This window comes from Homo sapiens, chromosome 4 (assembly GCF_000001405.40).
Source record: "Homo sapiens chromosome 4, GRCh38.p14 Primary Assembly".
In the NCBI taxonomy this organism is placed as follows: Eukaryota; Metazoa; Chordata; class Mammalia; order Primates; family Hominidae; genus Homo; species Homo sapiens.
Window position 1 is genome coordinate 74850817 of NC_000004.12, and position 288358 is coordinate 75139174.

Here is a 288358-nt window from a genome sequence, read left to right on the forward strand (position 1 = left end):
TGTTGAGACCTACTACTCAGAAAAAGAGTCATTTAAAAACATTACTGCTCATTGGCAATGCACCTGGTCACCCAAAAGCTCTGATGGAGATATACAAGAAGATTCATGTTGTTTTTTGCCTGCAAACATGGCATTCATTCTGCACCCCATGCATCCAGGAGTAATTTTGACTTTCAAGCCTTGTTATTTAAGAAACACATTTTGTAAGGCTACAGCTGCCACAGATAGTGATTCCTCTGATGGATATTGGTGAAGTAAATTGGAAACCTTCTGGAAAGGATTCACCACTCAGGACCCATTCAGAACATCTGTGATTCCTCAAAAGAAGTCAAAATATCAATATTAACAGAAGTTTGTAAGAAGTTGATTTCGGCCCTCATGGATGACTTGGAGGGGTTCAAGACTTCAGTGGAGGAAGTAATTATAGATGTGGTGGAAATAGCAAGAGAACTAGAATTAGAAGTGAAGCCTAAAGATGGGAGTGAATTGCTGCAATGCCATGATCATGCTCGAGTGGATGAGGAATTGCTTCTTATGGATGAACAAAGAAAGAGATTTCTTGATATGAAATTTGCTCCTAGTAAAGACACTGTGAACATTGTTGAAATAACACCAAATGACTTAGAATATTACCTAAGCTTAGTTGATAAAGCAGTGGCAGAGTTTGAAAAGACTGACTCCAGTTTTGAAAGAAGGTCTAGTATAGATAAAATGCTTGGAAACAGCATCTCATGCTAAGAAAAAAAATCTCTCATTTAAAAAATTGATTCATCAATTTTTTGCATCAATTTATTGCATCAATTGATGCAGTAAACTTTAGTGTTGTGCTATTTTAAGAAATTGCCACAGCCAGCCCAGCCTTCAACAACTACCACCCTGATCAGTCAGCAGCCATGAACATTGGGCTAAAACACTCTACCAGCAAAAACATTACAATTTGCTGAAGGCTCATACAATCATTAGCATTTTTTAGCAATAAAGTATATTTAAATTAAGGTATGTACATTGTTTTCTTAGGCACAATGCTATTGCACACTTAATAGACTACACTATAGTGTAAATATAAATTTAATTTGCATTGGGAAACCAAAAAATTTGTGTGACTTGCTTTATTACCATATTTGCTTTATTGTGATTGTCAGGAACCTAACTCTCAATGTCTCCCAAGAAAACCTGTAATCACAAAGTACATAGCAGTGTCCAGCACACAGAAGTGTTCAAAAAGTAGGCGATAGTATTAAAGCACCTGAAAAATATTAGTTGCATTTAAATAACCATAGTGTTAAACACTATGACAATACAATTTTCTCAGTTACTCTTCATTGACAAATTCAAAAGTTGGACATCTTCCACCAAGGCACTCAAGTTGTGTCACTAGTATTACATAGGGGGAAAGGTTACATCAGTTTCAAGGAAATTAGTATTCATCACTTAATTGCATTCCCTAACAAAATAATACAGGCCTTTATTCAAGTGACCTTTTAATTGTATTACTCTCATTTTGAATTCAATTCCCTCCTCTGTAAAAAGGAGGGAATTACTACCTCACAAGCATTTTATGAGGATCAAATGAGATAATGTTTATTGGCAACATACAAATATAAGATTTACTGTTGTGATTGCTGATTCACTTCAGACTGCACACTCACTGTACGCTTTGAAAAGGTACTCTTTGCACAATCCATGAAGTGATGTGTTCGGAAGCCTCTGAAAGATAGATTAAGCCAGACTTCTGGGCTCCCCTTCTGACTTTCTGGCATCTGTAAAATGGGGACAATTTATGTGAATGCTCCATTTATAAAGTTCTGGAATGGTTTAATACAAAAGACACTGTATGGTGGCATAAGGACATCTTTACTTTCATCCTATGGACAACTTGGAATTGGAGACATTACTAAATCTGAATTGGTTGTGTAGTGCCAAAAAAACCATGCTGACAATGCTATCCCCGACATTTCTTCCTGTGTGTTACTCAGGTGTACATGAATAAAAGTTTGCTACATATATATTTCAATATAAATATTAAACCCATTACAAATAATTCAGAAATCAAATAATCTTGGATTCTTTGGGATTGGAGTTTTATAATACATTTGTGTATTTTTTTATTTTTTATTTTGTTTTTGAAAGAATTTTGAAGCACTTCCTGCTTTTGCCTTCAAGGTAGAGTTGCCAGATTTCACAAATGAAAATACAGCCAATAACATTTGAGTTTTGGATAAACGACAAATAATTATTTGCCTTTTACAGCGAGTTGATCACTGATTTTTGTTTTTTAATCAAAAGGAAATAGTTGTCTATAGTTGTATTTGGGAAATAAAAATGACTCATATTTTAAGGCAACAACAAACTTACACTTTCTACATAGATTTTTTTCTTAGTATAGCCTGCAACTGGAAGAAACTGAATGTTTTAAATATGAGAGTCATATAATCAGAACTTCACTTTAGGACAAGCCTCCTGGCACACAGTGTGTACAACAGATAAGGATAAGCAAATCCATTTAAGATTTCCTTGTAAGGGAGACAGTAGTCTGAAACGCAAGCGATAGAAACAGAAATAGAAAAGAAAGGAAACGGTGTATGAGAGATGTTGTGGGTGATGAGTCTACATGGCCAAGCATTAATTAAGTGAGGAAGACAAGAGAAAATTAAATGTCAAATGTAACTCTAGAGTTCTAAGAAGAATATGTCCCACTTGAGAAAAATAGGGAAAATCAGAAGAAAAGGCTGAATTTGATGAAAAGAATTCTAATATATCTTTAGATCTTGCAAAGTTTAAGATGTCTTACTAATTAAGCATATCTAAAGCAAAAAGCATCTAAGTCTAGATGTGAATTTAGAATGCATGAAAGTGACCTTCCAATAAAAGTAGAAAACATACGTACTTGAGCACATGTGCATGTATACACACACAGAGCTTTAAACATAAAAAATTTATGTACTCTTCCTGGCATGACAAGTTCTGATTGCAATTTCATCAATTCAATTAATCTTTCCAAGAAAAGCAATCATAGTATTGCTTCATTTGCTTAATCCAACCAATATTTATTAAAAGCATTGACTTGGGTCCTGCAATGTCCCACATGCTGAAAATACAGAGGTGGACACAGACAGGCTTCTGCCCCCTCAAAGTCACACCAAAGACAAGAGTGATACCTAAATACACCATACCCTTTCAAGGGGAGATAAGCATCAGGAAGGAAAATAAAGCAGGATATATACTAGAGAATTACTGGGTTTCTGGGAATCTATCTCAGAGAGAGGTCAAGGAAGGCTTTCTGATAAGATAATATTTGAACAAGAATCTAGATAAAACAAAAGAGAGAGAGAGAAATCTGGGAGAAAGAGGACCAGGAAGAGTAAATAGCAGCAGCAAAGTCCCTGAGGCCAATGGGGTAGAGAGTATTACTTATTCACAACTCTCCCCTCTGCTCCTGTTCATGGCTCACTCTGGGCAGAGTTACATCACACCAACTTTAGGCTTGGGTGTGTGTTTTGCTTTGAGCCCAGTGGTATGGGAGTGAATATAATAAAATCACATATGTCTAGAAGACTTGAATATTCTTGTGTGGTTTAGCCTTGCCTCCAGTGCTCCTGCCACCTGCCATAAGAAGGGCATGCCCTGAGAGGTTGCTGCTCCCAGAAACACATGGACCCATCTGACTCTGAAATAAATCAGAGATACCCCAACCAACACACAAAGCCATGAGCAAGAAAAACGTTTTTCTTTTAAGCCACTGAGAATTGGGATAGTGAGGTGGTGTTGCATAGAATTACTATAGCAGAAACATGACAGGTACAACAGAAATGAGCTCAAATATCTGTGGAATGAGAAAAGGCCAGCATGGCTAGAGCAGAGAACATAGCACGAAGAATGCATGGAGACAAAGTTGGCAAAAAAAAAAAAATAACAATGGACTTTGGATGCCACTAGAAGGGGTTCAAGTTTGAAATGTTCTCTAAGTGTGATAGAGGAGAGTATAAGGCTTATGCTTTAAAAAGAACTTCTGGATGCTGTGTGAAGAATAGAGTCAGAAGGAACAAGAAAGGGAAGAGCTACCATTAGGAGGTGTTGCAAATTGTCTAGGCAAGAGATGATGATGATTAGACCCAGAATGCAGCAGTGGAGAAGAGAAGAAGTGATTCTATTAGATACATATTTGAAGATTGAGATGGCAGGACTGGCAAGGTTTTGGAGGTGGAATTGCAGGTCAGGAGGCATCATGAGGTCCCGAAGTCCCTATAGTTTGGGCCCGAGTAACTTCCTGGTATTTTTCCAACACTACTACATGCTCTGTGGGAGACAAGAGAAATATAAGACATGGTTCCCATGTACTGTAACCTTATAAAATAACCCATGAATTTTAAATTAAAAGTCTTTGGGTTGGACAAAATAAAACTCAAATCCTATATTAAATGCTGAAGATGTCAAAGAACATGCTATATAAGAAATTGCATTGTTTACATGTATATGTAGATTTTTACACTTATATTCACACACACACAAATTGTAACTGCGATTTATATCTACCTTAAGGATTACATACACTGAGTTCTGTGTGATCTGCCGGCAACTCTAATTTGAATTACAATGTTAATATCAGACACTAATGAGAAGAGACAAGTGAGGAAGACATTACGTGGAATTCTTACATAAGAGAAAAAAAGTACATCTTTTAGGTTTTAAGTATGAATGTCTTGGAGAGACATCAGTTCAAAAGTAGCAGAGCTGGGCTAATGGAGCCAGCCAATCTGATTCTAGAGCAGTTCTATACAAGCCAGGGGTTGGGGGAGTGTGTACAGAGCTTTATGAAGTCAATGTATCCTTGGCTTCTCCTTTAGTCACGCTTAGACTGGTTTTCATTGGGACTGCTGCAGGTTATCTGCTTCTGGATTGTCTTTCCTTTCCATCCTGGTTTTAAACTCCTGGAGAAATTCCATATTCTGATTAATCTTTCTGAATGCTTAGCAAAATGTTAGACATGATTCGTTCATTCACGCATGCATCCATGAAACAAATATTTACTGGGCTCCAATGATGGAGCAGGCCCTGTGCTAGGAGAAGGAGAAGACACAAAGGATAACCTAAGGTCTTCACTTGTGAAAGGACAGGCTGTAGTAGAAAAGCCAGAGATATAAGTTCACCATTACAGTGTGCTGGGATGACAGATGTATACAAGTGAAGTGCTGTGACTCACAGCAGGTGCTCAGAAAAGTAAGACATGCTTTTGTTCCCTTTGACCAGATACTAGAAGAGTGTATGGACATCCAAGGACTGACATCATAAAATTACTACGCACTGGGTAGCTTAAAACAACAGAAGTGCTGTGACTCACAGCAGGTGCTCAGAAAAGTAAGACATGCTTTTGTTGGCTTTGACCAGATGTATGGACATCCGAGGACTCAGATCATAAAATTACCATGCACTAGGTAGCTTAAAACAACAAAAATGTATCCTGTTCACAGTTCATAAGCCATAAGTATAAAATCAAGGTCTTAACCAGGCCACTTGCTTTCCGAATGCTCTAAAGGAGAATCCTTCCTTGCTTCTTCCAGCTTCTGGTGGCTCCTGGTGTTCTTTGGCTTATGGAAGCATGACACCTATCTCTGCCTCTGTCTTCACAAGGCCCTCTTCTCTGTGTGTGTCTCTCTGTCCTCTTCTTTTCTTATAAGGACATCAGTTGCTGGATGAGTAGGCCCACCCTAAGTCTAGGATGATTTCTTCTTGAAATCCTCAACTAATTATATCTGCAAATACTCTATTTCTAAATAAGATCACATTCCAGGTTCTGAAGTTCTTATTCTGAGAAAAATGAATGGTCTTCTTAGTCAGGAACAACTTTGGTAGCAAGTGAGAAAAATTCAACACAAGCTAACCAAGACCAAAGGGAAATTTGGAACTCACATAAGCAAAAAGGGCTGTTTCATAAAGCAGGGGCTCAATACTGCCAAATTGTTTCTCCTAATTTGTTGCCTATTCATCCTGGCTTATCTCTATGTCAGCTTCGTTCTCTCTCCCCATAGACAGCCTCTCCATAAGGCTGGAGACAGGGCCGCTAATATGGTTTGGCTGTGTCCCCACCCAAATCTCACTTTGAATTGTAATAATCCCCATGTGTCAAGTGTAGGGCCAGGTAGAGATAATTGAGTCATGGGAATGGTTTCCCCCATACTGTTCTTGTGTTAGTGAATAAGTCTCATGAGAGCTGATGGTTTTATAAATAGGGGCTCCCCTGCACAAGTTCTCTTGCCTGCTGCCGTGTAAGATGTGACTTTGCACCTCATTCACCTTCCACCATGATGGTCACTGTGAGGCCTCCCCAGACATGTAGAACTGTGAGTCAATTAAACCTCTCTCCCTCATAAATTACCCCGTCTTGAGTGTGTCTTTACTAGCAGCATGAGAACAGTCTAATACACCACTGACAGCATCAGCACTCATGCCCTTCATCTACATGCTCAGAAGAGAAAGGGGCAGGTTGCCCAGCTCCAGCACAAAAAATCTCAGGGAAGAACTGGCTATGTTGGCTTTTCCCCCTGATAAATAGCTGTGCCACATAAATCTTTATAAAGAAAAAAAAATGTTCTCCTCAGATGGTCAAAAAGGAATAGAAAGGGTTGCACCTATTGCCAGTCTAAAGAGTCAAACAGAAACGTGATTACTTAAAACTTTTGATAACTATTTGTAAGTTTGTAACTGTCATTATTCTAATAAAATAACAACTTAAGAATGTTTAAAGCATTGGGAAGAAAATAAAAGGAACAATTAATTTAACTGATGGGACAATATGACAGTCATCCATCCATCTTGGAGAGAAAGGTAGAAAAGAACCTCTCTTTGGTAACTAAAGGTCACCATGAGATTTTTATTTTGAACTCTCTATGTAGGATGTGAATAGTATGGGAGTAAACACATTTTTCCATGGAAAGTCAGATGTAAATAGATTAGGATTTGCAGCCTAAAAGAATCAAAATTGGAGGTAGTATGGAGGTATTTATATAACTATCTTTAATATAGTTATTTAAAACTATAAAGAGAAAAAAATCCTTAGCTTACAGATCATACAAAAGCAGGTGCCAGGCTGGTTTCCTCTACAAGGCCATGGCTTGCCAACCCCTGGTGTAGGCCATCAGGCAGCAAACCTTCAAAGTCTCCCATTGAGGCATAATCTTGGTTTTCTTTAAATTTATATCCAAATAACACTAGAGATGATTAAGACTCTACCAGCCATCTTTTCTTTTCGTTTCCTTTTTTTTTTTTTTTTTTTTTGGAGATAGAGTCTCTTTCTGACACCCATGCTGGAGTGCAGTGTCATGATCTCTGCTCATTGCAACCTCTGCCTCCTAGGTTCAAGCGATTCTCCTGCCTCAGCCTCCTGAGTAGCTGAGATTACAGGCACCTGCCACCACATCTGGCTAATTTTTGTATTTTTAGTAGCGATGGGGTTTCACCATGTTGGCCAGGCTGGTCTCAAACTCCTGACCTCAACTGATCCACCCATCTCGGCCTCCCCAAGTGCTCGGATTACAGGTGTGAGCCACCATGCCCAGCCTCCACCAGCCATCTTAGTTTGATTTTTTCATTTCACCCATAAGAAAATTAAGACCCAGGGATGTGAAGCAACCTGCCTGTGGTCCTTGGGCTCATCTAAAGCAGAACCCATACAAGAACTCAGGTTCTAACCCCGGGTTCCAAGACATTTTACTGTATACCAAGATGCCACTTACAGGTTCATTCATCTCAAATAACCCAAACCAGTGTACTCAACCTTAAATACTCAAGTGTCCCTGCCTAGGCTAAGCTTGATCACATAATTGGTCTCAACTCAAAGATTAATGCAAATGACATGGCAAAAGAGCCAAAAAACATGACAGTTGTGGGAAGGGAGATGTCCCATTTGTGAAGTGCACTTTATCAAGTCTGCAAGCATCTAGTGCTGCAGCTCAGGCCACCAACCTCCCTACACCTTCACACACTGCAATGACAATACCATCAACAATGACGAATAACATTTTTGAACACTTACTCTGTGCCGAGCACTTTTGTTTCATTTTACATACATTGATTTATTGTTTTAAGATTCCAAAAGAAAAAATTCATCTTAGATTTTCTTTTACATACTTTCAGGAGACATATACAGCCTGAGCATATTAATAATGCACATAGCATGACTCAATTTATTTGTCATTATTGAGGCTGGTTTTTAAGGCTTGTAATTTATGGCTTTGACATTACACTATAAATTAAAACAGGGTGGATGTCTAATATAACTCACAGGAATGACGTTCCACCCATGAAGCACAAATGCTCAAAGACGGAAAGCAGCCAGCATGACATGTAAAACCTTATGTGTGATAACTTCTTGTGTTCCTTGGCTTGCAGCAGATTTACTTCACAATAGACATCTCTACCACCCTCTTCAGTAGGTGATTTGCTCTCATCTGCTTTGGATTTTCAAGGCATTTCATCAAATCCCACACGTAGCACCAGAGATACTTACACTGAGACCACCATGGAAACAGAAAATATTGCGAAATGAATTTTGAAAATTTGACCTTGTTTACTTGCAGAAAAGACAAGGATGAATAAAAAGTTTATTTTGCACAATAAATAGAGAAAAGTTCAGTTTAAAGTGTCTACATAAACAAAATTATTCTAATAATAATAAAATAAGCATTCACGTTTCTAACATCAGATGCCTAACTGCGTCTTCAGCCTGCCCTTCAGTCAATCCAGACTACTTGGGGGAATCTGGCAAGATGGCCGAATAGGAACAGCTCCGGTCCACAGCAACCAGTGAGACCAGTGCAGAAGGCGGGTGATTTCTGCATTTCCAACTGAGGTACCCTGTTCATCTCAGTGGGACTAGTTAGGCAATGGGTGCAGCCCACAGAGGGCAAGCAGAAGCAGGGCACGGCATCAACTCACCTGGGAAGTGCAAGGAGCAAGGGGCCTCCCTTTCCCAGCCAAGGGAAGCCACGAGCGACTGTGCTATCCAACCCAGATACTGTGCTTTTCCCACGGTTTTTGCAATCCGCAGACCAGGAGATTCCCTTGTGTCTCTACACCACCTGGGCCCTGGGTTTCAAGCACAAAACTGGGCAGCTGTTTGGGCAGACATCAAGCTAGCTGCAGAAGGGTTTTTTAAATTATTATTTGTACCCTAGAGATGCTTGGAACTACAGAGAGGCAGAACCATTCATTCCCCTGGAAAGGCGGCTGAAGCAAGGGAGCCCAGAAAGCTAAGAACCACTGGCTTGAAATTCTCACTGCCAGCAGAACAGTCTGAAGTCAATCTGGAACAATAGAGCTTGGTGGAGGAAGGGACGTCCGCCATTACTGAGGCTTGAGTAGGCAGCTTTCCTCTGACAGTGCTAAGGACTGGGTGGAACTCGACACATCGCAGCAAAGTGGATGTGGCCAGACTGCCTCTCTAGATTCCTCTTCACTGGGCAGGGCATCTCTGAAAGAAAGGCAGCAGCCCCAGTCAGGGGCTTATAGATAAAGCCCCTGGGACAGAGCACCTGGTGGAAGGGGTGGCTGTGGGCACAACTTCAGTGAACTTAAATATTCCTGCCTGCTGGCTCTGAAGGGAGCAGTGGATCCTGACAAAGAGGGTTCTCCCAGCACTGTGTTCGAGCTCTGCTAAGGGGCAGATTGCCTCTTCAAGTGGGTCCCTGACCCCTGTGCCTCTTGACTGGAAGGAACCTCCAACAGGAGTTGACAGACACCTCATACAGAAGAGCTCTGGCTGGCATCAGGCCGGCACCCCTCTGGGATGAAGCTTCCAGAGGAAGGACCAGGCAGCAATATTTGCTGTTCTGCAGGTTCCACTGGACAAAAAAGCAGATAGGGTCTGGAATGGACCTCCAGCAAACTTCAGCAGACCTACAGAAGAGGGGCCTGACTGTTAGAAGAAAAATTAACAAACAGAAAGGAATAACATCAACATCAACAAAAAGGAACCCCATACAAAATCCTCATCCAAAGATCATCAGCCTCAAAGATCAAAGGTAGAGAAATCCAAGAAGATGGGGGGAAAAAAAACAGCCCAAAAATGGCTAAAAATTCCAAAAACCAGAATGCCTCTTCTCCTCCAAATGATTGCAACTCCTCTCCAGCAAGGGCACAAAACTGGACAGAGAATCAGTGTGATGAACTAACAGAAGTAGGCCTCAGAAGGTGGGTAATAACAAACTCCTCTGAGCTAAAGGAGCATGTTCTAACCCAATGCAAGGAAGCTAAGAACCATGACAAAAGGTTACAGGAAGTGCTAACTAGAATAACCAGTTTAGAGAACAATATAAATGACCTGATGGAGTTGAAAAACAAAGCACGAGAACTTTGTGAAGCATACACAGGTATCAATAGCTGAATCGATCATCAAAAAAAGGATATCACAGATTGAAAATCAACTTAATGAAATGATTAAGACAAGATTAGGGAAAAAAGGATGAAAAGGAATGAACAAAGCCTCCAAGAAAGATGGGACTATGTGAAAAGACCAAACCTATGATTGATTGGGGTCCCTAAAAGTGACAGAGAGAATGGAATCAAGTCGGAAAACACACCTCAGGATATTATCCAGGAGAACTTCTCCAACCTAGCAAGACAGGCCAACATTCAAATTCAGGAAATACAGAGAACACCACTGAGATACTCCTCGAGAAGAGTAACCCCAAGACACATAATCTTCAGATTCTCCAAGGTTGAAACGAAGGAAAAAAATGTTAAGGGCAGCCAGAGAGAAAGGTCAGGTTATCTACAAAGGGAAGCCCATCAGACTAACAGCGAATCTCTCTGCAGAAGTCCTACAAGCCAAAAGAGAGTGGGGGTCAATATTCAACATTCTTAAATAAAAGAATTTTCAACCCAGAATTTCATATCCAGCCAAACTAAGTTTCATAAGTGAAGGAGAAATAAAATCCTTCACAGACAAGCAAATGTTGAGGGATTTTGTCACCACCAGGCCTGCCTTACAAGAGTGCCTGAAGAAAGCACTAAATATGGAAAGGAAAAACCAGTAACAGCCACTGGAAAAACACACTAAAATGTAAAGACCAACGATACTATGAAGAAACCACATGAATGAATGTGCAAAATAAATAGCTAGTATCATGATGGCAGTATCAGAATCACAAATAACAGTATTAACCTTAAATATAAATGGGCTAAATGCCCTAATTAAAGGACACAGACTGGCAAATTGTATAAAGAGTCAAAACTAATCGGTGTGCTGTATTCAGGAGACCCATCTCACGTGCAAAGACACACATAGGCTCAAAATAAAGGGATGAAGGAATATTTACCAAGCAAATGGAAAGCGAAAAAAAAAAAAAGCAGGAGTTGCAACCCTGGTTTTAGATAAAACAGACTTTAAACCAACAAAGATCAAAAAAGACAAAAAGAGTGTTACATAATGGTAAAGGGATCAATGCAACAAGAAGAGCTAACTATCCTAAATATATATGCATCAATACAGGATGATCCAGATTCATAAAACAAGTTCTTAGAGACCTACGAAAAGACTTAGTCTCCCACACAAAAATAGTGGCAGACTTCAACATCCCACTGTCAGTGTTAGACAGATCAATGAGACAGAAAGTTAAAAAGGATATTCAGGACTCGAACTAAGCTCTGAACCAAGCGAACCTAGCAGATATCTACAGAACTCTCCACCCCAAATCAACAGAATATACATTCTGCTTAGCACCACATAGCACTTATTCTAAAATCAACCACATAATTGGAAGTAAAACACTCCTCAGCAAATGCAAAAGAACGGAAATTATAACAAACAGCCTCTCAGATCACAGTACAATCAAATTAGAACTAAGGATTAAGAAACTCACTCGAAAGAGCACAACTGCATGGAAACTGGACAATCTGCTCCTGAATGACTACTGGGTAAATAAGGAAATTAAGGCAGAAATAGCAAAGTTATTTGAAACTAATGAGAACAGAGGCATAATGTACCAGAATCTCTGGGACACAGCTAATGCAATGTTTAGAGGGAAATTTATAGCACTAAATGCCCATATCAGAAAGTGGGAAAGATGTAAAATCGACACCCTAACATCACAATTAAAAGAACTAGAGAAGCAAGAGCAAACACATTGAAAAGCTAGCAGAAGACAAGAAATAACTAAGATCACAGCAGAGCTGAATGAGATAGAGACACGACAAATAATTTAAAAAAAAATCAATGAATCCAGGAGCTGGTTTTTTGAAAAAATTAACATATACATTGACTGCTAGCCAGACTAATAAAGAAAAGAGAAAAGAATCAAATAGACACAATAAAAAAAATGATAAAGGGGATATCACCACTGATCCCACAGAAATACAAACTACCATCAGAGAATATTATAAACTATGCAAATAAACTAGAAAATCTAGAAGAAATGGATAAATTCCTGGACACATACACCCTGCCAAGACTAAACCAGGAAGGAGTCAAATCCCTCAGTAGACCAATAACAAGTTCTAAAATTGAGGCAGTAATTAACAGCCTACCAACCAAAAAAAGACCAGGACAAGACGGATTCACAGCCGAATTCTATTACAGGTATGAAGAGGAGCTGGTACCATTCCATCTGAAATTATTCAAAACAATAGAAAAGGAGGGACTCCACTCTAACTCATTTTATGAGGTCAGCATCATCCTGATTCCAAAACCTGGCAGAAACACAACAAAAAAAGAAAATTTCAGGCCAATATCCCTGAGGAACATCGATGTGAAAATCCTCAATAAAATACTGTCAAACTGAATCCAGCAGCATATCAAAAAGCTTGTCCACCACGATCAAGTCAGCTTCATCCCTGGGATGCAAGGATGGTTGAACATATTCAAATCAATAAACGTAATACATCACATAAACAGAACCAATGACAAAAACCACATGATTACCTCAATAGATGCAGAAAAGGCCTTTGACAAAATTCAACACCCCTTTATGCTAAAAACTCTCAATAAACTAGGTATTGATGGAACATATCGGAAAATAAAAACAGCTATTTATGACAAACACATAGCCAATATCATACTGAATGGGCAAGAGCTGGAAGCATTCCCTTTGAAAACCGGCACAAGATAAGGATGCCCTCTCTCACCACTCCTATTCAACATAGTATTGGAAGTTCTGGCCAGAACAATCAGACAAGAGAAAGAAATAAAGGCATTCAAATAGGAAGAGAGGAGGTCAAATGTCTCTGTTTGCAAATGACATGACTGTATATTTAGAAAATGCCATTATCTCACCCCAAAAACTCCTTAAGCTATAAACAACTTCAGCAAAGTCTCAGGATACGAAATCAATATGTAAAAATCACAAGCATTCCTATATACCAATAACTGACAAACAGAGAGCCAAATCATGAGTGAACTCCCATTCACAATTGCTACAAAGAAAATAAAACACCTAGGAATACAACTTACAAGGGATATGAAGGACCTCTTCAAGGAGAACTACAAACCACTGCTCGAGGAAATAAGAGAGGACACAAACAAATTGAAAAACATTCCATGCTCATGGATAGGAAGAATCAATATCATGAAAATGGCCATAGTGCCCAAAGTAATTTATAGATTCAATGCTATTCTCATCCACCATTGACTTTCTTCACAGAACTACTTTAAGTTTCATTTAAAAAAGGCCGTATATTGTGATAAAAGATAATCCTAAGCAAAAAGAATAAAGCTGGAGGCATCACACTGCCTGACTTCAAACTATTATTACAAGGCTACAGTAAGCAAAACAGCATGATACTTGTACCAAAATAGATATATAGACCAATGGAACAGAACAGAGACCTCAGAAATAACACCACACATCTACAACCATCTGATCTTTGACAAACCTGACAGAAACAAGCAATGGGGAAATATTCCCTATTTAATAAATGGTGCTGAGAACACTGGCTAGCCATACACAGAAAACTGAAACTGGACCCCTTCCTTGCACTTTATACAAAAATTAACTCAAGATAAATTAAAGACTTAAATGTAAAACCTAAAGCCATAGAAACCCTAGAAGAAAACCTAGGCAATACCATTCAGGACATAGACATGGACAAAGAATTCATGACTAAAACACCAAAAGCAATGGCAACAAAAGCCAATATTGACAAATGGCATCTAATTAAACTAAAGAGCTTCTGCTCAGCAAAAGAAACTATCATCAGAGTAAACAGGCAACCTACAGAATGGGAGAAAATTTTTGCAATCTATCCATCTGACAAAGGTCTAATATCCAGAATCTACAAGGAACTTAAACAAATTTACAAGAAAAAAAAAACAGCCCCATCAAAAAGTAGGCAAAGGATATAACAGACACTTCTCAAGACATTTATGTGGCCAAGAAACATATGAAAAAAAAACCTGATCATCACTGGTCATTAGAGAAATGCAAATCAAAACCACAATGAGATACTATCTTACACCAGTTAGAATGGCGATTATCAAAAAGTCAGGAAACAACAGATGCTAGCAAAAATGCAGAGAAATAGGAATGCTTGTACACTGTTAGTGGGAGCATAAATTAGTTCAACCATTGTGGAAGACAGTGTGGCAATTCCTCAAGGATCTATAACCAGAAATATCATTTGACCCAGCAATCCCATTACTGGGTATACACCCAAAGAATTATAAATCATTCTCTTATAAAGACACATGCATATGTATGTTTATTGGAGCACTATTTACAATATCAAAACTTGGAACCAACCCAAATGCCCATCAATGATAGACTGGATAAAGAAAATGTGGCATATATGCACCATGGAATAATATGCAGTCATAAAAAAAGATGAGTTCATGTCCTTTGCAGGGACATGGATGAAGCTGGAAACCATCATCCTCAGCAAGCTAACACAGGAACAGAAAATCAAACACCACATGTTCTCACCCATAAGTGGGAGTTGAACAATGAGAACACATGGACACAGGGAGGGGAACATCACACACCCAGGCCTGTTGTGGGGTGGGTTGCTAGGGGAGGGAGAGCATTAGGACAAATACCTAATGCATGTGGGACTTAAAACCTAAATGATGAGTTGATAGGTGCAGCAAACCCCATGGCTCATGTATACCTACGTACCAAACCTGCATGTTCAGCACATGTATCCCAGAACTTAAAGTAAAATTAAAAAATAAAAATAAATCCAGGCTACTTTCTCCTCTCCTTATGTCTCCATATTTTCTAGCCTTTATCTCTTCCCTCAAGGGCTTCAATACTCATCTCAGATGATGCTGGCTCACATTAGTAGTGTGAGTGATGGAGGCATGTCTCCAAAGGATCATATGTCATTAGAAAAATTTCCCCAGACTCGGGGAACGGTCAGGAAAGCTCCCAACTTAGAATCATTAGTCCACATCATTGCTTCTCAACTCTGCCTGCACAAGAGGATAACCTGAAGAGTTGAAAAAAATAAATTAGCACCCAGTCCCAAACCCAGATCCATTGACTAAGAATCTTAAAGGTGATACAAGGGCACTGCTGGATTTTAAGAGCTTGGCAGGTGATTCAATCAGGTTTGAGAACCGCTGACGTAAATTCTAAATGCTACCTTATCCCCTAAGACCTCAGCTCTCTTAAACCCCCATTAATAAATACTGCTCTACAGTATCTCCTCTGAAGTTCTGGGATCAGATGTGTTTCAGAATTCAGATTTTTTTTTTGATTGTGTGTGTGTGTGTGTGTGTGTGTGTGTGTGTGTGAAAATATGTAATACCCTTAGAAGAGTCTAGGGCAGCACCCCATAATCAAACATTAACCTTCTGCAGTGAAACAAACATCCATACTAAATGGAATCGATTAAGACTATAAATAGCCTTATCTTAGTTGAGGTCGGTTTTTATTTCCAAATGAGGTAAGAAACATTTTTCCTCTTCATAGATTTGGAATTTTGGAATTGTAGGTAATAGATTGCAGATCTGGGCTAACAAAGTAGCTCCCTTACCCAAAATACATTTATTTATCACAAAGATGATCTCTTTCTCGACAAGCTTACAATCTAATTGGGGGAATGGGGTAACAGGTATGTAAGCAGTCAATTATAATCAGGCCAACTTTTCTAAAAGCATGCTTAGTGTAATGCTTCTCCATCCTTGCTGCATGTAAAAATCAACCTGGAACTTGTAAAAATATTAATGCCACAGCCACACCCCAGAGATAATTAAATCAAATTTGGGAGCGTAGGCACATTTAAGCTTGAATAGTAAAATTAAAAATAGTTATGAGGCCAGGAGCAGTGGCTCACGCCTGTAATCCCAGCACTTTGGGTGGCCAAGGTGGACAGATCATGAGGTCAGGAGTTCAAGACGAGCCTGGCCAATATGATGAAAGCCTGTCTTTACTAAAAAATACAAAAATTAGCCAAGCGTGGTGGTGCATGCCTGTAGTCCCAGCTACTCAGGAGGCTGAGGCACAAGAATCGCCTGAGCTGGGAGGCGCCTGAACTGGGGAGGCAGATGTTGCAGTGAGCCGAGATGGCACCACTGCACTCCAGCCTGGGTGACAGAGTGAGACTCCATCTCAAAAAATAAAAAATAAAATAAAATAAAATAAATTATGAAAAACCTATCATTAGAAGAAAGCAAGTAGATTGATGCTCTATTGCTGAATATAAGTGAATGTGGTTTTGAAACTTGAAGTCTTTGGAGTTTGGACAGTTGGAAAGAAACTCAAGATAAAGGAGAAAGCTATTGAGAGATATGAAACAAAGATGAGACATACTAGAAAAGGAGATATTTGGTTTTGCTGAAAAAAAATTAATGTGCTTTTCTTTTAACCAGTGCTTTTCAGTCAGTTGGGGGATAGAAGATGGCAATGAAGAGCTTGAAGAAGTTTCTTGGCTTATTCTCCTATATCACCCTCTATTCTTATACCCATATTCCCAACACCAATTGAAAACAACATCTCTTAATCTTCTGCTGTAATGTGGCAATTCATCGTATGTCATTGTGTAACATCTCATTAATTTTTGTAGCTGTAATTTAGGTTTTTTGCTATGAATTAGATTGTTGCATATTTATGCCTTATTTTTCCTAACTAGATTATAAACTAGAGAACAGAGATTTTTAAATTAATTTCCTATATTTCCCCGCAGTACTTACTCCTATGTCTTACATAATTCAGATTTTCAATAATATGATTTTATTTTATACCCAAACCATGGACCTCCACTGAGGCTGAAAAGGCTGGAAACAAGATAAATCAAAGAAAGTAAGACACACATGAATGGCTATTTTTCCATATCTCAAATTTTGAATGCTCACCCTTGACCTAAACAATGGAGTGAAAAATATAAAACCCAAACGTGAACAGAAGTAGTATATATAAACCACTTAGCAAAAACAGAAAGCTAATTAATAGGCAGATGCATCTTTTCAATGATCATTCTGAATCCAGATGACCTATCTATTCAGTGGTTTCAAAGGTAACTGAATAAACAATCCCTAAGAAATGGGGAAGAAACTTTAACTAAGAGAACATCTTAATTAGACTAACTGCAAGCAAAAAGAGGAAATATCAGCTCAGCACACAAAACTGAGAAACATAAGTACAGATAAGTACAGATTGATAACAATGAAATGACACTTCAAAAAGATAATATAAACAATATTAGCCTTTATCCTCTTTTTTAAATCACATGAAAGCACTCAGCACAGTGAGAAACGTGTTGGGCAATGTTTAGGGGTATGCACAGAAAGAAAAATCTATATGGCTGCACCACACTAGTAGCTGTAAGTCTCTCTGGAGAAAAGGCTAGAATTGGTGAAGGAGGACTGTCTCAAGATTTAGTCAGACAAGTAGACCACTAGAGAAAGAATAAAGTATATATAGAAAATTTCTACATATATATACATACACAAACACATATATGAATTTTATTTTTACAAGAATATTACCTGGCAGTTGCGAATGAAAGATGGCTGAAAGATGGGGAACAGCAAAAACATTCTGGAATCTACAGATACAGCCAGAAGCAGAAACATAAAGGAGAGCAAATTCTGGGAAATGTAATCTAGCCTAATCGCATTACAAATGTGACACATTACAAAGCCTCCACAGGGGCTTTAATTTATATTATTAAATAAATTTTTGGAGGGAAAAGTTATTTTAAAAACTCAAAATGACTTTTTTAGAGTTTTTAAAAATAAATCAAATCTAAACCATTATACTATGTCATATAAACAAAAAATCAATTATTTTTAAGGCTATTATGACACTGGTAACATTCACGCTAATGATTTATGTAAACAATCAAAAGCAAAATATATACAAGCTGGATGCTTTGAGAATATCTGAAGAATCGAGTGAGTTTTCTCAGCCGAGGGATGGTGTAATAGTGGCATGCCCTTTACAATGTCCAGTATTCTTACATAGTCAAGGATGAGGTTCTATGCGTCTTGCACAGATGCAAAAGTTCTGAAGTGTAACATTAAACATAACATCTTTTTCCCCTTAATTAACCAGAGAGAATTCTCAACATTCAGCAAACTGCTCATCGCATTTTTGCTAGATTCCTTTTCTACTAATTCTATTCTTTTAAGTCATAAACTTCTTAAAGTAAATGAAAGTAAAAAAATAGCAATTGTCAAAAAGGGAGAGACCCTATGTTTCCTCCAGCCATTTTCTATAAAATATCAGCTTTTTGTGGAACTTGAAATAAAATATTGGCATATCTGAAAACCTTACTTAATTGTGACCTTGATAATATGGTGTTTCATGCAACCCAAATAAATGTTCAGACTGCATTAAGGTGGGGCAGTAGGAAAAACAACTCCAATAATGAGATGTTACTGTAGCTCTAGGAATCATAAGTCTCTTGTACATTTGTATAGCACTGACATACCAGCCTGAAGAACTTTGAAAATGAGGTTTTCCAAGCCGTGGATCAGCACACATTGGCTTTTGCCAAGTTGTAAAGTGTTGATCTAATTCTTTACATTTAAGCCTGTCCACCTTATGGCTGACAGCCAATGAAATCAGGCCACGGGCCTTCCATTCATGGAGCTTTAGCCCTGTAACAGGCAGTGAAGTGCTAAGCATTTTATATACATTATTTAACTTCACCTTCACAGCTAACCAGTGAGGTAATTATTATCTCTGTTTTGCTAAAGAAAAGAAGAGTTGAGTAACTTTTCCAAGTTATGTCTGATTCCAAGCACATGTGTGACTATTACATTATCCTAGATTCATCTGGTTCTGTTCATGATGACAGCCCAGAATCTTCCTTGCCTTAGTAATAGCAGCCAATATTTATGGAGCACCAACCTGTAACAGATGCTGGGCTAAATGATTTATGCCATTTTAATCATTTAATCTTCACAGTCTGCCTATGAGATGGAGACTACTATTACCAGCAAAAGGAAAGTGCGTCTCAACAAGGTTTCTATAGTGAGAAATGGAAGAAGAATTTGAATCCTATAATGAGAAGAGGAGGAAGGGTTTGAATTATCAGATTGGTTCGAATCTCAATACTGCCAACTGCTACATCTTTATTTCAATTAAAATAAAACACCCCCAGCTCATGCATTTACCTACGAGCTTCAATCTACTTTGTTTCTAGGCTTGCTCTCATTACGATAAATTGCCACTTTCAGCTCTCTCCAATTTTTGAGACTGCTCTGACCTTTGATGTTATCAAATTTGGTTTCTCTTGCTTGACTCTTTATGTACTCTAAGAACTTTGGCTGACATTCAACCTCCAAACTGAAAAGCCCTCCTGATGACCATGTGCAAGATATTCCACTTAAGCATCCAATGACTCCAACCCCGGATCTGGTTCTTGCCCCCTCATGAGAAGGATTAGGACTTGAGCCAGGCCAAACCTTCCTCAGTGCCCTTAGCATCCCAGACCCCCACCAGGAAATGTCAAAGACAATATATGTCAAGTCAAAGCATCAATACTTTTATATTTTTGTTATTTTTTAAATGAAAATACTATTTTATGTCATATATATATATATATACACTGCTTGGTATTAGAAGTGCTGTTGTCATGTCAGAGCATTTGTCGGATCTAGTCTTATGCCTATCCTGTATTTTGTTTCCAGTACAACATTCTATGGAAACCTTATTTTGCACAGGTATATTATAGCAAAGATAACATAAAACAAAAGTTTCTCAATATTTAGGTGGTTCTACATTTTGCCATTGATAAGGTTTATTTCATATTGAAAAGCACAATTCTCACCTTTTAAGACAGCAAAGGCTACAATTGTTCACTTTCTAAAGATTTGATTTATTTACATAAACTATGAGGCTTACACCTCATAAGGAATACATTTGTATAATATGAGTGTTTAACTCATTACATTGTGATAATATCACAAATTTGTTGCAAGTTTACCACTCCAGACAACATAGACAAGGAATCTTAATTGGATTGCCTACATTAACCTAAAGAGGTATTTCTAAGTCCTCACTCTGCATCAGTGCATAAATCAAACCTCAGGGGTTTCTACATGTAGCTTCCTAAAACTTTTGGCACACTTTGTTTTAAGCAGATAATCTAAAAATAACAAGAACAGCCAAGAAAATGTATGTAATTTGTTTTTAACATATACATTGTAAATACATTTTAGAAAAAACATTTTTGGAACTTCTCTCTTCCTAAAAGAGCAATTCACTATATCTTAAGGAGCACTAAAACTCCTTTTCTTCTTATTAAATTGATACAGAGTCTCTGTCTCTCAGGCTAGAGTGCAATGGCACGATCATAGCTTACTGTAACCTTGAACTCCTGGGCTCAAGTGATCCTCCCACCTCAGCCTCTCAAGTAGCTGGGACTACAGGCGTGTGCCACCATGCCTGAAAGAGCACTAGAATTCTTAAGTACTATGAACAATCTGGGAAATTATATGTTAAACTATTATTCCTTGACAGTAATATGTGTACATTCAAACTTCTGGGAGAATGCCTTAACTCAATGGCTTGAAAGATTCCTGCCCAGAATGCTAGCAACAAAAGTGGATCAGGGAACTTCTAGTCAGCTTTGGGTATTAATCCCACTAAAACAGTTTCCATTCTTGGGGCTTGGTTATCAGGAGTCTGAAGTGCAGTCGTGGGTGTAGTTATGGCCAACTAGTAGAATGGAAGGATTTGGAGCTTGAGTCAAACAGTCCTGTGTTTGAATCCCTGTCATCTTTTAAAAGTTGTTCCCTCTTTGTTCCTCATCATCTGTAACATAGACATAATAATAACACACATGTGCATTTTAAATAAATAACATGAGTATCTATTACACACCAAGCTCTGTCCTAGATTATAATAATATAGCTGTGAAAAAGACAGACCAGGTCCTTCTGGGAGTTTACAGCCTAGCAAGGAGAAGACAGATAATTAGGAAACAAGGAAACTAAAAAGATAATCATAGTTTGTGCCTAGTACTCTGAAGATAATAAAGCCAGCTAATGCATTAAAGCTGTGCTATCAGATATAGTAGCCATTAGCTACATGTGGCTATTTAAGTTGAAATTGATTAAAATTAAATAAAACTAAAAATTCAGTTTCTCAGTTGCAGTAGTCACATTTTAAGACCTCAATGGCCATATGTAGCTAGAAGTAAAATTTTTCTGTCATCACAGAAAGTTCTATTGGATAGCACTGTTAACTAGATAAGGAGAGTTTGGGGCAAGGGAATACTTTAAATGATATTTATGTATATAAATAGCTGGTTCAATGCAGAAAACAATCTGTAGTGGGATCCAATATATTGGAACTATTATTATGTTAACATATCTTATGAGTCTATATACTTTTGCCCACTTTATTCATCAATTTATAAAGCCTTGGAATAAATCCATTTAAATGTAGCTAATTTGTTATTTCCAATTTATGTACTACTAATATCTAAAGTTCTAGGTTAATAACTTAAGCTCAAGACACTTACGAAAAGTATTTTTTTCTGCATAGGCTTCTTGATTCAAATAAAAAAGGAAATTATTTTCTTAAAATTTTGATGAATGATAAGCCTCAGAAAGTAGCCAAGTGCATTAGGCAGAAAGGACAATGGAAGCAATTTCTTAAAGGTTGAAATCATATTTGAAGTCAAAATAGATAAGGCTTAACAAGGTTCTAAATTCAAAAAGCAAATTCTTCTGTCCCTGATTTTCTGTAACTCTGACACTGATAACTCCACCTACCACATCTTAAAGATCTTTATGACAATCACAGAACTGGTATTATAGTCCCCAAAAGCTATGTGTAAAGCAGTATTTGTGCATCGAATCATACTTCCCAGTGCATGTTATTTTGAGAATATGTTTTACTTAGATAAAAGAAAGTAGCACCAATACAGAAAAACAACCTTTGAGGACTTACTGAATTCCTGGAACATGCCCAATGAAACATGCCAAAGAGAAACAACTACTTTAGAACTAAAAGTTTGTAATACTCACTTTAATACAGTGTGCTATGTAAATTTATTTTTTAATATGTTAAGATAATAGTCTGATTAATGTTTGAGTCCATTTATATTTGTAAATTTATTTAAGAAGCACACACGGGTTAATGTATACCAGCCAGATTTCATTTCTTTTCTTTAAAAATGACTAAGCAGAAACATTAACTGTGTTTGACCCAAGAATTTAGTAGAATTAATTCAGTGAAAAATCTCTATGGAGATATGTTTTCAGCTTAAGCTGGAGGATTAGTCGAATCTCTGTTTCCCAATCTAATAGTAATGGTGTTAATGCCTGTAAGTGTGGAAATTATAAACTACTCTATAACAGCCATTAAAGTTTTGTTGACCAAATGGCTAAATGAAAAAAACAGGTTAACCATCTCATTAGGAGAAGTGAAAAGTGTTGATTGAGCCAGCAGGGAACTCCGAAAATGATTTCCTCTTCTTGGAGCTACCACCTGGTGCCCTTAGGGTAGACAGAAGTGACATGTTAACCATGTATATGGAAATTGTGTCCAAATGTATTAAGTGAACAAATGTGAAACAGAAAGCTCTGTAGGAGGAACACCTTCTAGCTGGGTTTGGCTAGCCACACAGCTGCTCCTAGGACCCAAGGGCAGCTGCTCTTAGCTCCATTTAAAGAAACCCGTGAGAGCACCTTCAATCTTCTCTTTGTGGGCTAATTACCCAGTGAAGCAAGCAAAGCAGTCTCTGTGTACCTTTTCATTGTACAAAGAAAAATCTCAAAGCTATGTCTTGAAAAAGCTTTAAGAAATGGACTGTGTCCAATTATAAAATAGAGCTCTGGTTACTGCACATACTGCACAGTGATTTGAATTGCATCATCTTCCACATCCCCACCAACAACTCTTGGGAGCAAAATATAAGCCTTAGAACAAATTAATAACTCTTTAGGGTCATGCAACAAATAACATGCTTTTTATCTTAGCCACAAGACTCATTAGCAAACCTGAAGTGGCAGCTGCATGCTCTGGCTTCCTGGATTATTCCTGATCCCAAGAACACTAAAGCAATTGTTCACGATCCTTTGCACTGATATTCTGTAGAAGTATGTTTTTAATAAAGTTCTAGGATAGATATCTTAAAAGACGTGTTACTTTAAAAAAAAAGTTGATACTGATACTCTACCATGCAGGTAACCATATTTATAAAATATTTATGGTGGCATTTCTTTCTGGTTCCCAAAGTATTATATGTTCATGCCTTTGAAAGGAGGAAATACACAGAAAGCCAAAATGGAGATTGTGAAGTTTTACTTGCTTTTTAACTGTGTTTGTTCACTTCATAATATATTATAAACATTTTCCCATGTCATTAAATGTTCTTCTAAAGCGTGAGTGAATAGTGGTACAGAACACTCCAATTTTAACAATTCCTATTTTTGAACATTTGTGGTAGTTCCAATTTTGCTATTATAAATAACACTTTGAGAAACATGCTCATACATAAATCTGTCTGCTTATGTTTCTTTGAGATTATAAAAGTGGAAGCACTGGGTCAAAATATTTTAAATATTTTTAAAGATTTTGATAAGGGTGGTTAAGTTCAAACAGCCACTCTGATTTATGAATAAGAGAAAAGGAAAAATAAATAATCATGCCATGGAGTATTTACTGGAAGGAGCTGAACACAAAATGGCCAAGCCTTCGCTTTCATAGAGTTCTTCATTGCAAGGGCAGTGATTGATCCTTCTTGACCACCAGATGGCAGTAGAGAACACAGCAAACTGAACAAGACCTAGAGGAGAAGAGGAATCCACTCTTATTTAGCCTTATATACTTAGCCATTGGTTTTTCCTTGGGCAACTAGGAAGATTGGGCCTATCATATAAACAAAAAATAAATAAATATTATCAATCAGATCAGGCACAAAGACATTGGAGGAACACTTGCCTTTCATTGGACCTGGTGTTGAGAGCCACTAATCTGTTTTGCTTTATGTTTTCCTAAAGTTCTCTTCACACATTGGTCTCACTGCTGATCTTTTTCTGAAGTAGGTTTTGGTTTCTCTGGAAGCAGCCAAACATTTTATGTGAACCCCTGTACTTGCTCACCAGCTCACAATGAGGCAAAGTCTGGGTAAAATGAAATACTTTCACTAATGTCTTTGGGTTTTCCTATTTACTAGCTAAACAGGAAGTCACCAAGCAAAGAAGAGTGGCTGCTGTGAGATACCCCTCCACATTGACCTTAGACAGTCATTATTATTTATTCTGACTTTAGCGGAAAGAATACTTCCTTGCCTCCTTTTCCTGTCTCTGAGGAAAGGATATTCCAGACTCTAATGCATTTGGAGTTTCCAAAGATATGGTAGAGCTGTTCTCAAGATGCCTGAGACATGCAGAAAGCTTCATGATAGCTAGCACAGTGATGCCACAGCTGCACCAGCCAAATGCAATTGGAGTTTCTATTCAGTTTACTAGTGCAGCTACCTGAGCAAAGTACAGATAAAAAGGAAGTAACAACACAAGGGTGCCTCGTACTCCTGTTACCATTATGAAATTGAACTGAGACTTTAGTCTAGAATTTGCAGAGGCCAATTAGAAGGATTTGTTAAAAATATTAGTGCTCTTATCATAAAAACATCTATATGAACAACAAAAATATAAACAAAGAATAAGTAGTCTACTATTTGAGAGTAAGGATACTAACATCTGTTGAGTAATAATCCCTTCTTAAAACACCTAATAAGGGAGTATTAAAAAAAATGGAGATCAGGAAAAAGTCCTGAACCTACAATCAAAAATTAAATTGTACAGTATATGAGGTTCATTAAGCCACGTTCTTTACATGACTTCAAGTTTCCCTTTAAACAATTGGGCAATTCAGCTGGCAGAATAGAAAAAGTGAATGTTCTTTCGGCCTACACTCGTAGAAATACAGTGAGTGTAGTTACAGGAAACTTCTACCTCGCAATCAGAACACATTTGGAATATTTTGCTCAATTCAGAGGAGCAATGACAAACTGGACTCCATCTAGAACAAAGCAGTAGAGTATCAAAATCATGTCCTTTCTACAAGGAATGAAGGTTCCCCTGAAGAGAAGACTTAGGTAACAATATGATAGTTCTCTTTGAATACTGAATGACTCTTTCATAAAAAAAATGGAATTTATCCTTCCCTCTGTAGTTCACAGAACTAGATTCAATGAGTGAAAGTCATAACTTGCCAGGATTTTCATATACCCCCAGGGAGCACCTGTTTCCAATTCCCACAAAGGTACACTGTGGGCTAGTCAAGGCCATGTTCAAAAATTACCATGAGATCCAATCAACAATGGAAGGGTTGCCTGGAATGCAATGAGCTCATGAAAGGTTTTGAGCAGCCTGAGTAATTATTTTGGCATGAATATTCTAAAAGGGGCTCTTAAACTTCGGGGTTTAAGACTTTCATGGAGAAAGATGATCCATGAAAGTTCTTCCAACTCTAAGATTCTGTAATTCCTTAAAAACCAGAAATAAATCAGGAATTGCAAAAATAAGCTAACATATTCAAGGGAAGTTTTTTTTTTCAACTTTTATTTTAGGTTCAGGGGATATATGTGCAGGTTTTTCACCTGGGTATATTGCATGATGCTGAGGTTTGGAGTACAAATGATCCCACCACACAGATACTGAGCATAGTATCCAATAGTTAGCTTTTTAACCCTTGTCCCTCTTCCTACCTCCCCCCTCTAGTAGTCCTTAGTTTCTGTTGTTTGCCATCTTTGTGTCTGTAAGTATCAATGTTTAGTTCCCACCTGTAAGTGAGAACATGTGGTATTTGATTTTCTGTTGCATTAATTCTCTTAGGATAATGGCCTCCAGCTGCATCCATGTTGCTACAAAGAACATGGTTTCATTCTTTTTTATGGCTGCCTAGCATTCCATGGTTTATATGTACCACATTTTCTTTATCCAATCCATGGTCGATGGGCACCTAGGTTGATCTATGTCTTAGTGCTGCAATAAACATGCAAGTAAATGTACCTTTTTGGTAGGAAAATTTGTTTTCTTTTGGATATATACCCAGTGATGTGATTGCTGGGTCAAATGGTAGTTCTGCTTTAGGTTTCTCTGAGAAATTTCCAAACTACTTTCCACAGCAGCTGAACTAATTTACATTCCCATTGACAGTGTATAAGCATTTCCTTTTCTCCACAGCCCCACCAGCGTCTGTTGCTTTTTTACTTTGTAATAATAGCCATTCTGACTGATGTGAGATGATATCTCATTGTGGTTTTATTTGCATTTCTCTAATGATTAGTAATGTGAAACACTTCTTCATATGTTTCTTGGCCACTTGTATGTCAGTAGGGAGAACATTATTATTACATTGGCTTAGGTTAAGATACCAGATTCTTGAATTCCTAATGCAAGACCAAATCTTAAGCCAATAGAGTTTCAGGAGTAAAGATGAGGATAGGGACCTTGTGCAGCTTGAAGAAAACAGTATTGGTTGACTTTCTTAGAGGCAGAAAGGGTCATGCTGAAGTTAAGTAGAATCAAGTTTTTTTGGGTGGTTTTGTTTTGTTTTGAGACAAAGTTTCACTCTTGTTGCCCAGGCTGGAGGGTAATGGCATGATCTTGGCTCACTGCAACTTCCACCTCCCAGGTTCAAGTGACTCTCCTGCCTCAGCCTCCCAAGCAGCTGGCACTACAAGAGCACAGCCGGCTAATTTTTGTATTTTTAGTAGAGATGGGGTTTCATTATGTTGGACAACCTGGTCTCAAACTCCTGACCTCAGGTGATTTGCCCACCTTAGCCTCCCAAAGTGCTGGTATTACAGGCATGAGCCATCACACCCAGCCAGAATCAGGTTTTAAGAGCCAAGAATGAAGAAGGATACCAAGCCATCTCCACAATGTGACATGGGAACACTAGGAAAAGCCATATACATTTTAAAAACTTCTTTACATCACTGTTGATAACTGAATGTCAATAATTGAAGCTTTTAAAAAGAGCTGCACCCTCCCTATTTTGAAACTTTCTTTGTCCATTTTCTTTTCATGATTGTGCACTCACCCAGATCTCTTACAATTGTGCTCTATCTCTTTCCTAGGCTCCTATTTCACTGGTCATTCCCTAAATGCTCGTATCCCACTAAGTTCCATCTTCTGCCTGTGGCTCTTTCTTCTCACAAGCAACCTCTGGGTGAAAAACAAAAAACAAAACAACAACAACAACAAAAAAAAAAAACTGCTCTTAGGTGTTACTAACCTTTGAATGGTGGTAATTTTCCAACTCTAAATCCTCAGGCCAGACTGATATAAACAAGCACCTGTTGGACAGCTCCACTACGGTGTCCCATGGGCCCTGCAAAAGTCAACATGTCCCTAAACAAAGGCAGAATATCCTTCCTCGCACTTCACTATAGCACCTGCTCTTCTTTCTATAGTGACCATTTCCATTAAGGACATCAGAATGAAACTAACCACTCAAGCCAACAATCTAAATATCCTAATTTTCCTCCATCTTTCTCATCTCCCATATTCAAGCACCAAGTTCCACAAATTCTAGTTTCTCTAAATTTTTCAGATTCATTTCATCTGAATTTTTTCTGCTGTGTCCTCACATGGTCTTTTCTCTGTGTGCCCGCATCCTTAGTGTCTGTTTTTGTGTGCAAATTTCCACTTCTTATAAGGACACTTGTCAGAGTGAATTTGAGCCCACCCTAACAGCCTCATTTTAACTTAGCCACCTCTTTAAATATCTTTTCTCCAAATATAGTCACATTCCAAGGTACCGGGGGTTCAGCCTGCAACAAATGAATTTTGGGACAACACAGTTCAGCCCTTAACAACAAACTGCACACTTACTATCTCCTCTGCTCAATAAAGGCTTTGCTAAAGAGGACAGAGAGTAAGGATACTGAGGGCTTGGTCAGAGGAAGAGGTTGTGGTAGGGCAGAGTAGTAGAAGAAACATCAACACAAAAAGAAATGAAAATTACCAGGCCTCAGAAAATACTACCTATCCCACAAGCTCACTGAAAAGAATATTCAAGAATACTTTCTGCTTTCAATTGTCAAAAGGATATGAAGGAGAATATCACAATCTCATGAGCAAATGAAAGAGTAGAACACAAAACAGGCAGGAAAGCAGCTTCTCCAACTAGGCTGGGATTATGGCACATAGGCCAGAATGTTAACAGGGTGGCCTTTAGTTTGATACATGAACAAAACACCATATAAAATATGTAAAGATATGCACTCATGGCCAGTATCAATGTTACCTCAAGTTGGCTTTGATAAAGTATGTCTGTTCAAATGAGTTGAGACTCAAAAAACAATTTTTGCACACTTCCAAAAAGAGAACCTAAATGTAATTTAGCATTTCAAGGGTATTCTCAATGCTTTTAATCTATTGTTATTCTAGACAGAAAACTAACGAAATATGCCAGCCTGCTCAGGCATTAACAAAAAGCGAGACCTTTTTATATATTAATCTTGAGTTATGAACACTACTCAGCTAATGGATAAATGCATGTCATTATTCCCAGTAATAGCAAATGCACATTGTTGCCTGAAAGTCACTCATCTGTGCTCTTATTTTCATCAATGTTTGCTAATATCTAAGCATTGACCACGGTAATAATACCAGCCAACATTTGAATAAATTTTAACAGCTTACAGTGTGCTTTCCAATAAATGTGAGCCTGAGGCTCACCATAGAGGGGTGGGATAGGGAGACTCTCTGGTTAAATGCACAGGTTAGCACATGATAAGAGTTTTAAAATACCCACATAAAATTAAAAATCAGAAACGTCAAATGACTTACCCAAAGTCACACAGCTGATAAATGATGGAGTCAACACCTAAGCTTCATCTTTTAAATTTAAATTCAGTGTTTTTGCACTCCGCTAACCAAGAGTTCACATATACATCCCTACAACTGCACACCAAGCTTTGTAGATGCTGTGAACTCACAGATGCATGAGGTTCAGTCCCTACCTTCAATCCTTCAATTGCATTACAGTCTAAAAGGGAGAGACAGACATATAAATAAGAAAGTGTAATAAAGTGTGGAGAAGCTTTGACATAAGTATATGGAGGAACACAAAAGAGGATAGACATTTTTCTCCAAAGAATGGTGAAGGGGTGAGGAATGTCTCTATAAAAGTAGCACTTCAGATAAGGAGGTAATCATCAAATGATAGCAGAGGATATTTCTGGCCAAGGGGGCTATATTACCAAAGCATATATATATATATATATATATGTGTGTGTATGAAAAAGACTGGATATATAGAAAACACTGCAAATATTTTGATATAGCAAAAGCATAGGGTTATTGGAGATGGGAGAGGCAACAAGAGTTAAGGCCTGAGAGATAGGGGCTTGACTACGCGGGGCCTTCATGGCAAACCAAAGATTGGAAGGTGTGTCCTGTTAATAAGAGTTTTTTGAAGCATCGTTGTCTATGAATTGATGGGCATTGTGACATTAAAAATGTGAAAGATTGGAAAATGGATTGGATGGGTGTAAGACAGGAGATAGGGACATCAGTTTGGCCTGTTCCTCTAAACCAGGCAAAAAATCATATGAACCACAAGGAGCAATGGAAATGAAGGAAATTCAGCTTTAGAAACTTCAAAACATGGTGATCACTCAGTGGCGGGAATAAAAAGAACAGCATCTGAGATGATGTAGGATTCATTTTTACTAGTGTAAGGAAAAACGAAAGAAAGAGAAAGGAAGGAAGGAAGGAGAGAGAGAAGGAAGGAAGGAAAGAAAGAAAGAGAAAGAAAGAAAGAAAGAAAAAGAAAGAAAGAAGAAAGAAAGAAAGAGAAGAAAGGAAGAAAGAAAGGGAGAAAGAAAGATGGTGGAGGCAGGAAAGAAAGCAGATAATAAATTTTGCTCTGAGTAAGTTGAGTTTAAGATACCTGTGGAATACCAGGAACCAGCATTCTGTGAGTAGTTTTGACACAATAATCAGAACTCAGGGGAGAGTTGGGTAGAGAATTGAGTCATGGTGAAAACAGGGAAGTAGATGCCCAGAGAGAGAATGGAGAACAAACAGAGAAGGAAGCCAAGAACAACCTCCAAGGAAAACACAACATTCAAGGTACACGTAAAAGAATAGAAGCCAGTAAAGTAGAGAAAGAAGGACAAATCAGAGAGGAGAAGAGCCATGAGATACCTCTCAGAAGCCATGGTATTAAACATCTCCAGTGCCCCAGTTAAGTCAAATAAGGTGGGAAGTGGAAACTGACGAAGTTTATTGGACTTGGCGCTTTCGAAGTCACTGGAAATTACCACCACAGCAATTTCAGTAGATTAGCAAGGTGTTGACTAGAGTACCATTAAGAGTGATTGAAAGGTAAAGAGATGAAGACAACAAACAAAGGCTATTCTTCTAAGAAATTTATCATGAAGATAAGAAGAAAAGGTAAGAATGGTAGCCAGAGAAGAATGTATATATGTGTTGATAAAAGGATTTACATATTTGTTTATGTTTTGGTGGAAGAAATTTGAATATACTTAAGGCTGAAGGAGATAGTAGAGAAGGAACGGATGAAAACAGGATAATGGACCCTCCATGCAGCAGAATCCCAGGAGAGGCAGAGGAAACAAGATGAAGTGCTTATATTAGGGAATCACATTTGACCAAATGAAAGGGGATAGAAGGAAGGTGAAAACCAGTAGAGTAAGGGAAAGGGTAGTTGAAACTGTTCACAATTAATTACCACAAGTTTTATAGTGAGAGAGTATAGGTAGCAGGAAGCAAGTGAAGAAGACTGTAAAGGTTTGGAGTTGCCATGGTGGCCAGATGAGGGAGCTGATCAGAGGTATGTAAAACTGTTTCAAAATAATGCTAAAGACCCCTTCAGGTGGAGACCATGACTTAGCAGTGGTTCCAGTTTGGAAGATGGTTTTTTTCCAGGGGCTCTCACCAGTGCTGGGTGCTATAATAGGAAAGGCAGACATAAGCCAAGTTTGGGGGCAACAAAAGTTTGTCTTCCCCTCCTACTGAAGTTGGAAATACTTATTTCCCAGTTTTTATTTCAACTGAAGATGACCTCATGACAGGTTTTGCTTTCCTGATGAAAAGGAGAAGATGTGGATGATATATGGCCCATTTTTGCTTCCTCCTGCTCCTAGTCTGGAGTATGGAGCAATCCTAGAGGTGTAGCAGCTACCTGTTAAGCCTGGGGCAAAAACCATGAGAATCAAAGCCAACAGGGTGAGGATGGTGAGAAGAAAGGTAGAAAGTGCCTGGGGCCATGTTGACATTACGGAATATGTTATGGGCTGAGTTGTGTCCCCCTAAAATTTAAATGTTGAAGCCCTAACCCTCAGTGCCTCATGAAGTGACCTTATTTGCAAATAGGGATTTTACATAGGTAAGCAAGTTAAAATGTCATTGAGGTGAGTCTTCATCAAATCTGACTGTTGTTCTTATAAAAAGGGGAAATTTAGAGACAGACACACATGCAGGGGAATGCCATGTGAGGATGCAGAGACCAGGGTGATGCTTCTATAAGCCAGAGAATGACAAAGTTGCCTGAAAACCACCAGAAGCTAATGGAAAGACATAGAACAGTTTCTTCCCCACCAAGCTCAGAAAGGACAAACCTATCTACACCTTGATTTCTTTTTTTTTTTTTTTTTGCCCTAAAGCAATGAAATGCAGATCGACATCTTCATTTTGGACATCTAGTCTCTAGAACTCTGGAACAATAAATTCCTGTTGATTATATCACTCAGACTGTGGTACTTTGTTACAGCCCTAGCAAAACACTCCAGAGCATCAAAAACCCTTAAAGTAAACTCCTACCTCTAAATGTTCTATTACATGAGAAAAATAAGCAACTATTTATTTAAACTAAACTACTGGTTGAATCTTCTTTTTCTTATAGTGGATGGAATCTCAGCTAGATATAAATAGGCAAAAGAGATCTAAATAGGAGGAAAATTTGAGTAATTAAGGAGGTAAAAGCTAGGAAGAAATGACTGGATCAAGAATTTCCATGAGGTCAAAGGCAAATATAAATTAGGTTTAGAGGTTAGACTAAAATGGAATTTAGAATTCCAGAAGTGGAACAGTTGTATGTAACAATAAGATAATAGGTGTGCCCATGGATATAGATTGCTGTCATCGGATGATAATTAGTGAAGTTAAGGATGTCAGGGAACTCTAAAGCCAGGTTGGTACATTATTAAAAGCCATGGGCCCTGACATCACACATGATGATTATAATGTGAAGAGACGAGACTGAGACTATAAAGAAAGACCAGGAGTGAGCTAACTTGAATGATACCAAGGAAGATGATATAATATGAAGGTAGGAGCCTCATGAGAGAGAAGAATTTTGCTTGAAAGATGAAAAGTAATAGTTTAGAAGGAATCACAATGTTTGATGATTGATAGTATTCCAACACCATTGCCAGACTCCATGGTAGATGAAATATGGGAAATAAAGTTCATTCATCTCAAGAAAGCTACCAGTAAAAAAGTGGCCTTGAACTTGGATAATACATACACCTTATCACCTGAATTATTCAAAGAATTGATGCCAAAGAAAATTTAAGAGTGTAAATTATATAAGTGAATTTCAAATTTGGAAGGGATGTTGTGAGTATTCAGTTCAATCTCATACCACTGCAAGGGTACTCGTCCTCAAATTTTCATCTCAAGTTGCAGGTACATCCCTGGCCACAAAGTTTCTCTTGATTATATAACTATATGTTAGAGAATAGAATGAGAGAAAGAATGGTTGATGACACATTGTTCCAAGTATGTTGGTTCAGCAGATTATTTTTAAATACACCCAATTTACACTCCCATTTTTTCCTTCAGATTCCAGTACAAAGGGACCTCTTTCTAAAGAAAGAGCTCTTGTAACTATAAATATCAGCTGACAAATTGCATACCGAATGCTTCAGCAAATAGGTCAGAATATCAGAGCTACCATTCCACAATTTGCAAAAGATAGTAATAAATGTATTTTTACTACACATCATTTTACTCCTTACACTTTTGAAATATTATCATCGTCCTTCAGGAGATAAAGAAAGAAAAAATTGTACCTTTAAAATGAGGCATGATGCCTTGATGTGTTCAATGTGCTCCCTGACCTTTCAGAAATCTAACCAGACCTGGAGCTATAAAGGGAATAACATCTCTTTGCATTGGGGAAAACTATTGACTTAGAACTAAGTGACTGAACAAAGTGCATTACTATCGTTACTCCCTCCCCCTTCTCTCTCTTCCATTAGAAACAAGGGGAAAAATGCTTAAAAGCAAAATGATCTGAAAAGTGCTCACTGCTGGGAGGAGAAGCTGCCCTGGATTTGGCAATTTGTCACCCTGACATTTACTGCCTGATGAACAGCCACTCGCTAAATTTTGCAGAGAGCTAGGCTGAGTGAGACAGACCTCTCTGGCTATTAGATGGAGAGCTCATAAACACTGATATTCATAGGGATTGGATTTTTTTAATAATAAAAATAAGATCCTGATTAAGTACATGCAAATTATGTGGTAGAGAGGTATACCTGAGGCTATAAACACTTTTTTAGAATTACTAAGTGAGAAAGGTTCACAGTAAAAAAAACTTCCAGAAATAACAAAATTTGAGCAGCTCTCTTGACTATCCTTAAAGCACAGAGGGTTAATGTGATAAGGGAAATATCTCTGTTAATACACATTAATCACTTTCTGCAAAAGGTACGTTTTATTTTTCTGGAGTTAAAAAAATTAAATTACCCTAGAGGCAATATTTTTAAGAAATATATGGTTCTTAAATGAAGTAAAGTAGCTGAGATACACAAAGCCATACAACTTTACTTTTCTAAACCTGGACTTACCAGCCCCAACTTTTACTGCAAACAGAAATACTTAATTGTACCGTTTCAAGATAACTTAGTTCTTGTGGTTTACTTCTCTGGCTCTTTTGGTTAATTTCTCTTCGGTTCAGGGTTTTGTTTCTCCCCTACTTTCAGGCAGCATCTGGATTTAACAGAAGCTTACATAGCATCCCAGCCCCAGTTGGTGGGTAAAGAGGGTGCGTGGGGTCTGTGTGCCCTCCTCTGTCCTGCTAAAGAAAAAAAATTATTCTCACACTTGTTAGAATAGTGAGGAAGACTTTATTCAAGACTATTGCAATAGAGATTTGCAATAAAGGAGAAAGATTGGGCTCAACTCTGAATATAGCAAGGACAAGTACTTACAGCCAATGGGCAGAGTGAAGGAGTCATTAGACAGAAAATTACTAAGAGGAGAGATCAAGAGTAGGGGGCTTCTTGCTAAGCTAACATAACAGAATTCTTACTCTGAAGTCAGTCCAAAGACTTATACATCAAAGGTGGGGGATAAAGAATTTGATCAGATATCAAGGGTGGGGAGATGACTTAGCAGGATCCCTCACTAAGACTGATCTAGGCAGACCAAAGACAGGATAGTGCTATGGTCAAGGCCTAGTCAAAAAGAGGGTTCAGAGGAGCCTAACTTTGGTCAAGGAGAGAGTCTTTGCCAGTCCTTGCCAGTCTCCACTGAAGCACAGTTAATCCTGACTGGCCTTGGGCCTCAGTCATTTTCCTCTTAGCACATGATACTGAGGCCCTCATCCCACCTTGTCCTCCACATCTCAGTCCACTCATTAAAATTCTCTGTCTTTCTAATTCCACTGCTGAGGTCTTTCTTGACCAGCCACTTCTGCACCCTCCTTAGGGACTCAAGAATTCTAATCTGCATTTCCATACGATATTGGGATGCCTTGAACATATTCCACCTAGACATTTCTCATAGCTTCTGTTACTCTACCATGGGAAAGTCTTTGGGTTTATCTTCAAGACTAACATTCTTTCTGACTAATTTTGGAAGGCTAAACGTTGTCCATTTTATTCAAAAATCCCCATAATTTACCAGGAGCTTCCATTCATCTAGACTAATAATAAAGAAGACATCAATCCCAATCTGCCAAGCTTTACCTCAGATTTGAAGAAACTACTGGGAAAACCCATAGTGTAATTGAAGTAGAAAAAAAAAAAAGAAAGGGGAAAAAAGAGTGAATCTTCTCTTCTGTAATTTTTTTTCAATTGACAACATTACCATCTAGAACTGGCAGACATTCCACATATATAGGATTGTCCTGAATTAAACTCTGCTGCCTCTTTTTAACACACGGGATATATAATGTTACTTGATTCTGCAACCAGAAAGCAGTTTTCTGAATATGATACTTTCTATATATAATTTCAGTATATCCTCATCTGGTAAAGACAGACAGAACTCTGAAGTGGAAAGAGCACTTGTCAAGATATCAGGAGATGACGGCTTTGTGAGTTCTGTCACTAACCAGTGTATGTTCTTGACCAAATAATTTTACCTCTCTCAACCTTGGTTGCTCCATCCACCAAACGATAGCGATCTGAATTCGTCAGCTTCTTTTCTATTATGACACTTGATTACTTCATCACCAGAAGCTGAGCTCCCAGCTTGAGTATGCAACATGTCTGGACATGTTTGGCTAATTACTGTGGCAGCCAGCCTGCTGGCCATTGCAGAATGACCCAGATGCTTCCTGAGAGAACTCAGGTTTAAGGAAGAGAAAACCAAACTCCAGGAGTCTGACAGCAACAAAGCCTTAGTTGACAGAAAGGTAGTTATTTTGGATGCATAAGTGTTTATTATTCTTATTTGCCTCCTAACTCCATGTCTAAGTTCAAGAAAAAGCAAATTAATTAATAAAAACCAAAAGACTGGGTTTGCTAAACAACTTTTAAAAATATAGGGTCAAAACTGTTTTGTACATAATGAAAGAAATTATAGATGACACAAACAGAAAAACATTTCATGCTTATGAATCAGAATTAACAGTGTAAAAATGGCCATTGTGCCCAAAGCAATCTAAATATTCAGTGCATTATCATTATCAAAATGCCAATGTTGTTTTTCACAGAATTAGAAAAAAACATCCTAAAATTTATATGGAACCAAAGAAGAGCCCAAATACAAAAAGAACAAAGCTGGAAGCATCACATTACCTGAATTGAAATTATATTATAAGACTGTAGTAACCAAAACAGCATGGTACTGTTATAAAAATAGACACATAAATCAATAGAACAGAATAGAGAACCCAAAAATAAAGGCACATATTTATAGCCAACTGATCTTTGATAAAGTCAACAAGAAGACACATTAGGGAAAGGACACTCTTTTCAATAAATGGTGCTGGGAAAATTGGATAGCCACATGCAAAAGAATTAAACTGGACTCCTATCTCTTACAATATACAAAAATCAACTCAAGATGAATTAACAACTAAAACATAAAACCCCAAACTATAAAAATACTAGAAGAAAACCTAGTGAAAACTCTCCTGGACATTGATCTAGTCAAAGAACTTGTAACCAAGACCTCAAAAACACACACAACAGCAGCAAAAATAGACAAATGAGACAAATTAAAATGTTTCTGTGTGACAAAAAATAATAATAACGATCAATAGACTGAACTGATAACCTTCAGAATAAGAGAAAATATTTACAAACTATTCATCTGATGAAGGATTAATATACAGAATATATAAGGAACTCAAACAACTCCAAAAAATCACCCCACAAATAATCCTATTAAAAAGTGGGCAAAGAGGCCAAGCATAATGGTTCATGCCCGCAATCCCAGCACTTCAGAAGGCTGAGGTGGGAGGACTGCTTAAGCCCAGGAGTGTGAGACCATCCTGGGCAACACAGCAAGACCACCCACCTTCCCCCCATCTCTGCAAAAAATAAAAAACTAAGCGGGCATGGTGGTGCACACTATAGTCCCAGCTATTCAGGAGGCTGAGGTTGGAGGATCATTTGAGCCTGGGAAGTTGAGGCTGCAGTGAGCCATGATTGTGTCACTGTACTCCTGTACTCCAGCCTGGGCAACAGAGTGAGACCCTGTCTCAAAAACAAACAAACAAACAAAAAAGGTGAGCAAAGAATGTGAATAGAAATTTTTTAAAAGAAGACATACAAATGGCCAACAGGTATACGAAAAAACGCTCAACATCACTAATCATCACAGAAATGCAAATTAAGTCAGAATGGCTATTAATAAAAAGTCAAGAAATAAGAATCACTGATGAGGATGCAGAGAAAAGGGAATTCCTATACACTGTTGTTAGGAATGTAAATTAGTGCAACCTGTATGGGAAACAGTATGGAGACTTCTCAAAGAGCTAAAAATAGAACTACCATTTGATCTACCAATCTCACTACTGGGTATCTACCCAAAAGAAAAGAAATCAGTATAACAAAAAGATTCTTGTACTCACATTTATCACAGCACTATTCACAACAGCAGTCATGGAATCAACATAAGTATCCATCAACATATAATTGGATAAAGAAAATATGGTGTGTATACATAATGGAATACTATTTGGCCATATAAAGAATAAAATTGTGTTTTTTGTAGCAACATGGATGGAACTGAAAGTCATTATTTTAAGGGAAACAAGTTATACAGAGAAAGTCAAATATCACATGTTCTCATAAGTGGGAGATAAAAAAATGTATACACATAGACAGAGAGAGTAGAAAGATAGACAACAGAGACTTGAAAAGATGAGGGAATACCAGGAGGATGGATGAGGAGAAATTACCTAATGAGTACAATGTACATTATTTAGGTGAAAGATACCTGAAAAGCCCTGACTTGACCATTGTACAATCTATGCATGTAACACAATTTAATTTGTACCCATAAATCTAGATTTTTTTTAAAAAAAAAACAGTATTTTGTGATCCTTCTAACAAACTCTGATGCAAAAGGAGAGAGGGCATTTCTTCACTTTGCCTCAGTCATAGCAGAATCCTGGCATCAAAAGGCCTCCTATGTTTTTGCATTGGTCATTGATGGAGGCCCAAAATTACACACAAAGAAGTTGGGATGCCCACAGAGCAATAGTTGTACCAAGTAAGACAAGGCAATATCCAGTAAACGGCCACCAGAATTTGGCAGTATGTGGTCTCAGCACAGTAGTTTTGATGAGATATCTCTGATAGAGAAGTGAGGGTGTGGTAGGTCTAATGGGATTGTCCTGTGTTCCCAAGGTTTTAGGGTGAAAAAGCATGGGTGTTTCCTGAGGATTATGCATGAGAAAGCTGGTGTGAAGCTTCTAAGATGCTGTCTAAGAAAACACCTGAAGGTCCGAGGGGACCTCAGCAGAAGGAACCTAGAAAGGTTCCACTGGTTGCTTGGGGATAAAGGAAGGAGTCATAACAATCAGATGGAATCAGTGCCTTCCCTTGTGCCAAATGGACTTCAGGCAAAAAATCCTAGTAAGAGGATCATTTAATTCTTCTCTCTCCTCACTTGGTTTGGACATATTAAGTCTTGAATTGAAACTGCATTTTGGAACCATGCAGGGTAACCAAAAAGAGCTACCCCTACATACAGACGTCAAAGTGGGCTTGGTGAGGTGCACAGGAGGTAAAGTTGTTTTCTCATCACACTCCATGAGTCCTTCTTGGCCAACATAATCATTATATTTTCATGAAGTCTTTATATTCTCTTGATCATTTAATGAAGGTGTTCCCTGTGGGTTAAATGTTTCTGAAGTCAGGACACACACCTTGCAATTAATACATACATTTAACGTTATGGAAATAGTGTGGCTTTTTTCTTTCTAAAAATGAGTTATTAAGTTGATAGTGAGCCTTGGAATAAAAGAAATATGATAATACAGAGAAGACACTACAGTCCATTAGCACTTCATCCCCATCACCAACTCAGAAACTGCATGGGTCATATTTGTATAATAAAACATGACAGCCTGATCAGGAAGCAGTAGCCTTGCAGCCCCTATGTAGGCTACCCCCACTTTTCTAAAATCCTAACTGCTGCCTTAGCAGGTACACAGTCATGAGATGAAGTGACAAACTTGTGATTGGCCAAACTGTCCAGCAGAATAGGCTTGAGGGCCTGGCAGATTCCCTAATCTGCATCACTGATTTTGGCAGCATCGCTGTCAGGGAACCCAAATGTCAGCACCAGCCTCATGTCCCCAGGCTCAGGGAACAGGGCAGGACAGAGTAGCAGAGAATGTCTGGGGCATGGAGATTTCTTCAAAACAGAGGTATAGATTGTCAGTGACAGATGGCCAGAAAGCTAACTGAACAGATCAGCTTTATTAAATTTTGAGAGCAACAAACGATTAAAATTTATTTCACAGCTATTTAAATTCCTAAAGAAATTCTTTTTCTGGATGAGGTAAACGGTGATGGCAAAGCATGCTGTTTTATGTCCCTTCCCCTGCATGTGTGCCTCTCTCCAGTCGAGCCAAGTATCTCTTTCCTCTTGGATTGAGTCTCTCTGAGAAATTGATGAGCCAGAGGCCAAGGTTTCTTTCTCTCCATCTGCTCCACCCGGCCTGAGTGCCTTTCTCTGACACTAGGCCTCTGTCAGAGACATCCCTTCTACTTTGACAAATATGATGTCTCTAACTTTGAATTCAGGCTGAAAGGATTGGTTCTCAGTCCTTTCTCTGCAGGAATTTCACCAGGACGCTTTGCAAATTTGCCAATACCCTGCCCAGAAAACTTCTATATATCAATGAATTTTGTGACAACAGGGATAATACTTTAAATGAGTTAAATTCATTTGGACTTTGCTCCACCCAGAAAGCATGTTTCTGGTAACCATTCTACCATTATACTTTTGGGGAAGGGTGGGGGCATTGCATTCCACTATGAAAATGAATCCAATAATGTGAAGGAAATCCCTCTATGAATAGGAATAAGGATGAGAAGGGATGTAAGAGAAAATCTGCTCAGTCCCAGCCCAGGAATATCTGTGAATGAGAATGAACAGAGAGGAACAGAAGCAGGAGTCAGCCCAGCATGTCTTGTGGAGACCCTGCACTGTCGCAGGCAGAAAATCTCTCTGTTACAGCATATAAGTTAAAAGAGGTGAAGGTTAAAGAATTTTTGTGCCATGTACTGTTTGAAATTCTGAAGGAGACCAAAGTGCAGTTTAGCCCCATGGTAACAGTAACATGATACCAAAAAAGCACACTGAAAATGATAGCACAGCATTTTTAAAGAGATAAACTGTCTAAGCCAGCATGCCCAAGTGTTTGGTTCTCATGTAGAAGAGAGGACTAAGACAAAACTCAGCAGTCCTGCTGCACAAAACAACCTGAGGGCCATAGTTGAATGGAGGTGCAACTCTCCTGGCCACAACCTCTCCATCCAAGAAACCAGTGACAATAGCTTTCTAACCTGAGTTCCCTGCATTGCCTAAATTATTCATCCACCAAAGGTGCCATTTACAATGGAAGACTAATAAGCCACACAAGACTAATTTCTTTTTTGTTTTGTTTTGTTTGTTTTTGTTTGTTTGTTTTTGAGACAGAGTCTGGCTCTGTCACCCAGGCTGGAGTGCAGTGGCGCAATCTCGGCTCACTGCAAACTCCACCTCCCAGGTTCACGCCATTCTCCTGCCTCAGCCTCCTGAGTAGCTGGGACTACAGGCGCCTGCCACCGCACCCGGCTAATTTTTTTGTATTTTTAGTAGAGACGGGGTTTCACCCTGTTAGCCAGGATGGTGTCGATCGCCTGACCTCGTGATCTGCCCTCCTCGGCCTCCCAAAGTGTTGGGATTACAGGCGTGAGCCACCGCGCCTGGCCAATTTCTTACTTAATCTTTCCAACAGGAGACAGGGTAGCTAGTCCTCCTGGGCAGAGTTATCACAATATTAGTCTTTTGTGACTCTTTCTGCTCCCCATCAATGGGAAGAATGAGGAAGGGAATGGGCAGAAAGAAGACTTACAGACATCTGCAGTTTGGGGGTTTTGGGGAAAAGAAGCAAGTCAGTTTTTAAAGATCATGATGGATTTAGGCACATACACCTAAGTGTTAGCTCTCATTCCTTCTGATCCAACATAGAAAATAAAGAAGTTCTATTTTTATTTTACACATCTGAATGGTAGAGCAAAAATGCTTTATGATTTCATTTTACAACTGCTGAGAAAAACAAAATGAGCTCTGCATAACCAAAACTCCTACCACAACTAGATTAGTTATTATTATTATTATTATTATTCATTTATTACTGGTTTTCCGTGTCAAGGAATGGTCATTCTTGTCAAGGAATGGTCATTAGCATGTTTATTAACTGAGATGAAAAATTTAAGAGAAAGATCAGATCTGGGACAAGAAAGAAAGATCATGAGAAAGATCAAAGTATTGAGTCCAGGGTTCATTCTTGTCATGATTTTATGCCTGCAATTCATATGAAATTAGAACTGGTAACATTAATTAGTAAAATTATCTGCATAAGGACCATCGTTGAAACTGTGGAACTGAATGAGATTGGCCTCAAGAAAAGGTAAAAAGAAAAGATAATCTTGTGGGACACATTAATTTCAAGGGCAAATGGCTGAAGATGAATAAGAAAGAGAAAAGTCAGTGAGGTGACCACCCCAGGAGCTATAGACACCAATAGAGAGCATAAGAATAGCTCTACATTGAAACTTTTTATAGCTCATTTCCTATCTTTTTAGGATACAGAAGAGAGAATGAAGTTAGAGCATTTGCTGAAATGGAGGGATATAATGTTGCTTTTGAAAACTGGATGAGAAAAGTTTTACAAATACTATTATTTAATAGATGAGAATGAAAGAATTGAGCTGTGGGAAGGATGAAGCTGAAATTATAGCTGGAGCTATAGGAGATCAAATGAGAATGATTCTTGTGGACTCCCCTAAAAGACAACAGGAAAATGTAGCAAGCAAAACTAAGTTTATTAGACTTTCTTCAGTGACAGAGAAGAGCCCCTTGATAGAGTCTTAGTAGCATCCTGGAAGAAGGAAATCAGAAGGGGATATGTATAGGCTTTAAGATCTGACTTTGTGGTTTTTAGGCAGGTCTTGCAAGGCAGGTCACTGGTTGGGATTATGGAGCATTATGACCCAGCAGCTTTAGAATAATGTGCACAGTAAGGCAAGGGTCTCAAAGCAAATCTTGATGATCAAGCTGTTAGTTTAATTGATTCAGAGTCTTATTTTGAGGAGTAAATATTTGCTGTGACAAGAAGCTAAGTTATTCTTGTTCTCGGCATTATTTAACATGAAACAGGAAAGCCTACGGTTATTATTTAGCGTAGGGACAGGAGATTGTTTTACTTTCAGTTCTCATTTTATAATTTTCTCTGGGGATAGTAAGAAAGGAGCCAGAGGAAAAGGGAAATGTGGGGATTATCTAGCATTAATAATTGACAAGCTGTATAAGATAATGGTGAAAGAGGGAACAGTCAAGCCAGATCCAGAGGACATAGTTGAAATAGTGGATCGCAGGGTAGTAAAGCAGGAGGGGAGGCTGATAACATGTAGCTTCAGTGAAAGAAAGGATTTGAAAATATTAAATAATAGAAGATTAGGCTGAGAAAGGACAACAATATTTTAATATATAAAGTGAAAAATGATTTATTATACTTTTTGCTAATTACAAATAATAGATTCACTTAATTATATGAATATTTATACAGTAAGCTAAAATAAAACATTCAGCCTTTCCCCCAATTTTTTGACAGGTAAATTCGTCCTCATATTTTAAAACCAGTTCAGATCTCATCTCTGGGAAGCTTTCCTGACTTTCTGAAGTACCTTCTCTGACTCCCACAGCACATAGCATGGTCTAAGATCTCTACAGTGATTCCCAGCACCATATATAGTTCACATATGTAAGGGAGGGGAAAACTACATCACTATTTAAAACCAACACTGACTGCAGCCACTTCAGCCCCTAAGGAAGTGTAAAATTTTTTGCATAGAGTAGAAAGCCTTCTACTTAACAAAATTGGTTCCTAGTCCATTGTGGCTGTAAAAGGAGAGACCTCCAGAGTATGATTTGGAATGGTTCAGTGAAACAAAGAATAAAATTGCCTTGCATTCAAAATGAGAAAGAATTAAGGGAATTGGAAGCAAATTCCAAATACAAGGACACTGTAGAGGGAGCAAAGGATCAGACAACACCCACATATGGGAGGTCATTAGCGCAAAATCGGCCAGCTCCTGATAGTAGAATTGACCTAAGAAATTCTAAAAAGAGAGTAACACTCAAGTTTAATTATTTTCCATGTGTCCTTTGTCATCACATCACCTGAAACCTTTAATAATGCACACTACATGCATTAATGCCTTATGTTTCATAGGAAATCAAGAAAAGGGGACTGAATTCCACATACGGTCTGTGCATGGCATAGAAAATAGGATAGCCACGGAAGGCGAAAAACAAGTAAAATCAATTGTAGAATGAGGTGACCATGAGACTATAAGACCATAGAGTGTGAAACAACAACAAAACCTTGCCAAGGGCCATGGGCTTCCTCTGGGATAAGCAATAAGTATCTGAACAATGTTTCTTAAATGTCCAAGGAAAGGAGTTGTCAGGTACCATCTGGTGTCCACCAGCTGACCTTGTGTTCCCCATTACAAGAGTGAGTCCTTCAGGGTAGGGAAATGTATCTTAAACATCATTGCACCCTCAGTGCCTAGCAGAGTGTATGACATATAGTAAGTAGTCAATAAGTACTTGTTAAATAAATGGATAAATATATAAAGAAATCAATTCATTTTTATTAGGGCAAGATGAGATAGTGTCTTGGTGGTATAAGAAAAGTATCAAAATGAAAAAATGAATGTGGAAACAGGAGAGCAGTAAATTCATATTCAAAGACCTATAATAGGAAAAGGACTCGTATATTTACATGTCATGTTCTGCTCTTAGAAAGTATGAGTAATAAAACTGGAAGTGTAACACTGCAGTTATTAAAAAGAGAAGGTAAAATATAGGGGAACATGAAGTCCTCATGAAAGACTATAGAGATGTGCAAAGACTATAGAAAAAAATAACGATCAGGTTGACAAGCTTAGCCTCAACATTACAGTGTTACTTTGGTGATAATTTCTTATATCATTTCTGTGAGAAGACAGCAGCAACACTTATACAAACCAGAAATCAGAGGCCAAAAAAAAAAAAAAGAATTGAATTAAGTCTATGACATTCTCAAAGCCCAATTTCCTATTCCACACTGGCAGTGAGGAAACCAAGACCTCAAAGGAAAGACCACCCCCCAGAATAAGGAGATTCTCTGCCAACCTCCCTGGAATTATAAAGCCCTGTGGAAATCTTATTTCGCTACCCATCTCTCTGCTGAAAGAACCACACCTTTCCTACACTTGCTATTATTTCGAATAATAACCTTTTGGAATTTTTAGATAATCCTGGAGGCATTTGAGAAAGTTGAGAATCACTATCTTTGTGGTAAATTGTGATTTAAAAATAATGTATTGCAACTTGAATTTCACATGCCTAAGTCATTTTTTCCAAAATGGTGGAAAAAGTACCATTCTGATAGATCTAAAGCAATAAACTTGGCTTCGAATAATTAGATTTACAGGTCATATTTATAATATTAAGGCATTCTTCCATACTAAAGCTGAAAAATGAAGGGTATGGCACTTTTTTTTTTTTTATAAAATCAAGGCAAGGGGACTAAATTCAATATGATAGAAAGTGTTGCCAACAGGATTGAGGGGGTGGTGTGAGGATTACTTCAAGCCGTAAAATTACTCCATATAAATATGTAACTTTGGTACTAGCTTTCTTTACATTGTAGGAGAAAACAGACTAAATTTAAAATTCAGCAACTATTTATTGGGATTTTGTTTTTATTGCTAGGAGTTGATATAGCATACACAATATATAAAAGCCTGTCATACAGACTAGCTTATGATCAGGCCAGAATAATTATCATAATATTTAATGGGAAAATACAAATCTTTATTCTATTCTCCTAGAAAAACCAACAGTGCTCCCACTTCTCATTTTTGAAAAAGAATTTATAATATTTGACACCAAATGATTCTTGCAAAGTGCTTTTAGAACCTAGGTAAGAAGATTGCTCTCAGATACAAAGCACTGAACCTTTTTTTCTTTCTTTACTTGTAAAAAATAAAGACTCCATCTAGCCCATCAAGTCATTTTACAAAGCCAAACAAATCACTTTTTTTTCTCTCCTTTATATTTTTCAGAAGATTTCTAGGCAATTTTCCAAAACCATTTTTCCTTTATTTTAAACAAAAGAACCTTTCCTCACTATCCCCTCACAGTTACCTTTCATGTCTGAAACTCATTTTATATTTTACTACCTTTATAGGCATTGTTATAGATATTCTAAAACAAAGCTAAGTCACAATGATTAGAAACTGTAGAGATAAATGACTGCTGAAATAAGAACAGAGGCAATTTATTTAGAATTTGCTGTAGCAAGGAAGTCAGCCACCATCACTTCCATTTAGCAGAAATTCAAAACCAGACAAAGAAGTGGGAAAGTGAACAAATAAGAAGGCTTTTTAATAGTGAATAAAAAAGAAGGCTTCAAGTATGATCTGATTGTAGACTCTTGCACTGGGAAGCTGGAAGACGGATAACTAAAATAAGGATATTATATGTATGATATGCATCATATGGCTTAGAGAATATACAGTGTTTGGCTTTCTCTGGTTGCTCCTGAGTTGGAAGCAAAGGCAAACATAGGGAAGCTAGCAATGATTAACCACGTCCTAATCATTGCAGGACAGTTGCTGCACAGCTGTGGCTTAGTTTCCCCGGCTGTTTGCTGCAGAGATTGTGGGTCAGAGTTCTATTGTGATATGATGATCTGGCCACCACCTAACTTTATAGTCAGTTTCTCAGTCTTCATTTTTGGTCAGTATCTCACTTGTAAAAGGTTGATTACTTCACAAAAGGCTAGATATTAAACCTTCATTTTCAGGGATTGTTCACCCACTTCCACAATCAACTGCATAGCAAGACTGTCTTGCCCTTTTTGTTATATCATCATGGCAATCATGTAAGAAGATAGCAGTTTTTCTGGGCAGAATGTAATGGACTAATATAATGACCACTATGGGAGAATCAAGAATAATTAATAGTCCCTGTAACATGCACAGAAGAAGAAACCATCCAATTACCCAACCAAGGCCAAGAACAAATTTCATAGACCTGAGAACCAGCCTTAGAGAAACAAGTAGCTTTTTCATTATGGTGATGTATGGCCTGTACTACCTTGTCTGTTTCACTGATAGAAGTAGAGTAAGAATTAACAATGGCACAGATGCTACCACTACTAGGCAATAAGAAATCTAGAGCAATGTGATTGTCCATCACTACTCATGCCAATGAGTTGAGACTGGTCTGTATTTCATCTAAAGCAAAGGTGATATCATTAATAACTTCTGCCAATGTTGATGATCAGTTTCTTACAGGGTTTCATGTCTGTACGATTCCCATGGGTGGGAACACTACTCTGATTGTTTGCATAAACAATGAGTCAATAATTTCCCCAGCTAGAAAATCTGAATAATCAAAGGTGGCATTGTTTTGGAGCTTGTGTGTGAATCAGAATTTACAGTCTTGGTGATTTATAGAATCAGTCTCTATGTTCGGAGACAAACAAGTCTCCAGCTACTGTTCCTAAAGTGTATGAGGTGATAGTCTTAAGCAAACAGGATCAGGCATCCTTAGCACAAAGGAAGTGGTATTCAGTTAGGGGCATATGAAAAACCAGGAAAAAGGAGTCATTTTGACATGAGGTCAGAACCAGGCCTTATGTTAATTGTATTACATATCTGGGTCCCTTTTAGTCTCATAAAGTGGCAAGCATTTGGCCCACTGCCTTGTGGCCCACACCCTATGAAGGTTGTTATATTAAAGTTTAGAATAACCTAGATTTTATCAGTAGATTATAATAATTAGTCATTTTTTCTTGGAGAAAGGGACTCAGCAAAGTCATAGGTTGATTTGTTTAAAGTTATCTGTCCATGGCAGTGCAGGTGGAAACACCATCAGCTAAAATTCCCTCTGATTTCATTTGATGAAGCCAGAAATTATCCCAGAGGTTTTATTGTGGGGATTCAGTGATGAATGGAATGTCCAACAATCAACAAGAATGAGGGCAATGACTATTCTTTGGGATAAACCTAATAAAGGAATTAAAACGATTATATTCTGATCTGACAATTATCATAAAAAAGAAGGAAAAGTGAAAAAGAGGCTGTTATGAGTGGATGACAATCAGAGGTCTATAGAAAATGAGAAGAATGACCGTAAGCAAGCAGTGACAAAAAAAAAACAAGTTATTCAGGGGTTCTGGTTCAAGGTCTTGTTTGGAATCTGTCCACTATTGAGGTCATCGGCTTCTTCTGAAAGTCTTATGTCAGCAGTCAGCTTCTGAAGATGAGCAGCTTCTAGAGGGTCTCTGAAAACCCTCATTATTGAGATCCCCTGTTGGAGCAGACTTCTAATTGTGTGGAATTCTGGTTGCTTATTTAGTTATGAAATATAAACCTAAAGATTGGCTCCCTGTCATTTCACTGCTGTGGTTGTTGCTAACAATACCTGATAATGTTCAATTCAATAAGTTTTGAGAGCAGTTTTTCTCTCATGTCTCTTCCAATGGAAAAACACCTACTGACTGAAGATCACAAAGAGACTGTTTAGGAAGATGTGGGAAGGTGACCTTAACCTATTAACGACAGGATTGAATAAAGCACAGGCACTCCTTTCAATATTTTGTCGTCTCTATGTGAAGCAGGGTGGATCTAGTACTGGAGGTGAAATTCCTCAATGTATGGGCCTTCTACTTACCAGTTCACAGAGGGATAACCAATGTGTCCCTAGAAGAGTCAGTCATATGCCAGTAGGGTCATTGAAAGTATTTTGGTCGTGGGAGCAACAGGACTTTTTCTGAAAGGTTTGGTAATTTTAATTTACAGATGGCACTGGTTTTTTGAACCTTTCTACAATATCATGGGTAGTAAAAGCAGTATAGTTTCTGAGTAAGGGGTAAAACCTTACTGAGTTATTTTATAATAGTTCTCATAAAATGTGTAGGTTGGTCATTTGATATAAACTTGGTATCTCCAAGTTGAAAGCATTAGCAGCTTTTTAACAACTGTAAGTGCTATAACTTTTTGGCAAGGAAATGCTGTTTCACCCTATACTGAAAATAAACTTATAACAATAATAAAGTATTTGAATCCTAAAAAGGAGGAGAGCTGGATAAAATCCATCTGCTGGAGTTCAAAGGGCCATTAAAGTTCTATTCCTGACCATGTCTCACCTTTAGAGCTTCCCCAGGGTTATGTTACTGACAGATGACAAATGACCTTCAACTATCTTCTTAAAGTTTCCCAATTAATGTTGATTTAAGATGATAGTAACCAACTTGTTCATGTCAGGATGAGTAGTTTCATGGAGAAATTTAACAGTATATATTTGAAATCATCTAATGCTACCAAACAGCTAACTCAAGAGCATCAGAGACAGTCTAGTGAAAGGTCTAACCATGCATTTTCCACTCTTCCTTTTCCAAATCAGGAACCAAACATTGATATTTTATAATGATCTCTGATTTCCTCCAGAATTTTCCTTTGAGGATTTAGTTAATATCATAACCTTGGTTAAGATTACCTGTTTGGCATAATAATCTTCTTGAGCATTTCCTTTCACTTCTCTGTTATCGCTTTTGGCATGGGTCTCAACCTTTATAATAGCCACCTCTCTAGGAAGTAGGAGTGCATTTACAGTTCCTTAACTTGGTGTTCATTTTTGATAGAGGTTCTAGCAGTGGTGAGAAATCCTTTCTGTTTCCAAAGCATCCCAAAGTCATATACCACTTCAAAGATATACCTGTTCTCTGTACATATATTTAAATATATGTTTACCCTCTAGTTTTTGACTAATTGACAGGTTCTAAAAAGTACAATAAATTCTGCCATCCGGCCCGGTTTTACTTCAGGAGACTATATTCTAAAGGATAACTTAAATTAATGATAACATATCCTGTTCAATAACCTCCAGTTTTAGTTTTAATTTTGAGGTAGAATCCATCAACAAATAATATTAGATTGGAGTTCTCAATGAGAGTCTCTAATAAATCTTAGTGAGGAACAGAAAGTTTCCTAACAAAGGTTAGGAAAAGGAAAAGAACTGTGAAATTCCCCTTCTTCTGGTAGAGATAGTAGAGTGGCAGGATGCAGGGTGATATAACAGTGAACTGTAATATAAGAGAGTGACAGTAACAAAATCTCAGTCAGTAGGAATGTCTATAATGTCTGAGGAACCAAGTAGAGAACAGAGGACTAGTTCACCAGAAGCATCAACAAATTTGGCAGTTTGCAGCTATCATCCTGAGACAAGACGGCCTTTGCAGCAAGGTCGGGATTGAGGCTGTAAGTAATGGTTTTCGTGGATTACATGAAGTTTAGTTGAAGCCACAAGGGCTTATCTATTTTGTTTATGTGCAAATAGACAAAGGAGTTTTGTTTGTTTGTTTGTTTGTTTTTAAGACAGGGTCTCACTCTGTCATCCAGGCTGGAATGCAGTGGCATAATCAAAACTCACTGCAGCCTCAGACTCCCAGGCTCAGGTGATCCTCCCACCTCAGCCTCCCAAGTACCTGAGACTGCAGGTGTGCTACCACCACATCTGGCTAATTTTTTGTATTTTTACTAGAGACAGGGTTTTGCCGTGTTGCCCAGGCTGGTCTCAAACTTCCAGGCTCAAGCAATCTGCCTGCCTCAGCCTCACAAAGTGCTAGTATTACAGATGTGAGCAACCACGCCCAGCAGACAAAACAGTTTTCTGTATTTAGGAATGCTGATACGGGTTAAATTGCTCCCACAATCACCAAAAGATATGTTGAAACCTTAACCTCTGTACCTCAGAACATGACCTAACTTTGAAATACAGTGGTTGCAGATGTAATTAGTTAAATTAAAATGAGGTCATACTGGGATACAGTGGGCCTTTAATCCAACCTGACTAAACCCCTTATAAGATAAGAAGATGCCACAGGGAGAATATGGCCATATGACATCAGAGGCAGAGATTGGAGTGATGCATCTACAAGCCTACGAATGTCAAGGATTGCTAGAAAATACTGGAAGTTAGGAATAGCAAAGGAGTCTCTCCTACAGGTTTCAGAGAGCACATAGTCTTGATGCCTTGATTTCACACTTCTAGCCTGCAGACAATAGGCTGAAACAATAAATTTCTGTTGTTTTAAGCCATCCAAAGTATTTTATGGTACTTTTGTTATGGAATATTTAGAAAACTAATAAAGATGCCTAGGAAAGGACACTGTTGAAGAGAGTTCTCACGTTACAGAAGACCTGTTCCTATTTGGGCTCCCAGAGGACAGAGTCTCTTACTAAGGACTCAGTTACTTCACAAAGAAGTGTCAAAATTTCAGAAAACCTTTGCATCCATTGTCTGCAATATCCAGTTAAACCTAGTAGTCCTCCAATTGTCATTTTGTGAGCAATCTAGGATAAATTTGGATAGTCTTTATCAGGAGAGGATGTTTTTCCATCCTTAGAGAGATCATGTCCTATATGTTGTTACATAATAATAAAAAATACTGCACATTGTGCCTGAATAATCTTGTTTCCTTTCTTTTCTAAGTTACGCCTTAAATAAACAATTCTGTTCAGATCAAATATTCCCCCGAGTGGTCACTGAAGGTTCAAAGGACCCCTGATGAAGTTATACAATTTAGAGATATGGTAGCATAAATAATGAGAGTACATGTAAGACATAGAAATTTTTCCTGTAAGAGCAAAATATTTAAATCTAGACAACTCAATGACAGATAGCCAACAGTCAGGCAAAAATGATGCTTATACGCTTTGTGTCTCAGTTCTCCAACCTGATGTTGTCCCACCTGTATTTTTAAGGTTCTTCAGAGAAACAGAATAAATAGGATATACTATATATAAATATGTATGTGGAGATTTAGTGTAGAAATTGGTTCACACAATTATGGAGGCTGAGAAGTCCTGTGATCTGCTGTCTTTAAGCTGGAGAACAGGAACGGCAGTGGTGTTATTCAAACTGAGGCCAAAGGCCTAAGAACTGATGGGTGGAGGAAAGTAGCTGCTGGTGTAAGCTGTGGAGTACAAAGGCCTGAGAACCATAAACTCCAGTGGCTAGTAGCAAGAAAAGATGGATGGCCCAACTCAGGAAAGGAAAATGAATTCATCCTTCCTCCAGCTTTTTGTTGCATTCAGTTCCCCAATGGGTGGGACAGTACCCAGCCACATTGGTGAGGGAAATCTTTACTCAGTCTACCATTCGAATGCTAATTTATTCTAGCAACACCTTCACAGACACACTCAGAAATATTTTACCAGCTATCTGGACATCCCTTAGTCCAATCAATTTGACACATAAAAAGAACATCATACCACCTTTAAATGCAGATCCAGCAACTTACTTTCCCCTTCCTCTCACTGGCAGGTGGAAAGCTAGTGAGAATGCTTTCTCTGAATCAAAGCCAAGTTCTCCAAACAGAAATCAAGGCAAAAGAAAAACTTTATCCAGTTTTATTGGAGACTCATAGCATAGTGTGTCCAAACAGGTGCCAGTCCAATGAAAATTTCAAGCTCACCAATCTGTGAGGCCACCTGGAACAATAGGCCTGGAGCTCCTATGCCTGTATTCTACTGTTTGATTCTCCTTATGACAGACAACACTATTAGATCGCACAATACAAACAGGAAGCACAAAAAGAGCAAAAAGAGATGAAAAGAAATGACTTGATTCTACCAAAGATGTCAAACAGAAAACAATAAGACAACTTGGCATCAAACTGTGAATAAATATGCAAGGAACACAACGCACAGGAAACAGAGTTCAGGTCTGTGCAGACTTACAGTGTCAGAATGGATTTGACAAGCCATGAGTAGCAAAGCACAGAGGCCTCTGTGGGCACTGTACGTGGTCAGAGCCTTGGGGCCACAGCATTAAGCAGTGTATACTGAATCTTAGTGGGATTTCAAAGAAACACAAATAAACAGAGACTGCCCAGATGTGAACAAGCAGAGAGTATATATTCAAAGCTTGCTATGGCAAAGGACTCAGCATCATCATGTGTTTGGGACACACTCAAAGACAGAGGGGGGAATAAGGAAGTTTTGTAGCAAAAAAAATAAAGAGATGGCTTCAGGTATGATTTGTTTGGAGGCTGTTTGGATGGGGAAACTGGAGAAAGGATAACTGGACGTGAGGCATTTTATGTGATTGTTTTCGGGGGTATATTGGCTTTCCTTGGTTGGTCCAGACTTGGAAGCAGGGACACAAAATAGAGAAGCTGGCAGTGACTGACCAGGTCCTGACTGTTCTGGACTCGTTGCTGCAGAGGTTATGGGTCAGTGTTCTGAGGTCATATATGATTTGGTCATTGTTCCTTCAAACATTCAGTGTCTCAAAGCTAAAGTATCTATTTTCTTGTATCATTCCCTGTCCTTTCATAAAAAGTGTGGTATTGTACCACAGATATCAAAATTCAAGCAGTGAAGATGTCTTGTTAGAATAGTTAAAAAGGGAGTAAGATGGGATTAAAAAAAAAAAACTTCATCTTTGAGAGGTTCATTTCTAGTTGTTCCAGTTAAAACTAGGTTGGTTGGCCTTTCAGGCTATAAGATATCATGTTCATGTAACATGATATTTATTAAATCAAGCTCTTGATAGTTAAATTTCTTGTTGTGCTTGCCAAAATTCAGAGTAGCCACAGCACAAAGAAATTTAAGAATATATAATAAAACTTTATTAACTGACTTATTAAATTCAGAATATGTGATAATTTGAATAAGAAAAATACTGAAGTTTTTTAATCCACAAAGAAATGTGTTTCTAAGTAATTCGTAATTTATACCCGTAAGTCAAAGTAAGTTCAAAAAAATTTTTTATTTCTTTTTAAATAAGCCATTAACTAGAATTTTCACTAATGCTGATCAGCTCCCAACCTCACTAGTCTAAATAAAAAGGACTTATAAATATGACATATTGTGCTTTAAGTAAAATAACATGCGAATGTGAAAAACCATGTGACTTTACTTTAATAATGGTGTAAGTAAAGAAGTAGTTTCTATTGAGGTAGCTGAATCTTACCGCATTTAGTGTAAATGTAAGTCTCACAATATGGTATGACATTTTCCCTATAAAACTCTACACTATTCAACAATACAGACATTTTGTTACTATAATTACTAACTGAAAACAGAGAAGTAAGGGTCGTAGTTAGATTTCCATAAAGAATAGTTCCCAGTATAATAAAATAAGAGATGAACTTGGTTACCTCAAAGATCCCTTTTAGACCCTGGGGTTTGATTGATAGTTCACCTTTGGGTAAAGTTTATTATGTGCCAAGCTCAGTGTTAATCACCTTAAAAGTGTGAACTCTTTTAATGTGATTCCAACAATAATAGTTATTTATTGAGTGCCTGCTATATGCTGAATCCATGTAAAATCATTGTCTATTTAATCCTCAAAATAATCTAGTAAACTGGGTATTATTATTTTATTTTATAAATAAGAAGTGGAATTCTGGAAAGATTAAATACTTTGACTACCAGTTCATTCTCTTTCTATTTCACCAGTCTGTTCTTGCTCCCTCCTCTGGCAAGTCCAGGGAAGTAAGGAAGGGGGCCTTGGGGTCTAGGATGATGGACAGAAGGCAGTGACCTGGGGCTGGGAGTCTTGTCTCCGTGTTCTGGGATGAGAGAAGCCCTCCCAAGCCACAAATGGGGAATCCAAAATCAAATCCAGAGCAATTACACCATGAGTTAGAGAGCCAAGAAGCTCAGGCGGAAGCTACGTTGCCAAATCCCAGCAAAAGAAACCTAAAGTAGCCAAGTTGAAAAGGTTATTTGACTTAAAAGCCCAGATTGTAAGGTCATGGAGTGCAGCAAAGGGGCCAGAGAAGACAGAAATAACTCCAGAACTGGCAGCTGCCCTGGTTCACCCCAGTTCCTGCAGTTCCAGATGAGGAGGAATTAAATCAGATTGCATATGTATGGAGCACATAACAGAGGGACAGTGGTACCAGGAGACCTTGATAAATGGTGGCTCTTGAAAATGGCAGCTGCAAGAAGCAGAACTGCTGAAGAAAAGAGCAAGGACTTAGGAACTATATTATTCTGTTCTCACATTACTGTAAAGAATGACCTGATACTGGGTAATTATAAAGAAAAGAGTTTTGATTGGCTCACAGTTCTGCAGGCTGTACAGGATGCATGGCTGGGGAGACCTCAGGAAATTTACAATCATGGGAGAAGGCGAAGGCCAAGCAGGCACGTCCTATATGGCTGGATCAGAAGGAAGAGGAGGAATGGGGAGGTTCTACACACATTTAAACAACCAGATCTCATGCAAACTCACTCACTATCACAAGAACAGCAAGGGGGAACTCCGCCCCATGATCCAATCACCTCCCACCAGGCCCCTCCTCCAACACTGGGGATTACAATTCAACACGAGATTTGGGTGGGGATGCAGAGCCAAACTATATCAGGAACTTTCTGGGCTGTTGCTCACCAGGTGAGGGACTTTGGGGAAAGCCATTTAACTTTTCAGAGTCTTAGTTTCTTCATCTATAAAATGGAAATAATAAAAACAAAAAAGCATTTTTTATGCAATCAAAAATAGTAACATTGACTGAAAGTAGCTAGAGCAGAAGATGTCATCCTGTTACTGAGCTTCAGCCTATTCCTGACCCAAGGTGCATCAAAACAGTGCTGTCTAAACAACCTGCTTTGTTGGAGAAATTCAATGCAATGGGATCTGGAACGTAATAGGAATGTAATCACTGGTAGCTGTTACAACTATTGCTTTTGTTTTTATACACAAAGCTAGAAGGAAACAGAAGAGACCTCTCTGGTAAGTAGTTCTCACTTAGGCTGGTAGGAGGTATTCAACTGGTTTCTCTTCATTACCAAAACCTAATCCAGATCTAATAAAATTTCATCTTGACTATCTTCTTAGAGACAAATCTTTCAGCTACTTTGTGCTTCTATAGGCTGCAAAACTAAATACTATAATACAGTATTCAGCATGGATGTTTGCCAAATGGACTTACTTCTACTTTGAGTTCTATGCCTGTTTTTTACATGAGGAAACCAATGCCCAAAAAGATAATGTGTCAGTGAAGAGAAAGGGAAGTCTCAAGAAGAAGTATTTTTTATTACTATATCTAATACAAAGTCATACAAGGCTCCTAGATACTGGGTGAAATAAGGACTTCTGTGGTTCATTGTTTACTATGTTTTTGTTCATCATGAGTTTCTATTGATGTACAATACAGTATTACAATATGTTTTTGGCCTATAGTAATTTTTTCTCAAAGAAATCTTTCCAGAAGAAGGAGGAAGAGAAAGGAGAGAAGGAAGGGGAGAAAAGGATGAGAAAGGGGAAGAAGAAAGTAAAATCAACATGACCAATTTGGCTTCTGATTTGGAGGTGCATTTATATGAAAAAATAATAGGACAAAATACTTAAAACAGATACTTCTGGGGAATCAGAGATGCAACATTGCCACACCAATAAAAGACAGCTGCTAAAAGTCTGTTCATAATTAGCTGGCTTGTTCCTAGCCTGACACAGCAACAGGATGGCTTACAGAAGAAAGATGCAGCTAATCAGTCCATATCAACTTCTCTCATTAGTTTCACATTTTGGATAGCACTGAAACCACCATCTGACTGGAAAGAGCCATTATGCCAAACAACTTAGAAACTGTTGGTGCTTTAATTTGCTTGTTTACTAAAGAATACTGTAAATGATTTTTAGCCACTATATTCTTTTGGTTGCTGACTCATACATTTTTCCTTAGTTGGAGGGCTTTTACACATGCTGCTCACTCTGCTTAGAATTCTCTGGCTCCCACCCCCTCAATTCTCAGCTCGCTCCTGTCTGGCTCTTTCCTACTCAAACGCCTAATTCACAGAAAGGCCTTTCTGACTCCCTGGGTTGAATGAGGTTCCTGTAATTCTCTTTTTACTCATCATATTTACAAAGGATGTTTTGGGGTATCTGTCTTCTCATGCCCCTTCCTCCCATTCATTCCAATTAATCCATCCCCTACTCTATAAACAAAAGGGGATCCTGCTCAACTTTCATTGCTGATGCCTAGCATAGTGCCTGGAACATAAAAAAAAACCTCAAAAGAAATATTTGTTGAATGAATAGATGGATAGACAAATAGATGGACATAGAGACAGATTGAAAGATCACACACATATCTTGCTATATTATCATGCTATATTAATCAGAGTAACACTAGGTTTGATAGCAAACCCCAAAATTTCAGTGGCTTAATGCAACAGATGTTGGTTGCTTGGTCATATGATAATTTACTACAGGTTTTCTTAGTTGGGGAGAGACACTGTCTTCTCCATGGAAAAGAGAGCCCAGACTCCTCCTATCTTGGGGAGAGAGGGAGAGTACAAAGTAGAGAAGTCTCTTCTGCTTCTTACAAGTCTCAGCCTGGAAGGGGCACAGATAGACAACTTCTGGTCACATTCCCTTCAAAAGCACTAATTATTATCTGGAGGCAAAAAGGAGGTGCTGAAAACTGGAGTCTTTTTCTGGACACCCTCCTTCCAGTGACAATACCATATGTGAAAAGGAGAGTTCAAATTTTTACTAGACACCTTACATAAAACTGGCCACAAATATATATAATGAGCCAATCCAGACAACTCAAGCTAAAGTACACTCCAGTCCCCTGATCTGTACATCACTTGTTAATTATGCAGACTTCTACTTCATTTTGCCTATGAAATTATGGCCCTAATAAGACCTTTCTTGCACTGATTTGAATTATCAAAAGTAAAGTCCACAAACTCCTTCTTAAATTTCTTGAAGTTTTTATAGCTTTCTTACATTATTATATAGCTTTATTAAATAGTATGTCAAAATTTTACATATAACAAAATGATCTGAGTATTTTTAATGTTGCCTTGACTGCCAAAATTCTCTTCTAATCACCAAGCCTACTCTTATTTAATTATAAGTATTGTAATCTAAGGTAGCATGACTGCATACTCAGAAATAGCTTTGAAATAGTATTTTTAAATATAAATAATTTAAAATAGAACAGTGCTGGGCTTTAAACTATAGCTCAGTGGGGTTTTTTTTAATTAGCATCAAAAGGAAGAAATAATACAAGGATCTTTAATTGATTTTAAGGAATTCTTGCTACATCTAAAGACAAGGATTACTAGTTAATCTCTTTGGATGTTTTATAAGCACAGAATATTACCTAAATAATTGCAAGCATATACTCAAATGACAGATGGAATAAACGGAAAAAAATTTTGCATGTAACAGTCAAAACAAATTCACTGAAGACCATAATCTTTACTTGGAAGTACTATAGGGAAATGGCAGTAGAATTATATTTCCACAAGATAATATTCTTGTGAGGGCACACTGATTTAATAAGTTGAACTTGTAGTGGGGATGCTGATTCTGCGATGGTGACTACTATGTTGACTATTTCTGCTCTCCTGAATAATCAATGTGTTCTGCTCCCATCTAATGGCTGTTGATGCAATGAAGAAACATCTATTCGTTTCACCACCAGTGACCTCTTGCACCCTGATTGCTTCAGGGGGCAGATTTATTGTGCTCATCAGCACAGGTGGGTTGACCCGATAATTTATGTGGCCTTATTTTCCTTCCAGACAAGTGACTTGTTACTAATTTAAGGATTAAGTGATGTGGGAGTCAATTTTAGTAGAAAAGTTACACTGCTGTTAAGTTTGCTTTCTACCATAAGATCTGTCTAGGATGAAAAAACATCAAAATTGGTTACATATTGAGATTGGGTTTACAACACTACTGGCATCCAGTGATTACCCAGAAGGGTATATCTTCATTAGCTTGAAGGCAACAGAGATATGCAAACAATTTCTATCCCAGGAAGGCTCTTTAGCCTCATCCATTTCTTATTCGTCTAGTATTGGCATCTGTTTTCCTTTGGGGAGCTTCTTGGGCAAGGGGTGGCACTTAACACAAGTTAGGCTAATCAGACTCATTTGCTCAAGATTTTTAATCTTTTATGGATAATTTAGCAACTAAAATGGATGAAGATAATTCTTGAATATTCTGACAGGACTCATTAAAAAAAACAGTCCTTTCATTCCTGCTCTCCTTTTTCTGGAGGGTTGCTAGTTCCTGAGGCTTGATGTTTCACTTTTCTTTCCATTTTGAGCTATCTGTCAAATGAACACATTTTTTTGCTTAAATTAACTGGAATCAGTTTCTGTGGCTTGAAACTCAGGAATCTGGTGATAGAAAGACTTTAACATTTGTGATTAAATAGTCATTCAAAGACAAGATTTTCAGGATTCAACTGGATGGCATTTTTTACAGTTGAACAATTTTACCGCATAGACAAATATGAAAGAAGGCCTCTCAAGTGTAAAGGATTTACAGCCATTTTAACTGGCAAAGAAGAGCCAAATTCAGGAGCCCTCTTCAGTGGGTATAGAGACATCCATGAGCAAAGCAGGGAAGTGAACTGCATGGACTAGGAGACTAAGTCTTTACATTATGAAATCCTTCAGATAATTGGAGTTTCATCAGTATTGCAGACAAGAATCCAGTCATTACCTCAGCTAATATGTTTTAGTTATTACATATTTGAGGAAATATCACCAAAATGTCTTGAGATTTGGTAAATATTTTTGTGGTGGGTAAACATATTTTAAAACCAGGAAGATTTAAAATTGAGTATAAAAATACTTCAGAGAACCAAAACTATAAAAAAATCCATAATAAAAATATTTTTATGATTTGGTAATCTCTTCATATTTTGTGATTTATGTACTTCTAGCACTTCAGAAAATGTGACCTATTAGTAAAATAATTCTTATAATTCTATTTTAAAACACAGAGATTTGTAATTTACATTGGTGATTTTAAATAGAAAGATTTTAGTTTATATATTATATATTAAAAAAAAACAAAAATTTCTCTGAGTTCTTGAAAAACTCAAATTTAATTTATTATAGTTAAAGGAATTATTCAAGAATTCAGGGAGGTTTTTTGTTTTCAGTAAGCCTGAAAACAGAAATACCTAAAAGAAAAAGAAAAATATTAAGCTTATAATATTACAGTTTTTTAAATATATATTTTAAGTTCTGGGATACATGTGCAGAACGTGCAGGTTTGTTACATAGATATACACGTGCCATGGTGGTTTGCTGTACATATCAACCCGTCATCTACATTAGGTATTTCTCCTAACGCCATCCCTCCTCTAGTGCCCCAACTGCTGACAGGCCCCAGTATGTGATGTTCCCCTCCCTGTGTCCATGTGTTCTCATTGTTCAACTCCCACTTATGAGTGAGAACATGCAGTGTTTGGTTTTCTGTTCGTGTGTTAGTTTGCTGAGAATGATGGTTTCCAGCTTCATCCATGTACCTGCAAAGGGCATGAACTCATCTTTTTTATGGCTGCATAATATTCCATGGTGTAAATGTGCCACATTTTCTTTATCCAGTCTATCATTGATGGGCATTTGGGTTGATTACAAATCTTTGCTATTGTGAACAGTGCTGCAATAAACATACGTGTGCATGTGTCTTTATAGTAGAATGATTTATAATCCCTTGGGTACATACCCAGTAATGGGATTTCTGGGTCAAATGGTATTTCTGGTTCTAGATCCTTGAGGAATCACCACACTATCTTCTACAATGGTTGAACTAATTTACACTCCCAACAGTGTAAAAGCGTTCCTATTTCTTCACGTCCTCTCCAGCATCTGTTGTCTGCTGACTTTTTAATGATTGCCATTTTAACTGGTGTGAGATGGTATCATACTGTGGTTTTGATTTCCATTTCTCTAATGATCAGTGATGATGAGCTTTTTTTTATATGTTCGTTGGCCACATAAATGTCTTCTTTCAAGAAATGTCTGTTCATATCCTTCACCCACTTTTTGATTGAGTTGTTTGTATTTTCTTGTAAATTTGTTTAAATTCTTTGTAGATTCTGGATATTAGCCCTTTGTCAGATGAATATATTGCAAAAATTTTCTCCCATTCTGTAAGTTGCGGGTTCACACTGATGATAGTTTCTTTCGCTGTGGAAAAGCTCTTTAGTTTAATTAGATCCCATTTGTCAATTTTGGCTTTTGTTGCCATTGCTTTTGGTGTTTTAGTCATGAGGTCTTTGCCCATGCCTATGTCCTGAATGGTATTGCCTAGGTTTTCTTCTAGAGTTTTTATGGTTTTAGGTCTTATGTTTAAGTCTTTAATCCATCTTGAGTGAATTTTTGTATAAGGTGTAAGGAAGGGATCCAGTTTCAGTTTTCTGCATATGGCTAGCCAGTTTTCCTAACAACATTTATTAAATAGGGAATCCTTTCCCCATTGTTTTTTTTGTCAGGTTTGTCAAAGATCAGTTGGCTGCAGATGTGTGGCATTATTTCTGAGGCCTCTGTTCTGTTCCATTGGTCTATATATCTGTTTTGGTACCAGTGTCTTGCTGTTTTGGTTACTGTAGCCTTGTATTATAGTTTGAAGTGAGGTAGCTTGATGTCTCCAGCTTTGTTCTTTTTGCTTAGGATTGTCTTGGCTATATGGGCTTTTTGGTTTCGTATGAAATTTAAAGTAGTTTTTTTCTAATTCTTTGAAGAAAGTCAATGGTAGATTGATGGGGATAGCATTAATGTATAAATTACTTTGGGCACTATGGCAATCTTCACGATATTGATTCTTCCTATCCATGAGCATTCTTCACAATATCGATTCTTCCTATCCATGAGCATGGAAGTTTTTTCCATTTTTTGTGTCCTCTCTTATTTCGTTGAACAGTGGTTTGTAGTTCTCCTTGAAGAGGTCCTTCACATCCCTTGTAAGTTGGATTCCTAGGTATTTTATTCTCTTTGTAGCAATTGTGAAGGGGAGTTGACTCATGATTTGGCTCTCTGTTTATTATCGGTGTATAGGAATGTTCGTGGGTTTTGCACATTGATTTTGTATCCTGAGATTTTGCTGAAGTTGCTTATCAGCTTAAGGATATTTTGGGCTGAGATGATGGGGTTTTCTAAATATAAAATCATGTCATCTGCAAACAGAGACAATTTGACTTCCTCTCTTTCTATTTGAATACCCTTTATTTCTTATTCTTGCCTGATTGCCCTGGCCAGAACCTCCAGTACTATGTTGAATAGGAGTGGTGAGAGAGGGCATCCTTGTCTTGTGCCAGTTTTGAAAGGGAATGCTTCCAGTTTTTGCCCATTCAGTATGATATTGGCTGTGGGTTTGTCATAAATATCTCTTACTATTTTGAGATATGTTCCATCAATACCTAGTTTATTGAGAGTTTTTAGCATGAAGGGGTGTTGAATGTTGTCGATGGCCTTTTCTGCATCTATTGAGAGAATCGTGGTTTTTGTCATTGGTTTTATGTGATGGATTACATTTATTGATTTGTGTATGTAGAATGAGATTTGCATCCCAGGTATGAAGCCGACTTGGACGTGGTGGATAAGCTTTTTGATGTGCTGCTGGATTTGGTTTGCCAGTATTTTATTGAAGATTTTTGCATCAAAGTTCATCAGGGATATTGGCCTGAAATTTTCTTTCTTTGTGGTGGCTCTGCCAGGTTTTGGTAACAGGATGATGCTGATCTCATAAAATGAGTTACAGAGGAGTCCTTCTTTCTCTGTTGTTTGGAATAGTTTTGGAAGGAATGGTACCAGCTCCTCTTTGTATATCTGGTAGAATTCAGCTGTGAATCCATCTGGTCGTGGACTTTTTTTGGTTGGTAGGCTATTAATTACTGACTCAATTCCAGAACTTGTTATTGGTCTCTTCAGGGATTCGACTTCTTCCCTGATTTAGTTGTGGGAAGGTGTATGTGTTGAGGAATTTATCCATTTCTTCTAGATTTTCCAGTTTATTTGCATAGAGCTGTTTACAGTACTCTGTGATGGTAGTTTGTATTTCCGTGGGATCATTGGCGATATCCCCTTTATCATTTTTTATTGTATCTATTTGATTCTTCTCTCTTTTCTTCTTTATTAGTCTAGCTGGAGTTCTATCTATTTTGATAATCTTTCTGGATTCAATGATTTTTTGAAGGGTTTTCTGTGTCTCTATCTCCTTCAATTCTGCTCTGATCTTAGTTATTTCTTGTATTCTAGATTTTGAATTTGTTTGCTCTTGCTTCTCTAGTTCTTTTAATTGTGATGTTAGGGTGTCAAATTTAGATCTTTCCCACTTTCTCCTGTGGATATTTAGTGCTATAAATTTCCCTCTAAACACTGCTTTAGCTGTGTCCCAGAGATTCTAGTACATTGTATCTTTTTTCTCATTGGTTTCAAAGAACTTATTTATTTCTGCATTCATTTTATTATTTACCTAGTAGTCTTTCAGGAGCAGGTTGTTCAGTTGCCATGTAGTTTTGTGGTTTTGAGTGAGTTTCTTAATCCTGAGTTCTAATTTGATTGCACTGTGGCCTGAGAGACTGTTTGTTATGATTTCCGTTCTTTTACATTTTCTGAGGAGTGTTTTACCTCCAGTTATGTGGGCAATTGTAGAATAAGTGTGATGTGTTGCTGAGAAGAATGTATATTCTGTTGATTTGGGGTGGAGAGTTCTGCAGATGTCTATTAGGTCTGCTTGGTCCAGAGCTAAGTTCAAGTCCTGAATATCCTTGTTAATTTTCTGTCTCATAGATCTGTCTGATATTGACAGTGGGATGTTAACGTCTCCCACTATTATTGTGTGGGAGTCTAAGTCTCTTTGTAGGTCTCTAAGAACTTGCTTTATAAATCTGAGTGCTCCTGTATTGGGTGCATATATATTTAGGATAGTTAGCTCTTCTTGTTCCATTGGTCCCTTTACCATTATGTAATGCCCTTCTTTGTCTCTTTTGATCTTTGTTGGTTTAAAGTCACTTTTATCAGAGGCTATGATTGTAACCTCTGCTTTTTATTGCTTTCCATTTGCTTGTTAAATATTCCCCCATCCCTTTATTTTGAGCTTATGTATGTCTTTGCATGTGAGATGGGTCTCCCAAATACAGCACATTGATGGGTCTTGACTGTTTATCCAATTTGCCAGTCTGTGTCTTTTAATTGGGGCATTTAACCCATTTATATATAAGGTTAATATTGTTATGTGTTAATTTGATCCTGTCATTATGATGCTAGCTGGTTATTTTGCCCGTTAGTTGATGCAGTTTCTTCATAGTGCCTATGGTCTTTACAATTTGATATGTTTTTGCAGTGGCTGGTACCGGTTTTTCCTTTCCATATTTAGTGTTTCCTTCAGGACCTCTTGTAAGGCAGGCCTGGTGGTAATAAAATCCCTCAGCATTTGCTTGTCTGAAAAGGATTTAATTTCCCCTTCACTTATGAAGCTTAGTTTGGCTGGATATGAAATTCTGGGTTGAATATTCTTTTTTTTTTTAAGAATATTGAATATTGGCCCCTACTCTCTTCTGGCTTGTAGGGTTTCTTCAGGGAGATCCACTGTTAGTCTGATGGGCTTCCTTTGTGGGTAACTCAACCTTTCTCTCTGGCTGCCCTTAACATTTTTTCCTTCATTTCAACCTTGGCAAAATTGAGGATTATGTGTCTTGGGGTTGTTCTTCTCGAGGAGTATCTTTGTGGTGTTCTCGTATTTCCTAAATTTGAATGTCTTGCTAGGTTGTGGAAGTTCTCCTGTATAACACCCTGAAGAGTGTTTTCCAACTTGCTTCCATTCTCCCTGTCACTCTCAGGTACACCAATCAAACGTAGGTTTGGTCTTTTCATATAGTCCCATATTTCTTGGAGGCTTTGTTTGTTCCTTTTCATTCTTTTTTCTCTAATCTTGTCTTCATGCTTTACTTAAGTTGATCCGCTTGATCGATTCAGCTATTGATTCTTGTGTATGCTTCACAAAGTTCTTGTGCTGTGTTTTTCAGCTCCATCAGGTCATTTATGTTCTTCTCTAAACTGGTTATTTTAGTTAACAATTCCTCTAACTTTTTTTCAAGGTTCTTAGCTTTCTTGCATTGTGTTAGAACATGCTCCTTTAGCTCAGAGGAGCTTGTTATTACTCACCCTCTGAAGCCTACTTCTGCCAATTCATCAAACTCATTCTCTATCCAGTTTTGTTCCTTTGCTGGTAAGGAGTTGTATCCTTTGGAGGAGAAGAGGCATTTTCGTTTTGGGAATTTTCAGCCATTTTGCTCTGTTTTTTCCTCATCTTCGTGGGTTTATCTACCTTTGGTCTTTGATGTTGGTGACCTTCGGATGTGGTCTTTGTGTAGATGTCCTTTTTGTTCATGTTGATGCTATTCCTGTCTCTTTGTTAGTTTTCCTTCTAACAGTCAGGCCTCTCTGCTGCAGGTCTGCTGGAGTTTGCTGGATGTCCACTCCACACCCCATTTGCCTGGGTATCACCAGTGGAGGCTGCAGAACAGCAAAGATTGCTGTCTGTTCCTTCCTCTGGAAGCATCTTCCCAAATAGGCACCTGCCATATGCCAGCCATGGTTCTGTCTTGCTGGTGTTCCAGGCTCCTGTGTGAGGTGTCTGTTGACCTCTGCTGGGAGGTGTCTCCCAGTCAGGAAACATGGGGGTCAGGGATCCACTTGAGAAGGCAGACTGTCTCTTAGCAAAACTCAAGCACTGTGCTAGGGAGATCCACTGCTCTCTTCAGAGCTGGCAGGCAGGAATAGTTAAGTCTGCTGAAACTGTGCCCATAGGCACCCCTTCCCTCAGGTGCTCTGTCCCAGGGAGATGGGAGTTTTATCTATAAGCCTCTGACTGGGGCTGCTGCCTTTCTTTCAGAGATGCCCTGTCCAGAGAGGAGGAATCTAGAGAGGCAGCCTGGCTACTGCAGATTTGCCTAGCTGCAGTAGGCTCCACCAAGTTCACTCTTTCCAGCAGCTTTGTTTACATTGTGAGGGGAAAACCACCTACTCAAGCCCCAGTAATGGTGGACCCTCCTGCCCCCACCAAGCTTGAGCACCACAGGTCGACTTCAGAATGCTGTGCTGGCAGTGAGAATTTCAAGCCAGTGGATTTTAGCTTGCTGGGCTCCATGAAGGTGGGATCTGCTGAGCTAGACCACTTGGCTTCCTGGCTTCAGCCCTTTCCAGTGGAGTGAACGGTTCTGTCTCGCTGGTGTTCCAAGCGCCACTGGGGTATGGAAAAAAAAGCTCCTGCAGCTAGCTCAGTGTCTGCCCAAACAGCTGCCAGTTTTGTGCTTGAAACCCAGGGTCCTGGTCATGTTGGCACCCGAGGGAATCTCCTGGTCTGCAGGTTGCAAAGACAGTGGGAAAAGTATAGTATCTGGGCCAGAATGCACTGTTCCTCATGCCACAGTCCCTCATGGCTTCCCTTGGCTAGGGGAGGGAGTTCCCCAACCCCTTGCACTTCCTAGGTGAGGTGACACCACACCCTGCTTCAATTCACCCTCCATGGGCTGCACCCACTGTCTAACCAATCCCAATGAGATGAGCCAGGTACCTCAGTTGGAAATGCAGAAAACACCCACTTTCTGCATTGATCTCGCTGGGAGCTGCAGACTGGAGCTGTTCCTATTCAGCCATCTTCTCTTTTCCAATATTACAGTTTTAAATGTCCTAATATGTTTAACTTGCTCTGTATATGGGTCTAAATATTATCCAAAAACTTTAAAAATTACTGAAATTTGACTGACAAGTAGAATAAAATTTGTAAATTAACTGTAAAAATGTCAGCATTTATAACTCTAATAGATTTTTTTTTGCTCAAAAACAACCAAGAAAAAGGTCATATTGACAGAATTTAGAGTCTCTAAACCTGTTGTGTTAGCCCTGTTAACAGTAAGTGTTTTCCTACAATGAAAATGTATTATTCGATCTGCTGGTTTGGTTTTGTTTTTCTCAGCCTCAAAGTTAAACTTTTCCTGTGCTTTTCAAATACATAATTTGTTCTGAAGACACACACATAAAGTTATTAGAGCTTAAATTTGTTTTTCTGAAGCAACTGGTCTACTACTTTTTTTTTTTTTTTTTTTGACATGGGGTCTCACTCTGTCACCCAGGCTGGAGTGCAGTGGCACAATCTCGGCTCACTGCAACCTCCACCTCCCGGGTTCAAGCGATTCCCCTGCCTCAGCCTCCCAAGTAGCTGGGACTAGAGGTGTGTGCCACCACGCCTGGCTAATTTTTGTATTTTTAGTAGAGACAGGGTTTCACCATGTTGGCCAGGCTAGTCTCAAACTCCTGACCTCAGGTGATCCACCTGCCTCAGCCTCCCAATGTGATGGGATTACAGGTGTGAGCCACCATGCCTGGCTTACTACTTCTTTATGTATTACCTAAACTCACAAAGGCAAGGAGAAGAAATTACATTAAATTAAAGAGTGTACTGAAAAGAGTACTGAACTAGTCATTGTTTGAGCTAAGTATGAATTTTAATCTGAACATAGTTAACTATAATTTTGGACATATCACTTAACCACTCTGTGAAATGAGAAATTAAACAATAAAATCTTCACAATTTTTGCCCACCCTAATATAAAATTCTATTGTTCTAAATGGAATTTAGACAGAAGATATTCATATCTTAAACTATGATTAATCTGTCAAAAACAGTTTTTAGAGAAAAAAAATCATGATTCAAAAATTGAATTCACTTCAGAGGGCAGGGCTGGCTGGCCTTTTTACCTGTCCCAAGAACCTGACTTCAGATCTTTTCTTGCAGCTGCAGTAGGAATGTAGAGTACGAGCTTTGATGCAGGAGTCTTGGCAGAACAAACATTTGAAAGTTTATTTCTCTCTTTGACCGAGTATTTGTTGAAAGAACTGCAGCTGAAACTGTAGCCAAAGGAGGCATGATGCTTCCAGAACAAATGTCAAAGAAAAGTATTACATGCATCAGTAGTAGCTGTTAGATTGGTCTCTAAAAGAAAGGGTGGAGAGATTCAACCAGTTAGCATCCAAGTTGGAGATAAAGTTATTTTCCCAGAATATGGAAGCACCAAAGTGCTTTAGACAAGGATTATTTCTTATTTAGAGATGGTTTAGAGATGGTGACTTTCTTGGAAAGTATGCAGACTGAAATAAATCACCATTGAAATGGCATAATAGTGAAGCTGCCCATTCCACTAAAGTTCTGAAATCTTTCATTATGTACATAAGTTCTACGTCTCTCTTTTGTAATAAACTAATAATAGCTAAACTAAAAGAAAAATGAATACAGTCCAGGAGGATCACTTGAGCTGGAGTTCAAACCCAGCCTGAGCAACATGGTGAGACCTCATCTTTACAAAACTGTTAGTAAAAATTAGCCAGTGTGGTACCCCACATCTGTGGTCCCTGCCACTTGAGAGGCTGAGAAAGGAGAATCTCTTGAGCCTGGAAGGTCACAGCTGCAGTGAGCCATAATCGCACCACCGCACTCCAGCCTGAGCAACAAAGTGAGACCCTGTCTCAAAAAAATAACAATAATACATGTCAAGGGTTTTATTTAACTCCTTGGTTAAATGAGGCAACCAGTGAGATATTACAAGTGCTTCAAAGAACATGAAATATACATTTGTAGGCAGAGAAGAAATGCTGAAATAAGCTTACAAATGGATGCAAAATTGGTAAAATCTAGTCATTATCCACAGGGTGATAATTAATTGTACTCCACTGCACAAAATTTGCATATCTTAGACTAAAATAATTTATATTACTATGAATTTTCTACAGGTTTACAACTCTACAAAGTTGTAAAATAGTTTAGTAAAAGCAAAAGTGCACACTGGCATGCCTTCAGTTAAAGGGTATTTAATAATTTCTTTCATCCATTTCAAAATCTTCCAGAGTTGAAATATAAACTGAGTGCTCAATGGAATTTTGTAGAGGATCAATGATGGTAGAAGGTAGGAATAAGCGTTAGTTATTTACATCTTTAACTGTTATTCGCTCTATTTATTGAATCATTTAGAATATGATTCTAATTCAAGTAGGAAAATGGATATAAAGGGGTTCTCGAAATACTTTATTTCCACAGAATTCCACAGCTCAATAAATAAAGCTCCAGAATTGGTCCAGCATGATCTGGAAGTCATACTTGATTCTTGCCTCTCCCTCAACTGCACATCGTGCCATTAGTTAATAGTCCTGTTGCTTTTAACCTTAAAATGTATCTCAAATCTGTTTTTTTCTCTCTATCTTGACTGCCACTGACCTATTTCAAGCACCCTCAGCTTTTGTCAGAATGATTATCATTACCTTTCAAACGTGTAGCAGAAAACTATTTTAAGCTAAAATACTTTTTAAAACATTGATGTACTTTTTTCTTATCCTGTCTCCATCCAAACAAATTGATTCAGTTCTCACTGCCAGCTTGGAGGAGAGGGGCAGGGAGGAAAGAGTTGTGGAATAGCAAAATATCAGAAATTGCTTGGAAATCTTCCAGGCCTTTGTTTCTAAACAGCTAATTCTTAAAGCTGGGAGAAAATTAGGTTATAGACAGCATATTTAAGCCAGAATCATGATAGGAATATGATTTCCCCAAAACAAGAAATCCCCGATGTTATAAGGATAGGTTGAATAGTGAGAACAGAGAGTTCTCAGGGTGTAAATGCAAAGGAGATCTGTGACCTACTTTGTAAGCATAGCCCCTATAGCAGTTGGAATACTTCAGCAATAAAATGACTGGTGGGAATCTAGGCAACTTTGCAAAGAATTCTATACTCGAACCCTAGCAGACAGCCCTTGGATCTGAAGAGCCGTATTACAGAGAATAACTTATTCTCAGAAGTAAACAGCGTTTCAGAATGAACAGATGACTCGATAACCAAATGCTGTCACTTAAACTCCAGATTTTAGCATTGCGTAAGATTCTGCCGCTACGGTTAATAAAAAATCCAGAAAGATAGGAGTAACTTATAATAACTAAGGTTAGTTTTCAACCAGTGTAATGAGATGGGAAGCTTAAATTAGAAATTGAGTTAGAGAAAGTAAATGAAAAACAAAAAAAGAAAAAGAAAAAACAGAACTAAGAAAATACAAGGGACTTTCACTTCTATAAATATAGAGGCTTAGTTATTCTGAAAAACCATACCTACTCCTACAAAAGATCTTTAAAGTGCTGGATAAACTATTAGTTTTTATAAATAAACAGAAACACTTGAAAACAATCAAGGGAAATTTTTAGGGCAACCAAAAAGCAGGGAATGGAGCTGTAATTAGAGTATCCAGCAGTTGCTGAAGCAGTAGATGCCCTAGGTTTAATGGCCACATGAGACACAAAAGATAAGGACTTACTTGGCTTCAATAAGTTGGAATATTGGAACTGAACTTGCATAAAGTCAGGGCCTTTGAAAAGTAGCTAGAGCTTAAATGAAAAGCTATGTTAGGAAAAAAATATGCCTGATGGTAAAAGGAGACATAGAAGGTAATTTGTAAAAACCTCAGCTCAGCTCCATAGTGAAAAAGGAAACAAAACAAATACGGAAAATAGTCTATCTCATAAATCAGAATCATAGCCCTAATATCACATGGATTTGGAGTTTGAATATACACTAACTAGCTCAAGAAACCCCAAGCTAATAATTTGAAGTTGTTACAGGATTGAACTAATCCAGAACATGTAGCAAAATCAAATGGAAATCTCTAGAGCATGGGTAGATAAACTATGGCCAGCAGGCCAAATCTGTTTTTGTATAACCTGTGACCTCAGAATGGTTGGAAAAACGCAAAAGAATATTTAAAGACACCTGAAAATGATTTGAAATTCAAATTTCAGATTCTGTAACAAAAATTGTATTGAAACAGAGCTACAGTCATTTCTTTATTGCTTGTGGCAAATTTCATACAACAGCAGTGTTAGCGTTGAGTAGTTGTGACAGAGACTGTGGCACTTTCATGGCTTCACACTGCTTCTTGGTGCACTACAAATCACAGTGAAAAATGCATAGGTTGGAAGCATTTTGAGTGTCACACGTATTGCCTGTCTTTGTTTTGTGCTACTATAACAAAATACCAGACACTGCATAAATTATAATGAGCATGAATTTATTAGCACATGTTTCTGGAGACTTAGGCCAAGATCAAGGGGCTGGCATTGTGTGAAGGCCTTCTTGTTGTGTCATCTCACGGCTAAGGGCAAAGGTGGGCACAACAGAGAGAAAGGGGTTGATCTTTTATATCAAACCTACTCTCATGATAATAATATTACTTCATTCACTTCACCCCCCTGGCCTAATCATCTCTCATTAAGCCCCATCTCCCAACACAATGCATTAAGAATTGAAATTTCAATACATGCTCTTTAGAGGACACATTCAGCACATACCACTGCGTTTTATCTTATTTTTTTATTGTTATTGCATACGCATCTTGCCAAAATAAAACAAACAAGAAAATGAAGAGAAAAACAGATTTTGAATATCACATTTTAAAAATAGAATGGAAAGTAGATTATTTTGTTATCTAAATCAATTGTAAGCATTGTGTTTTATACATGTTATTATGTCATTGCTACTTTAGAAGAATACAACATAGGTCTACAGTACCAGACTAAATAATTGCCACACTATCTTTGATGTACAATACTCCCTGAGTCAGAAAAATTTGAAACTTCAAAACAAAATATCTCAGTAGATTTTTCCCACAAAAGTCTGAAATGAATCTTCAACCAAAGTAAGTTTCCAAGTAGTTTGGTTTTTAGTCAAGCAAGAAAAGCCATTTACCAGGTGCAAGTTAATTATATTTTATTCAATTGTAGCAACAATAACAGCAAAAAAAAGATGTACAAAGAAAGTAAACTTGTTTAGATTATTAATCTTTCTGTGAGAACAGTTGCTTAATAAGTTGAGGATGTTGGGAGTCAATTTTGGATAAATTAAGAAAGAAGGAAAATAATTTCTAGTGTTTTTCTTTGGCTCTTGATGAGTTGACAGTTGTTACCAAACACTATTCAGTTGTTGATGTTTATTTGATAATTTAATACTGACTTTGAAGTGAATAACATGAATTCATAGCCTCTATGAATGGTCTGAGTAAAACTGCAGTCAAGAATATTTTCAAAGTCGAGAAAACTCAAATTCAGCGTAATCTGAAGTGGAATCTACTAAACTGTGTAACAACTGATGCTAGCAAAAGTGTTCAGAAAAAAAGACAGTTGGACAAACTCATAAAGTTTGTGAAAATATAAAGTGTTTAGAGGCAAGGGAAATTTATCAAAATGCTTACAGAGTAGCAGGAAGGGCAAGAATGTGGTCGAGCCTCAAGGACAAGTGGAACCAGGGACTGGAATGCTACCAAGCCTTCTCCCATTTCTGGTTCTCTCTGAGAGTTGGGTTTATCTATCCTATTTTAGACTAGCTTTTTCTACATGCTTGGGTGGTTCACCAAAATGCCAGAACTTCATAACTTTGTTCCCAGAGAGCAACTATTAGTGACATTTTCTGGTTCCAAGTTTAAGAATTCTGAGAAAGTATACTGAATATAAAGAGGCTGGTGTCTACCCTATACCAGTCACCCATAGGGTAGGAGGCAGCCTCCATAGGAAAATAGCCACCGCCATTGAAACTAGTTGCTTAAAGCAGAGGAAAGAACACTTACCTGAAGAAAGGGATACTCTAGGCAGTTGAAACAGTTAATGTCCTTCACAATTTTCTAAGATATTTCTCTAGGCCAGCAGTTCTCAAAGTGTGGTTCACAAACTCCTAGGAGTCTGATCCTTTTACATCTGTGGAGTCAAAGCTATTTTCATAATATTACTAAGATGTTATTTATCTCTTTTTTTGCATTTTGATTTTTCCATTGATGCTACAAAAGCAATTGTGGATAAAACTTCTGGTGCTTTAACACAAATGTAGGCAGTGGCACCAAACTATACTAGTAGTCATTGTATTACCACCATTCATGTCCTTATGAATGTCCTTAATGAAGCAGCAAAAATTCTTAATTTTTATAAAATCTTGATCTTGAACACACATCTTTTTCATATAAATGAATGAAAAGTATGCATAAAGCATTTTTGCTGAATACCAAAGTAAGTGGTTGTTCCAAGGAAATGTATGTATGTGATGAATTGAAAGCTAACCTAGCCACTTTTTTATGAAACACTATTTTCATTTGAAAACATTATTAACAGACAAACTATGGTTATTTAGGCTTCAGTATTTGTGAGACATTTTCTCTATGAAGTTAGCATGTCATGTCAAACAAAACAAATTTGGCCAGGTGCAGTGACTCACACCTGTAATCCCAGCACTTTGGGAGGCTGAGTCTGAAGGATTGCTCGAGCCCAGGAATTCAAGACCAGCCTGGGCAGCACACAGAGACCCCATCCCTATAAAACATTAAAAAAAAAAATTAGCTAGGCATGATGATACACACCTGTAGTTCCAGCTACTCAGGAGGCTGAAGCAGGAAGTTCGAGGCTACAGTGAGCCATGATCATGCCACTGCACTCCATCCTGGATCCTGGGAGACAGAGCAAGACCCTGTCTCAAAAAAAATAAAAAGAAAAATAAAAACAAACAAAAGAAAGGAAGAAGAGAAGGAAAGAAGGAAGGAAGGAGGGAAGGAAGGAAGGAAGGAAGGAAGGAAGAAAGGAAGGAAAGACGGTAGGAAGGAAGGAAGGAAATAAAATAATTGACATTATTTGGTACCAATAAGATTCAAGCTTTCAAGGGAATATCAGAATTCTGGGAAACTTGTATTTTTTACTATTAGTTTGATGGTTTCCAACGATTAAAGATTTTTCTGATGATATAGGTGAAGATGTTAACAAATGTGACTTTTTGATATTGTATAACGAAATACGTTAAAATTTGAATGAACTTGGTGAACCAATATTTTCTATGTGACCAATGCATTATGATATAAAATCATGCAGGGATAAAAGATATATTCAAGATATAAGATAGATCAATGGATTTTAATTTGACAGAATATGAAAATTACACTGAAATGCTTTTGGATTCTGTATTGCACCAAACTTTTAAGAAACTACTGCTTGTTGAGTATTCATGTAGTATAAAAGAGGACAGATCACAATTATCTGAAGGGGATCTTAAAATGTTCCTTCAACCTAAATAAACAGTTTGGCCAGGAGTGGGAGGGCAGGTTCTTAATAAGTGTTAGGGGTATAAAGGGATCCTAAGACCAAAAAGGTTGAGAAACGCTACTCTAAACTATGCATATGTAAATTTTCTAAGGATAAGGGACATTGTCAGTGTCTTTGAGTAGTAAGGAATCTAATTCTTCCAAATATTACAGAAATATTTGGCATGATTTTACTATTTTTTTTTATTTACTAATTTTTATTTTTATTTAATTAATTAATTTATTTATTTATTTATTTATTTTTGAGACGGAGTCTCGCTCTGTCACCCAGACTGGAGTGCACTGGTGCGATCTTGACTCACTGCAAGCTCCCCTTCCTGGGTTCACCCCATTCTCCTGCCTCAGCCTCCCGAGTAGCTGGGACTACAGGCGCCTGCCACCATGCCCGGCTACTTTTTTTTTTTTTTGTATTTTTAGTAGAGATGGAGCTTCACTGTGTTAGCCAGGATGGTCTGGATCTCCTGACCTCGTGATCCACCCACCTCAGACAGGTACTCACTCTGTTGTCAAGGCTGGAGTGCAGTAGCACTATCACAGGTCACTGCAGCCTCAGCCTCCTGGACTCAAGTGTTTCTCTCATCTCAGCCTTCTGAGTAACTAGAACCACAGCACATATCACCACACCTGACTAATTTTTTTGTGTTTTGTAGAGTCAGGGTCTCCCTCTGTTGCCCAGGCTGGTCTTGAACTCCTGGGCTCAAGTAGTCCTCCCACCTTGGCCTCCCAAAGGGCTGGGATTACAGACATGAGCCACCATGTCCAGTCTGATTTTACTGTTAATAACAATTTTTCAACATCATAATCATTTCTACCAAAAATAACAGCAAATATTTGTTAAGAGTCTACTCTGTCTAGGTTCAACTCCAAATAATTTCCATGCATTTAATACTTAAAACAACGCTTTGAAGTAATGGATTATTATTATCATCTCCATTTCACAAATTGGGAAACTGAGGGTTAGAGGGGTTAAGTAAGTTGCCTCAGTCCATGCAATCAGCAAGTTTCAAGCTTTCAACCACTACACAGTACTGTCAGTTGAGAAAGCCTCAGTAGCACTGTTTCTTACTTTTATAGAACATATTCAGAGGCATGGCAAAAGACTAGGTCCAGGTTCTAAAACTGCACTGTCCATTATGATTGCTACTAGCCACGTTTGGCTTTTGAACATTCGAAATTGAGATGAATTCATGTCAGAACTGTGATTTCCTACAAGTATAAAATATACACTAGAATTTGAAGATTTTGAATTTTTTTAATGTAAAATATCTCAATTTTTTATATTTATTACCTGTCAAAATAATATTTTAGATACATTAAAGCATATTATTAAAATTAATATAACTTAGTTTTACTTTTTTAAAATGTGTCTACTAGAAATTTTTAAATTTCTATATGGCTTGTAATTTATTTCTATTGGATAGTACTGGATCAACTCAATTAAGTTTTACACTAGTTTAAATAGAAGATTTCATTATGTGCGTCACATCCAAGAAGGAGTTTCTTCCTTCCCGAAATATTGTCAGGGCTGTAAACCAAAAGGTATTTGAGACAAGTCTTCATCAGTTTAGAAGTTTATTTTGCCAAGGTTAGGGACATGTCCATGACACAGCCTCAGGAGATCCTGAGAGCATGTGCCCAAAGTAGTTCAGGACACGACTTGGTTTCATATGTTTTAGGGAGACAGAAGACATCAGTCAATACATGTAAGACGTACATTGTTTTGGTCCGGAAAAGCAGGACAACTCAAACTAGGAGCTTCCAGGTCATAGGTGAATTCAAAGATTTTCCAACTGGCAATTGGTTGAAAGAGTTGATCCAAAGACCTGGAATCAATAGAAGGGAGTGTCTGGGTTAAGATAAGGGGTTGTGGAGACCAAGGTTCTTATTATGCAGATGAAGCCTCCATGTAGCAGGCTTCAGAGAAAATAGATTGTAAATGTTTTTATCAGACTTAATGAGTCTGTTTTGTCAGTCTTAAGGTCTCCATTTTAAAGTTAATGATGATCGTCTATGCCTGAATTCCAAAGGGAGGAGGATTAATGAGGCATATCTGACCTCCATTTCCCATCATGGCCTGAACTAGTTTTTCCAGTTAACTTTGGAATCCCCTTGGCCAAGAGGAAGGGTCAATTGGGTTGGTTGGGGAGCTTAGAATTTTATTTTTGGTTTAGAGGGCTTTATTCTTAATTAAAATAAAAATTACTGACACATGGTTTATTGTCCTCAAGTACCTCATGCAGCCTCAAACAATGTTATTTAAATCAGAGAAATTATCATGTTTCATCATACTCTTTTAAAATTGCCCCATTCAAGCAGATTTTCTTAACTGAGTTCCAAATTTACCCTTTTGCACATATTGCACTACTTCCTTTAATCTTTTTTGCCATTAAAATTAAAAATTGGAGTTAAGAAGAGAAAAGCAAAGTAATGGGGAGAAATGTGGCAGACTCAAAGAAAATATTTTGCAATGCCTCTTGGAGAGAGAGAAATAAAGCCAAGACAAAATATATCAGGGTCTTGAGGCTGCTGCATTTTTGCCTTTGGGAAGGAGGGTGAGGTAGGGAAGGGGCTGACAGAGATAGGTTAGAGCTTTCCACTGCAGCTCAGTTGTAGCAGGAGAGTGATTACTAAAGATAGAGCCCAAGACACATAGTTCTGTGTGTCAAGAAATACCCACAGCAGGTACTAATGTTTTCTTCTTGTATTTTATTTATTTTTTATTTTTTCTAAGACAAGAGTTTCGCTCTTATCGCCCAGGCTGGAGTGCAATGATGCGATCTCAGCTCACTACAACCTCTATCTCCTGGGTTCAAGCGAGTCTCCCACCTCAGTCTCCCAAGTACCTGAGATTACAGGCATGTGCCACCATGCCCAGCTAATTTTTGTATTTTTAGTAGAGATGGGGTTTCACCATGTTGGCCAGGCTGGTCTTGAACTCCCGACCTAAGGGGATCTGCCCACCTCAGCCTCCCAAAGTGCTGGAATTACAGGCATAAGCCACCATACCCAGCCATTTTCTCCTTGTATTTTAGAACACTTAATTTTTTAATGTACTCCAAAGCTTCTCCTCTAATAATGGCTGACATCTATTGGTACTTAGAACACACCTTGGCCAGGCGTGGTGGCTCACGCCTGTAATCCCAGCACTTTGGGAGGCCAAGGCAGGAGGATCTCGAGGTCAGGAGATCGAGACCATCCTGGCTAACGCGGTGAAACCCTGTCTCTACTAAAAATACAAAAAAATTAGCCGGGCGTGGTGGCGGGTGCCTGTAGTCCCAGCTACTCCGGAGGCTGAGGAAGGAGAATGGCATGAACCCGGGAGGCGGAGCTTGCAGTGAGCCGAGATCACGCCACTGCACTCCAGCCTGGGCAGCAGAGCAAGACTCCATCGGAAAAAAAAAAAAATAAGAACACACCAAGCCTCTCATATATATAATCCATTCAATCTTCCCTATAATGCCAGGAGGAAACTGTCCTATGCTTGTACCACTATTATATTTTGGAAGCACAAAACTTGTCTGATTTCACAGGTTCATAGCTAGAGAGGAATTTTGCCTCACAATGACCTCAAGTCTCACCCATATCTGATTTTTATCATATTTCAATGAGACTTTGGATTTTAGATGCTGGAATGGGTTAAGGCTTTGGAGGCTGTTGGGGTGGATGGAGTGAATGTATTTTGCATGTGACAGGACATGAATTTTGAGGGAGCCAAAGGGTGAAATGTTATGAACTGAATGTGTCCCCCAAAATTTACATGCTGAAGCCCTAACCCCCAATAGACTATAGTTGAAGATAGGGCTTTAAGTAAGTAATTAAGGTTAAATGAGGTTATATAGATGGGACTCTAATCCAACAGGACAGGTATCCTTATAAGAAGAGGAAGAGATACCAGGAGTGTGCACATACAGAGAAAAGGTCATATGAGAATATAGTGAGAAGACAGCCGCCTGCAAGACAAGGAGAGAGGTCTTACCAGAAACCAATACTGCCAGCACCTTTGAGACAGGAATAATACAGGGTGGTCACAGGAGAATAGAAAATTCCAGACAGCAGTTTTGCATGACTAGCAAAAGGAAACTGTTGAAATAGCTGCAGAAGCTAGGAACTGATAAGACCCTCAAAACCCAAGGTATGGACCCAGCTGGCTAAGACCAACTGGATCCAACATGGCACTGGATTTCACCTAGATTTCTCCTAGGACCTCGTTATATTATTGTTAACATTATCAATTACATACCCACCAGTGCCATGACAGTCCTGAGAACACCCATATTTGGTGTGAAAAAATAGGTGGCACCACAGTTCTGAGAAATCTCTAAATTTTTCCAGGAATTTTAATGAATATTCCACCCCTTGGTTAAAGAAGCCCATAAAGACAGAAACTCCAAACTCCATCAAACAACTCTGTCTTAAGTACCCCCACAATCCCCTTTCTTGAGTATATGCTTTTCACTTTGCAATAAATCTCCTACTGTCACTATTTTCTGACTCATTCTTGAATTCCTGCTTGCAATGGTGTCAAGAGCCTGAACACTGTTATCACCTTGGCCTTAGACATCCAGCTTCCATAACATGGAAAAAATACATTTATGTTGTTTAAACCACCTAGTTGGTGATGTTCTGTTATGGCAGCCCTAGCAGACTGATACAGAAACAAAGGAATAGAGGTGCCAAGTAATTAATTAGAATCACTCAGTTAGTAGATGGCAGAGGGGATTAGGACCCAACCTCTAACCACTGCAGCTCTCTCAGCCAAGTTATTCTCTCACTTAAGCCAAGAGTCCAGATGAAACCATCTCATGATATAAAGAATCCAGAAACAATACTTCTATATTACCTAAAATGTATTATCTAAAATTATAAAATATAATATATTCAGGATGTAAAAATCTATGTCAGCCAAGAGCAATTTTTTTGGTAAAATGTTAAAAGTCCACAACACTAAAAATTCATTTTAACAATGATCAAAAAAGAGTCAAAGTCAGTAAAAGGTAGATTTATGTGAGATTTTATCCCAGTGGAGTATTATAAAAGAACTAAGAATTCTACTAAAAAAAAAATGGCTTTTGCTGTAAGTCATAACTAAGGGTTACATGCAAATTCCATCCTTGACCCCACTGAGGAGTACTAGTTCCCCTGCTATTATATCTCATTGAATCCCTTAGTTTCCTTCAAAGTTTTATTCTGTATAAGTATTTCTCAGTTTCTTACTTTGTAACATTTGGATAATAATAGTATTTGGGGGGAGAAAAGATAATTTTTCTCTCTACCCCTTATGAGTTCTAAGCTGGGATCCCCTATAACAAAAGACAGATTAACAACAACAAAAACCCCACGAGGTTATTAACATGTATATTTCATATATATGTACAGGAGATAGTCAGGGAATTAGTAATTTTCAAAGAGGTGACTTTGAATTCAAACTTAAATATCATCTTCAGCTGAAACAAAGAAAGAGGAGTATGGGGGTAGGGGTGCAGTTATGAGGAAGTGACCAGGTAAAGCATGGCAAACAAAGGTAAAGTTTGTTATGCGTATTTAAGTCAGAGCCCTCTCCATTGATAAGAGTTTCCAGTAATTTAGTGCCATCCTTTTCTTCCTAGAATTCAGAGGAAGACATTTTTACAAATGAAAATTTCCTTTATAGATTTAAATTCACCCTACAAAAAGGTAATTCCACTCTGTTCTCAGAGTTGCTCCTATAGCTGCTGTTTCTCAAACAAATGCTTATACTGAAAAGGCATATTCTGAAGTGGCACATTCTGGTCTTCTACAGTATCTATCTCACAAAGTTAGAGTGTAGAAATGTAAACACATGACTGTACATAAAATGCTTGAAACAATTAATAAATTTTCATCATTATTATTATTGTAGCATTTAATATAATGTTATTGCATATGTCTTTGTGATTATTCATTCAATGTTTAACTCCCCACTACTAGAAAATAAGTTTCCTGGTGCAGGGACAATTAGCCCCTGTGGCACATATCACAATGTTCCCTGCTATAGAGTTCTCGTCTCTATCTGAGCACGCAAAAATAACATGCTTTCTTGCTTTCTTGAAGTTGGGCATGGCCATTGACTTGCCTTAGCCCATAAAATATGAACAGAATTGTCACTTTTAGGTGGAAGATTTAAATACTTAATTCTCCACTTCTCTCTTTCCCTAACTCAGTGGATGTGAAACTGTTAGAGGTGGATGTGAAACTGTTAGAGGTGGAAGTTATTTGAGTCACCGGCAGAGACTGCAGCAACCTCAATTCTTGCCTCGGAAGGAAGAATATAATTGAGGGGCATAAGGCAGAATAAGAGACTGAGGCAAGTTTCAGAGCAAGAGTGGAAGTTAATTAAAAAGCTTTAGAGCAGCAAGAAAGGAAAGCACAGTTGGAAGAGGCCTAAGAGGGCATCTTGGACGTCAAGTGCCCCATTTGACCTTGCACTTAGGGTTTTACATGCTGGTCTACTTCTGGCGTCTTGCATTGCTTTAATGCCCCCAGAAGGTCATATACCAGTTAAACTCCACCATTTTGCATCTTAATGCACATGCTTGAGTTCAGTCACCCACCTCCTGAGATCTTATTGGAAGCTGCTGATTACCAGTTTCATGTGTTCCCTATTTATGGGGAGATGGTCAGTCCCTCGTGCCAGCTGTAACCAATTATTATTTTAGAGAGACAGTTAATAACTGCCTGGCCATCACATGATGGTTACCTGACTTTCCTGGTGGGGTGTGGGGGGAGCCCTCTGCTGCCCCACTCATGCCTATCTAGCTACCTACTGTAACAAAAGCAGGTTTCGATATGGCGGTACAACACTGATCCTGAGGACAGCTACTCTGAGGAGTAACCTGGATCCATAGCAGACTTTGATGAGCAAAAAATAAACCATTATCGCTTAAGCTTGGGAGACTTTGGGCTGGTTTGTTACAGCAGCATAACCTACACTACCCTGGCTATTACAACCATTGTATTTCCATTGCCTAGCATAAGGGCTGGCGTAAAATAAGTGATTAAATATGCTCTGACTAAATTAATTAATAAATTAAAATTTTTAATCAGCAATTAAAATGAACTATTTTAATCAAAGAAATTATTTCAACTCTATCCTGCGTACAATAGAAAAGTTTTGGAAATTTTCACTGATTAGTGTGTAGGGGTCATGATTCTTTGAGTACCAAACCATTATCTTAGATATCAAGGTTAGAGTTGCACATGCTTCGCACTCCAGAAAGACTCCTTCAAGTTTTGCTGAATTTCAATTGAATAAATTTTTTCTGTGAAGTGGTCTTCAAAAACCTATATTTCTGCCATAGAGTCACTTACTTAACCTGCCCTATTTAAAGGGGCTAATGCCTGATAGAATGTCGCTGCATAACTCCATCTGTGTGTGGTCCCTGCATCCATGACAACCAAAACCCAGATGCAGAAATTGTTCCTAATCACATAGATTACCCTAGAAACCGGAAGGGCCTTGAAGTCAAAAGCATTCAGAGAACATGCTGAACAAATTGAATTTGCAGTTTATCTGGCCAGGGAGGATGGAGAGGGGATGGGCACTTGGTCTGAGTATTTTTTGTTTCTCATTCCAACAGAAATTACTAGATTTACCAAAACAAAGAGAAAAAAATATGATCCAAATTTAATCTGGTTGTGGAAGTGTGAGCAAAATCTACAAGTGGTAGTGTGATAGAGTCAGGCAGAGGAATTGACCATAGATAAGGTGCTCAGGACTCCTAGAGTCAGCTTCTGGTATGTGAGAAAGAAGTGAGAACAGAGCCCATGGCATATGAAGAAGATATTACAGAAAAAAGAAAGCTGCCTTCCACGCAAATCATTTCTTTACAAAGGCTTGTTAACTCCTGCAGTGCCCCAGCTCTAGTGACTAGGGGACCAATAGGTTCATTAATAACAGAATTGGGAGAGAACCTGGCATCTGCTTTGATCGAAGTGTGAGAATTAAGCAAGCCTAAAGTGTAGCAAGAGCAGGGAGGGAACTGAATGAAAGGTCAGTTCTAATCTGTAGGCTTTGGAGAAGCTTTGGGCTCTTGAGAGGGAGTAGAGTACAGAGGCTGAGCGGGGTGCCTGGGCAGGCATCTTATCATTACTTGCGAGTTGTGTGAACTCGGGCAAGTTAAACTTCTCTGTGCTTCTACTTTCTCCCCTGAAAACGAGGATATAATCTCCAAGGATTGTTGTGAGAACTAAATGACTTGGTTGATTCCTGAACAGCACGTTGTCCAGTGCCTAGCACATAGCAATCACTCAGGAAACGTCAGCCTTTATTATGGGCCTAGTGCACAAACTATTCTTACCAGTTATGCGACCTTGAGAACATTGTCTTCTCTGTGCCTTCATTTTCTCACCTGTAAAATGGAATAATAATAATTCTTAGAAGGATTCATGAAACAACGCCTAGTAGGGTGTCTGGCTTAGTTATCCCCCCGACAGTATTTTCTTCTAGTAAGAAGCTGAATGCAGCGGCAGACATCCTGGTTCGGGCCCCAGGAAGCTCAGCCGGGTTTAATGTGGATGAGGGTTTAATGATGTACACGCAGAAGTGTTTTGACAAATGAAGAAGGTCCTCATTCTTGGAACATGTGCCGGTTCTCCGAGGGAACTCCTAAAATGGCATAAGGTCACCTTTTTAAAGGCTGTAAGCTCATGTAGGAAAAGCTGAGCTAGATTCCTAAGGGCAGAGATGTGCTCACATTTCTTTGCATCCCTAGTTCCCAGCACAGTGCAAGGCGCTGCAAACATTTGCTGAACCCAGGGTCTCGTGTCTTGACTGTCCAGCAGAGGCCGCTCTGGGCCGGGGCTCTCGGGACCTGAGGGCTGAGAGAAGGAAGGCCAGGGGGTGGCCCAGTCATCGCCGCGGGGCCCGGGTGGGAGGGGTTTGGCAGCGGCAGGCGCGGCGGCGGCGGCGGAGGCGGAGGCGGCCCCGGGCTCGGGCGGCTGGGATGGAGCAGAAGAGCGCGGAGCACCGGAGGGCACGCAGCTGACGGAGCTGCGCTGCGTTCGCCTCGTTTGCCTCGCGCCCTCCACTGGAGCTGTTCGCGCCTCCCGGCTCCCACCGCAGCCCACCCGGCAGAGGAGTCGCTACCAGCGCCCAGTGCGCTCTGTCAGTCCGCAAACTCCTTGCCGCCCGCCCCGGGCTGGGCACCAAATACCAGGCTACCATGGTCTACAAGACTCTCTTCGCTCTTTGCATCTTAACTGCAGGTAATTGGCGCCATCCTCCCGGAAGGGCAGGTCGCGGGGTGGGCCCCAGTAGCTAGCGCGTGGTCGGGGCTGAAGCTAGGAGATCCGGCAGTGAGTCGCCGCGCGCCTCCGGGTGAGTGCGCAGGTGTGTGCGCACTTAGATTTGGGGTGACGTGCACCTTTGGCGGTCCCGAACCGTACTGAGGGAGGGGACGATGGGGTCCTTCCTGCCGCAGCCCGCGCCCGCACAAACTCCAGCTTTGTAGAACAGGTGGCTGTCTTAGCTGCGTGTTCGAACCCAGAGTGGGCAACACGGACTGCGCCTCAAGGCTTCTCTTTCTTCACCAGGGTTTCGGAGCGCACTCTGCCAAAGTACGGGACCAGACTTCTTGTTGCCGTTGGGCCCTGGAAGGGATGAAAAAGCCGGGGAAGTGGGGGTGGGAGGTTCGCATCTGGGAAGGCTTCAGCAGCGGCTGCGCGCCTGGCGGGGCTGGTTTGCTTTCTCGAGTCTTGGCGGTCTCTGATCTCCGGCGTCCCTTCCTAGTTATGCTTAGGATGATGTGGCACTAACAGCAGCGGCCCGGCCTTGGTCAGGCTCGCAATCGTCACTGGGGGTAGCAAGGCTACCTTCTGCCCCAGAACTCCCCAAAAACGTATCCCATAGAAGAAACTATTAACTTGGCTAAACTAGCATCCTCTCCCCTCCCCCTGCACCACCTCTGAAAGGCTTCGTAGGAGCCACTCTCGGGTTTCGGGACCACAGACGGCGACGACCTCTGGCAGCGGGGATGGGGAAGAGGGGAGCCAGATGACTGAGCTCGGCTTGGCGGGGACCGGGGAGAGATTCAGAAAGACGCTTTGAATCTAGAGTTCAGGTACCTATTTTTTCCAGAAAACGTCTCCCGAAAAGGGACAACTGGCTGTGGATATGGTGCTGCTGGGAAAAGTAGCCCGACTGCGCGGCCACTGGCATTTTCAGTTTAAATGTGACCCAAAGTCACATAGCGCAAACCGATTCTACTCGTGCTTTAGTCTGTATATCCTCCCTCTGAGTTCGTCGGGTTCCTACAGTTGTGGACACGAGTCGTCGCAATCCCTTGAAAAGAAGCTAGCGGTTTTCAGGCAGCTCACAGTGGGTAATGCAGTTATAAGGAAAAGTTTCCCAACTTGAAACTATAGCGTATTTTCTCTACTTAGTGAACGTCCGTCTGAGAAAACCTCTTTCTCGCTGGTATCTCGGCACGGTTTGGAGACGCGTCCGCGGACAGTTCCCGAATACTCGCAGGCGGCTTTGGCTGCCCAGCCTCGGGCTGAGATGAGAGAGCCTAGGTCCGGCAGGTGCAATAGGCAGCGGAGCTCCCGGCTGGCTGCGGGTGGTAATTCCTGTAATCCTCAAAGCAGGAGATGCTTACGTAATGACACGGAAGGTACCTTTACTTCTCCTCACTCAAAAATCTTTTCTTGAGGTTCAGAAACCCTTGAGTGAGTCAGTAGAGAGGTTCGTTTGCAAATTTGATTTAGTGGCTTGTCTTGTTTATTTAATCATTTCCTTTTTTAAACAGCTCTGGCAGTTGTCAAAACCGGGATTAACCCTAACAAACAGTGTATTGTAGCTTCCCCACCCCCACCCCAAGAAGCTCTTTTTTCTTTTTTTTTTTTTTCTTTTTTCTTTTATTCAGCGTTACAGTTTAGCTCCGCTATTCCGGGAGGAATATCACCCTTGACCCACCGCTAGAGCGAGGAGACTGGTGGGCCAGGGACCGGCTGAGCACCACTCCTACCCCCACGCACTAATTAGGATCAGAGCCCAGATGGTCACAGCCTTCCAGCTGTGAGGCTCGAGACTCAGGAAGACATACTGCCTCATTTCCCTAGTTATGCTTCGATATGCATATCCCAAGCTGAAAATGATGAAGCTAATGGACACTGCATTCCCCCTGAAGTTTGTGCCTTTGAAGGAATCTCTTTAAGACGTCAGTTTGTTGTTAGAGCTACTTTGCAATAAATCGTCCGAAAAAATAATATAAAAATTGGCATAAATACCTCATGAGATTCTTTGCACCTTAATTTTAAGGTGTTTTCAGAATGTAAAATATCATTTTTAAAGAAAAAAATAGACGTGTTGGTAAAGAAGAAAGGGATGAGGGCTCTTGAAGTGAAAGTGCACACACATGTGTTTTGGGGGCTTATCCCAGAACTCCCCTAGCAAATCTCTAGTTAGTTTCACCAGGCCTTGTGTCTTTTCTGTTTCCTTCTCATTTTCCTCCTCTAGCCATAGGCTTCAACAATATTTCTGTAAAATTCTTAAGGTGATACTTTCTTGAGCCAGGAACAGCATTAGGCAGGGGCCTGTTTTTTGGCTCAACAAATCCTCTCAAAGTATACATAGTATTTCCTCCAGCACATACAATGGACACTTGCAAATATGTGTGCGTTGTCAACAAGCCAACAAGGGTAGATCTCTACATGTATTCACTCGGGTATATATAAATATATTTATATATTTTTAGACAAAGGGTCTAGCTCTGTCACCTAGACTGGAGTGCAATGGCGCGATTCCAGTTCCACTGCAACCTCGGCCTCCCCATCCTCTCATCTCAACCTCCTGAGTAGCTGGGACTACAGGTTCACACCACCATAGGCAGCTAAATTTTTTTATTTTTTGTAGATATGGGGGGTATTCCTATGCTGCCCAGGTTGGTCTTGAACTCCTGAACGTAAGTGATCCTCCCACCTTGGTCATCCAAAGTACTGGGATGACAGATGTGAGCCACTGTGCCCAGCCTCACTTCTATTTCTAAAAGGAGAGAGAAATCTTAGATGGTCTTCAGTTCTCTCAAGGTTGATTATGGTAGAAAACTAGATGTCTATTCTATAAACCATTTTCAAACACTTCTTATGCCAGGATAAGGCATATTGGAGTACTGATTCCAGATTAAAATACAAACCAGAGCCTCCAACCTTTATCCCCAAAACCAAGAAGGGAACGAGAATGGCAGGCCCCTGGTAGCTTCCACATTTATCCCTCTCCTGCTCCCCTCGGGATTCTCTTCCTTTGTTCTTGCCACCATGGTTGTTACATTCAAGTGTTTTTTTTTTGTTTGTTTTTTTGTTTTTTTTTTGAGATGGAGTCTCTCTCTGTCTCCCAGGCTGGAGTGCAGTGGCGCGATCTCAGCTCACTGCAAGCTCCGCCTCCCGGGTTCACGCCATTCTCCTGCCTCAGCCTCCCGAGTAACTGGGACTACAGGCGCCCGCCACCACACCCGTCTAATTTTTTTTGTATTTTTAGTAGAGACGGGGTTTCACCGTGTTAGCTAGGATGGTCTCGATCTCCTGACCTCGTGATCCACCAGCCTCGGACTCCCAAAGTGCTAGGATTACAGGTGTGAGCCACCGCGCCCGGGCACGTTCAAGTTTTTTATGGCCCTATTTATTTAAAAACTCCCTCAGTGAAGTATGAGATATGTTAGAACTTTCAAAGGCATTTTCTGAATACTCAAGAAGGACAAAAAGGAAGGACACTAGGTAAGAGAGGCACAAACCTCATGGTCCTATTTCTACCGCCCTGGGTCTGCTCTGTTTGCCCCTGTCTCCTCTCAGGACCTTCCACCCATTACCCAGGCACCCTGCGCAGACGTATTGGTCCCTTGGTGATTAAGATGTAGATCACCAGAGAGCTAGATTCCCAGTCTGCCACTCAGCTAGGGATCCTATTTGTGTTCTGGATCTGGTAGATACCTCTTCTCCAGGTAACTAACATCTAAAATGTCCTTATCCTTGAAGGAAGACTTACTTCACCCTGCACATTTATGACTCTGTACTTGATATATGTCAGCTTAGTAGCCTTATCACACATATATTAAAATACACAAAATTGTGCACACACGTAAAGGAACAGGAAGGCTGATCATGATTTGTTGGGGGTGGTTGTGAAGAGTCACTTGCATTCCTTAGCCTGAGAAACTCCTATTCCCCTGAAATCTGTGGTCACAGTCAAAGATGTGACATTTCCTTCACATGAAAACTGACCTGAGAAGGTGGATGAACACTCTCTGTTGTTATCTGATGCATTTACAGAGGCAGTGTTTCAAGATGTTAAGTGCGTAGATTCTGCAGCTAGATTGCCTAGGTAAAAATCTAAGTTTTACTACTTACTAATTATGTGATTGAGGACAAGTACATTAACCACTCTGCATTTTTTTATCTACAAAATTTGGAGAATAAAAAATTGGAGTTATTGAAAGTGTTCAATACCTGAATATACCTATAGGTATACAGTGCTGGAGACATAGCAAATGCTCAATAAGTGTTAGCTGTTGTTGTTGCTATTATTTTTATTAATGAAGTGTACTATATGCTGCACTAATTAGGTCATCCTCTCCAAAAGCAGAGTTTATGTGTTTGTACTTGAACTATGTAAATCAAAGATCTCAACTAATATTCCAGTGCAGTGCCAGCTGTTCCAGCAAACCAATGTGCAAATGAAGAAAATATTCTGAGCCTACTAAATGCCTAATTTGAAAAGGTTAATAATGTGCCAACTCAGATTTAGTGCAAGAGTCCAAAAAATGCTCAGTAACAAATAGATGTAAAGTCTCACCAAGGACTTTATTTCTTCCATAGAAACTTTTGCAAACTGGTGTGTTTCAAAAACTCAACTCAGCTAAACCTTAAAGGTCAGGTCCCCAGAGCTACAAACTTGAGATAATTCAGATTAATAACTTAGGAAAAAACAGGTCATTTTGTCTGAATGCTCCAAAACAATAGCAATAATCAATAATTGCCGTATCTCTAATTTAACTTCAGCATTTGACCCCAGTCAAATTGTGCTTGTGTTTTCATGAGAAAAATATTGGTCAAATATTATACTGTTTAAGCAGACTTTCTTAAGCAATAATTTACCCTAAGGGGATTATAACACCCCACCGGAAGCAATGGACAGCAACATTTTTTAAGTGTTTTCAAAATGAATTTGACTGTCTTAAATCTAAATGAAGGAATCCTGCAATAACAGTTACAACAGTTTGCTTCCATTTGGAAGTATCTATCACTAAAATTGGGCACATTAGTTTATAAATCAAACTTATTTGTCTTGTTCATAAGATATCAAATGAAGCAGTTTCTTGGAAAAATTGATGTTTTATGTACAAGACAGTGGTAATTCTGAGAAGAGGTGGGTAGATAGTGAATGTCTGCTTTATCCAATGTTTGCTTTTTGCCTAGAAATACAGAGCTAATAGGTTGTCATCTAGTTAATCTGCAAGCCGGGCAACTATTCAGTAAGATTGATTTGTGTATATAGTTCATGACATTTCTTTTTTTAGTTACAGCTTAAATTATTTAAATGATAGGGTTGATGTAACATTGTATTTTCTGATGTGTGAATCTTTAAATGTTCATCATAATCCTTTACACCAGCATGGCCAATTTCTTTCACTTGTTTTAACATGGCTTATAGATGTTGGGAACTTTGCCATTGTGTAAGTAATAGAAGTCTTTAAAATGAAATAGACAATTATAGAATTTGTCTCATCTGTGCTTTTCATTGGTGCAGGATGGTATAATGTCAATTGAAAATAGTCTTAATTTTCCTTTGGCTAGTATTGCCAAATTTAGCAAATAAAAACAAAGGTTGTCCAGTCAAATTTGAATGTAAAATAAACAGTGAATTCTAAGTACATTCTATGCAATATTTGGGACTTACTTAGACCAAATCTTTCTTTGTTGTTTATCTTAAATTCAGATTCAACTGGTTGTCTTGTTTTTTAACTGCCAACCATACTTTTGGCCTTTCATCTGCAGTTCATTTATACAGTGACTTTGATACAGGATTAGCTTTATTTTGAAGCCTGCCTCATGGGGCTTTAGTTACCCTGCACCATTTCATTAGAAATAATCTGTTCATGGGAAAACATGGAGATTTAAGAGCAGCTCTCTGGGTTAGCAACTATAGGGATTAGGATTTAGAGGCAGCATTCATGCCAATGAGATATTTTGATTCTGATTATATATCCATTAACTGTGTATTCCTGAACATTGATGGGATTTCTATAGCCTCCCTAAATGACTTTAACCCCCTTTGACTCTTCCTTTATATAAAAAAGTATATTTTTAATGGTAGCAATGATCTTGCTATAGGGGCTGGGACTCGAAGCCTTCTGTACTCTTTTTTTTTAAAAGAAAGTTATGATTAAAACTGAAAGCTTTGAATTTCAGTGCTGTCTTTTGTGCCGGGATCTTGAGAAATCTCACAAATATTAATTATATAAGGTTTGCATAATCCCTGCTGGATAAGTCTATTGGTATTACTTGGAAGCTGTGGCTATATAGAGCCTTAAGCAACATATTATATAGAATTTTAAGACAGATGTTTAAAAAAATCCTTTGATCAATTGAACTGTGGTGGATATTTGTACCTTTTATACCTAAGGCAAAAAATCTGTGAATACCTTATTGTTAAGTGGAAAAAATATTAAGATAAATTACCAGGTGTGATATTTAGAAAACATGTCTATTCAATACAAAATAAGGTGAGTGGTGGAATACACCTTTGATGATAACATCTTCCACTTACATTCCAAATTCCAACATTTGATTTTCTTTTCAATGAACAAGGAAATAAGGACCTGGGAACTTTAGTGCAGGTGTTAAACATGAAAGGAATTAGATGAGAGAGGGTTTTGTTTATCTGTGTGTTTTTTTTGTTTTGTTTTGTTTTGGCCATGGTTTTAAACTTGGAGCTACCATTCAGACTTCCTAGAGGTTAGAACACCTTATATTTCCTAATACGAAGTTAACAAAATACATGTTACCTTTTATGTTGTGATATTTTTACCAGGGGTAGTACACAAGCGTAACTTCATTACTTACAGAGTTTATTCACCCACTATTGTATCCATAATGGATAGTTATTGGTCCTCTATCCTTTATGACATGGTTTTAGTTTTGTAGGAAAAGCTTTTGTGATCTGTCTTAGTTCATCCAGGCTGCTATAACAAAACACCATAAACAGGGTGGCTTATAAACAATATTTATTTCTTACAGTTCTAGAGATTGGGAAGTCCAAGATCAGGGCATCTGCAGGTTCTGCGTCTGGAGGGGGCTGTCTTTCTGGTTCACTAGCTGTGTCTTCCTCATGTGGTGGAAGGGGTAAGGCAGCCCTCTGGGGCCTCTTTTATAAGACACTATCCTCATGATCTAACCACTTCCTAAAGACCCCACCTCCTAATACCATCTTTACCTTGGAGATTAGGATTTCAACATATGAATTTTTTTCAGAATGCAAATATTGAAACCATAGCACAATCCCACAGATAGACAGGAGATAGATACCTCAACTAACTGGTGTTGACCATTATTTGATTGGTCCATACTGTAGGACCACTCCATACTATAGGACTCTTGCTTTGTACTGTAATTGGACTCTTCAGGAAGAACAGTAACAATTATTTTAAAGATTAAAGGGTGTCTGTTTATTTAGTATGTTAGTTACAATGCACTGTCTGTATGTATTTAGGGCGATGTTTAAGATCCCAGTCATTCTATTGAGTTAATGTAATGTGTCTTATTAGGAGAGGATTTCAGTATATCTCAGAATTACAACATGAGGTGACCTCACTGCCACTTGTTCACCAGAGGGTCCTAAAGAAAATCTGGTGGATTGAAGATGTCTTTCTTGGCCTTGAAAAGAGGCAAGTTATTGGTAGATCACACACTCTACTTATCATGGGAATTCTTGCTATTAATGAACATTGCCGACTGAAAGGCAACATCAAGACATATACTTTTACCACATTCAACTAGTGGGGAACCCTGGATGTTTTATCTTAAAAATTACAATGTTGATGGAAATGACATTCAGGAGGAGAGCCCAGATAGTCTCCTTTTTGGAGACCTATTCAGATAGGTCAGAGCACAAGAAAAAATATTCATCATTTACATGCTAGGAAATGTTGCTGGGGGCAGGAAGTGTGATATCAAATTACGTGCAGAAATGTGGTAAGAAATGCACAGTAGGCAGGGACAGTGGCTGTTTCAGAATTTCTGCAAAAATTACGGAGGAGAAGCTGGGGGCATAAAGTTTCATGAGTCCAAGAAAACATCAAATGGCTGAATCAGGGGAGCAGGAGGAGGATTAAAATTATTTTGGAGTACTAAGGCTCAAACCAACGCTAGATGCTACTGCTAGATATGAAAAATTCATTTGATTTCATTTTTAGAGCAATAAGGGATACCTCTTCAAATTTATATGAATATAGTATTTGTTTTAGTGTGCCTCCTTAGTTCTGTGGAAAGTTACAAAGTGAGCCTTTCAGATGAAATGATGTGTTAGACTTTATGGTGGGTAATTAAGGTAACCTCGGCATCATGAAAGGGGGTGAAGAATAAGAAAATGCCCTGTGATGTAAAGATGAAAGCAGCTACATGGTTTGGCTCAGTTAAGGAGGGCAAAGTGGTCTGGGGTTGCTTACTTCCAGGCAGCCTTCCTAGAACTGCTCTTCAAAAACAATCTGATTATGAGAAGACTCTCCTTTAGAGGTTCATACGAAGAGAACCATAGCCCTGATATTTGTCAGATGATGAAGGGATTTGTGTTATTTTACATGAGAAGCAATATGGTGTGCTAACAGAGGCTTTAGAGTAAGATAGACCAGCAAGGAATACCAACTCTGTGCTCTCAGTTTCCTTCCTTGTAGGGTTATGACAATATACCTAGAGTGCCATGGGACTAAACGTTCAACCAGTCTCTATCAAGTATGTATACCAACAGGCAAAGGATTTATTTTATTTTACTTCATTTGCTTTCTCTGTCTCCCACTACGAGATTGTAAGGTGCGTGAGAAAAGAAATGTTGGTGGTATTTTTTTCCACTGTTGTATCCCCAGCACGTAGAACAGAGCAAGAAACATAGTGTGTGCTTTATAAATTTTCATTCAGTTAATTTTTAATTGAGAATCTACATGTGCTAAACACTGTCCAAGGCTCTGGATATACATTAATGAGCAATGACAAAACTCTACCCTCAGGGAATTTACATTCTTTGAGGATGATAAATTTTGACTTAGTCAAAGGGAAGTCAGTAGTTGAATATCTAATAGTTATCTCGAACTCAACATATCCAAAACTGAGCTCCTAGACTTTCTTCCCCTAGGGGGCTTATCTAAAGCCTTCTCCATATCAATGAATGGAAATGCCACCTTTCTATTTGCTCAGACTGCAAATCATGAGTCATTCTTGAGTCCTGTTTTTCTCTTAACACTCCTCATCCCAACCTTCAAGAAAGTCTGTCTGCTCTAGTTTTAAAATATGTACAGAATCCAACCACGTTTTGCCACCTCAGTTTCTCCCACTCTGGTTCAAGCCACTACTGTCTTTCTCTAAGAGCACTGCTGTGGCCTCCTCTCAGATCTACTTGCTTTCACCCCTCCCCTCTTAGGTCTGTTTTCTACATAGCATAGCAACAGCGAATTCATTGGAACTATATCAGTCACTGCTCTGTTCAGAGCCCTGTAATGGCTCCTCTTTGTTCTTAGAGTAAAAGCCAAAATCTTAGAGTGACCATCAAGACCTCCGTGAGCTGGGGCCTCGTTGGTTCTTGAATCTGATCTTCTACACTCTTCTTTGCTCACTCTGCACCAGCCACAGGACTACCAGAAGCACATAGTAGCTAAGTCCTCTGTCTGGAGTATGCTTTCTCCAGATACCCATATGACTAATTCCCTCACTTCCTTAAAACTTTTGTCAAATGTCACCTTCTCAATGAGACTTACCCTGACCGACCTCTTAAAATTGTAGTCTGTTCCACTTGCCAACACCATATTCCCAGTGCCTCTTATCTGACTCTTGCCTCTACTTTTTCTTTAAAGCATATCTTCCTCCATCCCTCCTTACCCCTCACTAAAACATAGCTCTAGGAGGACAGAGATTTTGTTCCTCTTGTTTGCTGTGGTATCCCACTGTGTTAGAATTCTTTGTGGGCACATGAGGGTACTAAAAATCTATTTGTTAAATTGGATGATTAAAATACATTTCTGAGGGCTGGCAAAATGAATACTTAATTCAGATTTTGCCTTAAATGACCCAAAAGTGAGACATTGGCAAACTTGCTTACTATCAGGTGCTTATGTCTAGTGCTTCCAAAAAGCTGTAAAAAAAAAAAAATGAGTCAGGCCTTTAGTCTTCATTGAGGATTACACAAGCTAAACTTGGAAAATCAGCTATTTTTGAGCTATACACATACAAAATTTTTCTTCTTAAAATGTAAGCTTTATTTGGTGCCATAGACATCATTTAAAAATAGCTAAAACTTTATAAACTCCCTGGACAATTAAGAAAATGTCACCTTTGAGCTCAGCTAGGGAAGATAAAGATACCTTCACCATTCGAGCATTTTTGAGAATTCCAAATAACTAAAAATAACCTGGTGATGAAAAGTGATTTGAGTCTAAGGGAAGCACTATTGAAAGTTACCCAGTTAAGTCTGAGAAATTTAAGTAAATTAAGATGATGAATGGTAAAGTTATAAGTTAGTCACTAATAAGCTCAAGAACAGAATGGGCATTTCCTTGACCTTAGAGACCCTGTGCTACCTTCTTCGGTTGTTCTGAAATATGAATTGTGTTTTATACTAAGCAATGGATAGAAGGGATGCAGAAGTCTTGCCTCAAATAAAACCTGCACCTTAGCTGAGGTGGGGGAAGGAAGCACTTGTCATCTACCCAGCAGGGCTGACACCTCTTGATGTGGCTGGTGTTAAAATCCCCAAGGTTGGCATATCCCCCAGCTACATCATGAAACAAATACTCATGGTGCACACTGGCTTATTCAAAATAATAATGTTTAATTATTTTTAGGCTGGGAAAAATAATATGAGCTTAAAAAATAACATGCTTGCCTTGCAGCCTTAGCAATCGTGGTAAAATGTAAGATTATATCAACTTGAAGAGCAACCTATAAACAAACCAAAGAAGAGGATGACACTTTGTGTTTATTTAAAATATTTGCCTTGCTTGTTCCATGATGTCCATTTGTCCATTCTTGAGAAGGGCAGGCTCTCAGCCATCTTGACGTCAGCAGCCTTGACTGTAAACAGAGGTGTGGCCCCAGAGAGTAGCTCTGACCTGTGCTGGAGGCCCAGCAGAGAGCTGCGTCTGGTCTTGTGCTTGTGGTGCTGGAGGACAGGTGACCATGGCCCCACCTCTTCTCCCATGGGAGTCACCATGTTCTCCGAGTGAAATGAAAAGCAGGGCCTGATCTCTCACCGGAAGGAAAAGAATTGCACATCAGCAAGAGTAGGCAGGCTTTCAATGCCTCCCATCTCAAAGACAAGCGTGGCTGCTCAGCAAGTGAAAACGGTTCCATCACTGAGAATAGAGTTTCAGATTGGAGGGGTAACAGAAAAGAAGAAAGTGTGGTTTTTGAGATTCAGAAATTTACAGCCAAGATTTTGGTTAAAAAAAAATTAATGTCATAAGAAACAGCTGTCTCTTGTTTCAATGACGGTTTTTTAAAGCCACATTACACAGAAATAGATAAGAATGTATCTGTCACCTACCCATACCTGATTCAAAGTCCTGTTTGTTTGCTTGTTTGGCTTAAGGACTGTTTTTAATAAAAATAAGTTAGAAACAATGTAAATGTCTAACAATAATGAGCTGGTCAGATAAACCAACATAAATTCAACATTCATACTGGGCAATATTAGGCAACTGCTTAAAATAATGAAATGGTCCATGATGTACTGACATACAAAAATGAATATATTGACATAATATATTGTAACTTTATATTTCACAGTATGTTGGAAAGGCAAGCTACAAAATTAAATGTATGTTGTGTGCGCCTGTGGAGAAAGGGTTTAGAAGGATACAATGGTATCTGATGAGTGAACGTTGGGTCACTTTTACTTTCTCTCCCTCTCTCTTTCATTGCCTGAACTTTTAATAAACAGCTTGTATTCCCTTTACAATTTTAAAAGTTGAGATATTATGAATATTGTTAATCACTTTTTAGCAACAGATAATGTGGCTATAGTGACTGCTAGATGGCTATTTTGATCTTAAAAATCTTGATTCGAAATTCATTCTGCTACAGCCCTCGAAAATAAGATTTTAGAGAAGCAAATAACCTCAACAATGTTTACCGGGCATCACTGATGTAATGGTTAGAGAAGGTTCTGGGAAGGAATTGACTTAAACAAATATTCCATTTTCTAAAACCAGATGCTGCATAAATCATTGATCAGGATAACCACCTTGCATAGTATTTTAAGGCACTCTGTCCTAACTGATCAGTATTTAATATACTTTGTTAGTTTTTTAGATCTCCTCTCTTTGTCACATATGGGAGCAATTTCTTAAAACATTATTCTAAGCTCTTCTAAAATGAAAGTGGCCAACACAGATATCAAAAAAGAAAAACAGCCCTCAGAAGAATATACAATTTATTTTTCTTTTGGCAACATTAAATTTCTTATATAATCTTTTCAACAAAATAATCAATAAAATGTGGTGTAGGTAAATGCTGGAGGATATGTTATTAATACTCTATGACATTATCAGAAAGCAGCACAGGTGTGACTGGGGAGAGGGCTGGAGCAGAACTGACTGAAAGTTTTAGGGGTGATCTAGGCCAACCTCTCACATTATAGATAAAACTAGATACTTGGGAGTGTCGCATTTTTAAATTTTTAGTTTTACTAGGTATCACACATTGTGCTACATTCATTTCATCTGCCACTTCATCTAATCCTCTCACACTCTAGAAAGTACGCAGTACTATTCCCATTTTGCCGTTCAGGTCACTGAGGTTCAGAAGTCAAGTAATGAGCCACAAATCACACAGTAGATAAGTAACAGAACTGGACTAGACGTTGAACCCAGGTTTCTAATTTTTTACCCACCTCTGCCCCCATTCCCTTGAACTACCAAATCAGTTGCTAAATTCTCTTGCATAAATGTAGTCTCTAGAATTTTTCCCAACTTTGATTCTCTTCCCCATCCCCACAGCCTTGGTTGAGAGCCTTATCATCTCTTATCAGTAACTCCTAAATGGTCACCCGTTTTCTTCCCACAGTCTCTTGCCAGTCTTGGGACTTATTTAGGCCATGCCAAATTGCCTGCTCTCTTCCAAAGGAAGAGGATAATCTTATAGGTGCTGAGACTATGGTTTGTAAATTTTACTTCTGCTAAAAAGAATGAAGGCTCCTGGGAGTAGTGGCTAATTCCGGGTCTGGGTTAGGAAATACATAAGATGAATCTGGAATATCTTGTTAGACCAGGTAGTAAACATATTCTCAAAGAATACTAGGATCCCATCAAAAGGACTCAAAACCACTTAATGAGGCACCAACTGGCCAAAGCTGGGACAATTTGAGCATTGATGATGATTATAATTGTAATAGTTTGAAACACATTAAATACGTTTAAACTCGTAAATTCACAATAATGCCAAAAACAAAACAATAATAATACAAAATTCGTTGACCTTCATTGGAGAATGCTAATAAGCAACACATTATTTTGAAAACATAATAGATGAGTAGAAGAAAAATCAAGTTTTTTAATTGATTTATTTATCTAAGCCTGCGTTTATTTTGTGAAGTGTACCATTGAGTGACCAAATATTAGATGATGGGATAATTTTCTCTAGGGTTATTCCAGCTAATAAATGAAGAAGGCATGGAAAAAATAGAATATCACCATATTGCATTACCTACTGAGTTAGTGGGCTTGGATGCTAATCATCAGTGGCTGCCAACACCGTGGAGTGTGATGCACTCAGGTACTACATCTCCTAATGGAAGAATGCACCATATCCTATGAAGCAGTCTTGCCAAATTGAAAGAAACCTACATCTGATCAAGTTTCTAATTCCAACAATCAAGTCACAGGAAATACAGAGGACTGGGGAAGATGTTAAATAACACTGTGGGGATGATATCAGCAAACTCCAGACTATGGAAAACTCTATGGGAAAAATAACCAGGTTTCTTCAATAAATGAATTACAAGGAAAAAAAAAGAGATTGAGAGAAAGATTGACAGAGGTAGGAGGAATTTATAAACTAGAAAGAGACTTAAGAGACATAGCAGCCAATCACAATTATGAACTTTATTTGGATCCTGAATCAAACCAAAACTGCAATAATAAATGATGACATTTGTAAGACGATGGTGAATTTTAACACTGACTAGATATATGATGACATTAAGGTATTGTTAATATTTTCAATATGATAATAATATAACCCTTATGTTTTCAACAACCCTTATATTTTAGAGATACATACTATTTTATTTATAGAAGAAATGCTATGATGCTTAGTATTTACTTCAAAATAATATGGGAGTGGGAATATTATAGGAAAAATGACTGTGAGTTAATAATTGCTGAAACTGGCTGAAAGGAACATGGGGATGCATTATACTCTTCTCTCCTCCTTTGCAGATGATTATGTTTTTCCATTATAAGAAGTTTTAAAATGAGTCCTCTAGACCTCCTAGTTGCTTGCAAAACAAGTCCGCAGTGTTTAGCAAGTGGCTTGGGATCTGAACTAGAGTTAGAACAAAAAAAGGAGGTGCCTCTTATCATGGTGTGAAAGGCCAGAGAAGCAGAGAGGTCACTCTTGTTTGGAAAGTCTTCCCCAGGAAGACTGCTGGACGCTTTCAGGCCTCTCTGCCTTTGCTCATGCCATTTCCTCATTCTAGAATGCCACACTCCTCCATTCTCTGCCAACCAAAAGTCTCTTCATTTTGCAGGCTCAGATTTTTCCCTGTGTTCTTCACATGTCAGCCCTACTAGTCTTTCAGCTTTTAGAGAACAGAGGTCATGTCTTAGCTTCATATCCCTTCCTCCCAGGTATGAGCACATACATGGCAAGTGCTCCATGCTTGTCAAATTGAACTGCAGAAACTGAGGCTCAAAATGTGGACTCCAAGGTCTCACAGCTAGTTAGTGAAAGAACTTAACTAAAAATCTCATGTAAACGTTAGTCCCCTGACTTCAGGAACTCCAAAGCCTCTTCAAGCTTGTTCACCAGCATTCCTTTCCTTGAGAGTTAAGATTTAAAGGCTTTATGATCTCTGAGAGAAGTAACACATTAACTTAGAGTAGCTGAAAGTTATTATCCATTACCATGTACTGGCATGTAGAAAAGCACAGGCACCAGGTGAGTGGCCTATAAGACAAATACATCTTATAGGGAAGAGGGAAGTGGGCTGGAAGCTGCAACACCACTTGGATCAGGAATCGCACAGTGAGAGTCATGGTGAATGCACTGGACACCAAAAAGACACAGAGGAAACACAGGAGAGATGACAGGGTCCAGGAGATCCAGTTGGCCGGTTTCCTGTGATTACACATCAGCAAATGAAATTTGAAAAGGCATTATAGGCCAGGTGCCTTGGCTCATGCCTGTAATCCCAGCATTTTGGGAGGCCGAGGCGGGTGGATCACGAGGTCAGAAGTTCGAGACCAGCCTGGCCAACATAGTGAAACCCTGTTTCTACTAAAAATACAAAAAATTAGCCAGGCATGGTGGCAGGTGCCTGTAATCCCAGCTACTTGGGAGGCTGAGGCAGAAGAATCGCTTGAACCCAGGAGGCGGAGGTTGCAGTGACCCAAGATCATGCCACTGCACTCCAGCCTCGGCGACAGAGCGAGACTCTGTCTCAAAAAAAAACAAAAAACAAAAACAAACAAAAGGGCATTGTAATCACTTTACAGACAAGCTTGTTATATTTGGGCAATCATCATTACCTGAACATCCTTATGAAATAAAATTTCACTCCAGACAAGTGAATGCAATAGGGATTGTCTTTTAAAAGATCCACAGTTAGTTATCCAGTACTAGCCACAGGGGAGCTTTCCATAGGAAGGAGAAAACCCACGTTTCCTCTGAGAAAAAATGCATCTATTTGTTTGGTTTTGTACTTAGTAAGAAATGGGCATGAGTTATATCTCTGTATAGGTCAGTTTTCTTTTTTTTGAGATGGAGTCTTGCTCTGTCACCCAGACTGGAGTGCAGTGGCACGATCTCGGCTCACTGCAAGCTCCGCCTCCCAGTTTCACGCCATCCTCCTGCCTCCCAAGTAGCTGGTACTACAGGTGCCCGCCACCACGCCTGGCTAATTTTTTGTATTTTTAGTAGAGATGGGGTTTCACCATGTTAGCCAGGATGGTCTCGATCTCCTGACCTTGTGATCCACCTGTCTCAGCCTCCCAAAGTGCTGGGATTACAGGCGTGAGCCACTGCGCCCAGCCTATAGGTCAGTTTTCTTATTTTAATATTGCAGTTCACTGTTTAACCTTTGAAATGTGTTGTTAGAACATCACCTAGGCAAGGCCAATAAACATGAGTTGTCATGTTTGAAATGTGTTATAGAAGAGAGCCTAGACAAGACAGTAAACATGAGATGGCAAACATGTCCTGTGGAAATGAAGGTGGCATCAAATAGAGGCACTTCCCTATGGCTGGCCTCTTACTCTTTTTTTTTTTTTTTTCAACATAATCTGCTTCTGCAACAGAAAAAGAGTGACAAAGAAAGGAGTTTTGTTTTGCTCTTTTGGTTTTTATGTCACCAAAAAGATACTTTTTTTCCTTTCATCTTGGAACTCTGGAAATCTTCCCTGGTGATATCAACCAAAACTAGAGGAATTTAGAAGGAAGTGTGCCCTCCTGGGTAGAAAGGGAAATATGTCTTCTCAGTTGCCCAGAAGCAAAGGTTATCAGTAAATAAGTGTCCTATCCCCAAACTGCTGTGAGCTATCTACCCCCTTGAACTATGCCAACTTGCCAAGCTTTGGATAAATATAGATTAGCTATTGTCTGGGTTTCCTGAGGCTGCCATAACAAATTACCATAAACTCGGAAAGCTTAAAACAACAGAAACATATTCTCCGACACTTCTGGAAACTGGAAGCCTGAAATCAAGGTTTCAGCAAAGCCATGCCTCCTCTGAAGCTCCAGGGGAGGATTCCTCCTTGCTTCTTCTAGCTTCCAGTGGCCCCAGGCATTCCTTGGCTTGGGGCTGCATCACTTCAATCTCCACCTCTGTCTCACATGGCCCCCTTTCCTCTGAGTCACTCTGTGTCCAAACTTCCCTCTTACAAGGACACCAGTCATCCAGTCATATTGGATTAGGGCCCATTTTCATCTTAACCTGATTATATCTGCAAAGAGCTTATTTCCAAACAAGGTGACATTCACACGTACTAGAGGTTGTGGTTCAGCTTATCTTTTTGGGGAACATGGTTCAACTTATAGCAGTTATATTAATTTCACATCTCAATCATGTTCATGAAAGACTCCTCCCCACAGATAAAATAAGTTATGAACTTAATTGATTATAAATTACTTTTATTCAAGATAGCATTCACTATCACATCAAGTTTTTTTTATTTGTTTCCTTATTTATCTACGTATTTATTGCTCTTGATGAGACTGTTTAAATCAGGTGTTTCTCAATCTGTATTTTAGGCATTTGGAGGGGGATTTTTTTTTTTTTTACATGGAGATGGCATTTCTGGTTCCTGACCACTAAATACCGATAGCACCCTGCAGGCACTGTGACAAGCAGGAACAAAGAAAATCAGGAAAAAGAAAAGGAACGGAGGAAAGGATGGAGGGAGGAAATGCCATCACACATTTCCAAACCATCTGACTCTTTGAAACCAACAGTCTAAATTGATGGGACTTTAATGTTGCTCCTTGGAGACCAACAGAGAATGGGCTGTGTGGAGCAATAGCAGCCGTTCTGGTAACTCAGCCAGCCTGCGGCTGTCAGAGGTCTCTGGGTAATTCCAGAGCATTCTGACTTGGACAAGGATAGTAGCAGGTATACTATGTTAGAGACAAATTTCAAAGGCACCATTTCACTTCTCCTCTGCCAGGTTCAATACTCTGTTGTTTACAACACCGTATCATTTACATCACCACGCCTGCAGTAAAGTCAGGAAGAGTATAGAGAGATAGCAAAAAGTTGCAGGAGATGAAAATAGCCTCCTGCACTTTTTTTAGCATTGCTCATTGCAATGTAGAAATGATACTTTTCCTTTGTTTGCATGCAAGGGAGGACATGACCCACTTTCTATTTTTCTTTTTATTATACTTTTAAGTTCTGGGGTACGTATGCAGAACATGCAGGTTTGTTACATAGGTATACATGTGCCATGGTGGTTTGCTGCACCCATCAACCCGTCATCTTCATTAGGTATTTCTCCTAATGCTGTCCCTCCCCTAGCCCCCAACCCCGCGACAGGCCCCAAATGATGTTCCCCTCTCTGTGTCCATGTGTTCTTATTGTTCAACTCCCACTTACGAGTGAGAATACGCGGTGTTTGGTTTTCTGTTCCTGTGTTAGTTTGCTGAGGATGATGACTTCCAGCTTCCTCCAGGTGCCTGCAAAAGGACATGAACTCATCCTGTTTTAAGGCTGCATAGTATTCCATGGTGTGTATGTGCTACATTTTCTTTATCCAGTCTATCATGGATGAGTATTTGGCTTGGTTCCAAGTCTTCGCTATTCTGAATAGTGCTGCAATAAACATACATGTGCATGTGTCATTATAGTAGAATGATTTATAATCCTTTTGATATATACCCAGTAATGGGATTGCTGGGTCAAATGGTATTTCTGGATCTAGATCCTTAAGGAATTGCCATACTGTCTTCCACAATAGTTGAACTAATTTATACTCCCACCAACAGTGTAAAAGCGTTCCTATTTTTCCACATCCTCTCCAGCATCTGTTGTTTACTGATTTTTTAATGATTGCCATTCTAACTGGCATGAGATGGTATCTCACTGTGGTTTTGATTTGCATTTCTCTAATGACCAGTAATGATGAGCTTTTTTTCATATATTTGTTGGCCTCATAAATGTCTTCTTTTGAGCAGTGTCTGTTCATATACTTTGCCCGCTTTTTAATGGGGTTGTTTATTTTTTTCTTGTAAATTTGATTAAGTTCCTTGTAGATTCTGGATATTAGCCCTTTGTCAGATGGATAGATTACAAACATTTTCTCCCATTCTGTAGGTTGCCTGTTCACTCTGATGATAGTTTCTTTTGCTGTGCAGAAGCTCTTTAGTTTATTTATATCCCATTGGTCAATTTTGGCTTTTGTTGCCATTGCTTTTGGTGTTTTAGCCATGAAGTCTTTGCCCATGCCTATGTCCTGAATGGTATTGCCTAGGTTTTTATAGTTTTAGGTCTTACGTTTAAGTCTTTAATCCATCTTGAGCTAATTTTTGTATAAGGTGTAAGGAAGGGGTCCAGTTTCAGTTTTCTGCATATGGCTAGCCAGTTTTCCTAACAACATTAAAAGTATCTTCTTCTCAGTTCTGTGTAAGTATTACTGGATATGAGAACATAAGAAGTCAGATGAATCTTTCACTGAAAAACATAGAAAATGTGACCTTGTAGGACAGTGGTTTTCTGTTAGCCAATGTGAAAAGTGTGTGTTTATGTGTGTGCATATGTAAAATGTGAATATACATATATTTGTGAGTGATATATATGTTTTCCTCTTTCTTTACCTGCTTCCTTCCTTACTAAAGTAATTAGAAGTCTTTAAAAGAAGGAGACCAAATAACATTGAAATAATTTCTTAAGAGAAAATTAACATTCAATAGATTAATACATTTTCTGGAGCATCTAAAATTCACTTTCCCTCCCCACAAAAGGTAAGATAGTCTATATATTGAAGAGCCATAATCATATACATCCATTTCTTCTGATTAGTAACTACAATATTTATTAAGTAAGCATGGACGTTTATTTGGCTCTGTAGCTACCTATTTCATGTTCTTTTGGAATCACAGCTTTCTTTATATGTCATAATGAAAATCAATATTTGAAACTTCTTCCTCTGGAAAAACATATAATTTCCTTTATAGGAGATTTAACTACTTAAATAGTTCTGCTTATGCAGGTAAGAGAAATATTCTAAGAAAAAATGAGAGATCTGCTGTATAAAGCCTTTATTGATATGAGTTATTATTTAAGGAATAAAAAAAATTAAAGCTCTGATGCTGCAAACAAAGCTCCTTGATGAGAACTGAGTTCATGCTGAGATAAAAAGTTACAAAGCAAGAGAACAGCCTCATTATATTTTTTAAAATTCCAGAGAAAGTCATTGTTCTGCCAAAGCAATGTGGCAAGACAGCCTGGGACCCAACATCGGTGCCCAGGAGGCTAGGAGTAAAGAGCTTTAGAAGCTTTGAATCTTTTTCTAAAACAATTAAGATTAAAGAACTTAATCAGGAAATCTGAGGTTATATAAGGGGTGAGCAGGTCAACCAGCTCATATATCTGGTTTGGGGCACATGCTTTGGATGACCAGACTTTTCCATGGAAGATTGTACTTTATGATAATTCTTCCAGAATGAAAGAACTGACAAGAAACATTAAAGTTTGAAAAGCGATCCCCACCACCACCGACATCTGAGAACATCCTGGCCTCTCCAGAGACATCTGACTGAGGGAAGCAGGTGAGCCAGCTTGGGCTGCAACCCCAGGAAGAGAAAGGGAAGTGGGTCACGCCTGGTGAAGTGGCCTATCTCTCTCTTGGCAAGTCAAGCTGACTGATTTGGAGGCTACAGACTCTACCTTGGCTGGCCTGGCCACCTCACAACCTCCTCTCCAAAGGTGACATGTACTACAGCTTAAGACATTACACGGCACCTGAAGCAAAAACTAAAAGTAGATATGGAATAAATCTTCTGAAGCTCTAAGGCTCAATATCCACAGTAAATTATTATTAAGTTACTGAGAAGAGAACATTCACTATTTCAGCAAGAGCTACCCAGGAAGAACCAAAAGCCTTCTGAGATGGTATATGAAGGGACAGGAATTTAGGGAATAGACCCAATTTTTCTTTTACTTAATCAGCGTTGAGTTTTTGGGTTTCTAGGAGGGCATAGAAAACTTGAACTGGAGAAGCAAGGTTCATTGGCATGTGCCAGTTGATACTTCACTAAGTCTTTACTAGTAAAAATGATGACATTTATCTTCTTTCTTAAGCCATGTCTATTCTGTTCCAACTTTACCAAGAATGACAGCTAGGATTTGAAAGTGTGCCTATGTTCTTTGCTGAGGACTTACTGCAAAGTTTCTAACAACGTAAACTTGACCTGTGTTTGACTCATAATGCCCAACAAAAAAACACTGCTGTTTTGAAATTATGGACATAGCAAAGTATAGATTGAATCTTGCTGTACACTCAGTGATTCTACCTGCTCATTTTCTTTTCACTTATGATGCTGATGGCCCATTCTAGCATCGTGCGCATCATGTTCAGAAAACACCAATCAATCCTGCACCTGTGGGAGAGCAATTTCTGCTGGTTTCAATGATAGTGGAAAAGTAACAGGTCTCAAATCCCATCAGCAATGAGAATGTTGGTCCTCTTCACCAAGGCTCCTAAATGTAGAAATTATATTGTTTATGCATTTTCTTGATCTTATTTTTATAAAAATGCATTTTTCTTAGCATCAGACTTCAGCAACACTTGATTTTTCTTTTTGATGAGGAATTTGACAGAACCTAGGCAATTAGCTGGGAGCTGTGTAAATTCAGGAAACCTGATTAACAGATCATAATTCACCTAAGAATTTAGGCTTAAGCCATGGTGGATAAAGTTTCCTTCTAAAAGTGTTTGGCAATTTGGCTTTAAAAGGAGCACTAGATTAATTCAGTCTATGCTTTCTTGCCATATGACATCATTTCAAAATATAAATTCCATTTATATTATTGAAAATGTATAAGATATGCATAAGTTTATTTTGATTTAACAGGGAGGATAAATGAAATGTTCTGCTAATAAACATATTCCAAATAACTAAGCTTACTCTATATAATGTAGACTGCAGATTTTGAAAAATGAAAAAAAAAAAACTCATTAAAGCTATATTTAGCAGTTGTGGTAAGGTCACTGATAAGCTTCATACCTCCAGTTGTCATCTGTTAAATAAGAGGATGAAATGAGATGATCATTAGTGTCTGCTCTTCTTTATGATCTGAAATGGATTCTTAACCTGAGGCCTATCTAAACATAAATGAACCACAAATGAGCATCAGGAAGCCCACAAAACACCTGAAATTGTATCAAACATTATGTATATGTACTTATTTGCATTTTTTTCTTGGATGATCCAAAGATTTTGTCCAAGACCTGAACTTTGTGCCCCTAGTAAGGTTAAGAATATCTAACATTCATTCTGTGATTAATTTAACTGTTAAGTGATGTAGCCTTTCTTTCAAAATTCATAAGCCTCCTCAGGATATCTAGTACTGGCTTTAGTTTTTTGTGGCCGTAGCTTCCAACACGTCGATCACTCTTGCATGAATTCATCTCACCCTCAGATCACCCTTGAAGGCAGACATTGTCCTCTCAAGTTACAGATGAAGAAATGGAGGAGCAGAATGCTCAGGTATGTCAGTAAACATAGAAGTCAGTTATAGATGTTTTGGCTTCCTGGTCTGGTGCTTTTTCCATTACAGTCCATTATGTAGAGTATCATAAAACTTACATTTTAATGCACAAAGCTCAGTATTTTGGAAGCTACTTATGTTTGCAAAGGTCTCCAAAGTTTAGACCTCCAAAAAAAACTAATTCAAAAGAAATCAGACTAGTAGCAAGTATGAATTTTAATTTAAAAATGGAAAATACCAGCTGAACATACAGTTCTTCAGTTTCTGCTCTCTAAATTCTAATTTTAAAAATTTATATAACACAATGTGCTTTCTTTTACAGAGCTTTCAGGTGGAACACCTGGTAGTCAGCTAATGTCCCCATTATAGAGATGACAAAAGTCAAAACTCATAGAATTGAGGTGACATGTACAAAGTCAGAGAGAAAAGTGCAGAGTTAGAACTCGATGCTGATCTCATTACTCCAAGTTTGCACTTTTTCATTGTACCCACAGCTGTCTCTGCAGTGTCCTTAGGGCATCAGGGATAGGGGAGGGGTGCATGGGCTGGGAAATATGTTGCCAGGTGAGACCATTTGTATAGACTCATGTGTTGGAGAGGGAACTGTCTGCAAAATAAATGCCATAGTAAGATAAACTATATTCTTTGGAGTCTAGACTTGGAAGTTTTTTCTGAAAGTTCAGAATCTTTCTCCATAGCAAGCAAAGGACAAATATATCTATGACCAGCAAGAAAACAACTGAGACTGAAATCTTCCCCAGTTGTAAATGCAGCTTACAACTTTTCACAAGAACATTTTTTGTGAACTTGCATTTCTTTTCTTCCCAGGGGAAGACATGGCCTGATTCAAAACAGGGGGACTGTGAGAGAGATTTAGCACAAGAAAGGCTATTGGTGTTCCCTATGTCTTATTGGCTTTTCGCAAATTCCCTAGAACCTGAAGCCCAGTATTTACTCTATAATCTTTTGCCAATGTTAAACCTTTTTTCTGAGTAGGTCTATGACTGATATTTTTATGATCAGGCTGTACTGCAGGCACATTAGAATGCACTGGGAGATGCATGATTTATATATTTTGATTTTGACTTGTACAAGATTTACATCTGGGCTAAATACATAAAATAATAGAGAGTGGTTTGCCAGTATAAAGGAAAGAATCATTCAAGTTCAGCCAATCTGATTGTATCACCACAGTGGTGGAGGAGCAGCTCAGACAAGTTCTCATTACAGATGTGCCAAGAACTTGGGTTTGGAGGCCCACCTCCCTGCTTTTGAATTACATCTCTGCCATATAGTGGGCAAGGGAAGAGGGAACTCACATTTATTAAATCTAATAAGATGCCAGCCATTGTGTTAGGCACTTCACAGACATTTTAATTTCGGCTCTATATCAGCCCTGGAAAGTTGGTACTACTGGTCTCAATCTCCAGATGAGAAAACAGAGATTTAATGAGGTTTAATAATTTGTCCAAAGCCGCAGAGTTACTGACACCCACATTTGAACTCAGGTCTTTCTGCCAATAAATTCATGTTCTTTCTATTATTCAGCACGTCTTATCTGGGCTTTAATGTCTCCATCTGTAAAATAAGATCAGTAAGCATACCTTTTAGGACTGCTGGATTACAAGAGATTAATTTACCCAGAACAATCCTAATTACAGGAGGTCTTGGATGAATAGTATTTCTCTCCCTACACTTTGTTCTGGTAATAGCTCTGATTTTGTTGTTTGATTTATTTGTTTGCTAACTTGATTGATTAGAGGTTTTTGTTCTTTTTAAAGATTTGGGCCTACCTCAGCTTTTTCTAAGATGCAGAAGCAAACAGATGATTCAATATAGAGGTGCCTATATGACATTAGAAGTCAAGGAGAACCAGAATAACATTTTCTTCTTCTGTCATTTGTCTAGAGTAGAGAGCTGCAGGCAGGGAATTGGGGTGGTGCTGTTCTGTACCCTGGGAGAGTGTGTGGGGTTGCCAGGTGTCTTCTTAACTGTGCACCAAGACCTTTGTGAACAATTTTAATATTCCTTCCTTAAGCAGCTTCAGGGAGGGATTGAAGCTAGACAACAGCCAAGCTGCACCTTAATAGGCCTGCAGTATTCCAAATGGCCTCTCATTGCAGGCAGGTAGCCCAGAGTGCTGCCCATGCCTGGTGCATGGTAGGGAATGTGGACAGAACTTCATGAGAATTGGTAGGGAATGGCAATATTTTCTTGCCTGTAAATGGCAGACTACTCATAGAGAGGCTTGGGAATAACTACTTATCTCAGAAATAATGATTATTTATTTATTTATACCTTGCTCCCTGCCTGAAGGTGGTGGAGCTCTCTGCTTACAGGTAATAAATAGCATCTAAAACTGCGTGTTCCAAGAATAATGGAAAGCATCTATATAAGCCAGAGTGGTTGAAAGGGTGATGACTCTTAATCCTAGGAAGATATTTTGATATTTTTATTCAGCTAACCTTGACTCAGCACGTTCCTTGAACTAGGGATATACAAAAATAATTAAGGCACAGCCTTCATCTTTAATGTACTAACAGTCTGGTGGGGGGCCATACATGTGTACTGAGACTATAAGGCAGCCTAGTAGGCTGTGTGCTGGAGGTATGAATGGAGTATAGCAGAAACCCAAAGCAGACCGGGTAACTATTTTACTTGATGAAGAAGTAATATTTGAGTTACTTTCTAAAGGATAAATAGGAACTTGCCAAGCAAAGAAAATGAAAAGCTGGGGGTAGAGGAGTACTCTGACAAAGCATATACAAAGGTCCAGTGTCCACAAGAAAGACCGTGAGGAATTTATGAGGCTCGACCATAAGACAGTAAGACCAGAGGCCAAGCTTGGGGCCAAAGTGAAATATCTGGTACTCTGAGAAATGATAGTTAATGGGATTAAGCCCTAGCACTGCCATTTCTAGAATGTGGCTCTGAAGAACTTACTAAGTCACCCTGAATCTTGTTTTTCTCATTTGTAAAATGGGCCTAATAACAGTTCCTATCTCTGAGAGTTATGAGGATTAAGTCAAAATACCCCTTTGGACAATTCTAGCACATGGCCATGCTCAATAAATGCCAATTCTTTGTAGTATTTTTAGTAGCAATAGTCAATTTTATGATAAAATCAATAGCACTACATAAGAACATAAATAATGTTCACATTAGGCTTCTCAAGAGTCTTTTTAAAGAAAAAGATCTAGAATAGGGCTATCCAACACAAAACTCTCTGTAATGATGAAAATGTTTTCTGTCAGTGTTGTCCAACTTATTAGTCATTATCTGACTGCTATATCAGACTACTGAGCATTCGAAATATGGCTAGTGCAATTGAGGAACTGAAATTTTCATTTTATTTAATTTAAATAGCCATGCATCTTAGTGGCTATCGTATTAGACACTAGAGATCTAGATTTATAAAATCATAAAATGTTTTATCTGTGAAAGATGTTAGAAATTGATATAAAGCTCTTATCCTCCCCCCCATCACTATTTTACAAATATCTCTCAGAGGGAAATTGATTTGCACAGGGTCACATAACTAATGACAGACCTGGTGCTAGAACCTAGCAGCTCTTCTGGCATCCTAAGCAAAGTTCTTATTATCCTGAAGTCTGGTTAGATTATTATTTCCACCTTAGAGAGTGTCTATTGCAAATACATCGTGGGTTCTGATGTTCCACTCAGCCACCTTTCCTCCCCTCACCATGCTTATTTCTACTTCTTGTTTTAAATAATATAATATGCATGCTGCATCAAGTAAATCCCAAGTAATCCATAACTCACTGATAGATATTTTAGTTCCTGCTCATGGGAACGTTTTGTATCAGCAGCAACTCATTTAGTACAAAATTCTCAGCACCATTATTTTCATAACTAGTATTTTGTTGTTTTTGTTGTTATACTATTATTAATTTTTGTTACTTTGCCTAAGTATTAAACTTGTATCAACAAGAATATTGATCTTTTTATAGCACTTACAAAACATAAATTCAGATTTTTCATCATTAAGAAAATAGGATGATCAAACCATTTAGCAGAGTCATCAGTTAAGAAGGATTGATCAGAGCACTATGGGAATATGGCAGAATAGGAAGTACCAGTTTCCCCATCTAAACAACAATTGCAGTTGCAGAATCTGTCTGGTCTATTTTGGAATTCTGGAATCCATTAGAATGATTGTAACTTACAGGGGAAGGATTGGTAATAGTAAATTTTGGTTAATTTCAGCTTGCAACATGGCAGCAGCTACCCATTTTCCAGCCCCATGGCAGACAGTTGTGCACGTTTCATATGTAACTTGCAGGCAGTTTGTAGGAGCCAGGGTGAGCGAAAAGAATCCTACAAAAACTGGAGATATATATTCTGATTGCTGATTGCTGTGTCTAATCTTTGAGGTGCACACATATAGGAGGAAGCCATTGTTGCACCCCTTTCTTCACGTTGCAAGCCCTTCTCCCTTTGGGTAAAGCAAGTTCCAAAAGATCTAAAGGACCAGTGCACTTTCATTTAATTTTTTCTTCTCCTCCTCCTACTTTATTTTTCTCTTCTTCCCCTTTTGGGAGACAGACATTTAAAGTCTAAGACTTCTAAAAACAACCACATATATGGGGGCATTTGGAAAGTCACGACATATGATCAGGGAAAGGCAGTCTTAAAAACTAACCGAGAAGACCTTAAGTTTACATGTTGGGCTGATCACCAGCACTGACACAGCCTACAGCAATTAAAAAACAAAAGCAACAATTAGCATACCCTGGGGAAGGGGAAGAATCTGATTTCCAAAATCACTATATTATTATATTCAAAAGTCCAGTATTCAACAACAACAAAAATCACAAGACACAAAAACATAGGAAAGTATGTGTGGCCCATTCAAAGGGAAAAATAACCCAATAGAAACATACCTAAAAAATACCCAGTGGAAGATCTACTGTACAAAAACTTTAAAACAATTGTCTTAAAGGTGCTCAAAGACACAGCACTTTGGGAGGCCGAGGCGGGTGGATCACAAGGTCAGGAGATTGAGACCATCCTGGCTAACATGGTAAAACCCCCTCTCTACTAAAAATACAAAAAAAAAAAAATTAGCGGGGTGTGGTGGCAGGCCCCTGTAGCTGGCAGGCTGAGGCAGGAGAATGGCGTGAACCCGGGAGGCGGAGCTTGCAGTGAGCCAAGATTGCGCCACTGCACTCCAGCCTGGGTGACTGAGCAAGACTCCGTCTCAAAAAAAAAAAAAAGATGCTCAAAGAACTGAAAAGTGATGTGGAGAAAGTCAAGGAAACAATGTATGAACAAAACAGAAAGATTAATAAAGAGAGAAAAAGCCTAAAGCAAAACCAAAAGGCAATTCTGGAGCTGTGAAGTATAATAACTGAAATAAAAAGTTTGCCAGTAAGATTCAAAGACAGCTTTGAGCAGACTGAAGAAGGAATCTGTGAACTTGAAGACAGGACAATGGAAATTGTCAATTCTGGAGAAAACAGAAAAAAATATCAAAGAAAAGTGAGCAGAGTGTAAAGAATCTGTGGGATATCATCAAGCAGACAAATATACACGTAATGAAAGTCTCGGAAGGAGAAGAAGGAAAGAGAAAAGGGAAGCTAGATTATTCAAAGAAAAAATGACTGAAAACTTTCCAAATTTAATGAAAGACATGAATATAAACATTCAAGAAGCTCAACAAACTGTAACTAAAATGGACTCAAAGAGACCCACACCAAAGCACATTATAATCAGACTGTTGAAAGCCAAAGACAAAGAGAGAATCTTGAAAGCAGCAAGGGAGAAGCAACTTGTCACATATAAGGGATTCTCAATAAGATTATCAGCATATTTTTCATTCTAAACTTTAGAGGCCAGAAAGCAGAGGGCTGATATATACAAAGTGCTGAAAGAAAACACACAAACAAAGCTGTCAACCAAGAATCCTATATCTGTCAAAACTGTCTTTCAAAAGAGGAGAAATTAAGACATTTCCTGAAAAACAAAATCTGAGAAAGTATGTTACCACTAGACCTGCCCTAAAGAAATGCTAAAAGAAGTCCTTTTGGTTGAAATGAAAGAACACTAAGCAGTAATTTGAAGACATATGAATAAATAATAAAGATCTCAATAAAGGTAAATACATGAACAGTTATAAAATCTGGTAACTTTTACACTTTGGTTTGTAACTCCACTTTATGTATTTTATATGATTTAAGAGACTAATGCTTATTTTTAAAACTATTATCAGTTTTAAAATCAGTCTTATTTTAACTTTGGTTTTTAATTCTACATTTTGTTTTCTACATTATTTAAGAAATTAATGCATAAAAATTTGTTTATACCTTTGGACCCACAATGTGTAAAGATACAGTTCTGTAATATCAATAACTAAAAAGAGGTGGGAGTGGAGCTGTATTGGAGCAGAGTTTTTGTATGTTATTGAAGTTAAGATGTATAAATTCAAATTAGAATGTGATAACATTAGGATGTTAAATGTAATACCATAAGAACCACAAAGAAAATAGTTAAAGAACATACAGATACACAGAAAAAGGAGAAAATAATTAATGCATTTAACTGCAAAAAAAATCAACTAAACAGGAAGACAGCAATGTAGGAAATGAGGAACAAAAAAAGCTATAAGGAATATAGAATAGAAATAAAATGACAGAAGTAAGTCTCTTCTTATCTGAAATTATTTTAAATGTAAATGGTTTAAACTGCCCAGTCAAAAAACAGAATGAGATAATGGATTTTATAACAATGTGATCCACCTATATACTATCTACCAGAGACACTTCAGATCTAAAGACACAAATAGGTTAAAAGTGAAAACATGGAAAAAAGTATGCCATGCAAACAAGAGAGCAGGGGTGAATAGGTAGGCCAGTTAGCAAAAGAAAAATACTGTTTTATTCCATTTATTTGAGGCACCTAAAGTAGTCAAATTCATAGAAACAGAAAGTAGAATGGTGGCTGCTAAGGGTTGGGAAGAGAAAGAATGAAGAGTTATTCTTTAATGGGTGTAGAGTTTCAGTTTTGCAAAATGAAGAGTTCTGGAAATGGATGGTGGTGATGGTTGCTCAGAAATGTAAATATACTTAATGCCACAGATCTGTACACTTAAAAACAGTTAACACATCTTAAATTGTAATCCCCACATGTCAAGGCTGGGACAGGTGAAGGTAATCAGATCATGGGGGCAGTTTCCCCCACACTCTTCTCATATAAATGAGTGAGTCTCACAAGATCTGATGGTTTTATAAGCGTCTGGCATTTTCTCTGCTAGCACTCACTCCATCCTGTCACGCTGTGAAGAAGGTGCCTGTTTCTCCTTTGCCTTCTGCTATGACTGTAAGTTTTCTGAGGCTTCCCCAGCAATGCGGATCTGTGAGTCAATCAAACCTCTTTCCTTTATAAATTACCCAGTCTCAGATATTTCTTCATAGCAGTGTGAAAATGGACTAATACAAATGGTAAATTTTATCTTACATGGATTTTACTTCAATTTTTAAAAATGTGTTATTTCTTAAAAATGTATATTAAACCCAAAAGAATTCAACATACGATTCAAACAGATACTTTTAGGTAATGTTCTTAACGGCATTATTCTCAATAGCCAAAATATAGAAATAACCCATGTACATCAGCAGATAAATAGATAACCAAATATGGTATATACATGCAGTGAAATATTATTTAATCATGAAAGGGAATATAGTTCTGATCCATGCTGTAATATGGATGAACTTTAAAAACATTTTGCTGAGTGAATGAAATCAGACATAAAAGGTCGCATATTATAGGATTTCATTTATATGAAATATCTAGAATAGGCAAGTCAAAGAAACAGAAAGTAGATTAGTGGTTGCCAGGGGCTAGGGAGAGGAAAGAAATAGGAGTGATTGCTTAATGGTACAGAGTTTCTGTTTGGGATGATTGAAAAGTTTTGGAAATAGATAGTGGCAATGGTTGAACGACATTGTGAATGTAATTAATGCCACCCAATTAAGCTCTTAAAAATGGTTAAAATGGCAAATTTTGTAATATGTTTACATATTATAAAATTTACAAATCTTTCTACGTGCCAAAAAATAAAAATAAAAATGGGATAATCAGGTGTAGACAAAGACAAGATCTTTGCAGCAATCATTGTAGTTAGTTATCCTTGAACTAAGGCAAATGTGCTAATGGGACTGTTGTACCTGATCTACACAAATGTATCTCTTCCCTTCTGCAGAGAGAAATATCAGTCTTTAACTGCAAATGACCCTCGCTAGGGAATGGTGCGTGGTGTCAGGGAGTTTGAGTGGACACTGAAAGTTTGCTGCCTCATTCTCCTTAAGACATGGGCATGGTTGTGTAGGAGCAGGGATGGATAGCTAAGGAAGAGAGGGACAAGTCAATTAGCATTATATTCACAGTTCAAATAATACTCTTCTTTTATGGGAAGGAGCTATTAATACTTAGCTCTTGCCCTCCTGAGCGCTTACCAGTGAGCTCTACCTGGAGAACAGCATTCACAATCTTAAACTTGGTTTTAGCCTGGCCTGCATGATTGATGAGGTCACATTAGTCCCCCCACTTCAGACACACTGTCACGTTAAGTTCCTAGAACATTCCTGCAGGCCCTGCTTTCAGCATTGGTCTGTACTTTTCCTCTTTTTAGCCAGTTTAGCTAATGCTTACTCAAGTCTTCAGATCATTTGCAAATATTGCTCCCTCAGATAAGCCTTCGCTGACCTCTACTCTTAAAAAGTAAATCAACTCCTTCCACACCTGGCAAAGCACACACACACACACACACACACACATTGCATCCTTCCTTGATCTTTTGTTTATGATTCTCTTCACAGCTTTTAATACACTTCATTTTTATTATTATGTGTTTAATATCTATCTCCTCCTTAGACTATAGGTTCTATGAGAGTAGAAACCCTATCCCTAGGGTCTAATCTGTTCCTAGACATTTAGTAGGAGCTTAGTAAATATCTGTTGAATTAAAACATAAGTAAATAAAAGAAAAACTCTATTAATAGGTAGTGACTAGCAACTAAACACAATGAATAATTTTTTGTTAAGTGAGTAAATGGAAAAATTACCTGTCCTTATAAGAAATCTAGGTTAGTTTCTATTTCTCTTGAAAGTTTAGGAATAGACTTGCCTAAAGACCAAGAGCTAGAAAGAGACTGAGACTCAAACAACTAAAGTAAAATAAAATTAGTAAATTTGTGATACTTTGTTAATATGACTGTTAAGAAAAGTCCAATGTTTAACACTTGAGCAAAGTAAGCTCCTCTTCACTCATTCCACCCCCTAGATTCCAGGAACAAGACAGTTTGCTTCAACCTTCCAGTTCATCATGGATGAGGGGCATTGTTCTGAAGTCAGTTCTCACTGATAAATTGTGGAGTAAAAATGTTTTTAATAACCTTTTTTTGTATAAAGGAAGAAAGTTATTTGAGACTGAAAAACTGTTTCTTAGTTATTAATACTATCTTCAGGTGACTTCTGCGCAGATAGTCTTCAGAAGGTCTTTTGCTGAACTAGATGATGGCATGCAGATGCATAGCAAGAAAAAGTGGGGATCTGGGGTACAGATGGGCTAGAGCAGGTGGATTCCGGAAACTTCCTGGGCAAGTGGAGGATACAGGTGCTGTCATTCCTTTGTAAAAGGGCAAAAACGGATATTAGAGGGGATTTTCATTAACTTGTGCTCTGTTATATGTGATGTAACTTTCTCCTCTTTTCCTTTCCCCACCTTCCCGTATGAAATCTTTAGTAAAGTTCTTCAGTAAAGCCTTGAGAGGTGGGTTTCACTTTTGAGGTATGAAGAATCCTGCTGTGAGGTTAATGAGCAAAAGTTGCCACATCAAAAAGTCATCTCAAAAACATGACTGTGTGATAAGAAGAATACTTCGCTTCTATGGTATTCTTTTCAAAAAATCATGGCCCATCTAATCATGGGAAAAGCATCGGACTAACCCAGACTGGGGGACATTCTCCCCAGTACCTCACCAGTGATTCTCAAAAGTGTCAAGGTGATGAAAACAAGGAAAGGCTAAGACATCATTATATACCAGAGTAGACTCAGAAAACATGCCAACTGAATGCAATGGAGTACCTAGATGAAATCCTGGAACAGAATGAGGGCATTAATTTTAAAAACTGGTGAAATTCAAATAAAGTCTAGATTTTAGTTAATAGCCATCTACCAATGTTGGTTTCTTAGTTTTGATGAGTAAGATGTTAACAATGGGAATAAGTGGGTGAGGGAGCACATAGCAACTTTTCTATAAATCTAAATTCATTCCAAAATAAATAGTTTATTTAAAGGTAAAGCCTCAAAACTAAAATGGTCAATTTTGGCTCCTTGCTGAACTTAAGCTCCTTGCTAAGCGGACAGTGGTTGTCGCCAAAGTGCCTTGACCTTTGGCTCCTATTAAACATAGCTATCATGTCAAAAAAAATGTTTTAATACGTCTTAAAATGGCAAGGAAGACTTTATTCAGGACTATTGCAATATGTGTCAAGACTATTTTAAGAGGGGAGAGCGATCAGGCTCAACTCTAAATACAATAAAGACAAATAAGGATTTATAACCAATGAGTAGAGTGAGGGGGTGAATGGATGGCAAATCACTGGGAGGAGACATCCAGGGTAAGGGGAAGTTGCTAAACCAACTGAAGAGGATTCTTGAAGGCAAGCCAAGAACTTATACATCAAAAGTGTGTGGTCAGGAACTTGATCAGATATCAAGGGTGGGGGAATTCTCAATAAAATTACTTGGCAGAATTCTTGCTGAGACTGGACTAGGCAAGCAACAGACAGGACAGGGGCCAAGGTTGAGGCCTGGTCAAGAAGAGGGCACAGGGGAACCCAGCTGAAATTCAGTCAAGGAGAGGGTCTTTGTCATTATCAGTCACACTGATACCATCTGGTTCGAATTTGAGTGGTGACTATACTACCCACATTCACCTCATAGCTTGACTTGCATCCAGATGATTTGGTTGTATTGTCTTGGCCTGGGAGCAGATTCCACTTAAGATTTCACATTCACCATCTAGAGTTTGGCCATTGGCATTACGGGTGTTGATGTTATTTGAGCCAATTTCCTCCCAAATTGATTGGTTTGTGGTCCTGGAGACAGTAAGCTTTTGGGATTTGGCATGTGATTTTACAGATGATTTGGTACCTGGAATCCACCAAGCCGTTCTTTCTCAGAGCCAAAGCCCTTGAAATATATTGACCTTTCCAGTCAAAAGATCCTTATCCAGGTGTAAGAACTGTAAAAACTTTACATGTAATGCAAACATGAATTCCATAGATCTGCCAATTTAGGTATAGAAGATAAACTACAGAAGGACTTTATTTTCCTCTGGGCCAGTCCAGCACATTAATTCACATTAACATATTCAGGTAAGGAAGGCTTTGAAAAAATTAATAAGCTCAGTCTCCACTTTGCGTTATTTATTCTTGGTGCAGAATGTACGGTTTTATTTGTTTGTTTGTTTATTTTGTCATTTGGGTAATTCCTGGAGCAGTATCTCTCCATGTAAAGTCAAGTGACAAAATGAGGGCAGCCAGGCAATTTCAAACAGAACCAGTTTTGTTTTTTTGGCCTGTATTCTGACCTAAAATAATCCACACAATAACCCCATTTCTTCACCTGACTTTGGCTCTGGAGACACCTTAGAGTTGTGTCTGCAGAGAGACAGATTGCGTCATGGAGAGCACCAAAGCAGAGGCCTTGCTGGGGTAAGGCCCTTGAAGGCTTATAGTGGCACATCGGCTGGGCTAGTGAAAACAAGTTCAAAGTTGGTTGGGCTTTTTTGTTTTGTTTTGTTTCAGTTCCAAAAAAAATTTTCATAGGCAAACGCATTCTGACTCTTCCAACTCCATAAATACATTCTGAAAAGACATGAAAGAAGGTCACAAAATCCAACCAAATACATGCCTACCTGTAAAGTCTTGTTCTGCTGTCATTTAACTTGTGGTTTTTCCTTGGGGAATCTTTTAATATAGGGAGAAAGTGAAACCATGGTTAAAATATTTGGCAAAATGTAACCATTATTAATAAGCAACACATAGACGGATTGTTAGCCAATACCTCAATGCTTTGAGGTTACTTAAGTATCCCACCAGCACAGTGGTAAAGTGGCAAACACAGAATTCTGTTGCCTTAGAAGAAGCTGACCAGAAAATATAAGTGTTTCATTATTTCTGAAGTGTTTGCAGGTTCCTCCCCTTTTCATTTTCCTTCTTGCAAAACTTTTTAATTCTAGCACCATCTCTTAGCCAGCTTTTAAAATAAAATTAATATATGTTTATGACTTCATTTCTTTTCAACAGTTTATGATATTTAAGGACAAGCCAACCACAGTTTATTTATAGAACTTGATCCTATTTCTGTTTCTTATTTTGTCTCCTGGAAAGCAGAGGAAAGAGCTCTAAATTTGTCAGAGAAATTAGACATTGAACTTTACTTTCCCCAACTTCTACAAATAAACTTGAGCATTTGTTTCAAGATAAGATTAAAAAATTATATCATTTGAAAATAAGATTACTAAAACATTAGGTCTAGATAATTAAATCTGTACAGGTCAGGAAATATAAAAGTTGATTATTCTGATTTTAAGCATTATTGTTTATAAGGATGCTGTAGTCTCTAATAAGACTTCAGCACTTCCTGAATTCTATACCATTTCAACTTCAAATGAGATTTAAAATTTTTACATGTCACACCCTGGTTATTTGTCAGTGTGCATGGAAGAAGAAAGAGGAAGGGAAAATAATTCTGGAACTTAATTAATTGTGAAACCAGCCTCAGCCCCTGGATGTGGTCTTGTTGACTGCAGAGATAAGGCAGTTTGGGGTCAGTTGTCTATTGTGCTTTCTTTTGCCAATGATCGTTCTATTCATTCACTCATTCATTGCATTTTTTATTCATTCATTCAGAACAAATGAAAGAACTTTTCCTTTTGGCCATTTACTTCTGTTCCCTTTTACTCAAAGGTAGCAAAATACATGATGAAACTTCCTTGAACAGAATTAAAACAAGCCTGAGTTTTGGAAGATGTCAAAATTAAATTCTAGAAATACAGGTAAATCTGTAGGATTTTTGGGTTCCAGTCATTCTGAGAATAGTGGTGATTTCCCATATTTAAGAAATGTTTTGAAAGACAGGCTTTGAAAGTAGGCTATGGGCTGGTTTGCCAGGGTGGTTTATGTTCAAAAATGGAAATAACCTTCTGACAGAGAACCAGAATGGACTAAATACAAGCACATGGTAAACCAAGTTTTGGCTGCTTCTCTCTCCTTGCAGGTGGATACTGTGAAGGTAGGTGATGGTGTGTATACAGGGCTTCTCCTGGCAATGAGGGAGAGGGTGCGGAAGGGCAGCCGACATCCCCTACTCTTTCTCACTTACAGAAGTACCCAGAGAGAGCCAAGCTCATGGGTCCCTTGTCGTTGTGTTGAGGGGGCGGCTGTCTAAGGCCCTTTTGTGGCTGTGTTAAGCAGTTTAAAGAGGGTTTGTAGGCACTTAGAGGGAAAGCATGAACCCAAATTTCTATTTTAACATGTAAGAAGGGACTTAAATGCCAGAAAATATAGTACAGCACTCAGAATGTTGTATCACCCAAGTTGCAGACAAGCAAATCTGAATGTAGTTACCACTCCATTGTATCCAGTGCTAGGACATGTGTCTTGCCTTCCAAACTCACCCAGTGGTCCTCTGTAGTCAGAGGAAGGCAGAGAGGGCACACAGCCTCACATTTCATGAGGAGAGCTAAAGGGCCCATCTTGCTGTGAAAACAGTCAGTGTTGCAAGAGGAATGATGCGTCTGGAGGCATAGCTCTGAGGCTGTCTCCTTTCTTCATCAGGCAGGGGAGGCAGAGAAAATAAAAGTTAAAAGACTGAGTAGTGTTGCAATGAAACTAAATACCTCGTGAGAAGGCAGGTGTCTTTGTTCCTCTCCCACCATGGACAGCTGGGCTGTTCCTTCTCTTCTGGGTGCTCTCAACACCTTACTATCAGCTATCACCCAGCAGATAAGAATAAAGTAGCCAAGGAGCAATAGGGGTTTTGTTTTTCACTGTTTTTGAGATTGTAGAAATTGATAGCGCACTGCACTCTCATCTTGAGATCTGTGGGCTGAGCTCCCAGGGTTCTTAACATGGGCCAAGTTAGTCTGGATGCAACCTTTTGTTATTGTCTAAGTCACTGGCAGATTTAAAAATCACAGCGGTTCACAGCCAGATGACCAGCCTAGGGATGAAGGCGGGGCAGGGGGCGGTCAGTATCTCCACTCACATGTCATCTAGTCACGATGCAGAGGTTGAAACACTGAGTTAAAGGAAGCTTATCTTCATATGAAGAATTAGAGGCCACACCTCCCTAAGCTAAATTTAGAAGTGTTAGTATGTGAACAGGAGGTATACAGTATCTCAGGTTTCCTGGGGCACCAGCCAGATAAGACATTCCAGATAATTCTCTTCCATGCCTAACTTGTACCTCACCAGTCAGGCCAGAGGAGGCACTGCAGAAGGAGCTGTCCTCTTGTGTGGCTCTGTCCTTCTTTTCAAGTTTGAGGGGGTTGTGGACCATGTGAGGCTGGACGGCTCACATGTCAGCCGCCAGGCTCTTAGTTACAGACATGGCAAACTTCCATCATTTAAGCAGTGGCACAGATGTTGTGGAGAAATCCCAGTGCTCTAGCTGTGTGGCAGAGGGAAGGGCCAGGTCTGTGAGAAAATAAAATTATTCTCAGCCTCTCTCCCATATTCCAGTAAGTCTAGATTGAGTAAAACATCTAATCTAACTGTGATAAATAGCTATTCAATTGCCTGGCACATGGATTGCCTGCTTTATAGATTTTACCGAGCATGTTTCAAATCCAGAGACCCTCTCTTACCCTGGTAAATGTCTACCCAGGCTGCTTCCAGCCTGCCTGCATGTGTTCAGGGCAGCAATTTAATTTTTATGTTATCATAAGCTAAACCTAATCAGGAGGCAAATGTTCTCTGACTAATTTAGCTCTGTTTTCCAGAGCAAGAGATAAATACCTTAGAGTGAGAGGCAATATAGAGTTGTGGGAGCCAGCACAAAGGAATCAGGGGCCTAGTATGAGTCCTGGCTCTGCTCCTTCTTCACTCAGTGACTTTGAGATAGTTTCCTCACTCCTGGATTTTAGGTTTCTCATTGGAAATGAAGCTGCATGAGCATAGTGGGGAACAACAGGAGACCTAAGGACTGAGAAGTGAGCATTTGGAGGCAAGTTGCTTACTATGTTTCATCAAGATACCCCTTCTAAGACACTGTATTAGTCTGTTCTCACAGGGCAAATAAAGACATATCCAAGACTGGGTATTTATAAAGAAAAAGAGGTTTAATGGACTCACAGTTCCACATGGCTAGGGAGGCCTCACAATCATGGCAGAAGGCGAAGGAGCAAAGGCATGTCCTACATGATGGTAAGCAAGAGAGTGTGTACAGGGGAGCTGCCCTTTATTAAACCATGAGATCTTGTGAGATTTATTCACTCTCATGAGAACAGCACGGGAAAAACCTGACCCTGTGATTCAATTACCTCTCACCTGGTCCCTCTCACGACACATGGGGATTATGGGAGTTATAATTCAAGATGAGTTTTGAGTGGGGATACAGCCAAATCATATCAGATTTTTTTTTAAGCTTTTGTTTTTGCTTTTACCACTTTAAAAATGAGATGTGTTTCACAATCAATGGCATATCCTATTTTATTAACAGCATTTTGTGTCACTCTTAAGACTACATAAAATAACAAGTGTCTGATAGTTGACACTTTTTAGATTTGATGAAATACAGTCATGTTTTTGTTTCTGAGCTGACTTTGTTTATCTGAAAATAAAGCATGAGGGTGAGGCAAGTCCTCAGATCTCCTTCCTCTCTGAGATTCTGAGTCTTGCTTTGCTGAATTGCACACTCCATCACCTACTTGCACTAGTGGGGTTAATGAGGAGCTGGCTTAACCTTTTAATACCTTACCTCTGATCCCAATCTTTTCCCAGCCTAGTCTAGACTCTTCTTTCTAGAAGAAAGTTTTCAAGGTTTCTGAGAAGTTCAAGGTATTGGGACACATTCTTCCTGCAGCACTGATTAGCTGGATGGTGTCTGCTCCTACCAAAACCAGAGGACATCTTTCACAGCCACAAGCATAATAATTTTCTGTGACACATATTTTATTATTCATATGTAGCTCCTTGAAGTTACTGGTAGTTAGGGTGTGGCTGTAAGTCTGCAAAGATGAGCAAGGATATTGACAACATGCACGCCCTGTCTCTGAGCAGGGAAGGGGTAAAAACACTGAAATTCCTGAGAATGCTCAGTGGAGCAGTGCTGCCCACATCACCTTCCCATGAAACTACAGGGACAGAAGGAGCATGAGCTGAAAACAGGGCCACATGGCTCTGGGATTGCCTGAGCATCTGCAAGATTGTGGTCTACTGTTGGGGAGCCCTGATTTTTGCCCTAAACATTGGATTTGTTTTGTTTTTGCAATGCAAAAAGAAAATACCTGTGATAATACTTACCTTTCACTCATATTCATTCACTTAGTTTTGAAACCGCTTTCTGTTTCTTTCAGAATCCCTTTATTTGGCACTGAGTTATGTATTTGTATGCTTTGTAACAATAAAATAACTTCAGAAAGAAGCACAAATCTAAGTCAACACGTTTCTGAAATCTTTACCTTTTTAAACATCTGCAGATGGATCTGAATGTTCTCAAAATTGTGTCTTTTAGTGCAGTTCTTCGGTAGTAGTATATGAGTTTTGACATTCTGCTGTAAATAGCTTCTTGGAACCAAGAGTTATATTTGGGAGACTTGTTTCTTACTTAGCATGCTTATGAAAATTCTTCCGGTAAATACACAAAGTAGTACTTCATGATTTCTTTTTCCGATCAGCAGAAAGTAACATAAGCTCAATCTGAGCCTAGTAACAGATAAGCCTCTACGTTATTTGGGTTATTTTATTTTAAATGTTAAGTCCTTTGGTGTCATCTTGCTGATGCCTCAATGTGTCCAGGCAGTAAGGGGAAATGAAGACTTACACTGTGGGGACAGGAGGCTTGAGGACATCTGCAAGCTGATACAGTGTAGTGGAGAAGGCAAGGCTTTGCTTTTGAGTAGATGACAGTAAAACATTGGCTCTGCCCCTTATCTACCATGTGATGTTTAGATCTCTGAGCCTCATTGTCCTCACTTACACATAATGAGTCAATCACACCTCACAGTGTTATTCTGAAGATTAAAAAAAATAACAAGAATGGATTTTCTAAAACCCCATCACATGGGAGGTATTTAAATTTACTCCTCTTTCCCATGTCCACACTGCCTTTAGGACCCTTCTTTAACATTTTTTGGTTTGAATTTTGATTTTTGATTTTGTTCTTCAGTCAATGAAGTATAAAATCTGAATATTTTCACAGTGGTACACATTATGTGTAATATAAACTTAAAATAGAAAAATTAGTGAAACCTGTCATCTAAAGATACTGTACAGTACACATGAATATATAAAAAAATTTCCAACAAATATGAACAGACTTTTAAGGTGTTTAAAAGAATAAATGATCTCAGCATATAAAATGCTTTTATTTCCCCCATAAAGATCTCAGCAACTTGAAAACAAGAAACTCTCCCTCCCAACCCCCCGCCCCCCTCACCGCCTCCCCAGTTATATATCACAGTCCAGGGATAGAGCTAGAGACATTCGTCTTCTGGAGGCCACTGGAGAGTCAGGTCTCCTCATCTGCATCTGAGTCCTGGAAGGCAGTACAAATTGAATACAAAGTCCTGTCCTGAGGTATCCTTCCCAGGACCCTCTTGCAGCGGCACAAGCCTAAAGATGGCCATAAAGTTAAATAGACCATTTTTTTTAGGTAGATAAAACCCATAATATTCACACTCTGCAGATTCTGGCTGTCTCCTCTCTCTTGACCCAAGTTCCTGCAGAGGAACCCAGGCCACCACCCTCAGATTTTAGGACACTGGGATCCTGTATTGGTCATGATTAGAGAATCAAATAATAAAATATGTTACATGTATGTGTGTGTGTGTGTGTCTGTGTGTGGGTGTAGAGAGAGAGAGAGAAAGAAAGAGAGAGAGATTTATTGTAAAGAATTGGCTCGGATGATTACAGTGGCTGGGAAGTACCACCATCTTCTGTCTGCAAGCTGGAGACTAAAGAAAGCCAGTGGTGTAATTTAGTTCAAATCTGAGGGCCTGAGAGCCAGGGTTGTTGACGGTGTGATTTAGTTTAAGGACCAGAGAAGATGAGGTGAGATGTCCCACATTATGCCATGAGGCAGAAAAAGAAGAGGCAAATCCCTCCTTCCTCTGTGTGTGCTCTGTTCAGGCTCGCCACGGATTGGATGATGCCCACATACTTTGAGGAGGGCAAACTACTTTACTGAGTCCATGGATTCAAATGCTAGTTTTATCCAGAAACACCCTCACAGAGCTTACCCAGAAATAATGTTTAATCTGGGCACCTTTTGTCCCAGTCAAGTTGACACAAAGAATTAACCATCATGGGTCCCCAGGTCTCCACTGTCATAGCAGTGACACCCTAGGAGGATGGGCCACTGGGAGTTGTTAAATAGCTTTCAAGAGAAGACTTGTCCAGTTTTTCAGACTCCTGTATCTATGTCAATATAATTCGGCTCATTCAAGCTCAGGAGGCCTGGAGACATATAAGGCTTTTATTCCCAGCACTAGCCTGTCAGAAGTTTTCTATTCTCTATTATGGTTTGTTACCATAGAATGTGGAGGTGATTGCAGTCATAGTAGAGAAAGGTAAATATGTGAATGCACATGTTATTGTGACCTCCCAAACTTTGGCCTGAGGGGGTGACTTTCAAGGGCAGTGCTATGAACTGAATTGTATTCCCTTAAAATTCAGATATTGAAGCCCTTAAGCTTCAATGTGATGGTATTTGGAGATAAGGCTTTCAGAAGTAATTAGGTTTAGATGAGGTCAGAAGGATGGGGCTCTTGTGATGGGAGTAGTGCCCTTCTAAGAAGAAACACCAGAGAGCCTGCTCTCTGTCTCTCTCCATCTCATGGGAGAACACAGGCAAAAGGTGGTCATTAGCAACCCAGGAAAGGGCATCTCCCCAGAACCTGACCTTTTGAGACCCTGATCTCAGACTTCTAGCCTCCAGAAATGTGGGCAAAAAATTTTTTGTTGTTTAAGCCACACAGTCTGTGGCATTTTGTTATGGCAGCCAAAGCAAGTAATATGGGCAGCATCAGACACTGCATCAGACATTTGCACATTCCCCCTTTCACCTAACCTTTGAATGTCAGTGCAGTCTCTGCAAAGCTAGAACAGGTGGACTTTGGCATCCAGTTTTCGAAAGATTGCATCCCCTGTTAGATGTATTACACATTCTAATGTATCACTCTTTAAAAAACCAAGCATCTTTAGCCTGGCTTTAGAGTTAAATGAACTCTAGTTAGTCATAACAAGACACTGCAGTTAATGAGAGTTTTGCTTTTCCCAATCATGTTAGAGTGCGGTATTATGTTTCTGTAAAACAAAACAAATAATAGGATGTGAAGCTCCACCTAGAAGTAGTTCAGTTATTTCAGTTTCTTTAATTGACTTTGTGTGAGTTTTTGAGTAGTTGAAAGACATAACTATGGCTGTGAATACAAGGGAAGGCATATTCTTTACTAGGTTTTGGCATTTGCCAGAAATTTTACCAAAACATGCACACCAGAGAAGTTTATAAAATGCATGTATTTCATGAACATGAAGTCAAAGGTATATTTTATAAACATGTAGTCACGTTTGACTACATTTGTTATATTAATTATATTCACGGGGCTAGGAGAGACAAGTAAATTGGTAGTTCAACAACTTCTGTGTAATTATATAATCAACCTCACAATGGCTTGAGTTTAATTTTTTAATTGAGTCTTGCATTATTATAGTTGCAATATATAGATATTGTAGAAAATTAGAACATTGAAGCAATAGGGAGGAGGGGGCAAGATGGCTGACTAGAAGCAGCTGCTGTCAGTGGCTCTCATGGAGAAGAATGAAAATGGCAAGTAAATCCTACACCTTCAGCACAGGTATTCAGGTTTTTCTCATTGGGACCAACTAGACAGTTGGTACAACACCCAGAGAGTGAGAAAAAGCAAGGTGGAGCCACAGCCCACCTGAGAGCCACATAGGTTAAGGGGAATTCCTACCCCCAACCAAGGGAGGTGGTGAGTGATTGTGCTACCTCACCAGGGAAACCATGCTTTTTCTGTGGATCAGGAGATCCCCCTGTGAGCCTATGCCATCAGGGCCTTGGATCCTGAGCACAGAATCATGTAAACTCTTGGTGGCTGCTTGAGTTGTAGCCAGCGGCAGCAGTCTGGAGACTCCCTAAGATGACCAGGTTCCTGGGGAGAGGGGTGATGACCATCACTGTGGCTCCAGTCTGTCATTCTCCCCTGCTGGTGCCAGGGAAGCTGGGCAGTTTGGACTGGGAGGAATTCCCACAGTGCAGTACAGCAGCTGTGGCAGATAATGGCCAGACTGCTTCTTTAGGTGGGACCTGAATCCATTCCTCCTCACAGGGTGGGGCCTCCCTGGGAATTTCAGCAATTCTAGCCAGGGGTTTACAGACAGAACTCTGAACTCTCTGGGATGGAGACCCTGGGAGGAGGGGTGGCCACAGTTTCCACAGTTTAGTGGACTTTGTCTTTCCTGCCTGCTTGCTCTGAAGAGGCTGGGCAGTCCACATGAGGAGGACTTCCCCCAGTGCAGGGCACCTGCTCTGCCAAGGGGCAGCCAGAGTACATTAAGTGGGTCACTGATCTGGTGCCTCCTGACTGGGTGAGACATGCCAACAGGGGTTGCCAGACACCTTATACAGGAGTGTTCCTGCTGGCATCAGATGGCTGCCCTTCTGTGACAGGGTTCCAAGAGGAAGGAGCAACCAGCCATGTTTGCTGTTCTGCAGTCTCCACTGCTGACACCTCCAGGTGCGGGAGGGACCCAGGTGAATAGGGTCTGGAGTGGACCCCCAGAAAACCACAGCAGCCTTACAGAAGAGGGGCCAGACTGTTAAAAGAAAAACAAACAAATATAAAGCAACAACAACAATATTGACAAGAAGACCCTACAAAAACCCTATCCAAAGGTCATCAGCCTCAAAGATCGAAGGTAGATAAACCCACAAAAATGGGAAAAAATGAATGCAAGAATACCGAAAACTCAAAAACCCTGAGTGCCTCTTCTCCTCCAAATTATTGCAATACCACTCCAGTAAGGGAACAGAACTGGGCTGAGGCTGACATGGATGAATTGACAGAAGTAGGCTTCAGAAGGTGGGTAATAACAAACTTTACTGAGCTACCAGAGCATGTTCTAACCCAATGCAAACAAGCTAAGAATCATGATAAAACATTATGGGAGCTATTAACCAGAATAACCAGTTTAGAGAGGAACATAAATGACCTGATGGAGCTGAAAAACACTACACAAAAACTTCACAATGCAACCACAAGTATCAATAGCCAAATAGACCAAGTGTAAGAAAGAATCTCAGTGCTTGAAGACTATCTTCTGAAACAAGACAGGCAGACAAGATTAGAGAAAAAAAGAATAAAAAGGAATGAACAAAACCTCTGATAACTATGGGATGGGATTATGTAAAAAGGCTGAACCTACAACTAATGGGGGTATATGAAAGAGACAAGGAGAATGGACCCAAGTTGGAAAACATTCATCAGGATATCATTCAGAAAAACTTCCCTAACCTAGCAAGACAGGCCAACATTCAAATCCTGGAAATTCAGAGAACCCCAGTAAAATACTCTATGAGAAAAATCAACTCCAAGACACATAATCATCAGATTCTTCAAAGTTGAAATGAAGGAAAAAATGTTAGGGGCAGCCAGAGAGAAAGGCCAGGTCACCTACAAAGGGAAACCCATCAGACTGACAGCAAACCTCTCAGTGGAAACCCTACAAGCAAAAAGAGATTGGGGGCCAACATCAACATTCTTAAAGGAAAGAATTTCCAACCCAGAATTTCATATCAGGCCAAACTAAGCTTCATAAGTGAAGGAGAAATAAAATCCTCTTCAGACAAACAAATGTTGAGGGAATTAGTCACCACCAGGCTTGCCTTGCAAGAGCTCCTGAAGGAAGCACTAAATATGGAAAGGAAAAACCATTACCAGCTACTATAAAAACACACTGAGGTATGCAGACCAATGACAATATGAAGCAACTACATTGACAAGTCTGCAAAATAACTGGCTAGAATCATGATGACAGGATCAAATTCACACATAACATTATTATCCTTAAATGTAAATGGGCTAAATGCCCCCAATTAAAAGACACAGAATGGCAAGCTGGATAAAGAGTCAAGACTCATCAGTGTGCTGTATTCAAGAGACCCATCTCATGTGCAAAGACCCACATAGGCTCAAAATAAAGCGATGGAGGAAAATTTACCAAGCACATGGAAGCTGAAAAAATCAAGGGCTACAAGTGTAGTTTCAGACAAAACAGACTTTAAACCAACAAAGATAAAAAAATACAAAGAAGGTCATAATGGTAAAGGGTTCAATTCAACATGAAGAGCTAACTATCCTAAATATATTTGCACCCAATACAGGAGCACCCGGATTTATAAAACAAGTGCTTAGAGACTTACAAAGAGATTTATACTCCCACACATAATAGTGGGAGAGTTTAACACCCTACTGTCATTATGAGATAGATCATCAAGATAGAAAATTAACAAAGATATTCAGGACTTGAACTCAGCTCTGGATCAAATGGAGCTAATAGATATATACAAAACTTTCCACCCCAAAAATAATGGAATATACATTCTTCTCAGAATTGCCTGACACTTTACTCTAAAATTGATCACATCATTGATAGTAAAACACTTCTCAGCAAATGCAAAAGAACTGACATCATAACAGTCTCTCAGACCACAGCACAATCAAATTAGAACTCAAGATTAAGAAACTTACTCAAAACCACACAATTTCATCAAAATTGAACAACCTGCTCCTGAATGACTCCTGGGTAAATAATAAAATTAAGGCAGAAATCAAGAAGTTCTTTGAAGCTAATGAGAATGAAGAGACAATGTACCAGAATCTTTGGGATGCAGCTAAAGCAGTGTTAGGAGGGAAATTTATAGCACTAAATGCTCATATCAAAAATATAGAAACATCTCAAATAGACACCCTAACATCACAATGAAAAGAACTAGAGAACCAAGAGCAAACAACCCCAAAACTAACAGAAATAAGAAACAACCAAGATCAGAGAGGAACAGAAGGAGATAGAGACGCACACACACACACAAAAAAAAACCTTCGAAAAAATCAATGAATCCAGGAGCTGTTCTTTTTTAAAAAAAATATTAAAATAGACCACTAGCTAGACTAATAAAGAAGAACAAGAATCAAATAAACACAATAAAAAATGATAAAGGGGATATCGCCACTGACCCAACAGAAATACAACCATCAGAGAATACTATAAACACCTCTATGCAAACAAACTAGAAAATCTAGAAGAAAAGGATAAATTCCTGGACACATACACCCTCCCCAGACTGAGCCAGAAAGAAGTTGAATCCCTGAATAGACCAATAACCAGCTGTGAAATTGAGGCAGAAATAAATAGCCTACCAACCAAAAAAAGCTCATGATCAGACAGATTCATGGCTAAATTGTACCAGAGGTACAAAGAAGGGCTAGTACCATTTCTACTGAAACTATACCAAAAAATTGAAAAGGAGGGACTTCTCCCTAACTCATTTTATGAGGCCAGCACCATCTTGATACCAAAACCAGGCAGAGACACAACAACAACACAAAGGAAAACTTCAGGCCAACATCCCTGATGAACATCAATGCAAAAATCCTCAATAAAATACTGGCAAACCAAACCCATCTGCACATCAAAAAGTTTATCTGCTATGATCAAGTCAGCTTCATCCCCAGGATCCAAGGCTGGTTCAACATACACAAATCGATAAACGTTAAGTCATCGCATAAAGAGAACTAAAGACAAAAACCACATGATTATCTCACTAGATGGAGAAAAAGCCTTTGATAAAATTCAACATCCCTTCATGTTAAAAACTCTCAGTAAACTAGCTATTGTAAGAACATACCTCAAAATAATAAGAGCCATTTATGACAAACCCACAACCAATATCATACTAAATGGGTAAAAGCTGGAAGCATTCCCCTTGAAAATTGGCACAAGACAAAATGCCTTCTCTCACCACTTCTATTCAACATAGTGTTGGATTTTCTGGCCAGGGCAATCAGGCGAGAGAAAGAAATAAAGTGTTTCAAATTGGAAGAGAAAAAGTCAAACTGTCTCTGTTTGCAGAGGGCATGATCCTATATCTAGAAAACCTCATCATCTCCGCCCCAAAGCTTCTTAAGCTGATAAGCAACTTCAGCAAAGTCTCAGGGTACAAAATCAGTTTGCAAAAATCACAAGCATTCCTATACACCAATAACACACAAGCAGAAAGCCAAATCATGAACGAACTTCTATTCACAATTGCTTCAAAGAGAATAAAATACCTCGGAATACAGTTAATAAGGGAAGTGAAGGACCACTTCAAGCAGAACTACAAACCACTTCTCAAGGAAATTAGGACACAAACAAATGGAAAAACATTATATGCTCCTGGATAGGAAGAATCAGTGTCATGAAAATGACCATACTGCCCAAAGTAATTTATAGATTCAATGCTATTCCCATTAAACTACCATTGACATTTTTCACAGAATTATAAAAAACTATTTTAAAATTCATATGGAATCAAAAAATAGCCCGTATAGCCAAGACAATCCTAAGCAAAAAGAACAAAGCTGGAGGTATCACACTACCTGACTTCAAACTGGTACAAGGTGAAAGTAACCAAAATGGCTGGTACCAAAACAGTACTGGTACAAAAGCAGACACATAGACCAATGGAACAAAATAGAGAACTCAGAAATAAGACCACACATCTACAACCATCTGATCTTCAACAAACCTGACAAAAACAAGCAATGGGGGAAAAGATTCCCTATTTAATAAATGGTGCTGGGAAAACTAGCTAGCCATATGCAGAAAATTGAAACTTCCTTATATCTTATATAAAAATTAACTCAAGATGGATTAGATTTAAATGTAAAACCCCAAACTATAAACACCTTAGAAGAAAGTCTAGGCAATACCATTCAGAACATAGGCACAGGCAAAGATTTCCTTATGAAAATGTCAAAAGCAATTGCAACAAAAGCAAACATTGAAAAATGAGATCTAATTAAACTAAAGAGCTTCTGCACAGCAAAAGAAACTATCATCAGAATGAACAGACAACTTACAGGATGGGAGAACATTTTTGCAATCTATCCATCTGACAAAGGTCTAATATCCAGAATCTACAAGGAACTTAAACAAATTTACAAGAAGAAAACAAACAACCTCACTAAAAAGTGGGCAAAGGACATGAGCATATACTTCTTTAAGACATTTATGTGGCCAAGAAACATATGTGGCCAAGAAACATATGAAAAAAAAAGCTCAACATCACTGATCATTAGAGAAATGCAAATCAAAACCGCAATGAGATACAATCTCACGCCATTCAGAATGGCACTTATTAAAAGGTCAAGAAACGACAGATGCTGGTGAGACTGGGAAGAAATAGGAATGCTTTTACACTGTTGGTGGGAATGTAAATTAGTTCAACCATTATGGAAGACAATGTAGCTATTCCTCAAACACCTAGAACCAGGGCCAGGCGTGGTGGCTCATGCCTGTAATCCCAGCACTTTGGGAGACCGAGGCGAGTGGATCATGAGGTCAGGAGTTCAAGACCAGCCTGGCCAAGATGGTGAAACCCCGTCTCTACTAAAACTACAAAAATTAGCTGGGCACAGTGGAAGGCGCCTGTAATCCCAGCTACTCAGGAGGCTGAGGCAGAAGAATCGCTTGAACCTGGGCAGCAGAGGTTGCAGTGAGCCGAAATCGCGCCACTGCACAAATAACAGTCTGAGTGATAAAGTGAGACTCAATCTCCAAAAAAAAAAAAAAAAAAAGACCTAGAACCAGAGATATCATTTGACCCAGCAATTCCATCACTGGATATACATTCAAAGGAATATAAATCATTCTGTTATAAGATACCCGCACTCATATGTTCATTGCAGCACTACTCACAATAGCAAAGGCATGGCATCAACCCAAATGCCTGTCAATGATAGACTAGATAATGAAAATATGGTACATATACATGATGGAATACTATGCACCCATAAAAAGGAATGAGATCATGTCCTTTGCCGGGACATAGATGGAGCTGGAAGCCATTATTTTCTGCAAACTAATGCAGGAACAGAAAACCAAACACTGCATATTCTCACTTATAACTGGGAGCCGAACAATGTGAACACATAGACACAGGGAGGGGAACAACACACACTGGGGCCTGTCAGGGTCGGGGGTGAAAGAGGAGGGAGAGCATCAGGAAAAATAGCTAATACATGCTGGGCTTAATACCTAGGTGATGGCTTGGTATGTGCAGCAAATCACCATGGCACATGTTTACTTATGTAACAAACCTGTACATCCTGCACATGTACCCCAGAACTTAAAATAAATAAAATTAAAATTAAGAAAATAAAAAATAATAAACACATTCACATAACTTTTTTTAAAAAGAAAATTCAAGCAACAAACTTTTTTAGTAGCAACTTCCTCTTCTCACCACCCAAAGATCACCACTGTTCTTGAGTATATCTTTAAAATGAAGTCAGTGAATCCTAAGATTAGGGTTTGAGACTGTGCCACCATTGTTGAATGTGAATTTACTCCAGGGGCAGTGCTCTTTATTTCCAGGGTAACTTTCAGAAACAGTTCCCTCTGGGAACATATTCAGAGAAGTTCTTTAAAAGAAAACATTCTAAAGCAATCTCCCTAGTGATATGCTTGAATTAAGTTGTCACCATTCCATGACACGTACAGTTTAGTCCTAATTCTTTTTATATGCAAAATCATTATCACTCCTTCAGTCAATCAGCTCACTATTCAGAGGACAGCTCTCTGGCCCCATGAAGTACACTTCCTAGTTTCATGCATCTTTTCCTACTTTTCTGTTAACACTGCAACAGGAAAAAAAAGTTGAATCTCTACTGCCTTACCTCACCACTGACATCATTTTAAAAATTGTTCCAGGGACCAGATATTGTCTTGTATCTATAGTGACAACTCAGAGTCTTATACTAAGTTAGAGGGAAAATTAGAGGAACTGATTACAATTCATGACCAGGACAGGTCTTACAAGAAGACTCTAGAGCATTCATCTGACCCACCCCTCATGTACTATGAGAGTCATTGTATATCTCAGTAGGTAGTAGATTGTTGTGGCTTTGGTCACTGAATATGGTCTGGGAATAGGTTTTTCAGAAAACTAAAATATCTATCCTTTTCTGGAGAGAATGTCTGAAATCTTAACTCATAACTATTTTGAGGGGGAGATCTTTTAAATGTATGCTTTTCTGACTCAGGAGACAAAACAGACTGCATCATTCTTGCATCTGTGGATGACTCAAGGTCATTGTCACAGAACTTCAGTGATGGAGTGATGTCATAGGATGCTGGTACAGTGGATAGCACTACCAGCTATGAAACTTCAGTAGGAGTTTCTCCTCCTATCTGGAAAGCTGGCTATTCTGGTCACCATGACTGGACCTGATTTATATCATCCCTGTCAATGCTTCTCTCTACTGTAGCTTCTGCAGCCCATGGCTCTATTCCTTCAACATCCCCTCCTGCTCCCATGTACTTTTATCCATTACTTTTCCTCTCTTCTTAGATTTGGCCCTGGAGAATTTACCTTCTTAACCAGAACAAGTGCTTGGACAGTTTTGGACACTCAATTATTATTTTAATTCCTTCTGGCTTCCCTTTCCACCCCACCCCTTCACCTTCCAGTTTAGCAATCCTTCAAAACTTCTTGTTGTCTTTATTCTTTGTATCATTGATGTCTTCTTGGCTGTTTTTTAAGGTTTATTTTTAGAGATGGTGGTCTCGCTACGTTGCCAGGCTGGACTTGAACTCCTGGGCTCCAGTGATCGATTGCTTGAAATATTTCTGGAGTTCAAGTCTAACCTGGCAACATAGCAAGACCCCATCTGTAAAAATTGCCTCAGCCATCCAAGTAGCTGGAACTACAGGTGTGTGCCACCACATTTGGCTTTCTTGGCTATTTCTTATCATCTTTTTCCTCAGAGGGTGTCTGGACCATTCAGAGTTAACCAATTAGTGTGACTTATCTCCTGTCCTGTGAGGAGAAACCATTCTACAGTCACCTGGAATCAGTAAAGGAAACTGCATGCTCCTCTGAATTCCACACCAACCACACTCTAGTTGAAAACAGTGGTCTAAAAATTGAAAAGTGTTCTATTATACACCAAACCTGTACTTCACTAAATGGTAACTTAATGACCTGAAGCAGGGTTTAACAACCTTTTTCATGCCTTGACCCACATAGAAAATGATAAATATTTGCACAGTGCTCTGGAATAAACAGATGAAGGTGACCATCTGCCCTGAAGGTGGAGGAGTTCAATATCTACACACATACCTGTAACCTATTCTTGGTACCATGTCGGGAAGCCTGACATAAGGAGTTGTCCTGTTTCCAAAGGCACAGAATTTACTTAAAGGAGTGAGAATAGCTAGTCACTGTGCACTATATGTTTTCCAAAAGGTTCTTTATCATTTTCGAACGTTATTTGGAGTACCAGGAGGGTTTCCTTAGGCTTAGAGATTAACAAAATAAAAAAGCATTAAGTGTAAGAATAGCTAATTTTTTTTGAAATGTCATTAACATAGCGTAGACTGTTTTAAGTGTTTTACATGGATATCAGAGAAGATGCCAGCCTCCTAGGAGCTGAGGTCAAATCCAGCCTTCAGCCTATTTTTGTTCAACCTGTGAATTAAACATTTTTTTATTTTTAAAAGATTGTTAAAGAAAAGCACACTAAGAAGAATATGCAGTAGAGACTATATGTGGTCCCAAAGCTTAAAACATTTACCTTCTGGCCCTTTAGAGAAAAAGTTTGCCAACCCTCATCACAGAGGATGGCAGGGAGTGACAAAGCTCCAAAAAAGATCCAAAGGACATGAGTAAGCAATCAGGAAGGCTGGCTTTCCACAGCCCCATAGATTCCAAAAGTAGACAATGAGATTCAATAGATCTGAGCAAGACCATTTTTATTTACAGCACGGAAAGCAGCAGAAGCATCACATGATACTGCCAGTTCCTCTGCCATTACATCCCACATAACACAAAGGGCCCAGGTGGCAGCTATGCGGGCAGTTGTGCTGCAGCTGAGGAATCTAGGACCAAGCCCTCCATACCTTTTACAGCAAGTAATGAACAAGCCAGAATCCTTCCCCTGAGGAGTTAGTAGTCATATGGTTGTCTGTCTGTGTCACCATGACCTACTTAATTGGCTATGTGATTAGCTACAGAAATGGCTCAGCATCATAGGACAGCTAGGCCTTGCATTTTGGCATACTCAGCAAGGATGGGTGCAGATGCTGGGGCCCATGGAAGACTGCCTTTCCCAACAGTGGGTGGTCCATTTCATCCTTATCACAATCCTGAGAAGAAGATGCTACTATTATCCCATTTCACAAGTGAAGAAATTGAGGTTCGGTGAAAGGGAAGTAACAAAGCAACTTGCTTAAGGTCATAAGCAACTTGCCCAAGGTCAAAAGTAACTTGCCCAATGTTGCAAAGCTAGTAGACAGTGAGCAGTGATTTAACCCTACTCTGTCTGAATGCAGGGCCCAAACAACATACAACTGCCTCATTCCATTTGGCAGGAAATTGAGAACCACAAGGAACAGATTTAAATTATGTATCTGAGAGAATAATTCATTGTGGTTTTTTGTTTGTTTGTTTTTGTTTTGTTTTTGAGATGGAGTCACACTCTGTCACCCAGGCTGGAGTGCAATGGCATGGTCTCGGCTCACTGCAACCTCCACCTCCCAGGTTCAAGTGATTCTCCAGCCTCAGCCTCCTGAGTAGCTGGGACTACAGGTGTGTGCCACCACGCCCGGCTAATTTTTATATTTTTAGTAGAGACGAGGTTTCACTATGTTGGCCAGACTGGTCTCAAACTCCTGACCTCGTGATCCACCTGCCTTGGCCTCCTGAAGTGCTGGGATTACAGGCATGAGCCACTGCACCCGGCCTTAGAATAATTCATTGTTTTGTTTTCCTCTTTTAATGATAATGCTGAGAGATGGCATTTTGACAATGCATAGAGTCTTTGGTGCATAATAATTTTAAGATTTATATATGTTCAGATACTAGTAAAAGCTTGCTAAAATCTTTCCTGATTAAAAAAAAATGGATTTGGCTAGATTTTACCTTTGCCAGTTGTTTTAAAAAGTTTCCTTTGCAGTACGAAAGGCAAAACACACATTTAATTATCTTTCTCTAGCTAATGTTTGAACTGCCTAATTATACTCAAAGTGCTAATTACAGATATTACAAATTGCAACTCACAATAAAATATTTCTTCATGACTTAACCAGTCCCATCAATTAAATGAAGTCCCAGACATATTCCTCCACACCCTTTGTGTTACTCTCTCTACATTTCCACAAACCAGTAACTGATTTGTATGGATAGTATAGAAACAGGTGCAGAGAGGCATTGTGCATATGTGTCTATGTGTGAAAAACTAACGCAAACAGCAGAAGAGGTTGCTGAAAACAGCAATGAGAGCACATACACATGAAGCTTAATGGCAATGCTAAGTCCAACACAAGGGGGTGGAAATGAAGGGGTCGGGGCTGTTGCAGGGGACTTTGGGGTTGCAGGTAACTGAAACATCTGAAATTGTTTAAGCAAAGGAAAAAAATTTCAATGGAAAAAAATGACCTTCCTCATAATATCCATGGCAGAAAGTTCAGACAAGTCTTAGACAAGATCAGGAAACCTCTTGCTAAGGAAGCCCACCAGCTCTCTGTGATCACATGGTCCCTCACACCTGCTCTACTACTCCAGGGTAGTAGAATGTCAGTCAAAAATTGGGCTCTGGAGTCAGGTCAGACAACTAGATTCACACCCCGGCTGTGCACTTTCATTAATCTCTCTTTGTGTCAGTTTCTTTGACTGTAAGCACTTGAGTTTAATTGAGTTCTATGAACATTAATTGAAATAGGACCTAATACATACTAAATGTTCAATATTATTAGTGCTTTTCTTTCATATTTGCTTTATCCTTTTCCATCATCAAATTGGCTTCCCCTTCTTTTTATGCATGTGATAAGATGTCTTCCCAATTTAATCATTAATTCTAACGGACTACCTAGTGCCTCAGTCACAAATACAGTTTCCTAGAGGAAAGAATCTGGTCCGGCACTGGTAAGGTTCTATTCCTGGTCCAATCAGCTGTGGTTGGAGGACAGGATCACAGGGTTCAGGTGTGACCACAGAGACCCATTTCTTTGTTAGCTGGGGGCATGAGAAGAGACAGAGAACTTCCATAGTACTTTTGAATTCAATATAGACATTAATAGTTGTTGATATTGAATGTTCTACTGTTTATAAATGGTAGAACATCTTAATATATAAGGAAAGATGCATGTAAATCAAAACCTATTCTAAATGGTATCTAAGAAGATCATGAAGTAAAATTATTTGTAAAAACTTCTTTTAAATTTGAAATAACATACTGAATATTTATTTTGTATATTAAAAATTAAAATATTCAAGGTGTTTGTTAAGACAGGTTATGTCAACGTCAAGAGATGAAATTTTGAAGTTTTAAAGTTTGCCATGCAATTTGCTTGATCTCCTTTTAAAGAAACTAAACTCAACAGATCCTGTGTTGTTTGTTGTATTTTCTTATGGTTGATCAAGAAGGACAGAATTCTGTTCTTTTTTTGAAAGAGATTAAAATCAGATGTAAAGAAGCAAGTTGGCACCTACTTCCTCTGGGGATACTACATGATCTTTGTTCTCATTTCAGTTATTCAAGACACAAGCAGATAGATCATCAGTGTCCTTCTGATTCTTGATTGTGTTATTTCATTTATTCAGAAAAATTAATTTATGTTCAATTTCACATTTACTGTGTGTCATGTGAGGCCCTGGGCTAGTAGCCTTGTGAATGAGTTCAGGAGGAATGAAATGGACTCTTTTCCCTTGAGGACTTCATTATGGGAGAGATGGCTGTGTATGTAGGAGATACATTTACACAGCTATGGTAGGCATGGCTGTTTATACAATGGGCACCTTTATGCAACTGTTGGAGAGATGGCTGTGTGTATAGTGGACACATTTACACAACTGTAGGAGAGGTGGCCATGTACACAGTGGATAATTTGCACAACTGTGGGAGATGGCCATGTGCACAGTATACATATTTACCCAGTGGTGGAAGAGATGGTTGTGTATACAGTAGACATTTTCACAACTATAGGAGAAACAGTTGTTTATACAATGGACACATTTATGCAACTGTAAGAGAGATGGCCATGCATAGAGTAGACACATTTACATAATGGTGGGAGAGATGGCGCGTATCAGTATACATATTTATGCTGCTGTGTAAATATGGGAGAGAAGATGATTAGTGGGAGAGATAAGAGAGACATGGGAAGATGACCATAACTCAGTAAACTCTGTAGCGTGGAACTTTCCACATCATTGGTGCTCAGTTCTTGTTGAATGAATAAACTAACTGGTGCATCAGGCAGGATGATAAAAGTGTTATTGGACAAGCACAAAATGTTATAAAAGTGTAAAAGAGAGTCATTCACTCATTAAATAAACACTTGTATGCCTACTATGTATCAGGGGCTGTTTTAAGCATAACTGTATGGCTATTACTTCTGGTTAGAAACTTTTAGAAAATGACATAAAGGAGTTGGCATGCTAGAGTTGATATGCTAGACCTTAAAGTCCCAATTCATAGATTTAAACAGGCAAAATGGGCCTGAGAGAATTCTAAGATCAAAGTTAAGTTTGGCTGGAGATGGCAGATGTAAGGTGAAGCACAATGATTAAGATTACAAAGGTAGTATAAGCCAAAACCACTGAGGAAAGGGCATTTTGTGCTGAAGGGCTAGTTTGGACTTAGTTTTGTGCACAGTAAAGAGTTGCTGAAACTTTAGAAGTCCTATAAGCAGTTTGTCTTTGAGGGCGTCCAAGGATAGAGAGGAAAAAACCAAAGTATTTTTTTCGTATTCTCTTTTACGTCTTAATACAACACAGCACCTCCAGTCACCAAAATGTGTGGGGATTTCTCCCCATTAGCAACCAACCCTCCAGCAGATACCAGCTGGGTCTCCTCTAATTCAATTTAATTCTTATACTATCTACCTGAAGATAGTGTCAGATCCCACAGCTTAAGGGCTCAGTCCCACAAGACTGCCCCTACTTCAGACAGCAATCCCAGGAACTAAGTTGCTATTTATACTTCTGACCCACTGGCTATAAATCAAGATTCCCATATCCCCTCCTTGTGTTCAATTAATTTGCTAGAGCTGCCCACAGAATCCAGGAAAACACTTACATTTACCAGCTTATGTTCAAGGATATTACAAAGGATACAGATGAACAGCCAAATAAAGAGACGAATAGGGCAAGGTATGTAGGAAGGGATGTGGAGTTTCCATGCCCTCTCTGGCAGCCACCCTCCAGGGACCTCCCTGTGTTCAGCTATCAGGAAGGTCCTCAAACCTGTTCCTTTTGAGTTTTTATGGATACTTCATTAGGTAGGCATAATTGATTAAATCATTGGCCACTGATGATCAACTCCACCTCCAGCCCTTCTACCCTCTGTAGAAGTTTTAGAGTAGGGCTGAAAATCCCAACCCTCTAATCCTGCCTTGGTCTTTTGGTAACCAGTCCCCATCCTGACTGCTATCTAGAGTTGCCAGCCACCAGTCATCTCGTGAGCACACAAAAGACACTATTATCACTCTAGAGATTCAAAGTGTTTTAGGAGATGTATGTCAGAAAATGGGATAAAGACCAAGTATATATATCACAATATCACAGAGGAATTCACCTAGCAATGCTGTGTGGATTGTATTGGTGGCCTCATCAGGAATGAGGCCTTGTAGCAAGGGAGTGATCATGGAAATGTAGAAAAAATATGAATATGAGAAACACTGGAAGGTTAGAAACTGTAACATACAAGAGACATTTCCATGTAAAACTTATGGAACTAGAGGACATATCAAGTAATAGTAAGAGACTAAGGCATCATAGATGATTCCTGAGCTTCACAGTTACCTGTTTAGGAGATGAAAGGCACCATTAATGAAAATAAGGATCACAGGGGAAGGATCAGATTGGCAGGGAAGATGCATTTTGGATATACTAGGCTTGAAATGAGAGCAGAGTATGCACATGGAAATCTGTAGTACATCCATTGCACAGGGTTATTAATTCAAGCAAGCAAGGCCTGGGAGCAACTGCAGTAGGTCCTTGAAGGACTGACTTTCACCTATTAGATAGTAATCTCATGGATATCTTCATCTACAATATCAATGTTTCCAGCTGGAAGGAGGAAAAGTTTTGCAGCTGCAATGTAAATAGGGATTAGTGAGCTCCTCCAAAATACTGTTGGCTTCAGCACAACACAGAGCTGGCCAGAGATGAAACTTAGATATGCAGGCACAGTACCAGAAACAGCAAATGGACTTCAGGCTCTGTCTGTGATCCAAGAGACGAGAACTTAGGACCATCCAGGGAAAGTCTTGGAAAGTCATAATTGCTACTGGCTGAGTTGGGAAGACACCAAAAATCCCAGCAGAGAGTGGGATGTGAGGATCAGAAAATAGGGAGTTGGCAAAAATAATGGGTGTCAACCAAGCATAGTAAATTAGGATAATCAGACTAATTTTGCCAGATGGCAAAATTTTTCACTTGAGTTCACCTTTAAAACACTGTATTTGGCGCATAAATGCCAGTTGGAGGCCCTCCAGTGTTATAAAGTTGCCAGTCAGTATTTGACAAAGATAATAGCTGAAGCCATCAGATTGGATGACATTTCAAAGGTGTACTGTCATATTTATGGAATGGTAAGAGGAGCTAGATGTGAAGAAGACAGAGATAAGAGAAAGACCAAAAGGATGCAGTATTTTTGAAGCAAAGGAAACAGACTTCACAGCCAACTTTTCCAAGAGACCAAGTAAAGAGTAATATATATTTTCAACATGTGCATAGCACTGTATTAGGTGTAAAAGAAGTCAGATAACATGGGTTCCGCCCTGCAGAAGCACTTTTTCTTGAGCATAAAGGATATATAAAAAGTTTGGGGGCTAAATTGTGTCACAGGTTATTAAAGCAAATGGGAAATATTTCCACCTCTGAACATGATGGAGTAATGGAAACCAGATTCAACTTTCTACCTTAAACAACTAAACAAAAAATAAATCACAAAATATATGAATCAATGGTTTTCCAATATTGGTCAATAGGCAGTAATTTCTAACAAGAAGAACAAAGTGAGTCCTACAATTGCCTCAGCTTGACACCTAGACAGAGTTTCCAGGCTAGCGTTGAGGGAAAAGGAACCTAGGCAGAGCCAGGCAAACTTCCTGAGTTGAGAGGCACAGTTGAGAATGTTAAGGTAGGCTAAAGCACCTAAGATTCCTGAGGCAGAGTACCAGAGATGCAGAGAGAGAGAGAGCTCCAGAACCTGAAGAGGATTCCTTTCAAGTCCAAAGCTGAGTACTGATGAGCGCATACTTATGTAGAAACATCACCAGAAAGAAATTAACAGAACAATTCCTCACAGTAATTCAAGACTGGAAATAATTCACGTTTCCAGCAGCCAGAGGAAAGAACCCTTGTAATACATGGGGCATTAGGTTGAGTGCTCAAAAGGGTATTGCATAAGTAGAGGGGCCAAATTAATGAAAGCTGCTGTGGTCCCCACATAACAAAACTTAACTGCAAGCTGAGAGAATCAAAATGTTTCTAAGTAACTTACACATGTCCCAGAACAAAGTTCAAGAACAGTAAAAGTAATGCAAAAACAAAAAAACAATCCCAGGAACTAAGTTGCTATTTATACTTCTGACCCACTGGCTATAAATCAAGATTCCCAGACCTGCTCCTTGTGTTCAATTAATTTGCTAGAGCTGCCCACAGAATCCAGGAAAACACTTGCATTTACCAGCTTATATTCAAGGATATTACAAAGGATACAGATGAACAGCCAAATAAAGAGATGAATAGGGCAAGGTGTGTAGGAAGGGATGTGGAGTTTCCATTCCCTCTCTGGCAGCCACCCTCCAGGGACCTCCCCGTGTTCAGCTATCAGGAAGGTCCTCAAACCTGTTCCTTTTGGGTTTTTATGGATACTTCATTAGGTGGGCATAACATCCAGCAGCATCGTCACAATGTCTCTCACCTAATAAAAAATGAGTAAATTTGAAGGCAAAGTAATAGAACGTTTTCAAAATAAAACGAAGAAAATAAAACAAAAAATAAACAAAATAACAGAGCAGCAATGAGTTGTTGGACAACTTCTAGAGGCTTAGTACACATGTCCTCAAAGAAAGGGGCAGTGCAGAAAAAATATTTGAAGACCTAACGGCTTACATTTTTTCAAATTTGATGAAAACTATAAATTTAGAAATCCAAGAAACTCAACAAATTCAAATAAAAGAAACATGAAGAAAACTGCATCAAGGCACATCTTAATGAAATTTTTTAAGGCCAATGGGGCAGGAGAAGTCTTTACATCAGCCAGAGGGAAAATAAAACCACAATTAGTATAGAGCAACAAAGATAAAAATAACAGCAGAGTTCTCAATGGAAACAGTGCAAGTGAGAAGAAAGTGAAGAAGCAGCTTTAAAGTACTGAAAGAAAACAAACATTCAATTTAGAATTCTATACCCAGCAAGAATATATTTTTAAAAACAAAGGCAAAGTCTCTTTCAGACATACACAATCTGAAAGAATGCAGTTATCAGATAAGCAATGCAAGAAATTCTTCAGGTAGAAGGAAAGTGACGCCAGATGAAAATCTGGATCTAAACAAAGGAGTGAAGTGCTCCAGAAAGTATCTTTTTAAAATAAAAATAATAATAGTGTGTTATGAGCATTATAACATATATACAAATAAAACAAAGTAGCAGACAGCTTCTAAATAGCTTCTAATTATCCCCACCTCCTGATGTAATCCTCTTCCCTTGTATGTAAAATAGACTAGAGACTTATTTCTTATGAATAGAATATGCCAAGAGTGTTAAGATATCAGTTCTGAGATTAGGTTATAAAAGACTGTGACTTTCATTTTGCTTAAACTCTTTCCCTGTTTCTTCCTGCTTGCTTGCTTGGATGAAGCAATCTACCATTTTGTGTACTGCCCTGTATGGAAGCCCATGTGGCAAAGAACTGAGGGTAGCCTCTGGCCAGTAGCCATGAAGAAACTGAGGTCTTCCATTCAAAGATCACCAGGGCCTGAATTCTGCCAACCACTGTATGAATGAGCTTAGTAGCAGTTTCTTCCCCAATTGAGCCTAAAGATGACTGAAGCCCTGGCTACACCTTGTTTGCAGCTTTGTGCAAGGCCCCAAGAGAGGATCCAGCTGAACTGCTCCCAGTTCAAATTCCTGACCCACAAAATCTGTGAAATAATAAATGTTGTTTTAAGCTACTAAGATTTGGGATAATTTGTTATGCAGCCATGTATAACTGATACATCAGGAGAAGTGAAATGAAAGTATATATGAGGATCAAAATAAAATATTTTCCCTTATTTTTTACATGTCTTTAAAAGATAATTGAGTGTTTCAGGTAAAAAGAATAACAATGGATTATGATTTTATAACAAATGAAGAAGTGAAATGTATGACCATTTTTAATTTTTGATGACAGAAAGCAGATAACTGGTTGTCTGAGACAGGGCTAGGCATGAAGAGTGGATTTGCAAAGGGGTATGAGAAAACCTTTGTAGGTGATGGGTCTGTTCATTATTGATTGTGGTGATGTTTTCATAGGTAGGTACATATGTCAAATCTCATCCATTTTGTACACTTTAAATAGGTACTTTATTATACATCAATTATACCTCAAAAAATATAAATAAAAGTCTAAGGAACAGACAATAGAAGTTTACAAAAGAGAAAGGTTGATGTAGGTGTAATTATTACAAAAGACTTCACAGAGGACCCAGCAACAGAATCAGGCTGTGATAAAATGGCAGAAGAAATATAGGGAAGGAATTAAAGTGGAGTACAGTAGACTACCAAGGCCAAGAAGTAGGAATTCGTGTGATGTGTAGAAGGAAAGAACATTGAGCAAAGAATGCCTTTTGAAGAAAACCAGCTTGCAAGGGTAATTTTTTCCTGAAAACTCCCAAGAGACAAATTCCTAAAAATCAAAAACATAATTACTATTAGTTTCAAGAGATGTTGATGCATCCTGAGCCCCCAAATTAAGCCACTTATACTAAAACAACACCAAATTGCCTTAAAATGGACACTGTTGCTTCAGCAGATGACATTCATCGTCATGGCATGGCCTTCCCAGGCAATTTCCCTTCATTAATTATTCTGTAATAAGGCTGAATGTCTTTGCTCAGCTCATTTACGGCTACTGCATACCATAAACTTAAACCTTTGCTGTCCTTTTTTAGGCCACAAAAGGCTAAATAAATCAATTAAAAAACAATGCTGGCCAGGCATGGTGACTCACACTTGTAATCCCAGCACTTTGGAAGGCCGAGGCAGGTGGATAACTTGAGGTCAGTATTTCAAGACCAGCTTGGGCAACATAGTGAAACCCTGTCTCTACTAAAAATACAAACATTAGCCAAGTGTGGTGGCATATGCCTACAGTCCTGAGGCAGGAGAATTGCTTGAACCCAGGAAGCAAAGGTTGCAATGAGCTGAGATCACACCAGTGCACTCCAGCCTGGGTGACAGAGCAAGACTCTGTCTCAAAAAATATAAATAAATAAATAAATAAATAAATAAATAAATAAATGGCAATGTAAATGATGCATAAGATTGTCACTACAATAAGCTTAAAAACCAAAAATTCTGGGAACACTTCAAAACTGGGAAGATGACCTCATAAGGGCTGTTGTTTCCTGGCGCTCAGCTACTTGGAGGTACAAACAATCCAAAACAGCTCTCATAAATGTAAGTGCATGCATCATAGGCCAAAGCAGATATTATATAAAACTCCTCGCAAATTTAAATTTTTGTCAACTAAAGGCCATACCCTGGGATATAACTGTAAAGTGAAATACACTTAGAGAAGATTAAATATGACCAGGCTGGGGAAGTGTTTGCATTGTTGGATTAAGGATTTGGGGCTTAATTGGGAGCCTTATAAGATTTGAAAAAAGAGAGTGACATTATGAAAGATGTCTTTAAGATCCATCTAGAAGTCATGTGCAGAGTAGAATTAGGCAGAGTACAAATAGGCAGAAAGGCGATTTAAGAGGCCATCATGGGGTAGATTGAGTGAGATGTGATGAGATTGTGGACAAAGGAAATGACGGTACAATCCTGAACACATTTACTACTAATTAACATTTATTGAGTATTTTCATGTGCCTGGCACTGTTCTAAGTGTTTACATGTATTAACTGTCCCTTTACTGAGTATTTACTATGGAATGTATATCATTATTGTCCCTACTTTACTTTTGAGAAAACTGAGACACAAGAGAGAGCTAGTGAGGAGCCCAGTCAGGGTTTGAACGGGGTAGTCTGGCTCCAGAGTTTCACACATGCTCTGTGCCCTCTTAAGCATTCATTCACTCTGTATGGGTCCTATGAGAAGTACTCAGAGTGCCATTAAAGAAGAAGCCAAGGCCAAGAGAGATCCTGAGTGCATTCACTTTTCTCCATGGCTACTACCTTAGGCCAGAACAGTGTCCTCTCCGCGGCAGCCCCTAGCAGCTTTTCCTGCCTCCAGATGTGTCCTCTTCCATCAATCAGTTGTCTGCCCTCACCAGAGCGATCTTCCAAAAGCATCAGCTGATCACATCACCCCTTGGTTCAAAATCACTGGGATAAAGTTCAGAGCTCACACGTGTCTTACAAGGCCCTACATGATTTGGTCCTGGATGATTTTTTTAGCCTTGTCTCTCATCCCTCTCCATTTTGCATCCTAAGTCCCAGACATAAGGCTCTCATGTCTGGGATTTTTGACATAATGCTTTTAAAGTTGGAAATATTATTCCCCCTTCCATCCACACCACTATTCTTCCTGGACTGACTCTTACTCATCTTTCCCATCCAATCTGAGAGGTCACTTCCCTTTGAAAGTCTACTCTGACACCGTGACACACATCTGTTGTAGGCCTGCCCCCCAATGTCCTTGTACAGGCCCCTGTGTTGTCACTAATTATACCACATTCTAACTTCATGCTCTGTAGCAGCTCACTCCACTGAATATTGGTGCTGTGAGGGCAGTGACTCTGTGCATTATTTTATTCCCAACAATTAGCATGGTACCTGGTACCTAGTGGGCTCTAAATAATTTTTTAAATTGAAGAATAAATGAGGATTGAGTTTGACAGGACATAGAAAAGAAAAGCGAGGAACAAATCAAACTTTCTTCAAATACATTAAACCTGACCGGTGCTATTGGCAGAATCAGGGAGCATTTAGGAAAATTATTTTGGAAGTGGGCAGTGGGGAGTTGCTTAGTGTAGATTGACCTATTGAATTTGGTGATAAAATGTCATCCAAGAAGAAATGAATGCCCTGTGTGCAGCTGGAATGATGGGAGCTGGGGCTCATTTGAGAATGAGCCTGGAGATTCAGACTTGCTAATTCCTGGAGATTTTACCACTCTTCTCTTAGGGAATTTTGCTGTTCTCCCTTTGCTCTGTAGTTTTTATGTAGATTGATTGTTTTATTACAGTGAAACAGAAATCAAAATTATTACCAGACCCACTCCTTTCCAGATTGTGTGTACAGTCACACATAGAAAGGAGAATTAATTTTCTCTACATTTTTCAGAAAGTTTGCTTGTAGTTTTTATATGGTGCTCATACTTGCTTAGCTAGTGAACAAAAGGGTGGATTCCAGAGAGAAGAGCCAAAGCTGAAACGCTTTTGATTCAATTACATAGCAAATAGAAATGCTATTTCTGATTTTTCAAAAAATAATTTTGGCTTTTCTATATATGACTATTTGATAAGGACTTAATAAAAGGTAGATTTTCTGGATGAAGACTAGTGAATGCAATTACAGCCCCCTAGCTACACCAGGCTGACATGCTTGTGCTTCCTCCTGCAGAGACCTGACTCACAGCTGATAAGTGCCTTTAGGGTGAGATGGGAACCTGTCGTGTTAAAAGCAGCCTCTGAGCTAGAGAGAAGGTGTATCCATAGTCTGGCTGGCAGGTAGTTTCTACCAAGGGACATGTTGGCATCTATCCTATGGTCTGAAGAATGACACACCCATTTCCTTCTGAGTAGCTATATGAAGAATGTGCACATTTGGCTGGACAGAAAAAGTTCTCTCTCTCTGATGGATCATTTAGAAGGGTATATGTGTGGATAATATTTCAGCCCACTGAAAATGAAGTGCTTTCCTTAATGGGCATCATGTTTATAGGAGTAGGATCCTCCTTCAAAAAGACCTGAGGGATTACTGGAATCTTCAGACATATCTGAGCCCAAATCCCAGCTCTGCCTCTTGTGAGCTGCTTGACATTGAATTAGAACTTGGATAAGGTGTAGGATAATGACAGAAATAAGGGAGCTGGTGTAATGAGGGAAAGATAATCCAGATATGTTAGACTTACTGACTTTGAATGTAAAGCCCAAAAGACAGAGGACTGGAATGCAGGAGAGAACATAAAGCTGGATATTCAGATTTGAGACTCACCTTTAAAATAAAGCCATGCAGCAGAGGTGACTCTGCCTCCGATGAAGCATGTGTATATTTGGGGTGTCACTGCATAATCCCAGCACTGCCAGAGGGAACATAGGAATATATTAAAAAGTGGTTTATAAGGTTTAAAATGGGCAGAGTTATTTTTTGAATATTTTTTCTAAGCAGCGACGCATATAGATTTATTCTAAATAAGTGCACCAAACGTAAAATTATTCTTTGAGTTGAGCTTAACAGAGCCAATTTTTATACAGCTTCCGCAATTCACCCAAGTTAGCTCATGTCGCCAGATTCTGTCCTTCCAGATTGATGTGTTTAATAGCATCTGTCAGCAATGGTTGCAGAGTAGCATTTTAATAGTTCCCACAGATTTTCATCAGAATATGCTGTACTCCAATCACAGTGCCAATGACAACTCCCCAGTTGGCATTGCAAACACTGTCTTTAGCAGAGGTGGCCATGCTGCAGGCATTTGAGAGATACTGACAGTTGCAGCAGTTGGAGGTTGGTTAACAAATGAAGCACCGAAGATGGTGTTTATGTGGCTGTGTGTACCCAAGTAGTGATTTATGTTATTTTCAGCAGAGATGCAAACTCTGTAGTTAAAGCAAGCTGCCTCTTTCTGGAATAGTGAATGTGTTAGGTAACAAAAGCATAGGAGAGTCTGGACTTTTAGGCAAATTAAAAGTCTAAAAGCTTCTTGCACAAGAGACAAATTGGAAGGTAATTAATTATACAAAATGAGGATTCACCATGGAGTTTCTTCAAACATCCAGTTTCCCTTGTTACTTAAAGTATTTAATTAAAATTCATTACCCACAACATCTCTTACATAAAGCATGGCTCCCCACATTGATTTCAACTGATTTAGTTCATTATGAGGAACACTTTTTGCAGAGGGTATTCATTCCTACAAAATTAATAGGTTACCTTAATAACATCTGAACTGGAAATAAGATTTATCCCAGCTTAGCTTTATGCTATTCATATTTTGGTGTGAGCTACAAGCATGCATGTGTTACACTAATCTCCCAATAATTGACTTCCCTTCTCTAGCCCCCTTTCTTTATTCAGGGAAAGAATGAATACACAGTTCCTACTCCCCTCGGATTGCCTGCCTATCTTTGACAATATATCAGGACTTAGGAAACATTCCATAAGAAAATAAAACCCGAAGGCTCTCCTGGAGTCTCTGGTGATAAGTTAGGTCCTGTCTACATTGTGGTTCCATCAACAGCCTCCTTCCTCCACCCAATCCTAGTTTTAAAAATGACCACACAACATAGAGTGTCCCTGACGGGAAAGAGCGTTAATTGTCAGAGGTACTGGGTCTCATAGACGAGAGGCAGCTTACCTAAAGACCCACAAAGCCAGATGGAGACTTCAGAGATCCAAACTCTGCCTCAGTACATCCAGCCTGGTACACTCAAGGGAGCAACCAACTTCATTCTCATTTAGATGTCTGTAAAGGACAATGATCCTCAGATTCTAAGAACTTCATCCCAACACTGTAAGTTTTAAAAGCTGCTATTTAGAAGACAGTTTAGGAGGCAGAAAAGGAGCTGAAAGGCAGATATCATAATTAATTAAAACCTTACATTGGTGCATTACTTAATTACTTACCAGTCCTTTCCTTTCAGCATGCTTGACAAAACAGACCATCTGTGGGGAGAATAGGTGGTAGAAGAGAAAACATGACTATTCCGCTATCAGAGACCTTTATTCAGAGAGGTCAGGTGCAGGAGACATTAAGCATTAAAATCCATGAGGTGTAAATAGGACCAAATTGCAACAGTCAATGGAAAGGTTGTATGAAATATATTAATAAAACAAATGTATATGTTTTTCCAGTATGCCTTCCTCCATATAATTTAGATACCTGGGTTCCTTGCACACAGCAGGCACTCTATACATAGTTGTTGAATTGAACTTAAACAAATAAAAATCTAAAAGATATTTAAGAAGTAAACTAAGCAACGCATAAAATAAATGGTATGATAGAATGCCATTCTAATGAATATGTGCTAGCTTATACCTCAAAGCACTGATAAAGGCAGGCCAGGTTTTCTAAAAACAAAGTGTGGGTCCCTGATTGTTGTTGAGTGCTGCTTCCTCTGCTTCTTCAGCCTCCGGGAGCCATTCAGCCTGATGCGTGTCGTATCATGACTCATTTTGAAAACTGCCCCAGAAGTTTCTGGACTTTTTTTTAATAAGGTGGAAAAACACAATCATATTTATCTGGGTTTTTGTCTTTTTTTTTCCTGGATGCATCTGTGGGTGTGTGCAGCAGCTTGGCTTTCCTGGGCATCAGCTTGGAGAGTACCTCTGGGACACTGACAGGTCCAGCTGCCTCTTGCTTTGTTGAAGGATGTGGGAAGCACTCCATTCCTGACGCTCAGAGCTGATGCCATGAGGAGTAATCATCTTTCTCTGATAGCGGCTGCAAAGCACTTTTAGAAAATCATTAGCAGTTACAAGAGTTGAGAGCCTTTGGGCCCAGGTTCCAATTAGACAGAGGTTAACATAGTAGCCTCATATTGATTGAGCTCTTTGTGTTAGGCATTGTGATTAGCTCTTTACGTGGCCTATCATTTATTTATATTGCAAGTTATGGGAAACCTGATGAACCATGCCTTAGCTCACAAGGTATATAGTGTTTATTTAACAGGAAGTCTGGAGATAGGCATCCTAGGCCTGGCCTGGTGGATCAACAATATCATCAAGGAGAAAGTCTCCTTCTGCCTTTCACTCTCATCATTCTTAGTGGGTTTACTGGCATCCTTGGCTTCACAGGATGGCTGCCACTGTGCTAGACACAGTTGCGTTAAGGACAGGAAGGAGGAGGAAAGAATAGTCACCAAGAGAGTTCCCTTTCTTATATATTGCTTTTATAAAGAGGCAAACACTTTTTCAGATGTCTCATAGCGTATGTTCCATCAATCTCATTTCACAGAACTGCGGCACATAGATGCCCTTAGTTGCAAAGAAGGCTACAAAAGAGCCTTTAGCTTGGAAATGGATTGGAAGTGGCTGTTGGATTAGCCAAGCAATCGTATCTGCCTTAGATGGATTATTTATTTAATTCTTAAAATATCCCTTTGAATGGAGATATTGCTGTTATTTCATGTTAGTAGATGAGGAAGCAGAATGATTAATGAACTTGTCCAAGATCACAAAGCTAATAAGTGGTTTGACCTATAGTTTTAACCATTGCGGGTAGCTGTATGGCTTGGTGTTTAAGAGGGCAAGAGATAATTCAAGGTATACTACTACTTAGTCCAAGGTGTCCTACTTTCTAACTGTGTATCTTGGGATGTTATTTAACCTCTTTGTGCCTCAATTTGCTCTTGTAAGATGGAGATATAATATTTCCCATAGGTTTATTGTAAAGATTAGGTGACTTATTACACATAAAATACCCAGAATATGGCATGTAATAAGCATTAGAAAAGAGTTACTAAGAAGCCATGAAGCAAGCAGCTTTGTTTGTAATAACCCTGAACCAAAAACAGCCTAAATGCTCATCATTTGTAGAATGGGAAAAAATTGAGATATATTCATACAACCAAGTACAATTTATAATGATAAATGATGAGTTAGTAATACACATAGCAACAGAGGTGAGTCTCACAGTGAGTGAAAGAATTGAGGCAAAAGAGAATATATTGCATAATTCCATTTATATGAAGTTCAGATACAGAAAAACCTAATCTGTTGTGTAAAGTCATAATGTTCCATCACAATAAGCATTATCTTTGGAGAGTTAAGTGTTGAGAGGACATGAGGGGGTGTTCCGGGGTGCTGAAAAGGTTCTGTATCTTGATCTTGCTGGCGGTAGCACAGGTATACACATGTAAAAATTCATTGTTTTGTACAATTAAGACGTGTGCATTTTACTGCATGCAAGTTGTATTTCATTTTTAATAGTAAATAGAAATAAATAAAAGAAACCATGAAGTATACCCATTCATGCTGACTGGCATCTTCGGTGAAAACCCTTAGAAGAAAATGGTGGCAGAGAGAAGAGAAAGAGGCACATCAATATTACAGATTATTTGCCTTCTCAGAAAGCCCCTGGTTTCCTCTCCCCCATCAGAGGAAACACCCTCTAAGTTTGAGCTGTTTTCCCAGTTGTGGAGATGTGTTTGCACTGGAACCATCTCTGTCCCCTTCCCCGTTCCCTGGATGGTCAGCAATGAACTCTGGCAGTGAAGCCAACATGAATACAAAGCCTGGTTGCATTTCATGAACATTATCCTATAATCAGTCAAATTGCCTACTGATTCACCGAAAAGAAGGCCAGGATGCATTAGCCTGGGATGCCACTGAGAACTGTCCTTTCAAAGGCAAAGTGCCATGGAGCTGACCACTTAAAGGGCTCCAGCTCTCTGGGGAACAAGGAGTCATGGATGGTGCAATTAGCTGAGGTAGAGACATCAGGAAAAGAAGTGGACAAGTGGCTACAAGAGCATTAGGCTACAAGAGCAGCCTCAGTCATTTGGGCAATTCTAAGCCTAGAAAAGATCCTCTGAAGGAAGAGGTTCCAAATCAAAACAAGGCAATATTTGGGCTTTGTAAAATTCTGATTTTTGCCAGGGGCTGCAGGGTTTGAGAAATGACTTGATAGCAGTTTGTGCTTATAGGAGGTGGGTAGAAGGGTATGCCACCCCTCGACTAGGCAACAGATGTCTGAATTTTACAAACACCCAAACTCAAAGACTTTTTATCTTTTTAGTCCCATGAGAATTTTTTTTTTTTTTAATTTCAGTGAATGATTGAGCAAACAAGAGAAGGATACAGGGAGTAAACTGGTCTCCCAGGCCAGTGTGTGTGACCTGCAGGCACAGGAGTGAGGATAGGAAGGAATGAATCACCACCTTGGCTCTACAGAATCAGAGTGTCTGTCTTTGTTTAAAGCTGGTCACTGGCAGAACATTCAAAGTGATGCCTGAGTTCTCTCCCTCCCTTCCGCTTGGAAATGCCTGAAAATTCTGCCAGAAAAGTGAGGCATAGAGAAGGGAGACTGCCACCAAAGCTGCCCAGGAAGCATGTCCAGGTCAGTCTCCATCTTGGCCTCTGGTGGACCCAGCCGCAGCTTTGGCCTACACTGCCCCAGCAGATCCCTTGTCCCATTAGTCTTGGGTCTGCAGAGGGTTACCCTGGGAGTGGGCTGCAGGGCCCAGGATGGAGCGCAGGCTAAGCCATGGGCACATCTTAATTTGTAAGTTACATATTTAGACATGCTTTGTGTGGGCCTTTGTGTGTACTCTTGCCCTGGATCCCACAAATGTTGGGACTGGGTCTGTGAAAGGAAAGAACCAGAGAACCTGATGTTGTCCTTCGGAAAATCTCCTTCCCACTCCCCACCACCCATGCCCATATCCACCTTCAACCACAAAGTGATGGAAGAGAAGCTGCTTGCCCTCCTGCATTGTCTCTCTTTCTCTCCATGGCCCCACCCTGAGAAACCCCAATACAGGGCATTTGGGATTTCAGACATTCGTTGGCGTCCTTGCTCAGCTCGGCTTCCTTCTGGTGTGACCACTATAGTCCCTCCCATCCTAGAAGCAGTAAGTTTAAGGGACTGACAAAGACAGATGTTGCATCTAAGGAAAAAAAAAAAAAAGAAAAATGGCATATTTTTCTCCCAGGAAGTACAGCATTCTTCACAAATGTTATTCTTTCATTAGAATTCACAGCACCGTGGGGAGCCTGCTGATATGATTAGAACTGATTTTATGGATGGAGAAATTGAGTCATTCACCAGGTCTGCAGGTTGTGATTCAGTGGCTAGAAAACAGAAGCTCTTTCCTCTTTTTGGATTGAATTATGTCTCATTTCCATAAGCAAAATACTCAGGAGAATATGGCTTTCCTACTTCAAGCAAGTATCTTCTTAGACACAGTTTGATGGTTTTGGGGCATACACATTCTGTTTTGACATATGATAGCTTTCAAATACCATATGGTTGGACCACACTCTAATTAGGAATGGTTTTGTAGATGTTAGATGAGCCTTCTGGAGCATTGGGTGCCCTCAGCAGAGCCCACCAAAGACAACTTGGGAAACTGTGTAGGTGCGAAACTTTTGTAGGTCCCTAACAGTGGCTCAACCTAAAACACACTGAAACCTAGCTTTGAAATGTAAATAAATAATTATCATTTTAACATTCTCTCTCTCTCTCTCTCTTAAATACCTGCTGAAATTCAATTCATTCAATGTAAAGATGTTAAAACTAGCCTGTGTTTGCCCCAGCTGATAGGTGGTCACCAAAAGCTGGTGACCTTGGTCTAGATCATGCATAAAGAAAGGAAATCCCTGCAGTCTCCAAAGTAAAAACAAGCAAACAAATATAACAAAAGTCTGTCTGGAGGCCCATCCACAATTTTGTGTTAACAGGTCATTTTCATGGAGCTTGCAGACAAATCACAGGGAGGACACATTTCTGCTATCATGACTCAGCATATAAGCTAGAGAACATTTCTGTTTTCAAAGGGTAGAAAATCCATGTTTCTACTCAATGAATATTTATTGAGCACTTTCTCTGTGCCAGGCACTAAGACACAAAGAACAAGTTTAGTTTTTATTATCAGGGCTCCTAGCCTGAAGGGGTACAAGCCTGGAGAAAGACTATGGCTCAACATGATGTGTGCTGTCATTAGAGTCTGTGTGAAGTGAGGTGGCTGCACACAGGAGGAAGTGTCTATCAAGTTGCAGAATATTTCATAGAGAAGGTAAGGCTCTGGATTTCTCAGAACTGGGATGGCAAGAGGGTAGACATGGAGAGCAGAGTCAGGGTAGAAAGAGCAGCAGTGCAAAGGCAGGGAGGCAGATGGCCATGGGATACTCCAGGAGCTTACAGGGATTCAGACTGACAAGACCGCACTGCTCATGAGGGGTAAACTGGAGAGACTGTGAAAGGTGGCATGTCTTGTGCCAAGGAGCTCAGGTTTTATCCCAAAGACAGTAGGAATCCTGTGATCAGATTAAAGGGAAGGGGAAGGGTTCATACAGTCTAATAACTTTTAAAAAGTCACTTAGTTGCCCACACTAGGGAATGTACTAGAAAAGATAGAAGCAAACTGGTTACCAACTGCCTCCAAGGAGACATGGAGCCCAAACTTCAAAAACACCTTTGCATTTCCCAATTCAATACTATAGAATCATTAAAAAGCTGGTGGTTAAAAGTTAAACAGTGTTGCATTCAAGCTTCAGCTGTACCGTGTGCTAGCAGTGTGACCTTAGGGAAATTACTGAACTTTTCTGAGCTTCTGTCTTATCATCTGTGAAACCGAGATAACAATGGTGCCTACCTCACAGAGGTTATATTTCAATTAAATAAGATGATGTATGTAAAGCGCTCAGTACACTTGTTAATATATGTGTTAAACAGTCCCACTGGCCTTTTCAGCAGTTCACGATGGTGGCCGTAACAGGTGGAGAAACTGGTAGCAATTACTCAGCACACAGACCTTCAGCAGCTGTGTGGCCTCTGCCAGGCGACCACAAGCAATGCTCCCGGCTGACTTGGCAGCAGCAGGAAAGGGCTTGACTGCATTTTGATCAAGTTTCACCAAGTTTGCCAAAGCTTTGCCACATGTTTTCTCACGTGCTTGACAAGCTGAGAGCAGGGAAAGACATGGCCAGGGACAGAAAAAAAGAATAGGTGAGCAACACAGAAAATCAGGCTGTCTGCAACTCTGCCACTGGCCCAGGTTGTTGCTCATGGAATCCAGGAAAAGGTGACAGAGTTCAGGGCACTCACTGCCCATATTCCTGACACCCAGTCAGGTCAGGAGGCACAGAAGGCAGACTCTCTACGCTACAATGCCTCTACCTCCTCTCAGCACCATAAGAACTCACCTGCATGTCCCAACAATCAGCCCCCCACATCCCTCCTAGCAGGTCTAGAAACTGAGGACCAAGCCAAACACTAGCTCTTTTAAATATCAAATGGATGTAAACTATAATAGTGGTCTCCCCATAGAGGACAATACACGTGGAAACATATAGTTTTCTATCCAACCAAGAATCTGGTTTTCTTCAGAGAAACAATCCGTCAGCTATTCTTGCAGCAAAAAAGCTTGAACCTGACCAGACTTCAGGAACCACTGCTATCTGTAAACTTACAAGGAGGAATTCCAGATTGAACTGGTTATCAGGCTTTTAGGCTGCACACATGGGCTAAGTCTAAGAGATGCCCTTCCCTGAATCTGTCCCTTTCATGTCTGTGGGCCTGTCACTGCCCCAGCAGGACACACCATCTCTGGCAATGTCACTGTGTTTTGAAACAATGCTCATTCACCTCTAACTGAGAAAGTAATGGGTTCAGTTTCTTCATCATATCTTCTCAAGGAAATACTAATACTAATTATTTTCTTCAAAGAAAAGTGGCTGTGTTTTGGGTGGGAAGGTGTATGGAGGCATGACTTTTTAATTTTTTTTTATTATACTTTAAGTTGTAGGGTACATGTGCACAACTTGCAGGTTTGTTACATATGTATACATGTGCCATGTTGGTGTGCTGCACCCATTAACTTGTCATTTACATTAGGTATATCTCCTAATGCTATCCGTCCCCCCTCCCCCCACCCTACGGCAGGCCCCGGTGTGTGATGTTCCCCATCCCTTGTCCAAGTGTTCTGATTGTTCAATTCCCACCTATGAGTGAGAACATGTGGAGTTTGGTTTTCTTTCTTCGTGATAGTTTGCTGAGAATGATGGTTTCCAGCTTCATCCATGTCCCTACAAAGGACATGAACTCATCTTTTTTTATGGCTGCATAGTATTCCATGGTGTATCTGTGCCACATTTTCTTAATCCAGTCTATCATTGATGGACATTTGGGTTGGTTCCAAGTCTTTGCTATTGTGAATAGTGCCACAATAAATATACATGTGCATGTGTCTTTATAGCAGCATGATTTATAATCCTTTGGGTACATACCCAGTAATGGGATGGCTGGGTCAAATAGTATTTCCAGTTCTAGATCCTTGAGGAATCGCCACACTGTCTTCCACAATGGTTGAACTTAAATGTTAGACCTAAAACCATAAAAACCCTAGAAGAAAACCTAGGCAATACCATTCAGGACATAGGCAGGGGCAAGAACTTCATGACTAAAACACCAAAAGCAATGGCAACAAAAGCCAAAATTGACAAATGGGATCTAATTAAACTAAAGAGCTTCTGCACAACAAAAGAAACTACCATCAGAGTGAACAGGCAACCTACATAATGGGAGAAAATTTTTGCGATCTACCCATCTGACAAAGGGCTAATATCCAGAATCTACAAAGAACTTAAATAAATTTACAAGAAAAAATCAAGCAACCCCATCAAAAAGTGGGCGAAGGATATGAACAGACACTTCTCAAAAGAAGACATTTATGCAGCCAACAGACACAGGAAAAAATGCTCATCATCACTGGCCATGAGAGAAATGCAAAACAAAACCACAATGAGATACCATCTCACACCAGTTAGAATGGTGATCATTAAAAAGTCAGGAAACAACAGGTGCTGGAGAGGATGTGGAGAAATAGGAACACTTTTACACTGTTAGTGGGACTGTAGACATTTTTTTAACTTCTTCAGCTGCCCAGTCTCACATGCGCTCCTCATTGCATTCTCTGTAGTAGTGGTTGCTAAAGTAAGTTCCACCAGCCTTTTTGAGGCTGGGACACAGGGTATCAGTGGGGGTCACAGGGCAGGAGTTCTAGTTCTGACTCTGTTGCTGCACAGTTCTTTCCAGGTAGACACTGTCCAATTCTTCCTCTTAGTGTAAGGTCAGTTACACCACTTCCTCTCTCTGTGTCTGCTCCCTCATTTATCAAATTAAGGGTTAAACTCACTCATTATTTAGGCCCTCCCTAGCTCTAAAATTTCCTTGAAATCCTGAGAAAGGCTACATTCTTACTGGTTTGACTTATGCAGTTTCGTATTCCTGCAGAGACACGAGTTCTACACTGATTCTGAATGTTGAAGCTTTAGCCCCCAGTGTGATGGTATTTGAGGATGGGGCCTCTAGGTGGTAATTAAAGTTAGATGAGATCATGTGGGTGGGGCCCTTATGATGGAATTAGTGCCCTTATAAGAAGGGACATTAAAGAACTTACTCTCTGTCTTCACTCGCATGCCATGTGAGGAAAGGTCACGTGAGGACACAGATAGAAGGCGATCATCTTCAAGCCAGGGGGTGGGCCCTCACCAGAAACTGAATCAGACAGCACTTTGATCTTGAGCTTCCTAGCCTTTACAACTGCGAAAATTAAATTTCTGTTGTTTAAGCCACCCAATCTGTGGTATTTAGTTACAGCAGTCCTAGCCGACTAAGACAGCAAGCATTCTCTACGATCATCATGGTGCCTTAGCCCTGGCTATCTTTGTATTGGAAATAGACCTACCCCAGGAGTCAGTGCATTATGGAATGTACCATCAAATAAGGCAAAGCAGAGGCTTCTAAAGCCTCATTCAAATGAAGATAACCAACATTGTCATACAATTTCATGCATTGTTAGTTTGATAGGAACAGAAATTGCCTGAACTTGGCTGTAAAGTTCTTTAAATAAGTACTCAGTAGATAGCTATGGGAAATGAATGACCACTTCCAGTCCTCTTTGGAAGCAGGCAGGGTAGGAATTGTAAAAGTGTATTAGTAAGATTAAACAAGAAAATGGATATTTCCAGCAACAAAACCAATTCTCAGAGCTTGTCATTTTCAGCACTGTAATGATTTCTATGGTACAGCTTTTAGCTCCACTGGAAACGACAATGCAAGTGTCATTCTGAACATCAGATATCTTAAGTGGTATCTTGTGCATTCTTATTCTTTCAGGACGAATTCAAATGTCATCTCTTCTGTGACTTTTCTAAATGTCATTCGAAAATGGCATTTGTATATTTTTACATTCCATGGTATCAGTACAGAATTTATTAATCTTTCCTCAGAGTTTCCATTACAACTTGGTTTTACTTTTATATAGCACTTATCATCTCATATTACAGGAAGCTGAGTATGAGCTCTCTGAGGGAAAAGCTCAATAAATTCTTGAATGAATGAATGAATGAATGAATTGGTTCTCCTTTGTAGATGACTGATTTCTCATTTATCTCAGGCTTGACAAGACTCTTTGACTCGACTAACAGACTGAGGCTCTCTCTACCTCCATCTGCCTATCTATTACATGATGCTATGAATGGTAAATGGTGTCATTTTTTTTTTTTTGCCCTTGGAATCTTCAATCAGCCATGACAGCTGCCAGAATGCAAAGCCAGTAAGCTCCAAAGGTCATAGATAGGATCCCATGTTTTAATAATATTTGTCCCAACTGTTGTTTTGTCCATATTTCAAAGATTTCTTGATCTGTATTCATTCTAAAACTGTTGACAGTTCACAGCTGCCAAAAGACCACCGTAACAGCATGGAATAGCATGTGGCCTAAGTTGGGAGGTCTGTCCTCCTCTTTACCAGGAAATTAACTCTCCTGAAGCTTATGGCCTTGATGAACTCCTTTTAAATAAAATAAAGCCAATTATTTTGATGACAATCCAAATGTTAAATTCAGAATAAACTCTATAGCACGGCCTTCCATCAGCTCCTGAGTCAGCCAAGTGGCAAATGATGATGTAAGCAGATTTTAGCCTAGTACCTGAATGTTTCCCTTTTGGTCTTTTCTCCCTTCCTCTGACTGGCATCTAGGCCATGTTCTATTCCTTTTGAATATTGATTATGGTTGGCCTTTACCTATTTGACACCTTCAAGGAAATATCCTCAGGGTACATAGAGTTAAATAGTTGAAGACCTAACTAGACATCAGTCATAGGCATATGTTATGTTGGAATTAAAATGAGTGAAGCTGATCTTTAAGCAAGAATCTTGCCCTCAAATAATACCAGGTAGGCAGCCCTCCCTGAGGAAGCCATGATGGATGTGGCCATAACTAAAGTGACATGTGGAAAAGAGTGGAAAGATGTTGGAGTATTCATGAATAAGGTTCTTGGGTTAATTCATTTTTCTACTCTTTCTTCCTTTCTCCCGCAAGTCCTTATTAAGCACTTACCTAATGCTGTCCTAGGCTCAGGGGAAACAGCAATGAGTAAGACCAGGTCACTGTGCCCTCATTGAGCTTTTATTCCAGTAGAAGAGACAATAAATAAGTGAATAAATAAATATGTAATTTCAGGAAAACACTTCTCTTATTGTGAAAGACGAAAATGAGCAAAGGGTATGGCATTTCCTCAAAAAAATTAAGCAAAAAATTACCATATGATTCATTAATTCCACTTCTGGGAATATGCCCAAAAGAACTGACAGCAAGGACTCAAACAGATATTTGTTCACCCACGTTCATGGCAACAATATTCACAGTAGCCCAAAGATGGAAACAGCCCAAGTATCTATCAGTGTATGAACGGATAAACAAAATGTGATACATACATACAGTGGAATATTATTCAGCCTTAAAAAGGAAGTAAATTCTGCCACATGCTATCACATGGATGAAACTTGAAGTCATTTTGCTAAGTGAAATAAGCCAGTCATAAAAGGACAAATATTGTATGATTCTACTTATGTGAGGTACTTAGAGCAATCCAATTCATAGAGACAGTAGAGTGTAGAATGGTTGGTTGTTTTTATGCCATTCCCATGGGGAAAAGGGAGTTGTTTAATAGGCACAGAGTTTGAGTTTGGGAAAATGAAAAAGTTCTGCAGATGAATAATGATGGTTGCACAATATGTATATATAGTTACTGCCATTGAACTGTACACTTAAAATTGGTTGTAATAGTAAAGTGTTAGCATACTTTACCACAATAAAAAATTAAAAAAAATTTTTTTAAATAGACAACAGGCTAGAGTAGAAAAGAATTAGTTAAGGCTTGTCTGGGAAGACTCCTTTGAGGAAGAGGTGACACAATCAAAGTGATGACGAGAACATGAGATTACATAGGGAAGCAATTCTGGATTTTGTTCTAAGTACAACAGAACACCTTTGGAGGGTTTTGATCAGTGAAAGGACATGAGCTGATTTACTGCTATAAAAGATCATGCTGGCTGCTAAGTGGAAAGCACATTAAAAGGGAGGAAACCAGGGGGCTAGAAGACCAATTAAGAGACTATTACAGTTGTGTTTGCATTGCTATAAAGGAATACCTGAGGCCGGGTAATTTATAAAGAAAAGAGGTTTGATTGGCTCATGGTTCTGCAGGCTGTACAAGCACAGCACCAGCATCTACTCAGCTTCTGGTGATGCCCTCATGGAGCTTTACTTATGGTGGAAGGGGAAGTGGGAGCAGGCACATCTCATGGTGAGAATGGGAGCAAGAGAGTGTAGGTGGGAGGTGCCACATGTTTTAAACAGCCAGATCCTGAGAGAACTCACTCACTACCATGAGGACAGCATCAAACCATGAGGGATCAGTCCCTATGACCAAAACAACCCCCACCAGGCCCCACTTCCAACACTGGCATTTACATCTCAACCTGAGATTTGGAGGGCACATCCAAACTAATCAGCAGTCATCGAGGCTAGTGACTATAATGGCTCAGGGGATGTTGAAATAATAGGGGAGATAGTGACAAGTGGTTGAATCAGGATTATATTTGCAAGGTAGACTCATCCTGACTCACTAATGGATTTGATGTGGGATGTGAGGGAAAGAAATACATGAAGGGTGACATCTTGGTTTTTAACTGCGCAACCGGGTGAATGGGGGTCCCATCTACTGAGATGCAAATGACTGGGGGAAATACTAGTCAGGGAATGACAAGGGGGTATGGGGAGGCAATCAAGATATGTGTTACCTAAAAGTGAAACCAGGAACCCCATGTCCAGGAGAGTACTGGCACATAAAAGCCCTTTATTAAATAATCATTGAATGAGTCAATGAATGAAACCAAATGAGTAAGTGCAGGGAAGGAGAAAGGAAGAATGGAAACTAGCTGTAAATTTTACAACATATGAAGGAGTGCATTTGGCAAGTGATATGATGGTAAGGACCTCAGGCTGGAATTTCAGACGACAGGGTTCCAGTCTCAGAAAATATTTCCAAACCTCAGATTTCTCTTTCTAGCTTTTATTCTGGGACCTCTCCCTTTTTCTTTCTCTGCAGGAAATGTGTTCACATATTTATTCATCCCAGCCAGGAGGTCCATATCCCTTATATCCCTGTGCATAAGTGCAGAATGGATAGCCCTCAAGACATGGAACAGCCAGTCAGTGAGCTCCTCAGCTGTGGGATGGAACGAGACTGAAGCCCCCTCCTGCCAGTGACCACACTCATCACCAACCACTCCTTCCCCACTCCCAATGTCCACACTCCCATCGTTCCTACAGGAGCTGTGGAGTTGGCTGCTCGGCAGTCCAGACAAGTTCCCATAAATCAATTCTCCAGGGGGTCTTACTCTCTAAGGACATGATTTTAAGCAAGTTGGGGACAAGATTAGTTCATACCATGCATTGGCTAGTCTTGAGTTGACAGTCCTACTAATTGTTCTTACTGAGTTTCGGGCGAGTTCCTACTGAGATTTGTAGAGAAATTGGTGGGAAGAAAGTCCATTAAAAGTTGCCTTCACAACTGGGGAGGGCACAATGCAAAATGAGAAATACCTGTGAAAATGCTGTAAAACAGCTGTGGGTAAAAGCCTTGCCTCTATTTCACATATTACCGTGTTTTCACATATTAACCACTTTTGTACTGGCTTTTCCACAGGATGGAGGGTACAGAGTCTGCCTACATCAGCTCCTTTGTCTGTTTCTCTTCCGACAAACATTGTACCACCGACCACCATCTGGACTAGCTCTCCACAAAACACTGATGCAGACACTGCCTCCCCATCCAACGGCACTCACAACAACTCGGTGCTCCCAGTTACAGCATCAGCCCCAACATCTCTGCTTCCTAAGAACATTTCCATAGAGTCCAGAGAAGAGGAGATCACCAGCCCAGGTTCGAATTGGGAAGGCACAAACACAGACCCCTCACCTTCTGGGTTCTCGTCAACAAGCGGTGGAGTCCACTTAACAACCACGTTGGAGGAACACAGCTCGGGCACTCCTGAAGCAGGCGTGGCAGCTACACTGTCGCAGTCCGCTGCTGAGCCTCCCACACTCATCTCCCCTCAAGCTCCAGCCTCATCACCCTCATCCCTATCAACCTCACCACCTGAGGTCTTTTCTGCCTCCGTTACTACCAACCATAGCTCCACTGTGACCAGCACCCAACCCACTGGAGCTCCAACTGCACCAGAGTCCCCGACAGAGGAGTCCAGCTCTGACCACACACCCACTTCACATGCCACAGCTGAGCCAGTACCCCAGGAGAAAACACCCCCAACAACTGTGTCAGGCAAAGTGATGTGTGAGCTCATAGACATGGAGACCACCACCACCTTTCCCAGGGTGATCATGCAGGAAGTAGAACATGCATTAAGTTCAGGTGAGTCTCTATCCAGTCCACTAGTTTTCTTTACTACACCCTCACATTAAGAATGCAGTTCAGTGAACCAAACACAATGGAAAATTTGAATTTTGGAGTGTAACACCTAAGTTGAATTATAATTCACAAGAATTTCCACGAGTGCAAACTTTATTTTTAGTCACTTAACAATTTTCATGATTCACTGTGGCCAATTGCACCTTTATGACCTGTTTTCACAAGTCATAATGATGCTACAGGGAATGTAAGCACATGAGACCAGATAGCAAAGGGATTAACAGCATGGCTTTGGCCAAGCTTCCTAGGTTTCAACTCTGGCTCCTGACCTTAGACAAGTTACTTCACCTCTTTGTGCCTGTATTTTTCCACATCTGTAAAATGGGATAAAACAGTTGCTACTGCACACAGTTCTTGTGGAGATTAACTGAAATGACATAAAGCACTTAGAACAGTTCCTGGCAGGGAGTAAATGCTCAGGAAATGTCATTTGTTATTATTATTCTGCTCAGTGTTTTAAAGTAGTGTCTCCCTTTTGGAAACCAGTCAAAGTAGAGTAGGAGTGGAGAAAACTTACTTATTCTTTATAGTCACTGATATATTTCAAGGGAAAGACAATAAATTTTACAAGATGTCACATCTGTTTTTATTTTCCCAATAATTATATGAAGTTAGTATTATTTTTATCTTTGTTTTGTAATCTTGGAAATTATGGTGGAGAGAAATCAAGGGCCCTTTCTGAGGTCACCTGCATCTGACATTGATGTGAAGACTGTACAATTTAGGGTACTGGGCAGGAAGAGTCTTTCATCGGAGCATTTCACCACTTAGCTGAGAAAGAGTGAGATGAGCTCATTTTAGATGAGCCAGAAGTTAGAGGGGGAAATGGAGCTGCAGCCCCTCCCCTGGGTGGTCCTGTGAGAGGTGAAGACTGAGAAGGTCATTTCCAGACAGAACCCTGCATGGTCAGTTGGGGTCAAAGGAATGGCCATCACTGAGGAGAGAATCACAACTTTTAACAAACAATTGATATACATCCATCACGAATGGAAACTGCTTGACAGTGGAGGTAGGAAGAGATAGAACTAAGATTAATGAAGACGTGATTCCTCATGGAAGAGCTCACAATTTAGTAAGGGAAGAAGTCCCAGAGAATTGCACATTTTTATTTCAAAGGCCCAGTATATCATTGAGGATATCAACAAGAAAAAGATAGACACTGAGACTGGGATAAAGGAACTAATGACAAAGGTCTGGCTGGGGAATGGGAGAACCACAGGGGGTCACAATAACAGGGCTGTTACAGGCCAGACCTAGGAGGAAAGGAGGGAGTAGTAACCAGAACCCAGAAGGAGAGGCCCAGTAGAGTTGACCATGCCATCAGGAGCAGTGACTCTTGGCTGAGGGACACAACAATCTCAAGGTTAACCTCCCTGGAGTGAAGGGAATGACTACTCTGCCCTCCCTCTCCCTGCTCCTCTGATATGCAGCAAGAAGCCAAGAACAAGGGGACCCACTGGTGTGGTCCATGCAGGTTGGCCTCCTAGAGGGCTGGTCAGAGAACCACACAGAGAAGGGTGGAGAGTGGATCTGCAGAGGTGAAGGGAGGAAATCTATTGACTCCTCTGTGCAGCCCATCACCCCATTAGCACCTTTTTTATACCTCCAGGCCAGCACTTAAAACATTGAGCTTGAATGTGTATCTTCAGTCTGTCTCTATCCAAACCCCTGCACCCCAGGTTCCCAGCATGAAGGTAACATCTCTGACATTGGTTCCTGGAGCAGAGTTGGTGTTGACTTTGATGCGATATCTTAAGAACCATCTTAAACAAAGGGATCATCAAAATACAGTGACCACATTTTTTTTCTTTCCTATTTCAGGCCCTCACCACCACTTGTCTGTACAACTTTTTCAGTTTTTAACCAGCCACTCTCTCTTCACTTTCTGTCCCCTTCAGGATACTTTAGACCTAGCAGATTGATATTCCTGACCACAAAATCTAAGCTTAGCATACATGAATCTCTAAACTGACACATCTACTCCTTCCTACAAGTACCTTAGTTTTATGGGCTGGGTTATTCAAGACAGTTCTGTTCTAATATCTTGGCTTGATTTTAGGCTCTATGTCTTGATTTCCTCAACTCTAGGCCAGCAGGGTCAAGAGGCCCCAAATTGGTGGCAGTTGGCTCATAAACCTTGAAGTTCATGGGAATATTGCATATAGCAGAAACTCAGAATAAATGACAGAATGCTTAAATGACTGGGGAAGAGAGGTGTGGCCGGTTAGAGGGACATCACTGACCAGTACACATTTCATAGACCAAAGAGTATGTATCCTTATGACCTACTAAATCAAAAAATATTTAGATTGCATTTACCAAGACCCTCTTCTTCATGAAAACAAGTATGAGACCTATCCTTTGAGATTTTATAGTTTAAGTAGAGAGAAAGGACACAGGACAAGTAACTCTTAATATCAGTACTTAGTTTCTAATATGAGAATGAACCTGGTAGGCAGAAGGATCTTTGGGATGATGTGATAGAACCTGTTCACTTCAAAGGTGAAGAAACTGTGTCCCAGAAGTTTGAAGTGCCTCACCCAAGATCACATGGCCCAGTGGCAGCATTGGGCCCTGTGCCCAGGGCCCAGAGCTCTAAGCCAAGTCAAGTCCTCTCTCACCACTCTGAATTGCTGCACTCCTCCTTTATTAGCTAGCAGACCAAGCAACATTCTGTTGGTTTGCGCTTCAGGTTACTATTTTGGGATGCTCTTATTTAGAGATTCTTTATGCTGCCTTTAGTAGTGGCAGTAATAACACCACATTTTGCATAGCATTTTGTCTCATTCTGTGTGGGTTCACGTAGTATGTTTCTATTAATCCAAGGATTCACTCACTCAACAAATATCTAAACACAGTCACCAATGAATAATTCTGAAACAAGGTGAATATTATGGGAGTTAAATTTGACTATAGACCTTAAGAAAGGGCTCCATGATGGAGAGAGCAGGGAGCTGAGTTGCAGAAAATAAAGGAAATTTGAGCCTAAAGAGAGATGAAGGGGATTTGGGCAAAGGGAGTTTCAGGTGCTCATTTACAAAGGCAAGGAACCAAGAGCACGATCATTAAGGGTGGACACACTTGCATTCAGAATCCACGCAGAAGTTGTAAGCACTTAAACTGCTCTTGTTGAATAATCCAGTGCCCTCTACATTGCCAGATCTAAGGGTAAATTCTTAGATCTTTTTTTTGTTTGTTTATCATTTCAACTTTTATTTTAGATCAGTGGGTACATGCACAGGTTTGTTACGTGGGTATATTGCGTGATGCTGAGGTTTGGGGTACAACTGATCCCATCACCCAGGTAGTGATCACAGTACCCAATAGGTAGTTTTTCAGCCCTTCCCCCATTCTGCCTCCCTGCTCTTGTATTCTCTGGTGCTTAGACCTGGTTTGACCTGACCTGCCAGCAGTGTCTGACTCAGATGATCACTGCCCTCATCGTTAAAGCACTGGCTCTGCTCGACGTTCAGAGTGTGCATTTTCACTACCTTCTCTCTCTGCTGTCTCACTTCACTTCCTCATTTTCCTTCATTATCCAGGTCGAGCACCTCAGGCCTCCTTTCTCCCTGATCTCTCCACCGTCACTCCTGCGTGGATGACTCTTGACTTTCATTGTCATCTATGTGCTGATAACACTGAGATGTAAAATTCTCCCCATTTTGCTTCACTGAACTATAGACATGTATAGCCAGCTGTCAGCCAATTCATCATCTCCACTGGGTGGCTCATAGGCATCTCACACTTAATATGTCTAAGGCAAATTATTGATTTCCTCAATTCTCAGCCTGTGCCCCTTGATCATTTCCTGTCTTCTTTCAATTCTTCAGGCCAAAACCCTCAAAGTAATCCTAGACTCCTTTCTTTCTCACATACTGTATATCCTGTCCATGAGATCTGGGCTGATCGCCTCCCGTCCCTCTGTCATCTTTCAAACGTGTCACTTTAATATTCCTGCAACTGATCTCACTATTCACTGCACCCTTGTCGGGCAGATCTTTTCAAAACTCAGAACAGACTCCACTATCCATCCGCTCTCACATTTCAATCACTCCCCGCTCTGAATCAGAGAAAAAGCCAAAGTCTCTACCATGCCTACAAAGCTCAGCAGGTCATAGGACCTCTACCCTCACCTCGTCCACTCTCACCCTCAGACACACTGGCAGTCTTACTGCTTCTTGAACACACTGGAGATACTCCTGTCTCAGGGATTTTGCAGTTACCATCCCCCCTATCTAGAACATTCTCCCTCCAGATCTTCAATGGCTCCCTCCTTTTCATCAGTCAGGATTCTGTTTACCTCTCACCTCCTCAGCAAGCCTTTACTCACTCCCCCATCTGAAATAGTAACCCCCATCACTACTGATCCCTTTCCCTACTTAATTTTTCTTTTTATCGCTTAACCATTTTCTGACATCATCTGATTTATTTGATAAGTTAGTGTCTGTTTTCTGCCACTAGACAGAGTCAGTGTCTGTTTTCATGCCACCATGAAAGCAAGGACCTTGTTTGCAAATAGGAAGATATGGGCTACACCCTGAACCCCTAGAACAGAGCCCAACACATGGTAGACCTTCAATAACATTTGTTGAATACATGAATAAAAGAGCCAATCAACCAATATTAGGGAAGTTATTAGATCTCCCTGAGCCTTGATCCTATCATCAGTAAAATAGGATAGGGATAGTATTCACATAATGCGGTTATTAGAAGGTTCAGGTAAGATAATAAATTTATAGCATATGGCTGTTGAGCAATAGCTCAATCAATGGCTATGGTTGCTACTTTACTATTGTTTACTGTTATTACTATTCTGCTGGTGTGATTATCATTGTTATTATTTTATTTATCATATTGAAGAATGCCCACCATCTTCAACAAATATTTATTGAGCTTCTACTATGAGCCAGGCATCTGGTTAAATACTAGGGTTATAGCCATGAGTAATACAGTCACTTCACTCATGGACATTACAATGTAGTGTGCACATGGCATATGGCATAGTGAGTAACCTAGTTTGGGTCCCAAGCTACATGGAGGGAGACACTGTAGATGTAGGAAGGACGACTTCAGGGCAAGCATTAGAGAACACTAGGGAGCAGCCTAAGACAATTGGTTTACTTTCTAGGCCATTTATAGTCACCAAAGTCTTTTGATCAGGGGAAGAACATATTGAGAATCATATTTTAAAAGTATTCAACTGGTGGGAATATGTATGTCAAGTTGCAGGGAGTTCAGATTTGGAACCATGTATGCCAGTTTATAACTGTTTTCTGGTTTGTCATTGTCATGCACTGATAGTAGGCACGTCACTTAGCTACTCTAACTTAAAAGGCTCTTGGTTGTAAACTGAATACAAGAGAAGCAGTCTCTCAGGTCCTTTTGGCTTTTCATACTATGGTAATTATTTATTACAATTATCCTTTACAGAAGACATGAGGTTCATGGTCGTATGAGGCATACTGAGAATATGTATGTTCCAAGAATTGGGCTAGCGACTGACACAGGTAGCCCTCATCTGATCCTCAGAACGTTCCAGTGGTGTGAGCTCAGCAGTATCTGTTTTACAGGTGACAAAACAAGTCCAGAGAGACTAAGTGACTGACTCAAATTCTCACTTGAGTGACCAGACCAGGATTGAAATCCAGTTCCCCTGACAGACCCAAAGCCAAGTGTTCCTTTCACAATGCCCATCCTACCCGAATTAGTAGAGACACAGAGTTGGGGAAGAACTGATGGGCTTCAGCATTACTGTAGAAATGAGCTAGATGGGCTAGTTGCCAGATGTTGCCAGCTGGGTCCCAGGGGTAGAGCTGCCCAGTGGGAGGGGAAGCAGATGGTGGTAGCAGCCATGCAAAATTGGCTGTGCAGAAGAAGAGTTTTGATTGATTTTCATTTTTTAGCTTTTGTTTGGCTCTTAAAGGAAGAGAGAAAGACGTGATCTGTTAAATTTGGGTCATTTTGTTTTATTAAATCAGATCTCTTCAAGGATGAAAACTATGACTACAGTGTGTGTTTGACTCCCTGAACAACATTGAATGGTGCTATGAACAATTTGGTGCTCAGTACATGCCTGAGGGATTAACTGACATTGCAAAACAAGTAATATTCAAAACATCATCAGTTCTTGCATATGCAAACTTTAAAATTATAGTTACTGTGCTTGTTGCAAAGTAGATACTCTCTTTTGTCTGTAAAATCCACATGTCCACTGGTCTTTCACTATCCTATTATTTTCACCATAAAGAGAAGCACACACAACCGTGAAAATTGGTGAAGACCATTGAACATTAAATTGCTGATCTGAACCCTAGTATTTATCCAGTATGAGCGATGCCAATAAATACATTTAAATAAAGGGCACTAAGTAGGCACAGACATCTAGACATCTCTATGTCCATACCTGCAAGGGACTTTCAGCTCTACAAGACACCCATAAACCTTAGATTTGAAAAAAGAATCAACTTGTAGAAAAGATGAAACAATAATTTTAAAAGTATACCTAGAAAATTTCGCCCGGGCGCGGTGGCTCACGCCTGTAATCCCAGCACTTTGGGAGGCCGAGGCGGGTGGATCATGAGGTCAGGAGATCGAGACCATCCTGGCTAACAAGGTGAAACCCCGTCTCTACTAAAAATACAAAAAATTAGCCGGGCGCGGTGGCGGGCGCCTGTAGTCCCAGCTACTCGGGAGGCTGAGGCAGGAGAATGGCGTGAACCCAGGAAGCGGAGCTTGCAGTGAGCCGAGATTGCGCCACTGCAGTCCGCAGTCCGGCCTGGGCGACAGAACGAGACTCCGTCTCAAAAAAAAAAAAAAAAAAAAAAAAAAAAGAAAATTTCAGAAGCGAAAAATGTATATTGTAGTAAGTTAATGACCATCATGTTTAACTGACATATTAAAAATAGGTTAAAGGGGAAAACAATTATTTAATTAAAAACAAAAACATAGGTGTGAGAAGACCATGTTAAAGAATGGCAAACATTTACTGGTCAGATTCTTTTAAAATGGCCAGAATGTATCAGAAAGCAATAATCCTAACAAGTATGGTATCTTACGCTCAGCTTTACAAATATTAGATCATTGTATATGCCCAGACCTGGTCGTCTTACGGTGAGTGTCACCACCATCTTTTCAGTTCTCTCTCTCCCACTCCCTAACTCCCCTCTGTCACTGAGTACTGTTGATTTTGAACTCTTGGTAGCTCTCAAATTCATCTACTTCTCTTCATTTTTATCTCAGAGCTCCCATAATCCCACCGCAATAGCCTCTCAACTGCCCCTCATTTCCCCCCCCCCGCACCCATCTCCCTACTCCCTGTTGTCCACACAGCAGCCAGAGTGACAGTTAAACACAAATCTGATCAAGGCTCACATAACCTTACTACCACCACCATCTCAGCCCCTGGGGGCACTCCGCTGCTTTTAGGGTGAAGTCCACACACCTTCAGTTTATGTGGGCTCCACTTGTCACCCCAGTGTCATCCCACAACCCTCCCCTCGCTCTCTGCACCACCCACACTGGCTGTCTCTCAGTTCCATGAGCGCCTGTGTCTCCCTCTTGACTTAGGGCCTTGACTCACTTAGACGCTACCTGGGACTTTCTCACAACCCATCACTTCACCTGGTTAATTCCAGCTCATTCCTCAGGTCTCAGATCAAATAGCACCTGCTCAGAAGGTCTCTTATGGAGCCCCCTGTCCAGTGTTGGCCTCCCAGTTACAACTTGTCACAAGTCAATTGCATCTCTTCTTCGCAGCATGTGATTATACATTTTTCTTGTGTTTATTTGTTCATTGTCTTCACTGCTTTTAAAGTACCTGAGGGTGGGTCCTTGTCTATTTTGGCTCACAAATATATTCCCAGCACCTAACAGTGTCTGGCTCAGTGTAGGTTTTCAATAAATGTCCAATGAATCAATCAATCAATCAATGATTTTTGGTGACAATATCAATCTTTAGACAATAAATTCACGTATTGTGTTAGCCTCATTAATCCTGAGCTTTGAAATGAAAATGAAGAAAAATTGAACATCCTCACTGTGTCTGCAAAGACATCCCCTCGGATGCCTTTAAGCAGTGTAGCTGTCTAAAGGACTTTCTGCTGCCCACACCAAGCCCACCTCACCTCTCTTCTCACCATTCTGACTCCCTTCTTTGGTTTTCCCATAGACTCCAAGGCTGCCAATGCTATGGGTTGTTATAAACTCTCACTCATATTTTTTTCTTTTGTGCCCAGTTCTTTTTTTTTTTCCTTCCAACTTTTATTTCAGTTTTGGAGGGTACATGTGCAGGTCTGTTACATGGGTAAATTGTGTGTCATGCGAGTTTGTTGTACAGATTATTTTGTTACTGAGGTAATAAGCATAGTGCGCTATAGTTAGTTTTTTTTTATCCTCACCCTCCTCCCACCCTCCACCCTCAACTAGGTCCCTATGTCTGTTGTTCCCTTCTTTGTGTCTACGTATACTCGAGGTTTACCTTCCTCCTAAGTCAGAACATGCAGTGTTTGGTTTTCTGTTCCTGCATTAATTTGCTTAGGCTAATGGCCTCCAGCTCCATCCATGTTGCCGCAAAGGGCAGGATTTCATTCCTTTTATGGCTGAATAGTATTCCGTAGTGTATATATACCACATTTTCTTTATCTAATCCACCATTGGTGGGAATTTAGGTAGATTCTATGTCTTTGCTATTGTGAATAGTGCTGTGATGAACATACATGTGCAAGTGTCTTCATGGTGGAACTATTTATTTTCCTTTGGGTATATACTCAATAATGAGATTACTGGGTCAAATGGTAATTCTGTTTCAAGCTCTTTGAGAAATCTCCAAACTGCTTTCCACAGTGGCTGAACTCATTTGAATTTCCACCAGCAGTGTATAAGCATTCCCTTTTCTCTGCAACCTCACCAGTGTCTATCTTCAACTTTTTAATAATAGCCATTCTGACTGGTGTGAGATGGTATCTCATCATGGTTTTGATTTGCATTTCTCTAATGATTAGTGGTGTTGAGCACTTTTTCATATACTTGTTGTTTGCCTATTCTTTAAACTTAGTTTAAACCTCAAAGTTTCCTAAAACAAGATAAACTCTCATAAGGGGCTCCAGCTGTCAGATTTTATTTTAAGTAAAAATTATTCCGAATTATTGTCTCTTCTTCTTATATTTCTCCTTTGGCTCACTTTTACTACCTAAATCTTAATCTGCTTTTGAAATGTTTCCAAAATATCTTTTGAGATATACATGTCAAGGTAATAAAATCAGCTATTTACTATCTATTTAGTTTGTCATGTAGTAGCAATATAACTCTATCACATGTTTTAATTGTCCCAATGTCACCTTTTATTACATTTGGAAAGTTTTTGTCTTTATGGAGCAATTTTCTTTTTCTGTTTCAAATGCTTTCACCAGTTGCATATGATGAAAGTGGCTGTGGAAATGCTTCACTGAGAAAGTGGGATTTAACTTATAGATACAGCTGATACCATTAATATGCCAGGATATGGATATGCTTGATTCCATACCCTGACTGAACCCGTACTCTAATCTTCCAACTCAAAAAAGCATGCCTTTTTAGTTACAAAATAATTTGGCAGGGAAATGAGAATGGATCAACACCCTCCCATCATCTTTATCAGAAAGGTTCTAAAAAACTCATTTCAGAGAGTCAAGTCAGGAATATTGCATTAGGAGTGCATATAATAGATGCTAACTTAATATTGTCCTCAGCATGCTTTGTTCCCCCTCAGGTCCTAGGAGAGAAAAATATTGGCCAAAAGAGATGATATTTTATTTAACAGTATAATGCTTTTATTGTCAGACTCATGGCCTTCAAGGGGTAGACCAGAGGCTCAAAGATGAAGGCAAATTTATGTTAAAATTATAAAATCTCAGTAGGTCCATGGATGTGGGCCATCAAAAACACTTTGCCATATTTCCATGTGGAGAAATCACGGAGTCATTTCAAAGACAGGCTGTAGGAAGGCAAGAATGTTAGTAACAGCACAAGCTTTGGCCTCAGACTGCCTGGTTCAAATCTCACCAGTGCTATTTGCTAAATGGGAGAATTGAGCAAGTTTATTTATCACAGGTGTTCCATTTTCCTCATCTATATGATGAGGGTAATTATAGTACTGTACCTGTTTTACAGGATTCTTATTAGGGTTAAATGAGACAAGTATATAAAGTGCCTCTTACATAGTAAGCACTACATAAACGTTAGCTATTATTATTACAGTTGGGTCCTTAATTCTCAATGTGGATACCAACCAGCAAGAGTTTTGACTCTTCTAGACTCTGATTTTCTTAACTTGAAGAATTAGAATGTTTGTAAAAACACTTTAAGATTCCCAAAGTGATTATTACTGTGAATATTAGGTAATAAAAGTTCACTTAAGTACCTGCCTACAGCATAATACAGAAAAGCATAGTCCAAAAAGTATAAAGGAGAAAAATAGCTATGTTCACATCTGAAATAATAACAGTTTCAGAAAACTTGGAAAATCCAAAGAAAAGTGTTAAAGAGTCCAAACAACTGAAGATTTCTAGCTAAGAGAAAGGCAATCTTGGGGCGTTGGGGGAAAAAAGGCTGAGCTGCAGGATTTAGCCTGGGTCCCATCTGCCCCTGAGGTTGGACAGTTGAGACCTAGAAGTTGTACTCTTCCCTTAACTGGCATCAAAGTTGGAAATTATTTTTCTTTCCCACGTTTTTAACTCCAAAACTTTGAATTCCTGAGTCTGGGGGAAATTAACACTTGGTAAACACAGTATTCAAAAGCAAGTTCCTGGCCAGGTGCGGTGGCTCACGCCTGTAATCCCAGCACTTTGGGAGGCCGAGACGGGCAGATCACGAGGTCAGGAGATCAAGACCATCCTGGCTAACACGGTGAAACCCCGTCTCTACTAAAAAATACCAAAAATTAGCCTGGCGTGGTAGCGGGCGCCTGTAGTCCCAGCTACTCCGGAGGCTGAGGCAGGAGAATGGCGTGAACCCGGGAGGCGGAGCTTGCGCCACTGCACACTCCAGCCTGGGCGGCAGAGCGAGACTCTGTCAAAAAAAAAAAAAAATAGCAAGTTCCTGCATGGCCTTGCTGATTAATGACATGGAGTAAGGCTAAATTTAGCTAGTGGTTCCTAGGAGGTCCCTGAGTCCTTGGGACTGTAGTAATTATATTGATGTCACTGCCCTTGGTCAAGGTGTCAGGATAGGTAACCTGAAACTATGACTCTCTGTTCCCTGCCCATATTCTGTGATTAAAAAAGATAAACTTGCACACTGCTTGGCAACCAGAGTTAGGACTTTGTCCTGGGCTTTTAGAAGTTCTTCCTTCTTGCTTATGTCCTCTGAACCAAGAAAATACCAGTGTGGAAGCTCTCACTTGCCAAGGTTGGTGAACCCCACAAGGATCTGAGCCTTCACCTTAGCAGACTGGATGATTTTTCCAAAGGACATATGCAAACTTTTCTCGTTTATTTTTCCCTTTAGTTTTTTGTTTGTTTGTTTTCTTTGAGACTGAATTTTGCTCACTCTCGTCGCCCAGGCTGGACTGTGATGGCTTGATTTCGGCTCACTGCAAACTCCACCTCCTGGGTTCAAGCGATTCTCCTGCCTCAGCCTCCTGAATAGCTGGAATTACAGGTGTCCGCCACCACGCCCCGCTAATTATTGTATTTTTAGTACAAAGTTTCACCATGTTGGCCAGGTTGGTCTCAAACTCCTGACCTCAGGTGATCCACCCGCCTTGGTCTCCCAAAGTGCCGGGATTACAGGCGTAAGCCACTGTTCCCAGCCCCTTTAGTAGTATTTTATCCATAGTCATGTCTTGTTTTCATCATTGAAATACTAAAGAGATAGAGGAGAGGGTAACAACAACAGCAACAACAAAAAGCTCTTCTCTCTCATTGTTCATGGAGATGCTGGCACCTACTGAGCAAGACGGTGGCATGCTAACTGCAGTCCATATTCACCCCTCTAAGCTTCATTCACAGAGATGACCTAGGAGTTGAGATTCCCCAGCCTGGCCTCTGGTGTTCCTCATTTCTGGCACACTCCTTTTGATCTGGGGAGCACCATTAGCACAACTGAATGAGGGGATTGATCCCAGACACTTAGCTGGAGTTGCTATGTGTTAATCGGTTGTTCTAAGGTGGAAGACAGCTGCTTTGCCTTGAGAAAAGGCAATGAAGAATATCTCTCATTATTCTTAGAAAACCAGTATAGTTCACATTACAGGTGTCAAAAGACAGCTGAGATTGAACAATCTGAACACACAGTTAAAATAAATTCCAAGTGGAAAAGAGGCTTCATTCGTGTGGGAAAAGATTGTAATTCTAAGTGAAGTGAAGAAACTTTAAAACCATGGTAACCAAGAACTGTGCCGTCATGTGTGCCTGGTTTGCATTAATTGCAAATGTGCGCTCCCCAGGTCCTTAAAATACAGCTGACGTGCCCCCATGAGAGAGAAATGAAGGAAGAGGAAACAAGCACTGGGCTTGCGCAAGTGCAAGTATTTTATTATCTCAACCAAGATTAATATTTCTAGCATACATTTTTAACTACAAGCTTTAGGTAGGTAACATCCTTTTAGATAAAAGTGAAGCCAGTCTCTAAACCAGGTCTTCTGATGACATGAAGTGGAAACATATAGATGTTGGGATCCTACCTCACAGTTCGAATCCCAATTCTGCCCACTAACTAGCATGTAGATAAGAGTATAAACATGAGGTAAAACATTCCAGCCGTGATAATACTTGGCTAATTTTTATAAAGTTTACCTCTGCCACTCTGTGTAAACAAATGACTGGTAGCTTAATGATGTAAAGATTTTGAGAGAGGAGTAATGGGGAAAAGGACTAATTTACTAATTTACAGAGACAAGCTTAGGTTGTGTTAATTAAAAATACTTCTGTAGCATACTTTTATGCAAGCTGTTTTCCTTAGAAAGATGCTTTCTTTTTGCAACATAACTACTAATAAAGTTCAGGTTTTTAAAAAATAGCTGTGCTTCAGAAGAAATCAGAGTTATTTTGTGAATCACTTACTTTGGGCCTAGACAAATAATAAAGTATAATGTGGTATACCTGGCTTTAAGAGACTTTCAGTCTAGAGAGTAGGCAGAATGTATTCTCATAAAGCCACTGGTATTACAGTGTATTTCATATATCTATGTCTTATATGTATAATATGCATAACCACCCACAGCTACATATGGCAGTATCAGTTACATACTAAAACAAATTTACTAAATTGTCCCATACAAAATAAAACAGCAAATGTCTAGAAAAAGAGGACTCAAGATAGTGACTGTCATCGGGATGAGTTCCAAGAGAAGGTTGGACTTGAGAAGGATTTTGCATAAAAGGTGCATCCTTATTCCCAAAGCACTTCCATGGTCCCTGCTCCCCAAACTATCAAGCCCAAACACCATGATCCCTGGCTTTCAGAGTTTTTTTGATTTGGTCCTGAGTACTCAACCATTTACATGATCTCCTTAATTTCCATTACGCTTTCTTATATAGCCTGTGGTCCTCGTTTTGTCACTTAGTCAGTCCTGCAGCATTTCAGTCTCCGAATCCATAAAATGAAGACACTGGCCTTTACAAAGATCTCAACAGCCCCCTTTGTTCATGCTAATTTACAAAGCATTTGATCTTCCCAGTAGCCCTATGAGGTGGAGAGGACAGGGATTAGCCCATTTTTTAGTTAAGAACACCAGTCAAGGTGCTCTGTCTTCAAGCCCAGTGCAAACCCTTCAAGCCCATAAATATTGGGTGTCTGCCCTCCTCTGAGGTGGTTCCTGCCTCGATCCTCCTTTGCTGTCTGTCCAAGTCCTGCCCCATCCATCAGAGAACAGCTTCATTCCCAACTCTTTCCAAGACTGCTCCAGACTTTACAGGCCCACCCACCTTAGGCACCATTCCACCCACAGGCAGAAATACAGAGGCTGGCACTACTCACCTCTCTTACCTCCCTGCCTGCCTATCCCATCCAATCCTGCCCACCCCAGAATGGTTCCCGGGGCCTGACACTTGTCTCCGCCATGGAGTGGTGAAACCTCAGGGCCCCTGCCTATTGGGTCTCTACACACCACACTGTCCTGGCTTAAGGTGAGCCCATGGAGCTCATTCGGGAGAGGCTTGTAGGGTGGATTTGGGGTAAGAGGGAGGAGACGAGATGTGCTTCCCCTGGCATGGGGTGGAATGGAAAGAAGAATGGGCATGAAATCCAAGCAGACAAGGCCAGAAGACAAAGAGACTTCCAATAATGGTAAAATTAAGATCTACCTAGGTTGCAGTGTCTAAGAACTAAGGTTTTCTTTTCTCACTTTCTCTCCATCTCACAAACTACACCCCACTCCCACTACCACCCCACTAGAAGCAAATTGCAGTTACCATGTACCCTGGGTTATTTAACACACTGAAATGAACAGCATTTGGCAGGATTCTGAGCAGTTATTTTGCACCACAGCACACACTAGAAACCAATGACCTGAACGATCTAAGGTTGCTGTTCTAGAACTGTTGTCTGCTTCTAACTAGCCCTCTTCCCAATTAATTTGAATTATTGAGCTTCATTCTTCCTTCACCAGTATGTACAAGAGGACCCAAGCCATCACACAGCCTAAGGCAGGCCCTGATTCCTGGGCAGCTAACAGAAAGCAGACAGAGGATGTACCAGAGCTGTAGGTTTTATTTAAAAGCAGTTGAGGATTTAGTACTAGAGCCCAGGGTGGCAGGAGAGCCTAGTGGGCAACACATGGACTCTCGAACCTGTGCTTGTATCCCAGTTCTTCTACTTAGCAGTTCTGTGGCTTTGGGTCCTTAGCATCTCTGTGACTCAGTTTCCCCAACTGTAAAATGGAGATAACAAGAATACCTACTTTCTCATGAGGATTAAATGAACTGAAATAAGTGAAGCTCATAGAACAGTCCCTGGCACACAGTAAGTAACAGGAAAGTGTTAGTTGCTATTATTTTTGTTGTCGTTGATTTCTCCTGCTATTACTGTTGTTCTTTGGAGGAAGGAGACATGATCTGATGCTCTTGCTGTGAGAATGAAGAGCCTAGCATAATAAATAGAGATTCGGCACACACAGAGTTCTAACTGTCAAGCCCTCGCCAGTCGCCCACTTCCCTCCTCCAGCACATCCACAGATACATGCTTTTAAAGAGAAAGAATTCCTCTGAGACAAAATGTTCCTTTCCTCTTGGTGACCTTGACTGAAGGAGCTGCGGCACACCCTGAAGTGGCCACCTGCTCCTCTTCTCCAATTCTTACCTAATCTCTGGACCAGGAAGTGGAAAGAAAAGCGCAAGAATATTGAAAAACAGTCAAGAGGTTTGTTAAAGACTCTTCTCAAAATAGATCAGAGGCATGCACACATACTCAGGAACTTGGTCAAGTATTTACACGCACCTTCTAAATAAGCTGACTGGTGAATTTTCAAGGAGAATGTAGCTCAGGAGTCATCTATGGATAGCAGTGAGACACTCACCTCTTTTTCACCTCTGGAAACTTTCCACCATCACCTCCTCCACCCCCAGCTCTCTCAGAGTAACAACAACTTCTTTAAAGAGCCCAGCAAAGTTATTTCTTCAGAGGTTGTTTGGGTTCATCCCATCATGTCCTAATATTTACATTTTGGATACAATTGGTGAATATTAATATTTTTTCCAAAGAGCTCAAATAAAATGTTTATTTCATGTTTAAAGTGAAATAAAAAGAAAATCCCTCAATGAGAAGAGTCCCTAGAGGAACATTTGAGGTTTGAGAATATTGCTAAGCCCAGGAATATAGAAGGACCCTTTTGGTCAAGTGAGAGGCAGGAGGCTTGGACATGAACAGAACCCCTTCTGAGTGTGTGATCAAGAAAAGGGGCCCATCTGTGTGGCGTGCGGGCCCATGGGGATGTGTGAGTGTGGGGAGAGAGACTCTTAAATGATGCCACAGTTGATTCCTGGACTGCCTCAGGGTATAGAACAGAGCTAAAGCAGGGAAAGGAATACCCCCAAAGGCAGCCTCCTTCCTCAGGGTTGTAGAGCAGTGGAGTAGTGGCCGACAAGGCTGACCAGGAGTTTACTCTGGCTGCTTCCAGGATGTTATCTGACTCTATTTAGACAATTATTCCTTGGTATGGTTTGGCTGTGTGTCCCCACCCAAATCTTACCTTGAATTGTAATAATCCCCATGTGTCATGGGAGGGACCCAGTGGGAGGTAATGGAATCATGGGGGTGAGTTTTACCCATGCTGTTCTCGTGATAGTGAAGATCTGATGGTTTTATAAAAAGAAGTTACCCTGCCCATGCTCTCTTGCCTGCCACCATGTAAGACATGCCTTTCACCTTCCACCATGATTGTGAGGCCTCCCCAGCCATGTGGAACTGTGAGTCCATTAAACCTTTTTTTATATATAAATTACCATCTTGAGTATGCCTTTGTTAGCAGCATGAGAATGGACTAATTCATTCCTAAAAGAACTCTCCTCCAACTAACCACCTTGGTCACTGATGGGGACTTTCAAGTGCACAGTGAGAAGGGCAGGGGGCTGGGGAGGTGGGATCATAGATGTAATCATAGGAGTAGGTACTCAGGTAAGAACTGGAGCAGGTGATTCCAAGGTGAATAGGTGGTGAGTCAGCTGTGTGGAAACTTTTTTAGGACAATGATTAGGCTAAAAAAAAAAAAAATTCTGGTAATCTTTTTTAAGCTAAAAGTATATTTGTTTATTCAACATTAAATACATGAGTTAAGTACCCACTGTGGGCCAAAGATGGTGCCTTAAGCTAACAGTGCACAAAGAAATGGGAAGAGATGCAAGATGGCCATGAATAGAAATGACCTAGGGAAGCACATAAACATAATACAGAATGCTTGAAAGAAATTGATGCTGAGATCTGAGAACACAGAGCAACACTGTAATTTTACCCAGGGGTGTCAGGGAAAACGGCTCAGAAGAGTTGCTATTTAGCTAGATAGTGAAGAAGAATAGGAGCTGGCCAGGCTAAGAAAAGTTAATGATTAAAAATGCAAAACCAGGACTAAATAGTACTGGGTCCAAATGATAGTTCAATCATTTACCACATGTAAAACCTTAATCTCTCTGAGCCTTAACTTCCTCATCTATAAAATGGGAATAATTCTGCCCACCTTGTAAAGAGAATTAAATAAGATGATAGCTGTACAGTTTTGTGCATAGTCTCAGCCCAAAGTAATCATCTGCAAATGGTAGCTATGGTTATTCTTTAGCCCATTTATTCTGGTCCTGGGCCATTAAAAAAAAGTGGCAAAATGCAACCCTGAGGAATTCCAGACTTCAGGGAGGCCCAAAATTCAAAGAGGTTTTGGTTCACAGGCCTTCACCAGCCCTCTGGATAGGCAGAACATGTTGGTAGAGTGAAACGTGCTAGCACAGTGGAATATTCTTGTATCTGGGATTATAAAATATATAGATAAGTTTCCTTCAGTTCTTAATTTCTGCCCATTCCAGGGCTTTATAACATGAGTCACACCCAGTCTCTAACTCACAAATCCCAATGAGGAAGAAATGAAACGCCAGCCACCTTCCCCATGTCTCCACTCCCAGTGGACTGCCCGTCAGTGTCCCACACCTTCCTCATAAGCCAGAGGCTCCCCTGCCCCCCAGCCACACCTTCCTCATTTTTTCTGTCCCTTCCTCATATTGAAAAATGTAAGAGGAGGAGGAGGAGGGGAATTCCAGTTTAGTTTAAACAGAACTCAGGGGGAAATGGCATTTGTTTTCACAAGGAGGAAATAAAGCCTTTTCAGTCACCCTATAAAGTTGCGCTAACATGGGCTCAGCAACCCCTTCATGTTCTCAAACTGTGATGCCCTCAGGTGTGGAACTTCCCAGGGCTGATGGTTACCAGCTGCTTCTGAAAGCAGCCACTGCTGTGGAGGTAACAGCAAGCTCAGGATACAAGATCTCCTAGGCTTAGGGCCAGATAAAGGTTTTCTGCTTTTGGAGGACTCTTGTTCCCATGGCTGGCATCCACTGAGAAGAGCCAGTGGGTAACAGAATAGTTAATACAGTGGTTCAAATATTTAATTACTATCTGTTTTATCTTATACCATTTGGCCTTATATTGGGCTGTACAAACTCTTAGAAGTGCCCCTTTGCCCAGCTGCCCTCAAGGGCCCATCAGGAGGAAAATAACTGGCTAATTCCAGCTCTGGTCATATAGGCTATCTTCTGTGGACATGGAAGGGTGACATGGAAGAGCCCCATTTGAAGATTGGGGGTACACTTGGAGCTAGAGAGCCACCCATCATATGGAGGAGAAGTGGTCACTCTATCACTTACAATAAAAAAAAAAAAAGATCACACTTTAGTTGGAGAACCTGCCTGATTTATCTTTAGAAAGAGGTGGTATGTAAATAAATTCAGTAAATCACAAAGTTGGAGGGGACCCAACTGCTTAAAGTTAGAGAAGAATCTTTGAAAAAAGGCCAAACCTGTGATTTCCTATATTAAACTATCCCTGGAGCAAGAAAGAAGAGTCTTGCAAAAAAATCAGCTATATTCATTCTTTTCTTCCATTTTTTAAAAGGAGAAATTAAATTAAAAGGTCAGTTTTTTACACTGCTCTTAATTGCAATGACTGTATCTTTTTGAATCTTAAAATACTCCCATCACCTTACCCTATGGTTGTAACCCTCCTTTCATAAGCTTTTAAAAGAGCTATTACAAGGCTTCAGTGAACTTTGAATTGTTCTAATTTCAACACAGTTTAGAGGCCAACAAGCCAAGAGGAGCCTTTCAAAGTAGGAGTGGAGGTTTTCCATAAGGGGAACTGACCTCGGACTTTCTCTGCTTGACCCAGTCTGCACATTTGAGCATTCAGTGCCATAATTCTGTCTTTACAATAGTAAAAAGGGAAAGAGAATTATTCTGGTAATTATATTAATCTGTCTCAAAATGATTCCAGGAGCAAAGAAATGGATCTGTGAGTGTTCAGAAGCTTGTAAGCTCTGAAACGGTTGAATATGATCAGTCTTTGCAGACATGACAAGCTCTGGTCTTAGTCTTAATGTTAGCAATGATTTTTTTTGGTCTCTCTTTTAGAAATTATAACCAGCAGGATCATGGATGTTTGATGTAGCATTCTTTCATCCAGAGCTTTTTAGAAGTTACTAAAGAATTAACAAGTGGACTGATTTGCTTCTTAACTGTGCTACAATTCTTTTGGTGGGAAGGCTAATAAAACGAACAGTAACAGGAGCCGTTCATACCAGCAGACAAAAATAAATAAATAAAAGAAGAGATACTAAAATAATCTACAGTGATAAATCTCCAAAAATATGGGGGAGATTCATCACTTTTGAGACCTAGTACACAAGATATGAGAATTGGTCCAGGATCATATATTTGCATAGCTCTTTAGATTGGTACACCTGGCATCTCATTTAATCCCCTTAAAATCATGCAAGATGGATAGAACACTCTTATTCCTCTGTCTCAGCAGGTAAGTAGTATAAGAGTCGTCAGGGTTAAGTAAATAGTTCATGGTCACACAGCTACTAATGGTTGAACCACACTCGAATCCACATATTCAGACTCCACATCTCTGGTGCTCTTTGCAGTGTGTTTAAGAGTCCCATTCATTTGTTGAAGTACTAGTAAATAATTTCCCAGTTGCCTAAAAGAGTAAATGGAGTCCCTAACACCAGCTTTAGTGCCGAAAACTCACTTTAAGTATTAGGGGACAAGAGCCCAGTTGATTCTTGCCATTTTTAAGGTGAAATGAAACTAAAGTATATTCATTATTAATGCAAAGCTCACACAAAAAGCATGTTGTGCTTCAAAGTAGTATTTGGAGGAGGTGTGGTTATTCTTACAAGGGTACATGCTCAAAGAGTTTTTTTAAACTGCCCATTAATAGTTGCTTTTGGAACCAGATTTCAAACTACAGAATAAAATATTCGCGTGACTTTATATTGCACCAAGATATTTCTACAAACAAAAAATAGTGTTACCTATCAGACCAGACCTTATTCTATATATCAAACTTCACTTTAGTCTCTATAAAACCAAGTTTACTATTCAAGAATGAAAACTGAACATATTTCCCACAGAGGAATGTTTTAAAATGCTTTCACTTGATTGCCTCATTAAAATTAGTGCATTTCCTACCAAGACGACCCTTTTGAAGTGGATACTGCCAATATTTTTATGAAAAAACCGAAAAAAACATTACTTTGCACTGACCCTTGAATAAAACATCCAAAGTCTCTCAATATTTCACAAGTAATAGAAAGATGAGGCAGAGCCCATAAAAGAAGAAAATAGGACATCAAGAAATCTAAAACCCACTACCCCTGCAAACAACAGCAGCAGCAACAACAACAGATTGATGTCATTCTTAAAAAGATAATCAAAATATGACTAAGTACTCCTCTCTAAATTCCAGGCCAGCCAAAAAGTCTTGATAAATATTGACGATTTACCCAATTTCACCTGCATAAAAAGTGTTTTGGTAACAGAATTAAAATCCTGGGTTTTATTCTAGCTGTGAATGTCATGCAGAATGATCTGAAGTAGCTTTTCCCCCTTTCAGAGAAAAGATGGGATCAGGCAGAAGGTGGATACTACGCACGCCAAAGTCACATGATGCCCCGTATCCTCATGTATCTTCTTTTCTGTGCCCTTCCTCCTTCACAGGCAGCATCGCCGCCATTACCGTGACAGTCATTGCCGTGGTGCTGCTGGTGTTTGGAGTTGCAGCCTACCTAAAAATCAGGTGAGACGCAGCTTACTCTTAAAAAAAAGGGATTCTGTTTTGTTGGGCTCTGGGCTGAGCGCTGTTTTGCTGGATACTTGTTCCTTAATAGGTATCTTAGCCCTTAGAAATATTGGCAGAGAAGTGAAAAATGGCGGGTGTACTCCTACACCACACAACACAGGTATAGACGTACAGTATCTGAACCTTGGCAAAGTAGAAGAAGCAAGCTGAGATATACAGCATGATGATGCAATGGAACAAGAATTAACGTGGAGTCGGGAGACTGAAGCCTAGGCTCCCTGCCCCAAATGTACCTCATTACCCTGGGAAAGCCACATGCCTCCTAAAACTCACCTATTCTCATCTGTGAAAGGGGGTAGAAGGGTGGGATCGATGGTTCCTAAATTCTGATGTTCTGAATACTGAACTGTGGATTTGTACCCAATCTGTTAATGAGGTTTTCATTGATTCCAATGCAAAATGTAAAAAATATAAGGAAGGTGTGGCATTTCCTATAAAACCGTTTTTTCTCCTGAGATTATGTCTTTATATTTTTGGCTTTAAAATATCTTTTCTCCTATGAAATGAAGTGATAGTAGCTGAGATTTTACTTTCTTTAGCCTAATAGGAAGTTGCAATACTCTGTGAGTCCTCCATTTTTGTTTTCTATTGCTCCGTGAAATCAAGTCTCAACACCACATTACTCACAGTCTCTAAGTGTCCTTCCAGCTGTAAAATGCCAGATGGCAAGTGACAGTCTTATTTCCTAGTCTGTGCAGTGCCCATAACAAAGGACAGAAAGACACAAGCTGCATGGTGAGCACACTCACCCTTGACCTCCAATTCGTTCTCCTCCCAGGAGCCAGAACCATTTCTATGCAAGCTCCTCTGCCCTGTCATTCCCTTCCTGAAAAACCCCAGTGGCTCCCCTTGCACTGAGAATTAAATTGTAACTCCTCAGCGTGGCCCTCAGTCATCCTGGACCGTGCCTGCCTCCCCTTTTCCAATCATCACATCCCTCTCTCCCTCTGAAGTCCTGAACTTCAGAAACTCCAGCTCCCTCCAATTCTTAGGACACACCAGGTTCTCTGTCCTTCCTTCCCCAGACCCTGCAATCTTGCTACTTCCTCCATGAGATGCTTGTCTTCTAGCTCCTTCTCATGCTGTGTACATTGGCTTTCATCTCACTTCCTTTGAGAGATGTCCTTTCCAGTTTAGAGCCCCTGTTATTTACTCTCTTAGTGCCTTGTTAAGTCTATCCTGGATGTGACCACTGTCTATTATTTTATTTTATTGCTATCATTTTGTTTTTGTATATGTGTTGCTTGTTTATTGTCTCTTTTCCCCACAAAAAATGTAAGGTCCTTGAGGACCTGGATTTGTCTGTGAGGACACTGCTAGGGACCAAGACGGTGCTTGATACATTGAACAAATGAGCAGTGAACCATAAGGACACACAATCCCATGGGCACTGTGGCGCACACACACAGACACCCCTGACTTGTCCCCCAAGCAGCCATGTTTCTTCCTCAAGAGGCTGTGCCACCCTGTCCTTCCCTCCTGCTCTTGACCCCACGTGGAGCTCATGGATATGATTCCTCATCTCAGAGCACATATCCACTCTGCTGCTGCCTCCTCTCATCCCCACTCGCCACCCAGCCCCACCCAGTGCCCACTGGGAGCACTTCCCTCCTCCTTCCCTTTTATCTCCCTCCATCTTGTGTTCTAAATGTGCATCAAATCAATCTCGATAATGTCAAGTGTGAGAGTGCCTTGTAATATCACCTGCGTCTACGATACAAAGAACAGGAAAGCCAGGTTTTGAAGAGAAATTGGAATTAAAGGGCCCGCTTGACCTGTTTCTAATAAAACATTTTATAAAAGCATCCAGAAGTTTCCCCCAGATTTAAAAAAAATATTTCTCTTCATTAAGTCTGCATGTCCTTGAGCACTAAACTTAATTTTATAAATTATATCTTACTGAATGATACCTTTTTCCATCTGGTTTAATTATTAGTTTATTGCTGCAGATACACCGTATTTTAATTACGAGTTAAATTGGCTTTTATGAACTACTCTGGGAACCTCGTTTCCATTTTATAACAAAGTATCTGTTGAAAAACATGTTCTGCCCCTCCTTCCCAAAAAGGAACTTACACATAAATTTTAGAGTCATTTTAGAATCACCAATGATGAGTTCCTAAGAGGCTACATTATCAAAAATACGACCTTCACTGAAGTGTGGAGTGAAATAGAAACACTTCCTTCTTGCTACACACTTCCCCAAAATGGTGCTGAAATAACTGGAAGGACTCTTCCTCTTCACTTTGGCAAGAATTCAAGTTTACCACCTCTAAACCCACACTGGCTATAGGCAGGCAGTCTAAAATAGTGATTAACAATTCAGACTCCAGAAGCAGGGAGCCCTCAGTTCAAATCCTGGCTCTACTACTTCCAGCACTGTGACCTGGGCATGTCACAGAGCACCACTAACCCTCATTTCCCTCACCTGTAAAATAAGGGCAGTAGTTTCTACCTTGTAGTGTTGTTTGGAAGCAAGTATATAGCACTGCCAACATCATCATCATCATCAAAGTGGTAGACTGGAAGGAGCCCCAGGAAGACAGTCCTTGATAGATAGCTGTAGAGCGTCAGCCATGTGCCAGGCCACATTAGTGATGTGACACAGTTCTGCCATCACAGTACTTACCATGTTTGGAAAATTTTGTTAGCAGGCCATTACAATTTGCTCTGATGAGTGCTGATTAAAATTTTATTTTAAGCTATATTTTCCCCAGGCGTTCAGAGCACCAGATAAATTAAGTAAATGATTAAATTGAATAAATCATTATTCTTCTTCCCCATACAGCTTCTGTCTCCTAAATGTAGTAAGATATACAGTGGCATAAATATAAGGTTGCTATTTATCTATTATGCTACTTAAGTTTAAGCACTATAAACTTAAGAATGGATACAGTTATTAGACCCTTAAGGGGTTTCAGAAACCCCCTAAGGAAAGCCCCTTTCTGCTTCTCTATTAATTATTTTGGTAAAATGATAACATAAGGAGATTAATCGTTGTTATGAATCTTAAGGCTATGCTAAAACCCCTTCAGCTGTTATTTTGCCAGGTTGTCGGAAAGCCCCATTAATCGTTCATCAAAAATACTTTAATTGACGTGTGTGTGTGCATGTATGTTCCTAAGGATAGGCTTTGCTTTGGTTGGGAACTTACTCTTCTTTCTTCATCCCAGATTTCTAAAAACAATAACATAACAAAAGATCTGTTTTCTGTGGTCTTTTAGCTTGTTTGGCTGGAGCAGCGAGTGACTAAAATCACAACCCATAGGGAGCCATTAGCTTCTGACCTGCAACCATGGGATATGGCCCTGGCCCAGCCAAGTTCTCTGCAAATGCAAGGGGAGAATCTGCTTGAAAAGGCAGCCTCATGATCAGAAAAATAGAATGCTTGGCAAGCTCTGCTAACAATGGGTGGGGACTTTTCACCTTTCTTCCCAGATCCTCATTTCCTCTAAAGGCATTGTAAACTTAAGAGCCATCTGCTTTTCACACTCCCTTTCTCCAGGGACCCATTACCCCTAGTTTTGTCACAATGACCCCTGCCTGGAGAACCACATCTTTTTGTAACCTGAGCCACTTTTGGATGTGACTTATAAAATGAACTGCCCTGAACCCAGGGCCCTTCTTGGTTTATGATCCCACCTTTTAACCAGCAGCAGTGTGGTGTGGAGGGAAGAATGTGAGCTTTGCAGTCAAGTTTAATGCTGACTCTTCTACTTACTATTTAGGCGGCCTTGGGCAAATTATTAACTCCTTGATCCTCAATTTCTTCAATCTGCAAAAAATAGAGTTAATAATATGTATCTTTCAAGGTTGTTTTAAAGACGAAATGAAGTAATGAATGCAGAGTAACTGGAGAGACTAGCATGGTGACTAAGAACATGCACTCTGGGGCAAGTTTTCTTTTTTTGAGTCGAAGTCTCGCTCTGTCACCCAGGCTGGAGTGCAGTGGCGTGATCTCGGCTCACTGCAACCTCCACCTCCCGGGTTCAAGCAATTCTCCTGCCTCAGCCTCCTGAGTAGCTGGGACTACAGGCACACACCACCACACCTGGCTAATTTTTGTATTTTTAGTAGAGACGGGGTTTCACCATGTTGACCAGGGTGGTCTCGCTCTTCTGACCTGGTGATCCGCCCACCTTGGCCTTCCAAAGTGCTGGGATTACAGGCGTGGGCCACTGCGCCCAGCCTGGGGCAAGTTTCTTAATCACTTTGTGCTCAGTTTCTTCATGTAAAATGAGACTATAATAATAATAGTACCTAACTCAAGATTGTTACAAAGATTAAATTATGATACATATAAAGGTTCAGTGCCTGGTATGAGGTGAGGATGATGGAAGGTCAATTACTGTTACTGCTGTAGTTTTTAGAACAGTGCTTAGCAAATAGGGACTCAGTAAACTGGTAACCACCAACACATAGGCTGTGAGGTTGGGAGCACAGTCTCCATCCTACCATTTCCATTCAGTAGGCGTAGGGATTCAAAGGACAGGGGAGAGAAGGAGGGGGAAGATGGCACAGCAGCTCATTTCCTAATTGAATATTGATATGGCGGTCTTCCATGTTCCAGTTTGGCAGTTTCGTTAGTGCTATTCTGAAACGTCTGTGAAGTTGAATCCATGTTACACATTTATAAATGGAAACTATCTCTGAGCAGTCTTTATGCCAGGGCTTGTTTGCAACTTTAAAAGAAAGCAAAGGCCCTGTCTACCTTTTGCAGAACTATCTTTAATTAGTGATGATTGAAGAATGAGATAAGTCTGTTTTGATTTGTTTAAGTTGGCTCAAAACTGTTCAGCCAAGACATAATCTCCCTGCACAGGAGACCGTATCTGCTAAGACCAGTGATGTGGATGTTGCTGTAATTAGGTGTGCTGGTGACCCAGACAGACTACATGGGCTGTTTTCTTCACAAAAATAAATGCAGTCTTGATTTATAGACACAACAGGACCTGTCTTTTAAGACGTCTTGTTAGAAGTCACCTATTTTGCTTTATGTCTTCTAGTGATTGCAGGTTGTACAATTGGATTCCTTCTGGTTGTTAGAGTAGGCCCAGCCAGCCATAAAGGCCAAGATCTTCTAGAATTTGTTATACACAGTTGACTTTTTCAGGTCACCTTTTGGAGTTCTGTAGGTCTTGTTTACTCAATTTTCTCCCTCAGTGGTTCTTAAACTTTAATGTGCATAAGAATCAATGGAAGAGTTTATTAAAAACACAGTTTCCGGCCGGGTGTGGTGGCTCACGCCTGTAATCCCAGCAATTTGGGAGGCTGAGGCGGGCAGATCATGAGGTCAGGAGATCGAGGCCATCCTGGCTAACACAGTGAAACCCCATCTCTACTAAAAATACAAAAAAAAATTAGCTGGCCCTGGTGGCAGGCACCTATAGTCCCAGCTGCTCGGGAGGCTGAGGCAGGAGAATGGCATGAACCTGGGATGTGGAGCTTGCAGTGAGCCAAAATCGCACCACTGCACTTCAGCCTGCGTGACACAGCGAGAAAAAAAAATAAAATAAAATAAATAAACAGTTTCCTGGGTCTCATCCCCATAGATTCAGATTCAGTAGGTCCAGGTGGGGCCCTTGCATTTACATATCTAACTAGCTCAAAGGTGATGCCAGTGCTGCTGGTCCAAGGATCACACTTTGAGTAGCCCTGTTTTACCCGCTTCTAACACTCCAGTAGCCCTGTTTTACCCATTTCTAACACTCCAAACACACTCTCTGCTGTACAGTTTCCCAGATAGATTGCCCTGTTGTTTCATATATGTTTCAGATATGTTGCCCTGTTTCAGATATATTGCCTTTGTAATTTTGAACATGCTGATCCCTCTGTGAGAGGTGTTTGGTTCACCCCTTTCCCAATCTGGCTAATTTCAAGTCGTCCAGCTCAAGAGAGATCTCCTTTGGGAAGCCTTCATCCACCTTTCCATACTGAGTTCCTTGCTGTGCATGCTTCCCTCATACCATGTGCTTCCCTGTACTGCAATCAGTGCATTCTCTACCAGTTTTCTCCACTAGAACAATATCAAGTCCTTGGCAGTACCTGACGTATAGTAGTTGCTTAATGAACATTTATTGGATGAGTTCATGAGTCTGAATAGGAAAGTTTGGGGGTGCAGCAGTAACATTCGTTTACTCCTAATCAAGAAGAACCAGGGTTTGGGGAAGGGGAAGCCATGGGAATCTGTTAAACCACACAGATTTTTACTAGCTACGTCGTGACACTGAGCTAGTTTACAAATAAACAGATGTGCCAATGTGTAGACCTTTTCTGTGATGATTGTCTTCCAATAGTAATGCCATCTGGCAGATAATTTTTTAAATAAACAAATATGACCTGCCCCTTCAAAGCAAAGGTAATTATTTCAAGATATGCTTGAAAGTAACAGCTTTTTAAAAGAAACCCAGAGTCTGGAAAAAAAAAGGATTTTAAAAATAAATATTTGGAAATATTCCCATCAGTGAGATTTTTGTTTAAAAGATGGAACTGATAGGATTCCTTAGTTGTGATACTCACTCTGCCACTAACTTGCTGTCGTAACTTTGGGTGAATAAAATAAATTGTAATGATTTCAGTTTTCTTAGCCCCAAAATTGTGGTTCACAATATTAATTTCTTAGTTTTGACAAATGTACCACAATTATGTATCAACATTAGTGGAAGCTGGGTGAAGGGTATACGGGAAATCTTTGTACTATCTTTGCAGCTTTTCTCTAAATCTAAAATCATTCCAACATACAAAGTTTATTTTTTTTAAATTATGACTCAGTAGCTACCACAAAGATATATTGTTTGCTTTTGCCTCAGGGCCTCTGTACTTGCTGCTCCCTCTGTCTACACGGTATCCCTCGGTTATCCACATGGCTCATCCGTCATCTCCTCTATGTGTCTGCTCAAAGATGTCTTAGTGAGACCTTCCTGATCATCATATTCAGAATTACAGTCCCCACCTCCTACTGGGAACTCCTCACCACCCCACCCACTTCTTCTATTTGTTTTCTCCATGGACTTAGTAACATTCACCATGTTATTATTTGTATATTATTTACTGTGTCTCCCCACGTAGAATGTAAGCTCCCTAAGGACAGGGATTTTGATCTGTTCAGTTTATTAAGGTATCAACCAGGTGCTAGAATAGGGCCTGATAGATGGTAAGTTTTCAATGAATACTTAAAGAAGCCAGGCAGGAAATGATAATCAGAAAAAAAGAGGAAACGATGGAAACAATGAAAAGGAGACAGTGACAGCTGCATCAAACAGTTTTGTTAATGGACAACAAGAGTCTAAGGCTTAATTACTCATGGCTAATGAACTGAAAGTTCAGCTGCATTTTTCCAGCACTAAGCCATGTCTTAATCATCTTTGTATCCTTCCATATTTCTTCATATCCTTAGCACATGGTAAGCACTAATGATTGAATGGCAAGACTTGCTTGACTAAAGAGGAGAGGGCTTTGTGGGGCATAGTCATAAATAAAGGTGGAGACTTGTGGAGAACTGGGGCTGACCCTTGTAAAGGACAAGGTATTTCCTAAAATATGTTTTGTTTCAACGCAAGAAAAGGGACACTTCACTCATTTTCAAAGACAATAGAGTTTCATTAAGTATTGATGCTACAGTTATCTTTAAATAGGTACCATTTTGCAGTGTTGGAGAATACCTCAAGCCACAAATGTCACCACATCATTTACCATTTGTCACCAACAAGTGGTCACCAAGTAGGGGCAGGGAGTAGGGAGTGCTGCTTTCTATTAGGGAAGAGCCACTAGAGAAAGAGAGCAATGAGGGAAGAGTTTAAAAGAAATCATTCTTCATTTTTCCCCCTCGGGTTTTAATTTGCTTACTGCACCATATGATACAGTAGACTCACATTGACAATAAGCACAGTGCCATTGATTAACGGGCTGTGAGCACTGTGCTAAGGGCCTTAAAGCCACATCATTGCATGCTAGTCCAGCCATAATGCTCTTTTCCCTTCCTATGTTTAAAGTCAAAACAGTGACTTTGACCATCAATATTCCTTATGGGATGTTTTCATTTTTCCAATTATACTATACAATGAATTTCCATGGGCCATATTAATCCTAGCTGGTATTAGCCAAACCCCATAGACACTCCATATACACTATCTATGCTGCTGCATATAAGCAGTTATCATCAAATATTTATAAAATAACCATTATATCAACAGCAACATGTTAGGTGTTTCAGGTAGTTAGAAGAAAAGTAGGACATAGTCTGCCCTCAAGAAGTTTACCATCTAAGCGGAGCCAAGACACAGCAAAGAGAAAACATGGCTATATTGAATCAGTGCCAGTCTTTATTAAGACTTTTAGTAAATAAAATTGCTTTGACCTTACAATGACATCATTCATCCAGATTGCTGTTCAGGTTGAAATTAGATGAAGCAATGTTGCCTTATAAAGCAAGCAAAGAGACCTTGGTTTCATTAGCAGCACTACCATTAAATAACATTGACAAAGTCACCTAAATTCCTTGGGTCCCACTTTACTTATCTTGAGAATGGGAGTTGCTTTGTTTTTTGGTTTCTGATTGTCTTTTTTTTTTTAACCTCATACACTATGCAAATGCCAATCTGAAAACCTCCCCATTTCCATCCAAAATGTGCCATGATTTAAGAGGTTCTGACCTAGAGAGAAAGTTTTACATGCTCACTAATTATTGTCCTCTTATCACACGTACAAAAAATGTGTTTGTCTTACTCTTACTACAATAGTATCCAATTTGTCCAAACCTGGCTGGAATCCCAGTACACCCAATTTTTCCTGTTTAAGCTCGTTAATGTGGTAAATAAGCCCTATGGGTTCAGTACATTCCCAATTTTGGTTCATCCATATCTCTTGTATATCTTTCCTCACTTATCAGCATTTTACTCAACTCACTGTTTCCTTAATGGGAAGGAAAAAAAAAAAAACAAAGTAAAGGCCAATCTTTTTCCTTTATTTTACTAGTGTTTGTATAGGAGGTGTGTCTTACAGTATAGGAGATTCAGATATAGCATTAACCAAATAGTCTTGCCTAAAATAACCATAGCCAGTAAACCTGATAGCCAGAAGATTTTCAATCCTCTAACCCCCATTCCAACATACTAATAAACTTTAAAAATTCAAATACAATAACAATCATGTAAGAAACTGGTTTTATAACTATGCCTGGGGTATAGTTTCAAGAGTTCCCAGTGGGAGGAGGTTCACTTTTCATTCAATGACATTTTTTACTATTTGGCAGATTCACCATGTGCTTGTATAAGATTTATTATATTAAAAATTTAAAAACAATATTGGCCAACATTCATTGCACATTTGCTATGTGGCAGGCCTTTTATATTCATTACCTTATTTAATCCTCCTAACAACCATAAAGCAATTTTTTTTAAAGTTTCTCCATTTTATAGATGAAGAAACAGGGGGTTAAAAACTTATTCAAGGACATACATTTATTGACCAAACTCACATTTTATGGGAATAAAAATATATGATAGAGATAAAAATTCTGTGAGAAGTTCAATTACCATACAAGGTGAAGCAGGAGTACCCTATCAATAAAGGAGCATGTTTATTGAGTATATTTTGCCAGGCTTGTAGCAGTAAGTTATGCTGAAATTTAGGCAGAGCTCCAGGGCTTTAGTTACCGGATTTTAACTTGTTCATTCTACAGCTTCCATTTCTCAACCATCCTGTTAAAGGATTTGATTGGAACTGGAGGTTTCACATTTGGGGAGAGTGTTGGCCATAGACAGCCCATGACCTTTGTTTACCAAAGCTACCTCCCTTATTTCTATAGATCAAAGAAGCAGTGGTGTTTCTGGGTTTCTATTTATGGTCTCTTTCATTCCCATACCCACAGAAATAAATGTGAGCCTTTAGGGAAAGCAAACTGTGGAACATCTTCAGGTTTTCAGGTACATAGATTAGGTCAGCTGAATCAGCCTTCAGGACATAAATCAGAATTTTGAAGGCTAAGAGTTTGAAACGAGCACAGCAAAGGTCTAGTTCTTTGCAAAAAAAAAAAAAATTGTCTTTTTGCAAATACCTGGCAGATGTAAATAAGCTTCAAAATTGCAATAGCAATTATTTTAGCAACAGATATAAGTATACCAAATGCTTTTTGCACCTTTGAATTGTGTTTTCATTTTGTTTAATTTTCACATCTAGCTGAGATAAAAATTAGTGGGAGTGGTCATTTTTTGTACTGTATCTAGCATACATGATTTCCAGTAGCAAGGTATAATAATTCATATGCTAGCATGAGCCTTAGAGGTAACAAATGCTCATTTTGTGATGCTCTTCTAATCCTGCCATTAGTTTTAGTCTTAAAATGACCATATTCCTTTCCAGGGAGCTCCCGTCTTATGAACAGATCAGTTTTGGGGGGATCTCTGGATTTATTTTTTCCAATCACTGTTTCTTTCATAAACACGTATTGAGGACTTACTGTGTGTCAGATATTCTTCTGGGTGCTGGAGTTGGAGCTAAGAATAAACACAGCAGGCAAATAATCCATACCTGCATGGAGGTTACAGTCTAGTTCTGGAAGAGAAGCAATAACAAGTAAATTATATAGTATGTTAGAAGGTGAGGAGTACTATGAGAAATATTAAGCTGGGAGTCTGGGGTGGGGGTTGAAAACTTAAATTGAATTGTGTTTTAGTCCATTTTCACACTTCTGATAAACATACCCGAGACTGAGCAATTTACAAAAGAAAGAGGTTTAATTGGACTTAACAGTTCCATGTGGCTGGGGAAGCCTCAAAATCATGGCGGAAGGCAAGGAGGCACAAGTCACATCTTATGTGGATGGCAGCAGGCAATAAAAAAGAAAGCTTGTTCAGGGAAACTCCCCCTTACAGAACCATCAGATCTCATGAGACTCATTCACTATCATGAGAACAGCACAGGAAAGACCCGCCCCCATAATTTGATCACCTTCCACAGGGTTCCTCCCACAACATGTGGGAACTGTGGGAGTTGCAATTCAAGATGAGATTTGGGTGGGGACACAGCCAAACCATATCAAGTTGTTAAGGAAGGCCTCACTGAGAAGGTGACATTTGAGCGAAGACTTGAAGGAAATGAGAGAATGAGCTGTGTGGAGACCTGGAGGACAATTGTTCCAAGCCAAGGAAACAGTCAGTGCAAAGGCCCTGAGGCAAAGGTGTGTCAGGCATGAGAGTAAAGAGAAGGAGACCAGTATGGTTATAGCAGAGGGAGCAAGGGTCCTATAATAGGGGCTGGTATGCTTAGAAAAGTAGCTGGGGCCAGACCCCATAGGGCTTTGCAAGGCATTTTAATGATTTGGCTTTTACTCTGAGATGAGGATCCATTCAAAGGTTTTGAACAGAGGAGTGATAACAATCTGATTTCATTTCTTATAGATATATTATTAATTATGCAAGAGGGTCTCACAATTAATTATCCACCAAATTCTGCTTAACCCATATTGCCATTCAACTAAGGTGCTAATGAGACTCTGAGAACTTGTGCTCTAAGTGCTGGATTTAGATAATGGAGATGGGGATTTGGCTGACAGCTCAGTTGGATGACTTTGGGCACTTCAATTAACATCTCTGAGCCCCATTTTCCTTGTCAGAGAAACAAGTTTAAACTATACCTGCCCCATGGCCTTATTTTGAGGATCAAGTAAAAACTAAATATAGAAGCACTTTATAAATTATAAGACAATATAAATGTCAGGAGAGGTGGTGATAGCAACAGTGGTTGTGGTTGTGTCACCATTATTTCAGGGAAAATTAAGCCCAGAACCTAAGTCAGAATGTTAGGAATGCAAGCTTCCCTTTCCCATCTCTTCTTATTAAATTACTATGGAAATGGGGCCTCCTCTTCCTTCCCCAGCACTTGGGATCCAGAAGACAACAAGGACTCAGATGATGCCAACAGAACATGCCAGTCAGGATCCTAGCAGGAAGAGTTGTCATTGACAGGGTGTTTGGTAGACCGGGGCCTCCACGGTGGGTGGGTCTGCTGTCCTAGTGAGAGCGTCACAACTTTCCCTCTCCCTGGCCCCATAAGCATCCCCAGTTCAGTGCAGGGCATTACGCTGTCCTCAGATGGGCAACTTTTCCAAGTAATCACAACCCTCTTCTGTTTCTCCACCAGGCATTCCTCCTATGGAAGACTTTTGGACGACCATGACTACGGGTCCTGGGGAAACTACAACAACCCTCTGTACGATGACTCCTAACAATGGAATATGGCCTGGGATGAGGATTAACTGTTCTTTATTTATAAGTGCTTATCCAGTAGAATTAATAAGTACCTGATGCGCATTGAACGACAATCTTAAGCCCTGTTTTGTTGGTATGGTTGTTTTTGTTTTCCTCCCTCTCCTCTGGCTGCTACAACTTCCCCTTTCTGGTACAAGAAGAACCATTCTTTAAAGGTGAGTGGAGGCTGATTTGCAGCTGAAGTGGGCCAGCCTTGCACCAGCCAGGCCAGACCACCATGGTGAAGGCTTCTTTCCCCACTGCAGGACCCACTTTGAGAAGGACCGAGGAGGAGGATTTGGGTTGTTTTGTTAGGGGTTACTTTCAGGGGAACATTTCATTTGTGTTATTTCTTAAACTTCTATTTAGGAAATTACATTAAGTATTAATGAGGGGAAAGGAAATGAGCTCTACGAGGATTTCACCCTGCATGGGAGAGAGCAGGGTTTTCTCAGATTCCTTTTTAATCTCTATTTATCTGGTTGTTTCTGACAGGATGCTGCCTGCTTGGCTCTACAAGCTGGAAAGCAGCTTCTTAGCTGCCTAATTAATGAAAGATGAAAATAGGAAGTGCCCTGGAGGGGGCCAGCAGGTCACGGGGCAGAATCTCTCAGGTTGCTGTGGGATCTCAGTGTGCCCCTACCTGTTCTCCCCTCCAGGCCACCTGTCTCTGTAAAGGATGTCTGCTCTGTTCAAAAGGCAGCTGGGATCCCAGCCCACAAGTGATCAGCAGAGTTGCATTTCCAAAGAAAAAGGCTATGAGATGAGCTGAGTTATAGAGAGAAAGGGAGAGGCATGTACGGTGTGGGGAAGTGGAAGAGAAGCTGGCGGGGGAGAAGGAGGCTAACCTGCACTGAGTACTTCATTAGGACAAGTGAGAATCAGCTATTGATAATGGCCAGAGATATCCACAGCTTGGAGGAGCCCAGAGACCGTTTGCTTTATACCCACACAGCAACTGGTCCACTGCTTTACTGTCTGTTGGATAATGGCTGTAAAATGTTTAAAAACAAAACAAAACAAAAAAGAGGCACTAGTCTATCTGCAATTACTCAACGAGGCATTTTCATAGGAAACAGACTATGATTAATCCATTTATTCTTCCCACACACTTACCTTACTAAGTCTTTGCTTTAATAAATGAGCAACCCTGGGTATAGTCTTAAAATTCTGCACAATAAATTTTGAGAAAGAATTGTTCCTCTTTGTAGGTATCTGTGTATTGCAATCATTCTCAACCAGGAGGTGATTTTGCCCCCTGACTCCACCCCAGGGACATTCAAAAATGTCTGGTGACAGTTTTCATTGTCATGACTTGGGGGTGCTACTAGAAGCCAGGAATGCTGCCAAACATTCTACCATGCACAGCACAACCTACAACAGCAAAGAATCATCCACCCCAAAATATCAGTAGTGCCGAGATTGAGAAACCCTGATTTATCACAATGCCCACTGTGACAGAACAAGACACTCACAGATTAGTGATACGTTTTATTTTTAACAAAATGAAATGATGTGTTAAGTTTTTATTTCCAAAGTGTTTAGTTTATTGGCTGATGGGTTGTTCTTGGTATGCATGGTGACCTTTTTATTTCTGTGTGCTTCCTAGAGAGCTTTATTTCATGGCGACAACTCTGTCTTCTTGTAACAGCTGATATTAGCAAGCAGCATCTTATGTCCTGATTTCATATAGTAGAAAACAAACATTGGGTCCGACTTCAAAATGTGTTGTATTGTCCTACAGTGTCATAAAGAACCTGAAAATGAACTTTTGTTTCTAAAGTTGGACCTTGCTGCCATGACTGTTTAGTTTACAGAAACTTGACCCCGGCTCATCCTGTCTCTGGCTGTGGCCCGGCAAAGCACTGAAAACCCCTCTGGTCTCAGAGACAGTAGGGGCAGTGCCACTTTCTACAACCTGCCAACCCACACACTGGAGTAATTCTGAAAAAAATTATTCCTAAACTCTCTAAGTGTGGACGGAGAATGAGCAAGCCCCAGAAGTATTTTACAACCAGAGTGGGTAATGAGGAGGGGGCTTACTGGAATCGTCATATCTCTGAATATTGAAAACAACAACTAAAAAAGTGGACCTTCTCAGAAAAAAAGGGCAGCAAATGACCAAGGGCGCCCCTTCTGGCCGTGCTTGGCTTGAGTAACTGTCTCTCTTTCCCCACCCCCATCACAGGGCTTTCAGTTTGGCAAAGGAAAAGCAGATAAAAACAGAACATTCCATATGTTTCTTTCTCCATCGGCCAAAAACATTTTGACACAATGTTTGTGAAACACCTTTGGAGAGGTGCACTTCTGAATGCTGCCTCTGCCGTAAATCCTGGGGCAAGGGATCAGCCTCTTCCCAGGAACCATCGCCTTCTATAAACCGTGAACTCAAGCAGGCATTTTTTTTTTCTTACCGAAAGGCTGCTATTGTGCAAGGGCACATAATGGGTCTGTTGCTCTTATTGGCTTCCAAATGTGCATGGCAAAGAGAGAGATGTGGGCCTAGAGCAGATATATTCAGCAAGGTGACAGCTTCCCATAACAATTCTAACACTTCTTATCTTATGTGAGAATAAAATATTTAAGGGTTGAACCTTATTTTGCCAAATGTATCTTTTCTGCTTTTGAATTGGGCAGAAGATTTTAGCAACTATATTCTACAAATGTTACTTATAACACACACACACACATCTGAAATATATGCCGAAAATTGACGTCTTTGACCTCAGGGAGAGCACCTGTCCAGGTCTGCCTAAAGGAAATGGCTCCAGTGGGTCTAAACAACCACATCCTATCCATGGATAGGTCTAGTCATAACACTTTAGAGAGAATGTCAGAGCAGGAGGGAGGCAAGCCGCCTCTTCTCGGCCATCGACTGCAGATGATGAAAGAGCGGGATTCAACTTTGTTTTCTTTTCCTGTGGCCCCAGTGAAACCTCCTGCCCTCCCTGCACGTCTGTGTCTTCATTTCTAAAATGGGGGTGATGCTTTCATATTGACCTCACCCCATACTACCTCACAGATGTGTTGTGAGGATTAATAAAATTATGTCTATGGTATTTTCAGTTTCTGGAGAAAAATACTTATAGACAGTTTAACTATTACATAGATATATAAGTGATCTCAGTTTCTTGTTTGCTGTGATACTAATGTGTTGTTTTAACTTATTCCATAAAATGACAGTTGTGTCCTAGCCACATCAGACAGCTATCTAAGCTCTGGACTACCCCTTTGTGCAGCTGAATCACTGCAGGGTTGACCATGCCTGGTGCCACAGCCATGGTTTCCATTTCTAGATGAAAGGATGGCCTAGGACATAGGTCTCAAAGACTCTTGGATCAGAATCAGGAGATTAGGGAAAACAGGATGGATACCTGAGCACTAACAGCAGTAGACGTAGACCTCTGTCCTTTACCATCTGAGGTCTTCTGGATTCTTTGTGGGGTTAATTTTGATTTGATGTCATCTGTTTGCCCTTCATCTTGCTTGCAAGTGTGCATGGTTCAATCCCTCACATCCAGGAAATGAATTTTGCAATTGGGCCAGATGCTAATTTGCACGTTGATTCACCTTCTTTGCCTTTAAGCCTTTTTTTTCTTTTTTTTTTTTTTGGCAAATGAATGTACCATTTCAACTTTGATTTTAATAGTGCTAGTTGATATTGGTAATAATGCTAACCAAGAGATCAATGCCAGATTTTTCTCTTGGGGTAAGTTAGCTGAAGTCATTTAAAGATGGAAAGGTGGGAAAATTCTTTGATATTTGATGTCATTGTATCCACATTTGTTGTAAGACATATTGCATACCAATTATAATTATATCAATTAAAGTTGATAAAAGCTTCCATCTGTCTGTGGGTGATTCACATTTTGATATATTTTGTTATTCAAACCACTTGATTGATATGCTCAACACAACTCATATTAAGTAGTTTTGACTTGTTCTTAAAGAAAATGTATCCCACACCAGTAAATATTTTCTGCATAGCAGAAAGGTCTTTCTGACCTTGAAACGGAATTGAAGAATGTCAGAATTGAAGAAACTTGTCAAGAATTGAAGAATTGAAGAAACTTTTCAAGCAGTGATTTTACTCTCAAATATACTCTGGACCTTATAAAATAGATGTAAAAACAAACACTTTGATTCAATGAGTTGATAGCAATACATAATCAAGTCATATTAAAGTATATTGGCATTAGTAATACATTTGACATTTGCTTCACTCCCCTTTAAAAATTAAATTCAGCATACTCATCCTTATCTGACAGTTAAATAGCAGGCAATTTCAGTCATCCAAAATATAATTTCAAACCCCAAAAGCAAACTAAAGATGATTCTGATTCCAAAGAAAAGAGCAGCAGCAAAACCCATTCATTTTGTTCCATAGGAAAGGAATAGATCACCTGCAAGCTAGAACTTGTTGATTAGATGATGGATATAAACTTGAGGTCAGGTTTAATAGGTTTAGTTACTTGGTCAGATTTCATAAGTTTAGTTACTCGGCTCCCAGTGACATAGCATGGAGGATTGACTGGGAAGAGTCAAGATATGGAATGAGGATTGAGCATGAAACAGGCCCTATCCATTAATTATTTGGTCATTTCTCGAGGAGCATTTCGTGGGCACAAAAGCAACTAAAAACCCTATTATTTACTCCCCCAAAATTCAATAGCACTCTCCAATAGCTGACTATGTTTTGACTTCTGTCAGAAAGCACTGAATCATAAATGACCTTTAAAAGCACTGATCATGTTGGGAAAAACCTATAAGAGGCATGATGCCTTCCTTTAAAGGACCTAGTCTTTGGCAGATGTAGACTACATTTGCTGCACCAAAACACCATTAATCAGTTTGAGTCAACAAATATACTGAGTTTTTATCCTAAGCAAGATACACAATAATTACTACAAAAACAGAAGTATAATATTCTTTAGGAAACTTGGGTGTCTGTGAGCATTATCTAGTGTAATCCTTGCATCTGCTTTAGCGGTCATTACATTATCTCCATTTTACAGATGGGGAAACTGAAGTTCCAGAATATTAAATTTATTCATCCACATATTGAATCCTTCTATGTACTCTGTAATGAACAAGATAGTCCCTGTCCTCCAAGTATTTACAGTTTAGTAAGTGGAAGAGGTGGGGTTCAAACCATGTCCATCTGGCACCAGAGCCCTTCGTCTTTTACCACCCAAAGGACTGGTGTCCAATGTAAATCTAACCTGGGTCTTAAGACCCTCATACCTGCTGCTCATATGAGACCTTCTGCCCCTTGCAAAGTCCCTCTCAGCTATTTCAGGCAGTCTCAAGGGTGTCTAGCATGCAGTCCAGAGCAAGCCCAGTCAGCTCTTAAAGCACATATCCCCTGCCAGACACTGTCTCTGCTGACTCCCACATCTATGGCTGTGTTCTCTGCCAAAGGGGAGACTGCCTTCCCTCCTGTCCTGTCAGGACACCAGCACAGAGCCCCATTGTCTCACAGAATTTTGGTGAAAACCTCTCCTAATTTCAACTTGCAGCCTCCCTGCTCTTCCCAAGAATCAGATGTGAATTCATGGCAGCCTAGACTAGAGATGCTGCCCTCGGAGTCTCTCCCTGATCTTACCCTGAAATTCCATCACTGGGCCAACTTGTCTTTCCTCAGGGTAGTAATAATATTGACAGCTTATTCTCACATAGCACTTACTGTGAACTAGATACTGTTGTAAGAACTTTACATGGGTTAACATCCCTATGAGATAGATATTATTAACATCTCTATTGTACAGAAGAGAAAACTAAGGGCCAAAGAGGTAGAGAAAATTACCCAAGGTCACACAGCGGTGGGGCAGAATTGAAATAGGGACCATGGGTCTCCAGGGTCCATGCTCTGGACCACTCCCAAGCCAAATTTTCACTCCATGCCAGAGATTCTTGACATGTATGTGCTGCTGCCCATCAAACATGCCCAGCCAGGTGAGACAACCTGAAGCCAAAGTTGGGCATCCAATGCAGAAGCAGCTTTCTCCCTGAAGAAGGTTTCTAGAGTGGCCCAAAGGGCCTATTTTAAGGGCACCCACAACTGGGCAGCTCTGTGGTTGAGCCTTTACATATTCCTGTTCATCAGGATGGTGGCTTGGGATCTTTTGAAAGCAGTCGCACCCTCAGAACTGATGACCTGGCAGACTGTGAGTTGTCTCTGTCTACACCATGGCACTTCCAGTCAAAGTCACTCATCTGACAACCACCAACTTAACAGCAGGACACTCCAGGCTGACCCTTCCCTTGTCACCAGGTCCATACAGCAGCTGTAATGAGACAGTCTATACTACTGTCTTGTTCTCCCACTAGCCATTTCTCCCTCAGCATTTGGACAGAATTTGCTGCAACAAACACCACTGAGAAGAGTGTTGAAAAGTTCACATCAGTCATAAGCCAAGTGTTGTCAGGTAGTGTGAGACACAAATGCTCACTGCCAGCCACTGTGCCAAGACATTCAGAGGTTTGACATGAGAAACCAAAAAACTGCTCTGTGTATTTCTGGAATATATGTTAAAAGTTTTAATACAAAGTTGTGGATTTCATATAAAACTTAGTTTCTTATACGGACTTTGAGAGAGCAGGAGAAAAGATTAGGGAAACCACCAGTAGATAATCGCTAAAATGCCAGGGTTTCTGGAAAATGGCCACCATCTCAGGCTACAACGGTGAAGTGAATGGTTCTCAAGAGCTCACTGGAAAGTCACACCTGCCCACACACCTGATGCAACTGTTTCTGAAGAAGAATGGCTTTGCCTTTTTTCCATCTTCCATATCTTGCCTGAGAACCTCTCATAGACAAACTCTAGCCAGAGCCATAAGGGAAAGAGCATTCTGAGAAATGTAATTTCTGGCTTCTCCTCTGTATTACAAAGATCTTAGAAAAGGTGATAATGCTGAGCTAAAAATAAGCAAATAATCACAGGCCACCTCTGTTACCCCAAATGAGAACTTGGCAAAAAGTCAATAACAACAGTATGTTATCTGTAACATTATGCAACTGTTCCTTACACAACTGAGGATGCACACACCTTCTCCCTAAAAAGGAAGACACATCATTCCATATGTTGCTTTTATCTCTGGGAATGTTCATGCCTTTCCCAGTTCAGATGCAGTCTTCCTTTGATACCAAATTATAGGGTTAGTTACTTTAACTCACTTTATATTGGACAGAAGGGAATAAGGACAGAAAAAGAACTGATTTATACACACACACACATATACATATCAAAGCAAACAAGAGAATATGCATAGTTACTAAAGACTCCCTTTTACCCCTAGTCATATGACCATACTGGTATTTATAACTTTCTTCTTCCACTGATCATTGCATGTTCATCTTGTCCTCAGTCAACATTTCACTTCATCCTGGTTCTTTATGTGGCAGGGTGACTCAAAGCTGCCTTCAGAATACGGCTAACACTTGGGTACTAGAAAAGGAAAAGGGAGCTGCTAAACTGAATAATGTTTCTACCACTGAAAAGAAAGACCAGCTCACATTGCATGTAATGTTCCAAATACATTCCCCTTCCTATTTTCATTGTTTTTTTCCTCTCTCCTCCCCCATCCTTCCAGCCCTCCTCACCTACCCTTACCAAAAAGGTAAAGAAAAAGTGGAGGAGAAAATAGAGAAGGGATTCAGAACCATTCTCAGCCCTTGGCTTGATGCCTGAAGAGCCATGGACCATTCCATGCCCCGATCTGCCCACTAACTCCCCCCAGCTCTCCTATCTCTGCTTGAGCTCTTCTGAGAAGACCTATGCATCCTTCAGACAGCGAGGAGTTGATAAAAGACATGCCAGGAAGCGTGGGGGAGAGAAAGAACAAGGTTTTCTTAAATGTATTCACTTCCAACTTAGAAGTGCCATGAGCCATTTCATACACATTTCAGGCTGCAGATGCTTTTACTGAGCCACTGATAACAAGCTCTGGAGCTGATAAGCAATGAAATGAAATACACTTAACTTTTATAGGATGAGTAATCCTCAATGACAATTAATCTCACGTCCTTAGGCCCAGGGACTGTCTGACGGGTTGTCCCATCCTCCTTCTGAACATCCATTTCTGGAAAGGAGCCAAGTTCATCAAGCAGCTCTACTCAAGGGAACACAACCTGAGGCCTTTACCTGTCCCCTTCTAAGGGTTTCCAGTGTAACCTACCTGCTGGCTTCTCCTCCAAAGGGTGGAGAGGCTGGATTTCATGTCTGTCTCCTATAGGCCAGTTTCATTGCTTCATCTATGAGAGTTCAGGTAAATCCCTGAGCAAGAATTTGGGGCACTGACCATCTGAGCAATCCCAGGGGGCTGGCAGGTGGCTTTTCAGTAAAGAAAGGCACAAACATTCTTTCCTAGCCTCCTTGATCTCCTAGAAACTTAGGCAGCTGGTCCTTGAAAAGTAACAGACTCTCAATCTAACCATAGCCAAAACCATGAGCAAAGAAAAACTGGTAGACTGAAAATTCTGACAACTTTATATCCTTTTTCCTTTGGTTTCTCCTATAGAGAAGCATAGGCTTGAGACACTGGATGTAAGAAGACAGGTGGCAGTGGGAAATCCAGGCTGCTACCTGATTACAGGCCAATGGGAGTTGAAACCAACAAGGATGTGTTTGTTCACAGAGAGTCTCAATGTTTGCTCTCCTAAAAGCCCCATAGATTTCTCTAAGGAATGGCCTCTGATGGAAATTACAGTGTTGGAAGCAAAACATTCATTCACTCATCCCTTCAATCATTTAACAAACAGTATTCTTTTACACATTCCAGATACTTTCTTAGAAATTGCATATGATATTTAGGTGAAACAATAAAACAAGACATGACCTCTCAAAAACTCATCTTCAAAATGCTTTGAATCTGTTAATGAAACAGTCCAATCTAAGATTCTGTAGTGTATAATGGGCACCTTGGTAGAGCAATGTGCGGGGTACACCAGGAGCAAGAAGAGGATAAGGCCAAAGGATGTGAGAGCGTCCTGATAAGTGTTTCCTCTCTTCCTTATTTCCAGATGTCTCTCTGATTCTCGTGCCCCACCATCTGCCTGACTGACTTCCTGGGCCTGAACTTGTTCTCTGGGCTCTCCCTGTGAAGATCTATCCTTTGCCATCAGTCCCAGATTTCATCTGGGAATTTGATTTGTTCCTCCTAACTGACATGTTTGAACCAGGGGTATTGGCCTTTTCTAATCCTGGTCACACCCAGATCAACCCCTCTTCGAGTATCTGCCATGCCCAGCAATGCCACAACTGGAACTTGATATATAGTGTGTCTTTAACTGTGGAAAAAGAGAGAAAGTAGTCATCTTTCTTTATCTTGCCACACTGTCCTATGGTAATAATTCCCTAATGATATCCAAAGAGCTAAAGTGGTTTTCTTGACTATGTTCTCTGATGAAAGGTTGGAGAGGAGAAGAGAAATGACATTTGTTGAATACCTGTTACGTGCCTACACATGAGGAATTAAGATCTTTTCAGAGAGCAGAAAACTGAGGCTTAGAAAGGTTAAGTGACATTCCCATGGTTACACAGCTAGTAAGAGTCAGAGACTGAATTTTAACCCTGGACCTTCTTACTCCAAAATCCATGTTCTACCTAGGATGGAAATGCTTCTCAAACTCTAATGCGCATGCAAATTACTGGAGATCTTGTTAAAATGCAGATTCTAATTCATAGTTCTGAGGTGGAGTCTGAGACTTGCATTTGTAATAACCTCCCAGGTGGTGCTAATGCTGGGATACTGCCCCCAATTTTGAGAAGGGAGATAATACGTAAGACACACCTTCTACACATAAGCCTGGTAAATCCAAAAGGCCCCACAGGATGCAGTTCTCAATAGGGGTGATAACACCACATCTTCCCCCAGGGCAACAAAGTGTGGCAGCATCTCTTAGTTGTGTTTTTTAGTTGTTACTATGACTGGTGTAGTTACTGGCATTTAGTATCTGGGAGTCAAGGATGCTGCAAATGCTACAGAGAAAGAAATAGTCTAGGTTGATTTGTTCAGGACAGTCCTGCACAACCCGGAATTGTACCACCTACAATTTTTACAGCATCCCCATTAAGAAACCCAGAACAGTAACGTGGGGAGGTGCGCACCACTGTCAGCCACGAGCCCTTTGGCTGCCTTATTTCCATGACTTTTTCTCAGTCATTAGAAACTCAGGTCTGCCCTCCAGCTGTTCTGTTCCAAACTGTCATCATTGACAGCTGCTCTGCAGGATATCACTGCACACACATGAGTGCATGTTGATGTCTTGCTAACTGAAACTCCTAAGTGTCAACAGAAAAGATGATCCAAGGTGGGCCTAATCAGAGAGAGGTGTGTTCATATATTTCTGTGTGCCTTCCAAGAGTACAGGGATGCCACTATTACTTAAAAGTGGACATTTTAGTAAACCATGTAGGCCAGCTGAAAAATTTATATCATTTTGCATTCCATGAGAATTTCAAAGGGTATTTATTGAAAAGATAGGCAAAGTGCTCACATCTACTAAGCTTCTTCTCTATGTCAGGAACTGGGCAGGTTCTTTACAAATGTTATTGCTTTAGATACATAGCATAGTGTAGTCATCATAGACTTAGACTACGGTGGAGCTACTGTGTCGGGGTTTGAATCTCGGCTGAGCTAATTACCAGTTGTGTGACCCTGAAAAAAATTGTTTAACCTCTTGTTTCCTCAGTTTCTTCATCTGTAAAATGGGGATCAGAATGGCATCTGCCTTATTAGGCTGTTATGAAAGTTAAATGAATCAATGCCAACAGCATGCTTAGAATAGTACCTGGCACAGAGCAAATTTACAAATGTTGTTTCATTAGATCCACAGCATAATAAAATATTTCATTTAGAAATAATAAAGCATATTATTGCCAAATAAAATAGCCATGTAAGATAAATGATTTTCCTCATTTTACAGATGAGGAAACTGAGACATTCAAGTTGAACACAGCCACAGTGTAGTAGAATCTGATTAATCATAATGATAAAAGCTAATATTCACTGAGCACTTATTATGTGCCAGATACTATTCTAAGTGTTTTACCAAGATCAACTCAATCCTCACAATTACCCTAAAAGATAGGTATTTTATCCCCATTTTATTAATGACGGCACTGGCCTGTCTGGAGCAGCCCCTTGTGGGGATGCTAACTGCAGCCTGGGAGGCATGGCCGGGGCTGCGCTAGGAGGAGCTGGCAAGGCTGGGAACAGGCGGGGGCCCCACCCTTTATCCAGCTGGTGGGACAGGAGACCCGCATTCCCGGGCGCCGCCCAGCCATGGTTCTGGACCGAGGCATCACTGCGCTTTCCGGGGTCCAGGAAGTTCCCTCCCCCAACAGGCTTGAAAGTGCCTGCTCCCTCTCCTGGTGCCCATTCCGGGCTGGCGCAAAGTTGCGGCCAAGCCCAGGCAGGCACTGCTGCAACCTGGCTGGGTGTGCACGTGCTCAGGGCAGCACTGACACACTAGCCCCTGCCACCTCAGGCCCCTCTGGACTTTGGGCACCAACCAGCATGGGAGGGAGGATGAAGGAGTGCTGAGGGCTGCTTGGGGCGTGCCAGCACCCTTTGGCAGGAACAGCCTGGGCACCATGGATGGCCTATTGATGGCAGGAGGCAGACAGTTTCCTGGGCTGAAAAGGGTGGGTCCCTGGTGAAACCCCATCTTCAAGCCAGGGATGACCTGAGGCCTGGGGGCCGGACAGTTCCGGGTGAAGTCCCTGGCCAGGAGTGAGAATTTATGATACTTTTTCCAGGCCCACCCATGGTCGTCCATGAACCAATCAGCAAGCACTGCCTCCCTTCTGAGCGTATAAAAACCCTGGACTCAGCCAGCATCCAACAGATATCGGGACAACCTGCCTGCGGAAAGGAGCTACCCGCTCTACTGAGAGCTGGACACTCAATGGGACGACCTGCCTGTGGAAAGGAGTTACTCACTGTGGGTCTCCTGAGAGCTGTTCTGCCTCTCAATGAAGCTCCTCTCTGCTTTGTTCACCCTCCAGTTGTCTACATACCTCTTTCTTCCTGGACGCAGGACAAGAACTCAGGACCTGCCAAATGGCAGGACTGAAAGAGCCATAACACAAACAGAGCTGAAATACCCTTGCCACCTTACCACGCTGTGGGCAACAAGAAGGAGAGAAGAGCTGGGGCCCTTCAGGGAGCCCAGACCTAGGGGCTCCCTGAGTCAGGACTGTGACATCCTCTTTGAGGCCCTGCAGTTCCTGGCATCTCGAAGCTTCTAGGCACCAACACATTCCCCTCGTCCAGATGCAGGTGTCCACAGCAGAAGCTGCATGCTGTCCATCTGGTCCAGCCGCAGTCTTGCGCAGGGCTGACACCTGTGCTGGCGCCTGGAGCTGCCTGCCCTGCCGCAACAGCCAGCATGCCTGGCTGTGCACAGTGGCCAGACCACGCACTCACTCACCCGCACACTCTTTGCAGCTCCATGCCCAGCTCGCCCTTGGCAGGTGTGGGATCTGGGCCAGAAGAATAAGCCAAGCGCAGCCCACTAGGCTGAGTGGGTGGAACAAGCCCAGCAGGCCTGAGCAATGCTCAGGCAGAAGGTGCCACCAGCCACAGAGGTTTCCAGCTGGCAAAACAACACCCCAAGGATCCTGTGACATTACCATGTGAGGAAACTGAGGCACAACTAGGAAGTAAAAGTTACTCACCCAAGGTAACCTATTTGGTTAGTGGTGAATCAAGGATGATTTCAGCCCAAAGGTTTGACTCTGGAGCCTGAGTGCTATAGTTCCCAAGTCCATGCTTTATCCATCTCCTCACCTTCCAATTGCTCGTCTATTATGTACCCAGCCCTAAACTAGGCGTATTGTAGGATAAAACAAAGTAAAACTCACAATGTTTTTTGTTTGTTTGTTTTGAGACGGAGTCTCATTCTGTCCCCCAGGCTGGAGTGCAGTGGCTCCATCTCGGCTCACCGCAACCTCCGCCTCCCAGTTACAGCGATTCTCCTGCCTCAGCCGCACGAGTAGCTGGGATTACAGGCGCCCACCACCACGCCCGTCTAATTTTTTTGTATTTTTAGTAGAGACGGGGTTTCACCATGTTGGTCAGGTTGGTCGCAAATTCCTGACCTCCGGTAATCCACCCGCCTCGGCCTCCCAAATTGCTGGGATTACAGGCGTGAGCCACCGCGCCCAGCCTGGACTCACAATGTTTACTTTCAAGCTAATAACTTCATGCCACATCTTTATCTTCTTGTTGGATAGATTATTGGCAAATTGGCATGTGAACATAAACCTGCAATTAAGTCTCAGTTCTGCCAGTTACTGGCTTTAATGACTTTGGGCACATAATTCAGTCTCCCATAGCTTCTAATTCCTCACCTAAAAAACTACAGATGTTAAGTCTTATTTGGCAGTGTTGTTTATAAGGACTAAATAAGATCCTTTGTGTATAGTGCTCAACAAACATTAGCTGTCATTTTTCTTTTCCTTTCTCTGTGCCTCAGAAGGAATGAAAAACTGAAATTAGAAATGCAAATCTTGTTGACAAATTATTTACAATAAAGTTTCTGGATGACAGCTAAATTAGTTGAAGTTTTATAAATTTGAGTTTTGTTCCTAAAAACCCATTTCGCTTAATTAAAACGCCAAATAATCATGAAAAGAAAAACCCCCACACTTTGTGTACACACTTTGATAAAAATATATTTAGTATGTAAAACCAAACACATGATATAAATCTACATTTGAAAATGTCTGTGATGAGGGAGGATATAGGCTAATTGTTTAGCTCCTGAAAATGAAAGCCCAGTGGACTAAAGAGGCCTTCTTTTCCTGGTAGGTTTCTAAGTAGTCAGAATCAGCAATTCTCTTTGCTCCAGGGACCTAAAAATGTTCAATATTTGGATTGTCTGGGGCAAAATTTTCCACTGATAAGCCAGTGAAGATGAATGGTCATTTCTAAGGGAGGAGTTTTCCAGGTGACTTCTCTTACAGAGATCTCCTGTTTCCTTTTCAAAAATTAAGCACCCATCTTGAACAGTAGCTTTCATTTGCAAAGACTTCAGCTAACTTCTCTATATCAACCCTTTCAGCTTGCCCTAAAATCTGATAATTTGACAATCAGTTCTCTTTTGGAATGTTCAAAGCATCTTTCACTCCATTTACCATGTTTTTGTGATGTTTTCACAAGCTCTGTATGTAAGAGTTTTAAAAAGAGATAATTACTGCCCTTGCCGAAATTTATAGCTTAGTTGAAGGGCATGTTCTTTAGCCAATCATGAATCCATATCATCACAATTTTTCCACCTCTCAAATTAGCACATCACATTGTCTTATCACTAATTATTTGCATTGACTTTATTCTGAGAGCACATCAGTTTCAGCTGTTAGGTAATCATAAATAAAAATTTGTTCTTGATAAGCCTATAAAGATGAAAGTTCTCAAGTTAAGCCATCCTAAGTCAAGTGGTGCCTGTTTCCAAATATACCATTAATTACATATGATGTCTTTGCTCAAAATGAGTACTCTGGCCTGTTAACTAATCCTACTAACATCACTTCTCTTAGAGCTAGGAAAAAATTCTGGTCTCAATTGAGTTATTTGGTAATTCCATGTCCTAGAGATGAAGTTCTTTGCATAATCAAGTTTTTAAATGTCAGCAGTAGTTTGGAGTGATATAAAAGTGTTTCTGACTTTTGAAAAGACTTCCAAATATCCTTAAGTCTGTGTAATCTTTTCTAAGAAGTCAAAAGAAGACTGAAGTTTTTTGTCAGTCTGAAGAGGGTCCCAATACAGGGTCATGAATACTGAGTGTTATGTCTGCACATTTAGTCCTGAAATATGTAATCCTACATCCAGAGTAAATAGCCCAGCCTTGGAAAAGTTGAAGTCACAAGCTCAAAAAGCTTAAACAAGCAAAAGGAGTAATGAAGTATGTTTATTGCTCTTTAATAAAAAACCTATTTACATTTAGCATATTTTCAACCCAATATTCTACCCAATTTTATTAATAGGCCTTTCTAGGAATTTGGGAGATTGAAGAATAGAATAGTGTCTTAAACCCTGACAGTAAACAAGATCAGCATGCTTCAAAATCCTCTGCTGTGCACCACATAAAAGAAGTAGGAAAGGTGGAAAAGAAACAGTTATTGGTATGGATGACATTAAAAGGCCAGGTCCAGAAATATTCATGCCTGCAGACATTTTATGAGAGAAAAAGTATAACTAGTAAATGAATATGTAAGAATATTTTCAACCTTGGTAGTAATTTTTTAAATTCTAAATAAAACTGATATACCATTTTTGCATAGTAAAATTAGACAACAAAAAACACATTTCCAACTTTAAAAATCAAGGTATCCAATGCCAGACATGCTTTAATAAAATGATTATTTTTTCTAGTGGAATATAAGTTGGCAAAAACCTCTCACAGATCAGAAACCTGAGGATCATTCTCCAAAACGGAGATCTGTGTGCAGGAGGCTTATTGGAAAGTGAATTTGGGATCAGCACCTGAAAGGGAGAGAAAGAAGCAGGATTGGGCAGAGGGCAAGCTGGAACTGCAGTACAGTTGCAGCAAAGGTCTCAGCCAATCCTGTGAGGACCTCTGAGTCTGAGGTGCCCCTTCAGCTTTGTCTTAAGTTGATGAGTATTACAGGTTCACATGTCTCCTCACCCCACGGGGACATAAATTCAGGCAAGACAGCTCTCTCCACTCCATAGCAAGTCCCAGAAAGGAAGTTCAGCTGAGACTATCTGCCACCAACCCTCCTGCCAGCTGGGGGGATTAACAAACAGACCTGGAAGGGGATCTGGGTGGCACACCATGACCTCCACTGTAGACAACTTTGGCACCATTTAGTTCCACTTGTTTCATGTAATAAATTCTGGGAAAACTCCAGTATTCTGGGGGACTCTTACAAGAGAAAGGTTAATGCGAGAAACTACCATTCCTGTCACTGCAGCTATCTCAAGGAAGTAACAGACAGTCATCTTCCCTGTCCTCCACCGCCAATGCTGGAGTCTCTTTTCCCTCAACTAGCATCTCTGCTGGTATAGGCAGCTAGGCTGCTGATGTGATAGACTCCTAGGGTCGCCATTGTCAACTCACTGGTCACCATGACCTTCTTAGGGCATGATGGCTGTGTTTGTTCATTTACCATCAAAACTGGGCGAAGGGTTGCCAAGAGCAAACTAAGTGGATCACCTGAGTGCCAAATATATCATTCTCTGCTCCTATATTGCTCAGCAGCAGCTGATGGTCAGGGTCAATTATTCCTGCCAGTATGGCAATTACTTTCTTTGCCTACTGGTCTCTTGGGACAAGGTCTTTGAAGTAACTGAGCAGCAGTTCTTACCTTAAAAATATCTTTCTGTGTTCCTTGGTGAAACGATTTACCCTCTAAAAACCAAGGCCACTAAAATGTCAGAACCCAGAGTTGCAGAGAAGGGAAGCACACAATTTCCCTAAGGGGGCCACTAGGGCTGACTGTAACAGGGTCACTGCTACTTTCACCTCTTGCTTTCCAGATCTATATATTCTATGTTTTGAAAACACTATATGTGTAACATGATATGTGTATGGATTTAGGGTGTATACTACATCCTAGAGGATGGTGTCCCATCTGCACAAGACATCCTTTCCCAGATAGTATGTCAGCTGGGCCTTTGACAGACTGCTTTACTCAGTCCAGTAGCCTCTAGGTGGTGGGGTATTTGATAGGACCAGTGGATACCATGGCCATGTGCCCCTGCCGCACCTCCTTTGCTATATAATGGGCATCTTGGCCCATTGCAGTTTTATGTGGGATCCCATGCTATAGCTCAAACTCTCTCTCAGCCCTTGGTTAATGGCACTGGATGAAGCCCTGCAGACAGAAAAGGCAAACCCATATCTGGAATAGGTGTCAAATCCAGTGCAGAAGGGGTCTCACAGCCTATACTTACTGCGGATCCTTTTCTGTCCTGAGCCCCACACAAAGTTGGAAGTCTTATGTGTCACCCAGTATATGGGTTGAAGCAATATTCTTAGGTGCATAATATGCTGCCTCTATAAATCAAAGATGCCTGCCAGGCATTGTGTTCCTCCCTGGTAATGGGAAGCATAAGATTCAATAATATTCCCCTAACTTTGGAGAGAATATTCAGGGTGCCTCAGACTATTAGGCCAAAAATCTCATTAATCTTGTGAGCCCCTGAATTTTCTTAGTGTTTATCTCTCACCCTCTAGAACATCTTGTGTTAAATTTTCTGTTGTTACACAAAGAATTACCACAAACTTAGCAGCTTAAAACAACACGCATATCCTACTTCCCAGTTCTGTAGGTCAGAAGTCCAGGCAGGCTCAACTGGGTTCTCTGTTTAAGATCTCACAAGGCCAAAGTCAGGGTGTTGGCTGCATATCATCTAGTTCACCATCATTAAAATGTTCAGCAACTGCACCACCATCACACGCCTCAGGCTATCTGTGTTCTGCCTTCCATCAGTAGATTTCACTTGCTGCCCAACTTTTTGAATAATGCGTTGAACATAAAACACTAGGTAACCACTATGTATATTTACAACTTTCACTATTCCCTCTAAAATTAAGACCTATGGCCTGCTTGACCACCAACTATCCCATGTAAATAAAACAGTGAGTGATTTCACATTTCAGTGGAATCTCTTTGACCTGATATAAACATGTCTGGTTCTTCTTCAGTACTAATCTCCATGTATGTTTCCTATATACATCATGATTTACAAAGTTATTCCTAACTAAAAGAACACAAATCTCCTATATCATGGGTTTTCAGGAATAGATAACACAAAAAAAAATCAAGCAATTTTCCTTCATATATAACTTGACAAATGTCAGGGGCTAATTTAAAACTCTGAATCTCTGTGGTTTTATACAACTGCCAAGTAAAATATTTACCATTATTATGCTATCATGATAATAGTTGCTTCTTCACATTACATTTCATTGATGCTGAGCAATGCACAATGGAGCCAATTCATAAAGGAATTTTACCAATAGTCTTCAAACATATTTATCATTAACTTTGTGACCAATTTTATAAGATTCTTGTGATTTGTGTAATAAGTACTAATTTTTTGTCATAAGCAATACTACTTTATTCTTCCATTTTGGTCTCTTCACCTTTAGCAATATAATTTATTGGTATTGTACTAGAAATCATCATTTTGTGCTTTTCCTTGGGAAACAAATTAGTTTGCTGTGGAGGTCATTTGTGGAAGAAACTGTTAGTTGACTGTAAAATGCCCATATTCCCCTTCCTCCTTAGTATCAGAACCTCAAATTTAGGATGGACACTGTGATGCTCAGATGGAAGACTACCAGCCCACCTTCCTTACAGCTAGGATTGTTATGTGACTACATCCTGGTATGAGATATAAATAGATGTGTTTATGTTAGGACTTACAGGAAGCCTTCTTGAAGGAGAATGGGTGCACCCATTCTTACTTCTTCCTGCTGGCTACAGTAAGAGTGTGTTGCCTGGAACTCCAGCAGCCATCTTTGATGATGAATTAAAGGTAAGAAAGAAGCCATACACTAAGAAGGTGGAACAAAGAGTAAAGAGCCTGGGTTCTGATGACACCATGGTGCCACTATACCAACCCCAGACTGCCTAACCCCAGACTTCTTCGAGAAAGAGAAATGAATCTCAAGTCATTGTTATTTTGGAGTTATTTCTTATATGCAGCTGAAATTATCCCCAATGAGTGTATTATTAAACTTTGTTTGAAAAAGAGTACAATGACTCCATGCCATTTTTTCCAAAGGACAATACACTATAAGGGAAAATTAAATTGTCAGTCCAGTAACACTCAAATTCAGGTATTTATTGTTATGCTTTCTAATAATATATTTTTTCTTGTGTAAAATCATTATTCCCATGGAGTTACTTGTCCCAGTTCATGGAATTTCACAGTGCCTATTATTATAATTATGTTTATACATCAATAAACCCTTTTAAGGCTTTGAGTCACTTTGACAACATCAGGATATCATGCAACAACCAAAATAACAAATAACAAATATAAATAACAACACCAATGGTAAAACACAATGCTAGAGAGGAGCTGAGAAAAATTACTCAACTTGTCAGATTTTCTCTGCAAAATTGTGAAAACCTCATCTCCAGTTTAGGTGCAACTAGAGATGGTTTAGTTTCTCTGGATGAAGAGCTTGTGAATGTCACAACTGTAAAGCAAAGAGTAACTGATGTGAGGGTTCAAATGTGTCAAGCATGAAGTATGAATGACATTGATTAAGATGTTAGGCATAAATTGGGGCACTAAGATAACATCCATATATTTTTAAATCAGTAATATCAGGTAATACCCATTTCTTAAGTTTTGGCATGAATTGACTTTGGGGTTAAAGTTCAGAGAAAACAGTTGTGGACAGATAGAGGAAGGTAGAATGGCCATCTGGCTGAGGAAATGACAGTGAGGACTGGAGGGTTAGACTCCCACACCCCACAGACCCTACTTCCTTCTGACTTTCAAAACCATCCTCAAACAAAGTGGCTTTACAGGCAGCTTTCATGTAAGAGTTTGTGAGGAGCCTCGGCTACTTGTACATTCATTTGCCCTAAGCCCTGCAGAGCTGCTCAAATGTATTGTGTTATCTCTGTGGCTCTCCATGTTTCCCACCAAGATCTGAAGAAAATGTCACCTGCTCCAGCATTCCTTACATGGCAAATTGAGATTGGGAAAGGGGGAATGCCTAAATGTTTAAAGAAACCTTGATTTTTTCATCTATTCTGGTTCCTTATGGGGCCTGAGACAAAATCTGTGTGTGTCTGGTGAAGTAATTCCAAACTCTTTGAAATTCAAACCTAACATGAACATGGTAATGAAGATGAACCAGATGTCAGCAGAAATAGCTGACCCACATGGTGTTTTGACAGAAGCAACACTTTTAGAACATTTTTGTTTGTTAAGAATGTAACAGAATTTCTCCAAAGCCTATAATTAATCTTGTATTGCAAATATGTGAAATAAATATAGAGAAAATGGTCATTGCTGTTTCCTGTAAAATCATCACACTTTCTGATGACGTCTTGATAAACTGCTAGGACAACCAAAGGTCTCAGGAGTCCTTGCAGAGCTCCTGGGCCTCTGAAGCAGAAACGTCACAGTGAGTTTATAGCAGAAGAACCAGGAAGTTCTGAAAACACCATTTTGATGTGAAAGATTGATAAGAAGAGGCCCTGGTAATAGATGCTGGCAAAGCTGTGAAGAAAAGGGTATTCTTATGCACTGCTGGTGGGAATGTAAGTTGGTTCAGCCACTGTGGAAAGCATTTTGGAGATTTCTCAAAGAGCTTAAAAAAGAACTACCTTTTTATCTGACCCAGCAATCCCATTATTGGGCATATACCCAAAGGAATATAAATCATTCTACCAAAAAGATACAAGCACTCGAATGCTCATCGCAGCACTATTCACAACAGCAAGGACATTAAAACAACCTAGGTGACCATCAACTGAGGATTGGATAAAGAAAATGTGGTACATATACACCATGGAATACTACACAGCCATTAAAAGGATGAAATCATGTATATCAGCAACATGGATGTAGCTGGAGACTGTAATCCTAAGCAAATTAACACAGGAACAGAAAACCAAATACCGCATGTTCCTGCTTATAGGTGGGAGCAAAACATTGAATACACAGGGACATAAAGATGGGAACAATAGACATCAGGGACTACTGGAGGGGGAGGGATGGAGAGAAAGGAGTTGAAACTGCCTATTTGGTACTATGTTCACTATCTGGGTGACTGGATTCATATCCCAAACATCAGCATCACCCAATATACCAATGTAACAAACCTGCACATGTACCTCCTGTATCTAAAAGTTGAAAATATTTAAAAGAAAATATAGGCAGCAGCTGGTAACATTTATTGAGCACAAACCATATGCCAGGAACTGTTCTAAGCACTCCACATTAATTAATGTAGATAATATTCAGAATAAGCCTTTGAAGTGAAGACTATCATTATCCCCATTTAGTAGGTGAGGAGACAGAAGCAAAGAAGTAGAACTTCACACGGCGAGAGGCAGTGCTGAGATATACAGATGCTGTGACTGAGGGCCCAAAGCCTAACCCATTCTGCTCTATTGCTTTTTAAATGCATGTTCAAGGTAAGCACCAGCAGGTAGAAAAGAAGGGAAAGAAGGAAAGAAGAGAAGACTTCTGCAGTCCCCAGATCTTGCCTACACACCTTTTTCCTTCTGTACCCCTCAAATTTACATCCGCCAGAGCCTCAGAATGGAAATACAATCTACTTGGAAATAGGATCTTTGAAGATGTAATTAGTTAAGGTAAGGTCACACTGGATCAGTGTGAGCCCTTATAAGAAGGAAATTCGAACACAGATACACAGGGGAGAAGGCTGTGTGAGACGGGGCATCAAGAAGTCCAGGAAAGCCAAGGATTGCCAGCAAACTGCCAAGGCGGTAGGAAAGTGGCATGGAGCAGATTCTCCCTTGAGCTCACAGGAGCAACCAACTTTGCTGGCATCTTGGTTTGAGACTCTGGCCTCTGGATCTGTAAGAAAATTAATTTCTGTTGTTTTAAGTCACAAAAAAAAAAGAAAGAAAGAAAGAAAAAGAAGGGTACCTGACATCCAGTGCTTGGCACTCAAACAAACTATGTCTAAAACTAGAGTATCATATGCAAATTCATCTGAAGATCGCAGCAGCCTGTGTGCAAGTCCTAGGCAACATGAGCATAGTAACTGAGCTGTAAATGACAGCTGCCTAGGAGAGAGGACTACATATTTTTAAAAATAAAGCCTGTTGGCCAGGCACAATGGCTCATGCCTGTAATCCCAGCATTTTGGGAGGCTGAGGTGGGTGGAACATGAGGTCAGGAGATCGAGACCATCCTGGCCAATATGGTGAAACCCTGTCTCTACTAAAATTACAAAAATTAGCTGGGCGTGGTGGCACGCACCTGTAATCGCAGCTACTCGGGAGGCTGAGGCAGGAGAATTGCTTGAACCTGGGAGGTGAAGGTTGCAGTGAGCCAAGATCGAGCCAGTGCACTCCAGCCTGGCGACAGAGCGAGACTCCGTCTAATAAATAAATAAATAAAAATAAAGCTTGTTGTGCTTTGTGTACTTTTATGATCTCTGACCTCTGCTTTATTCCCAACTCCAAGGAGACTTACTCTGAATGTTCAGAAAAAAAAAATTCTGTGGAGCATAGCTTTATGACTGCCCCTGGGCTAAAGGAAGAAGGATGTGTTGTGGGGCCTTCAGTTATTCCATCTTGGAAAGTATAAGGGTCAGGACCGCCTCCACCCAACCCCTACCCCAACCCATTACCGGCTAGGAGGTTTAAGCCATCTTCTTGGGCATGGGCTGCAGAACCAGGGGGGTGAATTAAAGGCCACAAACAAAGCTGCTGCATCTGGTCACTCACAGACAGTACCCTGCACAGCTGCCAGATACTCTTCCCAGTGTCCACAGTGCAAACAGCACTCTCTGAGGTTGTGCAGTGTGGTGGCCCTGGCCCAAAAGTCCCCACCAGTCTACCCCAGTGCCCAATTTTCAATACTCTAGAGCCTTTTCAATAACAGTTGATGTTGAAACACTTAGCCAAGTATAAAGAACTCTGCAAATCTAAGATATTTGGGGGAGTATGGTACTATTTCCAGTAGTTAATGTATCAATGTGTTACCTAGGGGGACTAAATTATTAATATATTAATTCATTTTAATAAGTTGATCAAATGACATGATATACTTAAAAGCACTTAGCAAACTTTAAAGAAGCTCTACAAATGTAAGACACTCTAATGATGACAGTAATTGTCTGGGTAAAAATATAATTTAATAAACAAAGGAGCCCCAGAAGAATAAGATGAAAATAGGAAGTATAATCTAAATGTTTGTGTCTTTCCCAAATTCCTGTGTTGAAATTCTCACCTGCAAGGTGGTACTATTAGGAGGTGGGGTCTTTGGGAGGTTAGTAGGTTATGGGGGTGGAGCCCTCAGGAATGGGATTAGTGCTGTTTTAAAAAGAGACCTCAGAAAGATCCTTCATTTCTTCCACCATGTGAGGACACAAACAAGACTGACACCTATGAGGAGGTGAGCCCACACCAGACACCAAACTTGCCAGTGCCTTGACCTGAAACTTCTCAGCCTTCAGAACTATGAAAAATAAATTTCTGTTGATTATAAGCCATCTGGTCTATGGTATTTTGTGTAGTAGTCTGAACTGACTAAGACAGCAGGTAAGGTTCAATGGGAGAAAGAGTCCTGCTGAGCCATGGTGTAGCATGAAAGTGGGCGGAGCAACCACAGACAGCAAAAGGTCCCATGTGCCTGGGTGCAAAGGGGTGAGAGGGTCCCCAGGGGATCAATGGAGACGCTAAAAATAGACCTCACCACCTTAGCGATTTACCTGTTTGCTATCACAGACATTCCATTTTGGTTGCTATCTTCTCCTCTATCTATTCTTGTTAGGTTTCAGTTTGTTAAAATAAGAACTAAGCTTCTCAGTTCACTCAACCAGAACTGTTAAAAGATTAATTCAGCCCTCAGATCTCGAGTTTCCTCTATTGGGAATAAACATACACTGCCCACTTTCTCTGCTTAATGAACTCTTAGAAGGCTGACCACTGAGGGCATCCCCTCTAGTTTTCTTCTCATGATTTTTGTTCTCACCTCCCCAAGAACTGGCCACATTCTCCTCCAGAGACCAAAGTCATCTTACTATTGTACTCTCCCCTTTTCCGAAACCCGCTAGATTTTAAATTCTTTGAGAGCAATGTCAGCGTCTCCTTCCTCTTTCCTTCCCACATACTTAACAAGGCAGAAGATTAATGCTTTTAACCTACACTAAAATATTGAAGTAATCAGTGTCACAGTTGTGCTATTAGCCTCAAGTAAGGAAGCAAATTTTATTAAGAAAAATGTAAGGAACAAACCGTAAAAAACCAAGAACCATAACACTTAATTTCTCCTCAACAAGTAGAAGATGGTACTCGTTACTTCAGTTTTTTACCCATGGATGCTCTGGGTCCACCAGAGATACAGAGACACAGGTTCAAAGGAGTCCAGACCTCTCATGCCAGAGTCCCAAGGGGCTCCCAGAAAAGATGGCAAGAGAGACAATGTTTCTATTATCAGAAAACTTTAAATCTAATGGGAGAAGACAAATAATAAACCAATGAATAAACCATAAAGGACCTGACAAGTAATACTGTATATTTGAAATTTAAACCCAAATTATAATCAATAAAACTCCCTTTCTTATTTGTAAGGAAACTAATATATAATTACATTAAAATCCTTCCCTTATGTGAGATTGCATTTTAAGTGTGAAGTAGGGATCCTGAGCCTCTTTAGACCAATACTTCATATAACTCCATAAACTTAAGTCATAGTTAAAGGGTAATCTTCAGAATTCCTTAGTGGGGATGGGGAGTAGTTTAAATCAAAGCCGAAAGAAGTTAACTCTAAACTGGAAAATATTGGTATGGTGGTCTGTTCTGTGTCAACTTGGAAAAGCTGAAACTACGTTTCCTAGAATGCTTATACCTATGCTGTATATTATACAGAGTTATATTGGTCAACAGTGTAATTTGCATAGATTTGGATGATGGAAATGAAACAGTAGCCATTATTCTCTGAACATCATCCTTGGATGCGGTGTCAGACAGATGCATGTGCCAGAGGGGTCCACATTATTGTCACCCTCCTCCACTCAAGGTCGAGCTTTTCTTCCTGACCATTCCCTCTGGTGTTTAAGAGATCCCAGGTCCATTAACAAACATGGCTGTGGATCCAAACAGGCAATAGTTGCCCCCACAGACTTCTCCATCAGCTCTCCCTTGGTCTCACTTTGGTGGCTGGATGTGCCTGGCTTTCAGATTTATGTCTTCTTTGATCCCCCAGTCACCCTTCATTTCACTTCCCCCACCCTCCCACAATTGTATAGGATCTCATTCCTATAATAAATCTCATATCCATAGCTCAGAAAGATCAGCTTCCTGGCTAAACTCTTGATGTGGCAATTGGCTAAAAAGGATTATTTCATTCCATTAACATTTGTTGAACATTGATCTGGGCCGAATGTCTTCCACATACACTAATCTCATTTTATTCTTATGATCTCTATGTGAGGTTGACGTCATAACCTCCTCTTACAGATAGGAAAACAAAAGCTGAAAGAGATTAACTGGCTTGTCTAAGAGAACACAGCTAGAAGAGGATAAGTGCAGCAAAGCATTCTCCTTGGCCTGCTAGCCCCTGCCCACCTACTTTACATTATATATACACACCCAACAAAGAAAACACTGCGTTGGCACACTCGCAAGACCAAGGGAGAAATAAATGAATGACATCATGGCTAAGGAAATTCAAGTAATCAGGTTATTAGTAAAGCAGGTCTAGGGCTAAATCAGAAGAGTGAGGGAGAAGAAGAATTAAGCATGCTAAGCACAATCCACAAATTCTCACAGCCTCCAGATAGGCACTACTGCTATCCTTCTTTTACAGACAAAAACACAAAGTATGAAGCCTCCAAGTGACCCAATCAAGATAAAGCAAATCTTCAAACATCCTAATTCTTCAACAGCAGAATATATGGCCACAATTGTTTAAAAACCACATGAGTTTCCCACACAAATAAAAAAAGGGGTGGAGGGGAATCACAAGAGAGACAGAGAAAAAAAGAAAGAAGAGTGTTAGAAGAAAATGAGAAACAAAGGGAGAATTGAGAAGCAAAGAAGTGAGGATGTCAGATGATCCCCGTTTATTCCAAAAACATTTCTTGGTCACCTGCTCCAGGTCTGGAACCATGCAGAATCTGGGTATGTGATGTGAATAAATCTCCGCTCCATGGGGCTTGCATTTCAGCAAGTAAGTCAGACAATAACTTCCAAGTTTAACAACTGCTACGTTGTCTGCAAGTAACTTTAAATACTTCATAGACTGTGTTTATCAATAAGTGGGCATTTTAATTTATATCTTAGAGGTGGTTGATTAATATCTGAACTAGCCTAATCGAAAATCTCCAGGATGATTAGTTAGCATTTGAAACACTAATCAAAATCCACACTCAGGAGGCAGCTATCAGAAAGCTAGTTACCTTAATATCTGATCAACAGCAGGTTTGTTACTTAGTACAATGGATATTATAGATGATTTTTCTTTGGTCAAATGAAAGATCTGCCAGTTGTATGGAATGACCAGAAATATTCTATAGGCACTCCCAACCTTGCAATAAACACATATAAAAATCTAGCAAAACTGATAGCCTTATATCTTTTGAAATAATGCCCTAGACCTTGGTATTTCTTTGGATCCTACCATTTAGTCAGTATTTGACCCTGATTAGAAGTTTAGCTGATTCTTATTACTGATTATTTTCACATCTGCCTCAAATGAACTCTTTAATTAGGGGTTAGTTTGGGTGCTTAAAAAGACTAAAAAGACAGCTCCCAGCACTTTGGGAGGCTGAGGCGGGTGGATCATGAGGTCAGGAGATGGAGACCATCCTGGCTAACGCGGTGAAACCCCGTCTCTACTAAAAATACAAAAAATTAGCTAGGTATGGTGGCAGGTGCCTGTAGTCCCAGCTACTTGGGAGGCTGAGGTAGGAGAATGGCGTGAACCCTGAAGGGAGACCTTGCAGTGAGCCGAGATCATGCCACTGCACTCCAGCCTGGGCGACAGAGCGAGACATCTCAAAAAAATAAAAAAGAAAGAAAAAAGAAAAAAGAAAGCGAGGATTTCACTGTGCCAACAGAACAAGCTGTGTGACAGTTTTTATGCCTGCTTGGTATTTGTTGTGAAGAATCTGTTTTGAAACTTTCCTTCAGTGTAATATCCCCGCTGGTTATGCGTTCTGGAGAAAACATGATAATTGCAAACAACCAAGGTGGCTTAGGTCATTTTACAACAGCAATGAATTTAAATACAGATGTCCTGAGTCCTGAGAGAAAAACACAGGGTAACGTGGAAGCATAGGACATCTATTCCTGACCTGATCTAATAAAACAGAATTAGGGGTCACACGGTGGGGTGAAGATAGGGTGACAATGAGAGGTGACCTGAGTTAAGGTATAAAGGAGCCAACTCACACATGAAGTGCCTAGGTGAAGATTTTAACTAGATTGAATTAAAATAGACAAAATGAATAAATGAGTGAGACTTTCCAAAGGAGAGACAAAGGGAAACAATACTAGGTTCAACACACAAATTATTCCCATTTGGCAACAACCACAGACAAAACTAAAAAGATGTTTCTAGGAGAAGCTTCACCTTGGCCAACTTAGATAAGCCTTCAACCTTAGCAAGAAAATCCTGGCCCTATCTCAGTTCTCAGGGCATTTTATCTTCTTGGACATTTATCCTGTAGGCACTGATATACTTAATCTGAAATAGGAATTGGTGGGAATCTTTTTGGCAGCACTGTATTTGGCAATGGTATTTTTGTTCCAGTGCCCAATTAGCCCACAACTCCTCAGTGAACAACACACCTCATTCATTTGCATAATTGTTTCTTTTGCTGCTTCCTTTATAAAAAATAATGAGGCATTATGCACATAATTAAAGCAAGCTTAACAAATGAGGGCCAAGCTGACACGAATCACATGAGAAGGTCAAGAGAAATTAGTATTAAGGCCTGTCTGCTAAGCATAAGGCCAATCTAATACTTACTGTCTCCAGGGAGCAGAAGGACTCCTGTGGGGCCTCTGCCTTTGGATCTTCACTGAAGTCAGACCTCCTGGAGGAAACAAGATTTGATTTCATCCAGCCCTCTCCTACTTCTCTCCTTTTCCTCCTGTCCTTCTCAGTGAGAAGATTCTGGCATGATTGTTATTAGAGTACTATGAAATAAATCCTAAATAATTCCTCCTTCTTCTGATTCAACAGATATTTTTCCCAATGAACCTTACTAGAAAACTAATAGAAATAAGCCAAGTTCTTTTTATCATTATTCTTATTATTCTTATTATTATTATTATTAAACCTTAAGTTCTAGGGTACACATGCACAACGTGCAGGTTTGATACATAGGTACACATTTGCCATGTTGGTTTGCTGCACCCATCAACTCATCATTTACATTAAGTATTTCTCCAATGCTATCCCTCCCCCAACCCCCAACCCCAGAGTGTGATGTTCCCCGCCCTGTGTCTAAGTGATCTCATTGTTCAATTCCCACCAATGAGGGAGAACATGTGGTATTTGGTTTTCTGTCCTTGTGATGGTTTGCTGAGAATGATGGTTTCCAACTTCATCGATGTCCCTACAAAGGACATGAACTCATCCTTTTTTACGGCTGCATAGTATTCCATGGTGTATATGTGCCACATTTTCTTAATCCAGTCTATCATTGATGGACATTTGGGTTGGTTCCAAGTCTTTGCTATTGTGAATAGTGCTGCAATAAACATATGTCTGCATGTGCCTTTATAGCAGCATGATTTATAATCCTTTGGGTATATACCCAGTAATGGGATTGCTGGGTCAAATTGTAATTCTAGTTCTAGATCCCTGAGGAATTGCCACACTGTCTTCCACAATGGTTGAACTAATTTATACTCCCACCAACAGTGTAAAAGCATTCCTATTTCTCCACATCATCTCTGGCATCTGATGTTTCCTGACTTTTTAATGATTGCCATTCTAAATGGCATGAGATTGTATCTCATTGTGGTTTTGATGTGCATTTCTCTAATGAATGTGATGATGAGCATTTTTTCCTGTGTCTGTAGGCTGCATAGGTGTCTTCTTTTGAAAATTGTCTGTTCATATCCTTCGCTCACTTTGTGATGGGGTTTTTTCTTGTAAATTTGTTTGAGTTCTTTGTAGATTCTGGATATTAGCCCTTTGTCAGATGGGTAGATTGCAAAAATTTTCTCCCATTCTGTAGGTTGCCTGTTCACTCTGATGGTAGTTTGTTTGTTTGTTTGTTTGTTTTTGCCGTGCAGAAGTTGTTTAGTTTAATTAGATCCCATTTGTCAATTTTGGTTTTTGTTGCCATTGCTTTTGGTGTTTTAGTCATGAAGTCCTTGCCCATGCCTATGTCCTGAATGGTATTGCCTAGGTTTTCTTCTAGAGTTGTTATGGTTTTAGGTCTAACACGTAAGTCTTTAATCCATCTTGAATTAATTTTTGTCTAAGGTGCAAGGAAGGGATCCAATTTCAGCTTTCTACATATGGCTAGCCAGTTTTCCCAGCACCATTTATTAACTAGGAAATCCTTTCCTCATTGTTTATTTTTGTCAGGTTCATCAAAGATCAGATGGTTGTAGATGTGTGGCATTATTTCTGAGACCTATGTTCTGTCCCATTGGTCTATATATCTGTTTTGGTACCAGTACCATGTTGTTTTGGTTACTGTAGCATTATAGTATAGTTTGAAGTCAGGTAGCATTATGCCTCCAGTTTTGTTCTTTTTCCTTATGATTGTCTTGGTAATGTGGGTTCTTTTTTGGTTCCATATGAAATTTAAAGTAGTTTTTTCCAAATCTGTGAAGAAAGTCATTGGTAGCTTGATGGGGATGGCATTGAATCTATAAATTACCTTGGGCAGTATGGCCATTTTCACGATACTGATTCTTCCTATCCATGAGCATGGAATATTCTTCCATTTGTTTGTGTCCTTTTATTTCCTTGAGCAGTGGTTTGCAGATCTCCTTGAAGAGGTCCTTGACATCCCTTGTAAGTTGGATTCCTAGGTATTTTATTCTCTTTGTAGCAATTGTGAATAGGAGTTCACTCATGATTTGGCTCTCTGTTTGTCTGTTATTGGTGTATAGCAATGCTTGTGATTTTTGCACATGGATTTTGTATCCTGAGACTTTGCTGAAGTTGCTTATCAGCTTAAGGAGATTCGGGGCTGAGACAATGGGGTTTTCTAAATAAACAATCATGTCATCTGCAAACAGGGACAATTTGACTTCCTCATTTCCTAATTGAATATCCTTTATTTCTTTCTCTTGCCTGATTGCCCTGGCCAGAACTTCCAACACTATGCTGAATAGGAGTGGTGAGAGAAGGCATCTTTGTCTTGTGCCAGTTTTCAAAGGGAATGCTTCCAGATTTTGCCCAATCAGTATGAAATTGGCTGTGGGTTTGTCATGAATAGCTCTTATTATTTTGAGATATATTGTATGAATACCTAACTTATTGAGAGTTTTTAGCATGAAGGGCTGTTGAATTTTGTCAAAGGCCTTTTCTGCACCTATTGAGATAATCATGTGGTTTTTGTCTTTGGTCCTGTTTATGGATTACCTTTATTGATTTGTGTATGTCGAACCAGCCTTGCATCCTAGGGATGAACCTGATTTGATCATGGTGGATAAGCTTTTTGATGTGCTGCTGGATTCGGTTTGGTAGTATTTTACTGAGGAATCTCACATCAATGTTCATCAGGGATATTGGTCTAAAGTTCTCTTTTTTTATTGTGTCTCTACCAGCCTTTGGTATCAGGATGATGTTGGCCTCATAAAATGAGTTAGAAGGGTTTCCCTCTTTTGCTATTGATTGGAATAGTTTCAGAAGGAATCGTACCAGCTCCTCTTTGTACCTCTGGTAGAATTCGGCTGTGAATCTGTCTGGTCCTGGACTTTTTTCGGTGGCAGGCTATTAATTATTGCCTCAATTTCAGAGCCTGTTATTGGTCTATTCAGAGATTCACCCTCTTCCTGGTTTAGTCTTGGGAGGGTGTATGTGTCCAGGAATTTATCCATTTCTTCTAGATTTTCTAGTTTATTTGAGTAGAGGTGTTTATAGTACTCTCTCATGGTAGATTGTATTTCTGTGGGATCGGTGGTGATATCCCCTTTATCATTTATTATTGCGTTTATTTGATTCTTCTCTCTTTTCTTCTTTATTAGTCTTGCTAGCAGTCTATCAATTGTGTTGATCTTTTCAAAAAACCAGCTCCTGGATTCATTGATTTTTTGAAGGGTTTTTGGTGTCTCTATCTCTTTCAGTTCTGCTCTGATCTTAGTTATTTCTTGCCTTCTGTTAGCTTTTGAATTTGTTTGCTCTTTCTTCCAGTTATTTTAATTGTGATGTAAGGGTGTCAATTTTAGATCTTTCCTGCTTTCTCTTGTAGGCATTTAGTGCTATAAAACTCCCTCTACACACTGCTTTAAATGTGTCCAGAGATTCTGGTACTTTGTGTCTTTGTTGTCATTGGTTTCAAAGAATATCTTTACTTCTGCCTTCATTTTGTTATTTACCCAGTAGTCATTCAGGAGCAGGTTGTTCAGTTTCCATGTAGTTGTGTGGTTTTGAGTGGGTTTCTTAATCCTGAGTTCTAATTTGATTGCACTGTGGTCTGAGAGACAGTTTGTTGTTCTTTCTGTTCTTTTACACTTGCTGAGGAGTGCTTTACTTCCAACTATGTGGTCAATTTTAGAATAAGTGTGATGTGGTGTTGAGAAGAATGTATATTCTGTTGATTTGGGGTGGAGAGTTCTGTAGATGTCTATTAGGTCTGCTTGGTGCAGAGCTGAGTTCAATTCCTGGATATCCTTGTTAACCTTCTGTCTCTTTGATCTGTCTAATATTGACAGTGGAATATTAAAGTCTCTCATTATTATTATGTGTGTGTCTAAGAGCCTTTGTAGGTCTCTAAGGACTTGCTTTACTAATCTGGGTGCTCCTGTGTTGAGTGCATAGATATTTAGGATAGTTAGCTCTTCTTGTTGAACTGATCCCTTTATCATTATGTAATGTCCTTCTTTGTCTCTTTTGATATTTGTTGGTTTAAAGTCTGTTTTATCAGAGACTAGGATTGCAACCCCTGCTTTTCTTTGCTTTCCATTTGCTTGGTAGATCTTCCTCCATCCCTTTATTTTGAGCCTATGTGCGTCTTTGCACATGAGATGGGTCTCCTGAATGCATCGCACTGATGAGTCTTGACTTTTCATCCAATTTGTCAGTCTGTGTCTTTTAACTGGGGCATGTAGTCAATTTACATGTAAAGTTAATATTATTATGTGTGAATTTGAACCTGTCATTATGATGTTCACTTGTTATTTTGCCCATTAATTGATGCAGTTTCTTCATAGCATCAATAGTCTTTACAATTTGGCATGTTTTTGCATTGACTGGGACCTATTGTTTCTTTCCATGTTTAGTGCTTCCTTCAGAAGCTCTTGTAAGGCAGGCCTGGTGGTGACAAAATCTCTCAGCATTTGCTTGTCTGCAAAGGATTTTACTTTTCCTTTACTTATGATGCTTAGTTTGGCTGGATATGAGATTCTGGGTTGAAAATTCTTTTCTTTAAGAATGTTGAATATTGGCCTCCACTCTCTTATGGTTTGTAGGATTTCTGCCAAGAGATCTGCTGTTAGTCTGATGGGCTTCCCTTTGTGGGTAACTCGACCTTTCTCTCTGGCTGCCCTTAACACTTTTTCCTTCATTTCAACCTTAGTGAATCTGACAAGTATGTGTCTTGGGGTTGATCTTCTCAAGGAGTATCTTTGTGGTGTTCTCTGTATTTCCTGAATTTGAATGTTGGCCTGCCTTGCTATGTTGGGGAAGTTCTCCTGGATAATATTTTGAAGAGTGTTTTCCAACTTGGTTCCATTCTCTCCATCACTTTCAGGTACACCAATCAAACTAGATTTGGCCTTTTCATATAGTCCCATGTTTCTTGGAGGCTTTGTTTGTTTCTTTTTACTCCTTTTTCTCTAACCTTGTCTCCTCACTTTATTTCATTAATTTGATCCTCCATCATTGATACCCTTTCTTCCACTTAATCAAATCAGCTATTGAAGCTTGTGCATGCATCACAAAGTTCTCCTGCCATGGTTTGCAGCTCCATCAGGTCATTTAATGTCTTCTCTACACTGTTTATTCTAGTTAGCCATAAGTGTAATCATTTTTCAAGGTTTTTAGCTTCCTTGCCACGGGTTCAAACATCCTCCTTTAGCTCGAAGAAGTTTGTTATTACTGACCTGCTGATGCCTACTTCTGTCAACTTGTCAAAGTCATTCTCTATCCAGCTTTGTTCCGCTGCTGGTGAGGACCTGCGATCCTTTGGAGGAGAAGAGGTGCTCTGATTTTTAGAATTTTCAGGTTTTCTGCTCTGGTTTCTCCCCATCTTTGTGGTTTTATCTACCTTTGGTCTTTGATGTTGGTGACCTACAGATGGGGTTTTGGTGTAGATGACCTTTTGGTTGATTTTATGCTATTCCTTTCTGTTTGTTAGTTTTCCTTCTAACAGTCAGGTCCCTCAGCTGCCAGTCTGTTGGAGTTTCCTGGAGTTCTACTCCAGACCCTGTTTGCCTGGGTATCACCAGTGGAAGCTGCAGAACAGCAAACATTGCGGATCAGCAAATGTTGCTGCCTGATCCTTCCTCTGGATGCTTTGTCCCACAGGGGCAGCCACATATATAAGGTGTCTGTCGGCCCCTACTGGGAGGTGTCTCCCAGTTGGGCTGCACAGGGGTCAGGGACCCACATGAGGAGTCAGTCTGTCTGTTCTCAGAGCTCAAATGCCATGCTGGGAGAACCACTGCTCTCTTCGGAGCTGTCAGACAAGGACGTTTAAGTCTGCAGAAGTTGTCTGCTGCCTTTTGTTCAGCTATGCCCTGCACACAGAAGTGGAGTCTAGAGGCAGTAGGCCTTATTGAGCTGTGGTTGGCTACACCCAGTTCCAGCTTCTGGGCCGCTTTGTTTACCTACTTAAGCCTCAGCAATGGTGGACACCCCTCCCCCAGCCAGGCTGCCATCTCACAGATCGATCTCAGACTGCTGCACTAGCAGTGAGGAAGGCTCCATGGGTGTGGGAGCTGCCAAGCCAGGCATGGGCTGGGGAGACAATCACCTTGTCTGCCAGTTGCTAAGACCTTGGGAAAAGCATAGTATTTGGGTAGGAGTGTCCCGTTTTTCCACATAGTCTGTCATGGCTTCCCTTGGCTAGGAAAGGTAAATCCCCTGACCCCTGCACTTCCCTGGTAAGGCAAAGCCCCGCCCTGCTTTGGCTCACTCTCCGTGGGCTGCACCCAGTGTCCAACCAGTCCCAATGAGATGAACCAGGTACCTCAGTTGGAAATGAAGAAATTACCCGTTTTCTGCATCGATCACGCTGGGAGCTGCAGATGGGAGCTGTTCCTATTCGACCATCTTGGAATGACCTCTCAAGCCAAGTTCTTTATTGCTAAGAAGTCCAATGATAAGTTTTATGAGTACTAATACATCCTTCTTTAAAATGGTAATGCTCTTTGATCAGTGTCAGAGATTAATAAGTACCTTTTCCCCTACCTGCATATGACTTCTAAGCATTTTCTTTCTTCTAGTACTATTTCTGTCTTCATGTCTTTCACAGATCCTGATGAGTTTTTTATTTCTCAGGCTGAATGTCCCAGATCCTGGTGGGTGCTACCAGCCATTCTGTGAGCTACAGATTCTTAGAAGATTGGAAGGTCATTAACAAGTGACACAGTGAATTTTCCATTCTCCCTTGGCTAGAATCTGTCTCTTAGAGCCTTGTTAGTCAATATGCAGTCTGAAGAACAGCTGCATCACCTGGGAGCTTGTTAGACATACAGACTCTCAGGCCCCACTGCAGACCTACTGAGTCAGATGAACATTTTAACTAGATCCCCAGGTAACTGGTTTCCACATTAAAGTTGGGAAGCAATGATCTGGGAAATTCAGTGGGACTCATTCAGCACAATTTCTTCTCCTAGGGTGTTTGACAACCTTTTATTTCACCTTGTTGTTTAACGGATTCTCAGCTTAGACTTATGGGGATGAACAAACACACAACACCTGAAACTGAACCAATGTGATCACAGCTGTTTGTTAGTACATATACCCACACCACACGGTGGCATAATATACATAGCACAATTCACTGGGCCATGGAGAGATTGCACTCAGGAATAGAGTCAATAACTGAGGGCTATGGGAGGCAGACATTTTAGTTTCAAGAGGGTGAGCTGCCCCCTATTTCCTGTGGGAAAATATTAGTGACTTTTGAAACTAAATCTACAGGCTATCAGGGACTGAAATACCTATTCAAGGATAAGTAGGAACTGCCCCTGGTCCCTTTGATTAAGAGGGTTATCTGGTTGGAGACTTTATCCACAAGAGCAGAGTGGGGAGAACTTGTGATTGGGATATTCAAGACCCTCCAGGCCCCTGATTTCACCAGATATAAAGGCAGCGCAAAATGTTGGAACTTAATTTTAGGCCTTATACCTCATAGGGAAGTAATCTTATAAAAGTACTTACTAATTCCATTATATAAAACTATATGCATGTAACCACCAAGTATAGTGCCTAGACTGTGGAAAGTATTCAATGAATGTATAAAACTCCTCATCTCCTCTTTTAGTCTTGGCCATATAATAACCACAGCCTACAATGATTTAGATTCAACTTACAGTGCATGAAGACCTACCCCATGCCAGACACAATTAGATACTCCCACATACATAATCTTATTTAATCTAATATTCACCGCAATGCTATGAGTCAGTTGTTCTCACCTCTGCTTTATAGACCAGGAAATTGAAGACAGTTTCACCCAGTCACAATGGACCCTGTTTCATCATGTCTCAACATGGCCTTCATCAATGCACTCTGTGATCTCTTATAATTATATAGTGATAATACAGCAATGCAGTAGAACCTTCCCAGATATACAGATGCCAGTCATAATTTGTGAGAAACAAACAGTAGAAAAAAAATTGAATTTATTTGGCTAACTCAATAATATGAACAGCAGGAAAGATAGACACATATAAAATGTTTTGGACTTGGTTTGCTAAGTTGATACAGATAAAATACGACAGTAACTAGAAGATTACTTGAGAAACTGTTAATTGAATGAGACAGTCTGGATATAGTAACTATCAATTTTTCCAGGCTGTATAAGTTAGATTATCAGGAGCCACATACTTGAACTCTTATCTTTTTAGTCACCAGAAAAAAAAAAATGCCCTTGCTTCCTCATAGTTAGAGGCAGTGTAGCATAGTGGGTAGGAGTGCAGACTGTGGATCCAGACATCCTAAGTTGAAATCCTAGCTCTTCTGCTTTCTGCTGGTAGTATCTGAGGTCCATCACTGAACTTCTCTGTGCTTCATTTTCCACCTGCAAAACACAGATAACAACAGCTTCTATTCAGAGTGGTTGTGAAGATGGAGTGAGTTAATATATATAACACACTTAGAAAATTGCCTGGAACAAAGTAATGCTATGTAAGTAGAAGCTTTTATTATTATGAGCCAGTGTTATGTCTTTGACTTACAGGAAGGATCAATAAAATAAAGTGATCCCATGAGACTTACTCAAATAAATAGAACAAAATAAATAGCCCAGGAACAGACCTTAGTATATAAAAGAATTTAGTTTATGGTAAAGAAGACTATTTCAATCAGTAAAGAAACATTTAAAATGTTAAATATAAATTAATGAACTGGGTTATTCAATAAAGGATGCCGGGAGAATTAGACAGCTTTATCTCCTAATCCCTCATCCTCCACCTGCACTCCATTCTATACTACTACTGATGATAGTTTGAGTAATCATGATAACACCACATACCATGGATTACCAGTGTCCCAGACAAAAAAAAAACAAGATTATTTATCTTTGCATCAAATAAGTGAGACACTCGATCCCAAAATCCCATTTTAATAGCTTATTTCTGAGACCCCTCTTGGTACCAGTTATGTAATCATTAGGGTGCTTGCAGGACATTGATGACACATTCAGACACGGTAATGGACAAAAGTTTAGCTAAATGATTATTGACAAAAATGTGGTGGAAACTAACAATAATGGCAAAAAAACCCAGGGCTAGCAACAAGAGGTCAGATACCATATCTAGGTCTAAAGGGGCATTTATCAGAATGCAGTAAAACCTGGAGCTGTCAGGTGGTCCCCTGACAGGAGCCGTGGCTTTGGGTCGGGGAGCACAGCCACTGCCAATCTGAAGCCAGACATGTAGAAAGACAGGGGAACAAATACTTCACCCCTCTCTTCTCTGTCACCCTCTGAACCTCTGGAAGCCAGAAAACAAGAGAGCCTGGTTGATCTGCTTGTTACAGATCAGCTTCCTGGGGGTTCAGAGAAGAGTAGAGAGGGAAAGAGAGTGAATCTTAAGGAATAAAGAGCAAATAAGAGAATATCCAGCATACTCACTAGGAAGTAAATATGTCATCCCAAATAATTAAGAGGAGGGCATTGTCTTCTTAGTTTGCTGAAGTTTCCCAGTAACCAGAGGATATCAGTCGAGGATGGGGCTAGATCCTTGTCTGTTACGCTGATGGGAAGGGTCTATTTATAGCTGTATCAATGGCTCCAAAATTTAAAGGAGAAAGCCACGTAACTCACATACCCTAGATTTGCTCATATTATTGTTAATCTTCAAGTTACCTTAGAATCTGGAGCCTCCATCCAATTGACTTCAATCTTTGGATTTTAAGACATGTAAATGTGTTTCCATATAACTATAAAGCACTCTGAATTTGATGGATTTCTATCTTTTATTTTCATTTCATAGGACTAAAAAACTCTTACAAATATCAAAGTGACATCTGATTGAATTCTTGATATCTCTCAAGTCTTTGGTTTTGCAATCTAAAGTAATTCTACATCTAACGTTGCTCTATTGTTCATCCTCAATAGCAGATGACCTTGCACCTTTCCATTATATTTCTACACTCTTGGTGCTATTGAAAGCGAGCTACTTTATATTCTCTGTTTTATAGCTTCTGCTTTCTCATATCTTCTGCTTACTAATGGTTTTCTCTGTCTCGTGGGAATTTTGCATGCATTTTCTCGTCATATCCTTTTGCTACTAACCAGCTATATCTTTGTTTACAATCCCAAGACAAGTTATAAAAGAGACTTCTTTGTCCAGTCATTCCCATTTGGACAGAGCTATCATGCAAGGCCACCTCATAGCCTCCTAGCTGGTGACTTGTGAAATTGGTTCCCTGAAGATTGTTTCTCTTGGGATAGGTGCACACCTCTGGCTCATTCAGTGGCAGCCAGAGTAGATAAGTGGAGTCACATGACAGAGCATATGGAAATCTGCACAAGAAGCTAAATAGGACTCTTCGTTCAGAAGGTGTCAGTGGTAATGACGGATACCTGTATTGGTCTTTCCATACGAGAGTTGAATAAAACAGACAAAAAAAAATTTTAATTTTAGAACTATAAGAAAAAATAGGTGGATATTTATGTAATTTCATTGTAGGAAAAGTTTTTAAAGCATAAATACAAAGGGAAAAATCCTAAGGAAATTTATTAATATATACATTAAAAATGAATTAACTTTATATGTTAAAATATTATAAGGTTAAAAAGAAACTTACTAGGTGTAGTAGCATGTGCATATAGTCCTAGCTATTTGGGAGGCTGAGGCAAGAAGATTTCTTGAGCCAAGGAGTTCCAGTCCATGCAAGGCAACATAGTGAGATCCTGTCTCAACTGAAAAAATATATATATATATAATAGCAACTACTTGGATAAATGTATTTGCAACATATTGACAGGTATTTAAATTATTGCTATGTTAAGAAGAACTTGATTTTAAAAACAAGATGAACACCCCGATAAAATAATTGGCACAGATGTTGAATGGAGAATCTGCAAAAAGACGAAGAAGAAGGAAGGAAGGAAAGAAGGAAGGAAGGAAGGAAGGAAGGAAGGGAGGAAGGAAGGAAGGAAGGAAGGAAGGATCAACTTTGCCAATAATCAGAGAGATAAAAACCAATTTAACAATGTTTTGGCAGACATAGCTTATGCTTCTCAGGTTAGGGGTATTACTACGGTAGAAAATGCATTCTCCAGAGTTTTTGGAGGGTCATACAAGAATACATATGAAAGCCTTAAAACTATGCCCACAAAAATACTTTAACTTCTAGGAATTAATCCTAAATCTTAAGTAAACAATTAAGAATAGAGATGCACCATTTACATACATGGCTTTTCATAATAGTATTATGTATTATGGGTATATACCCAGTAATGGGATGGCTGGGTCAAATGGTATTTCTAGTTCTAGATCCTTGAGGAATTGCCACACTGTCTTCCACAATGGTTGAACTACTTTACAGTCCCACCAACAGTGTAAAAGTGTTCCTGTTTCTCCACATCCTCTCCAGCACCTGTTGTTTCCTGACTTTTTAATAATCGCCATTCTAACTGGTGTGAGATGGTATCTCATTGTGGTTTTGATTTGCATTTCTCTGATGGCCAGTGATGATGAGCATTTTTTCATGTGTCTGTTGGCTGCATAAATGTCTTCTTTTGAGAAGTGTCTGTTTATATCCTTCGCCTACTTTGTGATGGGATTTTTTTTTCTTACAAATTTGTTTGAGTTCTTTGTAGATTCAGGATATTAGCCCTTTGTCAGATGAGTAGATTGCAAAAATTTTCTCCCATTCTGTAGGTTGCCTGTTCATTCTGATGGTAGTTTCTTTTGCTGTACAGAAGCTCTTTAGTTTAATTAGATCCTATTTGTCAATTTTGGCTTTTGTTACCATTGCTTTTGGTGTTTTAGACATGAAGTCCTTGCCCATGCCTACATCCTGAATGGTATTGCCTAGGTTTTCTTCTAGGATTTTTATGGTTTTAGGTCTAACATTTAAGTCTTTAATCCATCTTGAATTAATTTTTGTCTAAGGTGTAAGGAAGGGATCCAGTTTCAGCTTTCTACATATGACTAGCCAGTTTTCCCAGCACCATTTATTAAATAGGGAATCGTTTCCCCATTTCTTGTTTTTGTCAGGTTTGTCAAAGATCAGATGGTTGTAGATGTGTGATATTATTTCTGAGGGCTCTGTTCTGTTCCATTGGTCTGTATCTCTGTTTTGGTACCAGCACCATGCTGTTTTGGTTACTGTAGACTTGTAGTATAGTTTGAAGTCAGGTAGTATGATGCCTCCAGTTTTGTTCTTTTGGCTTAAGATTGTCTTGGTGATGTGGGCCCTTTTTGGTTCCATATGAACTTCAAAGTAGTTTTTTCCAATTCTGTGAAGAAAGTCATTGGTAGCTTGATGGGGATGGCATTGAATCTATAAATTACCTTGGGCAGTATGGCCATCTTCATGATATTGATTCTTCCTATCCATGAGCATGGAATGTTCTTCCATTTGTTTGTGTCCTCTTTTATTTCGTTGAGCAGTGGTTCGTAGCTCCCCTTGAAGAGGTCCTTCACATCCTTGTAAGTTGGATCCCTAGGTATTTTATTCTCCTTGAAGCAATTGTGAATGGGAGTTCACTCATGATTTGGCTCTCTGTTTGTCTGTTATTGGTGTGTAAGAATGCTTATATTATGAAGAAAATAAGCAAACAAGAACATTTTTAAAGGAAACAAGGTTATGGTATACAATAGGGGATTAGTTAAATTGTGGATAGTGGAATACCATGCAGCCACTACAATTTATGTAATAAATAAAATTAATGGCATGAAAACATGTTCACAAAATATTGGTGAAAAAAGTAATTATAAAAAATAATATGAAAAATATGATCATCATTTTTATTAAAATGTATATGTTTATATGACATATGAACATAGTCATAAACAACTGCTATTGAGAGGTGACAGTAGAGTAACCTTAGACATAGAATGACCTTAGATTGTAAATCCAAAGCCACAGGAAATATCGAGAATTTAATCAGATATCACTTTAGTATCTTTAAGAATTGTCTGTCCCTACCATACAAGAATGATGTATATCAAAATGTTTACTATGACCTGGATGATGATAACAAGTGTGATTTTCATTTTCTAAGCTTTTAATGCTGTGTTTTTAGGTGTTTTAGAGTTTCTAAATGGAATTATAACTGAAGTTTTGACTGAGTCACCAAGATTAAGTAGAATTACATAAGGTGAGACATGAGGCAAAGATGCAAATTTTCAAAGGGAATATCTAGACATTCTAAGAGTCCATAACTCCTAAACCTCTCACCCACAAGAAGGCTAAAGAACAGTGGGGCTTAGTGATTGGGAAAGAATCTGAAAATGGATTTGTAAGGAAAATTTCTTTGCGGAAATTTTCTGTTCTGTTCTAGTGCTTGGCCCTCACATCAAGCCTATAAAGAGGGCGTTCAATTCAGTTTCCTATGTGCCACTTACAGTTCAGGGGGAGCAATGAACTTGTGTCTGATTCTCACCTGGAAGGCACTGGCAAGCCCCCTCAATAATGGGATCAAAGGTGAGTTTGTTGCACTAGGTGACCCAAAAGTCTGAAATTTGTTGGGACAAAGGATGTATGAGTATTTCTTTTAGACTAGATGTGTCACTTGAGAAAAGCCATGCTGAAGCCATTTTAAACCTAGTCCAACAGAGTATCCTGGAACAGAGTGATCTGTCCAACAGAGTAACCTGGAAGGGTGATGTGACTTACCAGAAATAGTCTGTGCGATAGTTAACTTTATGTGTCAATTTGGCTAGGCTATGGTATCCAGTTGTTTGATCAAACACTAGTCTAGATGTTTCTGTGAGGGTACTTCTTAGATGAGATTAACATTTTAATCACTAGACTTTAAGGAAAGCAGATTATACTCCATAATGGGGGTGGGCCTCATTTAATCAGTGGAAGGCCTTAAAAGCAAAGACTGAGGTTCCCAAAGAAGAAGCAATTCTGTCTCAAGACTGCAACACAGAAAACTGACCCGAGCTTCCAGTCTTCAGATTCAGACTCAAGTCTTATTCAGAGAAGGCTCAACTCCTCTCTGAATTTCCATCCTGCCAGCCTGGTCTACAGATTTTGGACTTGCCAGCCTCCAGTCATATGACTCAATTCCTTAAAATAACTTTCTCTCTCTCTCTCTCTTTCTCTCTCTCACTCTCGCTCTTGCTGTCATTCTTGTTTCTGTTTCTCTGAAGAACCCTGGCCAATACAGTCAGTGTCAAGTGAGCTTCTGGAACACAAAGCCTGAGAGAGGAGCTGCCAGGAGGAGGAAATTCATTGCCTGCCTCTCAGGACACACATTCAGGAGTTCTCAGAAAGACTTCTGAAGAGGAAGAGAGAGGAAGAGTCCATAGTAAACACCTGCCCAGGTCAAAGAATGCACAGCCATCTAACAAAAAGGCCCATACAGTTAGAGTTTTTCTATCCCTGTTGCTTCTCCTTCTTATATCACTACACCCCTCATCCCCACCACCACACCAATCCTGGTAAAGACAGAAAGCCACAATTAGCAAGATAAAAACAAGGGGATGGAAGCCTAACTTGAGAAAGGAAAGAGAAGGGTGATACCTCTCCTTCCTTGCCTTCCTGCCTGAAGAAAACCACCAGCCAAGGGAGTGGAAATACTTTAACCTTAAATCAAGGTCAGAGTTTGGATCATTCCTTGGGACTGGATGTCTCAATTTCTGAATTGAAACTGTGATTGTGACTATAACATTATTTTTTATTGTTATTATGTAAAAGTAAACCAGGGCGGGGAAACACTTTCTCCACTGAATATATTTTATACAGACAGTGGGAGATTAAAAAAATAAATAAATGTGCTTTTCTAATACATCCCAAGAGTCCTACCTGTTCAATGTGCCACTTATACAAATATTACTTTTTATGATTGAAAAAAAAGCCAGTATTATATTTTCAGTATTAATTTAATGAATATTTTCATATCACATAAATTCTAGTTTAATATATTATGTTACACTAATAATGTCTTTTATATGAGAATTTCTGTGATAAATTCTTCCAAAAATAAATTTAGTCTCCCCCAAAATTAGACTTTCCAGAAATATATATTTTTAAATTTACAATAAAAATCATAATACCTTTACTCCAACAAATATTTATTGCCAACAAACTACATGCTATCCATATGCTAATAATAACAAACTGGATATTGCTTCTGCCTTGTGAGGCTCACTTGCTGGTAAAGGAAACAGTCGTTACATAAATAAACACAGAATTACAAATTTTAGTAAGCACTTAAGGAAAAGTATTATGTGAGAATAAATACAGAATAATAATTTAGATCAATACATTTGGAAAGTGTCCCTCTGAGGAAGTGACATTTGAGCCTAGATCTGGATGATTTGTAGACGTTAATTAGGTAGAGAGAATCAGAACCTAGGAGAAAAGCTTCCAGATAGACAGAAGAGAGTGCCCCAAGGTCATGATGTGGAAATCCCTGGGTATACACAAGAAAGCATGCTGGATTGTAAACAGTGGAAGGGAGTGTTATGGTAAAGGAGGTTGGAGAATCAGTCAAATCATGCACGCCTTTGTAGGACGCATTGTAAGGTTGGATTTCATCATAAGTTCCCGGAGAAGCCATCAAAGGATTTTGAGAAAAGAAAAGACATCCAGGCATATGTTGTTTTATTGCACTTCACTTTACTGTGTTTCTCAAATATTGCATTTTTTTTTATAAATTGAAGGTTTATGGCAACCCTACATTGAGCAAGTCTATTGGTGCCATTTGTCCAACAACATATGATCAGTTTGTGCCTGTGTCACATTTTGGTAATTCTTGCAATATTTCCAGCTTTTTTCATGATTATTATATCTGCTATAGTGGTCTGTGATCAGTGATCTTTGATGTTACTATCACAATTGTTTTAGGATGTCATGAACCATACCCTTATAAGATAACAAACTTAATCAATAAATATTGTGTGTGTTTTGACTGCTCCACTATCAGCCTTTCCCACATTTTTCTCTCTATTCTCTGGTCTACTTAATCCCTGAGACATAACAATATTGAAATCAGGCCAACCAATAATCCTACAATGATCTCTTAGCATTCAAGTGAAAGAAGAGTCTCATATCTCTCATTTTAAGTCAAACTCTAGAAGTGATTAAGCTTAGTGAAGAAGGCATGTTCAAACCAGAGATAAGCCAAAAGCTAGGCCTCTTGCACCACTTAGCCAAGTTGTGAGTGCAAAGGAAAAGTTCTTGAGGAAATTAAAAGTGCTACTTCAATGGACGTGTAAATGATAAGAAAGCAAAACAGCCTTATTCTGGATATGGAGAAAGTTTTAGTGGTCTAGAGAGAAGATCAAACCAGACAAAACATTCCCTTAGAACTAAGCCTAATCCAGAGCAAGGCTCTAACTCTTTTCAATTCTGTGAAGGCTGAGAGAGGAGAGGAAGCTACAGAAGAAAAGTTGGAAGCTATCAGAAGTTGGTTCATGAGGTTAAAAGAAAGAAGTCATCTCCATAAGTGAAGTACAAGTAAAGCAGCAAGGTGCTGATGTAGAAGCTACAACAAAGGTGCTGATGTAGAACCTACAACAAAAGGTGCTGATGTAGAACCAACAACAGAAGGTGCTGATGTAGAAGCTACAATAAATTATCCACAAGATCTAGCTAAGATCATTGATGAATGTGGCTACACTAAACAACAGATCTTGCAATGTAAATAAAACAGACTGCTACTGGGAGAAGAGGCCATCTAGGGCTTTCATAAAGAGGACAAGTCAATATCTGCCTTCAAAGTTTCAAAGGACAGGCTGACTCTCTTATTAGGGATTAATTCAGCTTGTGTCTTTACATTGAAGCCAATGCTCACTTACCATTTTGAAAATTCTAAGGCCCTTAAGAATGATGCTCTTAATAAATCTACCCTGTCTGTGCTCTTCAAATGGAACAACAAAGCCTAGATGGCAGCACATCTGCCTATAGCATGGTTTATTGAACATTATGACCACTCTTGAGACCTACTGCTTAGAAAAAAAAAATTCTTTTTTGAAATATCACTGCTCATCGACAATTCACCTGATCACTCAAGAGCTCTGACAGAGATGTACAAGGAGGTTATTGTTGATTGTCTGCTTGCTAACACAACATCCATTCTGTAGCTTATGGATCAAGGGGTAATTTCTAATTTCAAGTCTTCTTGTTTACAAAATATACTTTATAATGCCATAGCTGCAATAGAGAGTGATTTGTCTGATGGACTCGGACAATGTAAATTGAAAACCTTCAGAAAAAAGTTCACCATCTAGATGTCATCCAGAACATTTGTGATTCATGGGAAAAGGTCAAAATATCAACGTTAATAAGGGCTTGAAAGAAATTAATTCCAACTCTCATCAATGAGTTGGAGAGGTTCAAGACTTCAGTAGATGAAGTAACTATAGATATGGGGGAAATAGTAAGAAAACCAGAATAAGAAGTGGAGCCTGAAGGTGGGATTGAATTGCTCCAATCTCATGATCAAACTTTAACAGATGAGGAATTGCTTCTGACAGATGAGCAAAGCAAGTGGTTTTTTGAGATGAAATATACCCCTGGTGAAGATATTGTAGACATTGTTGGAATGACAACAAAGGATTTAGAATATATTTATAACTTTATAAGTAATAAGATTTATAAGTTTATACTTCATTGATAAATCAGAAACAGACTGTAAGAAGATTGACCCCAATTTGAAAAAATTTCTACTGTAAGTAAAATACTGTTCAACAAAATACTAACAATATCACAAAGCTACAGAGAAAGCTTTCATGAAAGGAAGAGTCAATAAATGCAGCAAACTTCGTTGTTATCTTATTTTAAGAAATTGCTATACCCAGTCCAACTTTCATAAGTCACCACCATGATCAGTCAGCAGCCATCAACACTGAGGTAAGATCTTCCACCAGCAAAAAGGTTATGACTTGCTGAAGGCTCAAAAGATTGTTAGCAGTTTTTAGCAAAAAAAAGTTTTTGTTTGTTTGTTTGTTTGTTTTGTTTTGTTTTGATTTTGAGACGGAGTCTGCTCTGTTGCCCAGGCTGGAGTGCAGTGCAGTGGTGTGATCTCGGCTCACTACAAGCTCTGCCTCCCAGGTTCACGCCATTCTGCTGCCTCGGCCTCGCAAGTAGTAGCTGGGACTACAGGTGCCCACCATCACGCCCGGCTAATTTTTTTTTTTTTTTTTTTTTTTTTTTTTTTTTTTAGTAGAGACAGGGTTTCACCGTGTTAGCCAGGATGGTCTCGATCTCCTGACCTCGTGATCCTCCTGCCTCAGCCTCCCAAAATGCTGGGATTACAGGTGTGAGCCACCGCACCCAGCCAAAAAAAGGTTTTTAACTAAGGCATGTATGTACATTTTTTAAGACATTATTCTACTGCACACTTAATAGACTATAGGATTGTGCAAACATAATTTTTATATGCACTGGGAAACCAAAAATTCCTGTGAATCACTTTATTGCTTTATTGTAGTGGGCTGGAACTGAACTCATAATATCTCCAAAGTATACCTGTATTTTGATTTAGTCTCACTTTTTTAATTTTAATTTTTAATTTTTTGGGGTACATAGTAGATATATATATATATGGGGTACATGAGATACTTTAATACATGCATGTAATGTGAAATAAGCACATTATGAAGAATGAGGTATCCATCCCCTCAAGCATTTATCCAATGAGTTGCAAACAATCCAATTACACTCTATGTTATTTTAAAATGTACAGTTAATATAGTCACTCTGTTGTGCTATCAAATAGTATATCTTATTCATTCTTTCTATTTATTATGCATTAACCATCCTTACCTCCCTTCAAAACCCCCTACTACCCTTCTTAGCCTTTGGTAACCATCCTTCTACTCTCTATGTCCATGATTTCAATTATTTTGATTTTTAGATCCCACAAATAAGTGAGAACATATGATGTTTGTCTTTCTGTGCCTGACTTATTTCACTTAACATAATGATCTCCAGTTCCATCCATGTTGTTGCAAATGACAGGATCTCATTCCTTTTATAGCGGAATAACACTCCATTGTGTATATGCCACATTTTCTTTATCCATTCTTCTGTTGATGGGCACTTAGGTTGCTTTCAAATCTTAGCCATTGTGAACAGTGCTGCAACAAACATGGGAGTGCAGATATCTCTTCATTATACTTATTTCCTTTTTATGGGGTATATACCCAGCAGTTAGATTGCTGGATCATATGGTAACTGTATTATTAGTTTTTTGAGGAACCTCCAAACTGTTCTCCATAGTGGTTGCACTTATTTACATGCTCACAAACAGCGTACAAGGGTTCCCTTTTCTCCACATACCCTCCAGCATTTGTTATTGCCCATCTTTTGGTGAGAAGCCTTTTTAACTAGGGCGAGATGATATCTTACTGTAGTTTTGATTTGCATTTCTTGGATGATCAATAATTTTGAGCACCTTTTCATATGCCTGTTTGCCATTTGTATATCTTCTTTTGAGAATTGTCTACTCAAATCTTTAGCCCATTTTTTTTTATCAGATCATTGGATTTTTTTGCCTGTAGAGTTGTTTGAGCTCCTTATATATTCTAGTTATTAATCCCTTGTCAGCTGGATAGTTTGCAAACATATTCCCCCATCCTGTTAGTTGTCTCTTCACTTAATTTATTGTATCCTTTGCTGTGCAGAAGCTTTTTAACTTGATGTGATCCCATTGGTTACTTTTTGCATTCATTGCCTGTGTTTGTATGGTATTGCTCAAGAAATTTTTGCCCAGACCAATGTCCTGGAGATTTTCTCAAATGTTTTCTCACAGTAGCTTCATGATTTGAGATCTTATATGTAAGCCTTTAACCCATTTTGATTTGACTTTTGTATATGGCAAGAGATAGGGGTCTAGTTTCATTCTTCTGCATATGTATATTCAGTTTTCCCCACACCATTTATTAAAGAGACTGTCTTTTTCCCAGTGTATGTTCTTGGCAACTTTGTGGAAAATGAGTTCACTGTAGATGTGTGGATTTTTTTGAGTTTTCTGTTCTGTTCCATTGCTCTATGTGTCTGTTTTTATGCCAGTACCATGCTGTTTTGGTTACTACAACTCTGTGGTATAATTTGAAGTCAGGTAATGGTGATTTTTTCACTTTTGTTCTTTTTGCTTAGGATAGCTTTGGCTATTCTGGGTCTTTTGTGGTTTCATATAAATTTTAGAATTATTTTTTCTATTTCTGTGAAGAATGTTATTGGTATTTTGATAGAGATTGCATTGAGTCTATAGTTTGCTATGGGTAGTATGGATATTTTAACAATATGAACTCTTCCTACCCATGAAAATTGAATATTTTCCATTTTTTGGTGTCCTCTTTAATTATTTTCACCACTGTTTTATAGTTTTTATTATAGAGTTCTTTTATTTCTTTGGTTATTTTCCAGATATTTAATTTCATATGTGGCTATTATAAATGGGATTATTTTTTGGTTTCTTTTTCACATTGTTCACTGTTGGCATAAAAATGCTACTTATTTTTGTGTGTTGATTTTGTATCCTGCAACTATATTGAATTTATCAGGTCTAATAGTTTTCTTGTAGCATTTTGAGGGTTTTCCAAATGTAAAATCATATCATCTGGAAACAAGGATAATTTGACTTCTTCCTTTCCCATTTGGGATGTCCTTTGTATCTTTCCCTTGTCTGATTGCTCTAGCTAGGACTTTGAGTAATATGTTGAATAGCAGTGGTGACAGTGAGCATCCTTGTCATGTTCCAGATCTTAGAGGAAAGAGTTTTAGTTTTTCTCTGTTCAGTATGATATGAGCTGTGGATCTGTTGTATGTGGCTTTTAATATATTGAGCTACGTTCCTTCTAATCCCAGTTTGCTTGGGGAGGGGGTTAACATTAAGGGATGTTGATGTTTATCTAATGCTTTTCAGCATCAATTTAAATGATCATATGGTTTTTATCCTTTATTCTGTTAATATAATGTATCACAATGATTGATTTGCGTATGTCTAACCATCCTTGCATCTCAGGGATAAATCCACTTGGTCATGATGAATGATCTTTCTAATGTATTGTCAAATTAGGTTTGCTAGTATTTTTTCTGTTGAGGATTTTTTTTTATTATATTTTAAGTTCTAGGATACATGTGCAAAACATGCAGTTTCGTTACATAGGTATACATGTGCCATGGTGGTTTGCCGCACCCATCAACCTGTCACCCACATTAGGTATTTCTCCTAATTTTATCCCTCCCCTAGCCTGCCACCCCCCACCCGCCCCAGTGTGTGATGTTCCCCTCCCTATGTCCATGTGTTCTCATTATTCAACTCCCACCAATGAGTGAGAACATGTGGTGTTTGTTTTTCTCTTCTTGTGATAGTTTGCTGAGAATGATGGTTTACAGCTTCATCCATGTGGGACATGAACTAATCTTTTTTATGGCTGCATAGTATTCCATGGTGTATATGTACCACATTTTCTTTATCCAGTCTATCATTGATGGGCATTTGGGTTGCTTCCAAGTCTTTGCTATTGTGAATAGTGCCTCAATAAACATACATGTGCATGTGTCTTTATAGTAGAATGATTTATAATCCTTTGGGTATATACCCAATAATGGGATTGCTGGGTCAAATGGTAATTCTAGTTCTAGATCCCTGAGGAATTGCCACACTGTCTTCCACAATGGTTGAACTAATTTACACTCTCACCAACAGTATAAAAGCATTCCTATTTCATCACATCCTCTCCAGCATCTGTTGTTTCCTGACGTTTTAATGATCACCATTCTAACTGGCGTGAGATGGCATCTCATTGTGGTTTTGATTTGCATTTCTCTAATGACCAATGATGATGAGCATTTTTTCATATGTCTGTTGGCTGCATAAATGTCTTCTTTTGAGAAGTGTCTGTTCATACCCTTGCCCACTTTTTGATGGGGTTGTTTGTTTTTTTCTTGTAAATTTGTTTAAGTTCCTTGTAGATTCTGGATATTAGCCCTTTGTCAGATGGATAGATTGCAAAAATATTCTCCCATTCTCTAGGTTGCCTGTTTACTCTGATGACAGTTTCTTTTGTTGTGCAGAAGCTCTTTAGTTTAATTAGATCCCATTTGTCAATTCTGGCTTTTGTTGCCATTGCTTTTGGTGTTTTAGAGATGAAGTCTTTGCCCATGCCTATGTCCTGAATGTTATTGCCCAGGATTTCTTCTAGGATTTTTATGGTCTTAGGTCTTACATTTAAGTCTTTGATCCATCTTAAGTTGATTTTTTTATAAGGTGTAAGGAAGTTGTCCAGCTTCAGTTTTCTGCATATGGCTAGCCAGTTTTCCCAGCACCATTTATTAAATAGGGAACCATTTCCCCATTGCTTGTTTGTATCAGGTTTGTCAAAGATCAGATGGTTGTAGATGTGTGGTGTTATTGCTGAGGACTATGTTCTGTTCCTTTGGTCTATATATCAGTTTTGATACCAGTACCATGCTGTTTTAGTTACTGTAGCTTTGTAGTATCGTTTGAAGTCAGGTAGCATGATGCCTCCAGCTTTGTTCTTCTTTCCCAGGACTGTCTTTGCTATGTGGGCTCTTTTTTTGGTTCCATATGAACTTTAAAGTAGTTTTTTCCAATTTTGTGAAGAAAGTCAATGGTAGCTTGATGGTGATAGCATTGAATCTTTAAATTACTTTGGGAATTATGGCCATTTTCATGATATTGATTCTTCCTATCCATGAGCATGGAATGTTTTTCCATTTGTTTGTGTCCTCTCTTATTTCCTTGAGCAGTGGTTTGTAGTTCTCCTTGAAGAGGTCCTTCAAATCCCTTGTAAGTTGTATTCTTAGGTATTTTATTCTCTTAGTAGCTATTGTGAATGGGAGTTCACTCATGATTTGTCTCTCTGTTTGTCTGACTTTTGAGGATTTTGCATCAATATTCATCAGAGATATTGGCCTGTAGTTTTCTTTTCTTGATGTGTCTTTCTGGTTTTGGTATCAGGGTAACACTGGCCTCATAGAATGAGTTTGGAAGTATTCCCTTTTCCTCTGTTTTTAGAATAGTTTGAGTAGGATTGGTATTAGTTCTGGTTTGGTATCAGGGTAACACTGGCCTCATAGAATGAGTTTGGAAGCATTCCCTTTTCCTCTATTTTTAGAATAGTTTGAGTAGGATTGGTATTAGTTCTTGTTTAAATGTTTGGTAGAATTTAGCAGTGCAGCCATCAGGTCCCATGCTTTTCTTTGCTGGAAGACATTTTATTATGGCTTTAATTTTGTTACTTGTTATTGGTCTGTTCAGGTTTTGCATATTTTCATGGTTCAATCTTGGTAGTTTGTATGTTTCTAGGAATTTGTCCATTTCTTCTAGATTTTCCAATTTATAGTACATACTTGCTCATAGTAGCCACTAATGATCCTTTTAATTTCTGCAGTATCAGTTGTAATGTCTCCTTTTTTATTTCTGATTTTATTTGGATCTTCACTCTGTTTTTCTTAGTCAATTTGGCTGAAGGTTGGTCAATTTTGTTTAACTTTTCAATTAAAACAACTTTTTGTTTCATTGATCTTTTGTATTTTTTTCATTTCAGTTTCATTTATTTCTGCTCTGATCTTTATTATTTCTTGCTTCTACTAATTTTGAGTTGGTTTTCATTGCTTTTCCAGTTCTTTAATGAGTCTTTTTTTCTTTCCTCCATTAAGCCAGTCTACATCTTTTGATTGGAGAGTTTAGTCCATTTACATTCAATGTTATTGATAAGTAAGGACTTATTCCTGCTATTTTGTTATTTCTTTTCTGGCTGCTTTGTGGTCTTCCTTCATTCTTTAATTCTTGTCTTTCTCTAGCAAAGATGATTTTCTCTGGTGATATGATTTCGTTTCTTGCATTTTATTTTTTGTGTATCCATTGCATGTTTTTGGTTTGAGGTATACATGAGGCTTGCAAATATTATCTTATAACCCCCTATTCTCACCTGACAAAGACATTATTTCCATAAACAAACAAACAAGCAAAAATAAAACTAATAAAAACTCATCTTAACTTTGTCCTCCTGCTTCTTAACTTTTTGTTGTTTCTATTTATAACGTATTGTACTGACTATGTACTGAAAAGTTGTTGTACTTATTTTTGATTGGTTCATTGTTAGTCTTTCTACTTGAGTTGTTTATACACCAATATTAGTGTTCTAATATTCTGTGTTTTTCTGTGCGCTTACTATTACCAGCAAATTTTGTACTTTCAGATGTTTGCTTATTGCTTATTAATGTCCTTTTCTTTCTGATGAAAGTACTCCCTTTAGCATTTCTTGCAGGACAGGTCTGGTACTGGTGAAATCTCTTGGCTTTTCTTTGTTTGGGAAAGTCTTTATTTCTCCTTCATATTTGAAAGATATTTTCATCAGACATGGTGTTCTAGAGTAAAAGTTTTTATTTTTCCTTCAGCACTTTAAATATGTCATGCCACTCTCTCCTGGCCTATAAAGTTTCCACTGAAAAATCTACTGCCAGACGTATTACAGCTCCATTGTATGTTATTTGTTTATTTTCTCTTACTGCCTTTAGGATTCTTTCTTAATCCTTGACTTTGAAAGTTTGAATATTAAATGCCTTGAGGTAGTCTTCTTTGGATTAAATCTACTTGGTGTTCTATAACTTTCTTGTAGTTGGATAGTGATATCTTTCTCTAGGTTTGGGAAGTTCTCTGTTATTATCCCTTTGAATAAACTTTCTACCTCTGTCTCTTTCTTTCTCTCCTCTTTAAGGTCAATAACTCTTAGATTTGCCCTTTTAAGGCTATTCTCTAGATCCTATAGGCATGCTTCATTCTTTTTTATTATTTTTTCTTTTGTCTCCTTTGACTGTATTTTCCAGTAGCCTGTCATCAAGCTAATTCTTTATTCTGCTTTATCCATCCTGTTATTAAAACATTCTGATGCATTCTTCAGTATGCCAATTGCATTTTTCAGCTCCAGAATTTCTTCTTGATTCCTTTACATTATTTAAGTCTCTGTTAAATTTATCTGATAGAATGCTGAATTCCTTCTCTGTGTTATATTGAATTTCTTTGAGTTTCCTCACACAGCTATTTTAAATTATGTATCTGAAAGGTCACATAGCTCTGTTTTTCCAGGATTGGTCCTTGGTGCCTTATTTAGTTTATTTTGTGAGGTCATATTTTCCTGGATGGTGTTGATGCTGGTAGATGTTCTTTGGTGACTGGGCATTGAAGAGTTAGGTATTTATTATAGTCTTCATTGTCTGGCCTTATTTGTAGCCATCCTTCTTGAGAAGGCTTTCTAGCTATTTGAAAGGACTTGGGTGTTGTGATCTAAGCTGTTTGTACTTTAGAGGTTACCCCAAGCCCAGTAACACTGTGGTTCTTACAGACTAATAGAGGTGCTGTCTTGATGATCTTAGACCAGATCCAGGAGAATTCCTTGGATTACTAGGCAGAGATTCTTGTTCTCTCCTCTTACTTTTTCTCAAACATACAGAGTATCTCTCTCCTTTCTGAGCCACCTAAAGCTGGGGGTGGAGTGACACAGGAACCCCTGCGGCCACCACTACTATGACTGTATTAGGTCAGACCTGAAACCAACATAGTGCTGGGTCTCGCCCAAGGCCTGCTGTAACCACTTCCTGATTACCCCTTATGTTTGCTCAAGGCCCTGGGGCTCACAATCAGCAGGTGGCAAAGCCAGCCAGGTGTGTGCCCTTCCCTCAAGGCAGTGAGGTCCTCAGGTCCCGGGTAAGTCTAAAGGTGCCACCTAGGAGTCAGAGACTAGAGTCAAAAACCTTAGAAGTCTACCTGGTATTCTTTATATTGAAGATCACAAAACTCAGTCCTTCCCACTCTTCCCTCCACTTTACAAAGGCAGAGGAGCCTCATCCCAAGCTGCCACACGTTCTCTTAGTCAGCTTGTGGTGAATGCTGCCTGGCCTAGGACTCACACTTCAGGGCAATTGGTTCCCCTCTGCCCCAGGGCTGGTCTAGAAATACCATCCAAGAGTTAAGTCCTGGAATTGGGGTCCCTAAGAGCCCACTTGGTACTCCACCTCTGTGGCAGTGTTGGTACCTAAGGTGCAAGACAAAGTTCCCTTTACTTTTCCCACTGCTTTTCTCAAGCAGGAGTTTTGCCCCACAGCCACCACAGCTAACTTTAGCTGAGTGTCACCTAAAGCCAGCAAATCTCAGAGGCTCACCAAGGCCCTCAGTGTTGTACCTGGGTATTGTTGCTTGTTATTCAGGATGCAAGGGCTTTTTGATTAGCAGGGGATAAATGCTGGCAGGACTGTGTCTTTTTCTTTTATGTAGCAGTTCATTCTGGCCCAGGGTGTGTCTAGAAGTGTTATCTGGGAGTTAGGGCCTGGAATGGGAGCCTCATGACTTTGACTAGTGCCCTATCCTGCTGTGGCTGAGCTGGTATCCAAAATGCAAGACAAAGTCCTCCCCACTTCCCCCTCTCCTCTCCTCAAGTGGAAGGATAGGGTCTCCTTTGGAGCCATGAGCTGTGCAGCCTGGGGTTAGTGGAGGGGTAAGGCCAGCACTCACTTGACTGCCCCAGCTAGTGTCTCAGTATGCTGCTTGCCCCCTAGTCCATTGTCCCTGGGCCTAGTTCAGCCCTGGGATTCATCTAAGAGTTGCAGTCCTTACGGCCTAGACTGTCTTTCAAGTTTACTTAGAGACCCAGAGCCCTTTGGCCCTCAGTGGTGAGTTTTGCAGGCACTTAAGTTCTGACTGCTGGGATCAGTGTTTTCCCTCTGACTAGCACTGGTTTAAATGCTCCCTGTGTGGGTGGGCATCAGCTGAGTCTGATCTGGGTTTTTCTGTCTGCTCTAACAGAGCAGCACTGAGTTCAGTGCCTCACAATTGCTGTGTTCTTCCCCAAGTGCCCAGAAACACTCTCTGCCCCACTCTGCTGCTGCCAAAGGGGAGGGAAGGGGTTGTGTCACCGATTCAGGACTGTTTTGTCTATCTCCTTAGAGCCTCTTTCAGCGTTAAAAAGTTAAAACCAAGTATATAAGTGCTTACCTGATTTTTGGCTCTTATGAAGGTGTTTTTTCCGTGTAGATAGTTGTTAACTTGGTGTACTTACATGGAGGATGATCAGTGGAGCTCTCTATTCCACCACCTTGCTCCACCTTTCTCTCATTTATGCTCACTTTGGCTGTGGTATAGATAATGGGTTCAAGGTGGGAAAGACTGAAAGAGGGAAGAACCCCTAGATAGCTATTAACGATGGTCCAGGGAAAGATCATGGAGGTTAGTGGAGTAGACAGACCAGGTGTGTTTAAGTTTTCTTTTGTCAGGGTGAGTGATTGGTTGGATGTGGAGAGTGAGCTGAGGGAAGAAAATGTTTAAGATAACTCCCAGAGTATCCTTTCCTTCCCCTTTACTGCCCTCAGCTCTGACCCACCTCTCAACCTGCCATCCATTTAGCACCTGTGTTCAGCAAAGGTGATATGAGGCAAAAGGACACTCTTTCCACTACCCTGGAGTTTGGTCAGACATCAACACTGGGAAGGTGAAAAATCAGAGAAAAAGCATGGATCATGGCACTAAAACCACCGATAAGGAAATTAAACATTTGGCCTGTTACAGATTGGCAAACCACAATTATAGGCCCTAATGACAGCCCTTATCAAGGCAGTATATTCTTTTTGACACAATGTTGCATTATAACTGGAATTCATCATCCAAATATTGGCATAATATTAAATTTTAAATAATATTTAAATGTGAATGATTCTAATATATCACTCAAACATTAAATAATAATGGGAGCATTCATCTTAGAATCACAGTGGTCTCTTGCTTTTATTGTTTCTAAAGTTATTCTACTCATTTTGTCACTGCTATATAGCCCAAACTCAGATGATGTCCTAGTGCCAGAAATCGCATAGATCCATAAATCAGACAGATGAGCACAACAGAATATCTTAGCAATGGACTCCGAAGCATGCCAGAGAAGCATGCATTATAGCTAAAATAAACTTTAAATTACAGATTTAAAAGAGGAAATAAATAAAAAGAATGACTCCTGGGATCCTGGCACAAGCAACTAGGTGGATAGAGTTAGCATTTATTAACATAGCACAAATCAAAGGGAGCTGATTAAAGTTTCAAACATGTTGAGTTTGAGATGCTTGTGAGGTATCTGGGTGGGGCTATCAAGTCAGCAGTTGTATATATAGATCTGAAACTTAGAAGAGAAACTCAAGGTAGAGATAGAAAAAAAATGCTTAACTTATTGGCATATAAATGATATGTAAGAGTTTGTTAGAGGGCAAGATTTTCTAATAAAGTAAGTGTAATGTAAATTGGAAAAAAAAAAAAAGCCCAGGCCAAAGTCCTAAGAGCTCCTACATTTAGAGGCCAGATTAAGGGGAAGAATGCAAAGATAACAAGAAGTAGTGGCCTGAGAGGCAAATGAAAAACAGGACAGTGGTGTCATGACATCCGAGAAGAAAACAATTTCTTCTTTACTTGCTTTTAGGAAACTTACCTGGTTCTCAATTGTGGTAGCTAACTCACTTCCACATTTGGTATATTTTGAATACTAATATTTCTCCACTCTCTACTATCCTGTATATCTCCATGTTTTATAAACTTTGCCTGCCCATTTCTTGGTGTGTTACAGACAACATGAGTTATGTTGGGCAATTGCTTGGGAAAGCAAAGGAAAATTAGCTGAGAGGTTGCCAGTTGGTCTAAGAGAAAGCTCATATTCATAAAATCTGCCTTCATATAACTTCCCCATTCATACTCTCATACTCAACTTTTGTGACTTATTTAAATGAGCAGTTGGTGTGGGAGAGGAACTAAAAGAGACATATTGGAAAGCAAAGAACGAAAGATTTTAAAAGTGAGTAAGTTTCGAAGGATGTCTCTTCTACTAGATTCTCATCATTTAAATCTTCAGCCAGACCTTCAAACCTTTAGATGTCCAATTGCTATTTTGGAAAAGTATGATCTCAACTTGGAGCACAATCTAGGATCAAGCAAATAACTTAGAGGACCTCTGCTTGCTACAGGAAAATTTATAAAGCTAAAGGGAAAGTGTCAGCTCAGAATTCCCCAGACTGCTTTTAAAACAGTACTGGACCACTCAAATCATTTCCAAAAAAAGGCCTTAACATTTTTTCAAAAGTGAGCAAAATTATTGTGACTCAAATGTTCAACTGACATTCACTGGAGTTAGTGGGTTGATGACAGGTTAAATATATTGTGAAGTTGAATTATTATGTGAAATATGTACCTTTAATGACATGTTGGAGACTTATGTGTACAATATAAACATATTTCAGATAACACAAAATAAAATAATATTTTCAATTATTTTAGATGTCTTTGCTGCTGTATTTTTATGTTTTGGCAGCAAAGATTATATCCATGGCTATTTAATTCTAAATCTTAAATCAGGAATGCAGCTCCCAATTATAATACTGTTGCTTTTTAAAAAAAAAAAAAAAAAAAAGGTAGTTAGTAATAGAGGTAAAAATTAGATCTGCATTAAAAACTAGATTCTACAACTTAAAATTACATTATATGACCTTAAGCAAGATACTTAGCCTGTTTAAGCATTAAAGTATGTGTCAGTAAAATGGGGAAAATAAAAGTATGAACCTGAGGATTAAACAACGTAAGATATATGATGCACTTAGCTACTTAGCTTATGTTCCTTACTGCCTTTCTAGGATACCTTCCTAATGCAATCTTCCATGCAGTTGTAGATGCCTTTGTAGACTTCACAGTGGACCAAACGAAGATGTCACTGTCAATATTAAATAGCATTCTGATGTTAACTATTGGAGGTACAAAGGAAAAGCACTAGTTATTCCAGTAAAGTAAATCCTTCATATTTCTGGGTGAGGGCAAGAGCCAGAAAAAAATTAATATGGTGTTGATAGTCATTCCCAAGACCAAGAGAGAAATGCTCCCACCTACCCAGGTTTGCGTTATTGGACACTACATCACTGGAGCAGAATTCCACCTCATTCTCTTTTCCTTTTTTGTCAGGAACATATCTTTGAAAGGTGATAGAGGCAATCCGGAGCAGCACAAACGGTGTGCATGGGCATCATTGCAAGAATGTGATAACAGCAGAGCCATACATACAGAATAGGAAAAAGAAAAAGGATGACTTAAAGTCCCAGCCGTTTTACCAACACCATCTGAACATTTCATTATTCCAGTTTCAGAGATGAGTAAATGAAGATTCAGAAAGATTAAGCAACCTCTCCAACACATTTAATTAGAAACAATAGGGCTAAAATTTATATCAACATCTCTATCATCCTTGCACAGTGAGAGAGATGGCATTAATACCCCCCCCCCCACAAGTCTTTACCCTCCCTTGTATCTATAACCTTTGCATATAACTGTAGGTCTCTTCACTACACAGAGGAAACCCATTTCCCCACTTCTTCACTTTGGGTGTAGCCATGTGGCTTATTGTCACCAGTAGAATGAGGGGGGAAGTTATGGTTTGCTAAAGCCCTCAGAGGCCATGTATGTCTTCCTCTTGCCTTGATGGCCCTCTACCATGACCACGAAACATGTTTGTGAAGGCCAGCTCACTGGTCCCAAGGGGAGGATGAGAGACACGTGGAACAGAGCCATCCCAGACAAACCCCACCTAAAGCACCCAACCCAGAGTTGATCTGTAGCTATAGAGCTATAATAGTAAATTATTATTGTTGTTAACCACTGAATTTGGGGGTAGTTTGCTTTGTAGCAATGGCTAACCAGTGTACATGCTATCAACAGATTAAGCTTGACATTACTGTTAATTTCATTAAAATTTTTTTGTTTTTGCAATTATGAGGATAGTAACCCAGAAGATCAGCTCTAATTGACATTTTTGAGAAAGTTATTAAAGCTATTACTAAGAAGTTAAAAAGGGTCATTGGGGTATTTGATATCTTATGTTTAAGGGGGAGCTGCACCATGTAATCTACTTTTTTTTTCTTAAGAGACAAGGTCTGACTCTGTCACCCAGGCTGGAGTACAATGCCATGATCATAGCTCACTGCAGATTTGAACTCCTGGACTCAGGCAATCCTCTTGCCTCAGCCTCCTGAGTAGCTGGGATTACAGTTGCAAGCCACTGCACCTGGCTAATCTACTTATTTAATTTCTTTTCTACTGACATGGGCCCTACTAAACAACTCCAAAAAGAGATGTTAAGTAAAAGGAAATGATTTTCTTTTCTATTTCAAATCAGTAGCATCTGAGGGGGTAAATTCCACTCTGCTGATTTCTTAAACTCCTGCTTTAATTTCATGCAAATGCAATATCAACTTTTAATAAATTAGAAGATTATTTTGTTTCATTTTTTCAAAAAGTGAGTTTTATATTATTATTTGTACAAAGTCAAAAGGCACAAGTTTCTCTTCTATTTCTGATTTTCCCAGCCTGACTTTTTGCCTTAGTTTCCCAGACACAATCTAAACTTTGTGTTTGGCTTATTGTTTTCTATATTATGCTTCATCAGTGTTTCCCAAATTACAGTCCATCAAAAAATAGATTTCCTGAATGTCCCATCTTTTATTTTCTCTTACTCTTAGCCACTTACAGTCATATTCCAGTTTTCAATTTCAATTTCTGAAGCAGACCATGTCTTTGTTATTTATGGGAGCCTGATTTAATGAAGCAGTCTCTTGAATATAGATGTCATCTCCAAAATATTAAATAATTGTGACCTTCCATTGGTAGCAATCTGAGCTACATGCAGAGGCATTCATACAATGTAAAGGCTATCTCATTCATCAGTAAATTCCCAAGTGGCTATCTCCTTCTGTGTTCATTCATCTATATCATCCCTTGTGTAGTCTATTTTTTCAGGTTTTCAATAAAACTGCTTTAAAAAATTAGGATAATGATCTCCAGAGGCAGGGGGAGCACCGACTCCTCCATAAAAACATTATAACAAAATGGTATATAATTAATCTTCAAGTGTATGGTTATTTTTCTTTCTTAATTGAACTTGCTATGCAGTGTTTTCTTGTATGTGTGTAGATAAACGCATGTATTTGTTTTGCTATTTCTAACTGAATGTGGCTTTCTTAAGGATAAGAACTATGACTTTTCCTTTCCTATGGTCTTAGTGCCCATTAGCACCATGATCATAATAGATGCTCAATACACATTTGGTAAACAAATGAATAAATCCTCATTCTACATTGCTCAATATTCAATTCTCTGGGTAGATGTCTCTCATTTTAATTCTCTTCAGTTGTAATGACCATGGAAAGTAACCTGTAAAACCACCCAGCACAGTGCCTGCATGGGGGCTACTTTGTTCATTAAATATGTTTCTCATTCTTGAGGCACCACAGTACTCTCACAGAGGTAAGTGCCAACAGTTACTTTAAAATTACTAAACCTCAAGCAAAAGTAACAGAAAACATTCCTTCCCACATGCACAATCTAATTGCATAATCAGCAGCTCTCCAATAATGCAGAAACTCCTTCTTTTATTACCTTTTGTTCTCCTTCCTTTCCCCCCTCCCCACACAACCACGCACAGAAATCAGACTTTTTTGAGTAATATTTATATTATATAACTCTCACTCAACAATTTGGCTCCATTAGGTTGTCCTCAGAAAATAAATGAAGAAAATCCAAGTCAGTTTTATCTGATCCATTGTTATGTAAGTCCATGTTTCTAAGTCCATCCTGAAAGAATGACTCTCTATGGTCCTGTTCAGACAAACTTTGCTGGGACTACCTCATGGTCTCTATCTTTTACGGCATCTTCATTCCATTTTATTTATCATATTGCACCACAGTGATCTTCTTAAAATAAACTTTTCCTTCTATTTGAGAACCAAAGTAGCTCCCAGTGCCAAGAACAGTGGTCATTAACCTCTTTTGGAGGAATCTCCCCACTCCTAGCCCAAATATACAAAGGCATAAATCCTCTAAACATTATGTACAACCTTAGATGTTCCTTAGATCCCTGGGTTAAGACCTTGAAGCCCAGAGAGATGTTTCTACTCCTATGCCTAATATTTAAGGTCCTCCATAATCTTCTCAAGCTTTATTTATAAACAGTCTCATCTCCCCAAATTCCCCAAACTAAATTCCAGATAAATTTAATCACCCAGAAAGTTTTTCCCATCTACATTTCTATGATTTAGAAAACTGGACTGGAGTTCAGGAGTTCTGGCTTCCACCTAACCAAGGAACTTTATAAAGTTACTTGTACTCTCTGAAGCTCATTTTATGCATGTACAAATTGATGAAGCTGATTTAAACCAGTATTCTCCAAAGTATGATATGTGAACAACTGAGTTTAGATGGTACATAATCTGTTATTTTTTATTTTAAAGATTGTGTTTAATTTAATGTGATTTGTGAAAAATATATATTTATAAATTCTAGATTTTAATGTATAATATGAAATCAATATATTATATGTGACACATCTAAGCTATAATTTACAGATATTTTTGTGTAGATAAGGATAAGTGTTAAAAATGAGTCAATCTAGAATTTATTTAAGTATATATTAAGTAAAAAATAAGCAATATAAAGATACAGCAAAATCTGGCAAGATCATATGTAAATATGAAGATTGAGGAGAACTGGACCAATTGATCTCCAAAGCCTGTTCCAGTCCTAGGACACCATAGTTCCTCAACTTAGACTCTCTCTTCAAGGAGAACTTTCTTCCAAGAGCTCAACATAAGCAGCTCTCCCCAGAGACAATAAGGAAGGAGATCAAAGAGCTGCTGCTTCATTCTCAAAAAGGAAAAAAAGGTGAGTTTTTTAAAAAATTGTTTCCATTTTTAGATGAAGACAAATAGAAAAGATTTTATATAAGCTGCCCAAGATCCACCAGGAGCCTATTGCTGGGAGCAGATCCCAGACTAGCTCCTGTGGGATTGGCATTGACAGTTTTGTTGGGACCAACTGATGGCATAGTTATGACTCAAAACATAAAGCAGCACAAATTTTTTTCTTAATGACTAACACATACACATTCAGATTCAGATAGAAACTGCAGCTGCTCCCTCCAACTACAAGTTTGATGAACAGATGGCAGGCTTCATCTGGGAATAGAAAGATTTAGGGCTAGAATTGCATAAAGTTAGAAGACCAGAAGGAGAGGGTGTTGTAACTACAAATGCATTTAAGAATTGCCAGAAGAAAGGTCTGGGTCTTGTGTGCTGCACATCACTCATGGCTATGGTTGTTTTGTATTTTAAATATTGATGAGTCAGAGAAGAAATATCATTCAAGCTGTGTGTGTGTTTGTGTGAGATGACTATTGCATCCAAAGAGATGACTGCTTCTTCTAGATGAGTTTTCCCCCCTAATTTTAAGACATCCATCCTAGCATCCACTTCTTTACATAAAACTAGGCCCTAGGAATTGGGAGCTGATTCCTTCCCTGATTGCAGTCCAGAGAACTATCTTGTTATATGTTCTTATTCTTCCTAATGTAAAATCAAGCCCAAGGGGAAAAGAGGAAGTTGTTGTTTAGTGGGTACAGAGTCTCAATCTGCAAGATAAAATGTACTGGAGATCTGTTGTACAACAGTGTGAACACACTTAGAACTGCTGAACTGTACATTTAAAATTGGTTAAGATTGTTAAAAAAAATCAGACAAACTGGAAAGCATTCAATATTCAATCTGAAGAGCTTCCAATAATCTAGGATTGAAAGAAAATCTGAAAAAGCAAAAGAAGAAAGGGAAATAAAGCATATGGCATATATTCAAAGATGCATCCAGCTAATGCCCTCTGGAGAGAAACCCATTAAGAGGAACATAAGGCACCTCAGACTGAGCAGTGAGAGATAGAAATTGTCAGGGGAAACAAAGGGTCTCCTTATAAGGGAAGTAAAGACATCATGTTCCCGGAAAGTCACTTATTTCAGAGGATGGCTCTGACAGCAAAATTTAGACCAGGGAATAGTAGGCTTAACTGTGAGGTGATGATCAAGAAGGAGAGGTACACATGAAGTAATTTAACCATGGCTTGGATAATAGTATGTAGAGGGCTCATTGGGAAGGCCTTTCCGGACCTCACTATCCCCTTCTTCTTCACCCAATGCTTCATCATTTATGACTCATTTTTAAGAAAAAACTAAGACACAATTTTTAAACAGTAAATTGAGAGTTAGGAGGCTTACATTCTGGTCTTTGAAATGTGATTAACCAGCAGTTCCCCCTTGAAAACTCTTTCCTTCTATCTCCTCATTTCTAAAGCAAGAGCTGGACACCCTGGTATCTAATATCTCTTCATGTGTCAGTAGTCACTGATTGATATTAGGAAAGTTTGTGGTGATATTTGGTTCTCTGCCTCTTCTGCCCCACCTGTGCAACATGCTACCTGTCACTTCACAGGGAAGAGATCTTAAAATTGTACCTGAGCATCATTCAGCCTATCAGGTGATCTCATCATCTGTGTTGCCTGGTTCTTAGGCATTGAGGAAAAATAAAGTTTATGAAGTAATATGTCTTAGACCTTACAGATAATGTGATAAAGAGGGAGCAATATAAAAATATATATGTTTGAAAGTGGAAGAGGATAAGAGCCACAATATTGTTCTGAAATAAAAGGAATTAGTCCTTCAACAGAAATGCCAGAATAAGAAGGTGGAGGAAGATGGCAGAATAGAAGACTCCAATGCTCATCTGCCACCCTGCAAGAATGCAAATTTAACAACATTCTACAACAACAACAACAACAAAAAAAAAACACCTTCATAAGAAGCAAAATCTGGTGAGCCTTCATGGTACCTGGTTTTAACTTCATATTACTAAAAAAAAACACACACAGCGTGGTGGAAGATGCCTGTAGTCCAAGCTATTTGGGAGGCTGAGGCAGGAGAATGCTGTAAACCCAGGAGGTGGAGCTTGCAATGAGCCAAGATCATGCCACTGCTCTCCAGCCTGGGCTACAGAGCAAGACTCCATCTTAAAAAAAAAAGGGGGGGGGGGCATTCCAAGATGGCCCAATAGGAACAGCTCCGGTCTGCAGCTCCCAGCATGACTGACACAGAAGACAGGTGATTTCTGCATTTCCAACTGAGGTAGCTGGCTTATTTCACTGGGACTGGTTGGACAGTGGGTGCAGCCAACAGAGGGTGAGCCGAAGCAGGGCAGGGTGTCTCATCACCTGGGAAGCACAGGGGTCCAGGGATTTCCCTTTCCTAGCCAAGGGAAGCCGTGACAGACTACCTGGAAAAACAGGATACTCCTACCCAAATACTGTGCTTTCCCAAGGTCTTAGCAACCAGTAGACAAGGAGATTCTCTCCCGTGCCTGGCTCAGGGGGTCCCACGCTCATGGAGCCTTGCTCACTGCTAGTGCAGCAGTCTGAGATCAATCTGTGAGGTGGCAGCTTGGCTGGGGGAGTGGCATCTGCCATTGCTGAAGCTTGAGTAGGCAAACAAAGTGGCTAGGAAGCTCAAACTGAGCAGAGCCCACAGCAGCTCAACAAAGCCTACTGCCTCTAGACTCCACTTCTGTAGGCAAGACATAGCTGAACAAAAGGCAGGAGACAACCTCTGCAGACTTAAACATCCTGTCTGACAGCTCTGAAGAGAGCAGTTGTTCTCCCAACATGGCATTTGAGTGCTGAGTATGGACAGACTGCTTCCTCAAGTGGGTCCCTGACCCCCATGTAGCCTAACTGGGAGAAACCTCCCAGTAGGGGCCGACAAAAACCTCATATAGGCAGCTGCTCCTTTGGGATGAAGCTTCCAGAGGAAAGATCAGGCAGCAATATTTGCTGTTCTGCAATATTTGCTGTTCCACAGCCTCCACTGGTGATACCCAAGAAAACAGGGTCTGGAGTGAAACTCCAGCAAACTCCAACAGACCTGCAGCTGAGGGACCTGACTGTTAGAAGAAAAACTAACAAACGGAAAGGAATAGCATCAACATCAACAAACAGGTCATCTACACCAAAACCCCATTTGTAGGTCACCAACATCAAAGACCAAAGGTAGATAAAGCCACAAAGATGGGGAGAAATCAGAGGAGAAAAAGCTGACATTTCTAAAAATCAGAGCACCTCTTTTCCTCCAAAGGACCACAGCTCCCCACCAGCAATGGAACAAAGCTGGATGGAGAATGATTTTGACAAGTTGACAGAAGTAGGCTTCAGAAGGTCAGTAATAACAGACTTCTCCGAGCTAAAGCAGAATGTTCGAACCCATCACAAGGAAGCTAAAAATTTTGAAAAAAGATTACACAAATGGCTCACTAGAATAAACAGTGTGGAGAAGACCTTAAATGACCTGATGGAGCTGAAAACAATGGCAGAAAAACTTGGTGACACATGCACAAGCTTCAATAGCCAATTTGATCAAGTGGAAGAAACGGTATCAGTGATAGAAGATCAAATTAATGAAATAAAGTAAGAAGACAAGGTGAGAGAAAAAACAGTAAAAAGAAATGAACAAAGCTTCCAAGAAATATGGGACTATGTGAAAAGACCAAATCTACATTTGATTGGTGTACCTGAAAGTAATGGGGAGAATGAAACCAAGCTGGAAAACACTCTACAGGATATTATCCAGGAGAACTTCCCCAACTTAGCAAGGCAGGCAAACATTCAAATTCAGGAAATACAGAGAACACCACAAAGATATTCCTCGAGAAGAGCAATGCCAAGACACATAATTGTCAGATTCACCAAGGTCAAAATGAAGGAAAAAGTGTTAAGGGCAGCCAGAGAGAAAGCTCGAGTTACGCACAAAGGGAAGTCCACCAGACTAACAGCAGATCTCTCGGCAGCAACCCTACAAGCCAGAAGAGAGTGGAGGCCAATATTCAACATTCTTAAAGAAAAGAATTTTCAACCCAGAATTTCATTTCCAGCCAAACTAAGCTTCATAAGTGAAGGAGAAATAAAATCCTTTATAGACAAGCAAATGCTAAGAGATTTTGTCACCATGAGGCCTGCCTTACAAGAGCTTCTGAAGGAAGCAGTAAAAATGGAAAGGAACAACTGGTAGCAGTCATAGCAAAAACAGGCCAAATTGTAAAGATCATCGATGCTATGAAGACACTGCATCAATTAATGGGCAAAATTACCAGCAAACATCATAATGACAGGTTCAAACTCACACATAACAATATTAGCCTTAAATGTAAATGAGCCAAATGTCTCAATTGAAAGACACAGACTGGCAAATTGGACAAAGAGTCAAGACCCATCAGTGTGCTGTATTCAGGAGACCCATCTCACATGCAAAGACACACATAGGCTCAAAATAAAGGGATGGAGGAAGGTCTACCAAGCAAATGGAAAGCAAAAAAAAAGCAGGGTTTGCAGTCCTAGTCTCTGATAAAACAGATTTTAAACCAAGGAAGATCAAAAGAGACAAAGAAGGCCATTACATAATGGTAAAGGGATCAATTCATCAAGAAGAGCTAACTATCCTAAATATCTATGCACCCAATACAAGAGCACCCAGATTCATAAAGCAAGTCCTTAGAGACTTACAAAGAGACTTGGACTCCAACACAATAATAATAAATAAATAATAAATAAATAAATAATAAATTAAAAAATCTGTCAATATTAGACAGATCAATGAGACAGAAGTTTAACAAGGATATCCAGGACCTGAACTCAGCTCTGCAACAAGCAGACCTAATAGACATCTACAGAACTCTCCACCACAAATCAACAGAATATACATTCTTCTCAGCACCACATCTCACTTACTCCAAAAATCACTACATAATTGTAAATAAAGCACTCCTCAGCAAATGTAAAAGAACAGAAATCACAACAAACTGTCTCTCAGACCACAGTGCAATCAAATTAGAATTCAGGATTAAGAAACTCACTCAAAACTGCTCAACTACATGGAAACTGAACACTTTGCTCCTGAGTGACTACTGGGCAAATAATGAAATGAAGGCAGAAATAAAGATGTTCTTTGAAACCAATGAAAACAAAGACACAATGTACCAGAATCTCTGAGACACATTTAAAGCAGCATGTAGAGGAAAATTTATAGCACTAAATGCCCACAAGAGAAAGCAGGAAAGATCTAAAATCAACACACTAACATCACAATTAAAAGAACTAGAGAAGCGAGAGCAAACACATTCAAAAGCTAGCAGAAGGCAAGAAATAACTAAGATCAGAGCAGAACTGAAAGAGAGACAAAAAACCCTTCAAAAAATCAGTGAATCTAGGAACTGGTTTTTTGAAAAGACCAACAAAATTGATAGACTGCTAGCAAGACTAATAAAGAAGAAAAGAGAGAAGAATCAAATAGACACAATAAAAAATGATAAAGGAGATATCACCACCAATCCCACAGAAATACAAACTACCATCAGAGACTACTACAAACAGCTCTATGCAAATAAACTAGAAAATCTAGAAGAAATTGGTAAATTCCTTGACACATACACCGTCCCAAGACTAAACCAGGAAGAAGTTGAATCTCTGAATACAACAATAACAGGCTCTGAAATTGAGACAGTAATTAATAACCTACCAGCCAAAAAAAGTCCAGTACCAGATGGATTCACAGCTGAATTCTACCAGGGGTACAAAGAGGAGATGGTGCCATTCCTTCTGAAACTATTCCAATCAATAGAAAAAGAGGGAATCCTCCCTAACTCATTTTATGAGGCCAGCATCATCATGACATCAAAGCCTGGCAGAGACACAACCAAAAAAAAAAGAATTTTAGACCAATATCCCTGATGAACGTCAATGCAAAAATCCTCAATAAAATACTGGCAAACCAAATCCAGCAGCACATCAAAAAGCTTATCCACCATGATCAAGTGGGCTTCATCCCTGGGATGCAAAGATGATTCAACATGTACAAATCAATAAACGTAATCCATCACATAAACAGAACCAAAGACAAAAAGCACATTATTATCTCAATAGATGCAGAAAAGGCCTTCAACAAAATTCAACAACACTTCATGCTAAAAACTCTCAATAAATTAGGTATTGATGGAATGTATCTCAGAATAATAAGAGCTATTTATGACAAACTCACAGCCAATATCATACTGAATGGGCAAAAACTGGAAGCATTCCCTTTCAAAACCAGCACAAGACAAGGATGTTCTCTCTCACCACTCCTATTCAACGTAGTGTTGGAAGTTCTGGCCAGGGTAATCAGGCAAGAGAAAGAAATAAAGGGTATTCAAGTAGGAAATGAGGAAGTCAAGCTGTCCCTGCTTGCAGATGACATGATTGTATATTTGGAAAACCCCATTGTCTCAGCCCCAAATCTCCTTAAGCTGATAAGCAACTTCAGCAAAGTCTCAGGATACAAAATCAATGTGCAAAACTCACAGGCATTCCTATACACCATTAACAGACAAACAGAGAGCCAAATCATGAGTGAACTCCTATTCACAATTGCTACAAAGAGAATAAAATACCAGAAATCCAACTTACAAGGGATGTGAAGGACCTCTTCAAGGAGATCTACAAACAATTGCTCAAGGAAATAAAAGAGGATACAAACAAATGGAAGAACATTCCATGATCGTGGATGGGAAGAATCAATATTGTGAAAATGGCCATACTGCCCAAAGTAATTACTGATTCAGTGCCATCCCCATCAAGCTGCCAATTACTTTCTTCACAGAATTGGAAAAAAACTACTTTAAAGTTCATATAGAACCAAAAAAGAGCCTGCATTGCCAAGACAATCCTAAGCAAAAAGAACAAAGCTGGAGGCATCATACTACCTGACTTCAAACTATACTACAAGGCTACAGTAATCAAAACATCATGGTAATAGTACCAAAACAGATATATAGACCAATGGAACAGAACAGAGGCCTCAGAAGTAACACCACACTTCTACAACCATCTGATCTTTGACAAACCTGACAAAAACAAGAAATGGGAAAGGATTTCCTATTTAATAAATGGTGCTGGGAAAACTGGCTAGCCATATGTAGAAAGCTGAAAATGCATCGCTTCCTTACACCTTATACAAAAATTAATTCAAGATGGATTAAAGACTTAAATGTCAGATGTAAAACCATAAAAACCCTAGATGAAAACCTAGGCAATACCATTCAGGACATAGGCATTGGCAAGGACTTCATGACTAAAACACCAAAAGCAATGGCAACAAAAGCCAAAATAGACAAATGGAATCTAAGTAAACTAAAGAGCTTCTGCACAGCAAAAAAAAAAAAAAAAAAAAAAAAAAACTACCATCAGAGTGAAAAGGCAACCTACAGAATGGGAGAAAATTTTGCAATCTACCCATCTGACAAAGGGCTAATATCCAGAATCTACAAAGAACTTAAACAAATTTACAAGAAAAAAAACCCATCAAAAAGTGGGCAAAGATATTAACAGACACTTCTCAAAATGCTAGACTGGATTAAGAAAATGTGGCACATATACACTATGGAATACTATGCAGCCATAAAAAAGGATGAGTTCATGTCCTTTGTGGGGATATGGATGAAGCTGGAAACCATCATTCTCAGCAAACTATCACAAGGACAAAAAACCAAACACCGCATGTTCCCACTCATAGGTGGGAATTGAACAATGAGAACACTTGGACACAGGAAGGGGAACATCACACACTGGGACCCATTGTGGGGTGTGGGCAGAGGGGAGGGATAGCATTAGGAGATATACCTAATGTAAATGACGAGTTAATGGGTGCAGCACACCAACATGGCACATGTATACATATGTAACAAAACTGCACGTTGTGCACGTGTACCCTAGAACTTAAAGTATAATGAAAAAAAAAGAAAAAAGAAGGCATCTATGCTGCCAACAGACACATGAAGAAATGTTCATTGTCACTGGTCATCAGAGAAATACAAATCAAAACCACAATGAGATACTATCTCACACCAGTTAGAATGGCAATCATTTAAGTAAGGAAACAACAGATGTCAGAGAGGATGTGGAGAAATAGGAATGCTTTTACACTGTTGGTGGGAGTGTAGGCTAGTTCAACAATTGTGGCAGACAGTTTGGCGATTCCTCAAGGATCTAGAACCAGAAATACCATTTGACCCAGCAATCCCATTACTGGGTATATACCCAAAAGATTATAAATCATGCTGCTATAAAGGCATGTGCACGCGTATGTTTATTGTGGCACTATTCACAATAGCAAAGAGTTAGAAGCAACCCAAATGTCCATCAATGATAGACTAGATTAAGAAAATGTGGCACATATGCACCATGGAATACTATGCAGCCATAAAAAAGGATGAGTTCATGTCCTTTGCAGGGACATGGATGAAGCTGGAAACCATGATTCTCAGCAAACCATCACAAGGACAGAAAACCAAACACCGCATGTTCTCACTCATAGGTGGGAATTGAACAATGAGATCACTTGGACACAGTGCGGGGAACATCACACACTGGGGCCTGTTGGGGTGTGGGGGACTGGGGGAGGGATAGGGTTAGGATAAATACCTAATGTAAATTATGAGTTGATGGGTGCAGCAAACCAACATTGCACATGTATACCTATCTATCAAATCTGCACGTTGTGCACATGTACCCTAGAACTTAAAGTATTATAATAATAATAATAATAAAAAGAAATGTAGACCAAAAAAACACACAGAAGAGATAGGAAAAGCAGTTTTGAATCACCAATGCCACCCCTACCCAATCCCCTGGCAGTGACAGTGTGGTGCAGAGACAATGTGAGCACTTGGAAAAGGGAGAGCACAGCAGTTTTGAAGCATTGCATTGCATTCAGTGCCTCTTCATTATAGCAGAAAGCAAAACCAGAACAAACTCAGCTGACACCCACCCATGGAGAGTGCATTTAAATCAGCCCTAGTCAAAGAGGAATCACATATCCCAGTGGTAGAAACTTGAGTTCCTGCAAGCCTCTCCTCATGGTCTAAAATGCTCTGGGGCCCTAAATAAATGTGAAAGACAGTCTAAGTCACAAGGATTGCAAATCCCACATGAGTCCTATTGATGAGCTGGGCTCAGAGCCAGTGGACTTAGTGGGGCATATAACCTACTGAGAGAGCAGCCAGGGTGGCTAAGGGAGTGCTGGCTCTACCCCTCACCCAAGCCCAGGCTGCACAGACAGCAACTCCAAAAGACACCCCTTCCTTCCACTCATGGAGAGGAGAGGGAAGGGTGGGGAGGATTTTGTCTTGCTCCTTGGATACCAGCTCAGCTACAACAAGATAGGGCACCAGTCAGAGCCATGAGGCTCCCTTTCCAGGCCCTAGCTCCCAAATGAGATTTCTAGACACATTCTGGGCCAGAAGAGAACCCATTTCCTTGAAAGGAAGGACTCAGTCCTGGCAGGATTCATCCCCTGCTAACTGAAGAGCTCTTGGGCCCTGAATAATCAGCAGTGATACACAGGTAGTATACAACGGCCCTTGGATAAGACTCTTGACACTTGTTGGCTTCAGGTGAGACTCAGCACATTCCCAGCTTTGGTGGCTACAGGAAGAGACTCCTTCTACTTGAGAAAAGTAGAGGGAAAACTAAAGGAGACTTTATTTTAAACTTTAGGTACCAGCACCGTCACAGACATAGCATTAGAGCACCAAGTGGGCTCTTAGGGTCCCTGATTCTAAACCTTGACTCTTGGATGGCATTTCTGAACCTGCCCTGGGACAGAGGAAAGCCCACTACCCTGAAGGGTGAGTCCCAGGCTAGGAAGCATTCACCACAAACTGACTGAAGAGCCCCTGGGCCGTAAGGGAACATCAGTGGTAATCTAGCAGTACTACTCATGGGCCTGTGGTGGCAGTGGCCATGAGATGAGGCTCCTCTGCCTTTGAAAAGGGGAGGAAAGGACTGCATCTTGTGGTTTAAGTGCCAGCTCAGCCACACTACATTAGAACACCAGGTGGACTTCTAAGGTCTTTGATTCTAGTCCCTGGCTCCTGGACAGCACCTCTTGACCCATCTGGGGCCTGGGGACACTTGCCACCCTGGAAAGAATGACACAGGCCTGGCTGGCTTTGCCATCTGCTGATTGTAGAGCCCCAGGGCCATGAGCGAACCTAGACTATAACCAGGGAGTGGTTACAGTATTGGATGTAACCACTCACAGGCCTTGGCTGAGACCCAGTACTGTGCTGGCTTCAGCTCTGATCCAGCACAGTCGTAGTGGTGGTAGCCACAGGGGTACTTATATCACTCCACAGCTCCAGGCAGCTCAGTAGAGAGAGAGAGAAACTCCATTCGTTTGGGAGAAAGTAAGGGGAGAGAACAAGCGTTTCGGTCTGGTAATCCAGAGAATTCTTGTGGATCTTGTCCAAGACCACCAAAGTAGTATCTATGAGTCTGCAAGAACCATAGCACTACTGAGCTTGGGGTGCCCCCTAATGCCGATGAAGCTTAAATCACAACACTCAAGTGCTTTCAAATACTTAGAAAGCCTTCCCAAGAAGGACAAGTACAAACAAGTCCAGATTGGCCAGGGTGTGGTGGCTCACGCCTGTAATCCCAGCACTTTGGGAGGTCCAGGCGGGCAGATCACAAGGTCAGGAGATCGAGACCATCTTGGCTAACACACTGAAACCCTGTCTCTACTAAAAATACAAAAAATTAGCCTGGCGTGGTGGAGGGTACCTGTAGTCTCAGCTACTACTTGCGAGGCTGAGGCAGCAGAATGGCGTGAACCTGGGAGGCGGAGCTTGCAGTGAGCCAGGATCACGCCACTGCACTCCAGCCTGGGTGACAGAGCAAGACTCCGTCTCAAAAAAAGAAAAAACAAGTCCAGATTGCACTGACTGCAATGAATACATAACTCTTCAATGCCAAGACACAGATGCACATCCACAAGTATCAAGACCATCCAGGAAAACATGACCTCACCAAATGAACTAAATAAGGCACCAGGGACAAATCCTGGAGAAACAGAGATAAGTGACCTTTGAGACAGAGAATTCAAAATAGCGATGCCGAGGAAACTCAAAGAAATTCAAAATAACACAGAGAAGGAATTCAGAATTCATATTGGAAAAATTTAACGAAGAGATTGAAATAATTTAAAGGAATAAAGCAGAAATTCTGGAGCTGAAAAATGCATTGACACACTGAAGAATACATCAGAGTCCTTTAATGGCAGAATGGATGAAGCAGAGGAAAGAATTAGTGAGCTCAAAGACAGGCTATTGAAAAATACACAGTCAGAGAAGACAAAACCTTTCCAACAGGAAATGCTACAGGGAGTACTTCAATCAGAAAAAAAAAAAAGGATATTCATGAGCTATAACAAATCATCTGAAAGTACAAAACTCACGTTGTAATAGTAAGTACACAGAAAAACACAGAATATTATAATACTGTAACTGGTGTGTAAAATACTTTTATCTCTAATAAAAAGGCTACATGATGAACTTCAATAAAAAATAACAACTATGGTATGGAAAGTACCATGAAATACAAATAGAAATAACAATAAGTTAAAAAGTGAGGGGACAAAGTTAAAATGTACAGTTTTTATTAGTTTTGTTTTTGCTTGTTTGTTTATGGAAAGAGTGCTAATTTGTTATCAGCTTAAAATAATGAGTTATAAGACAGTATTTGCAAGCCTCAGGGCAACCTCAAGTCAAAAAACATGTAAGAGATTCAAACAATCAAAAGCCAAAAACTAAATCATACCACCAGAGAAAATAACCTTCACTAAAAGGAAGAAAGGAAGGAAGGAAAAAAGAGAAGACCACAAAATGATCAGAAAAAAAATAACAAAATGTCAGGATTTAAATGGACTAAACTCTCCAATCCAAAGACATAAAGTGGCAGAATGGGTTTTAAAAAAAATAAAATAAAAAAACCAATGACCTGTTCCCTATGAGAAACACTCTTCATCTAAAAAGACACACATAGACTGAAACTAAAGGAATAGTAAAAGATATTCCATGCCAATGGAAACAAACAAACAAAAAAGGAGTTACTATACTTATATGAGAAAAAACAGATTTCAAGACAAAAATCTATAAGAAGAAACAAAGAAGGTCACTATATAATGATAAAGGGGTTAATTTAGTAAGAGGATATAACAATTTGAAATATATATGGACCCAATCCTGGAGCACCCATGTATATAAAGCAAATATTATTAGAGCTAAAGAGAGAGATAGACTCCAATGCAATAACAGATGGAGACTTCAACACCCCACTTTCAGCATTTGATATATCTTCCAGAAAGAAAATCAACAAAGAAACATTGGACTTATTCTGCAATATGAACTTAATAGTTATTTACAGGCCATTCCATCCAACAGCTGCAGAATACATCTTTTGTTCCTCAGCAGTCCCGCTACTGAGTATTTATCCAAAGGAAAGAAAGTATATTGAAGACATATCTACAACCCCATGTTTATTGCAGCGCTATTCGCAATAGCCAAGATATGGAATCAACCTAAATGTCCATCAACAGATGAATAAATAAAGAAAATGTGACATGTGGCTGGGCACTGTGTCTTACGTCTGTAATCCCAGCACTTTGGGAAGCTGAGATGGGTGGATCATGAGGTCAGGAGATCGAGACCATCCTGACTAACATGGTGAAACCCCGTCTCTACTAAAAATACAAAAACAAAATTAGCTGGGCATGGTGGCGGGCACCTGTAGTCCCAGCTACTAGGGAGGCTGAGGTGGGAGAATGGCGTGAACCCGGGAGGTGGAGCTTGCAGTGAGCCGAGATCGTGCCACTGCACTTCAGCCTGGGCAACAGAGTGAGACTACATCTCAGAAAAAATAAAAAGAACAGAAAATGTGACATGTATAACAACGAAATACTGCAGCCATAAAAAGAATGAAATCCTGTCATTCATGGAAACATCGGTGAGCCTGGACGACATTATGTTAAGTGAAATAAGTCAGGCACAAAAAGATAAATACCACACGTTCTCAATTATATGTAGGAGCTAAAAATAAATTGAGCTCATAGAAGTAGAGAGTAGGATTGTGGTTATTAGAGGCCAGAAATGATTGGGAGAGGAGAAGACAGGGAGAGGTTGGTTAAAGGATATAAAATTACAGTTAGATAGGAAGAATTAGTTCTAGTGTATTGTAGGATAAATGTGATTAACATTTATTGTATTTTCAACATGCTAGAAAAGAGGATTTTGAATGTTCATACCACAAAGAAATAATACATGTTTGAGGTGATAGATATGTTAATTGCCCTGATTTGATCATTACACATGGTACACATGTATTGAGATATTTCTCCATACCACATAAATATATATAAGTATTATGTCAACTAAAAATAAAAGAAAAAAATTATAGCTAGATAGGAGAAATAAGTCCCAGTGTTCTATAGCACTGTAGGGTAAATACAGTTAACAATAATTTACTGTATATTTTCAATTATCTAGAAGAGATGATTTTGAATATTCTCAAAACAAAGAAACGATAAATGTTTGAGGTGGTGGATATGCTAATTACCCTGATTTGATCATTAGACATTGTACATATCGAACTATCTCCCTGTGCCCCATAAATGTGTACATTAAAAAAAAATTTTAATTTAGAAAAGGAAAATTGAGAGAATAATGCCAAATATATAACTGATATTCTGAATTACTGCATTATGTTGAAAATTAAAATACCCAGGGCATAATGCTACCTGGTCACTTCCTCTAGTTCCTAGTCTTATTCAAGGGAGCCACATTGCATTAGTCCATTCTCACATTGCTGTAAAGAACTATCTGAGACTGGGTAATTTGTAAAAGAAAAGAAAACTGTAATTGACTCAAAGTTCTGTAGGCTATACAGGAAGCATGGCTGGGAAGCCTCAGGAAACTTATAATCATGGCAGAAGATGAAAAGGAAGGAGGCATGTCTTACATGACCAGGGAAGAATGAAAAGAGAGTGAAGGGGGAGGTGCCACACACTTCTAAACAACTAGATCTTGTGAGAACTCACTCACTATCATGAGAACAGCAAGGGGGAAGTCTGCACATGATCCAATCCCCTCCTCAAACACTGGGGATACAATTCGACATGAGATTTGGGTGGGGACACAAATCCAAACCTTATCATACATCTTCCAAGATTCAATGCAGTGTCTCGCTTACCTCATGCATCTTGCATTTTTCTTTTCTAGGAGTTTCAGATTCTGAATAGATCCAGAAAGAACAAGGTGATTCTGGAGAGGCATCGTATACCAGCTCTTTCAAAAGCAAAATTCATAGAATAAAGAAATGAATAGTCAGTTATCTTTTTGAACAAACTCTAGAGCTTTTGTTCAGAGAGTAGACAGTGGGAGAGAGATAAAATATTTAACCCTCTTCTTTCAGGTAAGTGAGATAAGACTGTTTCAAAGATAAAGTATGAACAGGCCATCTATGCTTTTCTAAATATAGTTCCATTGATATCTATCTATCTATCTATCTCTCATTTACATATATTGGATCAAATTTCAACTGGGCATGGTTTTTACATTGCCACCAGAATCTAGTCAATGAGCACGCAAGTCTAGAGTGGAAAGATGGATTGATAGATAGATGGATAGAAGGAGAGAAACAGGGGAGGAAGGAAGGAAAGAAGGAAGGAATGAAAGAAGGAAGGAAGGAGAGGGGAGAGGGAGGGAGGGAGAGAGGGAAGGAGAGAGGGAAGGAAACAGGGGAGAGAGGGAGGGAAGGAAGGATGGGAGAGAGAGAAAGGAAGAGAAAGAAAAAGAAGAAAGTAAGAGAGAAAGAAAGAAGAAAGAAAGAGAGAAAGAAAGAAAGGAAGGAAGGGAAAGAGAGAAAGAGAGAGGGAGGGAGGAAGGAAGGAAGGAGACAGAAAAAGAGAAAGAAAGAAATAGAGAAAGAAAGAATAAGAAGAAGGAGGGAGAGGAGGAGGGAGGGAAGGAAGGAAGGAAGGAGAAGAGAGGAAAGAAAGAGACAAAGAGAAAGAAAGAAAGGAAAGAAAGAGAGAGAGAAAGAAAGAATAAGAAGAAGGAGGGAGAGGAAGAAGGAAGGAAGGAAGAGAAAGGAAAGGGAGAGACAAAGAAAGAGAAGGAGGAAGAGGAGGAGGAAGGAGGAAGGAATGAAGGGGAAGAGAGGAAAGAAAGAGAAAAAAGAAAGAAGGAGAGAGAGAAGGAGGAGGAGGAAGAAGAAAAGGAAGGAAGGAAGGAAAGAAAGAAGGGAAGGGAAGATGGGGGAAGGGAAGAAGGGAGGGGAATGGAAGAAGGGATGGGAGGGAAAGAGGAGGGGAGGGGAAGATGAGGGTAGGGGAGAGGAGGGAAGGGAACATAACACCCTTGGGGGAAACCCTCAATCAATAGGGACTGGATCAAAAGACTAAATATCCCAGTATCTCTGTCCTGGTGTGCTAGACATGGTTCCTCATAGGGTCCCCAGCAAGACTGAGATCTAGAGGCCCTCAACTTATTTATTAATACACTTCTTATTGACTTTTCCTTATTCTCTCACTTGTGCTTACTGCTTCTCAAATAAATTACTTGCACCCAAGTCCTTGTCTCAGTGTTGCTTTGGGGTGAATTCAAACAAGACACAGATGAAATAAAAATATTGTATAATCTTTGCTGTTCTTTGGGACTTAAAAAAATTTCAGCCTAGTACAATAGCAAGATGTTATCAGTCTTCAGATGGCATTGACATCTCATACAACAAACACTCATTATTTTTTATTGCCCCTTCATCCTTTGTTGGCCTCTGCTCTTTGAACGTGTGTTAATTAGAATATTTCCCTTACTCATGAACTTCTCTTGTTCTCTCATTTCTCCCTCAGCCCATCTGTAGAAAGGCGTCTCTTCCCTGAATGTCTTTTGATGCTCTCAGCAGATGGAGCCAGCCAATGAGAGACTCGATTGATCTGTCTGGAGGTCTGTGCTGTTTGCTTTCTTTCTCTCTCTCTCTCTCTCTCTCTCTCTCTCTCTCTCCATATCGATATTACCTCAGTACGACCCATCCACAAGGACTTAATTATGAGCCACTGAATCACCATAAAATTTAACTGATAGTTTCCTCTAATCCCCAAATCTCCATTAGGACCTTTAGAACAGCTACATGTAAGTGAGAAACACCCTAGGCAATGTTGCACATGGCTGAATGACGTCAATAGGAGCAGCACAAGCCTCTTGAGTGATTTTCATATTTGAATACTTTTAGGAGAAATCTACAGTTTTCAATAGATCTACTTTTCTGTTTCAGAGTCAGATAGATTCCTTATTCCATAAAGAATAGGAATAAGGCTACTGTTTATTTTTTTTAAAGGTGGGAGATATATTAGGAAAAGGCAAAGGAGGTCGTGGAGGGCTCAGACACATCCGAAGAAAGCTGCTCCAATCTGTCGACACTGCCCAGAGCCCAAGTCTTGCTATTGCTGCTATGTGGTCTATAATGAAGCAGATGGCACATAAGAAGACTTTTCCTATGGTTCATTTGCTTGCAACAAGAGCCCTAAAGCTCTGGCTTTGGATTTGTGTTCCCCTGACTAAGCCACCTAATTCATTTGCCTTTGAGATTCAGGTTCAAATGAGGGTCACTCCAAAGTCAAAGAAATGCTTCCCAGGATATCTATGAGGTGATTGGCCTCAGGGGTATTCGGCCTCAAAGGGACCCTGCCCATTGCCAAAGAAAACTTTACTCAGTTTTATCCAAAGTTGATGGGTCTCAATGAACATGAAGGTGGGACTTTAGTTGGCTTCTTCCAGAGATTAATTATGCTGAGTGACTAGGACAGTTTGTGGGTCAACTGTGCTGGGGTGAAATGGACTTGGTTTCCAATATTGTTGTGGCCATGCTATAACTAAATGACCCAGACACATTTCTTAGCCTGGCCAGCATTTCCTCTTTGTCTTTTGTTTCAAGGTTTGCTTCCAAAGGATACAACAGCCTCAGACCCAGGTGTTCTTCCTCATAGAGCCTTAGACACAGCGATATAGCAGCATCATTAAAATGGCATGGCTGTAGAGTAACATTCCCCAAATTTTCCTGGAATAAGTGGTTAGATGTCCCAAATTGGGTCAGTAGGCTTGGAATCCAGGAACTGATGATAATTAAGAGTTACTGAGCATTTGTTATGCACCAGATACTGTTATAAGTGCTTTATCTTCTGCAGCACATTGGCTACCACAACTTACCTTGTCCCATATGCTCTTCTTACAGAGTGCTATTGACACTCCTCCTGTTGAGTGGTAGGATCTATAATCTTTTCCCTTAAACCAGAAAGGATCTTTATAATGACTTTAACCAATAGCATATGGCAGAGATGGCCCCATGAGACTTCTCAGGCTAGTTCATAAAAAGTGATACACCTTCCATAGAGTTGCATTGCAACACTAGCACTTGGAACCCAGTCTCCATGCTAGGAGGAAGTCTAGGCCACCTGAAAAGGCCAAATGGAGATGTACCAACCACCAGCCCTAGCTGAGATCAAGATGATTCCAGCCCCAGCCACCATCATCTGACGGCCAGAGCATAAAAGAACTTAAACAGGAATTACCCTGCTGAGCCCAATCAGTTGATAGAACCAGGAGTGATAATAATAATAAAATGATTGCTGTTGTTCTAAGGCACTAACTCTGGAGTTGTTATGCAGTAATAGATGATTGAAACTTATTTAATCTTTATAAAAATTCAGTGAAATAGGTATGATTACCTTTATTTTACAGATGAGGAAAAACTAGGGCACTGAATGAGTACCTAATTTTTCCAAGGAAAGTGGCAAGGCTTGGTTTCAAATCCAAGCAATCTGGTTTATCAGTTTATGCTCTTAGCCTCTATTCTATGCTGCTTCTTATATGTGCCTTTTCCCTACAAGAAAAAAAACACTGAGATCAAGGAAAAGTAAAAAGTTGTTGTGAGAGGTAGGGGAAGAAGAAAATATACTAATCTTTTAAAAAATGTGTATGGGCACATAGGAGGTAAAATACCATTATTTCAAGCAGATCACACCTACCAATTCAAAACCAGCTTTAGTCATTAGATCCCACCCCTACATGGGAGACTGGACAAGTACAAGCTCTCTGGGAAACTCGCACCAATTCCTTCCAACATCTGCAATACAAGGAGCTGATGCTGGAGGCGGCCTTGGAGAAGCCATTCTTCTCACTCCGCTGTCATCTGCCTCATCTCCTTTACCTGGTTAGATTTTCCTACCCTATGTGACCACAGAATACACCTAGAGAGAGCACTGATTTCTCCAGCATGCTTTAACAAATTCATAAACTTTATTGGGAGGTTGAGGCAGGAGGATAACTTGAGGCCAGGCATTCACAACCAACCCAGGCAACATACCCAGGCCTGTCTCTACAGAAGCAAAATAAAATGGCAACAAGAAATAAACTTTGTTTTACAGCCTGAACCCTGAAGTCAGGAATTATGTGGATACTTAGCAGCAATTCCACAACAGACAACTGGGAGGCCCCAGAGTGGCCCTCTGGACTTAAGATGGGAAAAAGAGAGAGTGATTTGGATATGACCCCTAGGGAGGAGTCAGGTCACCTTGACACTAGGCTTGCAATGTGGAAAGTGCCAGGGAATTTGTGCTAATCTGACTTGAAACATTGTACCTGGCTTCCCCCAAACTACCAACAGTCCAAATATTTTGATCACTTCTTATGCTGTGACTTTGTACTTCAGAAATTCTGGCATTCCCTTTGTGACAACAGGCCACTTGGAGCGAGGAACCCCAGAGATGGGAACAAGTTACCTAAAAATCACCCCTAAGTGTTTATGGGCAAAATCCCAAGCCAGCTCACACTGCAGGGAGGGAACCTGAAATCAGAGATACAAGCAGCCTGGCCTGGCTTTCTGAAGAACAATAATTTATTTCTGACCTCAGAAGCTACAGAAATGACTCTCCAGGCTGTTCAGTTTTAATACTAATCTGATTACCCCTCAGCTTCACAATGGATTTCATAGCACTGGCAGGAAAATCTATTAGCGTTACTGAGTCTCAGACAGGCAACTTCACATTAAAAAGGCTGGTATGAAAATAAAAACCTAGAGGGACGAGCCAAGATGGCCGAATAGGAACAGCTCCAGTCTACAGCTCCCAGCGTGAGCAACGCAGAAGATGGGTGATTTCTGCATTTCCATCTGAGGTACCGGGCTCATCTCACTAGGGAGTGCCAGACAGTGGGCGCAGGTCAGTGGGTGCACGCACCGTGCGCGAGCCGAAGCAGGGCGAGGCATTGCCTCACTTGGGAAGTGCAAGGGATCAGGGAGTTCCCTTTCCGAGTCAAAGAAAGGGGTGACGGACTCACCTGGAAAATCAGGTCACTCCCACCCGAATATTGCGCTTTTCAGACCGGCTTAAAAAAATGGCTCACCATGAGATTACATCCCACACCTGGCTCGTAGGGTCCTACGCCCACGGAGTCTCGCTGATTGCTAGCACAGCAGTCTGAGATCAAACTGCAAGGCGGCAGCGAGGCTGGGGGAGGGGCGCCCGCCATTGCCCAGGCTTGCTTAGGTAAACAAAGCAGCCAGGAAGCTCCAACTGGGTGGAGCCCACCACAGCTCAAGGAGGCCTGCCTGCCTCTGTAGGCTCCATCTCTGGGGGCAGGGCACAGACAAACAAAAAGACAGCAGTAACCTCTGCAGACTTAAATGTCCCTGTCTGACAGCTTTGAAGAGAGCAGTGGTTCTCCCAGCACGCAGCTGGAGATCTGAGAACGGGCAGACTGCCTCCTCAAGTGGGTCCCTGACCCCTGACCCCTGAGCAGCCTAACTGGGAGGCACCCCCCAGCAGGGGCACACTGACACTTCACACTGCAGGGTATTCCAACAGACCTGCAGCTGAGGGTCCTGTCTGTTAGAAGGAAAACTAACAAACAGAAAGGACATCCACACCAAAAACCCATCTGTACATCACCATCATCAAAGACAAAAAGTAGATAAAACTACAAAGATGGGGAAAAAACAGAACAGAAAAACGGGAAACCCTAAAACGCAGAGCGCTTCTCCTCCTCCAAAGGAACGCAGTTCCTCACCAGCAACGGAACAAAGCTGGATGGAGAATGACTTTGACGAGCTGAGAGAAGAAGGCTTCAGACGATCAAATTACTCTGAGCTACGGGAGGACATTCAAACCAAAGGCAAAGAAGTTGAAAACTTTGAAAAAAATCTAGAAGAATGTATAACTAGAATAAGCAATACAGAGAAGTGCTTAAAGGAGCTGATGGAGCTGAAAACCAAGGCTCGAGAACTACGTGAAGAATGCAGAAGCCTCAGGAGCCGATGTGATCAACTGGAAGAAAGGGTATCAGCGATGGAAGATGAAATGAATGAAATGAAGCGAGAAGGGAAGTTTAGAGAAAAAAGAATAAAAAGAAATGAGCAAAGCCTCCAAGAAATATGGGACGATGTGAAAAGACCAAATCTACGTCTGATTGGTGTACCTGAAAGTGATGGGGAGAATGGAACCAAGTTGGAAAACACTCTGCAGGATATTATCCAGGAGAACTTCCCCAATCTAGCAAGGCAGGCCAACGTTCAGATTCAGGAAATACAGAGAACGCCACAAAGATACTCCTCGAGAAGAGCAACTCCAAGACACATAATTGTCAGATTCACCAAAGTTGAAATGAAGGAAAAAATGTTAAGGGCAGCCAGAGAGAAAGGTCGGGTTACCCTCAAAGGGAAGTCCATCAGACTAACAGCAGATCTCTCGGCAGAAACCCTACAAGCCAGAAGAGAGTGGGGGCCAATATTCAACATTCTTAAAGAAAAGAATTTTCAACCCAGAATTTCATATCCAGCCAAACTAAGCTTCATAAGTGAAGGAGAAATAAAATACTTTACAGACAAGCAAATGCTGAGAGATTTTGTCACCACCAGGCCTGCCCTAAAAGAGCTCCTGAAGGAAGCGCTAAACATGGAAAGGAACAACCGGTACCAGCCGCTGCAAAATCATGCCAAAATGTAAAGACCATCGAGACTAGGAAGAAACTGCATCAACTAACGAGCAAAATAACCAGCTAACATCATAATGACAGGATCAAATTCACACATAACCATATTAACTGTAAATGTAAATGGACTAAATGCTCCAATTAAAAGACACAGACTGGCAAATTGGATAAAGAGTCAAGACCCGTCAGTGTGCTGTATTCAGGAAACCCATCTCACATGCAGAGACACACATAGGCTCAAACTAAAAGGATGGAGGAAGATCTTCCAAGCAAATGGAAAACAAAAAAAGGCAGGGGTTGCAATCCTAGTCTCTGATAAAACAGACTTTAAACCAACAAAGATCAAAAGAGACAAAGAAGGCCATTACATAATGGTAAAGGGATCAATTCAACAAGAAGAGCTAACTATCCTAAATATATATGCACCCAATACAGGAGCACCCAGATTCATAAAGCAAGTCCTGAGTGACTTACAAAGAGACTTAGACTCCCACGCATTAATAATGGGAGACTTTAACACCCCACTGTCAACATTAGACAGATCAATGAGACAGAAAGTCAACAAGGATACCCAGGAATTGAACTCAGCTCTGCACCAAGCGGACCTAATAGACATCTACAGAACTCTCCACCCCAAATCAACAGAATATACATTTTTTTCAGCAACACACCACACCTATTCCAAAATTGACCACATACTCGGAAGTAAAGCTCTCCTCAGCAAATGTAAAAGAACAGAGATTATAACAAACTATCTCTCAGACCACAGTGCTATCAAACAAGAACTCAGAATTAAGAATCTCACTCAAAACCGCTCAACTACATGGAAACTGAACAACCTGCTCCTGAATGACTACTGGATACATAACGAAATGAAGGCAGAAATAAAGATGTTCTTTGAAACCAACGAGAACAAAGACACAACATACCAGAATCTCTGGGACGCATTCAAAGCAGTGTGTAGAGGGAAATTTATAGCACTAAGTGCCCACAAGAGAAAGCAGGAAAGATCCAAAATTGAGACCCTAACATCACAATTAAAAGAACTAGAAAAGCAAGAACAAACACATTCAAAAGCTAGCAGAAGGCAAGAAATAACTAAAATCAGAGCAAAACTGAAGAAAATAGAGACACAAAAAACCCTTCAAAAACTTAACAAATCCAGGAGCTGGTTTTTTGAAAGGATCAACAAAATTGATAGACTGCTAGCAAGACTAATGAAGAAAAAAAGAGAGAAGAATCAAATAGACACAATAAAAAATGATAAAGGGGATATCACCACCAATCCCACAGAAATATAAACTACCATCAGAGAATACTACAAACACCTCTATGCAAATAAACTAGAAAATCTAGAAGAAATGGATAAATTCCTCGACACATACACTCTCCCAAGACTAAACCAGGAAGAAGCTGAATCTCTGAATAGACCAATAACAGGAGCTGAAATTGTGGCAATAATCAATAGTTTACCAACCTGAAAGAGTCCAGGACCAGATGGATTCACAGCCAAATTCTACCAGAGGTACAAGGAGGAACTGGTACCATTCCTTCTGAAACTATTCCAATCAATAGAAAAGGAGGGAATTCTCCCTAACTCATTTTATGAGGCCAGCATCATTCTGATACCAAAGCCGGGCAGAGACACAACCAAAAAAGAGAATTTTAGACCAATATCCTTGATGAACATTGATGCAAAAATCCTCAATAAAATACTGGCAAAACGAATCCAGCAGCACATCAAAAAGCTTATCCACCATGATCAAGTGGGCTTCATCCCTGGGATGCAAGGCTGGTTCAATATACGCAAATCAATAAATATAATCCAGCATATAAACAGAGCCAAAGACAAAAACCACATGATTATCTCAATAGATGCAGAAAAGGCCTTTGACAGAATTCAACAACCCTTCATGCTAAAAACTCTCAATAAATTAGGTATTGATGGGATGTATTTCAAAATAATAAGAGTTATCTATGACAAACCCACAGCCAATATCATACTGAATGGGCAAAAACTGGAAGCATTCCCTTTGAAAACTGGCACAAGACAGGGATGCCCTCTCTCACCACTCCTATTCAACATAGTGTTGGAAGTTCTGGCCAGGGCAATTAGGCAGGAGAAGGAAATAAAGGGTATTCAATTAGGAAAAGAGGAAGTCAAATTGTCCCTGTTTGCAGACGACATGATTGTATATCTAGAAAACCCCATTGTCTCAGCCCAAAATCTCCTTAAGCTGATAAGCAACTTCAGGAAAGTCTCAGGATACAAAATCAATGTACAAAAATCACAAGCATTCTTATACACCAACAACAGACAAACAGAGAGCTAAAACATGAGTGAACTCCCATTCACAATTGCTTCAAAGAGAATAAAATACCTAGGAATCCAATTTACAAGGGATGTGAAGGACCTCTTCAAGGAGAACTACAAACCACTTCTCAAGGAAATAAAAGAGGATACAAACAAATGGAAGAACATTCCATGCTCATGGGTAGGAAGAATCAATATCGTGAAAATGGCCATACTGCCCAAGGTAATTTACAGATTCAATGCCATCCCCATCAAGCTATCAATGACTTTCTTCACAGAATTGGAAAAAACTACTTTAAAGTTCATATGGAACCAAAAAAGAGCCCACATCGCCAAGGCAATCCTAAGCCAAAAGAACAAAGCTGGAGGCATCACACTACCTGACTTCAAACTATACTACAAGGCTACAGTAACCAAAACAGCGTGGTACTGGTACCAAAACAGAGATATAGATCAATGGAACAGAACAGAGCCCTCAGAAATAATGCCGCATATCTACAACTATCTGATCTTTGACAAACCTGACAAAAACAAGCAATGGGGAAAGGATTCCCTATTTAATAAATGGTGCTGGCAAAACTGGCTAGCCATATGTAGAAAGCTGAAACTGGATCCCTTCCTTACACCTTATACAAAAATCAATTCAAGATGGATTAAAGACTTAAACGTTAGACCTAAAACCATAAAAACCCTAGAAGAAAACCTAGGCATTACCATTCAGGACATAGGCATGGGCAAGGACTTCATGTCCAAAACACCAAAAGCAATGGCAATAAAAGACAAAATTGACAAATGGGATCTAATTAAACTAAAGAGCTTCTGCACAGCAAAAGAAACTACCATCAGAGTGAACAGGCAACCTACAAAATGGGAGAAAATTTTCGCAACCTACTCATCTGACAAAGGGCTAATATCCAGAATCTACAATGAACTCAAACAAATTTACAAGAAAAAAACAAACAACCCCATCAAAAAGTGGGTGAAGGATATGAACAGACACTTCTCAAAAGAAGACATTTATGCAGCCAACAGACACATGAAAAAATGCTCATCATCACTGGCCATCAGAGAAATGCAAATCAAAACCACAATGAGATACCATCTCACACCAGTTAGAATGGCAATCATTAAAAAGTCAGGAAACAACAGGTGCTGGAGAGGATGTGGAGAAATAGGAACACTTTGACACTGTTGGTGGGACTGTAAACTAGTTCAACCATTGTGGAAGTCAGTGTGGCGATTCCTCAGGGATCTAGAACTAGAAATACCATTTGACCCAGCCATCCCATTACTGGGTATATACCCAAAGGACTATAAATCATGCTGCTATAAAGACACATGCACACGTATGTTTATTGCGGCATTAATCACAATAGCAAAGACTTGGAACCAACCCAAATGTCCAACAATGATAGACTGGATTAAGAAAATGTGGCACATATACACCATGGAATACTATGCAGCCATAAAAAATGATGAGTTCATGTCCTTTGTAGGGACATGGATGAAATTGGAAATCATCATTCTCAGTAAACTATCACAAGAACAAAAAACCAAACACTGCATATTCTCACTCATAGGTGGGAATTGAACAATGAAATCACATGGACACAGGAAGGGGAATATCACACTCTGGGGACTGTGGTGGGGTGAGGGGAGGGGGGAGGGATAGCATTGGGAGATATACCTAATGCTAGATGACGAGTTAGTGGGTGCAGCGCACCAGCATGGCACATGTATACATATGTAACTAACCTGCACAATGTGCACATGTACCCTAAAACTTAAAGTATAATTAAAAAAAAAAAAGAAAATTAACAAACAAAAAAAAATTACAAGGAATGAAAAGGAAAAATAATAATAATAATAAAATAAAAACCTAGATGAATCACTGTGTTCCTTCTAGCTCCTTCTAGTCCCTTCTAATGCCTGAGATTAACCTGACTTAGCCTCAAGAGTCCATCATGCTCCTGTACAAGCCCCTTTTCCATAACCCCACATTTTCATTTTCTCCCTCTCAAGAATTCTAGGGTTCATACTACATGCATACCTCGCCTTACATTAAGGGATATATGTATATATATATATATATATATATATATATATATATATACTTTAAGTTCTGGGGCACATGTGCAGAATGTGCAGGTTTGTTACATAGATACACATGTGGCATGGTGGTTCGCTGCACCCATCAACCCATCATCTACATTAGGTATTTCTCCTAATGCTGTCCCTCCCATCGCCCCTCACCTGCAACAGGCCCCGGTGTAGGTTGTTACCCTCCCTGTGTCCATGTGTTCTCATTGTTCAACTCCCACTTTCTTAAAGGTTGTTTACCAGATTTTGCAAACTATGTTATATTGCTACTTGTTTCATTTGTCCAAAGTCGTTGTCTTATTATCTAATAGTTATTCAAATGACTGCTCTCCACCCTCCCAATACTTCAATTCCAACCCCTAGGACACATCTTTCTCCTTTCATCATAGGTTCTTCAAGTCATCTTCAAATGATTAGAACACATAAATGCAGTGGGAGGTATGGCTTTGTGACTTCCCATCTCCTAACTGACTGTCCTGAAAATGTGGAAGTTTTCTTGACACTGAGTAGACCTGCAAGTGGCCACAGGGTAAGTGCCACGCAGCCCACTAGTTTTAGCAAACTAAAATTTAGTGTAAGAATTAAAATACTTTCTTCACCTTGGAGCATTTTGTCTTTCTAATGAGTCTATCTTTAGGGTTTAAGAGTGTCAAGCCTCAACTATTTTGGGTCATTAAAAACCCAGGGCACGGTTACAGGGTGGACAGGTGCTAATTCCTCTCTTCTGGCTGCACTCCACTTTCAGTAATGGCAACTGGCACCTGCAAATCCCCTTTGTGACACTAGAATGAGATCTGAAATCATTTTGCCCTGTATAATAGCTGAGACATTGGTTCCCCGGGAAGGCTGCCTCACATGAACACAGTATTTAGCAGAGACCTCTTCTAATCATATCCCTCAGAAAACATACTGGAGGCCCTCTCTAAAGTCCATCTCACTCTCACCACAAAACAAAGGAGGCTGTGGCATCACCAAAACACCCTTGATACTGCATAGATTTCTGCTATCTTTATAATCACCTCTTCCAAGTCTCTCCAGACACAAAATGAGAAATGTCAAAATTGAATTATTCCTTCATAATTATGCTCCTTAACTTGAAAGTTAAGAAATGGCCAAGTTAAGAAAGAAATGGCCAAGATTTCCCAAGATTAGAACAGAAATATGCCACAAAAAGAGCATTAGTGTGATATATCTATACTACCCAGTAACAAAAAGGAATAAACTGTTGATACACACAATAATCCAGTGACACATTTCCAAAGTAAAAGCCAGAAACAGTGGCTCATGCCTGTAATCCCAGCACTTTGGGAAGCCAAGGCAGGAGGACAGCTTGAAACCAGGAGTTTGAGACCAGCCTGGGCAACACAGTGAGACCCTCTCTATACAAAAAAAAAAATTTACAGACTACTCAGGCATCTTGACATGCACCTGTCATTCCACCTACTCAGGAGCCGGAGGTGGGAGGATCATTTAAGCCCAGGAGTTGGAAGATGCAGTGAGCTATGATCACACCACTGCACTCCAGCCTGAGCAACAAAGTGAGACCCTTTCCCAAAAAAGAACAAATCTCCAGAGATTATGCAGAGTTTAAAAAGCCAATCTAAAAGGTTACATACTGTATGATTCCATTTGTACAACATAAAATGACAAAATTATAGAAATGGAGAACAGATTAGAGTGGTTGCCAATGGTGAAAAAGTGAATTGGGTAGGTTGAAAGTGAGTATTGCTGTAAAAGAATGGCCTGAAGCATCCTAATGGTGGAAATGTTCTGTAACCTGACAATATCAATGTCAATATCTTGGTTGTACTATATTGTACTATAGTTTTTCAAGATGTTGCCACTTGGGGAAACTGAGTAAAAGATGCAAGGGGCCTCTGTATTATTTCTTACAACTGCATATGCAACAATCTCAAAATAAAAACTTTAATTAAAAAAAAAGCATTGGATTGAGACTGACAAGACCAGGTTCTAGTTCAGGCCCTTCCCATAACAAGCATGATCCAAGTCACTCAACCTCTTTCATCCTCAATTTCAACGTCTGTGAAATGGAGTTGAACAAGTTCATCCCCAGCATCCTGAGGAGTTCTACAGCTGAGCGATATCAGAGCTGCTCTTGATTCACAACAGCCCTTGAAACAGAGGGGCCCTCTGAATAGTCAAGCTACCATGGCTGAGTGGGTAATATACTTAAATAGTCTCTATAAATACCATTTTAAAAGACACAAACCTAGCTTACATTAAACATAACATGCAACGGCATAAACAAAGAAACAATTTGAAAGAAGAAAAGCTTGAAACAAATACTACCTCATCATTAAGGTTGTGACTACTAATAAACGAGTAATGTTCTATAAAATAGCGTAATGAAACAATGTATTTTGTTTACTGTAAATCAAGACAGCTAACCAGCATTTCTACCATTTTCTTGACATTATACACCCAAATTACCCCCTCATTCCCCAGACACTTTTCATTGTCAAACTATTCTTGTTCTTAATGCCCTACCCTCTGGGGAATGGCAGTGTGCAAAACAGGAAGTCCTTTAATATAACTTACAATTTTAGAAGGGAAAAACCCAAGCACCTTATTAAGAAATGAAAATTACAATCAGTCAAATTGTTGTTTATTTTTTATGTCACCAAATAAACCAGCCTGCTTTTATACACAAGATAAACTAAATTGAGTAATTTATTTAACATCAGAAGTATAATCGGTGTTAAAATATCAACAAACTGGGTAGTCTATTATATCAAATTAGCAACCTTTTTCCTGAAAAGGGTATTTTTCAAGGTGCTTCATTTTAAAAGGAGTGCATATTATTAAAGAAAGCCACATCAAACAAACAGTAACAAAACAATGTAAAGTCACTATCATCAGCAGTATTTGAGAAAAGGAGACAGGGTTGTGGGGGTAGGTTAATCAGTGAAGATGGAACTAGATCTCATGTATTGATTGCCATAGCCAAATAACTCAAATATATTATCATTACATCTACTGAAACTACATACAATATAATTAATTCTCTTTGGATAACTCAGTGGCCATATAAAATTTGCACTCTCTCAGATAAGAATAGGCATGACCTATTCGGTGCTGCACAGTGCTGAAATGCTTGATAGATTAGATGGAACCTACCAAATCTTGTGAAAAATAAGGTGTCGCTTTAAAATTTTAAAGAATCCCCACTACCAACTTATTAGTTCCACTTATTGCTTCAATACAAATTTCCAGGCAAAACAAGGACCCTCTCAGTATTCAGCAATTGTCATTTTTCATCTAGGAATGAACAGATGTTGCCTTAATGATTTTGTCTTCTGTGCTAAAATCGTTTCTTCGCTGCCCGTATTAATTTCTCAAGATTCGTAAGCTTCACACACTATTTTTGTAATCTCATTCCTATGTGCCTATTTAACTTTTCATTACATTTAATACTTCCCTCACTTGGTCTATAGCAATCAAAAAGTTTGTCAATAAGCAAACATTTATATTGTTCCCATTATGTGAAAGACACATTATTTTCACTGCACTTACTAAGTATTGAAGAATATACTTAAATATTTTAAGAATTGATGTTTATTTATAGCTATAAGATTTATTCCCAGAAACATTCCAGTGTTTTTTCATCATTAGAAATTTTGCAAAAATAATGTTAGGCAACGATTTTCTTCTAGAAAATCCTTAAAGTGTTGAAAAAATATTCTGTGCCTGGCTTATTTGTAAAAAAAAAAGAAATCTTTAATGTGCCATTCTTAACATAATTTTAGGTATAAACAATAATAATAGAACTCTAAGCACAGCATTTTAATGACACCCCTTATTTTCCAACAGATACATGTAGCTTCCTGAAACAACTTTAATATAGCTTTTTTTCTTTTTTAAAGTGTATGACTCAATTGTGTTTGCTTGTGAAATTACTTTGCAAAGATCTTGACTCACAGATGGAGGCTCTTTGCAGTGGTTCAGTGAGAAGCACTCACAGAAAATCTTATTGGTTGTGAGGCTTTAGGCATATCCTAAGGATCACAAAACTTTATTCCTTTTTATTAACCAGATCAAAAGATTTTTATAAAATTTCTTTTTAAAATTGATTGAATCTCAAGATTAGAAATGACTTTTTTTTTTTTTTTTGGAGGAAGATCTGGCTACTTATCCAGTGCTTGAAACACTCCCACAACCCACTGCCAAATGTTCATTCATTCTCCATTTAAACAGAGAAGAAGATATAAGTTAATAGAGCATGTCTCAAATCAGAGTCACTTAAGCTGCTCCTTATAATTCAGTCCTGACCTGATCCAACTTGGGTATGCACAATTTTCAAGGTTTTAAAAATAAATATCAAAAACAAAATAAATAAATAAATAAATAAATAGATAAATAAATAAATAAATAAATATCAGGCTCCTCCAACAGTTGTAGGTGAAGGTTATGGGTTTCCTTTCCACAACCCCCCTAAAACCAAATCTCAGACTGAATCTTGGTACACACCTTAGCATTTCTTAGCAAACATTCAACACTCATACCACCAGTTTGTCAAAACCCCTTGGAGTTATAGGTGTCCATTCCTCTAAGTGCTCTAATGGACTCTTCCATGAACATCTCATTGGATGGGAAGGAAGCCACACTCCAGCTGCAAGATTCTGCTATCTAGTTAGAGACAGGAGACCAAGAAGTCTCCAAATCATCAGATGAACATAGGCCCTTGAAGACTCAAAGCTCTGGGTGCCATTCCTAAGGATACAGATCACCGAGCCAGCTGGTCTGTATTCTGCAAAGACACCAAGACTCTCTCTAGTATTTCCAGAAAATCTACAAAAAATGAAAACCACTGATTTCGGCAAGAAATCCCTAGTTCTAACATTCACTAGTGAAATTACCAAAACTTTTTATGTCAACTGGAGATAAATATAATTGAATTTCTCTGGGTCATGGCTTTTTATTAAATGTTAGCTAACTTCTCTGGAGTGGATATTTCTGATTAAAGCAACTAACCACAGTAAAGGTGTAGATTAAAACAAACACACACAAACATGTTCAAATTACATAATCTATGCTGAAGTATTTTAAAGTAAATTACCCAAGACCTGCTGATTCATAATATCTAAGCCTGAAAATCCATGTTTCTATACATGATCCTCGTGTGCTACCTATGCACACTAGAATTTTGTGAACCCCTATCACAGATGTTAAGAACAGGGGCTCTGGGGAAAACAGACTTGTGTTAGAATCCTGGCTCTTCCACTCTATAGCTATGTACCTATAAAAATTATTTAAACTCTGATTCAGTGTCCCCACATGCAAAATTGTCATAATAATGCCTAACTTACAGCGTTAGTTTAAGAGTTAACTTAGGTAATATTAATAAAGTTCTTAATACAATGCTTAGCACATATCACGTAAATGTATATAGAATACCCTGAGTTTTCACCAGGGAACACAGATCCTGAATAATGCTCTCCTGTTTTTTTATTCCTTTACATTGGAATGTTAATTACTGAATGAATTATCCAGTTGTGATCGGAGCAGGGAAGTAGTCGGTTGGAGTACCTACCTACTGAGTAGGTTGGAACTACCACCTTCCTTGTTCTGGAAAGAACTTTTGCGAATGCTAAAATCACAGCAGTTTTGTTTTGGAGATTGCATCACATGGTTGATTTAATTTAACTCTTAATTAAAATACAGAAGTATTCTTTACCCATGCTGTTGCAAAGTCAGGTTTATATGTTTTATGCTTTTTAAAAATAAGTTGTATGACTATATATTCTGTTGAATTTTATCGTGTTGGATACAAGATATATCAAGATATTTTGGGATTCTCATTATGTCATGCAACCTATCTACTCTACTCCAGTTTCATGTCATCCTTAAATATAATGAATATACCCATAATCTTTTCAAGCCTATGATCTTACAAAGTGTTGAACACACTAGAATATTCCAACCAAGTTGAAGTCATCAACCTTTGTGAGGGATTGTTTATATCAGTGGCTGGTCTCTTCAATCATTTTTACACTCAACTGCGATTTTCCAGTTTTTTTTTTTTTT

At 39.6% G+C, this 288358-nt stretch overlaps 1 protein-coding gene, 5 long non-coding RNA genes and 1 pseudogene across 8 annotated transcripts, besides 8 other annotated features; 3 read left to right on the forward strand and 4 right to left on the reverse strand.

The window, feature by feature from the left end:
• Window positions 1-20933: 20933 nt before the first annotated feature.
• On the reverse strand, window positions 20934-30381 carry LOC105377282 (uncharacterized). Of its 2 annotated transcripts, XR_938885.2 has the most exons (5): window positions 30300-30381; window positions 29195-29393; window positions 27636-27731; window positions 24052-24174; window positions 20934-21191 (listed from the first exon to the last, which is right to left on the reverse strand). It is a non-coding gene; the product is annotated as an uncharacterized LOC105377282 (long non-coding RNA). The 2 variants fall into 2 exon arrangements; XR_938886.2 differs by lacking the exon at window positions 27636-27731.
• Window positions 30382-30715: 334 nt separating this feature from the next.
• On the forward strand, window positions 30716-44096 carry LOC105377280 (uncharacterized). Its single transcript, XR_938883.3, has 4 exons — window positions 30716-30805; window positions 32038-32702; window positions 35621-36020; window positions 42948-44096. It is a non-coding gene; the product is annotated as an uncharacterized LOC105377280 (long non-coding RNA).
• Window positions 35357-36556: an enhancer, noted in NCBI's record as "MED14-independent group 3 enhancer chr4:75811383-75812582 (GRCh37/hg19 assembly coordinates)". NCBI's record gives its function as "activates an origin of replication core promoter dependent on BRD2, BRD4, P300/CBP and CDK7 cofactors, and independent of MED14, by STARR-seq in HCT116 cells {active_cell/tissue: HCT116}" and the evidence as "EXISTENCE:reporter gene assay evidence [ECO:0000049][PMID:35650434]".
• On the forward strand, window positions 66952-67440 carry HSPE1P23 (heat shock protein family E (Hsp10) member 1 pseudogene 23; annotated as a pseudogene).
• Window positions 82134-82443: a silencer, noted in NCBI's record as "silent region_15479". NCBI's record gives its function as "represses an Ori minimal core promoter by ATAC-STARR-seq in GM12878 lymphoblastoid cells {active_cell/tissue: GM12878}" and the evidence as "EXISTENCE:reporter gene assay evidence [ECO:0000049][PMID:35858748]".
• Window positions 82300-199297, forward strand: PARM1 (prostate androgen-regulated mucin-like protein 1). Of its 2 annotated transcripts, XM_011531833.1 has the most exons (5): window positions 82300-82554; window positions 89578-89682; window positions 161609-162334; window positions 183067-183145; window positions 195347-199297. In XM_011531833.1, exons 1-5 carry the CDS (start codon window positions 82512-82514, stop codon window positions 195429-195431), a joined length of 1038 nt encoding a protein of 345 aa, XP_011530135.1. In that variant the 5' UTR covers window positions 82300-82511; the 3' UTR covers window positions 195432-199297. The 2 variants fall into 2 exon arrangements, with proteins under 2 accessions (XP_011530135.1, NP_056208.2); NM_015393.4 differs by lacking the exon at window positions 89578-89682.
• Window positions 83024-83073: a silencer, noted in NCBI's record as "silent region_15480". NCBI's record gives its function as "represses an Ori minimal core promoter by ATAC-STARR-seq in GM12878 lymphoblastoid cells {active_cell/tissue: GM12878}" and the evidence as "EXISTENCE:reporter gene assay evidence [ECO:0000049][PMID:35858748]".
• Window positions 83184-83233: an enhancer, noted in NCBI's record as "active region_21615". NCBI's record gives its function as "activates an Ori minimal core promoter by ATAC-STARR-seq in GM12878 lymphoblastoid cells {active_cell/tissue: GM12878}" and the evidence as "EXISTENCE:reporter gene assay evidence [ECO:0000049][PMID:35858748]".
• Window positions 105158-119546, reverse strand: PARM1-AS1 (PARM1 antisense RNA 1). Its single transcript, NR_121617.1, has 4 exons — window positions 119471-119546; window positions 118675-118825; window positions 115928-116860; window positions 105158-106543 (listed from the first exon to the last, which is right to left on the reverse strand). It is a non-coding gene; the product is annotated as a PARM1 antisense RNA 1 (long non-coding RNA).
• Window positions 140554-141055: an enhancer, noted in NCBI's record as "NANOG hESC enhancer chr4:75916580-75917081 (GRCh37/hg19 assembly coordinates)". NCBI's record gives its function as "activates a minimal SCP1, AML or CMV promoter by ChIP-STARR-seq in naive H9 embryonic stem cells {active_cell/tissue: H9 hESC(naive)}" and the evidence as "EXISTENCE:reporter gene assay evidence [ECO:0000049][PMID:30033119]".
• Window positions 175692-176232: an enhancer, noted in NCBI's record as "NANOG hESC enhancer chr4:75951718-75952258 (GRCh37/hg19 assembly coordinates)". NCBI's record gives its function as "activates a minimal SCP1, AML or CMV promoter by ChIP-STARR-seq in naive H9 embryonic stem cells {active_cell/tissue: H9 hESC(naive)}" and the evidence as "EXISTENCE:reporter gene assay evidence [ECO:0000049][PMID:30033119]".
• LOC107986289 (uncharacterized) lies at window positions 186239-223427 on the reverse strand. Its single transcript, XR_001741728.2, has 3 exons — window positions 223132-223427; window positions 193665-193759; window positions 186239-186983 (listed from the first exon to the last, which is right to left on the reverse strand). It is a non-coding gene; the product is annotated as an uncharacterized LOC107986289 (long non-coding RNA).
• A 7681-nt stretch (window positions 223428-231108) lies between these two features.
• Window positions 231109-233892, reverse strand: LINC02562 (long intergenic non-protein coding RNA 2562). Its single transcript, NR_149051.1, has 2 exons — window positions 233773-233892; window positions 231109-231541 (listed from the first exon to the last, which is right to left on the reverse strand). It is a non-coding gene; the product is annotated as a long intergenic non-protein coding RNA 2562 (long non-coding RNA).
• Window positions 267203-267497: a silencer, noted in NCBI's record as "tiled region #9565; HepG2 Repressive non-DNase unmatched - State 13:Ctcf, and K562 Repressive non-DNase unmatched - State 13:Ctcf". NCBI's record gives its function as "represses a minimal TATA promoter and a strong SV40 promoter by Sharpr-MPRA in HepG2 and K562 cells {active_cell/tissue: HepG2 | K562}" and the evidence as "EXISTENCE:reporter gene assay evidence [ECO:0000049][PMID:27701403]".
• Window positions 276263-276959: an enhancer, noted in NCBI's record as "OCT4-NANOG-H3K27ac-H3K4me1 hESC enhancer chr4:76052289-76052985 (GRCh37/hg19 assembly coordinates)". NCBI's record gives its function as "activates a minimal SCP1, AML or CMV promoter by ChIP-STARR-seq in primed H9 embryonic stem cells {active_cell/tissue: H9 hESC(primed)}" and the evidence as "EXISTENCE:reporter gene assay evidence [ECO:0000049][PMID:30033119]".

What these genes read in the sequence shown, in the direction of transcription:
- PARM1 (XM_011531833.1), top strand. Translation starts at nt 82,512, where the DNA reads ATGGTCTACAAGACTCTCTTCGCTCTTTGCATCTTAACTGCAG. An exon ending in TTCCTCATGTGGTGGAAGGG is followed by an intron (nt 89,683 to 161,608) that starts GTAAGGCAGCCC and finishes GCTTTTCCACAG; the next exon opens with GATGGAGGGTACAGAGTCTG. An exon ending in AGAACATGCATTAAGTTCAG is followed by an intron (nt 162,335 to 183,066) that starts GTGAGTCTCTAT and finishes CCTCCTTCACAG; the next exon opens with GCAGCATCGCCGCCATTACC.